Here is a 288,358-nt window from a genome sequence, read left to right as displayed (position 1 = left end):
TTCCAGATGCTATATGGAAAAATACATGTTCAAGAAGAGCCTGCATGACTCTGGAGAATAAAAAAAATTGAGAAGGGATTTTAAAATTTTATTCACATTTTAAATGGCAATATAAATTACTATCATTATACATTTAGAAGTGATAAAATTACCGATATCCTTAGTTATATTTTCTTCTTTTTCTTTTCTTTTATTTTGTGACAGAACAATCAATGGAATATATCTGGTTGGCCAAAACGTTCTTTCAGGTTTTTCTGTAAGATGTTACAGAAAAACCAGAAAGAATTTTTTGGCCAGCCCAATAATAGCGAACCTGTGTCCAGATCCATGTGCTTACCAAAAAATTCATTATTTCTAATTAATGTAGTAAAGGTGGATTATTTAAAAGAGAGAAAAAGAGAGATTGGAAGAACACACCAGCCATTTGTGGATAAAAAGGAAACTGCTGACCAACTTCTTATACCAAAGTAAATCCCACATAGATCGAAGATGTAAATAATGTAAAAAATGAAAACAAATATGCCAGAAGACATAGGTAAATCATTTTATACATTTTGGAGGTGGAATGCATTTCTACATAAGACATAAAACCCAGAAGCCATAAAGATTGATACATTTGACTACAAAAAAATTTAGAATATTGATAAATTTTTATTGCATTTTAAAAATCCACAACAAAAAGAAAAGATAAAAACAAACTGGAAAAATACAGTAACAATATGACAGGCAAAGTGCTAATATCTTAACATCCAAAGAATCTTATGTCAATAAGCAAAATACGAACAATCCAAGAGGGAAATAGACAAAGCACACTAACAGAGAGTTCACAAAAGAAATGAAATTGACCATAAAAATATGAAAATGTGCTCAATCTCATTCAGAATCAAAAAATGCAAATAAAGTGAATGAGATAGATTTTTTTGCCTATTAAACTGGGAAAATTTACAAGCTTGCTAAACTTCAATGCTTGCCAAGGGCATGGGAAAAGAGACTTTCTCATATACTGTAGGTAGGAATATAAATTAGTACAGATTTTAAGAGGGCAATTTGGAAAAAAGAGCAAAAATTCAGAGGTGAATACCCCAAAATCTCACTTTTAAGAATTCTCTACAGAACAAAGCACAGAAGGAGACAAAAATATATGTACAAGAAATATCAATGAAACACTGCTTGTAATAGAGAAAAAAATTTAATATTCTAAATAAAATATGCTATATCCATACTATGGAAAATTAGCAAAATCATTAAAAGAAATACAGCAGAGCTTCATATACCATAATAGGGAAAAATGTCTATGCCATTTTTCTAGGAAGAAACTCTGCAGAGGTCTCCACCTCTCTTCCCAATCATTCCCATGAGGAGAAAATATCAGATTAAGCAGTGTGTCTTAGCTATTGCTACACTAATGCTCAGTGACAAACCATGTCAAAGCTCAGTGGCTTCAAACAACATCATTTATTTTCACAAATTGCCCATTATGTAGGAGTTGACTGATCTAAGTTAGGTTCTTCTGGGTAGTTCCACTGGTATCAACGGGGATGACACAGTCATCTGCACTTAGATGGAAGTCAGCTGATTTAGGCTGAGTCCCGCTGGGAATACCAACATTCCATGAGTTCCCTCTCTTTTTCCTGAGACTAATAGTCTATCCATACTTCTTCTTATTTCACAGTAGAGGTACTAGGGGACAAGCAGAAACACAAAGACCTTCTGAGGCTTACATTCTGAACTGGCACACCGGTCACCTTACCCTATTGGCCAAAGAAGTCACATGGCCAAACTCAGGATCAAGGAGTAAAGAAATATACTCCTTCTTGTGTGGGAACTCCAAATCATAAGGTAAAGAGTATGGATGAGGAAAGGAGTAAAGAATCAGCAGTTAATGTAAATTACGCCAGTCAGATATGAGGAGTTCTGACGCCACATTTACAGGAGGATGCAAATGTTGCCTGTACCTAAGGAAGCCCTTCCTATCTCATCGATACAGCAGCAGGCTCACTGTCACCTTCTCTCCATTACTTAATGAAATGCCTTTAATCTATAAATTTCCTGAGAACATTTTAGGAAAGAAAAGTGGTTGGGCCATGGAAGGATTTCAATATTTATAGATCCTTTAGTCTAATGGCAAAAAAAAATGTAACCATTTCTTACATAAATTAAGTGGGGAAAAAATTCTCTCTTAAACATGAAATTTACTTTTTCCCTTCAGTATGATTGACACAACTGAAGTAATGTGCACATCCTTGGATCAATAACAGTCACTAAGAGAATACCATGTACTGGTTGACTCTGAAATGGCTCACCATCTCTGGACCTGAGGATGAGACGGACACCTGGCCAAAACAGGGGTGACAAAGAAGGAAGGAAATAAAGGATGTTAGAGAAGCAAACAAAAGAGTCTACTAAAAAAGAACCTTTTCAAAATTATATATAAAGATAGACAGAATACCAGAATTAAGAATATGCTTATAAAACAGTCTGGAAGGCAATGCTCCAAAGAGTTTTCAGTGCTTATTATGGGGGAGAAGAATGAAATGGTAAATGAGTACATGAAAGCAGAAGACTTTCCATTTACTACATTTGTCTTCTTTTCCTTTTGGGAGAAAGTGTGTATGTTTTATTATTGTAATAAAATAATTAAAAGACCAAAATGTTTCTCAGCATAATTATTACTTGGAATTAAAATTTTCATTTTTTTCCTGTAAAGTCTATTTTTCTAGAATAATCTTGATACTGACTACTTTGATAAAAAATGAGAATTTACTGTTCTAGAGTCATTGTCCGATTTCTTCCCTGTGATATGGGTGATACAACAGTGAACTTCAAGATTCCCCATCTTCCCACCTTTTAAATAATTTTTGAATTCCACCTATTAATTGAGCATTAATTGAGCAAATGGCAGTGATAGATGTTATGGAACAAGATGATATGACATGTCCCTACAATTCGCATCTCTCCCTATCGGCTGGGTGGTCCTGGTGAAAATTTCACAATGCTGCCAAACGGAGCCCTTACAAATTTGTGTTTTTCTTTATTTGTACTTGGCAGCATCTTCTCCCAACGCACTCCATCACTAGCCAAACCTCCACCTCCTACTTCAAATCCTCATTGAATCTCAGTTCTTCTCATTCCCAGCAAGTGACTTTACCTTCACTTTGAGAAAACTGAGTCAAAACTCATGTTTCCTCTCTATTTACTATCGCCATCCACACACTCCCAAACCCCAGTAAACCTCTACCAACTCTTCCCCTAGTCAAAGGATGAGCTTCCCCTCCCTCAGTAGAGGACAATGTCAACCGTTAATGTCCTTTACCGCAGTCCTTCCTCCTTCTCCAGAATCTTGCTCCTTCTGTCATCCAGTCTCTCCTGTACCTTTGCTTTTTTTCAGTACGTTCATTGGCTCTTCACCTTCCAGATTTTCCTATCCATCCAGACCTACACCTTGAACTTGAGAATTGTGTCTTCTATACTGAACTCTCATGAGTAAATATATCATATTTCTTTTGTTCAAGGCTAAATCTCCAGCACCTAGAGTAGTAATATTTGCTAAGTAAATATTTATTGGTTGAATGAATGAATATCCAAATGCCTGTTGTATTTCTTCCTTAAATATCCATGGCTTTCTCAAAAGTGAGCTCCTCCTTTACCCCATTGGCAGCTCTCAAATTTGTCATTTCCCAAGTATGGTAGAAAAGCTGCCCAGATTCAGTGGGTGTAAGAGAGGCAGCAGACATCTCAGGGATAACATGTGTGATCTGAAGTTACACCCTTACCCTTACCCTGCTTGCCAAATTTAAGAACCATAGAACAGCCTTCGGTGGGAATCCCAAGAAAGACTTAAGCTACAATTTCTGCCAGCCAGCTTGAATGGGGCAGTGCTCCAAGTTTGAATGAATGGCTACTAGAGAAAATAATCTTTCTTATACATCTGACTAGTAGACTATGATATAAAGATACATATATCCTCAACAAAAGCAGCATAGAAAATGAAAGAGCAAGTCAATCTTGCTAGAAGATTGAGGAAAACTTTGTAAAACCTTTTAACTTTTGGATTGAACTTTGAAATATGAGCCAGTTTAGCAAATAATGACTTAGCTTGTTGCTGTTGCAACCCCAACTAGGTGTAGTGCAATCCACTCTGGTACTAACTACCCAGAGTTAAGGCAGGCCCCAGAAATGAATGGGCACAACCCCCAACAAGAATGGTCTTCTCTCAGACATTTTCTGCTTATTTCTGGGCTCCCCAGGCTACTTATACTTCTGTATTAGTCAGGGTTCTCCAGAGAAACAGAATCAAGTGTGTGTGTGTGTGTGTGTGTGTGTGTGTGTGTGTGTGTGTGTGTGTAGAGAAAAAGAACTTATTTTAAGAAATTGGTTCAGGGACTTCCTTGGTGGTCCAGTGGCTAAGACTCCACGCTTCCAATGCAGGGGGTGTGGGTTCGATCCCTGGTCAGGGAACTAGATTCCACATGCCCCGCAGCCAAAAAAAAGAAATTGGTAATTGGTTTACATGATTGTGAGGACTGGCACTTCCAACACCTTAGGGTAAGCTGGCAAGCTAGCATCTGGTAAGGGTTGGTGTTGCATCTTGAGTCTGAATTCTACAGAGCAGGCCAGGCCAGCCAGAACCTCAGGCAGGGTTTCCATATTACAGTCTTGAAGTTATAGCCATTTGCTTAGACATGCAGGTTCCTACAGCACCCTCAGGTTCAGTAATTCCCTAGAATGTCTCACAGAACTCAGGAAAGCACTCTACTTACAATTACAGTTTTATTATTAACGATACAAATCAGGAGGACCAGCCAGATGAAGATACATAGGGTGAAGTTGGACAGAGAAGGCAGGCTATGCTTTGCTCTTCTCCTGGAATCAAAGTGTGTCACCCTTCCTGCACATCAATTTGCTCACCAACCAGGAAGTGCTACTGAGCCTCAATGTTCAAAAGTTTTTATTGGGTCTCATTGGGTAGGCATGCTTGATCAAAACACTGTCCACAGGACTGAACTCAATCTCCAGAACCTCTCCCCTCCTCAGAAGTTGGGATGGCCCAAAATTTCCACTCTCTAATTATGTGGTTAGTCTTTCTGGTGACCAGCCCCCATCCTGAAAATATCTAGGTCCTCACCCTGTGTCACCTTTGCCCCATGACGTATTGAACCATGTTGTTTGGTTATTCTGATGAACTATCTCCAGATAAGATAATTATCTTCTATTTAATTTTTCCCTCTAAAATGAAACAAGAATGCACCTGATTTCTGTTGTCAGTTCCCTGGGGCTACAATAAGTTGCACTCCAAATAACAGGGAAATGAGATAGCCCTCAGAGCAACAATACAATGGCTGTGATATTTTATACACAATGAATTAGAACAGAGGTATATAAAAGTACCCTAAAGAGACAAACATCAACTGCAAGCAGGCAAGGCAGACCAGATCCTGAGTGATTTAATTGGACATGCCTAATTAACACATCTAAAGTGAAGTGTGTGTCCCTCCTTATGGGCTGTTAGTCAGCCATGATGCATTGAAAAAGAGACAGGTCAGAGAGGGCATCTTTGATAGTCCCCTCCAGGAACTGTTGGGAAAAGATTATGGTCTGACTAGCAAAATGAATGTTATAAACTGTCAGACTAATTTCATTACATATTTTAATCTACATGCCCTTTGTTCTGATTCCAATGACCAAATAACTTCATAATAATAATTAAGTTTCCAAAAAGAGATCTATCTCTAGGGCAAAACATTTCTCATTTACCAACATGAATAACTTGGTTCCAGTATGTGCAAGAGGACATAGCTACACTTCCCCACAGAAATCCCCTGCATAGATATAGATGGGAAATTATTAGGTCTTGTGTCATAGGGGCAGATAAAGGATGAGTTGCCTCAGTGTTATGGCAGCATGAATATCAAGGCCTGGAATAGAACTATGAGGCCCAAAAGACAGGACTTGCTGATTAGAAAATAGTTACCTTATATGGTTGTAGAAGTTGTTTTCTTTGATGCCAATGTGGCTAAAGATAGAGAGACCTCAGTTCTACCTCTAACCTGGCAAATACCTCACTCCATGTTGGTTCGAAGTATGCCTCTTTAAGAAAATGGAAGGCAATGGGACTGCTATTTCAAAAGTTATTCAAAAAGCTAGTTGGGACTTCCCTGGTAGCACAGTGGTTAAGAATCTGCCTGCAGGGGCTTCTCTGGTGGCGCAGTGGTTGGGAGTCTGCCTGCCGATGCGGGGGACATGGGTTCGTGCCCCGGTCCAGGAGGATCCCGCATGCCGTGGAGCGATTGGGCCCGTGGGCCGTGGCCGCTGAGCCTTCGCGTCCGGAGGCTGTGCCCCACAATGGGAGAGGCCACGGCGGTGAGAGGCCCGCGTGCCGCAAAAAATAAATAAATAAAAATAAAGAATCTGCCTGGACACGGGTTCAAGCCCTGGTCTGGGAAGATCCCACATGCCTCAGAGAAACTAAGCCCGTGCACCACAACTACTGAGCCTGTACTCTACAGCCTGCGAGCCACAACTACTGAGCCTGTGTGCCACAACTACTGAAGCCCGCACACCTAGAGCCCATGCTCCACAACAAGAGAAGCCACTGCAATGAGAAGCCTGCACACCGCAATGAAGAGAAGCCCCCGCTCGCCACAACTAGAGAAAGCCCGTGCGCAGTAATGAAGACCTAACACAGCCAAAAATAAATAAATAAATGAATTAAATTTTTTTTTTAAAAAAGCTAGTTGTCCACCAAAATTTGTACTCTCCTGTCATTAGATAGATTTTCACTGGTGGGAATATTTCCTGCCCGTGACTGCACTTCCCAGACTCCTTTGCATTTAGATGTAATTGTGTGACTATCATCAAATGGAGTGCAAGCAGAATTGATATTTGTCACTTCCAGACCAAAACTTTTCAGAAAGCTCTTCAGCCTTCTCTATACCTCTTTACCCTTTAGCCATGTGGATGTCATTGATGATGAAGCCCTAGAGAACAGCAGAGCCACAACACGGACTAGTCCTGCAACCTGAAATCACTGCACAGAGATAAGCTGGTCACCGACCATGAATAGCAGATACATAATACTGTTTCATGAATGAAAAATAAATATAGTTTGTATTTGAGCGTTTGTAAATGTGCAGGTTTATTTGCTACAGCAGTTAGTATTACCGTAACATACCACAGGTATATCCTCTTGCACTGCTTAGTCATATCTGAGAATAAACTGCTAAAAGCAACCTTGAACTGAGTGCTAAGCTGTCATTCTCTCATCCTTAAACCTAGACGAGGTCCTCTGATCTGGTCTCAGCAAACTTGAGAATTGCATTCTCCATAGTAGTTGAATGGTTTGGATTCCAGTTTTACTATCAATTGCTATGAGCTTACTCAATGGAGGTCTCAAGAGATAAAACCTACCCTCGGTGGGCTGGCACACTCAGGTCTTTGAGGCTGGAAGGCTGCAGGACTCGGTCCTGGACAATGAGAAATTCTCCAATTGAAATACCACCACACAAGTGCTAGTTCTCTCCTTCACGTGCCCGGGAAGCACACGTTTTCCACGGTACTTCCTTCAGACTTTCACAACTTTAAAGACAAAGAGAGGATGACCCAGCAGTCAAAAATCATAAATTAGGGCTTCCCTGGTGGCGTAGTGGTTGAGAACCCGCCTGCCGATGCAGGGGACACGGGTTCATGCCCCAGTCCGGGAAGATCCCACATGCCGCAGAGCGGCTGGTTCCGTGAGCCATGGCCGCTGAGCCTGCGCGTCCGGAGCCTGTGCTCCGCAACGGGAGAGGCCACAACAGTGAGAGGCCCACGTACTGCAAAAAAAAAAAAAAAAAAAAAATCATAAATTAGTATGTTCAACCAAAGGTGGTCAAATAATAAGTCAAGTGCACTGGAAATATCCACGCTGGTATCTCTCTACCCCTCACTACTTGAAATGTTACCCAGAGACCAGAGGCATCAACATCACAGGGAAGCTTGTTAGAAAGGCTGAAGTTCAGTCCTTGCCCCAGATTTCTGAATCCAAATTAGCATATTAACAAGATCCCCATGGGATGTGTGTGTTCATCAAAGTTGGAGAAGCCCAGCTTTAGCCTTCCATCTCCACTCCCACCCTCACTTCTTCTTCTTTTCCAGGATGAAGGGCCTTTGGTTATGTCCAGCCATTTCTGTTCCCTGAGAAGCAGTCACTAGAGGAAGAGAATGGGTCAGGAAATCTGACATCATGAGCCTTGGGGAGCAGCCTGGAAGTGGGTTCAAAAGATGAATTCCAAAATCAGTTTCAAAGTCCCCCTCGCCAGTTTACCCCAAAGCCCCAGAAAGTCTCCAGGGCTTCTAACAGGCACTTCCCTTTCCTTGTGCATCTCTCTCACCCTAATAGGCTGATCCAGGAAGTGAGTCACTCCAAGGAAGCCCAGCCTTCAGCCAGGTGGGCTAGCTCAGCTCACCTTCCTTTCATCACAGGAAGCACTTAAGTCCCCTGTTCACACAAGTGTGGTAATTTGCTTGGTTTTAATCCCCAGATCAAAATATAAAAATAAGCCCCCCAGAAGTCATTGAATTTCAGAATAAAATAAATTTTACTTGTGAAGTATTCGCCAAGAGAAACTAAAATAAGTAAGCTCAGGAAATTTTACACAGATGGATGTTCCTCCACTTCTTTTATTATCACCTCCTGCTGCAGACCCCAAAGACAGCAGGTAAAGTGAAGGTGTGGAGAAACAGCTACATTTACACCTGCAAGAGGCACAAATATAACAAGTGCATTATTTCACCTAAGGAACACCTCCCAGTCTCACTTTATGATTTTCTTTCTTCCTTCTTTCCTTCCTTTCTTTCTGATTTGAAAATATATTCTCAGGCATTTAAGGAAATGAACATGTTCCAGGTAATAAAGTAAGATGTTTGAAGATCTGTTGCTTTTGAAATTCCAGATCTTCCAGAAACTTTAGCTCATCAAAATCTACAGCATTGGACTTCCTTAAACTCATTCCATTCTCTGAGAGTCCCTGATTTGCAAAAGAATTAACAGACAAAACTCATAATCTCCAGGATTCTCTCATCGTTAAAATGAAATAGGCATCGGTGTCAATGGAAGCACTAACACCAGCATAAGAGTTCAAAAAGTCTTCTTTTGGGGGCTTCCCTGGTGGCGCAGTGGTTGAGAATCTGCCTGCTAATTCAGGGGACACGGGTTCGAGCCCTGGTCTGGGAAGATCCCACATGCCACGGAGCAACTGGGCCCGTGAGCCACAACTACTGAGCCTGCGCGTCTGGAGCCTGTGCTCCGCAACAAGAGAGGCCGTGATGGTCAGAGGCCCGCGCACTGCGATGAAGAGTGGCCCCCACTTGCCACAACTGGAGAAAGCCCTCGCACAGAGGCGAAGACCCAATACAGCAAAAATAAATTAATTAAATAAAAAAAAAAGTCTTCTTTTGAAAGCTGAGGGGGATAAAGGGCAAGGGAAAAAGAAGAAAATGGTGTCAAAACATGTGTGTCATTGTTTAGCAGTTTACGTTCTCCCTGAAATCTTTTCTGTTGAGTTTGCTTTGCCACCGGACATCAGGCAGGGTCAGGCGAGTCGGCGGGGGAGCCTGGCTTGACTTTCCCCTCTGACTCTGAGATGGGACATTTGCAAGGGCCGCCAAAGACCTGCCTGCCCGCTGGCCAGCTACGGTTTTCCCACAGCCACCATTTCTTGCAATAAGATAAAAATCTCTAGAGCTGTGCTATCCAATACAGTAGCCACTAGTCACACGTGGCTTTTTTAATTTAACTGAATTAAAATTAAACATAATAAAAAGTCCAGTTCCTCATTCACACTAGCCCCCTGTGGCTAGTGGCTGACATCTTGGAGAACACAATATAGGACATTGCCATCATCACAGAAGGTTCTATGTGACAATGCTGCTCTAGAGCATACTTTGTATCATGATACTTGTGGTTATTATTAATACTTTAGAGAAGTTTACAGCATAAATGAATAGATTAAAAGCCCTTTAGTAAAGGGGAGTCTAGACCAAACACAGAGGGAGGAATAAAACTAGAGAGGGGGGAACCTCCCGGAATCCTTGGGCACCCAGGGGTACATGATGCCTGGGGTTCCATAGCACAGAGCAGGGGAATAGCCATAGGAGAGGTGCTAAAGGCAAACTCATGCAACCGCTCAGTTCGGCCAGGATATGTGTTAATGTTTCATGCTTGGCCCTGTGCTTCCAATAACAGGCAATCGAGTTAAGAGCAGAGACACAAAGAGCATAATCAACCTATGGCTTCCATGTCTCTCCCGTCCCTCTTAACCTGCCCTGCTCCTTAATGTAGCCCAGAGAATAATAATAGTCCCCATACTCTTGGAAGCATCTCTCAGAGGCCGAGCGTTCTGGGAACTTGCTTGGCCCGTTAGGCAGTAGTCCAAGCCTGCAGGAAAAGGAGTATTAACATCAAATTTTCAAACTCTCATTCTTGGCTGTCAAAATAATGGTTTTTATGGGTAATTACATTTTGTTCTTTTAAAAGCACAAGAGAGTACAATCTGAACAGAGCCTCATCATTTTCAAAGAATTTTTATCTTTGAAAAAAGATAACTGAATGTAACTGAAACCTCACACAGGTAAATTTTTAAATGATTCGAAAGCACCATCAGGGAAGTAAACTTTTAAAGAAGCAGGCTATGTAACATGTTAGTTAGTAAGAAGAAATATATTTTGGAAACACTTTAAAATGGAAATAGAAAAGATAGATGAACTATTTTATTATAAGAGTAATGTTTCAAGCCTTAAAATTGCAGAAATCCTACTAGATCAGAATCATGTTAATGGCAAGGCACAGTCTGATAATGTGACAAAGTGACAAGGCTGGTATTATAAATTAAACCATGTCTAACCTTGCAGCTCAAAAACTTCTCAATCTCTGGTTCCTAAAAATGATATACTAACTATTACCATTAAAGACAAGCTCTTGCTTTCAGTGCATACCTAGCTTACCACGCACAGTTTTTGAAACAAAATATTTAAACTTTTATGTCATAGATATCTAGTGAAATCTGCTTTATAAAACATTGTTTTTGAGCATAATTTCTATTCAATTTCTATTTGAAAATCCTATCAAGACAGGATTTACATATAGGAACAACTCATTATCTAGAAAATAGCTTGTTTTCCAGTTATGCAAATAAAGTCTTGTCAACTAACTGTTGGCCTGATATTGTTTTATAAGATATGTGGGAACTTTTTATGACTAGCATAATAATTATACTTGTATGCAAATAGATATCTCCAAGCAGCTGCAAAACATACACGAATATAAGTAGGCACAGCCTTTATAACCTTCTTTACATTACTGATTTGCTTCGCAGCCCCATTTTTTTTAGTATAGGTGAAACAAAAGTAAATTGTCACACAAACCCTACCTAAATGAGCTCAATTATTGGAGCCTAAATTAATGGTGATTTACTATATTCACTTTGCAGCTTCAAAGATAACCTGAAGTAAATGGGTGTCGAGTGATATTGCTAAATGAGATTTTACGCATGACTAAGTATGAAATTTGTAGAATGGTATTTAGTTTCCCAGTTTCCCTGGAAACTAAAGGAATGATCTGGGTTTTCTGAGGTAATGCCTGACATTTGCTAATACCCTGCATTCATGCCCCACTTTATCCCATCAAGGTGGAAGCACTGTGGCAGGAGCAGGCTACTCAGCATCCATCATTTTCTCTCAACTGCAGGTCCGCATCCTGTTCTAAGGCTCCCTTGGAGCACTGATTGTCTCCAGTTCTGCATGTGGCATGAGCGTTCCTAGGAGACCAGCAACTCAAACCTTTCAAGTTTAAGGTCAAGATGTTCCCAGGATCAATACCAGTCCCTGAACACCAAGTGTTAAGACGAGTAAAGAAATAGGTACCCAAGTCTTCAATGACAGGATTACAAACTACAGGCTCAGAGCTTGCTTCATATTTCAAGTGCTTGAGCTCTGAGTCTCCGGGTCCTTTGTAAATTTATTATGAGGTCTAGAGCAGGATGAAATTGGAGCTGAATGATGGTTGCGTGGCCAGCATGACGTAAAGCTGGGTGTGACCATTCCTGCATCTGAGCTGCTTGCTACAGGTCCACTGTTGGAAGCAAAGGGGGAGCCGGAAACCCATGGTACTCACAAGACCTTTGGTGAAACAGAAAATGCATCCACAGCATTCAGTGGCTATTAGGACATTTATGATACTCCAGAGCAATAAAAATATATTCCATTTATGAAGAAGAGGGAGAAGAATCCAGAACAAAAGAAAATAGACCATTACATTTTGAGATGTTCTCTCCCTGATGCTGTCTACCTTTCTGGTGGTGGCGAGGTCCAACCTCAGCTACTGGTTGGTTGCTCATATTTTCAAGAGGGTTCTCCCCGAGGAGCACCTTCCACTCCATTTTATGAGGGGAAATACTGGCTCTGGCGAAGCAGGTGTGAGAATGAAACAAAAAGCTTGTGCTATTCTCAGAGAGGAAGAGCTGTTTCACCACAACCCCTCACCACACCGAGATGGCAAAAAGATCCCTTCTCACACAGTGCTGTTCTCAAAACCCCCAGCAATCACTTGTTTATGTTTCTTTCAACAGATTTCGCCCATCATCTGTTTTAGAACACTTAATTTTAGGGGATTCATTTAGTAGGGTTTTTTTTTATTACAACAAATAACTAGCTATCTCTATCAGAGTTTATGTCATTTTCATACAAGCAACTTGGAGGAGTAAAACTATGCTTAGAAATACGGCTTTCAAAGGATCAATTACATGAAAATGACATTATATAACAATCTATCAGACCCTCGGCACCTTTGTTTTCCCTTCAATCATAAGAATTTCTAAAATTTAAAACTTTGCTGTGTCTTTCAACAAGCCCTTCATTTAAAAGAACAGCCTATAATTTCCAGGAAAGCAAGTTTGCTGACTAATCTGAAAAACTGGAATTTGTGAAGTTGTTTTTTATTCTATGCCCCAAACAGATATGCGTAAATCCAAAAAGGTACACTGCTCAGAGCGTGTTAGTAGAATTTCATGAGGAAAGAGTAGAAAGTCACCCACACACCATCCTAGAATACATCTGGTTAATTTAACCTCCACTTGATTAAACATCAGCAGAATAAATTGCATCTGTAGGGAGCCTGATGCGGGTTGAATCGTGACCTGCTTGTAATCTTGTGATTCAGTGAGGCAATCCATACCGGCCAAGAGAAGTGAAGGGCCAGTGACCTACCTCCAAGAATAGAAGGGTATTTTCCTTGACTGTCTACACCCATCAGATCCACTACATAGTTCTTCCACTCACCACCATGTGAAGGGTCCCAAACGCCCTGATTCAGAAGCCAGATGAGACTCAGAGAGGGGAACTTCAGTGTCCACGCTTCCCTTCCACTTTGATCTCTTAAAGACTGTGGGCAGTTAGATTGGCCCAAAAGCCAGTAGTTTTGTTTGCATTTATTCTAGCACATTGCTTATCCCCACAGCCTAGAAAAGAACATGGCACATGGCAGTGGCTCAATAAGTATTTTTTGACGGGATGTCTTTTCACCCTAAAACCATGATGTATGCAGCCTACTTGGAGGGGGCCCAGCTCTGCCTTAAAAGCTGCTATTACGGTATGAAACATGTCTCCATGCTTGCCACCAAACCACAAAGAACCATACATTGTCCTCCAGAGGGCCATCTGGGTCTGGAAAGAAATCCTATCAAGGTTTAAATGACTGAAAATCAGCCCCACAGACTGGCTGGAAGAATTCTGCCTCAGTCTACAATTCAACTCATGCATCTTGGGTTTCTCGTTTGCCCTCTAACTGGAATTCAGGCAGGATGTGCTCCAGCTCTTGACAGCGACTGAGTCAGGGCTCCTCCATTCTTCCCTGGGTTTGCCTTGCAGGGAGTTAGAAACCCAGATTCAGTACCGATACTGGTAGCTTGTTCTGACCAATCCTGATTCTCAGAATTCTCATTGTTTCTGTTTCATGAAAAGCTGCCAATTTCATCCTCTTCTCTTTGGCTTATTTGTGTAATTTTCTATCTGGGGCCCAGGCCTAACAGTTGAAGCCCTCCCAAGGGTTCTTTTACAGACAATTTTTGTGTTTTATCCTCTTACCTAAGTGGTCAGTGTATCTATTTTTATTTTAATTACAAAGGGAGTAATGTTTTAAATGTACAAGTTAAAAAATGTATATATACACAGAAAAAATATTAGCAAATAATTTTTTAAATGACCCTTCTCTGTTCCTCCCACTGCTACCAGAAGGAATAGATTTAAATAATGAGTGATTGCTGATTAGGCCAGAAATCACAGGTTAAGACAGAGAACAGGAGAGGAGTGATCCTTGACCATCAGGTTATTAGGTCTGGTTTCCGGAGGGCGGGGGGGGCCATGGTGGAATCCTCGCTACAGTCCAGAACCTAACCTACTAAAAGGGAGGTGACTTAATGTGACCCACTGTGAGGCATGGATTATCAGAAATCTGATAGCAGTGTCCTGTGTCCCAATTAGACAGGAAGCTAAGTACTACTGGGGAAGATGAAGCTGACAGCTGCAAACTAGTCCTTTTTCAGAATCACATGCTAATTCTATGGCCCCAGTTAAACAGAGGCATGAGTCATTCCCAGAATCAAAGACACAAATTATCTAGAGCAGCAGGCTTGAAACCCACCATGGCCAGATAACCGGGGACCTCTCCTTAGTCACAATCTGCAAGGTATAGGCTGCAGAAGACATGGATTTTTTCCTGTCCATTTCTTCATATTTTCTTCTGGCTTTCTACATCATTCCTACATATTTCTTCATAATACTTGGCATCTTTTGGACTACCACCATCTACATAAGCCTACATAATAAATCCAATGGAAAACCAGACTTGTGCCATTAATTTGCAAAACAAAAGCTAGCTTCCCATGATATGGGGATGCTCTCATCCTCAAGAAAAAGGTCTCTTTTCCAGACTGTCACCAGGGGAACTGAGAGTTTAGCTTCTCCACAACAAAGAAAGCAAGGTATCCTCTTTGATGATTGCTATCATTATCATCTGGAAATGTGTGTTTTCAGAATTCTTAAATCAATGTATATCCTGATCCCAACTTCCAAATCTGTGAAGTAAAAAGTAAACGAATGAATTGATACAGAAAATGGCAAGTGTGTTCCGACACTAAATCCAGAGCCACTTAAATACATAAGATCATAAAGGGAACAATTACCCCAATCTATGTCCCCAAGCCAGGGAATGAGTGCAGCCAGGGACAGAGTGACAAAAAGGACTGTCCCTGAGTAACAAGGTCATTCCCTCTGGCACCATAGCCAGAGGGTTAGTCACCACGTTTTTATCTCTGGCCCAGAAACAGAACACACAAAGAGAGAGCTGCAGTTTCAGTATCTACTATCCAGCAGCAGGGGCTACCTTTGCTTAGAAGCCTTTCCTGGGGAGATGCTCACACATCAACAATATGAAGCCAAAGCTTAGACCTGGAGGAGAAGTCATTGAGACACGAAGTGTCAGGATGGAAAAGCTGCTTTGCAGTGTGCCTGTGATCCTAGTCTATGCCATGCCCCACCTCCTTGTGCTGGTGGGAACTACAGCGTGATGGGCCAACAGCAGGGAGGGGAGAGATGAATATTCCAGCAGACCACTGATATGATCTGCCCACTCACAGCTGAGATGTCCCACATAAATTCTGAGAGCACAGCCCAGCCTCAGAATTTAACCACAGAAACAGTCCTGGCTCTACTGCTCAAGGAAATGGTCTCCAGTCTCACACCAGCCTTTAAAATGACCCAAAAAAGTCATTTGAAATCTATTCGCCAAACAGAGGCTTCCCAAAACCACAGGCAGAGAAACTCAACATTCAGTTATAGAAATAGAGGCTAACGTGAGGTCTCCTTCTGGTCCCCAAATTGGGACTGAGGCACGTGAAGATTTACAGTCATTCATAAAAATAGGTGAATTCTTCCACCTAGAAATGGACATCTAATAGGATATGGAGAAACACTCTGGGTGCATGGGTGGGATACTACTTAAACTTTTATTAATGGCCAAGGAAGAAATCTAATGTTTATTAGACACCTGAATATATCAGCCTGGCTCTAGCAGATTTTTGGACCTTATTTTAACTAATTCCTATTTTAGAGCTAAAGAAGCAGCCTCAGAGAAGTCACAGTTAAATAGTGTCTTCATTTCTGCCCTAGACAATGCAGTGTATGTGAGCACGGAAGAAACCCTGGGGTGAACATGAACTCAGCTATGATCCTGGTTTTGAGCTGATGCTTAATCATTTGGAGCCACATGGCAGCACTCAAATCCCTGGTCCCCAGGTCATACATTTAGAGCTTCCAGGCAGTTCTCATCATGACGATGAAATACACATCGGTGTCAATGGAAGTGCTCACTCCGGCATAGTAGTTCATAAATTCCTCGGGGGTCACCTGCAGTGGAAAAGTAAGAAACGAAAACAAAACTTTGCTTCTCACCATTTCAGTGGAGGCCCATTTCCAGGACCTGTAAATGGGAGTGAAATTTCAGTCAAGGAGGTTTTTTAGGGACACAGCTGAGGAACAGATCTAGAACAAGAGAAAAAGTGAGGTTGAGGATGGAGTGAGGGGGTGGCCGAGGGGGGAGAGGGGAAGAAAGTCTTGAAATTTTCCAAACCAACCTAAATGGAAAGTGAGATACAGGTCTCATCTTCCTTTAAGAGCAGAAGCCCATCTGTTCAGGTAAGCAAGACTGAAACTCAGAATAAGAAACAAGTTTTCTTTAACCACAGTGAATACCGTCTTTCTGTGACACGTCAGAAACATCACCTCATGTCCTTGTGTCAAGACAAGAAATGTTTTACCTTTCAAAAAATGGAGCTTGGTCTTATGGGTAAGGAAACAGATTTCTTGTTAAACACTCCTTGGCTTCATGCTTTTTTAAGATACATATTACTCATTCTAGGCACAGAGGAAGTTAAAAAGATACCCCCTGCTCCATGCCCCCTTGGGTTCTCTCTTCTCCCATGCCTGTTTCAACTAATATTTTTATCTGTGCTAGGATTTTACTTTCCTTTCCTTTCGAAAAAAAGAAAAAACTGTTACCAATTTATTCTTTAAGAGGTGGAGGTGAAACATACACTCTAATTCAACCATATTGGCTGACACAATTGGTTGATTGAGGGAAATAATTGTCCTCTGGTTTGATCTCTATAACCAGTGAATGTAGCCCCAAGTATAGGCTTCCTTATATGGGAGAATGTAGACACAATAATGATGGCTGTTTTGGAAATTTATTGTTTTTCTCGTTAGCCCTCAAATTTCAGTGTCGTGAGAGATAGAAAACATCAGAAAAAGTGAAATCCGTAAACAATTCAAAACGCCTTTCTAGTCCATAACAGCAAACTCCTCTCTCAGCGAGTCTCTGGGAACATAGCTATCTCTTCCAAGAATCACATGAGCTGAATGACCCACTTAATTTTTTTGCTGAAATTATAAGTGAACAGAGAAAAAAGTCTCAGGATCCACAGTTCTCTCCCTGTACTGACCTCTTCCCCCTGCCTGTCCCCCCAAAATAGCAAAAAATAGTAGGAAGAAAGGCGTTGAATGGAGCTACTAATTGAGCTGGGCTTAGCAGTGTCTGGAAGTAGAACTAAATAATATATGTACATAGCTTTGGTAAAAATTAGAATACCATTAATGTCTCTTTTCTTGCATTTCTTTATTTCTGTCCTCCTCTGCATTCCCTGGTTATCCACCCTTAAGTTCCATCTGGAGTTCCTTTATACTGACAGTTCCTTGTGCATTTAAAATGATTCAACGTGAAAAAGTGTGAATCGCATATCACTTTTCAGAAACATTTTCATTATGTCTATTAAATGGAATATCCCTGTAAAGTCCTTGGCACAATGGCTGGAAGACAGTAAGCACTCAATAAATATTCCTTAGATTCATAATTATGCTAAATGAGGTTCCTGTGCATAATATATGTAGTCATTAAATCAGGCTCTTCTGAATCTTTTAGAGGCAAGGATCTCAAATACAAATGGGAATAAGAGGGCTTCCCTGGTGGCGCAGTGGTTGAGAGCCCACCTGCCGATGCAGGGGACACGGGTTCGTGCCCCGGTCTGGGAAGATCCCACATGCCGTGGAGTGGCTGGGCCCGTGAGCCATGGCCGCTGAGCCTGCGCATCCGGAGCCTGTGCTCCGTGACGGGAGAGGCCACAGCAGTGAGAGGCCCACGTACCACAAAAAAAAAAAAAAAAAAAAAATGTGAATAAGAGTCATTTGGGATACTTATTAAACTGTAAATCCTTGAGCTTCATCCGTTCCCCCATGCCCAGCCAAAAAAAAGCAAATTCTGCAGTTCTTCAGGGCAGCCAGCAACCTGCATTATGAATCCATTCCCCAGATGGTGAGCGTGCACAGAGCTGGGAATTTATGCAAGGTCTGTGAAATTCAGGTGACATCAAATGCTGTAACTGCTAAAAACCCCAGTAACCCTTACGAGTATTGAGAACGTAATGTGGCTTGCGAAGATAAATGTCAAAAGAAATGGCGTGGGAGCTTTAAATCAGCTGAATCACAACAACTGGCTACTTTGACTTGGGTTAGAGAAAAGGGCAGCTGAGGTTTCCCCAGCAACGAGGAGGAACCACCTGCAGAAAAGAGGTAAATACACCCTAGGATCCCATGTAGAGTTGGGCTAATTTGGGGAAATGGCAGTTGACTATTTTTCCACTGCCATTGCAGAGATCAAAGGCCAGCCATATGGGAAGAAAACATACGGTTCTGCTGTTTCTGTCCCTACGCATTTGGCTGCCCAACAGAATCTAGGCTCCTTTTTTATCCACCTCTGCAATCACTTCAGGCTAAAATGAAAGGTATTTCTCTGTCCCTGGCAGGAAAATGTCAGCAGAAAGGACAGAAAGATCTCCTTCCTACCCTCTCCTCCCCTCGCTCATAGGACTCACCACGAAGTTTCACGGAAAAAAAAATTGGGGGAAATTCCCTTCAGAATGAGAAGGCTTGTTTCTTTCTACCATCTCTGCTTCCCGCTCACTGTCCACTAATCCCTCCTGTGTGGCCAAGGGGTCAGGAGTAACCCTCCCCAGAGTTCTGCTACCTCAGCCACGCAGGGAACTCCCTTCCCCATAACCATAACCTTCAGGACACCTCAGGGCAGAACTGATCTTGGGTTAAAAATCCCGTTTCTGGCTGTTGATAAAAGACAGAGGACATTTCCATCTGAGCCTAGACACAGTTATGGAGGTATAATTCCTTACCCTATCGAGTGACACATTTGTAACTTGAAGACACCAGTTATTGGAGATGAGTGGTTGCTTTTGTCCTTAAGTTCACTGGAGTTTAGAAATGCGAGTTCATCTCAAAGCCCATCAAAGATTAAATCAAAGTGAATTCTGTTATCTGGGATTCCCTTTACTGAACACTTCCCTGAAATGGCATTTCCATGTAGCAAAGTGTGATGACAAATGATGCTCATAAGGGTGTATGAAAAAGGCATGCCGCATCCTGAAATGCTCTGTGAATCATGTTCTCCAAAATTGAATTATGGTCTCATTTTGAAGTTAAATGTATGTTATTATCATCAAATTCACTGGAATTAGGCTAGCTGTGTGTGGTACATACGGTAACCATGAAACAGAACATTTAAGGGGTGGGATAGGGAGGGTGGGAGGGAGACGCAAAAGGGAGGGGATATGGGAACATATGTATATGTATAACTGATTAAATTTGTTATAAAGCAAAAAATAAATAAATAAATAAATAAATAAATAAATAAAAACAGAACATTTAACCAAAATACCGTAGTCTTCAGATGATGGGTATTTCACTGTATGTGGTTCCCCTACCAATATATGTGCACACACACACACACACACACACATTTTTACTACTTTTGTTCTCAGCTTTCTAGACAGTCACCAAGGAAACATTTTACTTCTATTTATAAAAAATATGGTATAAGTATTTTTAAGGTTTTGGGCCTGTTTCCCATTTACAATTACAGATCAGATAGAAGAAATTTCACTAGATTAAGCTCTTTCACTCACCACTCCATCTTTGTCATGGGGTGAGTCAAAGTTATCCAGAAATTTCCGGAACACTTGCTCCTCCGTCCATTCTCCGTTTTGGTACTTCGGGTGGTGTTTTGCACTGTACATCTCACGAAGGTCTTCAATTGTTATCACACCATCTCCAGTCTTGTCTAACTTTCTAAAAGCTTGCATAATTACCTCTTTTCTGGCTCTGGACATTGGAGGCTAGATACGTAGAAAAAAAACACATACACAGACATACACAAGCAGATGAGCTTCTCCTGTATCATCTGTGATGAAATATCTTATTCCTCTCAGTGACGTGCAATTGTTTGTGTGCTGTTAAAGGATGTGCATTATGACTGCTCCAAAAGATCCCTGAGCCTGCACTCGGTCTCCCACCAGCCTCCCCCACGGTGTGCTAACAGCTTCTGAAAACCAAGCCTCACAACAGCCAACCCAAACCACTCGAAAGCCAAACCCAGTAGATACGGTGATTCATGGGACCACTTACTCTTAATGTGAGAAGAACTTCATTAAAGTCTATTGTTCCATTTCCATCTTTATCGAGCCTCCGGAAGAGCTCTTCCGCCTCTTCCTTTTCCATGACCACAGCAGAATCATTTAACCCTTTCACAAATTCTTTGAAATCAAGGGTTCTGTGGTTATTGTCACCCATAATTTGAAACACTCTGAAGATAATACACACATACAAAAAAGAAGAAAAAACACAAAGAACAAGGTGGAAGAATAAAGATTTCAAAAGAAAACCACTCTCAAGGTTTTTCTGAAGTAAAATACAAGTCTTAGATTCTTCTCTGTACCCTCCTCCCAAATTTGGTGAGCCTCTTCCCAGTCTTTCGGAAAAGAAAGCAAACCTTTAAAAATATACTGTAGGGCTTCCCTGGTGGCACAGTGGTTGAGAGTCCGCCTGCCGATGCAGGGGACGCGGGTTCGTGCCCCGGTCCGGGAAGATCCCACATGCTGCGGAGCAGCTGGGCCCGTGAGCCATGGCCGCTGAGCCTGCGCGTCCGGAGCCTGTGCTTTGCAACAGGAGAGGCCACAACAGTGAGAGGCCCGCGTACCGCAAAAAAAAAAAAAAAAGAATAAAAATATACTGATTCTAATTATATGACATTCTGAAAAAGGCAAAACTATAAAGGTGGTAAAAAGACGAAGGGAAGGGGAGAAAGATTAGGTGAAGCACGGGGGATTTTGAGGGCGGTGAAACTACTCTGTATGATACTATAATGGGAGATACAGGATATGCATTTCCTCAAGCCCATAGAACCTCCAGTACAAAGAGTGCACTTTAATGTGTACATTAAAATTAGTTAGGAGGTCAGGGGATCCCAGGAAGGAATGCAGACCGTGACAAGAGAATCTAACTGTTGTATAAAAGTTTGAGGCAATCTCACTGAAGGGGGGTGGGGAGATGAAGATGCCAACTTAAGTAACTCTGGAAACGAGAAGACTTTGTAAGACTAAAGACAAGAAGAAATGCACTTAACCTCTGTACTCTAGTTAATAAAGGTATTTCCAGTGGAGATATGAGTTAACAATTATCATATTGCTATACGGGTACCCTAGCACTGAACAATTAAATGAATGGCTGGTGGATGGTGGGAGCCAGGCTTCTCACTGTTGGAATGGGGATTTATAGATAAGCTAGGGCAGTAAGCTAGAAGGACCTGATCCATGTGGTAGAGGATTGAGATGGAGACATCAGTATGAACTCATGTTATAAACGTAGATGATTAATATATAATGTATGCATGATTACATACATATATACATACACATACACACACGGGTTAGTATAAACACATATATTTCCTTGTTCTAGCTAAGAGGACCTGGAAGTAACAACCCAGTAAGAACCAGCACATCTAGAGCCTAGACCTTGGTTTCTAATACAATTCTCCAGTAAAAGTATCTGACTTTCTTGGAGAAATCTCTGATTCTAGAATTGGGGCGGGAAATATGCAAGATGAGACTGGAGTACCTTATACCAGAAAGTAAGGGGGAAAAAACCCTACACTGATGGGGATACATCAAAGGGACACAGAAGCCAACTGAAGAGCTCCCAAGGCCAAAACTGGAACAATTTGAGCAATAAATAGTGTTTAATTATAACCCAAAGTATAAAATAAATATCCATGAGTTACTATTGGTTTAAGTAAATGATTGAATAAATAAATGTGAGAGGAGAGAAATTTCTCCTGCAGAAGAATTTCAAATAAATTATGCTCATTCTCTGTCCTGAAGGAGGAAAGCCTACTCCCCACACCCTAAGTAGGACTCTGCATAGAGACTTCCCTTTAAAGAGTTCAACATGGAAAGGCAGCGGGGAGAGTAACTCTACATTGGAGAAGCCAGACAGGCACTGTCTCAGCCAGGTGACCAAGGTCAACATCAGTAGTGATAAACCATGTTGATAGTACATGATTTGACATGATGAAAATGGCACTTTACTTCTGTGGTCCTCAAAGAAACAAAATCCCAGTCTAATAATAAGAAAAAAAGGGGGGAAGGGGAAGCCAACCCTTGAGTTGAGGAGAAATTTAGGGAAGGGCAAGGCCAGTAACGGCGAGGCGGCAGAGGGCACATTCAAGCAAACGGCCAGATGAGATGGTGTCTGTTCACAATAAACTGGTTCACGGTGGGAGGGGTGGGAGGGGTGTGGGGTGGAGATGGCATAGATGGCAGGAGGAATTCAACTGAATGGGCCAGGAAGTGGACCATGGGTGGTGGTCATGAAGGGTTTGCACTGAGGACAAGGATGTGGCCCCAGGATGAAAGAGGTAGAGGGTGGAGTGATACAACATTAAAGGGAAGTGGACTGGTCTTCCAGTTGGACTGTGACAGCCTGGCTACAGCCTGGGCTTCTGACAGAGCTCAGCTTGGTCTGAGATTTAGGGGACTGTGGAAAGTGACATTCCAGTGCTCAGTACCCTGCTGGAAGTGAAGCCTGCCACAGCCTCCAGATGGGAGGTTGGAGGCCCCTGGCGTGGCATCCTGCTTTTCCCTAACATATAACTCTCACACCAGGAGGATTCCCATTTTTGTGGCTCTCAGTGTCCTGAGTCTAAGTCCTCTGTGAGCCCAGGGGAAGCCTTGTTCACCCATGAATCCCCCAAGATGTCACAATGCCTGGCACATGGCAGGCACTGGATTTAGTCTGTTGGAAAGAGATAATGCTCAGGACCTGCCCTCGGGAGGCTTACAATCTCTTTCCACTCAGGTTTCTCAGTCCCGAGGACTACTCCCACTCTCAGAGGGCTGGGAAAAGAAGCTGTTCTCCTATGGAGCTGGGGGAACCCCATGGGCAGTGAGCTGTTGATTATCTGACAGGCAATTCCAAAGCCCCTGGAAGTGATGGAGACACCACTGCTGCAAGTGGAACTCCAAAACCTGCAACTGCATCTAAATCAGTATTCCTTCCTCCCTCTTCTAACTCGGCCCCTAATCTCTTTAAGATTAGAGAACTTTCCATGTTTATTCACACCAAACCTCTGACCCTAAGCTCAGTGAACACTTTTATAGCATATCCATTTCCTTTTCTGGGCATACAGAAGGCATTTCTCAGCCTCTCCTGAACCCTGATGGGAGTTTGGGGTTAGTAGCTGCAAACTATTGCATTTAGAATGGATAAACAACAAGGTCCTAGTGTATAACATAGGGAATTATTTCCAATCTCCTGGGATAATTCGGCCCCTATTGTCACAGCTTTAGGGAGTGTTTCTCTCATTGCCCTGCTAGGTGTCTCTAATACCTAGACACGCTTCTACCTTCACCTCGAGTTGTCCCAGTAGCTGCGCTTAAGAACCAAAAATTGTCACAGGGGACCGCAGAGATCAGTGCTTCCAAACTCTGCATTTTACAAACAAGGAGCTGAGAACCCAGGAGGAAGTGAGTGAGCGCCCGAGGTCACACAGCCAGAATTCGCCTCATCTGGCTGCACCCTGCTTTTCTCCTCCATCTTCCTACCACCCACAGCCCCCGTCCTACCTGCCAAGTCCTTTGATGCCTGCGGAGCCCCTGGCTAGGCACTGCAGGCGGAGCCTTTCGATGGGGTCAGTGGCCGTGGTGAGCTTCTGCTTGGCCTGGATCGCCATCTCTCGGTCGTGGCGTGCCGTCCCCGCCATCTGAGAGGGAATCCATTCGAGTCAGCGGGGCTCAGGCCTCCTCGCCTGCCTCTGACAGGGCAGGGTGACCACAGCCTCGCTGAGAAGGAAATTCACAGCACGCTCTCTCATCCACTTCACGAGAACCTTCTCAAACCTCCCAGAATTTCCCACTTTCAGCTACACCAACTATGTCCTGTCATATTTATTACTTGCTTGTCTAGTCCTGAGAGCCTCTGATCTCTGGCCTGGACAATAGTTTTAAATATACAGCAATCCCTGACACGCTTTCATCTTTCAGAAGCACTCCTCCCGCCATAAAAAATAAGTCTCATTTCACCAAACTCTTTTTGAGCCAATCTTATATGCTTTATTCTTTTATTTAGAATTTTCCATATTCCCTTTGACTCCAGATTTAATATTCTCCTTTTTGGTCTAAAGATTAATTTTTGTTGCTTCTGTCTTCACTGAGATTCTCGGTATTGGGACTTCATGATTCCCACCAGTAATTAGTATGTTTTCTTGTATTAACTGGTTAGTGTCCATTAACACCTAACTAGGTTCTCAGGACAGAAAAAAGGTAAGTAGACTCTCTCTCCTGAAGAATAGATATATCGTTTTTCTACAGTTTGGCTTTTGTGTTTTAAATATTCAGAAATAAGAGAGAGGATAGAGGGAAGCAGCACCCCCTGCGAGGTCTCTGAGCAACGGAACGAACTGTACTGACCCTGCAGCCGGGCTGGGGCTCTGAGAACACACACAACGGTGGAAAAGCCACACGCTGGGAGCCTGGAGACCCGGGATCCAGGCCTGATGGCAACGCACTCCCGGTGAGGTTGGAACAAATCTCAGGGCCTCCGATTCCTCCTCCTCTGTTAAATGAAAGGCTTGGATTAAATGATCTTTAAATTCCAGCCCTGCTCCAGAAACACTAATCTTCGTATGAGTCCACTGACCCAGTAAATGGGGGATTCTAGAAATTTCTTTTTTACGGTGAGTTGTGAATGAAAGAGAGCTTGATGGATGTGCAAAAAAAACAGCATTCAGGGTGCAGAAAGCACTGGTGTTAGAAGGCTTCTGCCACTGACTCTGAGGCTCCCCTCTCCCCCCGGCCCCCCACATGCTGGCACTTCACCCATCAGCGATGGCAGCCCTCACGCCCTCGAAGGCTGCTCCTTCCAATACAACCCATAAGGTCTCCCCACAAAGTTCTCGTTAACTTTAGAGAGAGGGAATCTCAGACTGAAAGCCGAGGCCAGAGCAGATGATTCAGGGAAGCGCAGCCACCTTGCGGTTCCCTCCTCCTTGCCTTTCACAGGGATGAAAAGGGGAGCGGCTCTTCTCAGGGCTCTCGGACGCCAGGCGGAGAGGAGGCCTTTGCCTCTCTAGGCCCCAGCGCTTTGCTCCACATCGGGAAGAAATTGCTCCGCCTGAAGTTACATGAACCCTTCTGTGCTTCCTCCAGCCCTGAAAGCAGAGGTTCCCGGAATTCCAGAGATGGGTTGCCTTTCCGGCAGCATTAACTTTCTTAAAACCTGAGTTTGCCTGTTACTGCTTTGTCACCTGATCTCAAGGTGACAATTCCCAGAGCTTGTCCCCAACTTCCAGCCCTGACTCCACCCCACAGAATCCCTCAGCTGCACCCAGAATCCCGTGCTCAGGATTCACGCGCGAGGCCACCAGTTCGCTGTCCGGCCGTCTTCCACTCCCTCCCTCGTGGTCCTGGCCTGAGGCATCCCTGGTCCTGACCCTCTTCGGCAACCAGGCAACCAGCCCCGGCCCTCCCCTCCCACTGTAAGAGCAGCAACTAGGGACGCAGCCCTCACGTGCCTTCCTCATCCTCTAAATCCACCGGGGACCTTGTTTCTTTCTTGCCCCTCCCCCTCACTCAGCGCCACTTGCTCACTCGTGGTCCCGGCCACCCTCCTCCGCATCCTCGAGTCCTCATTTCCGCTGCCTCTCCCCTGCCTTTCCCACCCTCCTCTACCTGCCCTGATTTCCCGCACCAGCCACAGCAGCAGAAAGGGAGTGGAGAGGGTGGAAGAAAGTGAGGTCTGGTTCCCGGATCCGAGAGACAGGGCCAGAGGAAGAAGCCCTGTGGAGCCCTCTTTGGAAGCCTTCAGGATAATGTTAACTTCAATCGCTAACATTTGTCACCTCCCACTGTGTGGTAAGCACACATCCAACCCTCACAAAAACCCTCTGAGCTGAACTGAAAACAGGGACTCTAACAAATTCCCATACACCCCTGTTCACAGCAGCACTATTCACAAGAGCCAACGGGTGGAAACAACACAAACGTCCACCCGTGGACACATGGATGAACAGAATGCAGTGTATCCCTACAGAGGAATATTATTCAGCCACGAAAAGGAAGGAAGTACTGATAGTGGATGAACCTCAAAACCGTGATGCTCAGTGAAAGAAGCCAGACATAAAATGTCACATATTGTATGATTCCACTGAGTCCCCTACATCCGAACAAGTTCTGTTCCAAGAGCGCTTCATAAGTCCGATTTGTTCATAAGTCCAACAAAGTTAGCCTGGATACCCAGCTAGCAGTATTATAGTAAGTACTGCACTGTATACTAGTTAGTACTATTGGCTATCTAGTACTGCACTGTAATAGGTTTACAATACTCTTCACACAAATAATCCATACATAAAAAACAAACACTAAAAATAAAGAAAACGTTTTTAATCTTACAGTACAGTACCTTGAAAAGTACAGGAGTACATACAACAGCCAGCATACAGGGGCTGGCATGCACGTTCACATCTTTGAAAGTTCGCAACTTGAAGGTTCGTATGTAGGGGACTTACCGTATATGAACTATCCAGAAGAGGCAAATTCAGAGACAGAACGCAGATGGGTTGTTGCCAAGGCCTAGAAGGAGGGGGCAATGGGGAGTGACTGTTCGATGGGGACAGGCTTTCCTTTTGGAGGGATGACACGATATAGCTGGCGGTTGCACAACAGAATGGTTGAACAGTACACTTTTTAATGGCTGATTTTATCATATGTGAATTTCATCTCAAGTTTTAAAAACGCTATGAGCTAATTACTCCTATGATTCATATTTCACAGATAAAGAAATTGACAAGCACAACAATCAGGCGACTTGCCCAGGTCCCACGGTCAGTGTGGCTCACAGAAATTCACACACCATTAGGACTGTAGGACCCTGAAAAGTCATCGAGTGCCATCCCTGCCTCTGGCGACTTGAAAACTAGGGCTTGTGTTGGTCAAGGAACTTGCCCCAAAATCCCGGCCAACAATGAAACTCAGGGCTTCAGACCAAGCAGGGCTCTTTGTACTCCACCACCTTTGTGAAATACTACAAAAGCATCTCAAAGCACAATGTGATGGCACCCACTCAGAGGAGAGCAGGGAGGAGTCCTGGAAAACACCCCACCTGACCCATCTCTGCAGCCGACCCTACCCAGTGACCATGCAGCAGTTACCTCTGGAGTCTAATCTGATATATCCAGAAAAAAATTACATTCTCTCCTGCCACCCAGCCTATCATGGTACTTGAAATGCCCATGTTAACTACCATTTTTAGTCATTTAATGACCCAGTTCATCAACAAATAGCTAATATTTATCATGTGATATTTTCAAGGCACCAGTTGGAGCAGATTACTCCAAGAAGCAAGCCCTTGAATGAATAGCTTAGAATCGTAAACTTGACTACTTAAGTCCCCTAGTTAAGCCAGGCAGGAAACATAAAATTTGCTAAGAACTGGGGGCTTTGGAAGAAGGAAGGGTGGGGTAGGGTTTTGGTGAAGAAAGGCCATAATCAGAGTTTCTGAAGTTTGCATGAGGGCACCAGGGCAAGAGCCTGTTCCCAAACATATGTCACCGGCATCACAGCACTGAACAAGCGTCCCTGATTCCAGAAGACCCTCTCTGAGCACGGAGGAGCCCGCGTGGTGACATCAGAGCCCATCCAGGCGGGCCTGAGCAAGGCAGTAAAGAGGCTGCCCTCCGATGCACGTGGCCGCAGCGCCACCTCGTGGTGGCACAGCGTCTGTGCCGGTCCCTGGGTCAGGCGCCAGTTCGGTCCATTTCTTCAACAGACGTCTAATAAGTGCGGGGCGCTGTGCTAGGAGTCGGGGGAAGAGGGAGAAAGACAGACAGCGCTTACAGCAATCCCACAGCTGAGCCGCGGCAGCTCAGGAGAGGCGGCTAAGCAGCTTCCTCAAGATTTGTCGGAAGAGGAGCTGATGTCTAACCTTTAATCCTAAAGGAGGTGGAGGTCATCCAGGTGAGGGTCGCGGGGATAGGAGAAGGGAGAGCACTATTTCCCAAGTGCTAAGGCCAAAGTGAGAGAGAAAGGAGTATAACGAGAGAAACGCAAGTATTTTAGTCTGACTGAAGAATAGGGGTGTATGTAGGGGCGGGGGTGAGATAGAGCCGTGGAGGCTGGGAGGAAATTTGGAAAGTGGAAATTTGGAGAAACGTGAAACTGGGCAGGTAGGTCAGCAGGCATCACATCCCCAAGATCCTGAGACACCATGGTAGCGAGTCTGGATTCTGTACTGAAAGCAGCAGGAGACCACAAAGGGTTTCAAGTGAGAGGGCGACAGTTTGTACTGTAAAAGACCCCCCTGGATAAAGTGTGGAAAATGAACAGGAGGGTGGTACAGGCTGACCAGTGGGAGGTGAAACCACGCTCGTGACAACCAGGTGAGAGGTCATGCTGCCTCGAAGAATGTATTGGCGGTGGGGACAGAGGAGATAAAGAGATCCGAGATGGAGAGTAACTGCCCGGGCAGCGAAGGGAGAGAGGTCCCAGGGGTCCACCCAGAGCTCTTGCTTACCTCTCCTCACACCCACCCCCGTGAGGCAGAGACCTGGAGATTTGGGGGCACAGGCCGAGTGGAGCCGCCAGCAGCAAAGTCAAAGGAGACTTTGCGGCAATGGTCACCAGGCCTCCTTGCGTTGGACCGGGGTAAGGCTCCGTCATCCCACTGTCCTGGCGCGCAGCTGCCTGCCGCTGCCAAAGCTCTCTGCCTGGTTTTCGAGAATCGTGTGGAATGGGTTATGGAAAGCTGAACATACATGGAGGTCTGTCTGTTCATGATTCTCGGCGAGGTTCATGGAACTTCTCTTGCTGAATTCAGAGAAAAATTTCAGCGGAATCTTTGGGGAAGAGAGAAACTCTCAAGCCCCAGGCAGCCCTTTTTTGGGTTTTCTTTGGTGACCTCTAGTGGTAATACGCTGAATTACACCCTCCCTCCCTCTCCCCTTCCCTCCTCTCTCTCTCCCCCTCCCTCCCTCTTTCCCTCCCATCCCTTCTCCCCCTCTCATGGTGGGTCGAGTGTACAACCAACAACCAGCAACACAGAGGTGGATCTTAGTTAAAACAGAACATGTTTGAAGGCAATGATTGAGAAAATTAAACCATCTCTACTGACTCCAATCCATTCAATAAACTGGTTATTACTATGTGGTAGATGGCAAAAAACAAACAAACAAACAAAAAAAGTGGCTCCTCAGGACGTTTCCCCTTAGAAAGTGCCTCTCTGGAATAAATATTAGATCCCAGTGCTCAGAGTAGCCTGAGACTGAAATGAAAGGTTTAGACGGTTTGAAGAGAGACGTGGTTTCTGCAGTGGAGACTGGGAAACCCCAGGAAAAGTATAATGACAGGTGTGTGTCCATGTTGTTCACATTGTGAGAGTTCCCTCACTGAACCCAGCTGAACTGTATTGAACTAAAGAGACCCTTAGCACCTCTGGCTATGCGAGGGACTGTGCTAATTCTTCAGGTGATATTATAGAGCTGTGATTCCAAATAGGTATGATCTTGCCTGCAAGGGGACATTTGACAATGTTTGGAAACATTTTTGGTTGTCACAACAGGGGTGAGGGATGCTACAGGCATCTAGTGAGTAGAGGCCAGAGATGCTGCTAAACATGTGAGGCGAGCCCTTGACAATGAAGAATTCTCCAGTCCAAAATGTCAGTCATGCTCAGGTGAAGCCCTGCTGTGGAGAAAGACCTGAGACCAGCATGGGTGCTGAGACCACCATTGAAAAATAAAGATGCTCACCCTCCACCTCAAACACAGCAAATTAGCATCTCTAGGTGTGAGGGCTGGGGATCTGCATTTTCACGTTTCCAGATGGTCTTATCTAACGCACACCAAAGCCTGAAAACCTCAGCTGTAAGAGACACCAAGTCACCCTCGAGTGCCAGCAGCAAGACCTTGAGGGGAAAGGCTAGGGGGAAGGTTATAACATAGCACAGGGTAAGAAGCAGGCATGAACAGAGGACAGGTAATGACCATTATATCCAGGCCAGGGACCAAGCCCTTGCTCCATGCTTTGCACACATCAGCACGCCAACTCACATGAAGGGTCTTATTGAATACAAGTCCCTTGCCTGAAAATGTACCATGAGACAGTGCCAGAGTCAAGACTGATCTCCGGGGCTTCCCTGGTGGCGCAGTGGTTGAGAGTCTGCCTGCTGATGCAGGGGACACGGGTTCGAGCCCTGGTCTGGGAGGATCCCACATGCCGCAGAGCGGCTGGGCCCGTGAGCCACAACTACTGAGCCTGTGCGTCTGGAGCCTGTGCTCCGCAACAAGAAAGGCCGAGATAGTGAGAGGCCCGCGCACCGCAATGAAGAGTGGCCCCTGCTTGCCACAACTAGAGAAAGCCCTCGCACAGAAACAAAGACCCAACACAGCAAAAATAAATAAATTAATTAATTAATAAACTCCTACCCCCAACATCAAAAAAAAAATGTAAAAAAAAAAGACTGATCTCCACTTCTGTCAAAGCCACCGTGTTCAACAGCTACGGCAAGGGGCTGAGAAATTGCTTTGCGAATTCAGAGAAGGACTACGAAATGAGATGAAGAAGAGACAAGGCTTCAAGGAAGAGATTCCTTGGAGAGCTGAAAGGATTTCATGGCAGAGGAGGACAGGGGACAGCAGTGCAGAGCAAAGCAGGGCACTCATGGGTCCTAAACAGGACCCCTCTGTTTCACCTCGGGGTCCTTGCTTGTAAGGCTCGGTGTAAATTCCTTCTGGTAGAGATGAACAATTTCACTTAGTCCTTTCCTTTTAGAGCTGTAGTGTTTACTTGATTGTTTGCTTGTTTTAAGAAAGTGATGTGTGAGGTGGTTTTTTTCCCCACAAATTACTTTTAAAATTATTTTTGCAATGTATGACTATATGAAACATCTGCTTTTTGTTTGGATTGCCAACCTCTGCATAAGATTTAAAATATGACAGTATTTAATCTCTCCTTTAATGACGTAAGTACACTGTGGAGATAAGTCATTGAAGTCTGGCATCTTACCAAATTTTCTCTGCACACAAATACATTTTCTCAAGATGTTTAAAACTCATGTTTCAGCTGTTGTCTATATGAAGCTTTCCCTAGAGCCCATGTCTGATAAATCATAGTCTTTTATTCTTTCTTCCAACCTTTGGAATGTGAATTAATTCCTTATTTATTGTTTATGATATGGCAAAATTTAAGAATAATATTTCATAAATATTATTGTTATAAAGTGTTTAATTCACACATCTTCTTGAAATTTCATTTTATAATCATCCAACCAGGTTTGAGATTAGGACTAGGTAAGGCACATGGCTGGGGCACAATGTTTAAGGTGACCCTCAAATCTCAGGATTGTACAGACATCAACCTTGTACTTGCTCAAGGCTGAGAGTGAGTGTCTCCTTAAATATTTTGCCCCAGGGACCTACCTTGCCTCACCCTAGTTCTGGTCTTGAATTCAACATATACTTAATATTTATTGAACATCTATTGTGTGCCACACAACAGCAATGAGTGAGACAATCAAGGTCCCTTCCAGGAGTTCACATTCCTCAGGGTAGTTTTAGCTTTGTTGAATTTGAATTACTGTTGATTTTCCAGAATTGCCAACTGGCTGATTCCAATCTTTTTTCTCTGCTATATTCCACTTTCAATTGGGTGGCCATGTCTCTCTGGCCAAAAATACTTAACTGAAAGTGCTGAGGGCTCTGGGAGAGCTCTCCCATCTCTTTTGCCTCTTCTTGCCTTAAACAAGAATGTGACGCCAGGAGCTGTGACAGGCTTTCTGCAATTGTGAGGAAAGGGCCAAGGGAATCACAGAGATATCAACTTACAGCCCTAACATCACTGAACTACTGAAGAGATATAACCAACTACCTGACTCCACACTCCTGTCATGTGAGAAACATAAGCCCTTATTTGCTTAATACATTGTTGGTCAGGTCCTCTGTTACTTGCAGCCGAAAGTATTTCTAACTGATATAACTGGCAAAAGCTTATTCCTGCAGTGTTTGGGTTGACCCTAGATCTCTACCTTTACCTGGGTAAAATAACTAACAATCCAGTGTGAGGAGAGCCTCAGCTTCCCCTGAGAACTGGGAGAAAAGGTAAAGTAAAATTCTTCTCTCAGGAGAATTTCATCAACATTTAGCAACCTCTGCTGCATTTGGGGCTATGAAAGAGAGTGGGAAAAACTGCTTAGCATGATATTCAAGGACCCATGTAACTAACACAACGTGATACAAGCCCAGGTTAGATAAACACAGAGGCGCCAGGGTTAAGGGGTCCTTGTCATAATGAGCATCCCCTGGGAATACCTGGAGGTAGAAGCTGTCTTAACAGCACTCTCCTTGCTGTCTCTTTCTCCATCTCGCTCTTCCCCTCTGCTCTGCCTTGAGTCTCTGGGGGTGTTACCAGGAAATTACTTGCAGTCTATTCTGAGTCAGGCAGCCTGCCAGATCTTAAAGAAGCAGAGTAAGAAACTATCTAAACTACACAAAGGTAAGCAAAGCTTTGGCTGGATTTGTGTACAAAATGCAAATAAATAAATAAATAAACAAATAAACTTTTCTTCCAAACTCCCTAGTTTTTATGATTACACTCTTAGAAGCAACCATGTAACTCCCAAATATCCCATTTTTCAGGTGCCATAAGGTCTTGACCTCAGTGATTTCTAACCCACTACAAAGACAGACCCCAAGTGTACATCTTCGTCCACTTTTAGATGGGAGTAAAGCCTCAGCTCTGACTACCATTTGCCATTTTGCAACATTAGTCATCAAAATCACCTACTTAATAATTATTTTACAGTCACTTATAATGTTCCTTTTGGAATCATTTGTCTATTTAATGTTTATTTTATAGCCACTTAGAAACCCAGCTAATTATTTGCAACCTGTATGGTCTTAATTGATACTTCCAGAAAACCAAGAAGTGTTAATGGATAAAAATTCAATGTCAGAATGCCAACATCAGTGTAGGGATTGTGTCCAGCTACTCATAACAGAAACAGGATAATTTTCTCTAAAAATGGTAGAGGTATACTTTCCTCTCATATAAAAGAAGTCTGGAGACAGTTCAGGTAGTCATCAACATCTCAATAAACTACCGTTTTTTTTTTACCTTACCATGTTTTTTCTTTCCCTCAAAGTTGCCTAAAGTTACAAAATAACCACAGCAGCTCTAGCCATTACATCTACACTCCAGGCAGCAGAAAAGAGAAAGGTGTGAGGGCAAGAAGAATGCACTTCCCAGCTAAGTCAGCCTTTTGTAAAATGGTTCCCAGAAGACTCCACCCAACTCCTTTCACTTAAATCTCACTGGCCACTCCTGCAAAGAAGGCTGATTCTATGGTCTCAATGTTTGTGTCCCCCAAAATTTGTACGATGAAATCCTAAGTCCCAAAGATGGTAGTTTTAGCAGTTGGGCCTTTCAGAGGTGCTTCGGTTACGAGGGCAGAGCCCTCATACATGGGATTAGTGCCTTACAAAAGAAGCTCCAGAGAGACCCCTCACCCTTTCCACCATGCAAGGACACAGCAAGAAGCCATCATTGTACCAGGAAGAGGGCCCTGACCTGACCATGCTGGGGGCCTGATCTTGGACTTTCCAGCCTCCAAAACTGTGAGAAATAACTATCTGTAGGTCATAAGCTACCCAGTCTGCAGTATTTTGTTACAGCAGCCCAAATGATCTAAGACAGCTGGGAAACCTAATTTTAGGCTGGAGACTTTGCCATCCTCCAGGTTTTGTTTACAAAGAAGAGGAACAGCCTGGCAGAAAAAAAGAGACTCCTTCCAGAAAGTAACTGTGTAAGCACTTCTAGATCAGCTTATTCCACAACATCATCTGGAGCCTGAGGCTTTTGGAGGCATTTGGAGACGCCAGACCACCCTGGGGGAGACTAAACCAAGTCCTAGGAGCAGACGTTGTCACCTTGGTGATTTCTCACTCCTCAACCTCTGTTCTTCCAAAATGGATAAGATCACCCCACCTACAGCATAGATCCCAACCTCCCCTGGACCCTCAGCCATCAGGTATGCCCTTTCCTCCTCTCCACCAACTCCCCCCCTTATTTATTTCTGTACTTGCAGTGGATTTTATTTTATAATTATTATGTTTTAAAACCTTTAATATTTTATTTTTACACAACTGAAACGATTACACTCCATTTACAGTTATAAAATACTGACTATATGTCCTGTGTTGTACAATACATCCTTGTATCCTATCTTACACCTAATAGTTTGTACCTCTCACTCCCGCATCCCTGTATTTCTCCTCCCACCTCTATATCTATAACCAGCTCCTCCCTTTAGTTCATGAATCTGCAGTGATCCCTCAACCCTAGACTCCTTCTAGCTCTCACCCTTCAAAGCCAAACTACTTCAAAGAGTCTCAGTTTTTTACTTTCTCATGTCCCATTCATACTTCAGTCCACTGCAGTCTGGTCTCCACTCTGTCACTCCAAAGAACATACTCTCAGGACATCACTGCCAGCCTGATTGCCAACTTCAACAGTCACTCTTAACACCTATTTCACTTTGCCCAGCAGTTGACTCTTATGGTAATTCATTCCTCCTTCTTGAAACTCTTTTCTCTCAATGTCTATGAATCTAACTTCCTATCTCCCTTCCTCTCAGATCTGACCTATTTGGTCTCTCCCTTGTCTTCTGCCTGCCTTTTTAAATGTTACTGTTTCCTAGGATTCAGTTATGTATCCTCTTCTCACTCTCATAAATCCCGTAGTAATCTCAGCCTTATCCACCATTTATCACAACTCATCCCAAATGTTTATTCCAACTCATCCAGTCTCCTGAGCTTCAGAGCCATATTTCAAATTTCCATACAAAATGTACACTTTAATGATCTACAGACACTTCAAGTTTAATGTTCCAGAACCAAATTCATTATCTTTTCCTCCTTATTCCTTGCCTCAGGAAATGGCAGCACCATTTTCCCAAGTCATTAACTGAACATTATCCTCGACTCTTTTTCACCCTCTACCTTGAATTACCAGCCAATTCCTGTAAATTTTTACTATCTTGACACCTCCTGAATCTGTTCCTTCCCCTGCCTCCTTTGCCATGGATACCACCTTAATCCAGGACCTGGTCCTCTCCCATTTCCATTACTGAAATTACCCCTTAGCTGTTTCCCTGCCTCCAATCTTGCCCTTCCAATCTAGCCTCCAAGTGACTAGCAGAGTGATCTTTATAAGATGGAAATCCAAACTTCATACTCTAAGACCCCTTGGTGGCTCCTGGTTGTATACAAGTAAAGAGCAAACGTCTTAGCATTTGATGTATACATTGGCCCTGCCTATCTCTCCAGCCGTTTCAACTAATCCCCACCCTTCCAAAATCTATTCTGCATCTAGACACATTCACATTCCCCAAATGCACCATGTTATTCTGTATCTCTGTGCCTTTGTACAGGGAGTCTCATTTTCAGGAACACCCTCCCTCTCTTTTTGGTCTAGGGAAGTCCTAGTCTTCCCTGTAGAATCACTATGGTGAAGCCTCATATAACCTCTCTCTCCAGAGTAAAACAGCTTGCATCTTCCTTTGTATAATCTGTGCAGAGCTCACATACATCCACATTGCACTATGACATAACTCTTTGCTTTCAGGACTGCCTCTCCTACTAGACTAAAAGTTCCTTAAAGACAAAGGCTGTATGCTTTGTGTCTCCTTCAGCACTTAACAGAATACTAGCAGACTGCTACTTACTGGAATTAATAATTGCTATTGCTATTAGATAATTACTATTTGAATATAAATACAAATGAACGTTCACAATTTAAACCTCACTATTTAAAATACAGTTACAAATTCAAAAGATTTCTGTAGTTGTAAGATTTTGAGGAAAAAATAAGAGCTTTAAAAAACAAGAAAGAATTCCATCTACTTAGTGTGGTTTAACTATGCCCCAGACTGGAGGCGAGTGAGGTGGACACCTTGATAAATGGTATTGCCATTTCCTAAGGTCTTTCTCAACTTCATGATCAATCCAATCAACTCTCTAATATAATTTTTAACATGCTGTGTCAGTTTAATAAGAATTCTGATTCTTATCTAATTCTAAGTGGTCAGTTCAGCAGGCAGGGTTCCCCAGAAATAGCACAACTTAGAATGTTAGATAAACCAAAGTCTGAACCAAAGCTCAGTTTTTTCATTGTTTTTTGACTTGGAGATATTTAACCTTCTTGAAGCTCGCTTTTATCAATGGTCTTACAGGCTACTTACAGTAATTCACCCAGACACTTCACACTTAAGTACCCAGTACATAGTGACTGCTCAGTGATGGTTATTTCCTTCCCCTCTACTGAAAGAAATTTAATTTTGTACATTTTTATCTGAGCACCTCTATGCAAAGACGACAAAGGCTTCTCCCAGTACCAAGTTATTTCCTCCCTAGACAGACAGCCAAGAATGCTCAGCAACTTTTTGATTTTCTTTTTAGAAGGTAACATCTACTGTCTTCTTTCTTCTTTAGCTAAGATGAAACAAAAGTGATCAAATCAATATAATAGATTAAAAATTGATTTACCTTGAATGGTAACCTGTTGCCAACAGTTGCTTTAAACTGAAACTATGGACGCTCCTTTTTGCAGCTGGGAGGACCAGTCCCCTCCTCTCCCCCTTTGCCTCCTCCCTCTTACTTTCTGTCCTCACACCTCCTGGTCCACCCTCTTCCTGCCAATTGGATGTCTAGGAATCACTGCTGCAAACTTACAGCCTCATTGGCTCAGCTCATTGTCAATCCTTATCCCGGCCCTTCCTCTTCTCAAGTTTACACTTCTGTTGCCTAGGAAATCCAGTGACTGTGAAAACCCAAGCTGTTGGCCTTAGGAGAGAAGCCAACAGGAAGTTGGCTGGCAGTTGTTTGGTTTCTAGAAGGACACAAAACTTGCCTCCTAGGTTGTATAAGATAATGTTCAGCAAATTCTCTTACTTCTTTAGGCAACTCTTCCCCGCCCTTCTGTTGTCTCCAGATGGCATCTAATTATCAGGTAAGACTTAAAACCACAATACACGGGAGCAGGCAGGTATAATTACAGGTGATTCAAAGTCCTCCCTCCTTCTCCACAGCCACACACTGATAGGATTCATTTCCCACTGTTCCCATCCTTGGTGTCTTCTTTTCACCTTTCTCCTCTTTTTTTTCACTTCCCATCTTTTTTTTACATTCGTTCCCTAACAACAAGTTTGCCAGATGAGAAGTGGCCCTGTTTAGAAAAAAAAAACACCTTAATCATGTTCTCTCTCTAATTTGTACCGATGACATCTCTCCTACTTTCATCATTTCCACCGCTTCTCTTGCTTCCATCATGAAGTCATGCAAAGAATGGAAGACTAGAACTATGAAGATGTGTTCTCACATTACATGTATTCTCAGGCAAGTGTGGTCATTGATTTCTACAGTCTCTAGATTAGACTCTATATCTGCCTTGCCAACGTCTCAGACTTGCCCTGGAGGTCAAGGGGGTGATGTTCTCTATGAATTTTAATGAAGATTTCTCTCGGTTGAGGGGATTTCCAACAGGGTGTGATTTGAGGTGCAAATAAAAAGCCACTCATTCAAACCCCCTTTTCTCTCTTTGGGGGTTAGATACTGTTTCCAGAGGGTTCCTGACTATGGCCCATGACCACTACCAAGCACTAAGATGGTGCTGACACTGACATGGATTAGATGTGCTCCCCACCACCACCCCAGGGTAGTTCTGAGTTTCTTCTCCACACACCATTAGCCATTTCACCCCAAAATACCCCTTCTTGCTGCAGCTGACCTCATGGTATCAAGCTGTTCATTTGACTTTCACTAAGTGAAATTATTAAGCTAAACTAATAAGCTATTAAGGAGCAATCGCTTAGACAAGATGCACTACCAATGACAGATAAATCTGCCTTTTAATTAATCAGTAAGACAATGGAAAGCCAATTGAGAGCTCTTAGAGGACTGGGAAAGAGTCTGGTTCATCTTTGCATCTTCCAAAATGCCCAGTACCATGTACAGATATGAAATCAGTCATTGTTGGTTGAATCAAATTTTTGAACTGGATAAAATGTATTTATATGAAGGACATTTAAAATACAAAGTCTGCTTTTCAGAAGTAGTTAAGTCCTTGTACTAAGTAGAAGTTTGTGTAGGACCATAGACATTTCATTTACTTCCTTTTACATGAATAATTTTTTGACATTTAAATAAATAACATAACCATCTCTTAATAGCCTGCAATTAGGATGTGATAAACAAAACAACGAAAGATTGACATGAGGTAAAACCACATCTAGAGAGCATCGGGGTAGACAGGTACACAAAGAATCAATATGAGATGGTGGTAATGTAGAAACAGATAAGCAGAATGATGAAAGGAAATATAAATGGCATCTTGAACTTCCTTTCAGAATCTTAAAATGCAACTCCAAAAATAGGTATTTTATACCTAAATCCTTAGTTTATGTCATGTTTAATGTCCATTAAAGCTCAAAAATTAAATATCTTACTGTGCTTATAATTTTTCAAATGTGTAATTGTGTGTTATAATTATGGAAGACCCCAGGTTCCATTCATAAAATAAACATGCATTAGGTCTGGGTATGTGAACTTGACCTCTAATCCTAGGCTTTTACCATTAGTCCCTCTGATTCTCCAGGAAATGACCTTACTTCTTGTACACACATATTGCCTCCCTTTTCAAAACTGTACCAGCTCTACTGTTTTGGAAATCATAATGTATTTGCATTTTCAGTTATATTCAAATGGAACAATAATTCCCAAATACTAAAATTTAAGGTACCCAAATAGAAAAACACTTAAAGGCATATCTCACCCATAAAGATTTTCAAATCAATTTTAAGGTCTAACTTGTGTACAACAAACTGCATCCACTTAGTTTTGATAGATATATACACCTACAAAGCCACCACTGCAAAGATTTCCATCACCACATTCACAGTCCACCCTCCCACAGCCCACAGCCCCATGCAACCATTAGTCTCCTTTTTGTCAGTAGAGATTAGTTTACATTTTCTTGAATTTTATATAAGTGAATCATGCAGGAGGCACTTCTTTGAGTCCGGCTTCTTTCGCTCAGCAAGATCATTTTGAGATCCATGTATATAGTTGAGTACATCAATAGCATGTTCCTTTTTACTGCTGAGCAATATTCCTTTTTATGGATATACCACAACTTGTTTATCCATTCACCTGTTTATGGGCATTTCGTTTTTTCTTAGGCTAAGGCTGTTACAAATAAATCTGCTATGAATATCTGTGCACAAGTTTTCAGGTGGATACATATTTTCATTTAACTTGAGTAAATACCTAGAATTGGAATGGCTTAGTCATTTGGCACATAGATGCTTAACTGTTTTGGGGAAACTGTATGGCGATTTTCCTAAGTGGCTGTACCATTTTACGTTCCCATCAGCAGTGGAACGTATGGATTCCAGTAGCTCTATGTCCTTGCCAACTATTGGTATTGTCAGCCTTTTAAATTTTAGCCATTCTAGTAGGTGTGTTGTGGTAACTACGAACTTTTTGGCCAACCCAGTGCAATTGTTCCAGTACAGTTTGCTGAAAAGATTTTTCTTTTTCCATTGAACTGTCTTTGCACCTTTGTTAAAAATCAACTGAACATATTTGGGGGTCTATTTCAGAATTTTCGAGACGTGCCTGCTGTGGTAGCCAGAGAGAGATCACAGAGGCCTTGTATTCCCTGCAGTGGTAGCCAACAAAGGATTTTAATCACGGAGTGATGAGATCAGATTCCCAGGTCATCAAGGCCATGCTGGCAGCCAGCCCTGTGTAGGATGCTTGGCGGAAACAAACTGGAGGCATCCTTCTGGCTCATTGGCTGCTATTGATCAGATTTCATGGATTGGGGCAGAGCCTAGAAGGCACCAGAAAGAGTTGGCCTCACTGAGTTACCAGAGATCAGGAAGGATTTTGTAGTGAGAGCAGGAGAGAGGGAGTTACAAGCCAGGGAGCCTCATCCCTAGACCCCTGTGTTGCTTACGAGGGGAATACAATTCTGGCCATTCATTCCAATGACAACACAGAGAGGGCTGCATATCTGTCCCTCAAGGAACTTATGCCAAAGACCAGTTTAATAGATTTTATAAGAATTGTGGAAATAAAACCTTAGCTCACATACACACACACACACACACACACACATACACACACACTTCTGCATGTGACATGCTTCTGACTGTGTGGGACACACTTGCAGCATGAGAACTCCCAGAAATGGGTGGAGAGCAGGCACCCAGCTGTCCATACAACCAAGCAAATCCCATCTCATCACTGGCAGGTGTGGGCATTTTCCTATTTCTGCAGGGAGCATTTGTAGTAACTGTTTCATGTTTTCATTTGAATTATTTCAAGATGTGTTTCACAACCCAGAATTAAGCAATCCAGAATTGCAGTTTCCAGGGCCATCCCTTGTTTCTAATATTTTCTTCACCATGTTTTAATCTACTAGATACCATACACTAGAACTTTTAAGGAGGAATTTACTTCCATTTCAGAATGCAAAAGCAAATAGGTGGACATGATAATTGAAGGTAAAATATTTCATGAGAGCAACAAACCCGAGAGGCAACTTGGACAATAGTATAAGACAGGAGGTCAAAAGTCCAAAAAAAAAGAAAAAAGCTGTGGACAGCAGGCTGAGTCACCACACCAGCCTTCCACATCCAGTCTCCAGGTTGTGTCCAGGGAAGAAAATACAACCACAAACTCCAGAGTATTTAAGCCATTCTTTTTTTCTTGTTTCTGTTACTAGGAACTGAATGTCATCTTTAAGGGTTTACCACACATAGGGATGTTCTCTGCTACATGAGGTGGCAGATGGAATGTTTCCTAAATCAAGAGGCTTAGGCACGGCCATGGTTCTTGGACCTGAGACCCCAAGCCTTATATGTAAGTTCCATTTCTCCACTTAGGTTTCCATGACCCCGTTTATTCGAGTGGGGATCTTGAGGAGGCAACTGTGAAAAGTGGGAAGCAAGCAGCATCAGCTGTGGACCAAAGGCAGGCTCCAGGACTGACAGCAAAGGAGGTGCTCTGTGCAGGAGGGGACTCGGGCAGAGACCAAAGATGGGGTCCTGGGAGGGGTGTCCCTGCTGACCTGCAGGACGGAGACCAGGCTTCTTGGGCTGTGAGGCGAGATGAAAAGGAGATGCAAGAAGGCCCACATGGAAGAATCAGCCAAATAGCTCATGTGAGTTCTATGAAAAGTGAAAGAAGGAGAAATAGGGAAAGAGTCTGAGAAGCCTCCTGGACAGAGAGGCTGAAGCAGGCTAGTCTGAGTAGAAGTGTCCGTTGGTCAGGGGCAATCCAGAAGCTCAGGTTCAGATTCAGAGACACAAAAGTAGATCATGGGTTGCTTAGAAGCTTGGCGGAGGTTAAGGGGGATGGGAAATGGGGAGCTATCCTTTAACCTGTGTAGAGTTTTAGTTTGGAAAGATGCAAAATGTTCTGGAATTGGATGGTAGTGGCATTTGCACAACAATGTGAATGTACTTAATGCCACTGAACTGTATACTCAATGGTTAAATGGTAATTTTATGTGGTGTATATTTTACCACAATATCTGGTGGGGGGGTGAAGTAGAAGAGAATAGCTTTATTGCTTTGCCGGCAAAGGGGGTCACAGTGAGCTAATGCCCTCAAAACTGTGTGTCCCGACCCAGGCGTGGGGGGTGCCTGAGAGTCTTATAGTCCAGGGGCTGGGTTGCTGATAAGGATCAGGGTGTGTGCGGGGCCCCGCATTCCTTCAATCCAGAGATCATCTGGCGTCAGGTGATGACGGGAGAACTGTGACCTTCTCTGGAACGAAGAGTGCTTCATCAAGTCTTCCATTTGGTGGGGGTTTTAGCTCTGCAGAGGAGCTCACAGATAACGTTATGCATGGTAAGTCCCCTACATACGAACTAGTTCCATTCCGAGAGCGCATTCATAAGTCTAATTTGTTTGTAAGTCCAACAAAGTTAGCCTAGGTAACCAACTAACACAATCAGCTAGAACTGTACTGTAATAGGTTTATAATACTTTTCACACAAATAATACATGAAAAACAAACAAACACAAAAAATAAAGAAAACATTGTTAACCTTACAGTATAGTGCCTTGAAAAGTACAGTACTACAGTACAACAGCTGGCATCCAGGGGCTGGCATCGAGTGAACAGGCAAGAAGAGTTACTGACTGGAGGAGGGAGAGGAAATGGGAGATGGTAGAGCTGAAGGATTGTCAGCAATAGGGGATGGAGGGCAAGCTGCAATTTCACTCACACCTGATGTTGATGGAACACGCGTCCACATCTTTGAAATTCTGCAACTTGAAGGTTCTTATGTAGGGGACTTACTGTATATCTCTTGAGGGGGAATCAGGACCCTGCCTCCAAGGCTATACTATTGTTTCTTCACCACTCCTCCCTTGTCTCCTCATCCCCTCCCTTAAATGGTAATTTTATGTGGTGTATATTTTACCACAACATTTTTAAAAAGAAACCCAAGAGTTCTTCATAAAGATTCCTAAAGAGGCAGAAAATAGGAGAAAGGTGTGTCCTATCAAGAGAAAGTGACAGGGAGGATGCCAGCGGTGTACAGTGCTGCGGGAAGCCTTCAAAGAACCAGTGGCTCCCCAGCACACCCTCTCCAAGGCTCCACTTGGCCTCAGGCCTTCTTCAGCTTCCTGGTCCCACACAGCCACCCAGCCACCAGGCCCAGCAGCTGCCCACAGAGCCACAAGGTGCCTAGGGTGACCGCCAGTGGGAACAACAAGACATCCAGCAGGTACTGCTCATACCATGGCTACTGGACGGTGTGGGGCTTGAGGTGTGCTGCATCCCCTGTCTGGAGGATGGCACCCAGGTGCTGGGCAGGGGTCAGGGGGTGGGAGCGCCTGATGATGCATCCTTTACACAACTGCAGCCATGGTGATGAAAGAGAGAGAGAAGTGGACCTTTATAGGCATTACAAGTCTCCAGCCCAAATGTCATCTGGTACCTCTCATAATGTATCAGCAAAATAATTTTTTTTTTTTTGTCTAACTCCAATCTTATTTGTATTCAACAATTATATTGCTAACCAATTTTATTTCAGGTAGTCTTCTGCTAGGCAGACAAATGTTAAACACAGTAATAAATAAAATATATAGTATGTTAATGGCAAATGCTGCTAAGAAAATCACACAAGGAAGGAGATGTGAGGGTCAGATATCAGGAGTATTAAAATTTTAGATGACATGATTCAAACGAACTCTAAAAATTTATGAATATCAGAGAAATAGGAGCACAATATTTGACGATATTAAATAGTTACTATTCATTTGGAGAAGCATCACAGTGTTATTACGGTTATTTAAAAAGAGATACCTTGGCTCTTCAGATACATTCTGGGACACAGATGAAGTATTATGATGTTTTGGATTTGCTTCAGAATAATTTGGGGCAGGGAACAGAGGCAAAGTTGAAAGTGGGTGGGGATATAAAAGAAATAAAATTTTCCAGGAGTTTGTAATCACTGAAGCTAAGTGTTGGGCATGGGGAAGTTCTGCTTTTACAAATATTAGAAATTTGTCATTAAAAATGTTTTAAAATCTCCCACTATGATTCTAATTTCTCTTGTTGTTTCAGTTTTTGAGGTCACAGCATTAGATACATATACATTTACAGTTATAGTTTCAGGTACCACACATTGCCAGTGAAATAACTAACCTTCATTACAAAAGTACAATTTTGTCTCTGGTAAAGTTTTTCACCTCAAGTCTGTTTGTCTGATATTATTCCTAATTATTCAGGTCTTATTTTCCATTAGTGTTACATGACCTGTCTTTTTCTATCCTTTTATAATCAACCCTCCTGTATCCTCATGTTTTAGATGTGCCTCTTGAAATGGCAATCAGCTTGATGTTGTTAATCAAGTCTGTCAATCTTTGTATTTGAACTGGAGTATATAGTTTATATCTACCATGTTTCTATTTCTCCCTCTTATTCTTTCTTTCCTCTCTGTTTTGTCTTCCTTTAGAGCTTGGAATATTTTTTGTCACTCCATTTCCTCCCTCTAATGATTTCCATTTTAGCTCTTTTCTTCAAATAAGTTAAACCAGATTCACAGCATGCCTTTACAACCTGTCAAGGTCAAAAATTAATCCATATCTTTACCTACTTCTGGGCAAGACAAGAACCCTAGAAGTTTCATTTACCCCCTCCTGACTTACATGCTATTTTTTTACACATTTTGAGTCTGTACTTTTAACCTCAGAAAACAATATTTTTTACTTCAACATAATTTAATAATTTAATTATAAAATTATTAATATTTAAATGTTATGTCTATCAATGCTTGCTTAGATTTGCTCATATACTTTCTCTTTGTTCTTTTTTCTTACATCTCTGACCTTCCTTATAGGATCACTTCTTCCTAAAGTATATCCTATAGTATTTCCTTTATCAAGAATCAGCTGGTAAGAATTCTCTCCTTTTGCCCCTGGCAGTGGTTTTATTTCACCCTCATTATTAAAAGATAAATTGACAGGGGAGTGGCCAGATGGCAGAGTAGGAAGACCCTGAGCTCACCTTCTCCCACAGGTACACCAAAATTACAAATATTTACAGAACAACTATTGATGAGAAAGACAGGAAGACTAGCAGAAAGTTCTTCTACAACTAAATATATAAAGAAGGAACCACAGCAAGACAGATAGGAGTGGTGGAGACACAATATGGTCAAGATCCATATGCCCGGGTGGACAACCCATAAACAGGAGGATCATTGCAATTGCAGAGGTTCTCCCCAAGGAGCAAGTGGTCTGAGCCCCATATCAAGCTTCCCCAGCTCAGGGTTCTGCACTGAGAAGATGAGCCCCCAGAATGTTTGACTTTAAAGACCAGCAGGGTCTACTTTTGGGAGAGCCAGAAGGCTGTGGGAAATAGAGACTCCACTCTTAAAAGGTGTGCACATACAATCTCACACACATCAGGACCCAGGGCAGAAGAAGTAATTTGAAAGGATCCTAAGTCAGATCCATCTGCTGATCTTAGAGAGTCTCCCAGAGATGCAGGAGGCAACTGGAGCTCAGCCCAAGGACATAGGTACTGGCAGCAAGTCATTTTGGGGAACTCATTCTACAACAAGGACACTGGTGCTGATAAGCACCAGTTTGGAATCCTCCTTCTAGTTTATTAGCTCCAGGACCCAGCCCTGCTCACCAGCCCATCAGGAGTATGGGGATGCCTCAGGCCAAGCAGCTAGCCTGTGGGAACACAGACCTGCCCACCAGCAGGCAGGCTGCCATAAGACCCTCTGAGCCTATAGCCACTCTGGGACCCAGCCCTACCCACCAGAGGACCCAGGAGACCTGGATCCACCCATCAGTGCATCAGCACTAGCCCCAGGACTCCCTGGACCCTGCAGCCAGCCGATGGGAACTGGCCCCACTCACTAGTGGGTTGACACCAACTCCAGGATCCCCAGAGCCCTGCAATCAGAAACTCTGGGACCTGGCTCCACCCACCACTGGGCCAGCACTAGCCCTGGAACAAGCCTCATCTACTAGTGGGCAGACATCAACCCCAGGACCCCCTGGATCCCAGCCCCACCCACCAGCAGGCTAACATACCAAATCTGAGACCCCCAAGACTCCACAGCCAGAGACCCCAGGATTCAGCTCTGCCTACCAGGGGGCTGGCACTAGCTCCAGGACCCCCTGGGCTTCAGTCCCACCTACCAACTAGCCAACAACAGCCCCAGGACCACTGTAGTCCTGCAGCTGACTATGTCAGGACCAAGCCCACCCACCAGCAAGACTGCACTGACCCCAGTACCCCATATATGCAGATTGCTATATATAAACCTGACGGTAACCACAAACGAAAAATATATAATAGATACATACACACACACAAAGAAAAAAAGAGAGAGAGAAAGGAATCCAAATATAACACTAAAGATAATCATCAAATAACAAGGGAAGAGAGCAAACAAAGAAGAAAGAAACAAAAAAGAACTACAAAAACAGCTTCAGAACAATTAACAAAATGGTAATAAATACATATCTATTAATAATTACATTAAAATTAAATGGACTAAGTGCTCCAATCAAAAGGCATAGAGTGGCTAAATGGATATATATATATATATATATATATATATATATATATATATATCTTATATCTACAAGATACTAACTTTAGATCTAAAGATACATACACACTGAAACTGAGGGGATGGGAAAAGGTATTCCATACAATAAAAAGAAAGCTGAAAAAAAAAAAGAAAAAAAAAAGAAAGCTGGAGTAGCAACACTTATATTAGACAAAATAGACTTTAAAACAAAGACTGTAATAGGAGACAAAGAAGGACATTACATAATGATAAGGGGATCAATCCAAGAAGATATAACAATATATAAATATATATGGACCCAACACAAAAGCACCTAAATATATAAAATGAATATTAACCAACATAAAGAGAGAAATTGACAGTAACACAGTAATAGTAGGGGATTTAAACACCCTATTTACACCAATGGACAGATAATCCAGACAGAAAATCAACAAGGAAAACTGGCCTTAAATTACACATTAGTCCAGATGGGCTTAATAAATGTATATAGAACATTCCATCCCAAAGCAGCAGAATACATATTCTCTTCAAGTGCACATAGAACATTCTTCAGGATAGATCACATGCTAGGCCACAAAACAAGCCTTAGTAAATCTAAGAAGACTGAAATCATATCAAGCATCTTTTCCAACCACAATTCTATGAGACTAGAAATCAAGTATAAGAAAAAAAATACCGCAAAAAACACAAAAACGTGGAGGCTAAACAATATGCTAAAAAACTAATAAATTACTGAGGAAATCAAAAAATACTTAGAGACAAATGAAAATGAAAACACAGCAATCCAAAATCTACGGGATGGAACAAAAGCAGATCTAAGAGGGAAGTTTCTAACCATACAACCTTACCTCAGGAAAAAAGAAAAACCTCAGATAAACAACCTAACCTTACATCTAGAGGAACTAGAAAAAGTAAAAACCCAAAGTTAGTAGAAGGGAAGAAATCATAAACATCAGAGCAGAAATAAATGAAAGAGGGAATAAAAAAATTAAAAAGATCAATGAAACTAAGAGCTGGTTCTTTGAAAAGATAAACAAAATTGATAAACCTTTAGCCAGATTCATCAAGAAAAAGAGAGAAAGGGCCCAAATCAATAAAGCCAGAAGTGAAAAAGGAGAAGTTATAACTGACACCACAGAAATACTAAGGCTCATAAGAGATTACTATGAATAATTATACACCAATAAAATAGACAACCTAGAAGAAGTAGACAAATTCCTAGAAATGTACAATCTCCCAAGACTGAACCAGGAAGAAATAGAAAATATGAACAGACCAATTACCAGTAATGAAGTTGAATCAGTAATAATAACCCCCCCATAAAAAGATAAATTGATTATTACTTACTTTCAGCACATTGAAGATAACATTCCATCATCTTCTAGTCTCCACTTTTGTTTAACGTGAGAAATAAGTTGGGAGTAAGTGGGGCTTCAGGAACATTAATCTATCTTTTCCCATGGCAGCTTTAAAGATTTTCTTTGTCATTAGAATTCTACACTTTTTCTATAATGTGTCTCTCATTTTGCCTCTTGAATTTGTAAATTGATGTTTTTTGTCAGCTCTAGGAAATTCTCAAAATATTTCTCATTATTTCTCCACATAATCCTTCCCTATTTTCTCTCTCCTCCCAAATAGGAGCCAGCCTATGATGACAGTTTCCCAGGGATAAGTCTTGTTTTAATCTTTTCTTTTCATATTACCCCTGCTCTATTCAGCATCAAGGCAACTTGCCACATGGACCTATGCAGGTGGCAGGGCAGAGGCAGAATTATCTCTGGTTCACCCTTAATGTAAGGATAGGACCTTTTCAGTTCCAAGGTCTTTGCTCTTGCCAATCTCCGCCAGTCAGTCTGCCAAACCCTCAATCCACATTTGATGGGATCAACAAATCCCCTTAGGGCAAACTGCTTTCCTCTCCTTGCCTCCCAGAGCTCCAGCTTGCATTTTGAATTTGGCCTAATGATTCCTTATCATCCTATTAGTCCTTTGATGCTTCAAAGATTGTTTTTTTATATGTTATCCAGCTTCTTCAATTTGTTTTCTACTGGAAGGATAGTCTGAATAACCTAGTGTATTAGTCAGAATCCAGTAGGAAGAGAAAAGCCCAGGCCATTGTTCACCTCTTCAGTTATTTTAACAGAGAGAATTTAAAATAAAGACTTTCCACCAGATTTTGGAGAACTCCGTAACCAAATGAGAGATATTGAGGCATTACAGAGTTAGTAGCTACAGAAAGCAGCCACAACCCCTTGTGCTAAGGAAACAAAGAGTGAGAATTACTAAAATTTAGAGTCTTGAAGATGGGAGTTGTGCAAAGCTTAGGAGAAGGAAGGAGGGTCTTTCTTATCTGGTGTCGATGCTTTAGGAACTCAGAAGGGAAATCCACAGAGCTGAAACCCAGACCTGGAAGGGGCAGTCACATCTTGCTAGTCCTAATATGTGAGGGGCCCAATGAGGCTAACTCCAGTAATTCGGAAGAGCTACAAACAGAAAACCACTTCTGATACTAAAACCATCACTGCCACCATGAAAAGCCATAGATGTGGTGTTGCTGGCAGGAGCAGGGAGCAAGCAGGATGGCCCAAATCCCACCTGTCCCTGCAGCCTTCCAGTCTACCCCTGGTGTCCCCTGTTAGCAGAGTCTGAGAGGGAGGGAGCTGGGGATGCATTTGGCAGAGTGCAGCATCACAAAGCAGGGCAAAGAAAGGTGGGTTCAAAGTTGAGAAACCTCATAACTGGCCTACCTGGCCTGCCGTTTCTGGAACCAGAAATCCAGCAGACCCACTTCTGGTAGCATAGTTATGTTAGAAAATAACTGTCTGTTATTTCCATTTCAGTGTCTTGAAAATGTAGTTTTCATGACTGTATTTGCATTTGAACATGATAGAAAGTTCAAGTACATTTTTATATTTTCAAACTACTGAATAGATAAGATTATCAAGAGAAAAAAAAAAGATCTTTGGCTAATAATTGGTCCTAGGAAACATTCTAAGTAGTCAATTTCCATAGTTTCTTAGTTTCCATATCCCAATCCATTTTGGGACCAATTAATGGAGCCATTTAACACAACTTCAATATGCCATTTCACATTTGATCAAAAGTAAATTATCAGGCAAAATATTCTAAATGTGCTCATTTTTGATAGGTATGAAACATGTCAGACATGTGAGCCTTTACATATACCGTACATATATATTTAATTAAATTTTTTAATTGCGGAAAAAGTCACTACAGTATTTCATTCATGTTCCTGTTCATAACACAGTGAATGACAAAGATATCCAGTGACAGACATATGTAGATATTTAATGATATGCAGGATTCTATAGCAAATAATCTGCAACTACAGTCTCATCAATGGATGGCTTTTGTTTCTTGGTGATGGGCTTAGGGATTTGTATTGTCCAAGCTTCAAGCTTCCTGCTGTCCTTCAGGACTCACATTTTCCCTGGTTGCTTTTTTTTTTTTTACCCAATATCCAAAGAGGGCCTCCCTTCCCTTTTACCCTCTCCTCCCTCAGAAATGAAGCATTTCCAAGACTGTTACCTTAGGTCCCTCATGCTTTCGTGTCCCTTTCCTGTTGTCATAGCTTTGATATACCACAACTCTTTTTCAGGATTTTTATGCAGAATGTAGATTTTCCTCCTTCTGAGCACAGTTTTACCTCATCCTTGGGCCTTCTGTGTCCCTGTTTTCTTTTCTGTACTACTCTTCTGGACTCACTAGCCCTCCACAAAGCTTTGTAGCAGGAGTTTAGGAGAGAGCGCTGCTAAAATTTGATGTTTAGTTTGCCACTTATGGGACGGTGTGGGTTTTATTTGCTCTTGTTGGTTGAACTGCTTTCTAGTGTAAATGGCATCGGATTCCCTGTAGTCTGTGGAGGGCAAAGCCAGGAGAAAAGTCCCTGGGGCATGCTTCATCTCCTCGATCCTGATACCTACTCCAGCATTTTACAAACCTTAATGCCAGGCAAAGGGGAGAAGATTAGCAAAGAGTGGGGCAGGCTCAATGAGGACACTCAGGTTAAGTCTGGCACCTATTGATGAGTCTAAAGTCCCCACTCTCCCACACATGTGAGGACATTTTGTTATTAATACTTACCCCAGTCACTAGTACAAAGTCTTCTGCACAGTTTTCAGAGTCATGCTGACTGAATCCATTTGCAAATCACGTTTTCTACAGAACTCTAAAGAAGGTAACTTTCACCCTTCTAAAACCACTAAAGCTTAGTTCCCACTCGTTTGTGGCAATAGTCCCTTGATGGACATCACACACCTTCCTCTCTTTACTGTCATTGGAGTCAACAGTCACAATTCCATTCCCTCTTTTCACCTGCACAGAGATCGAGGCTGGGGCTCTGTGACGGAAACCATCCTCTGCCTCTCCCTGCCGTGGTGCCCATCACACTTAGAAAGTCACTGAGGTCAACTCTGAGCCAGATGCTTCCTCAGGTCCAGTCAGAAACTGTAACCAAGAGACGAAAGTTATTATTGTCATTGTGCCCAAGATTGTTGGATGCTTTGCTGTATAAATACAGATCAGGACAAAATATCAAAGCACAGAAAATTCTTCTTCGATGAGTCAAGCATTGTGGAGGGTTTTTTGGCCCTTTGCCATGTGCATCAAACACTACAGGTTGGTTAACCCAACACCCTTACAGGTCTTTTAGTCCTCATCAGCTGCCAATGCAGAGATTTTTTATGGCTCCTCTTACAGCCTTGAGTCATCTGGTGACAGAATTCTAGGCAAGAGGAAAGAAGCTTCTTGGCGAGGGGAGGAGGAAAGATAATTCTGTGAAAACGTTTACTAGCTCATATTGCCCCTTCTCCTTTTTTGTCCTCCTTGGGACATGGACATGATATCTGGAGCTGGGCAGCCATCCTGCAACCATGAGTTAAAAAGGGAGAATTATAAACATGCTCTTCCTGACATTGTAGAGCTATTGAACCAATGCCATCAGTTGTTTACTTCCTTCCCACCTACTTCTCATGTAGGAAAAATAACCCTCTTTTTGTGTAAGCCAATGACAAAAAAATGAGATCTTCTCAACTATATCTGACAGAATACATTGTAAGAATACATTTTTTAATTGAAATCTAAAATATCTCATCATAAGTTTTAATAATTGAATAGGATGTCATTTCCAGTCATTGCAATTATATGATTTAAAAATAAACAGTTGGACCACCTAGAGGGGTGGGATAGGGAGGGTGGGAGGGAGGGAGACGCAAGAGGGAAGAGATATGGGAACATATGTATATGTATAACTGATTCACTTTGTTATAAAGCAGAAACTAACACACCACTGTAAAGCAATTATACTCCAATAAAAATAAATAAATAAATAAATAAATAAACAGTTGCATCACTCTGTTAAATGTATGCAGTGGGTTGTAAACACCTCAGCAGTTTGATACCATCATTCATCCTTTTTTTTTTTTTCATTCTTAACATAGATAATGAACTGCTCATTTTCACTGGGAAATTTTACATCATTCCATTTTCTTCTTGAATTTTTATTTATTTTCCACTTTCCCCAGAGAATTTATTTCTAGTCTATGTATCCTTATGCTTAAAAGAATTGTATAGAGTACTCTCTCATAGCCTTAAGCATCAAAAATATGTATTCAAATTAATATTTATAGTTCCTGTAACAATAAGCCTCTAAGAGCCTAATATTTGTACTAAATTATCATTCTTTGTTTTAATACTTGCATTAATTTGGTCAAAGCTACATAAACATATTTCATATTTCAAAACATATAGTCACCTAACACAAACTATAAAATTTTATTGGAGACATATCTCACAATGAGATGAGGGGCTGTTTTTTCAATTCTTTTAAAATTAATTTATATATCTGTAGATAAACATTATCTACTTCTGAAATGAGACAGTTTTGGATCAATATCTCTTAGTTACATAAACACTGAAAAACTATTCACATAAATAAGTAGCAGGAGCACTAAGAGTTTCATTATGAACCACCTTGAAAATGATGTACCTTCATTCTTTGAACACCTTCAGAATAATATGCCACATGAATATGCTATTCTCACAGCAGTCTACCACCAAAAGTTACTTTTAAAGGTCTGTCAGCTGAAAAATCAAAATTCATCTTTGGATTTTGTTAAAAACAAAGAATTACAAATCATCTGAATTATAAAGACTTTCTGGCTCGGTCATTAGATTTTGAATTGTTCATTTGGTACCCCTACTTTTCCACCCTGGGGCAATGTACCATGCGGAGAATGGGGGTGGGTGAAAGGTGTCCATTTCTTCTGTAAAATAAGAGTCAGGGAATTGTGAAAAGTGTGGCAGGACAGAGGATCTGCCAACCAAACACAACACCTTGTCAGGCAGACCAGTTTTAGGAAACTAGAGTAAACAAAGGTGGAAATTTACCACTTCCAAACTCTGTCTCATGTAGCCCTTGGGAAATCTTCATGTACACATTATGGTGAAGGTAGCCCAGCTTGAAGGCTACTGGCTTAAGCTGCTCTACTGAGGCTTTCTGCTACTGCTTGCAGTTGACTTTCTAGTAACTCTCATCTGAGATGATATGAAGCTCATAAATGGTCACTAAAGGAAGATGGAATAGCAAGCCTTAGCTCAATAAAATTCCATGAGATAAATTTAAAAAGGGGAAGGGGTGAAATGAAATGAACTATTATTTGGTCTTTAGCTCTGGCACACTTTTCTGCTATGTTTTGTAGGCTTACTCGTTTGTAAAATCAGTTAGAGGACAGACGCAGCTCAGCTCTCAGTAATACAAATGAGAAAGGAAGAGTTGTCACCAGGTGCCATTGCTCTCAAGGGTCTCATCTACAGTGAAGGGAGGTGGTCCCGCCACCAGGAGGTGTCCACAGCCCTTGTTTGTAGAACCTCCCTTTCTTTGTACATGTTCTAACACAAAAAAATCTCTCGAAATTCATCTTGGATTTTTTTGTTTTAATTTAATTTAATTTATTTTTTTATACGGCAGGTTCTTATTAGTAATCTATTTTATACATATTAGTGTAGACATGTCAATCCCAATCTCCCAATTCATCACACCACCACTACCCCTCCCCGCCACTTTCCCCCCTTGGTGTCCATGTGTTTGTCCTCTATTTCTGCCCTGCAAACCGGTTCACCTGTACCATCTTGGAGTTTTAAATCAGGAAAAAAATAAAACCCGAGGGACTGAATCACCAGTGCAAGTGTTGTCTGATTATTACTTACTGTTACCTTGAGATGAAATTTGTTTAAATTTGTTTAAAATCCACTCTGACAGATGTGTGTCTCTAAATTTGGAACATTTCATTTAAGGACTTATAAAAAATAAAAAATAAATGATTAACTAATTTAAAGCCCAGCATGGAGAAAGGAGCCTTCCTGAATCTTAGGGGCAAAAAAAAAAAAAAAAAAAAAAAACCCACAAAATTTCCCAAGAGAATTCCTTAGTGGATCCAAGTGCCTTCTGCATGAATGTGCATGGAATCACCCTGGGTGGGAGGGATACACCAGCCAGGACCACCCTGTGGTAGGGCAGATTATTCATGGCAAAGATGTGCTCACAAGAGGGGCCAGTGGGGCTAAAATCAGCCCATCCACTCTCCAAGCCCTGTGCTCTGGAGGGAGGAGGCATCCATCATGGGGACAAGTTTTATTGCTGTTGTCTTAATTTACACAATGGACCTCCTCTCTCTCTGTGGTTGCCCCGGTGGTACCTGCTTCTTTCTGGTTGAATGGATTAGACACATGTATCCCGTTAAATGGCAGAAAGGAGATGAAAGAACTTGGAAAGCATAACACATGTCACATTGGTAAAAGATTTCTGTTCTTATTTTGAATGTTCACTACTCAGAAAGGTCTGCTTTCCACCCACAGGCAGTTACAGTGGGTATAAGACTGTCCCTGAGGTCACTGAGTCACCAGGTCACAGGTGAAACATAACATTCAATCCAGCCCCTCCCTGCTGCCTTCCACATATGACCAAGGCTCTACTTTCCTCCCATTATCCACTGTCCTTTTTTTCTTTCTAACACCTCTTCGCCACCACCCCCCCAGTTACTTGGAGTAGTAATGTACCCAGCAGGGAAGTGGGGGCTGGAGGACACTTCTTAGACATTTTGTGCAGCTAGGAATGGTCATGTGACCCAGGTCTGTCTATGAGATTTCACTGGAAGTCTTTGGGTAGCTGCGGTGTCTGGGAAGCCTCTTTAAAGAATCTAACTCAGCTCGTATGAACCTGCTTTATGCCCTTTCCTTAAGTTTTCCTTTTCTTGCCTGAAATTCCAATGTGCTGACTGGATCTAAAATGACCACCTGGAAAATCAGGGTGACCTTGAGGATGAAGCCACCTACTAAGGAAGGCAGATGAACCACACAAGTAATCCAGACTATTGATTACATCATGTAGCTGCCACATCAGCCCTGGATGGCCTGCCTACCTACACATTTTTTTTTTTTTTTTTTTTGGCCATGCTGCATGGGTTGTGGGATCTTAGTTCCCTGACCAGGGATTGAACCCGTGACCTCAGCAGTGAAAGCACAGAGTCCTAACCACTGGACCATCAGGGAATTCCAATACACATTTCTTTTACATGAGAAAAAGAAGAAAGAAAAGAAAAGAAAACCCTAAGCTGTTCCAGTCACTTTTTTCTGGTTTCTGTTACTATCAAGTGAATGCAATTCCCAACAGTATGTCAAGTACAGAAAGGCTCAGCTATGGAGAGGCTCTTAGTTTAGAGAAGAAATTATCTTCTTTCTCATGACTTCATTTTTTTTTAATAGGAATATTGAGAAGACGGCTCACAGCTATGAAAAGTGGAGAACAGGGATATTTCAGCCCATGACCAACCTGCAGTCTCCACACCCGATCTGCAAAGAAGGAGTGCTCAGCAGAAACCAAGGCAGAGACCATGGACACAGGCAAGGGTGTGTCTGGCACTGAATGTACGCCCAGGACATGCTTCCTGAGCTTTGACAAGAGTTTGCAGGAGAAGCAAATGGAAAACAAAAGAATCAGCAAAGCGCCTGTCTTAGGGGTTATTCCATGATAAGTGGTGGAGCAGAGTGAGGGAAGGAGGCTGAGAAGATGCTGGGCATGGAGGCTGGAATGGTTCAGGCTCAGGGCCGTGAAGAAGGGCGTGATAAGGAAGGTGGCTTCAAAGCTTCAGATCTGAGGGTCACTGGTCCAAATTATCCAGGGACGGAATCACAGAACAGCCTTTGCTGACTGAAAATAAAGAAGGCCACAAGGGCTCAGTAAAGTATTCTAATCATGGTGATAAATGGACTGTTTATAAATGGAATGGAGTATTTATCAATGGAATATTTCCTGCCATATCAATAAACAAAGGATGTCACAGTCACCAATGATTGCAGCCCTCCAAGGTGAGCTGATGAGCCCTGAGGAAACTCAGGGCTGAAAATACCTGCCATCTAGCAGTCCTCAGACTGCAGCCACTCCCTGCAGTGAGCCCTGAGGAAACTGAGGATGTCAAAATACAGGCCCCAGACAGCTAAGGTGCATTATCAAAGGAATGATTTCCGTGAGCCCAGACTCTTGCATCTTCCCATACATAGAAAATGTGCTAAATTCCTTAACTTGAGATATCCGGTTTTCTTTATTTAACAACAATCTTTTGATGTTCCCAATTACCTGCTCTTTGTTGCAAAACTCCTAAATATCCTGGCGCCTCCCCTCGCCCACTCGGAGCAGTTTCTCAGAGTTATCTGAAACGCTGTCTCCCAGGATACAGTCCTCATTTTGTCCCAAATAAAATTTAACTCGCAACTCTCACATTGTGTATATATATATATTTTTTAAGTCAACAATGGGAAGAAGCCAGTGAGCAGGAATTTGTAGCAAAATAGCAAGTGGATAGGATGTGGAGAATGAGGGTTGACAAAACTGGTGGGAGCTGTCAAGAAATGCTGACTCTGCCCAAAGACACCACCTTCCAAGGCTCCACTTGGCCTCAGGCCATCTTTAGCTTCCTGGTCCCACACAGCACCTGGCCACCAGGCCCAGCAGCTGCCCACACAACCACGCGGTGCCCAGGGTGACCGCCAGCAGGAACGAGAAGAAGTCCAGCAGGTACTGCTCATGCCATGGCTGCTGGAAGGTGTGGGGCTTGAGGTGAGCCTCACCCCCTGTCTGCAAGATGTGGTTGATCCAGCCCGCCAGCCGCTGGCTGGGGGTCAGGGGGTGGGAGCGCTCCATGATGCTGGTGTCCACCATGGCAGATTTCTGCCTATTGGCAGAGACAGAGGGAGGTGTTACTCAAGTGGTCTCAGAAGTCTTAGAGACCTTACATCTCACACACACACACACACACACACACACACACACACACACACACTTTCCAAATTATGCACAAAAGATTCCCTTTCAAGGAAAAGTTGTTGGCCTGGCCTTGCTATGGTCTAGTTAGGTCCCTTTAAAAAGTTCAAACTGGGCTTCCCTGGTGGCGCACTGCTTGAGAATCTGCCTGCCAATGCAGGGGACACGGGTTCAAGCCCTGGTCTGGGAGGATCCCACATGCCGCGGAGCAACTAGGCCCGTGAGCCACAACTACTGAGCCTGCGCGTCTGGAGCCTGTGCTCCGCAACAAGAGAGGCCGCAATAGTGAGAGGCCCGCGCACCACGATGAAGAGTGGCCCCCGCTTGCCACAACTAGAGAAAGCCCTCGCACAGAAACAAAGACCCAACACAGCAAAAATAAATCAATTTAAAAAAATTTTTAAAAAAATGTTCAAACTGATATTTGCATGCAAAGATCCATGCTTGGTGCTGGAAGTGCTAAACTATAAAAAAAGTGACTAAGTCTGTAAGGACTAATCCCTACCCCAAGGAGGCTTAAGATATACTACAGGAAACCATTATATTTATTGAGCATCTACTTTGTGTTGGTGTCTGGGCTAGATAACAAATGTGACGCTGGGGACGGTAGCCCAAGAAGACATCTGCATTTTCCTGCTCCTTCAAAGCATCATGTTGACCAGCACTGGCTTCATGGGCTATGAGCCTGCATACTTGCACAGGGCCCCACCCTTAAATGGGCCTGTGCTTGATTTAATTCTCTGCTGTCACCTTCTTGAAATCCTTAAACTTTATGACAAGGGTCTCCACATTTCACATAAGGGCACATGAATTATGTAGCCAGCCCTGATGTCCAGTGTCTGTGGACTATCCCAGCCCAGATGACTCCTTCACGGGGTCAGTGGATCATGCACATTTGGGGTTTAGGTCTTTGAAAATCCAGTGAAAGTTACGAAGCCATTCATCAGAAAATGAATATTTTAAACACATGAGATACCAAATATGCATAAAGTTTCTGGGTTATCTGACACCCAGAGCTTAACAACTTTTCTGGGGTTAGGAGTCACATGCAATGTGGTTATTATTCAGTCACCTAACAAGAATTACTTGCAGGTCTCCTATGTGCCATAACGTTGTGCAGTAATGCTAAGTCTTGAGATATGATTTAGGTTTGTGCCCTTGAAGCTCTAAGTTTTTTAGTCCTTCTTCATTATAAGAAAGAAAATATATTTTTCCTCTTCACATGAGATTACTGTGCTGGTTGGAAAATTTCTTAAGAGATCAATGGGCCCCTTTATATTTACTCACTTAACAGGAATCCATTCAAACTTACTTTGTGGCAAGCCCTGTGCTGAACCCTGGGAACATAGCAGAAAACACGAGACATGCGCTGTTGTCCTGGGTGAGCTTACTCTCTACTTTCTGGTGTGGGGGACAGCCAATAAATTAAAACATAAAGAAATGGGCAATTACAGATCCTGTGACATGCTAAGAAAAAATAATGTGCTATAATTGGGGTGGATAGGAGAGAAGGCTTTGGGACTATCAGAGAAAGACGGTCTCTCTGAGCAGGTGGCATTGGGATGAGGCCTCGATGTCACGAAGGAGCCAACCCTGTGAAGAGAAGGGAATGTGTTTTCTAGGGAGCAGCACAGGCAAAACGGCTGAGGTGGGGAGCAGTGTGGGATATTGGGAACAGAAAGGCAACCTCCTGCCTCAGTTGGAATTCTACTATAAGCACCTCCAAAGTAGAAGACCTCTCAAAGACACCCTGTGTCAGTAGTTCGGGTTCCTCACAACTAGAAGGTATAAAATCATTCTCAGCATCTAACCTAAACTGCTCTAGTCTTCCTCTCATAGGAAATAAGTCAGCTGTTAGCATCACACACATATTATTTCACGTCCTGGAAATTTCAGTTTTATTGCAAAAAAGACCCACACGGTGCCCGTTGTGGTTTACATCTTCATTCAGTGTGAGTAACCACAAGCCCAGAGAGCTGCACACCTCTTGTCCTCTATGACTTGCTTCATGCTCAGAGCCAATGTCTCAGCCTTGATCTGCTTTAACTGGATGGAGACACCGAAATTTTTGGCTTCTACTCGGAGCAGGTTTTCAGGCTGGTTTCCAAAGAGGGGAATCTCCACCATGGGCACGCCATGTTGGATGGCCTCCATGACACTACTTATCCCACCATGGGTGACAAAAAGGTGGACGTGAGGGTGCCCTGTTGCAAATAACAAAGACAGCAGAACATTTCAGGATGAAAAGTTTCAGAACAAGGAAAGCAGAAAAGGCAGAAGAAAATACCAATGGGACTTAAAGTGTGTTGGAGCCTTTGTGAAGATGACTTTGCTTGCTACACACCCAAGGATTCCAAGCCTTGCCTTTGTATAGAGACTCCTTGACTCAGCCAGAACCCAGGGAATTCTGTAGAGAACAGTGCTAAGCAAGGCAGATATCTCCATTCATCCATCCATCCATCCATCCATCCATCCATCCATCCATCATTCCATCTATCCATTCCATCATTCCATTCCTTCTCTCTATCCCCTCATGTCTCCTTGCTTCTCTCATCTGTTTTCTCTTTGTCTTTCCCTATATCTATCTCTGTCTCTCTCTGTCTCTTCCTTTCCTTGAGCAAACTTTTCTCACCCACCAAATAATATCCCTCTTCTCTGAATTCCCAATATATTCATTGACATCACAACTCATGTAGCACTCATAAAACTTACACTGTATGTGTTGTTCTCTTTAAATATATGAGAAGCCACTTGAAAGCAAAGACTGGACTCTGCACATCAGTATTTGCTTTGCTTACTTAGAGCTTAGAGTAAGCCTTTGCTTACTTAGAGCTAACTAAGGTGATTGTTGATAATGAAGAGTTCACCTCAGCCTGTGCTGGCCAACTGGGGTGTGCATAAGAACCTCCTTGTTTCTTCTTTGAAATGAGAATCATATCCTATATCCAAGACTTAAAGAAATACATTTGCAGACATGGAAACAGGAATGTTTTAAAAATTCTACAGATTATTTTGTCATAATCTTGGTTATGAGCCTCTGATCCAGTCAGTGGCTATGGCAGTGAGGGGTCTCTAAGAAGCAGCACTAGGCACAGAGATAACCTGTTGTGGGTGAAAAAATTCTCTGGTATCGGAGACTCAGTGTACCAAATAACTGGCCAGGAGGTTGCTCAGCTTGGCACTCAGGTACATTGGCATCAGTGTTGTGAATGTATGAGTTGCTCACACCTTAGTAGCTAAGGAAGATATGTGTGTGTGCCTGTGTGTGTGTGAGTGTGTAAGGGAACATGTGCACATAAAGCCACTGAATACAGGGGCAATGTGCCCCCTGGTATGTGTTCTCAGAGCTCACAGATTGTTTAGGATTATTTTGTGGTGACCTTGTTCAAGACCAAAAGCAGTAGGTCACTGTGACTTTGATGGCTGCAGACATCAGGCCTGGGATAGAAAAGAATGAAGGGCAAATAGCTCTTTTGGCACCTGATCTCATTGGACGTATAGCCTGATTCCCCAAGAGCTCCAGCTGGCTGCTCCATTCCTGCCCTCTAAAGACTTATCTTGTGCTGATGAAATTATCCAACTAGAGATCAGAGGCCTAATGATCCTAAAGATATGTAAATGAGAAGAAAGAAGCAGTCCTGGGCAGTCCTTACCCAGGAGGTCATTCTGAGGAAGCCAGTCCACAATTTTCACATTTGTTGCCAATTTGATGTCTCTGGGCCAATGAGAAGGCTTACACTCCCATATCACCCCTTGAGGGAGACGAGCAAAGGCAGCGTTCATCTCCTTGAGAATCTCCTGGGACTGAATTATACTCACCATGGAGCCCAGAGCCACAAGGACAAAACCAGAGTCTCCAAACTTGGTGATGAAATTATCATATTCTTGGAGAGAGGTGAGAAAAGAAAGAGGAGAACAATGCTCATGAAAGCCTAGACAGCCATGAAATGAGGTCAGCCATTTACTAAACACACTCTCCTGTCATTCCTAGAGCTCGCTGTCCTGAGACAGCTCAGCACTCTCAGTTGTGCTCATGCCCACTGTGCTGCTGGGAACGTCTTTCATTTTTGAAACAGTCACCCTACTGTCCAGGTGATCATAGACACCCTACTCATTTTAGGTCCATGGAGACATGGCCACTTGGGTGTTTTCCAAAGCCAGACCAGAAGTGGTAGTGTAAGGAAGAACACCGTAGGGAGTCAGGGTCCAGCAGAGGGAGGTGGGACATCTGGAGCCTAGACCGGAGAAGCTGGGAGAAGTCCTCTGGCATAAGGAGAAGTGGAAGCAGAATGGGGAGGTGACTGGCCACTTCTACCCGATGCGCCATGTAGCACGCTTTCCTCTGATATCCCATGTTGTTCTTAGTCACTGATCTTTGCAGTTCATCTCCTACCTCAATGATTCACCCACTTGACTTCACATTATATTCACATGGAAAGTTTTTTTAAAAATCTGCAATGCCCAATCCCTAAGCAGCTTATCTTTTCAAGTCCCCCAGGCAGTTCTGAAGAACAGTTCTGACCTAATGTTGTAATCTTGGTTTTAACACATTTTGTCGGTTCTTCCAAATATTTCTTCAAATCCTGACTCTCTTTGGACTTCCATGGCTCCCCCACCCCCAGCACCTAGACCTTCACCCTATTGGGTTGATTCCAACTAGCATAACACTGTCTGATTTACCAGCTCAGAGGACCACTTTGACAACAGCTTTGTCATTCTGTTATAATTAAAAAGCAACATAAAACCATTATATAAAAATTGGAAAATGCCGAGGAGAAAATCTTTTGAAAAAGTCCCTGTTATCTCACAGCCATTACAATCCTCACTCCCATTAGGCTCCTGCTTAACAATTCCCTCCCCCAGGCCTGTGGCCAGGGTTGACTCACCCTCCTGTCAGGTGAAGCTTCTTGCAACCTGGCCTGGTTATCTTTATGCAACTGCATTTTCCACTCTCTAGTCCAGCTGGAGTCACCCAGGGAAACCAGAGACATCTCACTTCATATTCACAATTTGGGCCCCCCATGTTCTCTCCATCCAGCTCCATTCCTAAAGAATCCTTCCACCAACTCAGAGCCCATGTAGCCCAAGGATCATTCCCCAACTGTTCCTGCTCACTCAATGCAAGGTCGGTAGAGGAAGGGTAGACACTTTGGTGCCTGGAAGGCCCAGGCCAAATCAGGGCTCTCTGGCTCTGAAATAAATGATAGTAGGACAGCCACTTATACCACCTGAGCCCTGTCCCCTCATTTATAAAAATGAAGGCCATCATAATTCCCTCTATGTGGCAAGAAATTATAGAAGATAAAATTGCAAACCTGTGCTGATAGATAAGAGGCAACCAATTCATCTTAGCTCCACTCCATTTTGAAAACTTCCACAGCAGTGGTTCCGAGTTTATGCCTTCAAACTGATTGCACAGCTTTTACAACTCACAGTGCCCAGGCTTCACCCCACATCAATCGAATAGGGAAGCCTAAGCAGAGTTAGGGACCAGGGCTCTACAGTCTGGGGATGCTGGAGACAAAACCTGCGTTCTCACTGTCAGTCTCACATCTCGCCCCCTTGGTCACGCCCTGTCTCACAGTGTTGCGTGTTTCATTGTAACTCATCCCCTTAACAATTCCTGCATGTGACAGATGCTTATTACATGCTAACTATACATGTGATCATACAAAATGAAAATGTAAACTTCAACTTACTAAAAGGCTTATCCAACCAGGGCCAGGACTAAGGTGAGGCGAGAGAAGACCCTGGTATAGTATTTAAGGAGGTCAATCTCAGGGTTGTATAAGTCCTAAGTCTGTACTTGCATCACAGGGCAACCTTCCTTTAAAAGGATGCCCTGGTGCCTCATTTGCCTTACCTTATGCACTCCCAGGACCCCAGTGGCAGAGGCAGCCACCAGCTCTGCACTGACTTCTCTGCATGAAATCCATATCCTCAGGTTTTACTTACTTGTGGTACTGGTTTAACAGTTTTGGCCATTAAGCCTCCAACACACACCGTGTTAGGAAGCAGGGGCAGAGCAAATTCAAAGGCAAAGTCAGGAGTTAACAAACCACAGCTCTGCTTTCTTTAAAAGATGAGACAAAACTGGCCTAGAGCCTTCCGGGAAATGCTCCTTGATGGTCTTGTCATATATAGAGTGGATCTGCCACTGATTCACGGAGAAATCAAAGAACATCAGGAAATTCTTTACTCAGCCCCATTAGTCCATGTGGTCAGTTAACAAGGAATAGAATACTGGCACATAAGACAGGGGGCTTGGTGGTCCAAAGTCCACACTGCCAAATGAGGAAGGGAGAATGGACACAAATGGCATCCCAAGCTTCTCAGCAACCAAGAAAGGACAGTAGTCAAAAATTTCCACTATCACCAGGTCAAAGTTCTCATTCTTTAAAGAATTCATAGTATCACTTCTCCTTAGCAAATGACTGCACTGAAGCCCTAGTTGCTCCAAAATAGTTAAAACGTGTTCAAATATGCTTCTGTAAGAAAAATAAATATATGATAAATATTCATTGGAAGTGTTAATATCACAATACATAAAAGAATCTTGGTCCACAGATGAATGGATAATGAAGATGTGTTATACATATACAATGGACTATTACTCCACCATAAAAAAGAATGAAATAATGTCAATTGCAGCAACATGGATGGACCTTGAGATGATCATACCAAGTGAAGTAAGTCAGACAAAGACAAATATCATATGATATCACTTATATGTGGAATCTTAAACAATGATACAGATGAACTTATTTACAAAACAGAAATAGACTCACAGACATAGAAAACAAACTTATGGTTACCAAAGGGGAAAGCAGGGGAAGGGATAAATTGGAAATTTGGGATTAACAGATACATGTTACTATATATAAAATAGATAACAGAGGTCTACTGTATAGCACAGGAAACTATATTCAATATCTTGTAATAACCTATAATGGTAAAGAATCTGAAAAAAATATATATATATATACATATATATGTATAACTGAACAGAATCACTTTGCTGAATACCTGAAACACTGTAAATCAACTATACGTCAATTTAAAAAAAAAGAATCTTGGGATACAAAGAAAATATTCCAGGTAGGTAAGACCACACCCAACAGCAGCCATCCTATTCTACCACTGTCCATAAATATGTACCTTAGTCATTCTGGGCAGATGTTCTGCTCTTGAGAGTGTTCCCTTCCTCCCCTCTCCCTTTCCTCACTGCTCCAAATCCCCAGCACTCTCTATGCCAGTTCTTAGAAAATATATCTTTGAACTCTCAATTCCTGAAATCCATGGGCACAGATGAATTATGTTAACTGAAAATGAATTGCCATCACTGGGGCTTCTGCTCTGGGAGGCTTCTTTGACCATAGCAGACCTCACAGATCTCTTTCTACTTGATAAATTCTGTGACACTTTCCTTAAACTTCACTTACATACTGAACTTTTATGAGTGGTTTTCTTGTTTACTAAGCAAAACAGTGGAAGTCACTTGATGACACAATCCCATAAATATTGACAATATAGGCTATTTTTTAATTACTGTGTATTCACATATGACAGATTTCCTCACCCAAGGGATTATTTGATCATATTAGAGCAAAAATCTCAGCTAGAAATGGGAATTCTACCTTTCTATGCCCAGAGGTTAAACAAAGGGAAAAAAAAACCTGGTTCTGAAACATATGGTTAGTCTTTCCACTTCAATGCAGGCTAAGGTATACAGAGAAGATAATGGCAAAGCTTTCTGACATGTAATTAAGACATTGCCTATGGGATTATTCCAGGAATCTATCTTCTTGCAACGCTTTCCCATCGCTGCCTATATAGATTATGACCCTATTTCCTGTTTGTACAACATATGGGGAAATAGGATATCCATCTGCACTCTAAGATACTAGAGGTAATAAGTGCAAGGGCTCAAGACATCAGAGGCCTCCTGGCTGCATGGAGGACCAAGAGAATCGGTACCCTGGCATAGTTATAATTGTCCACCATTGCACCATTGTGCCCCAGGTAGAGATTGTACAGAGGCTGAGAAGTCATTAGCAATATACATATCTCTGCCTGATCTTCAGAGTTAACTTCAAGTCACGCAATGAAAGTGATTGGCTCAAATCATGCCCTACTGTGTTTTAAAGATTTCACGTAACAAAGGAGTGGTTACTAAAACTTTTGGATAACTTCAGTAATGCTGTAAAAATTCCTAGAATATAATTTGTTAATCATAGTTAAAGTTAAGCTAACAAATAGAAAAATATCAAGAATGCATGGTTACCTATATCTGTCCTCAAAAATATGAAATTAGGGGAGAATAGACAAAGCATATACTTAAAATGTATAGCTAATGTCGCAAGACGATACAGACTAAGTATCAGATGAGTAGGTTATGTCAGACCTATCCCAGAGGGACTATGGTCTTCCAGTTTGAGTGAGGAAAGGAGGTTTTATGGAAATAGTCAGATTTAAGCAGTACCTTTATTAGTAAATAGATTTTCAGGAAGAAAAGAGGGGACTAGTCCTCTGTAATTAATCCAGATAGGCATGGATTTCTGTCTTTTCACTTCTATATCTATGAGTAAGGAGTTATGTGTTCCTTTCCATTCCAGATGAAGCAAAAGGAGTCAGCTTCATGTCTTATTTTGCACAAGGTTGATTGCATTTTCAAAGGACTTTACATGGCCAGAAGCTGAACTTCTACAAAATCATTGTTTAAAAGTCTTGTGAGGAGAAAGGAAAAAAAATAAATGGAAAGGTGTCTTTGATTTCCCTACCAACAGTGAGAGGTTGAGGTACCTATGCTTCTGTGTTGGGGAGATTGTAGACGAAGATTGTAAGTGAAGTGTTGCAAGGAAGTCCCAGAAGAAACTACCTCCCAGTTGCTACAGGAATACCTTCATGCTTATAGTAGAAGAGAGAAAGGACAGAACAAGGGAAAGCCTCCAATGGCTGGAATGGAGGATTTGGTGTGAAATACTTGTTTACCCAACTATGATCATCATTCATCCCTCTCTCCCTCCCCCTCTCCATCCATCCAACCATCCCTTTATCACATCCTCAGTCCAAGCATCCACCCATTCACTTATATTACCAAAATTGTGACTCTTTAGTTCAAATAATTTAAAAAATTACCTGCCCTCAAAAGTTTCTTCCATAAAGAAATGAAAAGACTTCTTAAATTCTTTGTTATAGTCTTCAGGTAGAAACCAGTTAATAACTTTGTATGATTTCTCCTCCTCTTTAAAACCTAAGAAACACCAATGGGTTAAATGTTAAATGTGTCACACAACATGGATTAACATTAGAATAGTGATACCAACATTTGATTGTGTCTTTTGAATTATTTTTGTTCCATTTGGTTGCTTTCTTGTTCAATCTTGTATACTGAGAGTATTTCTTGAGAACCTTACAATGATTCAGGAATGCTTTTTAGTTTAACTTATGGAAACTTCCATTTAAAGCTTTAATTGAATGTATAGCTATTTGTCTCATTTTCTTGCTGAGAAAATAAAGTTAATTAGTTTAAGATAATTTGTCAACGTTGATTCCAGAGCCTCTGCTCTTTCTGTTTTAGAAAATTCAACTTCATTATTTAAAGTGATATATCCAAATAGTTTGTGATTCAGTAGAAAGTACTGAATGGCTTAATTAAAATAATAGTCTTCTGCACTTCTACATACCAACTTGGCTTCTCCTCGATTACCCATGAGTTTGATGTTTGATGCTGATGTTTGACTGCTAGCAGGCTTCAAGCCCTATCTCCCATTCCCTCTTCTGTGTATTACCAGGGCAAACTGGTAAGAAAGTCTGCATGCTCCCTCCCATGGCCCTAAGTGGTAGTTTCAAACCATGCAAGTCAGGCCCATGAGGCGGAACCCTCACCACATCCCAACCCCCTGCCCACAATAAAAGTTCAAGCTAGTCATCCCTCCCTACTCTCGATAGCCATTTTTCAGGGGCTTGGGAACCTGTCCTGTTCTTTCAAAAATTCCTTATTATTTGAGTAATAAGCCTTCCATACTCTTCTTAATGCATTTGTGCCTACATCAGTCATGACATCCAACCAAATTGTGCATAGTGACTGGGGACAGCTTATTGCATGGTCCCACACATTACAGCTCCCATATCCAACCTCAGTGAAATGACTGACTCTATCCAAGGATCTACTAGAAAATACTTGGCAGTCATAGATTTGGTTAATACTTTCTGTTCAGTACCTATTTTACCAGGCTCTCAACTGCAGTTTGCCTTCACCTTGGAAGAGGCATAGTATACCTCTAACTGGTTGCCAATGGGGCATTTCAACAGATCTACCATTGGCCACAATCTTTGTTGGCAAAATATTAACCACATCCAACATTCCCCAGGAGCATAGGTATTAATTACATTAAGGACATCCTCCTTCAAGGAGATTCATTTCACACACTCATTCAAGGCAGAAACATTCTCAAAGTAGTTCACATGAAGGGATGTGCCATGGTCTCTACACAAAGCTCAAGATCCAGTACCTAAGTGAAATTCCCAGGAAAGATTTGGTCAGTCTAAGGTTTTTCTATCACTGACATTGTCAAGAAACAACTATTGACACCATAATATTTCAACAGGTCCAATATCTTTTAGTTCTTTTGTATTCTGGAGACAACATATTTCTCATTTATATGTTTTACTTAAGTCCATGTATGCTCATTGCTTGAAAATCAGCCCACTTTGGATACGGTCCCAAATAACAAAACATCTAGAATCTGTCCAAATCACAATACAATAGGTACTGTAATTAGTGCCCCTCAAAATTGCCTTTAGCAACCTGCTCTCCTGCCTCCTGGAGTGACCTGACCACCTATGATGGTTGCATGGGTTTCCTATTGTTGCTGCAAAGATTTACTGTAAACTTAGTGGCAAAAAAAAACTAGCTTATTATCTTACAGTTCTGGATATCAGAAGTCCAAAATGGGTCTTATCTGAGTAAAAGCAAGATGTGGGCTGGCCTGCATTCCTTCTGGAGGCTCAAGGGGACAATCATTTTCTTGCCTCTTCTAGTTTTTAGTGTCTACCTGCATTCCTTGGCTCATAGCCTCCTTCTCATTGGCAATCACATCACTCTGACTTTTCCTTCCACCATCACATTCCTTCTGTTACTCTCCTGTTATCTTCTTTCATTTAGAAGAACTCTTGTAATTACACTGGCTCCACCTGGATAATCCAGGATAATCTCCCCGTCTCAAGATCCTTATATCAATCACACCTGCAAAGTCCCTTTTCCTTGTAAGGTAGAACATTCACTGGTTCCAAGAATTAGAACATGGATATCTTTGTCGGGGGGCATTATCTGCCTATTATTATGTTCTGCTCTCTGCACCTCAAACACTCATGTACGTCCCACATGCAAAATGCATTCACCCCATCTCAACATCCCAAAAGGTCTCAAACCGTTACACTACCAACTCATATTTCAAAATCTCATCGAAATATCATTAGCTCAAATGTCCCAAATTATAACATCCAAATAATTTAATAAGTATGGGTGAGAGTCTGGGTATGATCAATCCAGAGGCAAAATTTCTCTCTATCTGTGGACCTATGAAATCAGGAAACAAGTTTTCTGCTTCCAAGAAACAATACTGGGGCAGGTATAAGACACTGGTTACTGAATGTATTAATCTAAATGGAACAAAGTGGAAGGAAAACATCAGTCACTGGTCAAAAGAAATTCTGACATCCAAGTAGGCCAACTAATATTGTTGGTCCATTTGGATGTCAAAATTTCTTATTAAGGACTGGATACAATTCTCTGCAATTTGAAACTCAGTCCTGTGAGATTGAAGCTCTAACCTCTGGGCTTACTGCTTCATCCTCAGAGTTCTTCTTTGTTCTGCATAAAAGCTATCATGCCCTGGGGTCCCACACGGGGAAGATGAATCCCCTTAGCTGGTTTGAAAACCAGTGGGACTTACCAGAGGGCTGTAAGAAACCAAGCCTTCACTTATGAAGAGTGTCTACACGCTTGCTCACTCCGAGGAACAAAGCAGAGGAAGCAGATTGAAACTCTTGGGGATCTGACCGGTTTCCTGGGACCAGCCCAGTGCACACCAGGCCCGCAGTAGGCTCCTGCTCCAGTGTGGTCCCCAATAGAGTGAAGGCTGCTATTGCCGAGGAGAGTGTGCACTTCAGGGGAACGAAGTGGCTCAGACACAGCCCTGCATCTGAACAGGGCAAGGGCAGCCATTGCCCTTGGAGGCAGTCCTCATTTGCGGAGTTTTAAAGTCTGCATTTCCACTAACAGTGTGTTCAAGGCAATCTAGGCTTTTTCTATCATGTCCTCAATATTCTTTCAGCCTCTATCAATAACCCAATTGTGATTCCACATAATGATTGGCGCTTATGAATCCACAAGTATGGTTATTAGAGATCTTTGCTTCTTCAGTGCCACTGATGTTATTTCTTCACTAAAGTTGTTAATAAATAAGCAAGATGGGTGTGTTCAAATTAATAGTTACTAAATGGTTCAAATATTCCATACACTGAAATGAGCATCAGGTCAGAAGTAATAACCTAATCATGTATTTTCCTGATTTGCAGACACCTAGCCTAGCTCTTCTAATGAAGTAAAGAATGAATATGCTGTTTCAAAGCCTCAGGAACGCCCATGATTAGGGAATATTGAAAGAAACCCTAGCCACTTAAACCTGGAACCTAAGAATAAGACTGAATGGATCTAAAAACTCCCTGAATTGTTTATAGATTTTGTACATATATTTGTTAAAGGGGTAGAAGCTAAGTTCAGTAGTTTCTCAAAGTTCACACCAAATGTATTTTTTAATCTAAAATTTTAATTTAAATTAATTTAAAATTTTCATTAGATTAAATTACAATTTTAAAAAGTAAACCTTAATACACTACAGCTATTTCATCAGATCTGCTATCAAGGAAAGTGCAACAGGACACGCATATAAAAGATGCTCAGTGAAGCATATAGAACTTAATCTAGAAGGTGAGTAGAATGGTTTTAAGTAGGGACTCAAACAGATATTTGTACACCAATGTTCATGGCAGCATTACTAACATATCTACAGGTGGAAACAACAGAAATGCCCATCAACAAATGAATAGACGAATAAAATATGGTATATACATTCAATAAAATGTTATTCAGCCTTAAAAAGGAAGAAAATTCTGATACATACTCCAACATGAATGAGCCTAAAAGACATTATGCTAAGTGAAATGTGCAAGACACAAAAGACAAATATTGTATGATTCCACCTATATAAGGTGTCTAGAATAGTCAAATTACTAGAGAAGTAATGTAGAATAGTGTTTACCGGGGGCTGGGGTAATGGGTAATGAGCAGTTATTTTTAATGGATACAGAGTTCTAGTCTGTAATGATAAAAAAGTTCTGGAGGTGGATGGCAGAGATAGTTGCACAACCATGTGAATGTACTTAAAGTCACTAAACTCTATACAAAAATGGTTACAGTGGTCAATTTCATATATTGTATATTTTATCACAATAAAAAACAAAAGAAATTTTGACAGAAAAAGAATTAATTTAAAACAATCTGAACAATTACAAAGCCTGAAGTCACCTTCAAAGTTTTATAATTTCTCACAATTTTGTTCTTCAAAGAGTCCGCTTAATACTGCATTTTTTTCTTAAATCAAAGCCTCAGCAATACTCCAGAATGAGCAATCCAGAGCTTAAAGTCCTAAATCCACCCAACACATTTATTAACCTGCCCTGTGACCCTGAGTAAATTGTTCAAGTTCTTAGGGCTGCTGCTTCCTTTCCTGTCAATAGAGAGGAGTTGCTAAGATTTAGGAGCTCATTCTAGCTAAACTTTTTGGATTTAGGCACTTCCTACGTCAGTATGTACAAACTCACGGGCAGTCACTAATTTTCAAGAAAACAAGATCATCTCAATGGTAGATTCTGATCTTAGTTGCATAAATAAGGGACCTCCTGAGAAAACTTCCTTAAATTTCAGATACCATAAGACCATTTCAGATACACATCTGTTCAACAGGTTTTCAAGCCAAGTTATAAAGTAGCATTACCAAAATGGTCTGTGGTAATGTGTGGAGGGTTGCTTGAGATGGAGTGGAAGTCAGGTACAGGAGGAGAATATAGAACTACAGAGCATGGAGTCCTGGTGGAAAGAGCCAAGAAGTTTTCCTACACCTTACATAGACACACACACAAACACACACATGCACACACTCACCCTTTTCATTCTTCCAGTCCAGTTACATTTGAAGAAACTATTTGAAAAGACCCTCTATGCAAAAGGCATTGCTGTTCCTTGCCTGGAACACACCCAATCAAGAATTAGCAGGGGGATTCCCTGGTGACACAGTGGTTGAGAGTCCGCCTGCCGATGCAGGGAACACGGGTTCGTGCCCTGGTCTGGGAGGATCGCGCATGCCGCGGAGCGGCTGGGCCCGTGAGCCATGGCCGCTGAGCCTGCACGTCCGGAGCCTGTGCTCCGCAACAGGAGAGGCCACAGCAGTGAGAGGCCCGCGTACTGCAAAAAAAAAAAAAAAAAAAAGAATTAGCGGGGAAGATATATGGTGGCAATAAATTTCCTCTCTGGAGAAGCATGGTGACATTACGACCATGATCTTGAAGAATCTGAGAGACCCGATTCATCAGTAGAAAATGGCTTCCACCTAGGAACAGTGCACAACTTCATTTTTGTAATGATGAGAGTAGAGATTCTAAGATTGATGGGCTGACAAATCCAGGAGAGGAGGGGTAGGGAAGCAGAAAGTTGCCAGGGAGTAGAGGAAATGAGCGTCATCAGTCTCTCCATCTCATTCTGAGTAAGCCCTAGCCCACTCACCCAGAGCCTGCTGGCCCAGCTCCTTGACAAGTGGCAAACCTCCATCAAAGATTTCCTCTTGTGACTCTGGCCTCCATGTCAGTGTGATAAGCTTCTTGGTGCTTAGGCCCTAAGGAGTTCCTGATCCTAAGGTACATACAGCATTTTAGCCGGGGACGTATGGAGACACCATGTCCTAAAGAAATAACTGCACTGGTGGAAATTGTGGCATGGTGCCGTGCATGTGAGTGTGAAGGGGTCCTGATGGACAAGCAATCAGAGCTATTTCTGGGATCCTTCCCTTTGGAAAGTATGCAAGAGTAGGAACCAGAAATATGGGTGCTTGAATAAGAGTCCAAGAAGCAACCACTGCAGCAGAAGGACGTGGAGCTATCAGTTGGAGCCAAAATGCTTGCTGTTCAAATATATTTGGCAGAAAGTTTCTCAGTTGGGGCCTGAATGTTTCACATCCATTAAGACTTGGGGATAGAGTTGCAGGATAACTGTGGGGTCCATGGGATGGGCCTGCAGGATCCTATATGCACGAGTGGCTGGGACATCGTCTATCCGAGGACAATCCTGGGATCCTAAGGAAGCATAAGCTCAATCCTTGGGAGAGGGGCAGCTCCATCTCACTGAGGTCTCCTCTTTGAACCGGCACCAACACAGGGACTTTGCTTGAATCTAAGGGTCTCAGCAGCAGAGAAAGCTAAACCAGGAGAGAAATTAATGGCAAATGGCAAGGGTTTGGAGACTGGGGTTAGAGGGATGGAGTACCTACCCTGCCCCGCACCTACCCGCACAAATGGCTCCTCTCTCTTCGTCTGCCCGCCAGGGTAACAAACCTGTGCCGGGTGGTGCAGGAGAGTGTGCAGCTACTTCTTAATTTTTTTTTTTTTTTTGCGGTACGCGGGCCTCTCACTACCGTGGCCTCTCCCGTTGCGGAGCACAGGCTCCGGACGCACAGGCTCGGCGGCCATGGCTCACGGGCCCAGCTGCTCTGCGGCATGTGGGATCTTCCCAGACCGGGGCACGGACCCGTGTCCCCTGCATCGGCAGGCGGACTCTCAACCCCTGCGCCACCAGGGAAGCCCTCTTAACTTTTTTATTCACAGAATTGTACAGTCTGACGTAACAGGAAATGATAAAGTACAAATTCCCCACACCTCTGGCCCACATTTTAATCCCAAGACCCGGGAGAAAGGGCAGGATGAAGGGCAACTACACATTCATCTGCTCATGGAGGGTCTTGGGGACCCCAGTGCCTTCTGGGGGTCCAGCCCCTCACAAACCACACCAGCTCCATCTCAGAGCCTGAGGCTGGGGAAGAGTGTACTTTCAGGGGGTGAGGCAGCTCTCTTGCATTATTACTACAGTCAGCAGGAAAAAAAGATTTTAGGACTTCCCTGGTGGTCTAGTGGTTAAGACTCCGCCCTTCCACTGCAGCGGGGTACAGGTTCCACCCCTGGTTGGGGAAGTTCCGAATGCCGTAGAGTGTGGCCAAAAAGAAAAAGAACAAAGAAAAAAAAAAAAGCTTTCAAATAGAGATAAAGTGATTTTTAAAACTCCCCACTGGAAAGTGGGTGACAGTGGAAGCTTGGAGAGGATGGTCTTGGGGACAGGAAATCCTGAGTAAATATTTGGGAGGTCCCATATGCTCCTGCCATCGGCGCCTCACTTCCCTGACCTTTCATTTCCTGCCCAGGAAAACCTAGTGGGGACTTAATTTGATGATTTACGGTTCCTTGCAGCTCTAAGATCCCCTGAGTCTCAGTGATGTAAAAGTGATCAAGAGAGCCCACTATGGGTTAAAATAAAGTCTTGGGGAAGCGCCATCCTATGATTATCCCTGTATCCTGATATATTCCTCTGGGTGAAACACTCCACTCTCCTAATTGTCACTGTAGTATCTTCCCTGCTCCACCTTGGCTGCTGGGCGGCCTCAGAAAATTAGTACTGCCGCCCCCAGGAGCACCTTTCCTTGGCCTCCGAGAACTGCAAACCGCTAGTTAGCCCCAGTCTTTACCGGCACCTGCTGTGCGCCCTCCAGAAGTTTAGGGTGAGCCTCTGAATGTCCAGCCTTCGCCCTGGAGGAGGCGGCCGGGGGCCTCCTGCACTGGTCTGGATTTCAAACTTCTGGCCCCAGCCCCGCTCCTACCCGCACAAATGGCTCCCCCCTTTTCATCCGCCGGCCAGGGTAACAAACCTGCTCCAGACTGGAAAAACACATGCCTCTCTCACCAAGCGCTGTTTGCCTGTCTCTGGATCTTTGGCCAAACACTTACCCACCAGGGACAGAGTTAGGATTTTGGCAGCCTCTGAGAGCAGGAGGCCAGGCAGTCGGAATCGGACTAGAAGCAGCGCCTGCTGCCCCGCCATCCTTGCTCCTGTAGAAGCTGCGGGGCCGAGACCCCTGCCCCGCCCCCGCATAGGGGACCTGATGGCGCTGGCAGTGAAGGAAAGGTGCTGGCTGGGGGCCTGGGGAGAAATAAGAGAGTGGTTCTGCCCATCTTCCGTTCTGTTTGTCCCCTCTCGCCCTTGGGCCCTCCTCCCTCTGTGAGGAAACCATTAGACAGTCTCTCCTCACCCTCCCTAACCTTGGCAGCAGAAAGGAGGGGTTAGTCAGCTGATCCAGCGCTGTTCACATAATCTCCGCCCTCCCTGCCTGGGAGATACTCTGAACCAGGAACGGTAGAGACGTTTAGAAATCACGTGGATGACAACTCTACCTCCAGGTGACTTGGACCCATCTCAGTTTTATGGACCCTTCCCCAAACTTATGGTACTCCACCTAACCGCTCTAATACTTCATACTGCTGTATCCACGCTCCATTCCCCCAGGTACCTGCTTAAAATCTCTGCTAGTGTAGCAAACTCAAGACCTCCCTAAGCAAATCCCCAAGGGAACTTGACCTACCATTCCTGGATTATAGCTCTGATGGCCTTTTAAAAGGAGGTAATTTATTCATGAAGAGGTGCTAGAGTCCTAACTCTGAAGTCCAAGTCTTCACCCGGAGGACCGAACCTCTAAAGCTGAGACTCTAATTCTGAATGAGCCTCATAAAATAGGACTAGGGATCTTTCCACTGTCTCCCTAGGTACAAGTTGAGGCCATCTTGTAATTCTGCCCCTTGTAATGTTAACCCTGGGAAGGACAGGGCATGCAAACCCCAGAAGTCATCTTTGCATTTTCTATCCTCAAAACAAGACTGGCTTCGGTGTGGGGTTTTAGTGCAACTCTGAAACAGGCAGAAAAAGACCTCAATGACCGGAAACCAGAAAATTCCTAGAAGAAAACATAGGCAGTAAGCTCCTTGATATAGGTCTTGGTGATGATTTTTTTGGATTTGACACCCAAAGAAAAGCAACGAAAGCAAAAATAAATCTAATCAAACTTACAGTCTTTTGCATAGCAAAGGAAACCATCAACAAAATGAATCATAACTCACCACAACAATACAGTAAAAATGAAGTACCATATGATCTCCTCAATAGATGCAGAAAAAATCTTTGTTTTATTGACAAAACTCAATACCCTTTTATGATAGAAACTCTCAGCATAACTAGCAATAAAAAGTAATTTCTTCAATGTGATAAAAGGCATATATTTTTAAAAATCTTGGTCTATAATCATACTTAATTGTGAAACATTCAACTTTTTCCATCTAAGGAACAAAGCAGAAATGCCTGCTCTTACTATTTTTATTCAACAACATGGTAGAAACTCTAGCCAGTTCATAAATAAATGAATGAATGAATGAATTAATTAATCGGGAAGGAAGAAGAAAACTGATATTGTCAGAGACACTGTTGTGTACATAGAAAACCCTTATGGAAGCTACAAAAAGTCCCAATAGAATAAGTCAGTTCATCAAAATTGCAGGACTCAAGGTTTATATATAAAAATCAGTTGTATTTCTATCTAATAGCAAAAACTAATGGAAATTGAAATATAAAAACTTTACATGCCTAAGATTAAATCTAGCCAAAAAAAAAAAACAGTCCATGACCCCTACACTCTATAAAGCATTACCGAAATCAAAAGATGTACAATGCTAATGGCTCTGAAAGCTCAAAATTGTTAAGATCTCTATTCTCCCGAAACTGGTCTATAAATCCAACACACACACACACACACACACACACACACACACACACACACACAATCCCAGCAAGCTGCTTTGAAGACAAAAGAACTAAATATTTATATTTTTAAAAAGATCATAATCCCCTAAAACATCTATGCACAAACTTTAATTCAAGATGGATCATGGGCCTAAATGTAAAATATAAAACTATAAAACCTATAGAAAAAGCATAGGAGAATACCCTTCTGATCTGGAGATAGCAAAGATTTCTTAAGTAATAAACAAAAAACCTGATAAACCAGGGTTCATCAAACATAAATGCTTCTGTTCATCAAAAGACTAGTAAGAAAAAAGACAGGCAATCCATGGAAGATCTCTATCCATAACATAAAAAGAACTTCTACAAAACTATAATAAAAAGACAAACAACCTAACTAAAAACTGGACTATTTTGTTGTTTGTTTGTTTTGTTTGTTTTTGTTTTATAAGGCAAAGGGGAAGGAAAGAGGTAGACTAACATGACCTCCTCTTTTTTTTTTGCAGTACGCGGGCGTCTCACTGTTGCGGCCTCTCCCGCTGTGAAGCACAGGCTCTGGATGCGCAGGCTCAGCAGCCATGGCTCACGGGCCCAGCCGCTCCGCAGCATGTGGGATCTTCCCGGACCGGGGCATGAACCCGTGTCCCCTGCATCGGCAGGTGGACTCTCAACCACTGCGCCACCAGGGAAGCCCATGACCTCCTCTTTGATAAAGGTTTCTGGAGCTGAGTGTGTGGACCTGAGTAGGATCTGAGAGACAGAACTCAAAAAAAAGGGGGAGGGGGTGCTAAAGATGAACAGACATTTCAAAAAGGAAGATATAAAAACAGCTATTAACACCTGAAAAAATGTTTAACATCATTGGAGATGAAGGAAATGAAAACTGAAACTAGAGGTACCATTTCACCCTCACCAGAATGGTTAAAATTAAAAAGGCTGACAACACCAAATGTTGGTAAGGATGTGTATGTGGCCAAAGGTTGGAGGACTATTTAGCAATTTATTTAAGTGATAAACCCGCATTTACCCATTTCCTTGTTTTTGTCTTTGCTACAATTCTCTCTGGGGCTTAGAGTGTTCCTGCTTTCTTCCTTCTTCCCCTCATCTAAATTGTACCCATCATTTAATGGTCTTCCTGCTCTGGGAGATGTTACAGGGTCTCATGAACACAAGTGAAGGAACAGCAATTTTTGTTTTTATTTGATAAACGACTCTGAAAGCTGTGTGCCAGTGACATCTGCCACTCTCTTGCTTTCAACTATTGGGCCAACAGATGTCTTCACATTCCATTGGCAGCAAATCCTTCAAAAAAGTCACTGTTGTCTGGGGCTCCTGTTTAAGAGGCAGTGAATGAGGACTTTGTATTTTTCTTCATCCCTAAGGGCCTCTTCTGTGATGCAGATTCTGAAAATCCTGCTGAGGATTACTATTCTGTGTCAGCTTTTACTTGTGGTTTTACTTTGTTTTATTGGGGCTTCATTTTCTTTTAATAATGTTTAAACATTAGAGCATTTGACAAATGCCCCACCTAAGGTGTTCTACACTTATGATCTCAGGACGCAGCAAACTGGCTGAAAAGTGAGATTCTCACTTCCCAAGCCCAGGAATCAGGCAGTCAACTGATGAACTGAATGATCAGCAATCAACTATGACCACTTTTGCTAAAGAGAAGGCCCAACACTTAAGAGAAAACCCTGAGGAGACAGCCCTGCCCTGGCTCTCTGGTAAGAGATGTTGGGGGAGATAGAGACATGGCTTGTGGAGGGTAGAGTCTCTACTTTGTGGGCTATAATTCCTGGGGGCCTTTACAGTTACATCTGTGCCTGGACTTCACCATAAATCATTTACATAAGACATTCTGAAATGGGACCCAGACATAAGTATGCTTTCAAAGTTCCTCGGGTGATTCTAATATGAAGCCAGGGTTGAGAGTAACTGTTCTGGAGGGAGAGAGAAGGCAAACATGCATGTACCCTAACATAAGTACACAGGGTATATCACCATTCACATATATTTAAATGGTTCAAGTACATTTATAATTGGTTCAGGAGAAAGAAGAAGATGGAACGAACTAATGTTGGGACAAAAGTTGTTAAAATTTCTGTTTCAAAAAGAAATCCTTCCCTTGAGGATAATTACTGATAATTATTGGGAGCAAGTAAGAGGAAGCTGGCTTGTCACTTCAGCAGAGGGACAGGTAGGGTAGGCTTCTTCCAAAAGAACACGAGGTTATGAGGGGAGAATAAATGTGACCAAATGCATAGTCAGTTTAGGCTATAGTAGGTTTGATGAGGGTCTTCTGATTGGATTGGTAAAAAAAGCAGACAGGGCTTCCCTGGTGGTGCAGTGGTTGAGAGTCCGCCTGCCGATGCAGGTGACACGGATTCGTGCCCCGGTCCGGGAAGATCCCACATGCCGCGGAGCGGCTGGGCCCGTGAGCCATGGCTGCTGAGCCTGCGCGTCTGGAGCCTATGCTCCGCAACAGGAGAGGCCACAACAGTGAGAGGCCCGCGTACCGCAAAATAAATAAATAAATAAATAAATAAAGCAGACAGCTAGCTTAAGGCCAGAAAGAGATAGTGTAAGGAGTCTTCTTGAATTCAGTGACTGAATGAGAATAATTTTCCAAGTTATACCTGGAACAGTAGCAAAGGTTTCATTAAATGCAAAATCCTAGTCAAGAAAGATGTGATTTATACTTTGGTCTAATATGTCTATAAATCTCAATCTTTAGATAGTGCAGTAAATGTTTACCATCTGCCTACTATGTGCTGTACACTATGATACATTCTGTGGACCTGGTAGTAAGCAAGGCAAACATGACCTTTGTCCTCATGGAGCTTACAGTTTGACTGGGAAAGAGATGTTGAGTAAATCATTAAAAATAACAGATTAAACAATAAGTATGTTAAGGTTTTCAAAGGAAAGAACTAGGCATTATGAAAGTGTAGACACAATCTAATTAGTCTAGCAGTTAGTATAGTGATTCTGTCTGTATGTTACTACCTATTTCATGTAAATCAGCTGGGAGACTTTAATTATGCTTTAAAAAAACAGTTAAAAACACGTGGGATAGTTTTGAGAAATCCTGCCTAGAAATCCAGGGCTGGAGAGTCTCTACAAAAAGCAAGTCTTTATGTAGAGAAAAGAAAAGTTCCTCTTCAAGGTGGGCAAGTGACACTTTGAGCAGCACTGGCCCAGAATGCCAACTCAGGATACCCAGAGTCTGCCTTCAGTGTTCCCACGTCTCCCTTTCTGGACCTCTCTCCCAAATTTTGGGCCCTCCATTACCCTTCTTACTAATTCTAATAGTCACACATCTAATCTCCAACCCTCCCCTCTCGCCACAGGGAAGAGACTGACAGGTGGTGAGGTTTAAAAGGTGTCACAAGGCCCCTCCCAGTTAGTATCCTAGGAAATACTCCCCACTACCTACTATAATGCAGTAGCTCAGATCAGGGCAGGATGGTGGCTGTGTAAATTAATCCATGTATCTACTGATTCAACACAAATTTACTGAGCACTTATTATGGGTCAGGCACAGGTGGTTCTGCAAACAAACATAATTCCTCTTGGAGCTTATGTCTGAGAAGAGAGATGAGAAATAGCACATATTATGTTAGATAGTGCTAAGTTAAGTGCCAGGAAGAAAAAATTAAGCAGGGATGTTCCCTCAGAAATGACTTCCAGATAAGAGCCTGAAGGAAGAGGAAGAGCTTGACCACACAGATGATTGGTGTTTCTTAATAAATGAATATCTACTGTGGGGTACCATGTTGCAGGAGACTTCCAAGTACATTATTTGATTATAATCCTCACAGCCACATTGATAAGCATTGTATTATAAGCCATCCACTCACCACTCCCCCTTTTTTCAAACAAATATGAGACTGAGGTTTGGGTTTACTGGAGGTCTGTGATTTAACCAGGGTTCAGAGGTTCCAAACACCACCTTAAGAGATGCCACTTTCTTATCAATTCTAATAACTTGTGTATTTTTGGATCTTCCACATACACAATCATGTCAGAGTAAATAAAAGTTTGTTTCTTCTTTTCTCATTCTTAGGCCTTTTATTTCTCTCTCCTTATGATTATGGAACATACAATGCTGAATACAAGTGGTGACAGTAAGCAACCTTGGCTTGCTCTGGGTCTTAAAGGTAAAGATTATACCATTAAGGATGACAGTTGCAGTAGTATTGCATTCATGTTTATGCATATATATGTCTCTCTATATGCATGGAGACATGCAGCCTTTATCAGAAAAAAAAGAATGCTTATATTTTCATTGTTGTCTTTTTTCATTTATTATTTTTTAATTGAAATACAGTTGACGTACAGTATATGTTACAGGTGTACAACATAGTGATTCACAATTTTTTAAGGTTATACTCCATTTATAGTTATTATACAATACTGGCTATATTCTCTCTATTGTACAATATATCCTTGTAGCTTATTTTATACATAATAGTTTGTACCTCTTCATCCCATACCCTATATTCCCCCTCCCCCTTTCCCTTTCCCTTTCCCCACTGGTAACGACTATTTGTTCTTTATATCTGTGAGTCTGTTTTTGTTGTTTTTCCTGTTATATTCACTAGCTTGTTGTATTTTTTAGATTCCAAATATAAGTGATATCATACAGTACTTGTCTTTGACTTATTTCACTTAGCATAATACCCTCCAAGTCCACCCATATCATTGCAAATGGCAAAATTTCATTCTTTTTAATGGCTGGCTAGTATTCCATTGTATGTATATATACCACATCATCTTTATCCATTCATCTGTTGATGGACACTTAGGTTTGGTTCCATATCTTGGGAATTGTAAATAATGCTGCTATGAAAATTGGGGTACATGTATTTTTTCAAATTAGTGTTTTTGTGTTTTTTGGGATATATACCCAGGAGTAAAACTGTTGGGTCATGTGGTAGCTCTATTTTTAGTTATTCTGAGAAACCTCCATACTGCTTTCCACAGTGGCTGCATCAATTTACATCCCCACCAACAGTGTACAAGAGCTCCCTTTTCTCCACATTCTAGCCAATACTTGTTATTTGTGTTCTTTTTGGTGATAGCCATTCTGACAGGTATGAGGTTGTATCTCATTGTGATTTTGATTTGCATTTCCCTGATGATCAGTGATGTTGAACATCTTTTCATGTGCCTGTTGGCCATCTATATACCTTCTTTGGGAAAATGTCTATTCAGGTCTTCTAACCATTTTTTAAAAATTTATTTATTTATTTATTTATTTTGGCTGCACTGGGTCTTTGTTGCTGTGCGTGGGCTTTCTCTAGTTGCGGCGAGCGGGGGCTACTCTTTGTTGTGGTGCATGGGTTTCTCATTGCCGTGGCTTCTCTTGTTGAGGAGTGCAGGCTCTAGGTGCGCAGGCTTCAGTGGTTGTGGTTCGCGGGCTCTAGAGCACAGGCTCAGTAGTTGTGGCTCACGCGCTTAGCTGCTCCACGGCATGTGGGATCTTCCTGGACCAGGGATTGAACCCGTGTTCCCTGCATTGGCAGGTGGATTCTTAACCACTGCACCACCAGGGAAGTCCCTGCCCATTTTTTAAATTGGGTTGTTTGTTTTTTTGATGTTGAGTTATGAGCTGCTTGTATATTTTGGAAATTAATCCCTTGTCAGTAGTATCATTTGCAAAGATTTTCTCCCAATCTGTAGGTTGTCTTTTTGTTTTGTTTATGGTTTCCTTTGCTGTGCATAAGCTTTTAAGTTTAATTAGGTCCCATTTGTTTATTTTTGCTTTTATTTCCTTTGCTTTAGGAGACAGATCCAAAAAAATATTGCTACAATTTATGTCAGACTGTTCTCCCTATGATTTCTTCTAGTTTTATGGTTTCCAGTCTTACATTTAGGTCTTTAATACCTCTTGAGTTTACTTTTGTATATGGTGTTAGAGAATATTCTAATTTCATTCTTTTACATGTAGCTGTCCAATTTTCCTAGCACCACTTATTGAAGAGACTGTTGTATATTCTTGCCTCCTTTGTCATAGATTGACTATAAGTATATGGGTTTATTTCTGGGGTCTCTATTCTTTTCCATTGATCTAGGTATCTGTTTTTGTGCCAGTACCATACTGTTTTGATTATGTATCTTCATAGCAAAGTCTGAAGTCAGGGAGTGTTATTCCTCCATCTCTGTTCTTCTTTCTTTAGATTGTTTTGCAGTAGTTTGGGGTTCTTATTTATACATATACATGTCTATACACATGCATGAAGATATCCATTCTTCATCAGAAAAAAACTGTTTTTTAAAAAATAGAACTTTAAAAAATATAAGTGCTGAATTATATCAAAATGTTTTCTGCATCTATTTGAGATGATCATGTGATTTTACTCTTTCAACTATTAATGTGATTTACAGAAACTGATTTTTCTCTTTAGAAACCTTTTACATTTTGAAATACAGACACATTCAGAAAAGTGCATAAAATATAAATATATAGTAAATAAGTATAAATAGAAAAATGCTTGTAAAAAATGCCCAAGTATAAGAAACAAAACATTGTCCTTAGTAACCGAGAGCCTCTCTGAGTGATACCTTTGAATGTCCCATCCCTATCAGAAGCATACTGACTTATATAGTAAATCACTTCACATGACTTTCCTTATAGGTTTCTCAACTATGTATGCATTTTGAAACAATAAAGTTTAGTTTTAGGGTTATTTTTGTTCTTTTGCTGTTTTGAATTTTTTATCATTCCATTTTTCCTTTATTTGTATCTATATCTTATTTCTGTTCTTTTAATGATTATTGTAGCATGCATCCTCAACTGAAAATCTGGCTTAAGCAACCTCTTTACTCCTCCCTTAGAACACTATAATGCAGTTTCCTCCACTCCCAATTTATATGGTATAAGTTATGTAATTTAAATCTCTATATTTTTAAAATTTATTATGAAATAAAAGGTACATATAGCAAAGCATACATAAAAGCACGTACTATTCAGTGATTCATGACAAGTGAACACGTGTAAAACCACCCACCCAAGTTAAGAAAGAGAACACAGGCAGCAATCCAGAAACTTCTCTTGTGCTCTATTGCAATCACTAATCCCTTTCTCCTCCTCAAAGGTAAGCAACAGCGTGACACGTATGGTAATCTTTCCTTGTTTCTTTTTTATGATTTTACTACAAAGCATTCATCTTTTAAGTCTACAACTTAGTTTTATCTTTTTTTAACTTTCTATAAACAGAATCACACTATATTATTTTTTCACATCTGAATTCTTTGGATCCACATTATCTGTTTCATCCGTGTTGTTATATAGCTGTAATTAATCATTTCCACTTATTCATGCATATATCCATCATGTTGAATAAATAAACTCATTTTGTTGATTGAATTATTTATGGTTGAAGTAACTGTGAGTAGCACCATGAACATCCTTGTACATGTCTCTGGGTACACATACACACACATTTTTGTGTGATATATATACTGGTCGCCAAGCCCAAGTTCACCTACATTTCCTCCTATGTTACCTTCTAGAAGTTTTGTGTTATAGTTTTAGGTTCATGAACCATGTTAATTTTTGTGAAAGGTGTAAAGTTAGTGTCTAGACTTTTTTTTTTTACACGTGGTTATCCAGTGTTCCAGCATCATTAGTTAAAAAGACTACCCTTTCTCTATTGAATTGCCTTTGTTCCTTTGTCAAACAATTGACTATATTTATGTGGGTGTATTTCTGGGCTGTCTGTTCTGTTCCATTTGTCTATTTGTCTATTTTTTCACCAATCCCACAATGTCTTGATAATTGTAGCTTTATAGTAAGTCTTGAAGTTGGGCAGTGTCAGTCCTCCGATTTTGCTCTCCTTCAGTATTGTGTTGGCCCTTCTGGGTCTTTTGCCTCTCCATGTAAACTTTAGAATCAGTTTGTCAATATACACAAAATAACTTATTGGGGCTTTAACTGGAATTGCACTGAATCTATACATCAATTTGGGAAGAACTGACATCCCAGTAATATTGGGTCTTCCCATCCATGAACATGGAATCTCTCTCCATTTATTTTGTTCTTTGATTTCTTTCAACAGAGGTTTGTAGTTTTCTTCACATAGATCTTAGATATATTTTATTAGACTTATACCTAAGTATTTCATTTTGCGGGGTGCTAATGTAAATGGTATTATTTTTAATTTCAAATTCTACTTCTCCATTGTTGGTAAAAGGGAGAGTGATTCACTTTTGCATATTAATCTTATATCCTGCAAACTTGCTATAATGACTTATTCCAGAAATTTTTTTTTTTTTTTTTTTGGTCAATTCTTTTAGTTTGCTACATAGATGATCATATCATCTGCAAACAAATACGGTTTTATTTCTTCCTTCCAAACCTGTATATCTTTTATTTCCTTTTCTTATCTTATTGTATTAGCTAGGATGAATGTAAATGGTGTTGTGTTTTTAATTTCAAATTTCCATTGTTCTTTTTGGTATATGGGTAAGCAACTCTCTATTTCCTTTGTCAGCCTGGCTAGGGTTTCATCAGGTTTTTTTTTTTTTTTTTTTTTTTTTTCCCAGTACGCAGGCCTCTCACTGTTGTGGCCTCTCCCGTTGCGGAGCACAGGCTCCGGACGCGCAGGCTCAGCGGCCATGGCTCACGGGCCTAGCCGCTCTGCGGCATGTGGGATCTTCCCAGACTGGAGCACGAACCCGTGTCCCCTGCATCAGCAGGCGGACTCTCAACCACTGCGCCACCAGGGAAGCCCTCATCAGTTTTATTGATCTTTCCATACACTCAGTTTTTGGTTTCACTGATTTTCTTTATTGTTTTCCTGTTTTCAACTTCATTGATTTCTGCTCTAGTTTTGTTTTTGTTTTTGTTTTTGAGTATAATTGCTTTACAATGTTGTGTTAGTTTCTGCTGTACAGTGAAGTGAATCAGCTATATGTATACATATATCCCCTCCCTCTTGGACCTCCCTCCCTACCCCCCATCCCACCCATCTAGGTCATCACAGAGCACCGAACTGAGCTCCCTGTGCTATACAGCAGGCTCCCACTAGCTACCTGTTTTACACATGGTAGTGTAATTATGTCAAACCTAATCTCCCAGTTCATCCCACTCTCCCCTCCCCACTACCCGTGTCCACACATCTATTCCCTACATCTGCCTTTCTATTCCTGCCCTGCAAATAGGTTCATTTGTACTATTTTTCTAGATTCCACGTATATGCATTAATATGATATTTGTTTTATAACAATAATTTATTTTAATTATAAACACAACATAAAGTAATGTGGAACCTACAGTATTGAATTATTTACCTTAAAACATTTCTTTTGTGATACCTGTTAATAAATTTGTAAGGAACAAAAAATGCCTTAGTCTACTAAAAAGAGTTTAATCTCAAAGGTGGTATGAAGTAAAACACATCATCAGCAAAATTCTTAGTAACTTGTAGAAATGTACTTTATTTCATGCAAAGCTACATAATTTCCTATATTTTAACAGCTAATCAAATAAACATTTCAAAAAATTCATTACAATAAGTTAAAATACTACAAAGCAATTCCAAGTCCATGAGTTTGTCAAAACCAAACTAAGAGAACATTATGCATAGATAAGGCCAAAGATGCTAACTTACTTATAGGTAGCACTTTGCAGGTTTGTTCAAATACATATTTAGTGAGAATCTGCAGAGAAAAATAGTTACATCTACAACCCATTAGTCAGAAAGGAAAACATGTGCCATTACATAGCAGGTAGTAGTAGCTGATTAAAGATAAATTGGCATCATGCACCAAAAGTGAACATAATGAACATTTTGAAAATTATGATCAGATGCACTTTTGAAAGACTTATCTTCTATTTCACCTAATCCACTGAATTAGATAAATATCAAGTACTTTATTAATGCAACACAGAAATTAGGCATTTGGTATACTTTGCTTGGGTACTGGTATATATAAAAAGATACTGAAGAGATGTAGGAGTATTTCAAACTCATACTGGACTACTGAACTTTAGAGTATTGCCCTAAGGAAATAGGTTCTGGTCAGAACTTATTTGAGAAAGATTTTTAAACTACTTAAAAGCAATACTACAATTAGTTACTTACAAAAACATTTTATAAAAATTAAATACCAGAAGGTAACAACATCAATATTAGAGCTCTTTTTTCAATGCTATAATTTATAAACATATATATTAGATTACAGTAATTTAAAAGACAGGTCCACATGTTCTCTATCTTCTAAATGAGAAAAATCCTTCAAGTTGTGTTCAAAATATGGACAAAAACAAATCCATTGGATTGCTTTAAAAAAAAAAAAAGTCTCTCCCCTACAATTTGGTGTACTAAGTAGGGAAGATGCTAGCCAGCATTCTTTTGAGAAATACAGCTCTAAGTGATTAGGTCGATAAGATTTATGTCAATAATATCAACTCAAAATGGTGTTGTACAGTCAGATGAACAAATTATGACTTTATTCTCCATATGTCTGTCACAGTAAACCATTCTTTCTACTCTTTTGCACTAAGTACAGTAAAAATCTCCTTTTGCAAAATGATGTGAGATCAGGATAATCACAAAAGAAAAGATTTTCACAGGAAAAAAGGTTAATTCTCACCAGGAAGTGTGTTAAAAACAAAAGTATTTTAGGATATCTATGAGAAGAGGAACATGCCAATATTCTTGCTTTATTAACAAATTTAAAATTGTGATCAATCTCAATGGACAAATCTTTTGAAAGTGAAAATAAAATGTTAGGAAAACCAGGCTGAACATGAAAGGAATTAGGGGTGAGGGTATGTTCCCATTGCAATGGGACTGGGGATGGGGCAGGGCTAGTGGCTGCTCTGATCGTGGAGATGGCTCACAGGACCTGGTCTCCAGGAGTTAGTACAGGGGATAACACTGCCTAGTCTTCCAGGTCTCTGAGCAGGAAAAAAGTCACTGAGTTGGAAAGAAGTACCCCACACAAAGGGAATTCACAATGCAGAAGGCTTCCTGTAACCCTCTCATATTGTTTCAACCTCTCTTTAATGAAAACTTTGACAATGATGTATATTATTTATGAACTCCTTTTCATAAAAAGAGGCCTCAAGGTTCTTAATGTTTTGGGTCTGTTTGCTTGTTTTGTTTTTAACAATTACTGGTTTTGGAAGTCTAATTTTATGCTAAAACATTTACACTGAGAATAATTCATTTTACTGAAGTGTCCTACTTAGTGGCGAAAAAGACAACACACTGAGCTAGCATCCATCACATTTACATTCAGATGTTGCTTAGTTGTCTAGCAAAATCTGTTTCACTACTTTAAGTGCAATACTGCTATTCAAGTAGTGGGATCTGTAGTAAGAACCTTCTGAGTGTACTGATCATCAAAAACAACTGTACACAAAGAACAAACGGAAAAAAAAATCTGTCAGCACATTAGAAGTCATACTATACAGAGAGGCTTCAGAGAGGAAGGAAGGTATAGAAGGAATGAAGGGGAGAAGGAAGAAAAGAAAGGAAAGATAAAACTCTAAATTCATTTACTTCTCAACATTTAGAATTTAATACAATACAATCCATTGTATTTTGGAGATTCAAGTATGTTAAGATTTTTCAGGGACATGTTTTGCCTCTTAGTGCAAATATATTCATCCCTGTGATTTTTCAGGCATTGCCCACACAAATCACAAGTATAAAACTCACATTACTGAACAGTGTGAATTATAATTATGGAGAGCTTATTTTTCCTTTAAAATAGTAATCAACAAAAAAATCAAGAACATTCTCTAAATCTACTAAAAGTATAAAAAAATGAGGTTTGCTATTGTACATCAATGAATCCCTTCATTGATATTCTAAAATGTACTTAAAAAACACTCACACTGACTGTCCTATCCACATTTAATTTCATTTGGGCACACAACCAGCATAAATTTAAGAACTGATAATCTAATCAAATAGTAGTATCCAAAAACAAATCAATTGGCAGCATTTTTTTTAAAGAAAGTTTCGATTGTCGAACTCTCTGATCTATTCTTTATAAATGAAAAACCCTTGAATGTTCTGATTTAGCCCTTACCACTCTTGTGAAATGAGGGCCTCTTGTATGATGAAATTATTCCAAAGCCCCTGCGTTCATTTGGTAAGAGAACAAATTCTAATAATTAGGCTTATTTTAATAATGATTTTTACAAAGGTGCTCTATTGATAATAAGAAATTACTGATGTAGTAACAAAAGTTAATTAGCAACTTACAGATTCATGAAATTAATAGATTATTAATTGTTATTTTCTGCAATGGTTATTTTGAACTACTGGCTTAGAATATCCTTACCTAACATTATTTAGAAAAATAATTTAGAAAATTTAACCAGATATCTATTATTATGTAAGAAACACCTCAAAAGGTAATTACCAGAAGTAATTCTTCAAGAAATGTACTTTGCATGTAGTGTATGAATCTAGTAGTAACGTTTTGCAAGTTTTTTGCAGTTTTTTACAAGGTGGCTTAATGAACATTAACTCACTTCCCCAGCAATGAACTTCCCCAGCAATGAATGATTTAACCCCAGGGGTTAAATCATTACCTTCTAAACACAAATTTACCTAGCTAGGTAACCTTCCTATATGATCATATATGAAATCCTGTAAGATAAATTCTGCTTAAAAAGTTGAATACTCTGGATCACTTAAAAAACAAAAAATGATTCTGGAAATAACTCAAAAGTTATTATAATCATAAAAAATGTAACAATAAAATAAAGTAGTACATTCCTTTACTTATTTCTATCAATATATCTTAGGGTATTATAAGTTATAAAAGTAACTGGATCATTTCTTCTCTTTTTCTGCTTCTATTTCTACAATAGCATCTGAGTTTCATGATAAAACCTGATGACAAACAACATTATACTTAAGGAAAATATTCCAAAGTAAACCCAAAGACTGAATAATAAAACAATATTATTTTCAAAGGATTTTGATTAATTGTTCCCAAAAGAGCTTTTGCTCTGGGAACTTGTAAGCTTCTCTGTAATAATAAGAAACTGGACCCCTTCCTGGGGTGATCCTTTTCCCATCCACTATTTTCAAATAACAAAACCAGCACAGCTAAGAACTTATTTTGTCTTTTTAAATGCCACCATTTAAACATCAACTCAATACCCTCACAATAGCTTTGTGAGGTAGATCAGTAGGTAAATAGCAAGAGTCCTCTTCATCTTGAAAATGAAGAAATTGAGGCGCTGAATGGTTACATGATTTGCCCAAGGTTTCAATGGTAAATCATGAAATTTCAAACAGTGTTAAATTATCTCTGCTCCTGGCCTACTGCTCTATAACCATGCTTCACAATAAAAGGCTGTGTGTGTGTGTGTTCTTAAATAAGCAGTCTATATAATCTTCGATTGAGAGTAAAATCTATCCATTGATAATTATTTTAAAAGGGATCTAATCTCAAAGTTCATAAAAATTTAAGAAAATCAGATAATTAGGATGATACACTATTCCTCTCAGTATCTGCATAAAACTGTGGCTTTTAAAAAATTTAAATGATAACATTACGAAAAGAGGAAAATAAAACATTTAAAATTATGATTCAGGGAAAAACTACCCTCAAGAAACATATAATCAAATTCGACTATATAATTCATCTTCAAACTGGGCCACTACTAAAAGTTACATGGGGGCTTCCCTGGTGGCGCAGTGGTTGAGGGTCCGCCTGCTGATGCAGGGGACACGGGTTCGTGCCCCGGTCCGGGAGGATCCCACATGCCGCGGAGTGACTGGGCCCGTGAAACATGGCCGCTGGGCCTGTGCGTCCGGAGCCTGTGCTCCGCAACGGGAGAGGCCACAACAGTAAGAGGCCCGCGTACCGCAAAAAAAAAAAAAAAAAAAAAAAAAAAAAGTTACACGGGATAATAGGTGTTAAACTAAGACAGCCATGGGCAAGCTCAAGTACAGTCACCACTGGGTGAATCCAAGGTATGGATTCTCAGAGTTGCAAATATTTCAGGGACATAACTCTCTGCAAACACGCTGTGCTCAACTATAGTCACTGTGCAATAAAACACTGATGATTTAAAATATAATACCTAACTTTGGCTTAAATACAAAGTTTAAAAAATTCAATTTTAAATAATAACATGTTTAACCAACAAGTTACTACACATCTCCATTCTAAACTAGTTTTCTGTTTTCTATAAACCATAATTTAACTGTTAGTAATAACAGTAAATGGATTGACTTTTTACCTTTGAATAACCAGATATTGTTTTTCAAAAGGAATAACAGGCACCTTTCAAAAGCAGAGAATTTTGTGGGACTCTTTGGTTATTAAAAAACCCCACTATTTACCATTAATAATTACGGTTCTCCTTGAATGGAAAAATCAACTCAAATCAATATGCTAAATGACAAAGGTGAACACCTCTCTTTGAAATGAAAATGTTTTACAAAGCCATACCAAAAGCATAAGACAATTTCCAGTTATCACCAAAGACTGAAAGAATATATCACCTGATTATAGTACACATGCTGAAGATACAAACACTATCAGTTGAAGGATAATCTTAATTATACATGCAAAAACCTAACTAATTTGCATACAGCATTGAAAAAGAGCTTTCTACATTCAGTTATGTCTGTAAGTAAGCTGTGTTTTAAGACATGGGTTTTGTAAATATGGTTGTTATTGAGGTGCCCATCTCTTTGAGAAATAAAGGATCAACATACTCTTTAGAAACAGCAAAAATGTAAATCACAATAATAAAACTATATAATATTCAGTTATAACTTATGGCTTCCTTGGACCTTTGAAACAACTTTCCTGAAAAAAATTTATCTGAAACAAACTGAACTACATGTTTTCAACATATACTGATCTTAATCATGAATTAAATCCTTCCACTGTAACTGTACTTCTAAGGCAGACACTTCAGGAATGGTATGTAACAAACCTTATTAGAAAAGATGATACTCTATTCAATGAACAATAAACTATTATGACTAAGATCCCATTAATTTTTAGTGCCTTTTTTATCCTGACACTTTTCACTGAGAGTTCAGTGTAAATTCTAGGGCATACAGATGTTCATAAAGACTAAACTTATGTGTTGATCTTGGTTAGTTATTCCATATATTCTTACAGATTTTAAACATCATCAAATATTCTGCTGCGAGACATTGAGAGGTATCGTCCACCAGGCTGATACCTGAAAGGTGGATAAAGAAATGATCTGAGGCATCAAAAATAAAGAAGGAGAGAAAAACAAGGACACATTAAAAGGAAGTGGCTACATAATTTGTAAGAACTGTAAAATCTATTCAGTAGCTGAAATCAGGAACTTATCCAAGAACGTTATCCCAAAGGGATTTACCTAATTATAAATCAACCAATGACTGTTTTAGAGCCTATGACATATGACACATATGGCAGGGTGAGAGATGTAAAAAGAAAGGAGTGGGGAGATATAAAATACATCATGGAACTTAACAGATTTAATAACTACTCTAGATTGTTGAATATAAATAGAATATTCTTTTTGCTATTTATAGGCAATACTATAGCAAAACATCTTCATGCATATAATGTTTTGCTTTTGCTTAATTATTTCTACATAGTATAGTAGCTAAAAGCACAGACTCTGTAGCCAGTCCTGGGGTTTAAATGCCTGATTTTGTCATTTACAAGCCGTGTGATCCTGGGTAAGTTACTGAGCCTCTCTGGATGCAAATTCAATTGGACTTAAACCATAAAATACAATTACTGTTGTTAAAGTGCTTAGAATAGTGTGCCACCCAGTTACACCTATGTAAACTATTGCAAAATATGATACATTTCATAAATGGGATTGTCAGAAGTAGGCATATAAACATTGTTAAGATTCTACCAAATGGTTTCAATTCTTTTTTGTTATTTATCATACTACTAGTAGTAGTTTGTGAATATGCTAATTTCAATCACCACCACTAGGTGCTATAATTCTTTAAATACAAAAGCATTAGAAGGTGTTAAAAGGTTTCAAAGGTTGCTTAATATGCTTTTTATTAGTAGTAAAGATGAATACTTTCCTTATGGTTATCTCGTCAAGTCAGAATGTTATTAAAATTTCAGAGGAATGCTGGAGCCAAAATGACAAGCTGGAACTTACCTTCCTGATTCAGATTCAAGAGGATCATCAGTGAATGTTTCTGCATTAAAATCCAAAGGTTCTGCATCTTGGAGGAGTTCTATTCGGTCCCTTTCAGTCCTATTATTAGCCCTGGTATATTTGGATGCTGCTGCAAAAGAAGAAAAAAATGTCCACTTTCTATTGTCTTTATGGGTCACAGTCTATGGACTCACAGAAAGAAAAGTCAAGATTATAAAGGACAATATTAAGAAAAGATAACTACATAGTTATCTTAAAATTAGATTAAAATGATTAATAGTATGATAGAAAATAACAAGGAAAAGTTATCCCTTGTATGTAGTCTAAGCTCAGAAGCAGCTATAGTGCAAAGACTCAATATGAATCAGAATTAGTATTTAACTACGGTATCATAACAGTGAAATTGTTCATAATCAAATTAAGTTTCTCAGGGACATGTAAAAGTATGAGATTAGATCACTCCCTAACACCATACACAAAAATAAGCTCAAAATGGATTAAAGACCTAAATGTAAGGCCAGAAACTATCAAACTCTTAGAGGAAAACATAGGCAGAACACTCTATGACATAAATCACAGCAAGATCCTTTTGGACCCACCTCCTAGAGAAATGGAAATAAAGACAAAAATAAATGAATGGGACCTAATAAAACTTCAAAGCTTTTGCACAGCAAAGGAAACCATAAACAAGACCAAAAGACAACCCTCAGAATGGGAGAAAATATTTGCAAATGAAGCAACTGACAAAGGATTAATCTCCAAAATTTATAAGCAGCTCATGCAGCTCAATAACAAAAAAACAAACAACCCAATCCAAAAATGGGCAGAAGACCTAAATAGACATTTCTCCACAGAAGATATACAGACGGCCAACAAACACATGAAAGAATGCTCAACATCATTAATCATTAGAGAAATGCAAATCAAAACTACAATGAGATATCATCTCACACCAGTCAGAATGGCCATCATCAAGAAATCTAGAAACAATAACTGGAGAGGGTGTGGAGAAAAGGGAACGCTCTTGCACTGCTGGTGGGAATGTGAATTGATACAGCCACTATGGAGAACAGTATGGAGGTTCCTTAAAAAACTAAAAATAGAACTACCATATGACCCAGCAATACCACTACTAGGCATATACCGTGAGAAAACCATAATTCAAAAAGAGACATGTACCAAAATGTTCATTGCAGCTCTATTCACAATAGCCCAGAGCTGGAAACAACCTAAGTGTCCATCATAGGATGAATGGATAAAGAAGATGTGGCACATATATACAATGGAATATTACTCAGCCATAAAAAGAAACGAAACTGAGCTATTTGTAATGAGGTAGATAGACCTAGAGTCTGTCATACAGAGTGAAGTAAGTCAGAAAGAGAAAGTCAAATACCGTATGCTAACATATATATATGGAATTTAAAAAAAAATGTCATGAAGAACCTAGGGGTAAAACAGGAATAAAGACACAGACCTACTTGAGAATGGACTTGAGGATATGGGGAGGGGGAAGGGTAAGCTGTGACAAAGTGAAAGAGAGGCATGGACATATATACACTAACATAACATAACATAAGGTAGATAGTTAGTGGGAAGCAGCCGCAGAGCACAGGGAGATCAGCCAGGGGCTTTGTGACCGCCTGGAGGGGTGGGATGGGGAGGGTGGGAGGGAGGGAGATGCATGAGGGAAGGGATGTGGGAACAGATGTGTATGTATGACTGATTCACTTTGTTATAAAGCAGAAACTAATAAAAAAAAAATTAAGTTTCAGCTGGTTGCACACTGAATGCAGGGGGTGCTACATCTCACTTCTCGGCTAGGATTGTTTTTTTTTTTTCTTTTGTGGTACTCGGGCCTCTCACCGCCGTGGCCTCTCCCGTTGCGGAGCACAGGCTCTGGACGCACAGGATCAGCGGCCATGGCTCACGGGCCCAGCTGCTCTGCGGCATGTGGGATCCTCCCGGACCGGGGCACGAACCTGTGTCCCCTGCATCAGCAGGCAGACTCCCAACCACTGCGCCACCAGGGAAGCCCTCGGCTAGGATTTTAAGGTGTAATCAACTCAAACTCTTCAAAAAAGGCCTGAGTCTTTTTCCCATGAAGCAAGAGTTTAGGGCAGTAATGTCCAACAGAAATAAATTCCAAGCCCCGTATTTACTTTTTACTAGTAGATACATTAAAAAAGTAAAAAGAAATAGGTGAAATTAATCTTAATATGTTTAATTTAACTCAGTATATACAAAATATTATCATTTCAATATGGGGCACCAGCTACACTGCAAATGCTCAACAGCCATATGTGGCTAATGGTTACCATCCTGGTCAGCACAGATCTAGAGAACTAATTCCTTCTCTACGTGAATGGGGTTTTCTTCATAAACAACCCAAATTTTCACAATGCTATTGTGAGCAGCTCAACAGCTTCAAAAAAACTATAATATCTTTTTGAAAATTTAAGGCAAGCCAATTCTCTCATATTTTTGTCATCTTGGACTCTGCCCTTTACCGTTTCTCTCATTCATTCAGCAAATATTGGTTGCCTACCACATGCCAGTTTCTAACTCATCATCCTAAGGCTTTGTGTTTCCTCTTCTCTTAACCATTCTCCATATTCCCAGATCTCTGCACTCTGTTAACTCCAAATCCATGATAAACTTCCAAATCTCTTTGTAGAATCCTCCATTTTCTAGCTTTAACTGAAACTTTAGTTTTCTCCTATTTCTTCTACACTAAATCTCATCCAAACACATCCTTTCTTCTTTATCTCCAGGGTCATCTCAAGGGTGCTTATTTCATGCCCTCATCATTTTTTGACTGCATTACTAAAACAGACACTAAACTGGTTTCTGTCTCACTTCCCTGGAAATCATGCTTTATATAGATGTCAAATTCATCTTCCTAAACCAAAAATCTGTGCATGCTTCTTTCCATATTGAAATCTTATCTTTGGGATAAAAGCTAAACTTCTAAGCATGGTAATACCTGTTTCCCAACTATCTCTGCAGCCTCGCCTCTCATCAGGCTTCTCATACTTTAGGCTCTAGTCATAGAGAAAAACCTACATTTCCCCAAAGGTTCTCTCATGTCACTCATTCCTCCTTCTGCCTAAAACCCCTTCACCTGGCTAAGTACTACTTATTCCTAAATAGTACTTCTTTATAACAGAAATCTGTTCCCAATAAAGAATTCTTTTTCCATCCCCTGAGCTGTGTTCCCTCAGCATCAGGCATGCCCCCTTACACTCTCTCAGCATCCCTGCATCTCCCCCAAAGACAAACAACCTCTGCCTTCTACTCAGTGCTGGATCCTGGGAATTCACATTCCCAGAAGCAGATGGCAGGGTCAAGGATGTGGGGAGGCTTCCTAACCCAACCCACTGACCCATGTCTTCTGCCTGATATCAGTCCCTTACTAAATTATATGCAAACCAAGGATGGAAGTTATCTTCCTTGTATTCCTGTATTCCTGGGAAAGTACCTGATATATATGGGTCAATCAGTAATTTATTATAAAAATGACTGAACAGCCTGAAAAACATCTAGGTAAATAGAAATCAGTACCTGCTTACAATGTGCCTGGGATAAGTACTATTATTTAGGTAGTGTAATTACAACTATTCACTTGATGTCCCAGATGTCTCCTTCTCCTACCAGAATGTGTATTTGAGTTTCTCCTTCCTCTCATACACTGAGGGATGAAAAAAGCAAAGTCACTGCAGAACCACATTTATAATTCTATAAAGGCATTTCTGGATGGGTAACTAATCTTCAGACTCTATGCAAGCAAGCATAAGAAAAAAATTTCTTAGAAAACTAGACAATAAACTACTTACATCGGTTGGTACTAATATCTGAGAAGTTTGATTCTTTTGGGTCAATATGAACATTTCTGTTTCTAGTGGAATCTTCTCTACTGTGTCCATAACGTTCTTTCCATTCCTAGGAAGGAAACACAAATGATTATATAACACAAGAACACACAGTCAGAAAATAATTCATCAGTGATAACAGATTTAGATTACATATGTAGAGTAATATAATCTAATTCTTTTTCATCAGGAATTCATCAGATAATCAGTATAATTAGCACAGTGCCTTTAGAAATCATAAATACTTTTCTTATCTCTAAATGCTTTTAATAGTTGCCAAACTTAACTTAAATGAAGATATTTATAGACATTTTTGCTAGCTATGATTATTTTAAGTTATTGAATTCTATCTAAAATGTCAAAATAATTTTACAACTACAATAAGGTTACCTTGACCATGTAAGAGTTATGATAACTCATAGTAATTAATGAGATGTTAATACAATTTTCTCTCACTCAAATAAACTACAAATCGTAGAGACTGAAAAGTCATTTCTGATAGCAAAATTAGAGTTGTATACAAACATAATTAGGTAATGACTCACGTGGCATTGTGTCTTAACTGCACTAAAACCTTATTAACTGGGATTCTACTCATTAAATTCTTAGAATTGAAAGGAACTTTAGAGGTCCTAATTAAGCCTCCCATGCAGTGCAGGGTTTCATTTTAAAATAACCATGCCAGATACCATTTGGCTCTCTTACTAAATGACATGGAAATTTCTATGTGTGATGATCCCATTGCAATTTTGGTAAACTGTGGAAGTTTTCACAAAGAGGTGAACTCTATTTCCAGTCACTTCTGCTCTTTTGTTCTAGTTATGCCTTCTGAAATTAAAGACCAAGTCTCCCTTACATAACATACACTAAAATACACGAAGACAACTATCACGTCTCCTGAGTCTTCACTTCTCCGGTAATGGACACACTCAGGTATTGAAAATTTGTGGTAACTGTGACTAGATTTTTATCATTTTTTGCCTTTTCAATTCTCTAGGAGGTTAGTTTGCCTCAGGAACGAAGGACTAAGGAAAAATTAAAGAGGAATAAAATTAATGTCATATTACAAAAAAAGCATTAATTTTCAAGCAATCAAAATCACTTTAATAGCAAAATTGCATGAATTTATTCACTTATCCAATAAATATTTACTGAGCACCTACTCTAGGCAAGAAACTGCTAGATGTTGGACATGAAGTAATTTATTACTAATGACTTTTTAGAACAGGTCTGACAGGATACCTACATGTACATCTGAAACTATTAAAACTGCTTTTCTGGAAAAGTACCTCCTATGTCTTTTTCCCACTGTTTTTAGCCAATTATTCTAAATCAATAAGATTCTTACGATATTTTACATTAATCTTTAGGTTACAGAAATGTAATAAGTACGGTACTTACTCTTCGTCGATTTTCACCTTCTTCTTGCCGTTGCCTTTTTCTCTTCTCTAGAGACAGAAAAGTGGTCTCAAATTTGGTATAACATGGTTTAATTAGATGTAGAGTAACTGAAGTAAAGGTATCAGGCTATGACCAATTTCCTTTAAATTACTACAAAGCCAAAGGTAATAGGTTATTGTTGGAAAGAACCGGAGAGGTCACCTAACTCCACAGAGAATACTTTCTCTACTTTTGTTGGAGATGGCCCTTTAGGCTCTGACTAAATAGCTTGAGTGAGGAAGAACTTCCCCATGGTGACTTGAAATTTGTTTCTCTGCAACTTCTCTTTTTCTTTATGTCTTGTCTTCTAAATTAAGTTCATACTTCTTTCTGCATAAGAGTCTTTTCCATTACTCTTTTCTGGCTATATACTCAGTGGTTCTTTTCCAGAAGATATATCCTCCAGACTCATTCTGGCTGTCCCAGCTTCCTTCTGACTTGTCAGTCTTACTCTTGAAAATCTTACCCAGGACTGGATATGATACTCCAGATGAAGTCTAATTAATGCAAAAAGCAGCAGAACTATTACATTAACTAGATACCACCTTCCTATGAGAGCATGTGAAGGCTACGCTGGCTTATTTTAGAGCCACAATACATTTTGGATTACATTTAAATAAGATCACACAAAACCCCCAGACCGAAGTAGGGAGAATGCGTAAGAACCAATGTCCCAAAACTCAAGTTTTGTTTTTCTTTTTCTCCCTATTCTACCATCACTTGAACATCAGGAAATTTGATACACTCAGTTTTGAGATTAGATTCTAACAGAGTGCCATGTATTCTAACAGGTTGTTAATGATTACCACATTCTAAAAACCAGCCTTGGCCTGAATGATTTCCTATGCAGCATTAAACTAATGATGATTCTTTACCTTTTTTTTATGATGATTCCTTAAATTAATGAGTTTTCTAACTGTATTTAACTTGACAAATCTATTTCAAAGCAAACAGGAAAATGACTCCAACACCAAACAAGGGCGTTATTTAGTTGCAGACATATTAATTATTAAATCCTCTGCAGAATTTCTTAAAGACAGATGAAACAATCATTTATGTTTTCGAATATTTTTGCTATGAAAGCTTTCTGTAGAATTTTAGCTAAAACATATTAATTTGTAATTTCTTAAGACAGATTAAAAATTTCAGGGCTTCCCTGGTGGCGCAGTGGTTGAGAGTCCGCCTGCCGATGCAGGGGACACGGGTTCGTGCCCCGGTCCGGGAAGATCCCACATGCCGTGGAGCGGCTGGGCCTGTGAGCCATGGCCGCTGAGCCTGTGCGTCTGGAGCCTGTGCCCCGCAATGGGAGAGGCCCGCGTACCGCAAAAAAAAAAAAAAAAAAAAAAAATTTCAAATCATACAAACATTAATTTTGTATTCTCAGTCTTAGCACTTTCCCTTCATTTATTTTAAAAGACAAATCTTACCTCGTCTGATTAATTCTTTTCCTTCATCAACTAAGTCTGATGTCATATCATTATCTCCCATGAACTGCTGGAAACCAAGTAGATTCAAACAACGAGTTCCCAAGCTAATAAAAGTCGATTTTCAAAAAGATAAGCATTATTTCACACTGTAAATGTTTAGATAAATTATTGTTCTTTAGTATTTGCACCCCACAGAAGCCTGTGGTTTATTACTAGTTATCATGTCAAGTTACCTAGAGCTACATTTGTCTTTTTTAAGAAGTACTTATTTCCCTTTCTAAGAAGCTTATATGCCCAGTACTCCACTGACTAGGGTATGCACCAAAGCCATATTTCTTACAGACACAAATTAAGTTAGGCCATTAGCATACCTTCAGAAGATTATTATAGGAGGTTGCTAAACAATGGCTATAATACAAAAGCAATTTATTATTTTCTTATATTCAAACAGCAATTTTAATACTGCAAATACACATACACAACCAGTATTTACAAGTGTAGAATATTCTGGCTTAGAAAGTCTTAGTTATGCAAATTGATTTTCATGTTTGTTTTTTTTTTATCCTAAGAACTAGTCAATTCTATTTAAATAGGTGTTACTATAAACTCAGAATTCATTACTATAGCTTATCTGGGGGTTATCATTTTATATCTTATTTACTATTTACTTTAAACCTCACTGTTGTACAAGACAGAAATACTCTGAAAATATGGCATGCAAGGAAGGAAGGATTAATATTTGTTAAACTATTATGCATCAGACAATTTATAGATACTCTTATTTAATTCTTATTATAATTCTAAGAGATAAATAACACTTTACAGATAAGGAAACAGAGGTACAAGGGGTTAAAAACCTTGCTAAAGATCAATTAATAAATTTTAGGCCTGAGGATTTAAATCCAAAACAAAACAAAAACCAAGCTCTTTTTATTACCTTAGTTCTCAAACTTTTTCATTGATGTACATTTTTTTTTTCTTTTGAGGTAGAGAAGAATAGCTTTATTGCTTTGCCAGGCAAAGGGGGTCACAGCAGGCTAATGCCCTCAACATATGCCCTCAACACCATACATGGAGCAAGGGGGAGAGAGGAAGAAGGAGAAAGGGAGAAGTATGTGTGTGTGTATATTAGGAGGAAGAGAAAACAGCGGAGCAATTTAAAAAAAGTGAAGATCTCCCATTTTGCATTAGTGATGTGTAAAAATCTGGCTAATTCATAAATTATCTGCCTGTTTTAATATATAAGGAATGCTCTGTATGACTTAATGGTAAGTAAAACTGGGGTTTCAGGTAGATGGTCATGCTAATTCCGTGACTTTTAAATATTCCCTTACCATCTTCATATTCTTGTGGGAATACTATACTCCAGGATGAGATCATTGTCTCTGGGAAGGTCTTAGCTTTGTCTAAAGTGTCAGGAAACAGCTTTACATTCTCTAGGCAGTTAAGTCTGAATATTAGCTCTGGGTATGGCTGTGTGTTAGTAATATGGGAATTAGACTAATTATGGCAGCATTTCAAAAGAAAACTGGCCTATAAAGTCAAGTTACCATTGAAATGTCAGCAAGGCATTGCTTCATATACTCCTATAATAGAGTATTTTTATAATTTGAAAATTGAGGAATATGACCATTTTTTTTCTCTTAAAGACAAACGGGCACTCAAAATGTATCTTAATTAACTCTAAAACAACACTTTTAAGGAATTATTTTTAAGTTCAACAATTTTCCTTTTAGACATAATTCCTTACATTTGTTTAAGATTTTTATAGTTGACAAGGCACTATCCCACCCATCTATTCCTCGATCAGTATAACAATCTAATAAGATGAGATGCTCATCTTACCAACATAACTACTAACATGAGAAGATACGATTTATACATCACAAGCTCTTAATGTTCCATTTGTAGTTTATAAACTGTTCAAATGAATAAGCATATAATAAAAATTTAATTTTGGATATTCAAAGGATGATTGGTCTCTTCCTTTAATACATCATTTTCATAGTATAAACCTCTGTCTTTTCTACCTTATGGAAAAAAATTGAAAATATTAGATTTTTTTATCAGTTCAAATTAACTGTTTTATTCTAAATTATAATCCTTTAGCTCCTTTACTTATGAGAAGGTAAAATATATATGTTTTACAAAATTCAATAGAGAATTTATTTCAAACAAAACTTGTCTGTTTACTCAATATCCTAGTATTAGAATATCAGTACAATAATGTACATTATTTACAATAACTATATAATGGTACTGAAAGATTTAAATGAAAAGTGGTTGGATGAAACTTATTATCAATAAAATTTTTTTTTAAGTGGCATTTTTGGTGTGTCATGGAGCACTTAAGCAGTGAAGAGGGTAGGCAGAGTACAGGATATGGGCACCTAACACGTGGAAGTAGGGAAGACGAGGGGCTAGAAGCCAAGCACACCTGTCTTTTAACTCCTTTTGAGTCTGATCTCTGCCAAGGTTCTACCACTTTTTCTGATCCTATAAAAAGAGCAGCCCACGTACTTTCCTGCCTTACACGTACTGTCTGTTTCAACTGTTCCTCACCTGACCCTTTTTTCTGGCTATGATCTGAAACATCTAGAAACCCAAAAATAATTGTGGGGAAAGCCCTAAGACTAATATATGTTACTGGATAGAAGCTGGGTATGGGGGTGCTTTATAAGCTACACTGGCTGCCAGTATCACAGGCCAGGACTCAGAGTTAACATTCTGTAATTAATCCTATCACTCTGTAGACTAAATATGTATAACAGAATAACTCTCTCTCTTTTCTTAAAAATATCTTTGGAGGGAGAACCTGACCCAGTCACTCAAGCGACCCCTTTAAACTATGCCTAGCACCCACAAAGCCACAATAAAACAAACAACCAGAACCCAATCAGTGAATATTTAAAAGAGCTTTAAGGAGAAAAGTTATCCAGATCAGACTAAGCGTATGTGGAAAATAAGCAATGTTAAGTTTCTTACCTAAAATAAGTAGCAATGCAGAGAATTACCACCAACATAGGATAATATATATAGAACCCATCTGCAATAAAGGATAAAACTTTCATGGAACCCATAATCTGAGGAGCAAGAAAAAATTAAATCAGTACAGTTCTATATCTTTCATTCTTTTTCATCACTAGAAAATTCACCCATAACCATTTATATCAATTAATTTGGAGTTTTCAAAAAAGTAGAAATGAAGCACTAAATAGACTGATTTTGAAGTTCTCATCACAAGAGGAAAGAAATTGTAACTGTGAGGTGATGAATGTTAACTAAACTTATTGTGATAATTATTTCACAATATATATATATACCAATTATGTGTACACCATAAACTAATATAATGTTATATGTCTATTATATCTTAATTTGCTTATTTATTAAGATATTTCTCCCCCAAATATTAATATTTTATAAATACTACTGAAAATCATCAAATACATTAAGACCATAAACATAAAGGTTAATATTATTATAGGTCAGGTCTATTGATATTGCTCAGCTGGAGAACTTATATGAACCAAAAAATAATTTTTTATAATAAGAGATGGCAATATCACTTTTATTCAATCATTAGTAATTATATATACAATCTGTAAAAGAAAGTTTTAGTAATTTCTAAAAAGATCCTAATAATGCAACAGAACTTTTCCACCAGCAGTAAAAAGAAATTTCACAATAATAGCACCCTATATAGATAATGAATCTAAAGAACTCTTTTTTGACAATACTTACAGATGTATAAGCAGTTGGCTGTGTATTCTGGTGAGAGATGGATGAATCCATATGGGTCAAACCCAAGAAATTAAGACATAAAGGAGGAGTCAAACGGCAAAATAACCTGCAGTAAGCGTTAATAAACACAATATATAAAAAATAAAGCAGCAAGATACATTATATATTATGTTGAAATACATTAAGAACATTTCAGATCATTGTAACTATTATTCTCATCCATTGGTATTTTTAATTCTTAATACAAACTGCCCTTACTTTTGAGATATTCTGAAAATCCTATTAATCACATCTTCCTTAAAAACATCAACACCTACAAGGCAAAACTCCAGCCTCAGGATATCTCCTTCGGTGGTGTTTGCCACTGCTTTATCCCAAGAATTTGTAGAGTGCCTCTGTATGTGCCTCTTCCACGTCTACCATCTATGTAATCTAAATCTGTCTCAATAGCATGACGAGGACAGTAACATCCTCAAGGTGACTTGTACTCAGTACGTAAAAGATCTGAAGTTTTATCAAAGTATGTCAACTCTGACAATTACAGGTATAAATAATTGTTGGAGCTCAGTTTTGACCAGATAAAAAGAGAACCTTACAGAACTACAGAGTTGGAGAGTAGGAGGAGACAAAAATGAAGAGAGGGTGTGAATACAAAGAGGTAACATGAGGAGTTCTTTTCTGGTGATAGAATAGTTCTGTATCTTGATTGTGGTGGTGGTTACGGGAATCTACACACACACACACACACACACACACACACACATGAATAAAGGACAAAAAATACTGAAAATTAATAAGGTCTGTAGTCTAGTTAACAGTAGTGTGTCTGTGTTTGTACAACAACAGTATAAAATGTCTCCACTGGGGGAAGCTGGGTGAAGGTTACTAGGACTCTTTGTATTATATTTGCAACTTCCTTTGAGTCTACAATTATTTGGGAAAAAAAGGTAAAAAAAAAAGTCTTGAGCTTCCCTGGTGGCGCAGTGATTGAGAGTCCGCCTGCCGATGCAGGGGACATGGGTTCATGCCCCGGTCTGGGAAGATCCCACATGCTGCGGAGCGGCTGGGCCCATGAGCCATGGCTGCTGAGCCTGCACGTCCAGAGCCTGTGCTCCGCAACGGGAGAGGCCACAACAGTGAGAGGCCCGCGTACCACAAAAAAAAAAAACCAAAAAACCAAAGTCTTAGAGATGCCTCAGATATTGATTCCTCTTGAAGTTCCCAAAGTCCAGCCCTAAAAACCTAATATAACTAAGTTAACAATACGGACAAATAGTAGATTGTGCAACCTAGCCCAAGCTGGAACCATCTCTCTAAACTTCTACTAAATCTCTCAGCAAGAGTTATTCTTTTGGTGTTCCTCGTCCTCCACAATTCAGTTTGAGGCTACTGAACCCAAGAACACTTTCTAGGTCTTAGTCTCTAAACTCTCAAATGTTCATATTATTACTAACCTATTTATTGACCCTCTAATTGGTAAATCCAGGCTCACTATGTCTTTCTTTTCCTTCCTAATCTAGCATACCCATTTTAACCCTAAACTTCAAGCAGGATTTAGCTAGCAGTCAACAAGCACCTAATTAATACTTAAACCTAATCAATTAGCTCATAGAAATACAGGTGTTAGTGAAGACCCATAAACAAAAAGAAATAAAAGAGAGATCCATAAGAATACATGTAATGGAGACATTTCCCTTGTTTCTACACACAATCTACTTACATGCCACTGAAAAGAAGGCTGTAAGCATCAGTCTGGTGATGTGAAGCCAGGTAATAATAGTTAAATACACGAATCCTGAACACAGTAGAATAAACACAGATACTGAGGAAGAAGATGGAGAGGAAGCAAGCAATCTAAGAAAACAAAGAACCCAGTTTCAGACTAACAGACTTCAATACTTATATACTATCACAAGCATTATCTTTTAATTCCAGCTAACATTTATTGACATTCTAAAGTTTATACACAGTAACAGTATAAATTTTTAACGGCCTAATTTCATTTTTTCATAAAATGAAATTATGAAAAAAAATCTACTTCTTAATCAGTCCCACATCCTATCCATAAGTTTCAAAGCTACCTCCTGAAGTGAGCCTGTTCTCCCATTCCCTGGGCAACTCTTCACAGGAAGACTATAAGTTATGTAGCTTCACTGGCATAAAGAGGATCAAAGCATTCTCATAGAAGTACTTTGCACTATTTTGCATCTTTTCATCTCTCCTCAAATACAGTTCTTAGTTTTTATATTCTGGGTAAAATGATGAAGCTCATTTTTGGAAGTGTGAATAATAACACTGTGGGAAACTTCACTGCTTTCATTATTACTAGAAGAAATATATGGAGAAAAGATACAACAGTTAAGGATTATACTACGGCTGACATTTATTTACGACCCATATAAAATAAACTGACCTCGATATAAATATAATTGTATGTTTTTTCGGCCAGCTGTATGAAGACTGCAAAGAGGGATAAGACAGGTGTAGTGCTAAAGAATGTGCACTCTGACCACACAACAATCACGGAGAAGATGGACAGCACCACAGCAAGTACCCTATAAAACCACGGTCGCAAAAGACATTCCCAGTACCACTCTGGAAGATAAAAGAAAAAAATGATTAGGAAAACCACAAAGGAGTAACAGCATATTTACAGTGTTTCAAAATACCTCCAATACAAGATACGTAATTGCAAAAAGAAAAACAGTGGCGGAACCAGGCAGACAGCATCCTAAGCAAATGATCACCAGTAATGGGACAAACTGATATTATGTGCCTCATGCTCTGATAAGAACACATCATTGCTGAGGTATTCCTGCCAAAAATGCAGAACCTGCTTCTGATTATGAGGAAACATCAAACTCAAATTCAGGGACATTCAATAAAAACTGACCTGTACTCTCCAAAACATCAATGTCATAAAATAATAACAGAGACACAGAAATTGTTCCAGATTAAAGGAGACTAAGGAGACATGACAACTGAATGCAATGCACGATTTGGGATTTTTTTTACAAAGAATATTATTGAGACAATTAGCAAAATCTGAACAAGGTCTATAGATAACTGTACTGTATTAATGCTAATTTCTTTATTTTGATCACATTGTACTTGGTTATGTACAAAAATGTCTTTATTTTTAGAAAATACACACTGAAACATTGAGAGGTAAAGAGGTTATCATGTCTGGATTTAACTCTGAAAAGATAAAGGAAAAATATGTATACAGAGAGAAAAAGATAAAGCAAACGAATAAGGTAAAATGTTAACATTTAAAGAATCTGGGTGAAGGGCATATGGGAATTCTTTGTATTATTCTGGCAACTTTTTGTTAAGTCTGACTTTAGGCAAAAAAAAAAAAAAAGTTAAAGAAAAAAAGGAAGAAAACTCACAAAATTGAAAAGGTTATACTTCATTTCATTCATTGAAGAGTTGAGCTCCTGGTTCACTCTAAATCTTTTCAACCCTACTCACAGGATAGCTCCTGGTGATTTCAATATCCACACAGGTGATCCTCCTTTCAATACCCTGGTCTTTCACTTCCTCGACCTACTCTCCTCCAATGAGTCTGTCCTCCAACTTACCTCAACCACTCATCCTTTAAATCTTTTATTTCCGATAACTCCAACCCTTATAATCTCATTAAAGAATAGGATCCCTGTCCCCAAGCAACACCTTCATCTAGTATTCCAGCTCCACTGACTGACTTTCCCCTGACCGATAGCCCATTTATTCTACTACCTTTTTCTTGCCACTTAACCTGATGTCCTTACTTTCTTTACCCAGCTCAGATTCCACAGTCTTTGAGGATAATCACTCTCCAATATCCCAATTCCTGTGGCCTCTCTTGCTTCCCTGTACTTGCTAAGCTAAACCACGCTCTGGTAAGATTCAACTCCTTGGCTACCCTGAGCCTGCACCCATGGAACTGTACATTGCAAGAGTAAGACACACAACTCTTCTGACTCGTCTCACTTTAAATTCTTAATCAGTAGCTTCAAGTGGACCCTGAGCACTGCTTGGCTAGCATACTATAATTCACCAATCTTCTCCCATGCGTACTCTCCCTAAGCAACTATTTTGCACCTTCTTTCCTCAAATTTCCAAAATCTCTTGCCCTATAATTACTCTCAGCATTTCACTGAGGAAACAGAAGCTGGAAGAACAGAACCTCCCCAAGTGCCCGCCACTACATCTTTTCTCACCTGCTCAAGTATATTTGTGCTTTACTTCCTAAACTAAGGCCTTTCTCCTCACTATTCACTATTTCTCATTTCATCTCACCTGTAAATGTACATTGTCCCAGCCATTCTCTTCTGTCTCAACATATTTCCTCGAAAGTGTCATTTGCAAATTACATGCAATAAATTCTCTTGACCCTACCACCCTCCTTCAGCTACTCCCTCTTTATTCCCTTTTATAAGGAAAACATTTTGAGAGTTTTCTATTGTGTCTCTAACTGCTTTCCCTCTTTCTCCTTTCAAATTTCGATCAGGCTTTTTTACCCTTCCCCCCACTTCATTTCTCTGAAATCCCATTGTCAAGTCTTAATATTCATAGTAATCTACCTATCTGAAACATTTGAAAAGGTACTTTATACAACCTTTTTCTCAAAACATTTCACTGTCCTGGTTTTCCTCCTATCTCACCGGCCATTCTTTTTCTAGTCTTTTCTGCTGGTTCCTCCGCATCAACCTGATGTCTAAATTGGCAGTACCTCAGGCTTGGTCCTCAGATTTTCTCTCTTCTCTATCCCATCACTTCTTCACTGACTATCCTAACCCATGGCCCACCTATACATTAATGACACCCTAATTTATATTTGCAGAGCAGACTTCTTCCTTGAACTCTAATATCTACAGCCAACTACCTATTCCACATTCTGTTCATACCTTTATGTATATATTGCCTGTTTTTCTCACTCTGCAAGGGCAGGAATTTTTGTTTTTTTTGTTCAGATATATACCAAGCAGCCAACAATTCATAGCATATATAGGCTCAAATATTTGTTGAATGAATAAAAACAAGTATCACATCATTCCTTTATTTAATTAAAAAAAAAGACCTTCATTGAGACATTTGTTATGGCCATTATGTTTTCATACTCAAGACCAAACATGTAAAAGAAAATCAAGTGAACAGTTTATTTGAATAAATAAGGTAAACAGAAGTTCTAATACTGTGACACTTTGATATTTTCATTAAGTTCTTCATACTAAATTTGATAACATTTGAAGAAAGTGTCATAAATAATCATAAGGGAGAGTAAAATAATTATGACTATTGAATGTAGGTTTTGTATATAGACTAATAAATGTAAGTAATCAAAGAGGACATCTTAGGGGAACATTTTAGTAGTATGTCAAGACTAAAGAAGAGATCCATGCTTGTGATATAAAACTGCTTAAAATTCTAATTGTTTTAAGTATATATTATGTATACAAACTATGCTTGATGTATTGCATATATTTTTGCACAGAATTTTGGTTATCTGTGAAGAAAGAGTGGAAGCTAATAGTTTATACGTTATATGACAAGTAAAATAGTTTTTGGGGAGAGGTTTATCAAATACATAGCATTACCATATGGCATAAGTCAAATACACAATTATAATTCAACTTTGCATTGGTGAAAATATACACTGTCAGAAAAATTATCAGCATTACAATTTGAAATGTACATCAAATTACATACCAACTGTAGGATTATAAAAATATTGAATAAATCTATTTTCTGGCTCCGGCGATTGAAAGGTATGAACAAACTGACAAGTAGCACTAGTTTCATTTTTTGCTACATCTTCTAGATAAAATGCTTGTTCCAAAAGAATCTGCCATTGTACTTGAGTTCGACGGTGTCTCTGAACTGAATAAATCACCTAACAAAGAGAGCAGGGGTATACCTGTCAGTGTTCTGATCCAACAGTGATTCAACTCCCCACTAAGGAGCATGTTTTGCTTGTCACAACAATAGCAAAGGGCTCGTGGCATTTACTGGATGGAGTCAAGGATGTTAATATTCTATAATACATATAACACTTATGCTTAGTGAATAGATCTCCCTCCCCCAAATGCCAGCAGTAACCATGTCGAGAAAAACGAAGTTAAAACACTTCCAAGAATAATGATAAGGACAGGATCAAAGGAAATTTCTGATACACATTCACTCAAACTTTCTTTTGTGTGGGCAGTAATTACAAATCTAACTAAAATCATCAGAAGGTAAAAAGGCTATATAAAGTTACCTGTTTATGTAGTTTTACCAGACTCTTTTCACTTGGATAGGTATTATGTTTTTCATCAAAATCTTCATAATCATCCATGTTCCTACCCATTTTTTCCTGATACTCTACAGGGCACTAAAAGGAATGAGTAGATTTTTAGAAATTTTATTTGCAAAAAAGATAAAAATTTTATTTTTATTAAAAATCTTTCATTCTTGAGCATATCTAATTTTCTTGCAAACATCTTCCAGATTTGAAGTTGTCTATGCCACTATTAGTCATTTATTACCTCTATGAACTTGGGCAAGTTGGTTAACCTCCCTGAATAGATCTCAAAAGGTGGCAAATATAAAAGAAATGATTAGAGAATTGATTCTCATGACTATCACCTTAACCAAAATGAGCACTAGCTAATAATTAGTATAATAGATTTAAAATATAGGAAAAGAACTGGACAGCCATAAGCAAAAAAAGGAAACTAGACCACTATTGCATACCATATATAAAAATCAACTCAAAATGGATTAAAGACTTGACTGTAAGACCTGAAACCATAAAAATCCCAGAAGAAAATATAGGCAGGATGCTCTCTGACGTTGGTCTTAGCAATATCTTTCTAGATATGTCTCCTCAGGCAAGGGAAGCAAAAGCAAAAATTGACAAATGTGATTATATCAAACTAAAAAGCTTCTGCACAGCATAGGAAACCATCAATAAAATGAAAAGACAACCTACCAAATGAGAGAATATATTTACAAATGATATATCCAATAGAAGGTTAACATCCAAAATATATAAAGAACTCATACAACTCAACAATGAACAAACAACTTGACTGAAAAATGGGCAGAGGAGCCGAATAGATATTTTCCAAAGAAGACATACAGGTGGCCAACAAGTGCATGAAAAGATGTTCAACATCACTAATTATTCAAGAAGTGCAAATCAAAATCACAATGAGATTATCACCTCATACCTGTCAGAATGGCTATTATCAAAAGGACAAGAAATAACAAATGTTGGTGAAGATGTGGAGAACACAGAACCCTCATACACTATTGGTGGGAATGTAAATTGGTGCAGCCGCTATGGAAAACAGTATGGAGAGTCCTCAAAAAATTAAGACTACGACTACTGTATGATCTAGCTATCCCGCCTCTGGGAATTTATCCAAAGAATATGAAAATACTAATCCTAAAGGATATCTGCATCCCCATGTTCACTGCAGTGTTATTTACAATAGCCAAGATAAAGAAACAATCTAAGTGCCCATCAGTGAATGAATGGATAAAGAAGACGTGATACACACACACACACACACACACACACACACACACACATACCTACAGGGGAATACTACTCAGCCATTAAAAAAAGGATAAAATCTTGCCATCTGTAACAACATGGATGGACCTTGAGGGTATTATGCTAAGTGAAATAAGTCAGATGAAGACAAATACCATAGGATTCAACTCATATGGGGAATATAAAAAGCTGATAAACAAACAAAAAGAAAATAAATGAATAAACCAAACCAAATAAAAACAAACATGTAGATACAGAGAACAGAGTAGTAGTGGGGGATAGGGTGAAATGGGTAAAGGGGATCCAATGTATAGTGACTGATGGTAAATAAATTTTTGGTGATAAGGATGGTATAGGGTATCTAGAAGTAGAAATATAATGTTGTACACACAAAACTCACATAATGTTATAAATCAATGTTACCTCAATAAAAAAATAAAGTCTTACATACAAGTCTTTAAAAATAAAGTAAACTAAATACAAGAAAAGGAATAGTTCAGTGGCTCTGTGGTTGCAGAGAAGACAATTGGGGAACTCATTTCTGGAATAATCATTTTCGGAAGTATATGAATACCTCTAATTCAATAGTAATGCATCAAAACCTTAATTGTATGGTTTCTTATTAAATATCTGTATTAAATATCTCATAATGTCATTCATTTTATGAAATATATTGTAAAATACCATGTACAAAGCTCATTAAATGTGATTATTGAGGACCTAATTTATTTTCTTATAGGAAATATGCTTTTAGTGACCACATTTAATGACACTTTTACAACCTATAAAGGTCCATCTCCATCACTGTGTCATGGCAATCATTTTACATTATTTAACATAACCTCTATAGCCACATTTCAGTGGAAAATACTGCCAATAAATAATGTTAAACCTATAGTAACAAAAGAACAAATTCTATCTACAAATTACTATGGGTTTATGGTTAATATTGTCATGAAAATGGAAAGGAGTTGGATGACTTCAATCATAGGCTGTTTGAATACTTTTCTGATGCTTTTATTATAATATAGTATGTAAATTTACATTTCAAAAGAAAATAGATGAGAATATTATTTAATTACCTTTTTAAGTATTGTGTCAACACATTTTCTCAGCGGGTGGTTATACTTGATGCTCTCATTCACCTTACGAACTTCCTATGAAAACAGTAAGAGAAATAAAAATATTTCCATTTCTGTAGATTAGATGTTTCAAATCAGGATGTTCTAGGTACTATATATATTCTCACAAGTTTAGTTCCAACCCAAATTACTCAGCATATAATAAAGTTCTATTCTCTGAATAAAAACTCTTACGAAAAACACAAAATTATAGAACAGCTATACCTATACCCTCACACTTTTTATAACTTTCTAGATTTACTGCCTTACCATTTGCTTACTTGGTACACAAAGATGAATAAACATTATAAAAAGTCATGAAGGATCAGGCAAACTGAGATTCTAAAAGAACAGGACTGCGTTTCTCCATCTTGCTCCTCAAGCTCAATTATCTCATTATCTAAAATACAGCAGAGAAACCAGAGGAAGCAGAACAGGCTAAAAATGTCATAAAGCACCTGCTCCTTTCCAATGAGAGAATACTTTACAGCAGTCACAACTAATGATTCATTCCACATTTTTAAAATTAAGAGTTCACTATGTGCCAGCACTGTGCTAGGTGTAAGGTCACCACAATCCATACTGGAGGGTGGAGTGGGAAGACATGGTGTTATAAGTCTTTCACTAAGACTGCAGTGTGGTGATGAGATAATTAAATCAACAATTTAATGCATATGAAAGAAATAAAGGGGTTAGAGAAGGGAATCTTTAGAATCAGTAGTTCTAAAAGAATCACAATATTCTATAATATAAATGAAATTTTTAAGAAGTTAGAATCACTGTTCTAGGAAGAAGAAACAGCATGTTCAAAGGCTGGGAAGCAAGAGTGAACCAACCAGGATATTAAAAATAACATTCTGATTATAGGGTAGAGGATGGCCTTAAGAGACGTAAAACTGGGGGGCAGGGAAACCATAGGGCATATAGAAAAAGTTGTGAAAAAATATAACGTATATGGAAAAAAAATCACCATCCTTAATATATGCAGAGCTCTTAAAAATCAAAAGAAAAATGGGAAGATACAGAAGAAATGCAATTGGCCAATAAATATCTGAAAAGATGTTCAATCCTACTAAAAAAAACCTACAACTTTTTAAAATGAGGACAGTTTTCTTGTAAAATTATAAAAAATTGCTTTTATGTAATGTGGTAAGATTGCGGGGGAAAAGGCCTCCCTATACACAGTAAAATGTGATATAACCTATTTGGAAGATAATTTAGCAATATCCATCAAAATTTAAAATATGCAGACCCCATGAATAATCTGTACCAACAGACACTGCTCCTGTCGAAGAGCTTAGCTTAGTGAAGAAAACAGACATTATTCAAATAGAAATGGTGTGAAAACTGCTGTATAATCTAGTGTGGAAGACTTTCTGATGAACTGATTACTTAAACAGAGATAAAAAGCTAAACTGAGGATAGGAGTCAGCCGACCAAAGGGAGGAGCAAGAATATTCCAGACAGAGGGACAGCATGTACCAAGGCCTCCAAGCAGAAGTGAACAAGGAGTTTCAGGAAAAGAAACTCCAGTGACTAACGGGAAAGGAGAGCAAGGGTCTGCGCTGTGCTTGATCAGGCTGTAGAGTAAGAGCAAAGTATTCCAGAAGGCCTTAATGACATTTCATTTTGAGGTCAATGAGTAAGGCCTAAAAACGGAATGACAGGACTTGGGTTTTTAAAAGCTGCTTGAAGCATCACTACATTACACTCTTCCATTTCTAAGCTACCTTAAAGTTTTGTTGACTAGTTAGCATAACTTTGAATACAAACTATACAGTCTGATTATATATTATATATGAAAATCATATTTTTCCTCTAAATTCTTTAGCATATTAAACAAAAGCAAGTACTGAAACATTGATATTTGCTATATCTTATAAATTTAAGTTTCCTTCACGGTTCATAATTTTAATAAAGTATGGAAAGTATTTGAAATAATAGCTTATTTTCTTCATATCAAATAATGTAATTTTGAACTTTGTCATTATTGTGCCCAATCAATTCTTTACCAGACAAAATATATCAAGTCAGACTAAAAGGCAATTTTCAGTGGAATAAGTAGCTATCTGTCCCTCTCCAAATCCTCTACCTTGAAAAATGACAGCAGGTAGAGGTGACCTCTGGCCATCTAGCAAAAATTCCTTTTGAATAGTTTGCCATGGCTTATAAGTTTTACTAATGCTTCAAAGAAAAGTAACAGACAGATGTATACATTCATCCCATAGAAAATATATCATAAAACACTAAACTGGTTTTTATAAAACTGCATTTGGAAGATTTTATGGATAGATGAAAAATATAATTAGTAATTACCAAAAAAAAAAAGGTGATTGTGATGTATTCAAAAGATGTATTCAAAACCAGTGGATTTTAAAAGTTTTCTCTCAAACTAAGTTATCAGTATTCTTGTCCATGCTTTATTCTACACACCTCCATCAGATTGATTATCCTAAACCATATACAGGATCATGTCTCTTTCCTGCATGCAAGGTGTCAATGATTCTTCACTGCTTTCAAAATACACTGAACTTTTGAGTCCGACATTCAAGGCCCTGCTCTCTGGCTATCTATCTTTCAAACCTTATAAACTTTATCTTTTATCTTATGCATAATTAATTTGGTTTTAAAACCTCCTGATACCCGACCAGAATGCTGTCAGCTATGAAAATTATACCCATTCTTCAAGGCCCAGGTCATATTTCCTTCCTCCATTTCACCTCTTCCTCTAAGCGAAACTTCTCTACACTAGAGCATGTATCATTTACAGTGCATTTATCATATACTGTGAGGGACTGTACAATTTTCTACTCTAGACCGTTAGTATCCTAATGGCCAGTTCCACATAGCACTTAACATGGCAGGAAGACACTAGGTATTTAAAAAATGATGAAAAAAATTTCTCCACAAGTTTATAAATTTTCAGACATTCAGAAAAACAGGAAGGATCCCAAATTCCCTCTAAACATATGGACAAAGAAATTCATACCTGCTAAATCATGCATTTTTTGAGGGGGCCAAAAAGGGCTAGAGTTCTCCTGCTATGTATGTGGACTTCCTGCTATTTTCAAATGATCCATTAAGAAAAGAGTGGTTTCTTACCATATAAAAATGGATCAAATTAACATTTTGTACACCTTAAATTTCCACAATGTTTTATGTCAGATATATTCAATAAAGAGAGTGGTTTCTTAATTACATGGAAAAATTTCTCTTATCTAAAATTGTTTAAATCCCTCACACCTTAAACCTACACTAAAATAGCAAAGAAGGCATCAATTCCAATCCTTAATTTTCCACATCCTATTTCTAAGTAGAGGACTCCCATTTAACAACAACAACAACAAAATCTATCTTTATTCAGACACTGAAGATTCCTCCTAGCAAAATCCAGATCTAAAATAATAAACTGCATTTAATTTAAACTTGGTCAAGGAATTTTGAATGAACTGGTGAAATCCATATTCCTTAAATCTGAAACAACTGAATTTAATACCAACTTTTGAGGGGAACATTATCAAATTTAAATGATCTCCTTTTAATTATTTTATTATCAAATATAAATTTTCAAATATTTTTTACAAAATTCAAAATTTCAAATATATCAAATATAAAAAATACCAAATATAAATTAACTTCCTTTGAAAAATGTAATAATATCCATCACATGCCTAAGGAAATGTAATAGAGTATTATTTATAGGAGATTTACTCCTATATTTTGAATCAATGTCTTCTGCTACAGTTCTTAACATTTTATAAATAAATGCTGAGAAGTCAACATAAAAATTTTCAACCAAAATTAAAGAATCAGTATTCATTCTTTTGTTCATTTATTCATTCACTTAAAAATGGCTGCTGAGTACCTAAGAATCTGGAGGACCAAGGAAGGTGTTACAGGTTGAACTGTGTTCCCCCTAAAATCATATGTTGATGTGTCAAGCCCCAGTGCCTTAGAATGTAATCTTGTCTGGGAATAGGGTTGTTGCAGATATAATTGGTTAAATTATGATAAGGTCATACTGGAATGCGGTGTGCCCATAATCTGTCTGGTGTCCTCATAAAAAGAGGAAATTTGGACACAGGCACACAGGGAGAATATAATGTGAATATGAAGACAGAGATCTATAATACAAGCCAAGGAATACCAAAGACTGTCAGTTAACTACCAGAAGATAGAAGAGAGGTATGGTACAAATTTCCCTATAGCCCTCTAAAGGAACCAATCCTGCTGACACCTTGATCTTGGATTTTCAGCCCCCAGAGCTCTGAAACAACAGATTTCTGTTGTTTAAACCACATAGTTCATGGTACTTTGTTGTGGCAGCCCCAGGAAACTAACACAGAAGCCTCCGCTGAAGAATTCTCACTGTGTTGAGACCTGAAAATGAAATAGGAATTAGCTAAAGAGACTGGAGAAATGAGCATTCCAAGAGTTTGGGAATAGCATACTCAAAGACAGAATAGAGTGCCAACGAATATAAGGGTTAAGAGCAGGGGTCGGCAAACCAGATCCAATCAGGCCCACCATCTGTTCTTGTTTGAACACATCCATTGCTCATTCATTGATATACTGTCTATGGCTGCTTTCATGCTACAGTGATGGAGTAGTTGCGACAGAGACCATATGGCACAGAAAGCCTAAAATATTTACTATCTGGCCCTTTACAGAAAGTTTGCCAATCCCTGCTAAAACATGAACTAGAGTCACACAGTGGCTCTATCACCCAGTAGCCATGTGAACATGGCCAACTCACCCTCTGTGTGTCTCATTTTCATTTATAAAACAAGGTTAAAAAAATCTCCCTTATAAGGTTGTTTTGAGAATTAAATGTATTAATATATATAAAGTGCTTAGAAAGTCATAGGCAAATATGTGACTCTATATACTTGTTTGCCTACATACTTGTTTGCTATTATCATCACCATTATTAAGTTTGAGGAACCAAAGCTGACCAGCATGGGGAAGACAGAGAGATAAGAGAGAGCTAGATGTGGGCCAAATCATGTTGTGGTAGGCCACATTACAGCATTTTGCTTTACTCTAAAGTGAACGAAAGCCTTCAACATAAGGTTTTAAGCTGAAGAATAACATAATTGGAATAGCATATTTGCCCAGAAGAGCAAAATTTGAGGTGACTACCTTTTTTAAAACCAACAACGAAATTATTAAACAGCAAAATTTTATAATTTGTTGTATTTTTTGTGTGTATATTATTGAAATTTATACTTTCAACAACTTTGTGAAGTTGGTTCAAGTCATATGAATTTTACAAGTGAGTAAAGTGAGTAAGTGCCTTATTAAGATTACAGACAGGAAACAAAACTTAGGGACACAAATTCCCATGTATACTGGTCTCTAAAGAGGTTTCCAGACTTGGTGGGATTACTTTGGGTCAAACTTTCAGGAAGATGCGTCCGTCCTTTAATTTCTATTTTCACTCCTACTATGTCACGGTAACCATATAACTTATCATCTAATCTGGGAATCTTTTGAGTCTTAACTTTTAACTATTAAAAGTTAACCCAGGGGACTTACTTGGTGGTCCAGTGCTAAAGAATCCGCCTTGCAATACAGGGAACATGGGTTTGATCCCTGGTCAGGGAACTAAGATTCCACACGCCGCGGGGCAACTAAGCCCGCGCACCGCAACTACTGAGCTCGTGTGCCTCAACTAGAGCCCCCGTGCCGCAAATTAGAGAGTCCACGTGCCACCTAGAGCCCACGTGCCCTGGAGCCTGCACACAACAACAAGAGAGAGCAAACCCGCACGTCACAACTAGAGAAGCCCGTGCACCACAACAAAGAGTCCACGCAGCGCAACGAAAGATCCTTCACGCCTCAAGGAAGATCCCGCGTGTCGCAACTAAGACCTGGTGCGGCCAAAAAAAATAAATAAAATAAAAATAAAAGTTACCTCAAGACAACAAGCATTAACACTGCACTGTTGAATATATTCTCCCTGCATCTCTGTCGGTTAGAAGATGGAGGTGATATCTCATGACGCTGAACTGCCAATAAGAAGTCACTCGAATGGATGAGACATCCTTAATAACTGTACATCACCAAATTTTTATTCTAAAGCCCATCAGTGTGCCAACGACAACAACAAAGCCAACAGTATATCCGAAAGGAGATACACACAACTTGATGACTGTTGACTCCACGGTTTAAAGTTGCTCACCTCCATGACATCTTCTAAAGTCTCTTCTGCATCTGCTTTCTCCGTCATCAATTTGGCTGCCTTAAAATAAGTTTTCATAAGTAGATAACCTCTTTTTGCTCCATTCCAGTATGACCGAGGGATTTCTACCAAGCCATACCCCAACAACAACACCAGAAGAAAAAGACCCCATGTATTTGCAGCAGCTATCCCAATTGTCTGAAGCTGGTTCCTAAGGAAGAAAACATAAGCAGATAGCTGTGAAAGATAAATTTTTGCAACAAAAATGTTAAATGGAACTAGTGTTAAATGTTTTTTCAGAAAACAACTGCCCTACAAGATGGCTCCAATTTTATATGAAAAAATTCGACCTTCAAATCCTCAGCTGCTCTTTTAGTAACAGCAGATAACGTGTTTTAATGAAAAGTTAGAGTGTGACTGCAGAAATAGACTTTAACACAGGAAACACGGCTTCTATTATAGTTAAAATTAGAATCTAGGAAAATTCATGGCAAGAATTATCCTGAAGAAAATATATTTTTCATTAGGTGCTTTCTTATTTAATATTAACCAAGAGAAGCCTGAAAAAAATTTTAAGCCTGAAAAAAATTTTAACTTGTTTTAAGGCAAATGCACGCAAACCTCAAGAATGCAACAGTAAGGATTATCATTGCTACTCCATTCCTAAACTTCTCAGCTCTGACTCTTCACGTATATTATAATAGACCATAAGTATAATACAGATTTCAATTTTATTGCAATGATAAATCCGAAGTTAAAGAGAAATATGCCCTCAAATTATAATCAGAACAAAAGAAAAGTATTCACAAGTTCCAATGAGAAAGAAATCTAGGTATTTAGTCATACACAAAATTTGAAAGTCTATCAAAAAATCATGGGAGTTAATACTTTTAACATATAGCTCTTAGACAAAGCATCAGTCCCTTGTCCAATATGTATATTCAAAGATGTTATTCCATATTTTCCTTCTTAGTAATATATATTATTATGATATTCTTCTGGGGGAATCTATAGAACATATAATGGTAGGTTTCTCAAGGAAATGTTTGTTTACCCGCATATGAGATAAAAACTAATTTTCAAAAATGCAAATGTATACAGAAACAATGTTAAGAACATGGTTTTTCTTACCATTCTAAGTGCAAGTGTGGGTTTACAGCTACATAAATTAAAAACGCTCCAAAAATCAGCAAGTAGGTGCCATAATAGATTGCATTCTCAATCAGCGCAGTTTTGATCTTTCCAGTAATGGAAAACCCTCCCGATCTTGCATATGACTGCATAAAAGGTAACAGAATCCTGGATGATAAGAAAAAAATGATTAAAAAACACTTGACATGTCTGTATAATCTCAAAATACTGAAAATATGTGAATCTCAATTTTAATGTGTGGTTCTTTTCATAAATAAATATGATTTTGAGTAATAATTAATACTGAACCAAACTATAATAGATAGCTGAATATTTTTCTAATATTAAATTTTGGGGAGAGCAAAGCACATTCCTGGGAGCAAAAGGAGGCCACAATGACCAACAGAGAGTACAACAGAATGGGTGACTTACAATGAATCTAAAAAAAGGCCTTTAATGCTTTTATGAATAATTTAGATTGCATCCAAAGAATAATGAGGAATCATTTTCTTTAACGGAAAGGAGACATGATCAAATTTTAGTTTTCTAAGGACTGATAAAGCTTCAACATGGAGAATGTACTTAAATGGAACAAAATTGGAACTATTTAGAGAGGGTAAGGGGTGGTGCTGTGGTAAGAAGAAGGAGAGAAGGGTGGCTGTCAGTATACTGATGTTGAAGTAGCTAGGACGCATCCCAAAGGAGGTGCACAGGAAGTAGCTTTTAGAGTCATCGCCATATCAATGGTACTGAAACAACATCAGTAGATGAAATCTGGAAGTGTGAGTATATAGAATGAGGGGCTTCCCTGGTGGTGCAGTGGTTAAGAATCCACCCTCCAATGCAGGGGACACAGGTTCAAGCCCTGGTCCGGAAAGATCCCACATGCGCAGAGCAACTAAGCCCGTGCGCCAAAACCACTGAGCCTGCACTCTAGAGCCCACGAGACACAACTACTGAAGCCCGTGTGCCTAGAGCCCATGCTCCGCAGCAAGAGAAGCCACCGCAATGAGAAGCCCACACACCACAATGAAGAGTAGCCCCCACTCGCTGCAACTAGAGAAAGCCCATGCGCAGCAATGAAGACCCAATGCAGCCAAAAATAAAATATATTAAAAATAAATAAATTAAAAAAAACAAAAACTGATTTAGAATGAATGAGGAGGAAAGATCTGAGACGGACCCCCTGAGAAATACCAACTTCTAAAGGAAAGGCCGACAAACAGAAGGAGAGACCAGCAAAGGAAACTGAGAGAGCAGTCGAGAGTTACAGAAGAAAACTAAGGAGTATATGGAGCAGAAACCAGGAGAAGAAAGTATTTGAAAGGGAGAGAGAAAACAATAGAATCAAATGCTGCCAAGAGGTCAAGTAAATTAAGAGCCTGTATGTGTGAGTGGAGAAGGGAGGGTAGAAAATACGGTTCAATGGGTTGAGGAAAGGGTAAGCAGTGAGCAAATGGAGACACTGATGCAGACAATTCAAGAAGTTTGGCTGGGTAGGATAAACTATGGTATACTCACAAAATGGAATGTTTTACAGAAATGAAAAAGAAAAGAATACTGAGACATACAACATAGAAGAATCTTCCAAATATGTGAGCAAAAAGAGAGAGGCAAAAAAATACATACTGTATAACTCCATATTTATAAAGTTGAAAAGGAGGCAAAACTAATCTATGGTGATCAAAGTCAGAATCATGGTTACCTTTGGGGAACATAATGCCTGGGAGAGAAGTATGAGGGAAGCTTCGTGGGATACGGTTAATGTTCTATATCATGAACTGAGTACTGATTACATGGGTGTATTCACTTTGAAAAAAGTCAAACTAAACACAATCTGTGTAATTTACTGTACTAATTCATACTCAAAAAAAGTCTCTCTTAAAAAGTTCAGCTGTGATGAGTAGATCATTGAGGGGGAAGATAGAAAACTGGAAAGGGTTCTGATTTGAGACAGTTTTGTTTTGTTTTTAAAGATGAGAGAATTGTACATGCTTGGTTGAAACTGGAAGCTAGAAGTATAAGTAATGAGAGCTGAAGGGGATGGGTCCATATTTCAGGAAGAGGGACTTTTCCATTCTTGGAGGGAAGGAAAGAAAGGATGGGTAGGTGGGTGGGTTTGTTGGTGAGAAGCTGAAAAGAGCTTCCATCTGATGACTTCTTTTTTCACTGGGAGGCAGGAAGTAAAGTCATCTGCAAGGAGAGAAGGCGACTGTTTCTAGGATGTAAGAGAGAGAGAGTCACAAAGGGAAGAGCTGTGGTTTGTAGTGATTGGAAAGATTTGTTGTGGAGAATGAAGAGCAAGCAGACGAGAGAAACAAAAGATGAAAGTCTGGCAATGTTGAGGGCTTAATCAAGTTCAGTGAACATGCTACAGGGACACTACACTCTGCTATGTGATTTTTCTCTTGCAATGTTCACCACCTCCAGTTTTAGAGCTTAGTTACCTGCATAATATCTAAAATGCTCAGTAGGCAGTGGAAAAAGTATGAGTCTGGAGCACAGCAGAAAGACAAAGTTATATCGGGTAGAAAGAAAGATCTGGAATGCATCACAGGTTAATGAAACTATGGCTATAATTATAGTTATTCAGGGAGAGTCAGATAACAAGATGACCAAAGATGGGACCCTAGGGAACACCAACATTTAGGAAATGCGCCACAGAAATGGAGCCCATAAAGGAAATTCAGAAGGTTGGGCAAAGCACATAGAAAGAAAACCAGGGGATAATGATGACCTTAGCAAGAGAGCAGTTTCACATAACAATGGGACTTGAAGAAAACTGCATTGCAGAATGTCCAGAGAGAAGGCAATAACTAAAAGGGAATGGTGACGAGGAGAATTTTTTGTTTCTGTTCTCTATTTCTTCTTTGTTTTTTTCTTTTCATTCCTTTCAAGATGTGAGAGACCCAAATGAGCAGAAAGAGACAGGATACAGACTTAAGGGAAAAAATAGTGACACTTGAATAAATTCTAAAATATGGAAGTTCACTGGAAAAATAATCACTTTTAAAAATTTAGCCAAAATATCAAAAATTTTATCCTTCACTACCACTTACCATGTTAAAAATTGTGATGTCCAATATACTACCCTCCAGAAAACTGGCATGATTCCATCAGGAATATAACTCCATGGCTTGAAACACGGATGTTGGCTATTTAATAACAATTTAAAGTCAATTAATCATAAATGATTACTTACATGAATTGCACAATTAATTTGTGTGTGGCAAAGTTCACTTACATTCGGATTTTAAATTATTGATTCTAATTTGTAAAATTTCATAGAAAACTTAAAATTCAAAGCTGACTGTCGAGAAGACATACAAAAAGGGAATAAAACTGTTTTAAAGAGGAATGCATTTAAATTTTCAACTTTCAGTGTTTTTTTTAGTCATTGAGTAAAAAGAGGACAGGATGTTCTAATAGACTAATAAAGTGACAGTCTTTAAAAGCAAATGCATCATGAAATCAAATCTCTGATTTGGTTACCTTTAGGGTTGATGATTACCTTTAAGATACACACTCACCCCATTTGTGGGGCTGGATATGGCAGGAAGGAGAGAAAGACGTTAGGTGATTAATTCCTAGAAACTGGAACCCTAACTCTTCAGTCATACAGCATATCTCCTATGGAGATAGATGCCAGCATCTATACATAATTCTGTTTGAAGTTTCTGAATATATGTGTATCTGCCCATAGATTCTTCCAGTAATAGTCAGCCTGCTTAGACTGTAAGGCTATCCTTTAGTCCAAGGGCTTCCAACAATCCACAATGGTTCTTCAAAAGGGAATAACAACTACATTTAAAATTTACCCTTATCCAGCTTTGATTAAAAAAAAAATAAAATAAAAGCTGCATAAAGAAGCATGCAAATACCACTTAAAGCACTGGTAAAAGCTATAACCAATATTTGTTAGTTTTTTACTTGGAAGTTTGATATGAATTCAATATAACGTTTTGATAATTTGAACTTTATTCTCAGTCTAAAACTATCATGATATCAAAGGATGTGCAATATGAAAGGAATATCCTACATACAGAATAACCTCCTCACCCTTTATTACAACCTTGTAAATTAAGGCAAATGAGAAAATGCATGCCCCATTGTTTTTGACTGGGGAGAGGCTGGAGGAAAAACAGCTTTTGGAAGTCACTTTCTTAGTAAGGGACAAAAAAAAATCAGGTTTTCTCCAAGCTTCTCATTAGCATCTACTGAAAGGCCTTGTTTACCAATAAATATCTAAAATTTATTTAAGATTTAAACTTAAATAAGATACAAGGTAATTAAAAGTCTATTAGCAAAGGATGAAGAAGGGAGGTGAAGAGAGAATGAGGATAAACTTTTATAAATATAAAATCCAGATGGTAAAAACCGACAAGTTTTAAACAAATTGCCCCCTACAATATTAAAAAAAAAAAAAAGAAGAAGAAAGTACCTTGGAACCGGGGTAGCAGCTGCATACAATCCTGTAATGTTGCTACTCTCAGTAGGGCTCGAGTTTGCAGCAGCATGTTTGCACCGGTTGTATATTGTCTAAAGCAATGAAGGTATGGTTTAAAAATGAAAACCAAAAAGTTACCAAGTACTTAAGGGATATTGAAGTGTATCAACCTATCTACCCAAAAGTACCTTCCTGGCTATGCTTTTTAGTGATCAAATTCATAGAGTAACACTTAAGTTTAAAATATAAGTTAACTTTTACATGACTTGGTTGTCTTAAAAACATATCTCAAACATGCTGTATGACTACAACTGCCTTTTAAATTGTGAAAATCAGTTTCACCTCTTACCGTACTAACATCCAGAGGCAGTATGAAGACAATTAGAAAGCACAGATACCAAGCTAGCAGTGTTCCAACAATTACAAGTCTATGTTGTTTCTTAAAGTCTCCATATCGATGAAGTAGGAATAATGCCAGAAAAAAGACAAAAACAATCTCGAGTCCCAAAGCTGCACCACTCATTATTCAATGTTTGCTCTGATTAACCAAAGTAATTCACATACAGGCCTGGATCATATCTGTAAACTGAAAAAAAACAAAAACAAAAACAAAAAGTGTTAACATAGGAAATGACCACTTGGAAATCTCTTAATTATTTTTTTATTAATGTACTAATAGATTCTTTAGAAAACTGTCAGGCTTTACATTGGACTATGAGTAAGATGAAAAGGATAATTCCTACTCTCAAGTACTTCTGTCTTATTTTTTAAATCATATGTTGAAAATTTCACATAAATTGTATCTTCAGGAAAAAAAACTACTTTAGCAAAAACCACACTAGTTCCAAAAATATTACAAAGTAAGAATACTAGATATGAACAGTTTCAATACAGCATCACTTAAAGTTTGTTCCTTAATATTGTAAGTCCTAACAGAATATTTTCTATTAAATACACTAGTGACTGGATTCTAGGAAATCAGATATTTTGTAAAATAAAGTTTTCTAAGTATTGATAGTCATTACTTAAGATTTTCTAAAAGAGAGAGACTCTTTGGGAGGGAGAGCCAGAAAGGAGAGACCATTTGAAAGTAACGTTTCCTTTGTTTGAAATAGTATTTTTCTTTCTTTCGTCCTAATCTTGTCTAACTTTTGGGACCTGAAATTCTTATTCATTTACTGCTCCACAAAATATACTCAATATACTCATCACTTTCCACCTATCTATACAAATCTTATTTTCTTTAAAGTTACTTCACCTATTTTATAGGCAGAAAAATTTACCAGTGATTACTGAATAAAGTCATACATTTGAAAATATTTTTAATTATAAATGTTGATGATACAGATAGCAGAAAATGGTTTATTTGATGTCTTTCTACTCTTATAAAATAATTTACCTTCACTAACTGAAGAAAATATATGTGCTTTCCACCTCTATAAAATCAATGTCAGGCATTTTTCTTTGTCTATAGATTAACTACAGTATCCCAAGGAATGAATCAACATCTTAACATAGAGAATCAAGATTATGATGCAACCCACCAAAATAAAATAAGGTAGAATCAATAAAATATGTCAAATTAACAAACATCTCCAAACAAAACTAGTTATTAAAAGAATAAAGAAATTTGGGTACTTTAACAGGCTAAATTTAAACTTACATAAGAAATCCTTCTATATGGAATATCACAAATAAAAATCACATTTAATAAACTACTTCATTATTTCTTTATATTATTGAAGTAGTTTCTTTCCATTCCTCTGTGGATTTCAACCAATATTTTCATTCTTAAATATCTAAAATTGAACCCCATTTGTCACTCTCTATCACCATATCCTGCTATATTTTTCTTGAAAGCACTTATCCACCTGATATAATGTATATTCTTTACTGTCTCCCTGAAAACACCCCCCAACACGCTCTCACACACACACACACACACACACAGACTCCATGAGAGCAGAGACTTGACTATTTTATTCAGTACTGTACCCCATGTCTCTAATAGTGTCTGGCATACAGTCGCTATTCAAAAAATAGCTCTTGAATGAATAAGCCAATGAATAAAAAACATTACTGTATGCTTTAGTATAAACACTATTTTTTATTCCTGCTGACTTCAAAGGCAATGTAAAACTCTTGTTATTGTCCTCAAAACTAATTTTACAAATACTTATTACAACTCAAAAGGCGTAGAACTCTGCTCATTACTACTACTCAAAATTTCAAATTTCATTTTCAGAGAAACAACTTGTACCATCACAATAACAGTGAGTTAAATCTTATTTATTTATTTATTTATTTGCGGTACGCGGGCCTCTCACTGCTGTGGCCTCTCCCGTTGCGGAGCACAGGCTCCGGACGCACAGGCTCAGCGGCCATGGCTCACGGGCCCAGCCGCTCCGCGGCATGTGGGATCCTCCCGGACCGGGGCACGAACCCGTGTCCCCTGCATTGGCAGGCGGACTCTCAACCACTGCGCCACCAGGGAGGCGCTAAATCTTACTTTTAAGTCAAGAATAGATTAAGTGGTTAGGTGACAGCTCGATGTAGAATGTGCTGATGAAAACTATTACCATCTTTAAGATACAGCTTTTTTAAGAAAAAATCACTCAATGTGAATTTAATATAATTATCATATGAAAATCCCTTTATGGTTGGACCTAGATATTTATTTTGCCTGAAATTGTCCAGTGCAAGGAATATGACAACCATAGAAAAAAGAATGAATATCAGAGATTAGCAAGGAAATGCTAAGGCATGGCAGAACCATTGATGGACTATTACTTAAGTATAAGAAATGATATTTGTTAAGATTATTCAATAACATTAGAAAACTACCATAACATTAACTGAAAAACTAGATTCACAGATTTTTACGTAAATAAGAATGAATGAACAACAATGAAATATGTGGAAACATCGATAATAGTTACATAATAAGATTATGGATATCAGCAAACAACACAATCAGTTATAAAACAATCAGTTATAAACTTGCTGCTAGTTACTAACTTTTTTACAACAGCTGTCAGTTTTTCAGTCTGATTCATAGTCAGTACTCTTAAATGTTATAGTGAATAAAAAGAATTATGGATCCTTTATTCTAGTATAAAGAAATGATTTGGTTACATCTCTTCCCATACTCAGTGTATTCGTCTCCTATTGCTGTTGTAAAGAATTACTGTAAACTTAGTGTCTTAAAACAACACCCACGTGTCATAGCTTCTGAAGGTTAGATATTTCATAGTTTCTGTGGGTCAGATGTCTAGGCACAGCGTGGCTCAATTGAGTTCTCAATATTGAAATCAAGGTGTCAGCAGGGGCTCCTTTCTGGAGACGCTGGGGAAGAATCCATTTCTAAGTTCCTTCAGGCTGTTGGTAAAATTCAGTTTGTTATGGTTATAGGACTGAGATCCTCATTTCCTTGCTGGCTGTCAGCTAGCATTTGCCCTTAGTTCTAGAGGCTTCTTTCTAGTCTTTGCATGCAGCCCAATATACCTCAGAGCCAGTAATGGCTTGTCAAATCCTCTGCATGCTTGAAATTGCTAACTTTCTCTTCTGCCCTTTGCTTGAAGAAAGCTCTGCTTTTAAGGGTTCATCTGATCTCATTGGGCCCACCTGGATAATCTAGTCATATTTACTGGTTCCACAGGGATTAAGGCATAGATATCCTTGGGGGTCTATTATTCTGTTCATCACACCATTTATTTCAGTTCAAACTGAACACTTGTTGCCTTGTTATGACACAAGGTTAGGCCTAGGGGATCCCATGAAACTAGAAATGAAAGTTGGGACCTCCCTAACGTGAGATGAGAAAATAATAGTTTTAAAGTACATATCTTTGACCTTGTACCTAATTTCAAATAAGGAATTTTTTTTTACGGTCCAGAATGATAGTAGCTTCCAAGGTTCCTTACGAATTCCTATAGCCTGTTTTAGTTGTTTCAACTGAATCATTTTCTGTTCAAAGCTAGGGGTGCTGTATTCTCCATCTGATTTAGTTATTTGTATATTAAATTCATAAAATAATTATCAATTAAAATCTAATAAAAATAAAGATTGGACAACTCAAGTTTGGTGTATTAAAAAAAAAAAACTCATTGCCAGGGTGGTCAGCAATTTGGCACTATGTATCGAAGAACTTAAAAAAGGTATATATCCTTGTGGCCCTAGCAACACTTCTTCAAATAACTTAGAGAAAAACCAAAATGGGAACAAAGATTTATCTACAATATTATTTTTCACAGCAGCATTATTTAAACATAAAAACCTAGAAACAATTTAAATGTTTGTACTAAATAGTTCAGCAAGTCTTAAAAATGTCCACCAGTCTCACTGTTGTCCCTTACCTTTTTGACAAAAGCAGCCAAGGGTTTCATAAATCACTAATCCCGCTAACCTGGCCATGACCTATGGGAGCAGGGATCTGTGTCTGAGTCAAGGACCACCTAACAGAAAGACTCCATTACAGACAATGATTAAAGGGGCCCACCAGATTCCTCCAGCCCAGAAGAAAGGTGAGATCCAGAGGGACACTATAGAGATGTAAAAAGGGGCATGGGTGGGATCTTAGGGAGTATACATAAGAAACGCACATATATGCATGGACAAATATACATCAGAATGCTAATAGTGGTGACACAACGTAGTTAAGAGATGACTTCTATTTTCTTTCTTGCTCTTTCTTTGTATGTGTGTGTGTTTACTTTCAAATGATGTGGGGTTTTTTTGTAATTTTAATACTATTTTAAAATCAGTGTAGTAATATGAAAGTAAAACACATAGCAACTAGACAATGAAAAATTTTGCTGTAGTGTTACCAAGTGCCTAGAACTACAACTATTTTAAAACACAAATGTTTTATTATATTACGGTAAACCTGGGTTTCAAATCCCAACTCCATTTAATAATTGTGTAATTGTATGCAATTTAAGCTGCTGAATGAGGATATATGATCACCTCACACAGGTTGCTATGAAGATCAAGTGAGTTATAAAAGTAAAACGCCAAAAGGAGTTCCAGAGTAGGTCTTCACTAAATGCTAGTTGCTAATCTCCACCTCCTTCATACCGTGTGCTTCCAGAAGATAACTAGTTGCCTCAATGGTCTCAAAGCAGAGCTTTACCCTAAATGGTCTTCCCCCGCAACCCCCAAAAAACCATGAATGGATGGATACCAAATGCTTTTTGTTTCTCATTCTCTGTGGTTACCACAGCTTGGACCCACACTCATTCCTATAAAACAAAAAATGATGTTCATGTTCATAGAAATTGCTCCCCTTGCCTCACCTGACAAAGTGGGATTACCTCTCTAGGTCTGTAAGATAGCCCAAACATCCCTTCCTCTGTCCTTTGTGCTCTGTCCATTGTGAAGAGATAGAACACATCTCAAAGCCATGTCACGAAGGTACACTTGACACACCAATGTCATATAGAAAGACAATGCCATTCTTCTAGGCAAATGATCAAAATGGAGGTGAAGCAAAATGGATCATTTGCTGAACTGTAACGATGTGCAGCTATGCAAAAATATACTTGGGGGCAAAAGGGCAAATATTCCTTTGACCATAACAATGGTCCTTCTAATGCTATTCTTTATTAAAATAATGTGTTTAGGCTAAAAGGCAAAAATAAAACAAGAAAATGCTAAAATTTGGAGGCAAATCCAAATTTAGTTCCATGTGATTAGAAATGAAAAAGAGGCATAAAGCTATCATAGGTGGGCATTAACACCACAGCAGCAAAAGTAGATTTTACTTAAAATTAAAATGCCAATTCATTCACTCATATTTTAGTACCTAATATGCAGGCAGTCTACCTTTCAAAATATCAGTTCTGAAAGTTTTAAACATTTAAAATCCAATTCAGTCTTTTACCAGTCATCAAGATATTATACAATAATACTACCTTCAAATGCCTTTCATAATTAGTTTGCTAATGTTACTGACTTGGAGTACTATTTCCTGAGTATTTAATGGTTGATGATAGTTTTTCAGGCTAAACACACTTTAAGTAGAAAATTTAGAGGTTAAGATCATTTTGGAATCTGAAACATCCCAAATATTTTCAAAAAAAAGGGGGTGGGGGGAGAAAAGAAAAAGACAGGAAGAAGGAAAGATTGGTATCAATTGAACAAGAGAACAGGACAAAAATTTTGCCAAAACCTAAGATTCTGAACTGAATTAAAAATTTCCGACTAGAACCTAATGATTCATCAGACAGACTGTGTTAACTTAAATATGTATCTTTACTCAGACATGTGAATAAAAACCAGGAGACAACTCGAGATCCAAATAATGAAAAATCAAAAGAATCAGAACTAGATGTAAATAATGAAAATCAACAATTCTTTACCACCAATCAACATTTAAACCTTCCAAAGGTAATCATTAATCCCATGTTCAACGATTTCAGGTATAGGGAGAATTCAGCTTAGGATACAGATAGAATACCACAAAAGAATGTAACTCCCACTCTAAAAATGCAAAAAAGGCATAATATCTTTTGAAGCCATCTTAAAAAATGAGCTGAGTTGGCAAACCAACCAGGTGAAGTGAATTCCAAAGAGCAACAAGCCTTTTGAAGAAAGATGGACATATACAAACTGTTCCACCTTTGGCAAGGCATGAAAGAGGTAGCAACCAGTAAGTAGGCAAGAAGAAAACAACTGGAATTGTAACAGATCCTTAAAGATTTTAGGTAAAGAGATTATAAGACTTACTTTGGTAATTAGAAAATAATCTTTAGAATCCTTCCTAGTAACAAAATAATTTTTTAAAAAAACAAGTAGTTAATATTTTGTGTGAGTTTACTAGATTCCAAGCATTGTGCTAGCGCTTAACATGCTGTATCGAATTACACTTCACAGCCCAGTAAGAAAGGTTAGTATCCTTGTTTAGTAAAGAAGAAAATGCCACAGAGAGGGTGGGAACTGGGATTCAGAGGCATCCTGACTACAGAGCCAAGCTCACAATTAGGATACCAGAGTCTCTGCTCCAGTCCAGACATACTTTCTCAATGCAATTTAGACTGTTTAAATCATTTCTTTTGCTCAGTTTTCACTTGTTCATTTCATTTCAATGAACAAAGTAGAAATGTTCTCCTATTAGTTATTTCTTTATATATATAAAGACAATGCTAATAAAGTCATGTTTAATATAGAATTTAACTAAGCCTTTTTAACTTTGCAGGTTTAAGGCTGCCATAACTTAAGGATAATATATGGGGAAAGTAATCTACATGGGGAAAGTAAAAAAGAAAACAGAGCATATCAGAATTGGGAAAGAGCTCTTCTGTTCTTGCCCCAATCTGCCCATTATAGAGTATTAAACTGCAGAGAACTACTTTAAAAAGTAGATCTTTTAGATCTACTTTAAAATTCATTGAGGGGCTTCCCTGGTGGTGCAGTGGTTAAGAATCTGCCTGCCAATGCAGGGGACACGGGTTCGATCCCTGGTCCAGGATGATCTCACATGCCGCGGCGCAACTAAGCCCGTGTGCCACAACTACTGAGCCCACGCATCACAACTACTGAAGCCTGTGCACCTAGAGCTCGTGCTCCGCAACAAGAGAAGCCACCGCAAGGAAAAGCCCACGCACCACAACAAAGAGTAGCCCCCGCTCGCCGCAACTAGAGAAAGCCCGTGTGCAGCAACAAAGACCCAGTGCAGCCAAAAATAAATAAATATAATAATAAATAATAAATAAAAATAAAATTAATTGAGGGAAAAGGAATCTTTTGAAACTTGATTAGCAGATAGAAACTTCTTGCTATGTAACTGTTCTTAGTCTTTTGTTCACCTAAGCTAAATAACATAAAAAAACACTAACAAATCTTAAGATTTACTTCATGCTATGATGGAACTAAGGAAAAAGCACATCACACTTCTATTTAAATAGAATCTCTTTTGTCACATTTGATTTTCAAAAAGAACAATAATATACTACTGAATATATATATATATACATATAAGCTATATACATAGCTTATAGATGAATGTAATTTCTAGTCCTTTTTGGCCTGTCCTATGCCCTAATATTGAATATGCTGTAATTAACTATGCTCTTGCCTCTTGTATGAGAAACATTTTCCCAATTTAGAAAGTCACTTTGTACTCTGAAACTTCTAAAGAGTACTAGAAATTACTCACTCTAATGTCATTTGCAGACATAAAAAAAAATGTAATTGATTTGTCCTAGATACTGATCTAGTAATTCTACTTCTAGAAATATGGTATACCTCTCTCACTAAAATGGGACATGGGGCGTGCTGAGTAGATTAAAAGAATAAAATTAATCAGGAAAACAAAATAATCCACATCAGTAGCAATCATAATGCAGTTCTTGAAAAGACCAAACAGCAACCTCTATGTAGCTGGTAATCTCAAGTCTTCAATGGACACAATTCCTTATATTAAAGTACCAATTTACCAAGTTAAACTTTTACTAACTATATTAAGAGAACAGCCATTATTAGAAGGAATGCAGAAAAAAATTATTCCCATTTTAGTAAGCTAAAATATTTCTGCTGCCAGAGCAAACTGTTAGTGAAATATCTATTCTACAATTTGAAGACTCTGATTTTCCAAGTTGACAGGCTCTCTCTGAAGTCCTATAAAGGACCTTGTGCCCACTAATTCAGACATTTCAAGTATTCTGAAAACTAGAAATGTTCCCTAGCTCTCAGGCTAAATCCTAGTATGAGGGTATTTCTTATCTTTAAATTTAGAATCATCCCATCTGTTAGAACTTCCTATCTATAAGATCTCTATCTAAAGTGGCCTCTCCCAATTACTTTATACCTCAAAACTTTGTTTATTCTCATCATGGTATTTTACATCTTTTTTTCTTGTTTGTTCTTTCTCCTCCATTAGCTTATAAGCGCCCTCTGTCTTGTTCACTTTCCTGAAGGAGACTATAATTTTTTTATGTTAAAAATATTTCCTCTGAGTTGCAATTTTAAGGGAAAAGGATGTAGATTTCAAGCGAAGGTAACTGCTTAAAGGTCACTTTATGTAAAAAATCAGAACACTGCATTTAAAAATATTTTCCAGGTAACATTAGTTTAATGAATTGTGAACATTCAGCCTCGTATTCTTCACCTGGTTTCAATCAGACTCAATCTGTGAACAGATCCCTTCTTTACACCAATTTCACCTAGTTTCAGGAACAAACTAAAGGTTCATGAATGCTTTCCTCTGTCAAAAGGTGGTTATTTTTCAAGCTAAGCATCAAGCCTGAAACAAGCACGTACCCAAACAAGGGAGGTTTAATTCCAGTGTAAATCGAAGCTTTTTTTTTTAAGAAAAAAAAAAAAAGCCCCTCAATTTTTTTAAAGTAGTGGTTATTTTTGAAGCTAAGCATCAAGCCTGAAACAAGCACGTACCTAAGCAAGGGAGGTTTAATTCCAGTGTAAATCGAAGCTTTTTTTTTTAAAGAAATAAAAAGGCATGCTACACAGCATACTTACGTAATATTCTAATATATTTATGACGCTGGGTTGCTTCCTTCTGAACCTTATACATCCTCTCCATTTTTATTAGGGTTGGAAGTTATTCCCCTATCTCTCTTCCACTGTTTTCCTAGGGTCACAGTTACAGTACAGTTTGCATAATGCATTTCGCACGGTCATCGTACCCGGACTACGGCACTCTCTCTACTCCAACCAGCTCCAAACTCTTCTCCGCGGATAGAGGGTAAAAGCAGCGTGCTTTCAGGAGGCGAGGCAAACGGAAAGAAGCCGGTTGAGAGTGAGCAACCGAATGGCTTTGCTGGCGGCGCCTAGCGTTGCACTGAAAGCCCTTTGCGAACAATTACTCACCTTATTTGTTCTCATGTTATTTAGCATGTATGAGCCTTCTCGAGGCTGCAAGGGGATGCTCAGCGTTGCCACTGCACACAGGAACCACCGTGATCTCCTGCTGCCCTAAAATTAAACCGCCGCCTCTCTTCTAAACCGCGCGTTCGTCTACAAAGCGCTTTCACACGCGTTATCCGATTTGACCCCGACTCCAAGCCTGTGAAATGAGCGTCGCTTGCCACAGTGCCTATTTTACAGATGAAGAAAGGATCCTGTCCACAGACCTAGTGCTAAGGGCCGCCCTCTCCCCGGTGGAGAACGCAGCTCCGGGTAGCGGGGCGAGCAGGTGTGACGCCCGCGGCCGCAACCTCTCACCTGGTCGGCGGAGCGGGTCACCGCCTCCACTCCGCGGCCGGGGACGTGGGCCCCGCGGCGGCGGCCTCTCTGGGTCTCCGGGGTCCCTCTCTCTCCGCCCGCGCTCCGCCCCAGACCCCAAAGTGCCTCAAGCTCTCCCCCTCAGGCTCACCGCCCGATCTCCCCGGACAGCGTCCAGAAGGACCGGGAAACCCCGCGCCCGCCACAGCCGTCCAGGGTCTGGGACCCACGCTCCCTGGCGACGGCGGTGGCGGTCACCTGAAGGCCTGCGGGTTCCGGGGAAAGGAAAACCCGTCCCCAATCAAGCAGCTGACATTTTCCAGTCAGCCGAAGCACCGCCCGCTTCCGCTTCCCCGCCTACGCTGTGGGCCGTCCGGTCCCGTAGCCGCGGGGGGTTGTGGGTATCCTGAAGGCGGGCAAAGCTATAAGGAAACGAAGTAGTGGCGAGGCCCCGCACTACCAGGCAGGGCAGAAACTACAATTACCAGCAGGCAGCGGGGCCGCAGACGGCGGCCGCGGAGGAGAGCGGGCAGAAGAATTCTGCCCGCGCGGCGGGGATAGAACGTTGATAGAGTTCGCGGGTCTAGCTGCTGGGGGCAGGAGCCGCACGCAGTGCGCCGCCGCGCGCCAACGCGGGAATCCAGGAGGCGGGCACCTCTGCAATTAATGCACGCATTTAAAACTCCCGAACCTGCGGACGCCATGCACAGGTAAACCGATTGCAAAAAGGGGCAGACATGAATGGACCGTCTTAACTCTTTTAGGCCGCGAATTTTGCTACTTGCTAATATTGTTAGTAATGCTGTAATGTGAATGGTTGCTTAGCCTCTTCTCTGGGAAAACGTGGATGGGTGGATGCTTTAGCGCGGTGATCAGCGTGCGATTTTATTTGGCTTCCCTTATTGGGCTTTCCGGCTGCTGTTTTCAATCACTGTATGATTGCCCTCCCTCTTTCCTTGTCTGTTCCTTCCACTTTAAGAAATTCTTGAGGCCTTCTGCATGATCGTAAATCGAAAAGACTTTTCGATGTGTTCGATTTGTTTGGTTATTTTCTCTTTTATTCTTGGGAACTCGCCGCCGGCGCGTAGAAATGCAATTCAGTTAGCTGCTGTGAAAGTTTTCTGCAGTGCATAACTTGCAGCTTCCTTCAGGCCTACCTTGGAATTATTTACGGGTGTGTTTTTGAAAGGAACGTGGGGCTATTGTGCGTTTCTGCAGGAAACACCTCCAGGAGATTCCCGACCAGAGTAGCAACGTTACCACCAGCTTCACGTGGGGATGGGATTCTAGCAAGACTTCTGAACTGCTTTCAGGCATGGGGGTCTCCGCCCTGGAGAAGGAGGAGGTGGACAGTGAGAACATCCCCCAGGAACTGCTTTCAAACCTGGGCCACCCGCAGAGCCCCCCACGAAAACGGCTAAAGAGCAAAGGGAATGACAAGGACTTTGTGATTGTCCGCAGACCTAAGCTAAATCGAGAGAACTTTCCAGGTAAGGTATGAGGGTAAAACTATCAGTCCAGTAGGTGGTGGATTAAACTATTTTGTTGGTAAACCTTTGTTCAGGGGCCTTTAGGATGGGGCCCTTTTAAAATTGCTGAATTCTGAAGTTATTTTCCAAAGAAATGGGACAACTCATTGTCTCTGAAGTTTACAGAAATGTTGGTATGTGTATCTCTTAAGGGGCACGACCGACTTTTAACCCATGAAAAGACACTCCATACTTTTTCTTTAGGAGGGACTCTGCCTGCTCAAAGGCCAGCTCATTGCCACTGACAACTGGGAACAAAGCGATGATCCTCTAGGATTCTTTTTGTTTATATTCTGCTGCTCTGTAGCCCTGGTTGAGCTTTTTGCCATAATCACTTTAGTTATTTGTCAAGGGGCTGCTAACGTGAATGTTGAACTAAGGGGAGGAGACTTATCTTCCCAGGTCCATTCCCAAGTGGGATTCTTCTGGATGCTCTGTCTTCATTACTAACCATGTTATCTGTTCAGTTCCCCAACCCCAAAACCTGAAGGTTAGTCAGATTCCCACCATCCCCCAACATCCAACCAATCATTGAATCTTTCCCTCTTGTCTCCTAAATATTTCTCAGGCTGTCATCATCTCTTGCCTGATTACTGGAATGGACTCATAATTCCAGCCTTATCCTCCCCAGATCCATCCCCCAGAGCTAGAGTGAACTGATTAAAATGTAGAACTCACCCCATCATTCTGCTCTTAATAGCTCCCAGTTCCCAGGCTTCTCAAGCAGGTGAATAAATGCCTCCCAGAGTGGATCAGAGCCCCGGGAATACTCAAAGCCATAGGGTAAACATAGTGCATTGACCCGGGGTTATCAGTTTTTCTTGTTGGCAAGCCATGTAAAACATTAATTCAGCAAATATTTGCTGAGCACATTCTGTGTGCTAGGCATTGTTCTAGGTGCTGGGGATACAGCAGTGAGCAACACAAAGCATTTCTACCCTCATGGAGCTTCTGTTCTAGAGAGAGGATGAAGTAAACATAAATCTGGTGTGTAGTATATGAGAATAAGTGCTATGGCTAAAAACAAAAATAGAACAAGCCAAGAGGGATTGGAGGTCCTGGGGTGGGAAGCTGGTTTGCAGGATATTAAGGGAAAGCCTCGCTTGGACAGTGAACTTTAAACAAAGGCTTAAAGGAGATGAAGGAATGTGCCATGCAAGTATCTTGGAGAAGAGAGCCCCAAGCAGAGGGAGCAGCTAGTGCAAAGACCCTGGGGCAGAGGAATGTTACGTTTGTTCAAGGAACAATAAGGAAGCCATATTCCCAGAGTGGATGAGCAAAGGGGAGAGTAGTGGGAGATGGGCTAGAGGTGCTATTGAGCAGAGTTGTGATGTGACCTTTTAAAAGGACACATTGATGTGTTGAGACTAAACTTTGGGGAGTTGAGGGTAAAAGCTTAGAGACTTGTCGAGAGGTGTGGGAGTAGTATAAGCAGCGGTCAGGTTCTGGATAGATCCTGACATTAGAGTGGACAGACTTAAGAGACTTTGAAATTGTCTGTAGAAGAGGTGATCATAGTCCAAACTGACATTGGGTGGGTCATGATGGAGAAGAAAAGACAGGGTCAAGAAATAAAGATGAAGTCTTGCAGAGCCAAGGTAAATAAGTATATTCCTGAATTCCCCCATCTGGCTTTCTTTGAGGACGGTTGATGGGTTGGTTGGTTGCTCGCTTGCTTTAAAAACAAAAAATCTGGGCTTCCCTGGTGGCACGGTGGTTGAGAGTCCGCCTAACGATGCAGGGGACACGGGTTCATGCCCCGGTCCGGGAAGATCCCACATGCCGCGGAGCGGCCGGGCCTGTGAGCCATGGCCGCTGAGCCTGCGCATCCGGAGCCTGTGCTCCACAACGGGAGAGGCCACAACAGTGAGAGGCCCGCGTACCGCAAAAAAAAAAAAAAAAAAAAAAAATCTGTTTTTTTGGCTTTTGACCTTTTCTTTAGGGAAAGAGAACCTTCAAGTTATGAGGATCTATATTTGGTGTTGGATTAATTAGAAAGGCAGTGAAGGATCGTGGTGAAGTCAGGCACATCTGGCTTCGAATCCCAACTGTGCTGTTTACCGAGCTTGGGAAGTTGTTTGAGCTCTCATTGTGAAATGGAATAGTAATACCCGCTTCATGGGTTACTGTGAAGATGAAATGAAAGAGTATACATAAAGCCCTTAGCATGCTGCCTGCACATAACACTCAACAAGTAAATCCAGTTAATTTGGTGGACAAAATGACACCCAGTTGAGAGGCTACTTCACTTGTCTTTCGTCCTTAAGTGCTGTTCGCCTGACCCTGTTCACGTAGATCTTTTTGCTTCAAAATTGAATGTCACTGCTATTTTTAGTGTCTGGAATGCAGCAGGAGCAATTTGGTGCTTGACTAACCAAATGTGGTGAAAGACACTTCCTGCTAAGATGAGCAGCTTTTGATGACTTTGTCCAGTGCTGATAGCTTCTGACATGGAGTGCTTGCTGTGTGTCCTTCCACATTCACACACACAGGTGGAAATACAAATGACATTTTTAAAGCAAGGCATTATGGAAACAAGACAGAAGACCAAGGGATGGCTGCCGTCTTCTAGGAAATTGCAAGTCAAATTGAGGAGAAAAGAGAATACATAGTAAGAGAAGCTCACAGCAAAAGATGGCAGCTCATGCACTAGCAGCTGCTGAGTGGTTCAGGCAGCAGATGCTCTAGGAGGCCAGAGGGAGGGAGCCCCTTGTGCCAGAATGACCCAAAGCTTCCATGATGATCCCAACTGGACGTAGACACGCTTCCTCCTTCTACTCAGCAAAGCGGAGGCTCTGAGAAAAGAGAGAAGGATCTGGAAATGGTCCAGTCACTGAGTCTAGACTGTTAAAATTGACTTCAAAAATATATATTTATCTGAAGTGGGAGAAAAAGAATCGTGAGTTTTATGTTTGTTGTGACCTAAGAGAGAGGCAGGGAGGGAAACCAGTTCTATGCTGTGTCTGTGCGTGGCATTACGCACAGGAGAGATTGGTTAATTGGTGTGGAGGGAGAGGGGCAGAGCTGGGGATGCAGGGGGAGGGACAGCTGGTGTAGAGGGTTCCCACTGGGCCTCCAGTGGTGCTGGATCATCATGCAAGCGAGTGTTGTCTGCAGTTGTCGGGGACAGGTGGCTAAGAGCGCTGCAGGATTCGGCTGGAACAGGCCACACCTGCTTTCCCTCGCTATCTGATGCCAGTGGCCCTGGGCTGTGTGAGTTGTTCTTGGTTCTTCCCTCGGCAGTCTCTCGTTTCTGCCGGCCCCAAGCCAGGCTCACATCTGGTGACTAAATCCTCTTCATCTGTTTAGTTTGGAGGACGAAAACATTGTGGCCAACCCATACCAGGACAGGTCTGATTGACCTCTGGGGTGAGTGTAGAAGGAGTCGGGAGGAGGAAATGGCCCAGTGATGAGGTCAGTCATGGACAGAAAGAGAACAACTGCATTTTATTCATGGTTGTTAAATGCCTGTCCTGGTCCCCTGCCTTCTGCACCCCCCATCTCCCCACCCCCGACCTCCCAAACAGGGCACAGCCATGGAAACGCTCTTGAACTGATTTGTTGATCAGCTCTCCCGTGGCTGTTAAACTGCTTCAGATTCCAAGCCCCACAGTGGCTTTCAGACTGGAGACTCCAAAGTTTAGAGCCTGCTGGTATCCCCAAGGGAACATGTTCAAAGTGCAAAATTCCAGAGATTCTGATCCCAGAAGTCCTGCCTTGAGCCTGGGAATCTGCTTTTCAGTATCCCCAGGCAAACGTTGTTCCTCCTTTCTCTCCCTTTCTTTCTTTCTTTTTTGTTTTTTAATAACCAATAAGAAATATATTTTACATTGCAATGCTGGGTGTGTATCTGGAACCAAAATTTCACAAAACTAGATTTCTCCTTACTAAGATATTTCCTATTCTCTTCCATTCCATTCTTTCAAAGCAATGCTCATCAGATAAATTGATTTCATGACTCACCAATGAATCTCAGCCCGCAGCTCCCGAAACTCAGCTCTGAAAGAGCCTTTACAGGACCCTCCCAAGCACCTTTCTTTGCCCTCTAGCTTCCTTTCATTCATTCAGCAAATGCTGATGGAGCATCATTCTAGAGGTTGGGCATACAGCAGTGAACTTAACGGACCAAAGATCCTGCTCTCCTAGAGCTTGTACCCTGTGCCTAATCCTCCAAATCCCCATTTCCATGGTTTCTTAGTTACTCTTCCCACATCCCAGGGTTGAGCATAGAAATATGGGGTTGAGAGGGGTCATCGAGGACCCCTGTTTTAGTTTTTTCCTGTTTTGCTTTTTTCAGTTTTGTCTAGCCAGCCAAAAAATAAAAATAAAAAACCCAGAATACCAAGAGCTAGCATAGTCTAGTGTTTCTCTTAATGATTTATAGGAAGAGGAAGGAAACCTCATCCCGGATGGCAGAATCTGTTTGTAGTTTCCCAGAAAGGAAGCATGGGTTGTTAATACTTAAAACAAGCTAGCAAAAGCATGAACATGAGGTGAGCCTCCACCCTTAAAAAACAAACAAACAAACAAACAAAAACCCCGGAAAACAGTAGATGTGAATACCTGTACCTGCTTTTGCGTCACGTATAATTGTTTATCTGTGCTTAAAGAGACGGGTGGCCTTAAGGATCAAAGACTGAGGTGACTTTGGAGTTTGAATTTGCATCTGAGTATAGGGGATGTTCCAAGAAATAAACATGTCGAGTAAGATGTTACCTATACTGCAAAGTCCTAATGCATCGAAAACTCTTCAACCAGCACTGTTTCCAGAGGACTTCAAGAGGCATGGGAGGTGATGAGGTTACAGAAGTGGACAGCTGGCTTTACACCAGAGGAATAAGTGATGATACTGGTGGCTGAGGGTGGTGACTAGCAAGTTTGTGAATCTGGCCAGTTTTCACCTTTCGTGGCTCCGAAGTATGTTGAACTGCTTCTATGTCGTTGAAGACTGGAGTCCATGGGGTTAATTCTTTTCCTTACTGTGCAGGTCTGGTGTGCAGCCTTAGAGGGTTTAGAAGAAGTGAGTGGAAGAAAGACCTGCTCTGGACTTTCTCATCCTCTCTGGGCAGACAGACCAGGCAGCAGTGTAGTGAGGAATCCAGGAAACAGATGGTTGATGTTTTGAGAATTAAATATGGCAAGTAAAATTAGATTAAGCATATCCCAAGCCTGGATACCAGCCCCTGGGGCAGCTACATGAAGACAGAATCTGCCTCTTCTGCTGGAACAGCACCCAGTTTCAGGCTGTGAAACGCCCCCTGCCCCGCCCCCTGGCCTTCACCCCTACCAGGGGCCCTAGAATCAGTGACCGTGTGGTCCTGTGATCGGCTCCATGGAGCCCTGGGGGCTTGGCTGCTCGCAGAGGCTGTGCATTTTCTCGGCCGGCCGTTGCGCCTTCCATCTGCTCGCTGACCCGCTGAGAGCTCTCGGCATCTTTGTCTTGCTCCCTCTCCCCTCTCCCCTCCCTCCCAAGCCCTGATGGATTCCTTTTTCCATAGCAAGTCAGATTGAATTCTCACCTTTTAAAACAACTTGTAGAAAATTACGTACTCAGAATAGGAGAGAGAATCCTAGGGTAGAAAGAGGGCAGGATTTGGAGTCAGACCTGGGTTTGGATTCCCAGTCTGCCATTTGCTGGTTGTGTGACCTGTCCCTTTAGTCACAGTTACATCTTCTCGTGAAGCCCCTCCCCCCCACCTCCAAGACTGCTCATGTGCTGACAGAGGACACTACCTGTGTCCCCGGGTTTCTGTCTTTAGCCTCATCCCCCCAAACACCTACAGGGCCGTGCCATTCCTTTGCAGGTACTGTGCCCCGTGCCACCTGGCCAGCCTTCAGACATCCTCCTCTGTGGCTCCGTGCCTGCACCTCAGGACGTGGGGTTTGGAAACACACAGAAGAGACCCACGTTGGCCTCTTGGCTCTGCGACCTAATCGTTGATAGCACCTTGGTGAGGTTAATCAATAACCCCGCTAAGACAAGTTTCCTCATCTATAAAACGGGATACTACGACTTAGGACACGGACACATTAGAATCTGTGTGCATTAATGTCTGAGACTTTTTAGGGCTCTCAGTAAATGGCAGTTTTAAATGTCAGGTTATGTTTTTGTTTATTTGTTTGTCTCCCACGGAGGCCACCAGGCAGGGACTGTGCTTACACACCCGTGCATGAGTTAGTCACCCAGGAATGTATATTGAAGTGGAGCCCTAGGCCAGCCTTGTCATTTTACAAATGAGGAAACTGGTCCTAGGAGGCCGACAGTCTTGCCTGTCTATAAAATAAAGCCAGCATTCTTCTCTTGGGTGTCAGTCATTCCTTTGTGTCATATCAGTTGAGTACTTGCTAATGTTCATCGCCAGGTTTGTCCTAGGCACCAGGTGTAGCAGTTAATCGGCGGAGGAAGGTTAACCAGTCACACAGGCACAGAATTAGCACATTCACAGTTTGCGTGAAGGCGGAGTCAAAGGTATAATGCATTGAGCAATGATTTAGTGAATGCCTGTTATGTGTCAGGTATTGTGCTGGGTGATAGATGTGCAAATCTGGGTATGGCGGCTGTGGTGGTGACCTGGGAATGCTTCTCTGAGAGAGTGACACTTAAGCTGAGGTCTGAAGGATGGCTAGGAGTTGGGCAGGTGAAGAGGGACGTTGCAGTGCAAAGCCCTCCTAATTCTAGACTTAGCTTACTTGTGTGGCTTCGTTGCCTGGCTTTGCTCTCCTTGGAAAACATCTGCATTCATCGCTTGCCACATTTTCCTTCTAGCATTTGAATTACTGATCTCATATTCTAATTGTTCTTGATTTCTTATGTCTTTCTCATAAAATGGGAAGCATCAAGTTCACTAATTTATTTATTTCTCCTGCCCTACACTTCATAACAAGCTTCCCTATTTCCTTTCCTCACCATCTTTGGTAGACAATTTGGTGTCTCATCCATAGCTCCTTGAAGGTCACCATTCCCTTTTTTTTTTTTTTAATATATATATATATATATTTATTTATTATTTATGGCTGTGTTGGGTCTTCGTTTCTGTGCGAGGGCTTTCTCCAGTTGTGGCAAGTGGGGGCCACTCTTCATCGCGGTGCGCGGGCCTCTCACTATTGCAGCTTCTCTTGTTGCGGAACACAGGCTCCAGACGCGCAGGTTCAGTAGTTGTGGCTCACGGGCCTAGTTGCTCCGCGGCATGCGGGATCCTCCCAGACCAGGGCTCGAACCCGTGTCCCCTGCATTGGCAGGCAGACTGTCAACCACTGCACCACCAGGGAAACCCCCGCCATTCCCTTTTATGCTGAAGGCTTTCTCTTGCATGTAGATGACACTGTGTTTGAGGGCTTTCTCTGGGCAGAGGTGCTAGGCAGTCAACATTCCTGCCCTCTCCCAGAAGCCGCCAACCAATGACTGACAGCAGTTGGTGGATTAATGCCCCAGCACCTGTGCCCTTGGCTGGGACCACTCTGGGGCAGGTGCCATATGCTTCCCTGGAGTGCCCTGCAGATTTGAAGCCCAGTGGCCCATAGCGGTAATCTGCTTATTCACGTACCCAGATTGGCTTCCTGCCCTTCCATGCCTCGCTTCACGCTTTCCAGCACTTCTGAGGTCACTTCCCAAAGAAACTAGTTCATGTCCTCAGGATCTGCTTCTGGGGATCCCAAACTTGGGTAGAGGACAGTTTGGGGGTCTCAGTAAATCATACCAGGCAGCCCTTGTCCAAACCCTACCCCCACCGTGGATGTTTTCACGTAGGTGAAAATTCCAAGCAGCATTGAAAAGAAAAGGTTACAAGAGGAAAATGTACAGATTTCATGGAGAAAGGAGAGGAATAGAGGCAAGAAAGAAAGTCTGACTCTCCGCTGCTTAACCTCTTGTCATAAGTTATTTAATCTTCATAGTGAACAACTTTGCAAGATAAACCTTCTGATTCCCATTCCTGCAGATGAAGAAACCGAGCCCCAGAGGGATTAAGTAACTTGCCTAAGGTTCGTAGTCTTGGAGCAATGTAGTCGAATTCTAGTCGAAGCTGTGCTCCTTCCTCAATCCGGTAGTCCTCACACTTGTGGCGGGGGTCAAGCACATGGTGTCAGGATGGTCTGTGCAGATTGTAGTAAAAATCTCAACACGTTAGGTTCGAAGTGACTAAGTGTGAGTTTTTTTGCCGAATGAAATGCCAGCCTCTGATCTGTGTATGCAAGAAGCAGCAGAGGTCAGGGAGTTCAGAAGAGTTAATGGAAGAAAAACTTTTCTCCAATTTGGGGAGCAGGACAGGAGCCCTGTTGGAGAAGCTCTGTCCACACTGACCTTGGACCAGGAGCTGTGTGGCAGTGATGGAGGTTTGTTGGAGCTACCTGCCCAGAACATGGTCCAGGCTCAGCGTGGATGATGTATCTGCCTTCCTCCGTCTGCTCCTAGGTTTCAGAGCCTCAGTCAGTCCTTTATTTTATTCTCTAGAGAGGGAGGGGCAGGGGTTCATTGAGCAGCTGCATCTCTCCTCCTCATTTTTCCATAGAGGCTACTTCCTTGACTACTGCTCCACCCCATACCCTGCACAGCACAGCACAGCACCCCGAACCCCACTGCAGCCCATGGTGATACTTGCTTGGAATTTCCTGTTTATTTATCCGTGTCTCTGAAAGTCTGAGCAGATCATGCCTTGTTCATCTTTGTCTGTAGAACAGATCCCAGCATATAGTACATGTTCAGTAAATATATGAATGGATGAATGTATCAGACATTGTGTCCTTAGAATACAAAGACTGTTTAAAAAAAAGAAAAAAAAATCAGGTTCTCATTCTCAAGAACTCATGGCCTTGTGGGGGCCTACACAGGTGAGTAAGCAAATAATGAAATCGTGGTTAAAAAAGCCACCTGTTCTTGGTGATGTCATGGGAGGTCGTCCATAGGAGTTGGGGCATTAATGGCCATTTGATGTTAAATTAATAGCATTCGGGGGCGGGCACAGCATGTACAGAGGCATTGAGATGTGACGAAGAATGACTCATTCTGAGAATTCCAAGTAGCTCCAAATGGCTGGAACATATTTCTAGATAATGAACCTAGAAAAATAAGTGGGGCACTGCCAGAAAGCTTTGAATTTCATGCTAAGCAGTATAGACTTTAGACTGAATATTCAAGGGACACCACTTGAAGGGTCTCATTGAGGGACGGGCACGGACGTTTTCAAAAGATTGCCCAGGAATAGGAGAAAAGAGTCGGACTGCCATGTTTATCACTCTCCTCCATGCTGTCTCCAGCTCTCCATCGTGTTCTCCACAGAGCCTGGTGTAATGTCCGTGTTCAGTAAATACTGACACCTTTTAAATGGGGAGGTGGGAGTGTTAGGTTTCTCCAGTGACACTGAACAAATAGGAGATATAGGGAGATTTATTAATAAGGGATTGGCTTGCGTAGTCCTGGAAGCTGAAAAGTCCCAAGATCTTCAGTCCCAAAGACCTGAGACCCCGCAGAGCAGATGGTACAAGTTTCAATCCAGGTCTGAAGGCAGGAGGAGACCCAGGTCCCAGCTCAAAGACAGGAGAGAGAGACAGTTCTCCGTTCATCAGCCTTTTGGTCTAACCTGACCTTGGATTGGATGAGGCAAGCCCACAACTGGGGAAGGCAATCTGCTTCTCTCAGTCCATTGATCAAATGTTCATCTCATCCTGAAACATCCTCACAGAGATGCCCAGAATAGTGTTTAACCAAAATATCTGGGCACCCCCTGACCCAGTCAAGTTGATACTAAAATTAATCCTCACAGAGAGGAGAGGATAGCGCTAGAATTGGTAGAGCAGATGGATTGGAGGTAGAGACTGAGAAGGCAAGTTATTGAACTCATCTCACCACTCTAAATCTAATCTAAATCACTCAGTATTTCTTTGGTGCATTCTTATTTCCTTCTAGGCCATTGTCATGTTAACCCGATCTTGTGGGTTATTCTGTACATTCCTATGTGAGAGTTTAATACTTGTTGAATAGCTGTTTAGAGTTTGCTTTTATAAGGCTAAGACAACTGGTTTTCCTGAATCCACCTTTTTCTCCCTCCAGTTTATTCTGCGCACAGCAGCCAGAGTGATCCGTTTAAAACCTCCGTGAGACGCTGTCATTCCCGTGCTCAGAACCCCCTTCCGAGTCAAAGCTGAGGCTCCTCCAACCCTGCCTGACCCGGCCCCCCCCACCCCTCTGACCTCTTCCATCATTCCCGCAACTTGCTCACTCTGTTCTACACTGGCCTCCTTGCTGTTCCTTAAAACAGACATGCTGTTCCTGCACCTCGAACACAGCCCAGAGACTCACAAGGCTGGCCCCCTCTCTGTTCAGCCTTTGCTCAGGGATCACCGGCTCGGTAAGGTCTTCCCTGGCCGCTGTGCTCAGACTTTGAGCACTGGCCCCCGTACTCCCCATCCTGTCCTTTACCCCACGTAAGTTTTCTGCACAGCACTAATCAATTTTAACATATCATGTACTTTTTAACATATTGAACAATTTTTAGAGTATCATCTAATATCATATGATCGTTTCCTCCCACCGGAATGTAAGTTCCATGAAAAAGTATTCTGTCTGTCTTGTTTTCTGCTTTCGCCCCAACACCTGAAACAATCCCTGGCGTCCGAGTTAAGTGCTCAGTACATATTTGTTGAATTAATAGATGAGAACACCCTTTTGATATTGCACTTTTAGGTAAATTGACTTCTGAGTGCTTTCTGTAAACCTGAAAGAAGAGGGAGGAAGGTTCGTTTGCCTTTTAAATAAGGTCACTACTTGATAAACCCACCACTGAATCCACTTCAGAGAGAAGTGAGGCGTCCCTTAGCAACCAAAAGCATCGTGATGTCTTAGACATTGCTGTCTGAGATCTGAGCGGTGTGGGGCTTGCCTAAGACTGGCTGGTGGGCACTGAAGAGAAGAATGTTATGAAAAGTATTCTTGAGATTCTCTTTTCTCCTTTGCTGAGAAAGTATGGTACCCACTTCAGGGTACATAGACAGTGGGTGAACAGAAAAACATTTGTGAGGATGAGGAATTCATTTAGCATTAAATTCCCCTGTTTAAGCTACGTGTTGTATATGCTTTAAGTGCATGAAAAGGCTCAGTAGACTTGATAGGGCAAGAGAATGGTGATGGGAAGACACTTTTTTTTTTCTATTTTTCCCCTCAAAGGTGTTTCATGGGACTCCCTTCCAGACGAGCTGCTCTTAGGAATCTTCTCCTGTCTGTGCCTCCCTGAACTTCTGAAAGTCTCCAGTGTTTGTAAGAGATGGTATCATCTAGCGTAAGTATTTTTCACCCCTTCTGCTATAGGTGGAGGAGGAGAAAAGAAGGGTTATTTATTTATTCATTTGGGCCTGGTGAAACTGAAAACCAAGAAAAATATAGCAGCACAAAGCAAACTAGGTATCTTTTCCCTTTTATTAATAATCAGTGTCTTATTTCAGAGTGAAGGGAGGGAGCTACCGGAAATGACTTCCCCCATTTCTGAAAACCTCCTTTCCCTGTATTCGGTGTAGCCCCGTGTTTATCGGGCAACGTACCGAGAGTGAGGGGAGTGATGGGCGTGCGCGAAGGCATAGCTGCTGCCCACCCGCCGGCTGGGCTGGGCCGTGAGTGCAGTGAGAGAGAACTCGAGGCTCTGGCATTCGACCTGAGTGGGAAGCCAGCCTCTGCCGCTTAGGCTTTGGGGCACCTGAGCGAGGTTCTTGACACTTCTGAGTTTCAGTCCCGCCCGCCATATATTAAATGGGGGTGACGGTACCTTCAGGACAGCGCCGCTGTGAGGATGCGGTATAGAGATGCCAGGGCAGTGCTCAGCTCGTAGAAACGTTCAGTGCGTGGCAGTTCAGTGCGTGGCAGCCGACAGTTGTTGGGGTTTTTGTTGGTTCAGGGGCAGCACTTTTCAAGCGTGGACGGTGAGCTGCGCAGGGGGAGTCTTGGTGAGCTGGGACGGCAGTAAAGGGCCAGAAGCGGCAGGGGGGGAGGGGAGATGACTGCCTTTCCATCTTCACCTTTTCTCCTACCCATTAACCTCTGTGCATGCTTTGCTTTGTGCTTAAAGGCCATCTGTCTCTCTTCTCCCTCCACACATCTAGGACTCTCGTTGTGAGAGAGCAGGAGCCCCTACCCTTCCATTCACGGGTGTGCTGGAAATAAGACCCTCTAGGTATTTACAGCAGTGGGCTACAGCCGTCCCTTGGTATCCACTGGGTATTGGTTCCAGGACCTCCTGTGGATACCAAAATCCACGGATGCTCAGGTCCCTTATATAAAATGGCGTAGGACAGTCTGTCTCTGTATCCGGGGATGTGTGGTTGCTTGAATCCGCGAATGTGGAACCCGTGAATAGGGAGGGCTGACTGTATCTGCTTAGAATAGCCACAGAGAGGTCTGCACACCTGGAATACTGGAGCAGGTAAATGGTGGTTGACTTTCACTTATCCTCGCCCAAGTGACCCCATCTTGATTTTCTTTTATGCCAGCTGTCTTCTCCATGCAGAGTCTATTAATCTTCATTTCAACTGCCATAAAAGTTATAACTGACATTTATTAGGCACTTGTTATATGCCAGGCACTACAGTCCTGCCTTCTTAACAAGAGAGGTTGAATAACATGTTGACAATTTGTGTAGAATTATTTCGAAGCTCTAGCCAGTGGTCTGCAAGCAGTATTAAAAAGTAAAATTCTTGTAGATATTTAAAATGTCTCCTCATGGGCTTGATCTCATGTTTTCTTTTTTGTTAAATTGAATTAATCTCTGGGTATTAAAGCTTTATCGTGTTGTTTCGTACATTTTGGCGCCTCGTTTTTGCTTCAGAAACACTATCTAAAATCTAAATAATATTTTTACCTTTTTCCTTCCCATTAGTTCATATGTATATACCTATATTTTTGTGCATATATATATATTTTTTTTAAGCTTTTAAGATATTGTAAAACAGAGCTGAACTATGACTTTTTCCTAATAGATATCTGATAACTATGTCTCATAATAAAGTCGTAAAAACTTTCCTTCTTTTAGGTACGTTTACACGTTCGTTAGGGTAATAGAGATAGCCTGTTTATGCTTCACAAAAATGGCAAGTGGGATCATTTGGGCCATTTTGAACCTATCTACTCGTTCGATAATCAGTTGAGTGATTTGCACAATCATTTTTTAAATTATCGAATTGATTTGAATCCTGCAATTGTATTCTGTGGTTCTAGATCATTGCATTGCACCTGATAGCATTGAACCAGCTAAATTGGAAAAAAACCATATAAAGAGGAAAATAAAAGCTTATCCGTGATATGACCAAGAGCTATTCAATAATGCCTTAAAAATATCATAGGTAATTGTATAGTCAAAAACAAAGATGCCTTCGGAATTTGCTTCAAGGCGATTTAGTGGCCGTGTCCTCACATTAGTAACGGTGTCGAGGGCCTCCAGTAACCAGTGCCCCGGCTTACCAAACACAGCACCTCCTCTTTTCCAGGTTTGACGAGTCTCTCTGGCAGACCTTAGACCTCACGGGCAGAAACCTCCACCCAGATGTGGTTGGTCGGCTGCTGTCTCGAGGGGTGGTTGCCTTCCGCTGCCCACGATCGTTTATGGACCAACCGTTTGTTGAACGTTTCAGGTAAGAAAGGAAAATCCCTGGAAAATCTTGGGATGGAAAACAGACCAAAATGTCTTTTTTCCTGTATTCAGCTGTATGCCCTATGACAGGTGATCTGTGCATAATGGAGAGTTAGTTGCATATCTTGCCGTGTAGCCTTTGTGTTGAAACGTGGCACAGGTTTCAGTGACATCATTCCCATTTTAACTCAGGGTTGCTCTTGGGCTCTTCCCAGGGTCTTAGATGCACTTGGGGTCCTCAGCTGATGGGTGTCCGGAGTCCCATGAGGCAGGAGCCAAGCAGAACCCTCACCAGCAGATGCAAGGCAGCCTAGCTATTTCCCCACTGCCTTTTTTTTTTTTTTTTTTTTTTTACGTTACGTGGGCCTCTCACTGTTGTGGCCTCTCCCGTTGTGGAGCACAGGCACCGGACGCGCAGGCTCAGCGGCCATGGCTCACGGGCCCAGCCGCTCCACGGCATGTGGGATCTTCCCGGACCGGGGCACGAACCCGCGTCCCCTGCATCGGCAGGCGGACTCTCAACCACTGCGCCACCAGGGAAGCCCGGCATAACCTTTTTGTCATCCACATCCAGCTCCTTCTCACCGTGCCCATTAATTAATTTTCTACGTGGGACTGTATTGGCACAACATCTGGACTTGGCGAAAAGCTCTTGAATTTTAAAACAAACGAGGGTGGGAATTAGCTAGTAGCAACTTATTTTATGACCAAAACTATAGCTAATATTTGAAATGCGTATTTAGGGTCTTGTCTGTGATGGACTGCCCAGGTGGGGAGGAAAAGGGGTCGGGTGTGATCTGGATTTGCTGGTGTGAGCTACCTTGTGGAACCTCTTTTTATTCCTTCTGTGTTCAGCCCTTTTCGTGTACAGCACGTGGACCTGTCAAACTCGGTGATCGATGCGTCTACCCTCCACGGCCTTCTGTCTCACTGCTCCAAGTTGCAGAATCTCAGCCTAGAAGGCCTACAGCTTTCGGATCCCATTGTCAAGTGAGTGGCAGCCAGGAGTGTGTCACAAAGGCAGTTGTTTTGTTAATTTTGTTTCCTGAGTGTACCTGGGGTGTCCTGTCCATATCCAGATAGACTCAGAAGATATCCAGTGCAGTGTTCCAGCTTCTGCAAAACTTTCCAGGACTCACCTAGGCAACCAACGTTTGCATGCTAACTATATTGCCAGGGCTCGTGCTAGGTTCTAGACATACAGGGATGAATCAAGGCATGGTCCCTCCCTCATTCATGGGAGAAACAGGTAATTACGGTGCTGTGTGTTTGTTAGGTGCGTTGGCGAATATGTGGCAACACACAGAGACCTAATTAAATTTCGAGAAGGCAGCCTTCTCAGAGGAAGTGACTGTTAAGCTGAGTATTGAAAATATGTAGGTAGGAGTTCTTCCCATGGTATGGGGAAGGAAGCAGTCTGGTTGGGTCTAAACTCTGAAGTGGTCGGGAATTGCTGGAGCATGGGGCTCAGGGAGGTGACAGGTGAGGGTGGTCAGGGACCAGCTCATAGTGGAGTGGGCCCCTGCCACGCTGGAAGAAGTCCGGATTCTGTTGTGCGCTGTAAAGAGGGAAGCGTGGTGAAGAGAGGAGAGTGGTTCTGAGGACGGAAGGAACATGTCAAAGTTTAATTTTAGAAAATTAACTCACTGAGCATCTCAGAGGGTCAGTCAGACATAAAAGAAACTAGATTAGTTAAGATACTGTTGTATTCATTCAGGTAAGAAATGATGACGCCTGATGGGAAAAAATAGAATAATGATAATAATAGCAGCTATCATTTATTGAGCACGTACCATGTGCCAGATACTAGATTCTTTAGAGGTATTCTAAAGAATTAGAATTAGAGGTATTAATCCTCACAGCAACCCCATGAAATATGTTCTTATTGTTCCCTTTTTACAGATGTGGAAACTGAGGATCAGAGAGGCTGAATAACTTGTCCAAGGTCACACAGTTAATAGGTGGCAGAACCAAGATTTGAACCTGACAATATAGTATGATTCCAGAACTCTCACTCTTAATCACTATTTCACTAACATGAGGCATTTGGGAATGTAGAGAAGAGGGCAAGATTGAAAGAACCTAGTGACTTTATAAGTAGAAGTTTACCAATTGTGGGTGAAATGGAAAAATATTTATTTCATTGCTGGGTGGTTGTTTTTTTTTTTAAGTACATTGATCCGTGTTTGTTGTGCACTTACTCTCTGTGCCAGGCACTGTTAAGGCCTTTATTACATTATATCATTTAATTTTAACAACCCTACCAAAAACGTACTGATGTTGCCATTTCACAGATGATAAACTAAGGCAAAACGTCCTGCTTGGTGTCATCCAGATAGTAAGATGTGAATTTAAACTCACTTCTGACTCAGAGGCCTGTGTGCTCTTAACTATCTCACTTGGCCTCATGCTTGTTGATTGAGTAAGAGTGTCTTGTTGGTGTTCTTATGACTTTGTCTTCTTTCTCCAGTAATCTTGCTCAGAACACAAATTTAGTGCGATTAAACCTTTCTGGGTGTTCTGGATTCTCTGAATCTGCCCTGAAGACCTTACTGAGCAGCTGTTGCAGGTAGGAGAGATTTGAGATTTTGATTATAGAACTGTTGTTTCAAATATACAGTTATCTTTCACATCAGAATAGAATCAAGGAAAATTTTTATGCTATACCTAACTCTCCAAGCTCTTGATTTGGATAATGCAATGCCTTTTGCCCTCCAAACTTTCCATCCAAACTCAGAAGCCAAATCGATTAAGTTTCCAAAGGATACTTGTGTAGTGATCCCTTTTTTTTCTGTGACTATTAAAATACAGAAAATGTAGTAGTGTGTTTATCAACAATATGTACAAACGGTATCTGTTTATACCTGATTGTACGGTCAGGCGTTTTTCCCTATAATATCCGTAGACCTAACTTAACAGTTTGGATTAAATTTGTTATTGCAAAATACACCATGAATTTGGGTGATTCCATTAAAAACATCTTTTATATTATGTAGTAATGTCAGTATATAAATAAGGTTACAGAGTTATAGAAATTAATAAATGAGGGGGGACATGGTTCACAGAATACCCAGTACTGTGTGTGTGTCTGTGTCTGTGTCCTTTTTAATATCCTTTGGTCTCTGTGCTAAGAGCATTGTACTTATTTCTACTTAATGATCTGTTGAAAGTAGATTGCCTTTGGATAAGAATGTTATCAATGAGATAAAATGGTAGCCCTACATGTTCTCAGCAGTGCCAGGATTGGGATGTATAGTTTAATGGTTGGACTCTTTCTCTGAAGCCCTCATTTGCTCAGTTAGCAGAGGCCCAATAAGGTAAAGTGGATTTTTGTAATGTCGGCATGTCTTTATTAGGAATCCCCGGTACAATCCAACAGTTTTTTAAAGCATCTCAGGCGCTTGTTCATACTGTGTAGTTGTTTGCTAACAACCCGGGTGATTGAGAAAGAAAGCATAGAGACTAGAATTTTTCCATCTAGTCCTGCAATGAGGTTTGAGCAGGAGAGGAGAGCGCTTCCCTCCTCTTCCAGAAGGGGGCAGCATTCACTAAGCCCTAGGCTCACATCCCCTGGCAAGTTTCTGGAACACACTGGAACAGGATGGGAGAAAGCAGTTTCAGGTGAGCGAATGTAGCTGCTTAGAGGAGCAGAGGTTCTGTGCAGAAAATGGTAAGGAATCGACGGCTTTGTATATTCTTGGTTTGCAGCTTTAGGCGGTGCTACGTCGAGAACTCATTCTGGGTAACGGTTTCATGCTTTCCTTATCACCCCTCTTGTGTGCAGATTGGATGAACTGAACCTCTCCTGGTGCTATGAATTCACTGAAAAGCATGTGCAGGTGGCTGTCGCACACGTGTCAGAGACTGTCACCCAGCTGAATCTCAGCGGGTACCGAAAGAATCTGCAGAGATCGGGTAAGACCTGGCGGGCTGCCGGCCCCTTAACCACAGCAGCCACGACAATAACAGCAGGTTTGATTTCTTGAGCATCTCCTAGGCGTGGTCCTCCATACGTTGTCTCATTTAATCCAGCGCATGTGTTCCTCTTCCTATTTTTCAGATGAGGTTGCAGCTGGCTGATCAGAAGGGTCAGGAAATGCCAACAGCTAGTGGGTAGCAGGGTTGGAATCCAGAATCTGAAAGTGGAAACCTTTATCCTTTAAAGCAATTTATGTTTAAGCAGAAGAAGTTCTTTTCATTAACTAAATTGTTAGGTAAAACCCCAACATAAAAATCGATCGGTGCAGCGTTTGATCAGTATTAAGCTGTGGTTCTCAACTGGGGATAATTTTGCCTGCAAGGGGACATTTGGCGAAGTCTGGAGACATTTTTGATTCTCACGGCTGCAGGGGTGTTACTGGCATCTAGTGGGTAGAAGCCAGGAATGCTGGTGAACAGCACACAGGACAGCAGAATAACACACCAAAAAGAATCTGGTCCTAAATGTCAGTAGCGCCAAGGTTGAAACACCCTATTTATAAACCCTCTTTCATATTTATAACTAACTCCTCTCAATTCAGTCTAAGAAGACAATGAGGTTTTTTAGATGAACACAGACATTTGAAATTGGGGTAATGTGTGACAAAGTCTTTATAAGCCTCAACGTTCAGTTATGCTTTGTCTTGTTTGTCTAATATTGACAGAATCTTAATTTGCAAAGATAAGTTTTTGCAAATCGCAAGGTTTTTTTTTATTAAAGTGTAATTGATATATAATATTATATAAGTTACAGGTGTACAATAGAGTGATTCACAACTTTTAAAGGTTATACTACTTTTATAGTTATTAAAAAGTATTGGCTATATTCCCCTGTTGTACAGTATATCCTTGTAGCTTATTTTATACCTAACAGTTTGTACCTCTTCATCCCCGACCCCTGTATTGTCCCTCACCCCTTCTGCTCCCCACTGGCCACCACTAGTTTGTTCCCTATATCTGTGAGTCTGCCTCTTTTTTGTTATATTCACTAGTTTGTTGTATTTTTTAGATTCCTCATATAAGTGATAGCATACAGTAGTTATCTTTCTCTGTCTGACTTATTTCACTTAGCATTTTAACAGTTCCCTTCGTGATCTCGGGCTGTGGGCTGCACAAAGCCTAGTTAAGCCAGCCACATACCTCAGCCCTACCCTCGTGTCTTGATGGTGGTGTCAGCTCATCTGAGTATAAGTGTTTTTATTTATTATAGTTTTTAATATACTTAAAAAGATTTGAACCAAACATTTGCAGAATGTGTCTAACAGAAAAATGTTCTGTTCTACATTTTTTCCCTTTAAACACAATTTTAAGTCTGGTTATAGTATTATATAGTCATTCTCAAATATACCCAAAACATGTAAAAACACAAAAACAAATCAGTAATCCCACTAACATTTTGCCAGTCTTTTTTCCTGTTAAAAAGTGTTTTTTTTAATGGGACATGGTGCATGGAATTCTTTGTATTTTTGTTTTGTTTTGTTTCAGGTAACCCTATTTTAGTAGCTACACAAATGTCATTTTCAGTGGCTTGTGATAGTCCATCAAATATATTTGTGTTGATTCATTCATAACTTATTCAGTTGATCTCGTTGTAATGAATGTTTAGAATCTTTGCAGTTTTTCCCTTTTTTTTTTTCTTTTTTGCGGTACGCGGGCCCCTCTCACTGTTGTGGCCTCTCCCATTGCAGAGCACAGGCTCCAGACGCGCAGGCTCAGTGGCCATGGCTCACGGGCCCAGCCGCTCTGCGGCATGTGGGATCCTCCCAGACCGGGGCATGAACCCGTGTCCCCTGCATCGGCAGGCGGACTCTCAACCACTGCGCCACCAGGGAAGCCCAGTTTTTCCCTTTTATAAACAGCTTTGGTACGGACAGAAGTGAACCTTTGAGCGCATTTCTAAGTGGAATTGCCAGCTCAGGGATTAGGTTCTGTTCTCAAGTTTTGGATAGTTCTTGCCAAGTTGCCTTCCAAGGATTTTAAACTCCCACCAGTGAGCATCCTCTTCACAGTGAATCCCACCCCTGGTTCTTCCCTCTTCATCCCCAAGAGAAGACAGTGCCCTATGTACATTTCTGCCCATATCTGAATTTCCCACTTCTTTATTGAGAGTTTTTCTGTAATGAACCAAGGTTCTGGGTGCAAGGTCGAGAACCTCTGCTGTAGGCAGACTGCTGTAAATTGTGTCCAAGTTTGGCTTAAAACCCTTTTCTTTGTTCCTCCGAAAAAGAACAAACGCCTTTTTACTGAGTTTTGGCAGGAATCATAGGTAGTAAAATCCTGTTTGATAGACACATTCAGGGCAAGGACAAAGACGCAGAGTAGAAGTTGAGGTGTTAGTTTCCTTAATTATACAGTGGGAGTCAAAGATTTTTAAATGGATGTCTTTAGCAGTGGCACACACTATTTCATTGTTTAGATGGTAATACAGATTTTGTATTTTAGCTTCAAGACCGGTGCCAGACCTCCTGGGGTCAAGTACCCACTCTGCCATTTACTGGGGAGCCTTGAGCAAGTCGCTTAACCTTTCTGTTCCTCCATTTCCTCATCAATAAAATGGAGATAACAGAACCCACCTCTTAGAGTAAGGAATAAATGGGTTAATACGTGTACAGGATGTTGAATTGTTCTTGGCACATAATGAGAGATCAGTAACAGTTGCCTGTTGATGTTTTCATTCTCTACCCAGATGAGCACTGAATGAGGTTTGGAGGACCTATCTGGTCTTGGATTTACTTGGGCTTCTCTAGCTAAAATTGTCTCTCTTTTAAAATGACAGGTTAGATTAGGTGGTTTCTAAGATCCCTTCTAACTCAAATGAAATGAAGGAGACAGTGAAGAGGAATCTTGGCAGGGACTGCTGTTTACTAACTCTTCCCACCGAGGGAAGACCGCGGCTTCAACAAGGGCTGGAGACAGAGACTGACCAGTTTTATCCCCCAAGGTTTCGTTCTTTCCCAGGTGGTGGCAAAATAAGATTGTATCTGGTTGTGGATTTTGTGGGTGGCTGGCTGGCTGATGAGATGATGGGTCCCTTCAAATTGTGCTGTGCACTTCTTCATTTTTTAGTGACTAATGAGACAAATTTATTCCAATTTATTGAGCCCCTATAATGCATAAAGCCCTGTTCAGACTTGGGAGGCGTGGCCTTGAACAGAACAGAGACAGTCATCCTTGTGAAGCTTCCATTCTGGTGGAGAAGCCAGACAATCAACAAGGAATTAAATGTGATAAAAGGAGGTGAAAATGCAAGGAGGAAGAACTGAAAGCAGAGTGCTCAGGTGGAGTGTGGCAGGTAGGGGGCTCTTTTCAGATGGAATGGTCAAAGAGAAGGCCTCCCTGAGGAAGTGACACTTGAGCACAGACCTGAAGGAGTGAGCCGTGTAGATATGTAAGGAAAGAACATTCTAGCACTAAGGACCGGCAAGTGCCTTTGGAGGAAAGTCACACATGCTACTTTGTAATCAGAAAATGAATCAATAAATGTTATTTATTTTTTTTAAATAGACAAACTTTATTAATGTGTGAGGTTTTTTCCTCTCGGTATGGGAGCCAGTGAAGGGGGAGGGATGCAAGGAGGACAGTGGTAGGAGCTGAGATAGCTGGGGGGTGCTCTCTAAGCCAAGGCAAAAGCGCTGTTTCCATTTCTTTTCCTGAGCAAGATGGGAAGCCATTGGAGTGTTTTGAGCAGGAGTGAAATGATCTGACTCACCTTTGAAGTCTCCTTCTGGTGCTGTGCTGGGAAAAGTCTGCTGGAGACTAGGGTGGTAACATTTGAGGAAGTACGAAGTGATCCGATTTCAGACACAGTTTGAAAGCTGACCTAACAGGATGTGGTAACAGATTGGATGTGGGATATGAGGAAGCAGTCAAGTACGACTCCCAGGGTTTTGGCTACAGCAACTGGATTGGTGAAGTTCCCACTTACTAAGATGGGGAAGACTTTAGGGAAGGAGCGGATTGAGAGGAGAAATCAAGCGTTTGGTTTTAGGCATAAATTTGAGATGCTTATCACATAGCCCAGTGGGCATGTTGAAAATGCAAGTCTAGGATTCAGGGGAGGGGAGGGGACTGAAGATGTAGCTGTGAGAAGGGGGAAAAAAAACCCTCAAACATTAATAAAATTTGTCTGTTTTTCAAAGTAAATAACACTGATTCATTTTCTGATTACAAAGTACGGCATGTGACTTTCTTCCAAATTCTGAAAAGTTATCTCTGATCCTACCATCATTGGTGACTGTAGTTAACATTTGGATTATTTTCTTCCAGGCTTCCAACCCCCAGCCCCCTTTCTTTCTGTGTGTGTTTGTGTGTAAATATGAGTTTGTGTGTTTTAACTAAATTGAGATTATAATGCACTTTATATTATTTGTTTTGTTTTCACTATACAACATATCCTGAGTATTTTTTCATGTCACAAAATGTTATTAAAAAGCTTTTTAAATTTATTTATTTATTTATGGCTGTGTTGGGTCTTCGTTTCTGTGCGAGGGCTTTCTCTAGTTGCGGCAAGCGGGGGCCACTCTTCATCGCGATGCGCGGGCCTCTCACTATGGCGGCCTCTCTTGTTGCGGAGCACAGGCTCCAGACGCACAGGCTCAGTAGTTGTGGCTCACGGGCCTAGTTGCGCCGCAGCATGTGGGATCTTCCCAGACCAGGGCTCGAACCCGTGTCCCCTGCATTGGCAGGCAGACTCTCAACCACTGCGCCACCAGGGAAGCCCTAAAAAGCTTTTTAATAGCTGCTATTAGCATTGTGTTCCATAGATTGGATGAAGGTTAACCTATTAAAGTAATCAGGGGAGGGGCTTTTGTAACTGTCACTACAATGAATATCTTAATGCATATCTCTAATTATTTTTCTAAAAGTGGAATTACTGAGCCAAAGAGCTAAGTGTGTAATACCCTGAACACTTTTTTTTAAAAAAAGATCAGTTCACTCAAAATAAAAAAATCAGGTCTTCTGAAAGGCTGCATAAAATTAAATATCCACTTTTAGTATATGGGGAGACCTGCTTTATGATAGTTCATCAATTCTGGGCATTATAATAGGATTTGTTTTTCATTTGAGGGCAGAAAAGCAATAATGTTATTTTGCATTTCTTGCTCCATTTTTATTATGTCTATATTTTGGAAAGTATCTGTTTATATTCTTTGCCCATTTTTTTTTAATATTCTTTATATAATAAGACCATTAACTCTGTTGGAAACATTCTCAGTTTTCTGATACCTCTTTAATTCTGCTTGTGTTCTGTTTTGCTTTAACATGGTAGAGTTTTTAAAAATGTGTGTAGCAGGGGACTTCCCTCGTAATCCAGTGGTTAAGACTCTGTGCTTCCAATGCAGGGGGCCAGGTTCGATCCCTGGTCAGGGAACCAAGATCCCACACGCTGCAACTAAGCCCGTGCACTGCAACTACTGAGCCTGCGTGCTGTAGAGCCTGCACACCGCAACTAGAGGAGCCCACGTGCCTCAATGAAGACCCAGCACAACCAAAATAAATAAATAAAAATAAAAATAATTTATGTAGTAAATTATCAGTGTTCCCTTTATGTTTTACTTTATGCTTAGAAACTCCTTACCTATCCCAAGATGCAACGAATAATTATTCATTTTTTCATTTGGAAGTTTTTAACATGTGGAATTTATTTGGATATTTTATTTGAGCTGGAGAAGTAAATTTTTTCCAGTTGTGGTAGCCATATTCTTTTTTAATAATCCATGATCTCCCCCACTGATTTTGAGTGGTACCTTTATGATATGTTGCTTGTTTATATATTGTGCTATTTGGTTTTGCTTTTTGCTATTGTGAATAGGACTTGTTTTTCCCTATTTCCAGCCAGCTATTGCTGGCACATAGATAAGCTAAGGAGTTTGTTTTCCAGTCATTTTACAGTTAGTTCTCTTACTGTGTATTTCCAGTAGTTTTTTCAGATGATTCTCTTGGATTTTCCAGGTAGAAAGTCTTATATGACAAGATGATAATTTTGTTTTTTGTCTCTAATAGTGAGTGACTCTAATTGCACCATTCTGAATTTCCAGCACAATGTGAAATGAAGTATTAACAGCAGGGATCCTTGTCTGATTCCTCATTTGATAATGACCATCATTTTTTTTCTAGATGTCTCTACCTTAGTTGGAAGATGTCCCAGTCTTGTCCACCTAGACTTAAGGTATGTTTTTATTTAAGACAAAAAATTTTTTAAAAAATGAAAATTCATGACTGCTCACTGAATGAAGAAAGGATCTTAATATGTTGAATTGAAGGAACTAAGTGATAAGGCTATTCCTGTCTTCTCCATCTGGGATTGATGGCTAGATTTTAAATTTTTCCTTCTGTTACAGCGATAGTGTCATGCTGAAAAGTGACTGCTTTCCGGAATTTTTCCAGCTCAACTACCTCCAACACCTATCACTCAGTCGGTGCTATGACATAATACCTGAAACTTTACTGTAAGTACTTCTGTTTTCTAAAGCAAGCAGAGGGCAGGGACCAAAAGAGATGTCCCTTGGTGGTAAAATCCATTATTAACGGCAGATGTTTAAAACTTACTTAAACATCAAATTAGTGTACCACACACTGGTTAGGAAAGACTAGCAAAATAGAAAAACCAAGGCAAAATTTTTTGCTTAAAATGTCTAGTAAAGTTGAGTGGATTGAGGTAGTTTACTAAACGTTTATTTAGCTGTGAGCGAGTTTAAATATTAGAATACTGTACTAGTACTTGTGGAGAACTTACAAAAGTGGGAGAAGATAGCCTTTACTCCCAGGAAGCTCAGATTATATGACGGGGTAGGCAGACCCAGTGTGTGCGTGTGTGTGCGTGCGTGCCTGTGTGTGTTTCCGAAACTTTTCAAGTCTACTAGAGTTGACTCCAAAAGCCTTCATCTGAGCTTAGAGGAAAAATTCTGTAATCTTCTAGTGGCATCTGTCCTGGTTGGTCAAGGAATGGAAAAAATAAACAATTTAAGTAGTAAGTATTGTAAGAGTGATGCTGTCTTTGAAAAGGGGAGAGATTGAGATCCAGAAGAGTAAAGTAACTTACCCAAAGCTGAGTAGTGAGTTACTGGCTGAGCTGGGTCTGCATTCCAGATCTCCTGGACACGTGCAAAGTAGTCTGTATCTAAGCTGGTAGCTGTTACAGGGATTAATTTTGTACCTGCTCAGCAACTTCCACAACATCAAGGCAGTGCAAACAAAAACAGAATCGGTCCATCTTCCTTTTAAGAAGCACTATACCCAAGTCATCCTGGAAATAACATCATCTCTATAGTTCTAAGAAGTTTTCCTATATTTCAAAGGGCTGGAAAATTCTTCCCTGGTTCAGATATAAATGTATAGCAGTTTTATTAAAAACCTCAAGAAGTCAGTATCTTTGGATTTGGCCTGGTGCCCTTCTTTCTCATTCCAACCAGTATGCCCTGAATTAGGCTGCTGACCTCATTTAAACTCACTATCCATATGAAGGTAATCAAGCTTCTGGTTCCTACCAAAGAAAGGTAGTGAATTTGAACACAGAATTTATGTAGTCCTCAAATTACTGGTTTGGATCTTGTAAGTTAGTTTCAAGAATTAATGAATATAGCAGCACTGTTTACAGTAGCCAAGACATGGAAGCAACTTAAATGTCCATCAACAGATGAATGGATAAAGAAGATGTGATATATATATATATATATATATATATATATATATATATATATACACACACACACACACACATATACATACAATGGAACATTAATCAGCCATAAAAATGAATGAAATAATGCCATTTGCAGCAACATGGATAGACCTAAAGATTATCATACTAAGTAAAGTAAATGAGACAGAAAAAGGAAAATATCATGTGATATCACTTATATGTGGAATCTAAAAAAATGATACAAGTGAACTTATCTACAGAGCAGAAATAGACTCACAGACATTGAAAACAAATTTATGGTTATCAAAGGGGAAAGGACAGCAGGGGGGAGAGATAAATTAGGAGTTTGGGATTAACAGATACACACCACTATATGTAAAATAGATAAACAACAAGGACCTATATTCAGTATCTTGTAATATAGCACAGGGAACTATATTCAATATCTTGTAATACCCTATAATGGAAAAGAGTCTGAAAAAGAATATATGTATACATATATGTAACTAAGTCACTTTGCTCTACACCAATACAACATTGTAAATCAACTATACTTCAATTTTTAAAAAATAATTTTTTTTTAAAAAGGAATTAATGAATAAATCAGATACTTCAGCTACATAGAGTTAACTAGTAGAATTAGGGAATCTGGTAATTACATTTTTTAATAAATCACTGTAATTAATCTTGGGGCTCAGGGTCTGAGTGGGTATCTCATTTGGGAAAGCACTGCCTAAAAGGAATGCTAGTATTTAGTTTCAGGGCTCTCAGATGTTGGGGTCTCAATTCATATGCATGGAACTCTTACTAATATCTCCTGCCAGGCTTCCCTGGTGGCGCAGTGGTTGAGAGTTCGCCTGCCGATGCAGGGGACACGGGTTCGTGCCCCGGTCCGGGAGGATCCCACATGCCTCGGAGCGGCTGGGCCCGTGAGCCATGGCCGCTGAGCCTGCGCGTCCGGAGCCTGTGCTCTACAATGGGAGAGGCCACAACAGTGAGAGGCCCGCGTACCGCAAAAAAAAAAAAAAAAAAATCTCCTGCCACTTGAATTTTCTAGCATCCAGAGCTCCTAGGAGCCTGCAGTGTCCACCCAAAAAGGTTTCTCTGTCAGCCATTCTTTCCCGTCCTTGCCATCTAGGCTTCAGCTTCATTGTCTGTGCAGCACCCTGGAGTGCAGTGATCATTCTTCTTTGGTTGCTTTTCTCAAGAGAATCTATCCACGTGTCTTACTTTTGTTCTTTCTCTCCAGAGAGAAAGAAGCTAAGCAGAGAATACCCAAATGCTTTCTCTTGAGCAGAGGCTAAGGGGAGGCTGTGAGCCTTCACATATTTTTAGCCAGTGGGATGATAATGCTTGCATAGTAATATCTGCAGCAGTGTGAATTGATGGTTCAGAGCATGGGCCTGAAGTCACAGACCTAGGTGTGAACCCTCACAGCATTGTTGTAACTGATTTGTCTAAATATTGTCTCGAAATAAGGGAAACGGGCATCAGGAGTTTAGTGACAAGCCAGACCACCAGAATAGAGTGAGAACAGACAGAAGAAAGATGCTGTCCTTGAACTTTAAGGTAAAAGAGTATGTTTCTTAAGACATTACGTAGATAGTATACTGGTTTACCTTGTGAATCCATTAAGATGAGTTTGCTAGTACCCTATCCTTAAAAGTTTCTCCAGATAAAATGTCTTGCCCTCCAATTTCAGTCATTCTGGCGGCTGATGTCTGTGAAATGCATAGTAAGAATTCTAGGATCCTCAACAATAATTTCCAGAAAGTCATTTGTGCTAAAGAATTTTCATTTCTTATCTCAGAAGTGGGAAAATAAAATTTGAGTGTGTTTCTTCTGTAATGATAATGCTTTAAAATACTTGGGAAACTGTAGGGTTTTTGTCTGCAGGATATACCCTCATTGTATTTATTCCCTTACTCCTTAATTGGTCTGTTTTCCTTATATCCAAAAGTCCTAATTATTCTGTATTTCTCATTCAAGTAAGAAATCCAAGCTGTAGATAGTAAAGTGATTTGAGATTAGGAGAGACTAAATAATAACTCCTGTAGGAGAATTTGTAGTTGAGGAATTTAAGATTTGATAAGGAAAATGGGATTATGTAGATGAGGTAAGCAGTGAACCTGTGAAAGGGTTTATAAATACCTTTTGTTTACTAACTAGAGACACTTTAAGACATCAGTGTCATTTTATACATCTTAAGTCAGAAATTATGGCTCTTAAACTATTCATACCTATTTACTCTCCCTTCGTTGGCTTTTCAGTCTCTTACCTTGTAGTTTCAAAGAGATACTTGCATATGTGTTCTGCTGTGTTGTAGGTGATACACATACAAGAGGATTGTTGTTGTTTTTTGTTTTTTTGTTCTCCTTAAAATTTTAGAGACTTTCTGGTTTTTCAACTTGGGAATGATCATTCGTCCACCATCCCATCTTACACCACTCACTTCTTACTCACATGTAAACACCTGAGTGTCAAAGTGTCTGGTGTAATTTCCTTCCTCACCAAGCTCTTTTGAAGTGCTGTTGCAAGAACATTTCCTCTTCTATCATCTGCCATCCCTCCTCACTCCCACCTATAGTTTCTTCTTTTAAATACTATCCACTGCAGAATGTCTTACAATTTGGCTAATCTGGAGATCGCAGAAACCAAATTCTCATGGCTATGACAAAGTTCTCATGCTCAGTTTTCACATAAGAGGGATTTAAGTTTGGGACAGGATTGCTATCATCTTCAGTGATAATAAGTATAAACACCTATGTATACTGACCTTTCTTTACACTCCTGTTTCTTTTTTTTCTTTTTTTTTTTTAAGTAAGTTTATTTATTTTATTTTTGGCTGTGTTGGGTCTTCATTGCTGCGCGCGGGTTTTCTCTAGTTGCAGCGAGCGGGCGCTACTCTTCGTTGCAGTGCACGGGCTACTCATTGCGGTGGCTTCTCTTGTTGCAGAGCACGGGCTCTAGGCGCACAGGCTTCAGTAGTTGTGGCATGCGGGCTCAGTAGTTGTGGTGCACGGGCTTAGTTGCTCCGCGGCATGTGGGATCTTCCCGGACCAGAGCTTGAACCCGCGTCCCCTGCCTTGGCAGGCGGATTCCTAACCACTGTGCCGCCAGGGAAGCCCCGTGCATTCCTGTCTCTGTTCCAGAGATTAGCTTACTTTACGAACAACAGTTTGTTCTTGCTGACTTTCTTTTCGGTCTGTTGTGACCTCTGGATCTTACCGCCCCCTTAGGAACACCGAGCATATTTATTTTACTTGGATAGTACTTTTATTTTCTAAATTACCCTTCCTCTTGTTTTCAGCTAATGTATGTAAACACCTATGGGGTTTAAAACACTTTCTTGAATGTAGAATAAATACGCTTAGAGCGGGAAGAGTGGGAGAGCAGGTTTAGCAATGAAGGGCCCAAGGCCAACAGAGTGGTTTGAGTTCTGTAAACATGAGGGAGGTATCAAAGATTTTTGAGCATGGGAAGGACATAGTCTGAGCTAGGCTTTACGAAGATGCCTTGGTCATTGGTGTATACACTAAGCTGACAGGAAGAAAGATTGGAGGCAAGGTGACAATTATTATCAGCAAGGTTTATTTTTTTAAGTAATTGTTGGCAATATGAAAATATAAAGGATGCTTCTAATTCTAGGTGATGGATATGCTCATCGATCTGCAGTGGGATTTTGTTGAAACTCCAAACTAAATATTCCCTTTCCTGAGACTTTGTACTGTGTGTCCCAACCTGGAGCACATACAGATCAGAGAGATGAATTTCTAAGCACACAGACCTGGGTTAAAAAAAAAAAAAGAATCATTACCAAAGAGTATTTACTTTGGGAAAACAGGCTCCCTTTTTTGTGGAACAGAATTTCACTCTTGACCGAGTTGTGTTTCACTTAATGTGAAATACCTTGGAAGAGGACTGTGATACATGTGACAGAAAAAAAAAGTGGTACTATGTAGAGAAGTAAGATGTCTATTGTCTCTATCTGCACCCAACACATAACCTTAAAATACCGTCATGAAGTCACTGTTAGGTTTCATCACATGTAATGGACTTGTTGAGTATTAACCATTATTTAGAAGTTATCGGCTCTGCTCACATCTCCCTTTGAGAGGACGAGCCTAGTTCAAGTAAAGGTCAAGTCCATATCCTTAAGTTGCATGTAGCCTTTGGTGACTCCGTCTGATGCCACAGTAAAACATTTACTTTTACCACCACTAGCTTGCTGGCTTCTCCTCACAACACGGTGACACTTTTCAGTCTAAACCAAGAATGGAGAAAGGAAGAAAATATGGTTGGACTTTAAATAAACCTTGGAGTTTTCCAGTTATTAGAAATTCAACAAAATGCACTTGTGTGTTTCCTTACGCTGTGTTGCCCAAGCTATGGGCTGTGCTTTGTGGTTTGATTCACCTTTACAATTTTCTCAAATAACTGATCGCAAATTATGTCTTCAGTTTGCATTTTATAAAATATAATACAAATTGTAAAAAGTGGGTCATGTTACTCTAGGGGAACAGTTACCATAGATACTGCTGCTCTGAAAGTCTCTCTCTTCCTTTCCAGTGAACTCGGAGAAATTCCCACACTAAAAACACTACAAGTCTTTGGAATCGTGCCAGACAGTACCCTTCAACTATTAAAGGAAGCCCTTCCTCATCTACAAATTAATTGTTCCCCTTTTACCACCATCGCCAGGCCAACCACTGGCAACAAAAAGAACCAGGAGATATGGGGCATCAGATGCCGACTGACACTGCAGAAGCCCAGTTGTCTATGAAGTATCTATTGCAGGATGGTGTCTCCTCTTTTCTTTGAACAGGGAAAGTAGGCAGGAAGCCCAATTGTGGAGAGCTCAGCTATTTTTTTATTCTTGGTTTTCTCTTGCCTTCATTCTACAAGTATATTAGAGAACCGTTGGAGAGAGAAAACTATGAAGTGTTGCTTTTGAAAAATGACTATGAAAGCTTTTATCACTGCTATATCCTTAAGAGCCTAAGCTGTATGCCTTTTGAAATTTTAGGAGAGTGAGTCTATAATGTCAAGTTACCTTAAAGAGCAAAATTTGAGCCACCTCTTCCAAGTGCCCTTCTTATTAAATCTACTTAGAATCAAGCTTAAAAATCACCACCAGCAAATCATTTTTATAGTCTATATGGCAACTGGACTTTCTTCTATTTAATTTCTCAGTACTGCTTTATAAGATGTAGGTTGCAAAAAATAATAAGCTATTTGTACTGTAGGCTGAACAGAATGAGAATCATAGATTTGCGGCAGTCTGCTGAGGATAGAAAGAAAAATACACATTTCAACTTTGCCTTTAGATTTGCAATTAGGTATATGGAAACAAATAGCCCCAGGGCATTCACCTTAAAACCTAAATAAAAAAACAACCGGCCAACCAGAGGTATAGAATTGGTTAGAATTTACAGGCTCAAGAGGCAATTTTCTATGACAGGTTAACCTGGGGGATCCTCTGATGCACATTAATGAAGTCTCCTTTTTGTACTGTGTTCCCAGCATTCTAAATTAGCTGAGGAAATTTAATTGTGGACTTCTGACTTGATGATCAAATTATGTTAACATAGGTTCTTTAGCTTTTAAAGTGACTTGCTTTGTTTTAGAAAGGTGGTAGGAACCAGTCAGTCTCTAATTCTTAAAATGGTTGGAATGCTGAACTGAGGTTACCTGTTGTTTTCCTTTATCACTGAGGTTCTTGAAGTTATTTTTATATTACTCTGGAATCAAGTATTTTAAATTATCCTTTTCTGTTTAAAATGGCCTCCCGCAATGATTGAAACAACTCATTTTATAAGGTTACTGGACCTAGAATTCCCTAAGAAGAACCGCATGTTCGTTTCAATCAGAAATACACAGCAGAACCACGTGTATGTTCCACGCAGTTTCAGAGCAGTTAGCACAGCTGGCACCTGCATAAAAGTTAAGGCTCAGGTGTTGAACCTTTTGATGGCATCAATGGTTTTTTTTTAATGATACATGGAAGCAAAAGGATTAAATTCTACTTTACTTTGAAAAACACAAAACACTAATTTCTTATTTAAATTGATGACCTCCCCATATGTTCAAAATGGAACAAAAAGCCCAAACTCATCACTTCTATTAACATTGCTTTTTCTAAATCAGATTTTTCAAATGTTAGAAACAATGGTATGAAGTGCCCTTATCTGCTCAGACCTAAGGAAGAACATTTTAAAGTAGTGTTACACAGGAAATGATTAGGTTTCAATTCCATAGTAGTTAAAAAGTGCTAAATACTACTTGAAATTATTGTTTACAGATTAGTGACAAGGGCTGGAGGTAGGATCCGGTTGGCCTCTGACTCCCGGATGCCCTCAAACATACAGTACTTCCAAACTCAAGTCCAGCCGTAAGCTACTTTGCTAACATGTCAGAGTAATCTGTATTTTTTTTATGGGATTTCTACTTTTATAGACTTGTTTTAAAATAAAACACATTTTTATAAAAATGAATACTTCAGCTAAGTTGTATTCCTTTTTTCTCTCTCTTTCTTAAGTACTCTGGTTAAAATGAACATTTGGTATGGTGTGGGATTTGTCTCAGCCCTCTGAATAAGGCACTTTAAAACAAGCCCTAGGGCTTCCCTGGTGGCGCAGTGGTTAAGAATCTGCCTGCCAATGCAGGGGACACAGGTTCAAGCCCTGGTCTGGGAAGATCCCACATGCCACGGAGCAACTAAGCCCGTGCGCCACAACTACTGAGCCTGCGCTCTAGAGCCCGCGAGCGCGCACACCTAGAGCTCATGCTCCGCAACAAACGAAGGCACCGAGATGAGAAGGCTGCGCTCCGCAACGAAGAGCAGCCCCCGCTCACCGCAACCAGAGAAAGCCCGCGCACAGCAAAGACACAACACAGCCAAAAAACTAAAAACAAACCAAAAAAGTTCCATTTTTTTAAAATGAAAAAACAAGCCCTAATATGGTCCCTTTTGGCCCCACCTACTTCATGTGTTGTCAAATTAAAATGTTTATAATTCTTTGACAAGGGGCTGAATATACAGGCTTGTTACGGTTAAAGTGCCTCTCAAAGTATTAACATGTTTATAAAACATTTGAGATTTAAGTGATAATTATGACAAGTACTATAAATAAAAGTCAGCTAGCAGCACTTTTTAAATACAGACTTGATCAGCTTATACTGTATATTTTGCTCTCATTAGGAAACTATTTGAATAGTTCACCCTATACCCAGAGATCTAGGAATTAATTCCTTTTGAACTCGTCCATTCAAATGGTAGAACGGTGATTCTTCCTAATTATTACCCAGTTTTGCTTCTTTTTTGATATTATCAGTACTATGTTTCCTTTTTTGTTTTTAATTATAAAAAATGTCAAATGCAAAAGGTAGAGAAGATGATGAACCTCATTATCCACTTTCAAAAGTCATTAACTCATGGCCAATCTCATTTCATCCATCATCTCATCCATCTATTTCCCCCACCCCACACGTACCACACACAGGCTCACAGATTATTTTGATGCAAAACCCGGAACTCTGACTTCATAACTAGTTCAGTATCTACCTCTAAAAGATATCCTCCTGAATTAATTCTGAAACATTAAATATCAAGATGGTGTTGAAAGTTCCCTAGCTGTTGGAAGTGTTTTCTTACATGGGTTTGTCTTGATCAGGCTCCAAACATGGTTCATACATTGCATTTGGTTGACACTGACATTTCCTTAAGTCTCTTAATCTTAGAGTTCCCCTTCTTTATTATCTTTACAATTTATTTATTGAAGAAACTAGGTCATTTGTCCAGTGTTCCACATTCTGGATTTTGCAGATGTGATCAATCCCTGGAATAATGTTTAACAGGTTAATCTGTCCCCTATTTCCATAAACTGGTAGTTAGATCTAGCAGCAAAAAGCTCCTAACCAAGAGTGATTTTGCTACCCGAGAGACATCTGGTAACGTCTGAGAACAGTTTTGGTTGTCACAAGTAGAGAGGCGCTACTGGCATCTAGCAGTTGTATACCAAGGATGCTGCTAACCATCCTACAATATCTAGGACAGCTCCCACAATAAAGAATTATCTGATCCAAAACCTCAAGTGTCAGTGTTGAGAGACCCTGATCTAGAGGCTTTGCCTATCAATGTTTTTTGTTTTAGCAAGGAGATACTTGATAGGTAGTATTAGTCTTCCTTCAAGAGGCACATAACATCTGGCTGTCATTCTTTTTATGATATCAACATCTGCCTATGGCCCTTGATGTTTCTCCTATACCCTAGCCGCAAGTTCCCAAGATACTATGTAAAGTCTGGCCAAATGCAAAATTTTTATTTCTGGGTAACGTGACTTATGTCCCTTCTACATGGTGAACTCAATTACAATCCAACATTGACTAACAATGTACAATGTAGAGGACGGGGGAGGTACAGAACATGAGGAAAGGCACTAAGTAGTCCAGGAAAACTAGAAAGAAACACCTTTCCACTGGATACCCTAACCTTGGAATAAACAAAAAGGCAACCTCCTCTCTCCCATCCCCACCTGGCCAAATGTCCCAGGAATTCAAAAAGCTCTCTTCACCAAGAGGTTAGCTCCTTACAATACAGGTTGAAGCCCTAAAGCCTATACTAAACTTATTATATGGATTTCTTTAATATTTATTTATTTTTACTTTTTAGTGAATCTAAATATCAAAATGCTGATATTTTGGTATTCCTTAAGCCAAATATCAAAATATCTACCATGCACATTTGAGCATTAAGATCACTATATTTTAAGGTCTTCAGATGGCAGGGGCTGTGATTGATGAGAGACAATAAGGCAGGCTTTTTCCATAGCCATACATTTTAAAATGAGTAGGCACACTGGAATGTATCATCCCAACCATTACCATGCATTTATATTGTCTTTTAAACAAAAACTGGCCATAGTCATTTACATTGGCTTTTTAAAAATTTTATTTTTTATACAGCAGGTTCTTATTGGTTATCTATTTTATACATATTGGTGTATATTACATTGGCTTTTAAAATGCGTTTTTACTCAAAACTATTTACTCATGTAAAGGGGATAATCCACAACCCATTTAAAAGACTAATGGAAACACTTAAAAAGATTAATATTGGGCTGGCCAAAAGGTTTGGTTTTTTCCATAAGGTGGCTCTAGTATCACTTAGTTGTCTTTAACATCATTTGAAACAATTTTGTTAAGATTGTATGCAAGCTGTCATATTACTGTGCATTTAAAAAAGACATCAAAATTGGTGAATTTTTGTGTAGCCATTTTTATATTGAAGATGGAAGAAAAAAGCAGTATTTTCATCATATTAGGCTTTATTATTTCAAGAAAGGTAAAAACGCAACTGAAACTCAAAAAAAAACATTTGCACAGTGTATGGAGAAGGTGCTGTGACATCGAATGTGTCAAAAGTGTTTTGCGAAGTTTCGTGCTGGAGATTTCTCACTGGACGATGCTCCATGGTCGGGTAGACCAAGACCAGTTGAAGGTGACAGCGATCAAATCGAGACATTAATTGAAAACAATGAATACGACGCGAGAGATAGCTGACATACTCAAAATATCCAAATCAAGTGTTGAAAATCATTTGCACCAGCTTTGTTATGTGCATTGCTTTGAAGTTTGGGTTCCACATAAGTGAAAAAAAACCTTCTAGACCCTATTTCCACATGCAATTCTCTACAGAAATGTAATGAAAACATTCCGTTTTTAAAACAAATTGTGACCTGTGATGAAAAGCGGATACTGTACAATAATATGGAATGGAAGAGATCGGGGGGAAACGAACCACCGGCAACCACACCAAAGGCCGGTCTTCATCCAAAGGTGATGTGTAAATGGTGGGATTAGAAGGGAGTCCTCTATGATGACCTCCTTCCAGAAAACCAAATGATTAATTTCAACAAGTACTGCTCCCAATTAGACCAACTGAAAGCAGCACTCGAAAAGCATCCAGAAGTAGTCAAAAGAAAATGCATAATCTTCCATCAGAATAACACAAGACTGCATGTCTCTTTGATGACCACGTAAAAACCGTTACAGCTTAGCTGGGAAGTTCTGATTCACCTGCTGTATTCACCAGACATTGCATCTTCAGATTTCCATTTATTTCAGTCTTTACAAAATTCTCTTAATGGAAAAAAATTTCCATTCCTGGAAGACTGTAAAAGGCACCTGGAACAGTTCTTTGCTCAAAAAGATAAAAAGTTTGGGGAAGATAGAATTATGAAGTTGCCTGAAAATGGCAGAAGGTAGTGGAACAAAAGGATGAATACCTTGTTCAATAAAGTTCTTGGTGAAAATGAAAAATGTGTCTTTCATTCAAGCTCTCTTCAATCGTTTAAAGAAAATAAGTGTAGGGAAGAAAAAAGTTGCAGTTGGGAGAGACACATTTTAAAAAATGGTTTGAGGGCTTCCCTGGTGGTGCAGCAGTTAAGAATCCGCCTGCCAATGCAGGGGACACAGGTTCAAGCCCTGGTCCGGGAAGATCCCACATGCCGTGGAGCAGCTAAGCCCATGCGCCACAACTACTGAGCCTGCGCTCTAGAGCCCGCGAGCCACAACTACTGAAGCCCGCGCACCTAGAGCCCGTGCTCCACAACAAGAGAAGCCACCGCAATGAGAAGCCCGCACACTGCAACGAAGAGGAGTCCCCCCTCGCTGCGACTAGAGAAAGCCCACGCGCAGCAACGAAGACCCAACGCAGCCAAAAATATTTTTTTAATTAATTAAATATATTTTTTTAAAAAACGGTTTGTAAAAACCTGTTTCTCAAATACTGTCCTACTTACTTCAACTATCCATACATCACCCCCCAACACACACACAGAGACTCCCTAAGAATGTTGTTTCAGCAGAGTAAAACCATTATTTATTATCATAATAGGCAATTTCTTCTCTAGCTATGCCAGTTTTCAAGTATTCATTGGGAGAAGGTACGAATCAGAACTCATAATCCCTACTCCCAGTGAACTCACAATCTACTGGTATAAAAAGCTGTGTACTGTTCAGATAGATCTCTTCAACAATCTTTTCAGGATCCGAAGTTTTGAAAAAATTTTTTAACTGTTGATGTTTGATTTTTTTAAAACGGGAGAATATAATCCATGCCTTTGCTATCCTATAAAATATTCAAATTAACACTTAAAACATTCTTTTCTATTTTTTCCTTTTAGCTCCTCCTTGGTTAGTCAGTAATTTTCCAAAAATTTTATCATAAAATAAAGCCCATGACACTTAAAAAAAATACTCTTTATACCTTCATGTAGAAATCTTATATAAGCCTTCTTATTGACTTACAGTACACTTATCCTTCATGGTTATTTTTAATGTTAACAAGAATAAACTACATTTGAAATAAACAATTCCTCTTTCTAGTTCAGCAGTTCATGTAATATGATTTGATTTACTAGGGCCATGAATATAAATACATATGGAGCATCAAAAATATTAACTCAAAATTATCTGAAGAGTCTACATTTACCAGGAAGCACTGTGTCACATTAGCAGTGAATGAAGTCAAAGCGCACAGAGTAATACATAGCAGCGGGGAATAAACTCTTGAAACATAACATTTTGGGGAAATCTGGTTTTCAAATAATGACCCATAAGAGCTAAAGAAATGAACTAAAAAAGAAAAGATAACAATGGTTTAATTTTATTCACATGTAGTTGCCATGAAAAGGTTAACTCATTCATAAAAACATTTTTGCTATTCAAACATCCTTTGCCTCTCATCATCTCTTACAAATAAATCCCCACCACAGAGCAGAAGTGTTAGAAGTTATACCACAAATGGAGCACATTAAGTATTTTTAAAACCTTTAAAATATGGCTTATGAACAATTTTACACAGCAGGTTACCTATTAATATGTTACATATTAAACAGATCTCTGGTACCATTTTAGACAATCAGATTTCCTTGATATTAAAGATGGAGTTGGCATTTTTGTCAAAAAGGTATTTTAAACCTGTTAGGGAGTTTCTATAGTGTGGAATTTCACTTCTTTCTAAAGTGGCATCTTAAGTATATCATTTTTAAATCAAACAAGAAATTAGATCTATCTCTGGGAAAACACCAATTTTTATTGTATGCATCACGTAAACTCCTTGCTATTAGTGTCTATGCAGATACTCTTAACTAAGGAAAAAAAAACAGATTCTTGTTCTGGATATACAACAAAACCTAGATTATCTTTGTATAGTAACATTTATATAAAAATTTTGACAAGAACCTGATAAATGTTGCCAGAACTAAGAGCACTCGATTTGATTATAATACATCCTAGCTTTCACAGAATTTACTTCTGAGCTCACTAGACTCAAGTTCTATACGATAGAGTCTGTTTACTTTACCAATGTATATCTAGCACCTGACACAGTACATGGCACTGAGTGGGTATTCAATAAATATTTCAGTGATTGAAGAAAAGCTTTTAACAGCAAGTGAAAAAAAAATACAACTTTGAATAACTGGAATGAGAATACCAATTGTCTCATGATGCAGCAAGAGGTACTTTCTGTGATAATTCTAGGATTACTTATAAGTAGATCAGGAATTAGGTAAAGAAACTGTCATAACGGGAAAAAAAGAAAAGCCATAACATTTTACCCTCCAAAGCTAATGTGTAAAACTTGGAATATGAGTTAGGTGAAAACTACCATGATAATAAGTAAGGCAATTCCAAAACTAAAGTGTTTTGCATATTTATTAAATAATCCATTTTCTTTCTGACAATACTCCTACACTAGATGAAAATATTTTTTAAAGGTTTTACCAAACTCCTAAGAGAATATGTCTAATTAGCTCATCCTTTTAGTCTCTGAATCCATGTTAGATAGTTGTAAATAAGGAAGAACTTTATTAGACACTCAAATCATTAAAAAAAAAATTACCTAAGATCTAAAATAGTTATTGGATAATTAATACATTTGAAACGGTGTCATGATTTTGTCCAGATATATTTCACCCAGCATTGTCAAAATTAACCTGACAGTCAATTAAATGAAAACATCTATAAATAATTTCAAAAATGATTGAATTTTTTAAATCAATAGTCATAACAATATCACTGTGTTCTGAAATTAGAAAACTCTTAGCATATAAAAAACACATGTACCTACTTCAATTAGGTCAATGTCAGGATTTATCAAAATTCTCCATCATCAAATCTTAAAAAATCTTGAATTTTAGGTACTACAGAAAAATACTAATCAAATGAGATGTGTTTGGTCTGACCAATTCCACAAAGTTAGGAGGAAAAGGAAGGAAAAAAAGCTTGTACAGTTAAATTTCAAATCTTAAACATTTAATCTTTTACTGGCGCCTACCTCTCTAAATTTAAAGATAGCACTCTTGGAAACCAACTGTAAGCAATATAGAAATTTCACTGGTATGAATTCTAATTAATTTAGTCCATCCATTTTCTTACACAGTGAATATCTTTTCCATCAGAATCCAACAGAAGAATAATACAAATCTCACTTTCTTGATCACCTTTGAGCCCAAGGCCAACCAGTCTCAACAATAACCAAAAAATGTAGCCTTATGACCGGCAGTCTGTTTCCACAGTAAAACTATTTTTTCCAGTAATCAAAATTGCCATCTGAGGAAATCCTTCACTGTTCTAGAAGGACAGTTCGAAGCTCATCTTCTTTATTGATCAACATTGAAGCAATCGCTCCGTCATTAAACTCAAAGGAAGTTCCTCCATCTACAACCATGCAGGCATCCCAACAACGAGAACGAACACAAACCCTAAGCAGAAAGAAACATCTCATTAAATATTAACACTTTTCTTAATCCTAAATTACAGTTTCTTTAAAACACTTCATTTTCATCTAAATTGGCAGATAGATCATTTGGCCTTGATTTTAAAAATCAAGTTGCTCTTTGGTATAAGAGAATTAGTCACTATGTGAATACATGGGTACATTATCAAAAAAATCTCAAAACTTAAATGTTCAGGAGAGCTCCATTCACCCAAACATTTATCAGTGAACAAGTTCTGATGGAATTCATAGGCTTTTGAATATTGAGTTATTACCATTACAAGTGTTTTAAGGAGTGAGCAAGAATGTAACTATTTTCATGTAAAATTTTTATTTACGTACAACATACAGAAAAGGCACAAATTATTAGGGTACAGCTCAATGAACACACTTGCGTAATCAACACCCAAATTAGGAACTGAATGTTACCCAGCTCCCCAGAAGCTCCCTCACTGCTCTTACTCCCATCTCCCAGTCTCTACCCCCAGCCCCTCCTTCCCAAGCATATCCACTATCCTAATTTCAATCACCATAGTAGTAATAGTTTTGTCTATTCTTGAACTTTATATAAATGGAAGAACACAATAGGTATGCCTGTTTCTGGTTTCTTTTGCTCAATAGCATGTTTGTGAAATCATCCATGTTATTACTTGTAGCAGCCGTGTGTTCATTTTCATTGCTGTCTGAAAACACTTGCATTGTACAAAAATACCCAAATTTAAGTATCTCTTCTACCATTCATGGGCATTTGGGTTTTTACCTATTGGGAATAGTGCTACTATGAATATTCTTGAGCATATCTTTTGGTGCACACATTTCTGGTCAGTGTATACATTTCTGCTGGATATATATCTTGGAGCAGAATTACTGAGTCACTGCATGCGCTATATTCAGCTTTGGTAGGTAACTGCCAAACAAGTTCCCAAACTATTCCTAATGGTAGTATATAAAAGTCCCACTTGCTCCACCTTATCAACAACTGGTATTTTAGCTATTCTGGTGTGTGTGGTATCATATTATGTAGTTTTAAGTTATATTTCTCAGATGAATAATAAGGTCAAGGATATTTTTCCATATCCTTATCAGCCATTTGGATATTCTCTTTTGTGAAATGCCTGTCCATGACTTTTGGCCATTTTTCTACTGGGTTGCCTGTCTTTTTCTTATTGACTTGTAGGAATTTTAAAAATATATTCTGGATATGAGTCCATTGCTAGACTATCTCACTCTGTGGCTTGCCTTTTTATTTTCTTAATGGTGTCTTGATTAACAAAAGTTCTTAACTCTAATGTAGTTCAATTTATCAATCTTGTTGCTAAGAAATATTTTCCAACCACCAAAGTCATAAAGCTATTCTCCTACTTATAAGAGCAAACATTTAAATGAATCTTTATAGTTTCACCCAAACTGAGTATAGATTCGTTGATTAATCAAAATTAACTCTCAAATGATAAAGTGATTTTTAAGTATGACGAGTTTCCTTTTTTGTGTCTTTCCTGGAAAAATTCAGTTGTGTATTTTCAAAAAACTATATGCACACTGTAAGCAGCAATTTGTAATTAAACTGTTCTTTGCTTGCCATGAGATAGATGACAGTTTTTCAGAATTATAGCAGGGTTTCTTGTTAGTTTGGAAAATTGGGCAACCTTTACAAAATAAGAAATTACAAACATTTCTGTATATCCTCTTCCCCTCAAAAAAAAATCCAAGGCAAATTTAATAGATGTGGCGGGGGGGATTCACTTTTGGGGGAAAGCTGGAAGCAGTGAATCCTACTCTAGAGTTATACTGCTGTACAGGTTAGACTTTGTATGAATGCATGTCCTGCTTTTATGCCACAGCATATGAAAAAAAAAGTTGCTTTCCAGTCAGTTTCTTTTTTTTTTTTCTTTTTGCGGTACGCGGGCCTCTCACTGCCGTGGCCTCCCCCGTTGCGGAGCACAGGCTCCGGACGCGCAGGCCCAGCGGCCACGGCTCACGGGCCCAGCCGCTCCGCGGCATACGGGATCCTCCCAGACCGGGGCACGAACCCGTATCCCCTGCATCGGCAGGCGGACTCCCAACCACTGCGCCACCAGGGAGGCCCCAGTCAGTTTCTTTTGAAGTGATAATTTGATCTTACTGTGTCTTACTAGAGTAAACAAACAAACAAGCCCACATCACCCAATAAATAACTTTGTTCTCCTATTAACTTAAATTTTAGTTTCTCTAAAATGGAACCCTAAGTTTTAGACAAAATATTACTTTAGCCAGGTTAGCATGACACCTCTTTAGTTCTACAGGTTCTACTTTCCCTGCTAGATTAAGTTTGAAGGAGTGACTATAATGAAATTGAACACTTTTAAAGCCAACTGTGCTTTATAAATACAAGGGAGGAAAACAGCCACAAGACAACTTTGGAAGCTTACTTTGAGGTGAAACAACGCTGACGACTGCTTGAAAAAACTCTGTTTGCTATTGGTTCTCGAATACTGAAAAGTATTTTTGGTTCTTCTGGACTGTAGAGCAGCGATTCATTATATTCATTTGTTACTATAAAGGAAAAAAACAAATATTAGCACATTCAATGAAAGACAGTCACTTCTGAGAAGTGCAAAATGAAAATGGATGCCATCCCAAGCACAGTTCTATTCCAAAGGTCTGGTTGGCAGCAAGTTTCTTGGAACTCACAACACATTCCATTAAAAAAACAAAAACAAAAAACACACTTATAAATGAGGTGTATGTTCCAAGATTAGCCCACAGAAGCCTACATCACCCACAATATAGCAGAAATAGGTACATCTGGCTGGGGTCGGGGGCTACTTATAAAGCTAGTAATCAAACAAAAAAAAGAGAAACTAGTTTGAGGCACTCGAAAATGGACCTTAAGTTGCCATAATCTCTTGCTAATAAGTTCCTTTACAAAATACCACGCCAAAGAGTTCATAAGTATAAGTTAATAGTCTTGATATGAAATTCAGTCTCAAACAACGGCAGGCGATATCCTTTCTCTAATGAAACTGCTATCACTCAAGATATTTCTAGAAGTCGTTCAGATCTGCTTTCTCTCTAACCAAGAGGCACACAAGAGTTGGCATGCAGAGCACAAACTGGTTAAAAACAACTGTGCAAAGGAACTGGGCTTGAAAGAACATTTAGTTGAGCACCACATTAAAAGACGTTGCAAGACTCTTAGATAATCTACCTTATATACCAAACTTTCATTTGAATTACGTGACGTGGCTGTAACAGTGACTGCGCCACTGGCATTCACTATTGCTTCTGAAGACAGTCAGATCTTCAGAGGAATAATATTCATTCAGTGAAGCAGTGTGTTGATTAAAAGAAACGTCAATCACTGTATTCTATATATATCCTTAAATTAACTGGTATACCTGGTATAAGTTTCAGTCGTGTTATACACATTATGCTTTAAGGTTAATTACATAATGAAGAATCAGTTACTGTAAATGTCTAACGTTCCTTTCTTTGATGCAGATTTAACACTAATTCTAGCTCAAAGCCATGATTAAAATTATCTTTTAGGTCTCAAATTGAGAGAGGGAGAAAACAGTCCATTTTCGAGAGCTGAAAGTAACCGCAGAGATTTAGTCCTGTTTACAAACTATATTTTAAAGACAAACTATCTCCCCAACAAAGAAAGTCTTACGAGAATCCAAAATATATAAATAAAATGAACTCACACTGTTAATATACTCTATCATGTATTCCTAAATCTTTTTTTTTTTTTTTTTTGCGGTACGCGGGCCTCTCACTGTTGTGGCCTCTCCCGTTGCGGAGCACAGGCTCTGGACGCGCAGGCCCAGCGGCCATGGCTCACGGGCCCAGCCGTTCCACGGCATGTGGGATCTTCCCGGACCGGGGCACGAACCCGTGTCCCCTGCATCGGCAGGCGGACTCTCAACCACTGCGCCACCAGGGAAGCCCTGCTAAGTCATTTTAAAAGCGACCAGTAAGAACATGTCTGTTCTGAAATCTCTCAAACTCAAATGTTTATGGATGACAGCTGCAGCATAGGTAAATAGATGCAACTATAAACAAGTTTGGATTTTTTGTTGTTTTTTTAAAAATAATTTCCCTTGAAATCTTAGGATACTCTTCAATTAAACAGAGACAGCACGATTTAGCTTTAGTTTGAGGTCCATACTTTTGAAAATGATCCTAGCAGATGAGCAGACTTTAGTGTGTTAAAATTTCATATGCAAATCAAATGAATGTGGTTTTCAAGTTTACGAATTTAAATATTTAAAACAAATAAAATTTAACACATAAATTTGAAAAATTCCTATGCCCCAGCAATCTACGTCCACTCTCTCATTCCACAGTTGAGGAAGCAGAAGAGCAAAGAAACAGTCTTGCCCATCGTTTCACAGTGAGTGACTGGCTGTTCTGGGATTGGAACCTAGTCTTCAAATTCGCTCATCAGTATCCTTTCTCCAACTGTGCTGGTTCTCTTAAAGGAACCCTGAAATAACTGGGCAGGGATCTACAGGAGAAGGTTAAAGAGAACACTGTAGTGAATGTGAAGGTAAGCAATCAGAGTTCAGTGAATTCCTTCTCATTTAGAGGATATTAATGGCACACTGAGTTTAGGTGTGCATTTCCTAATTTCCAGATGTGTATTTTTCTACATTTTCCTATCCCCCAGGACATGTTTGCAGTCACACTGTTTTGACACAGAGGTTATATTTCCATGGTTGACAAAAATCATAATATAAAATTCCAGCTTTAAACTTTTTATTGCTTAAAATATATTTTAAGGGGTATTATATTAAGAGCATGTTTGAGTCAAAAAAGTACTACGCTTTGCTTAATTAGACAAGTACACTTCACAATAACATCCTCAAAATATGTACAGAACTTAAGTGAAAGTGTTAGTAGTTATGATCATTGGTCACTGACCTTTCTCTACAAATTCTCTGTTCAATGGAAGACTTAAATTTCCTTGTCGTTTTGCTATTGAAAAAGGAAAAGGGGAAATACCTTGATTAAATAAAATATTTTATAATGTACAATACAGCTAACATACAATAAAATATATTCAGCATATTATAATAGTAACATATAAGAGCTATTTGGTACTCACCAATATTTAGAACATCTTCCACAGCCTGAGGTGCAACCCTGTTAATATTGAATGACCTAGAAACAAACACCATATACATCTTTTCTTATTTTAGTTCTAAAAACATATGAAAAATGAAAAAGGAATAATCGACTTAATGTACAGAGAACTCTTAGAAATTATCAGGAAAAATAAATGACCAAAAGGCAACAGCCACCTTATACAGTTTTAAAAAGTGGGCAAAGTATATGGGCAAATAGTTCATGGGTCTATATGAAAAAAATGTTCAATCTTACTCATACTTGAGGAAATACAAATTAAAACAAGATTTTTCTCAGATTTTAAAGATTAAAAACTGACAATGTATTGACATGGGTATGGGAAAAGAAGTATTCTCATATACTAATGGAATTATAGAAATTGCAATTGGAGGGCAATTCTGCTCTATTAAGATTTAAAATGAACATATTCTTCAACCTAGTAGTTTATCCTAAAATATATTTGTACATGTAATACACAAAGACAAATACAAGGATATTTACTGAAGCATTGTTTATAACAGCAAAACAACTGGGAAGCACATAATAGCAAAACCATAGGAAGCTGGGTAAATATATTATAGCCACTCAGTAGAATACTACGTAGATATTAAAAAAGCTAAAATACAACTATATGTACTGATAATGAAAGATAACAATATGTTAAGTTAAAAAACCAAAAGCATTATATTGTATGTATGTGTGCATATATATGTAAAACTTACCTGTTTTACTTATATTAAAAAAATACATGCATATACAGAGTGGTTATATCTGGAGATTAGTACTAGAGATATGAAATGAAAGAGACTTTTTGTTGTATACTCTGCATTATTTAACATATTTTAAAATGTGTATTTCTTCAAATTATAAAATAGTTTCTGAAGATGAGAAATCTTTTACTAGCAAGATGCCTTGCTTAACCACTTAAGAACAAACGTTAACACAAACATGAATAACTTTTTTAAAATTAATTATTAATTAATTAATTTTTGGCTGCGTTGGGTCTTCGTTGCTGCGCGTGGGCTTTCTCTAGTTGCGGCGAGCTGGGCTACTCTTCACTGTGGTGCGCAGGCTTCTCATTGGGGTGGCTTGTCTTTGTTGAGAAGCACGGGCTCTACATGCACGGGCTTCAGTAGTTGTGGCACACAGGCTCAGTAGTTGTGGCGCACAGGCTTAATTGTTCTGCGTCACGTGGGATCTTCCCAGACTAGGGCTCGAACCTGTGTCCCCTGCACTGGCAGGCGGATTCTTAACCACAGCGCCACCAGGGAAGTCCCTGAATAAATTTAAAAGAAGCTCTGTGCTGGGGTCTAAAAAGATGGTTAAGGAAAGGTTTTTAGAAAAAAAACTCTTCCAGGTAATTTGGAATTCTCCTGCCTCTAACTCTTCTCACTCTTCTCAGTAGATAATCCACACGAACAGGCACAACGTTTCATAGTCACACAACTCCAGACCTAATTCAGTGGCTCTTAACATTTTTGAGGAGGAGGAATAAGAGATACTCCATATACCCCTCTAATCCAATAGCTTCCACATTTTGAGAAATGTGAAAACATTTTGGACATTCTCTTAAGAAAAATGCAGATACACAAACTTTTACATTAAAAAATTGGGGTCATTCACAGACCATACCCCTATGCTAAAAAAATCTAAAATCTGGCCCTTGCCTTTCCTATTTTTCTCCATTATCTGTCCTCCAATTTCACATTCCAAACACCCCAGGCTCATTCTCTCCTCTGTACCTTTGCTCATACTTACTATGTGGTATAAAGCAAAATACTTTGAGTGTTCTGACTTTCTTATTGTTTAGTATGAGGCTCACAAAACCTATCTCATTCGCATTACTGTCACACACTACAAGACATAAGGCACTTAGGGCACTACCTGGCTCACAGCAACAACTCAACACTGAATGAAAATGTCAAATGCAAGGAATATGTATGAGTTATATCTAATTCCTCTGAATATACCCATTACTGAAAGATACTGTTTTGGAATTATACTTTAAATTAAAAGTTACATAAAAATAAGGTCTTTATTAGGGTGCCACTGAATTAAAATATGTTTAGGGCAAAAGATATTAATGACTTATATCTCCTTATTGTAGTTAAGACTTAGTTTAAGAGAACAAAAGTCTTATAAGACATGCTCTAACATTCCTAGAACTATGACTTATTAGAGATACCACAAATCAACACAAACTAAGTTCTCTGAATTGGAGTTAAATTAAAACTAATTTCCTGTGGTTGTAATCTAAATCTCAGCCAATTCACTCTACCTTTAGGAGTGGTTTACATTCTATATCAAAGACAAACTATATGCCAAAGCAGGTGTTAGCTAGCACACAACTTTTTCCTTAGATCTACAACCTTCACCATTCTAAGAGTTCTGATTTGAAACTGGACTTAACTTCTACTAAGACAACAAAATTGAAAGACAAAGAGTCTCATATCTTCATCAGCTAGTAAAACTTTCTCTTAAGAACACCTCCTCACCCTTAATTAAGTCTGCTAGTGCAGAATGTATGGAGGAGGAGGACTGGCAACAGTCTTAAGAACTCATGGAAACATAAATAATCCCGCTCTGTGGTACTTCTCCTAGTGTGTGCTACAGATCACATTCCACACTGGGAAGAGGACCGAGATGAGGATGCAACAATGCAGAAACACTTGCTATGCAACATAACCATTACATCCTATGTCTTGTGCAAGAATTTTTGGAAATGCAAAGATGGGACAGCTAATCCCTGAACTCTCTTCCCCCCCGACCCCAGACACATGATTAGGCTATATTTCCCACCCCCTCTTGCCTCATAGCATGTAACTAAGCTCTAGCTAAAGGAACAAGAGTGGCTATCATGGGCAACACTTCTAAGCATGTCTCACAACCTCCCACAGGGGACCATCCATACTTTTCCTCCTTCTGTGGCTCATGAGGTCTACAGCTTATAGTTAAGTCCAGAATTTAAATCCTGCCTCCACCATTTAATAGCCACATGGCTTTGGGCAAGTCAGCCAACTTCTGAGACTTTTTAAACTCTATTAAGGAAAATAAAATCACTTCATTCCAGAGTATTTTTGAGAATTTAGATAAGACAATATACTTACTTGGGACAAAGAAAGTGCTCAAAGATGGTACTGCAGTAAGTTGAAATTATTAACATATAGGACATATAACTTTCCCTCAGTCCCTCTGGCCCCTAGGCTTCTCTTTTCTCCCCCTACTTTCTGAAGAGAAAAAGGATCAAAAGATACATGGGAAATGCAATCGTAACAAAAGAAATGTTATCAGTTATGACAGGGAGGACAGTAGAACATGCTAGAAGCAAGTAAGCTACATAGGGCTGAGTAGAGAAGAAAAGGGACTGAGTTAACCAAGGTGGCAGGGACAGGATATAGTTAGAGAGACAGAGAGAGTTGGTTCTATACTAGAGCACGGGAGGCAAAGCAGACTTTAACCAGCAACACAGAGAAGACTGAAATTCTAGTCTCAGCCATACTTATTTAAATGCAACAACAACACAGGACTCAACTATAAAGTGTGTGGTAGGGGAAATAAAACTCAATTTTAAAGCATCCAAACTTAAAGTCAGTTTGATAAGCACTGTTTTAGCTGTATTTGTGAGCATGTAGTCATTTATTCAAAAAGTATTTAAGTGACTTTGTATTAAGTACTGTGCTGTGCACATAAAAAATTAAGCAGGAAAAAAAAAACCACTAGTCACCATCCCATGTGCCTCAAGTTGCTCAAACTAACTAGGTATGAGCTTATCAGAAACTAATAATGTGCTAAGTGCTATAACAGTGCGATGAGGAAAAAGTGCTGGGTAAGGGCAAAAAAAGGGATCAATTAATTAGGCTTATGAAAGGAACTAGGTCTTAAGTAAAGGTTTCCTACAGAAAATGACATTTGAAGATTGGAATTTTCAGCCAGTGGATGGAAAGGGGAGAGTGTTCAGGCATTCAATGCAGGAAGAAGCTGCATTGAGCAAAAACAAAAAGCCCAGAGAGAACATGGCTTGTGCTAAGAATTGCAAGTAGCTTGCAGTGTCTCCAGCGTGATGGGTTAGGGTCAGGCAGGAGTAGGCTGGCGAGGAGGTCACACTTAAAGGGCCTTATATGACAGTCTGAGCAATGTGAACATAGGAGTCAATAAAAGCTTTAAAGCACAGAAGGAAATAGGGAGATATACCTACATTTTAGAAATATTACTCTCTGGTAGTAGTACGAATGACAGCCTGAAGAATAAAGGATGAGATACAAAGAACAGTCACTGAAAAGATGGGGCCCTATACCAGAGAAATAGCAACAGAAACTGAAAAAGGGGACTAGAGCTTCTGAAGTATATCTGACAGGAGTTAGAGACTGGTAAATGCATAGGGGAGAAAAGGCAGACTCAAAGATAAGAGCAAGGTTTAAAGGAATAATGTGTTTTCCTGAGAATATGATGTCGAGGTTAAGGGTGATACTATTAAGCAGGACAGGGAACACGGGGAGAACAACTGAAGACAATAAATTCAGTTTTAAATGTATTGAATTTGAAATGCTATTAAAATCCTATGTAGTAGGTAAGTTTACAATATGAGTTTATACTCAAGAGAGAAGACAGCTACAGATAAAGGTCTGGGACGCATGCGCATGTGTGTACTAAGAAGTAGAAGAGACTTCCCAGAGAGAGGTCACAGGGTAAACAAGTTGCAGGATGTCCCTGGTTATCTCCAGTTAGGCCTTGAATGCACAAACCTCCAGCATAGTTTTTGGTACTGTACTTTGTTTTCATTTCTTTACTATTACTTAAAATATTCATTTTTTAAAATATATAATCCCTAAAAACATTTCTCATTTGCTTTTTTCTCTTTACAAACCTAGTATGGGAAGCTAAAGAATGACCTGGATATCCAGGCTGCGCTATAATCTAAGAAGTCAAAGCTGGACTCCTGGACCCAATCAATGAGTGTAGCATAAACTGAGCCAACCGATATAATAACACCAGGCTAGCTACCTCTTGCGTATTAGAGGGCTTAGATACACCGATATGAGATAGCAACTAAATTACATTACTTAAAGTATTTCACAAAAGTTGATAAGCAACATCCCAAGTTACTCACCAGGCCTTTGATCCTGTTCCAGTACACAAATTGAGCCCTGAACTCTTCTGTTTTTCCCATGGACCGTCATCAACTGAAATCTCATAGTAGGAAGCCCTGTGAATTGAGAATATAAAAGTGGATTGGCCGAACTTATGTCTCATGGTAAATAAGATAAACGTAGTCTTTCAGCGCTGATGAAACCTAAGTAGGCCAGCTTGACTCAGACATACCTGACTTAGTCGGCACACACATCATGATGCTAATTTCAATACTAATTAAGTGAAAAAAATTTTTTTAATATCTGCATGTCTGCATCCCTGTCTGATCTATACGCGCCTATCAATACTTCTATCAATACTTTAACATTTCAAACAGGAGTTTCTTGTAAATTTTTACCTAGCATTGCTGCTACTGCTTTTATGGAAACATACAGAACCTTATTTCAGAATTCAAAAAGAAAATACCATTCCTAGGAGAGTTTCATTCTTGGTAGCTAGTCCTTGATACATCTAAGTCTGCATCTAATCCTTCAAGTTACCAATAGTTTCTGCTAACCTCTTGTTTCTTAAGTTACATACTAATGTGCCTTTTGAATTGATAGTAAGCTAGCAGAGATAATGAAGTTCTAAAGAAAAATCTCAACCAGTCCTGGATCACTGGACGAAACTAGGGAACAAGAACTGTAATTTTTTAAAAGATTTATATTTCTTAGAGTATTTAATAAATACGTAATCAACTGAGTCTTCTGCCACCAGCAATAATGACACTAATCTTTAACTGCATTAATGTATAAATGATGTGCAACTATTCAAAGAGCTCTTGAAACACGTAAAAGCCAATTTTGTGAACTATATCTTAAAATAATGATGTCACTGGTCAACAATGGGTTACTTTTCTCCAGCAACTAAAAAAGTTAAAATAAACCCTTAACAAAATACAGCTTTTCAAAATAATGACAATTATTAGACATGCCTGCAAATACTAACATTCAATGGATAATTTATCTCTTATTCTAACCCTTTCATTTTCTCCGCCAAGCTCTTTGTGAACGTTTTACATGATATAACTCCATGTTATTTTTTCTCTAAAGTCAGCATTCTCTACAAAAATAAAAGGTAGCAAGCCTAATATTCACATTTAATCTATTTCATAGCTTTGTTATATCTTCCTAGAAAATTAGGAATTTTAGGTACATTAGGAGCCTATTATACACAGACAGGCCATCTGAATCCATAGGAATGGCTGCTATTATGCCAGAATCACATAGAACCAGAGATTATAGGCAAGTGGGGATAGAAGAGAAGCAGAGGTGAAGAGAAAGGAAAGTATAGTCAGGTGAGAGACGTTGAGCCCAAAACAATGAACAAATTTAGTGTCATTCCCACATGCAGGTTTATCAAGATTAGTCAACTGATAGAATTTTGGCTTCAGGGAGATTATTTTTTTTAAGGCAGCAATAAAACTCACAGTCCCTTTAGAGTGGGTATACTTCTTCTTAAATTGTCCACTGCTACAGCCCAAGAATAAGACATTCTAGGTTAGAATAGGAGAAAAGAAAAAAAAAATTGGGCTTTTAAAATGTTCTTAAGTCTAAGAACATTATAAATGAGGCAGGAATAATATTGCTGCACTTCATATTTTCCCAGCAAAGCACTTCAGTTTTCAGGAAGACCACAATTCCATTGTATACACTGAAGAAGAGCACAGGCTTACCCTGGCTATTATTTATTAATTGTGTGATTTGGGGCAATTTACTTCACTTCTCTGAGCCACAGACTGCCCTATAAAATGGAGATAATGATAAGATTTGGCAGGACTCAATATTTATTCATTCCATAAACATTATTAGGTGCCTAATATGTTTTAATAAGCACTACGCTGGTACTGGGGATTTAATGGCAAACATAATAGACACCATCTTCTTGACGTTTATATTCTAGTAGGTAGGTCAGATATTTTAAAGTAAATAATAATTACCAACTATTTAGAGTGCTGTTTTCTGCTTTAAGCAGTAAACAAGATGCTATATACGAAATAATACAAGATGACCTTGAGATAGTACTGCCAGTAGGAAGGCGTGTACAGCCAGGGGCTGTCCAAAAACCTGGCAATACTTCCCAAGGTTCCATGACAACTCAATACGGGATCTGGAATCAGAAATTCTGGGTTTACATGATGGTTCTGATGCTAAGTAACTAAATATATGACCTTGGGCAAGTTATCTGAATTCTCCAAATCTCAATGTTTCACTGATCAATACAACTACTTTTCTCACAGAGTTGCTATGAGCATACATGTGACAACTTACACAACATGCACAGTGCCTGACACATAGCAGGCATCCCGTAAGTGTTCATTTCCTTTCTGCCTAAGGCTCTATGTCATAGAATCTTTAAAAATAAGTTCTAACATTTCCAGTAGTTAAATCTTTTTCAGTAGCATCAGAAGCCAACACATTGCTGCCCTTATCTTAGTAAAGATATCAGGTGAGGCATCTAAGATCACAAAAAGGACAAGCATCAGACATCAGGGGTAAACCAACCAAATCACAACCACCACAAAAAATAAAAGCGTTCAGTCAAAACCTCCTAATGGGACTTCACTGAATTTCAAAAAAAATCTATCAATTGACCCCAATTTTCCTCCTTTTGTAAGTTATTTTTTAGTAAGTACAAATCATAAAGAAACACTAGTAGAAGCTCTCAGAAGTTATGACCTTTAAAATACACAAACAGAATAATGTAAGCCATTAAACGGCTTCCCTAGAATTAAGCATAAACTGACAAAACATCTTTACCTTTGTCATCTATTTATTTTAATGCAGACCTCCTGCAATCTCATTTTGAAGTTGTTGTTCTCTTCTGCCTCTTTAGCAGTAATGACTAGATTATATCACTAATTAGAGTTACATTCTCTTCCTTCTCTCTTATGACACAAAGGTATCCATTACTCATTTCCATGTTGTTTCAAACTTGATATGCTATATACAAAGTTTTTCCGTTGCTGCATAAGTCTTACTATATTAAATACTTCTTTACATTTTACCATATTTTAAAGTTCTTTAAGTAATATATTTTTATTTGATTTCTTTGAAGAATACATTTTACTTTTAATAATTTTTAAATTATGTATTTTACTACCTTTATGTGAGATACCACTATCTTTACCTTATTCATCTTTATATCCCTAGTGGGTGCACAATGTATTTTATTGCATAAATTTAAAATTATATTAAGCAAAATAATTACAACTCAAAAAGATCATTCAAATCATTCTGTTGAATCAAGGCTTTGTTCTCTTCAGTACTACCTACCTCAGTTAAGTTATTGGCTAAAATGTGGCTTAAGACAAATTTTTCTCATCATAATTAAACCTCCTATAAAAGGATATGACTTATAATAAAGAGAACTTCAGAATATATGAAACTCTCAGTAAACTACGGAATCAATTATGTGACCTTCAAAGGGTCACATGGTTCTGGAAGCAGGAAAGTAGCATATAGATTCACCTCTATCTTCCACCCCTAATTCACTTACATCAACAAAAATGAGAAGGAAAGTTCTAACATACTACCAAGAGTTAAATTAACTTTATATTATGGCAGTCACTTTATAACTGGTAACTGGTGTCACACAAAAGAATTTTTGCAAAAAATTTCTACTGACAATTTAAGCCTAAATTATATTCAACACTCACAAAATAGATTTTATCAGTAATAAAATACTATATTTTTATATTCCTAGTAAAGAACTTCACTAACCTTAATTTTTGGTAATAATGGTTACAAATCTTAAGCTGTCAACACACCTGCTTTATGATGTTGCACTAAGAAGGATCAATATTATCTACGTTGTATACCTGCCAAAAATGCTCATTCTGAATCTTATCATGCAGAGAAGAAAACAAAAACCTACAAATCTAAAAAAAGGAATATTCTGCAAACCAATTGGCTTAGACCATTCAAATATGTTAAAATCATAGATGACAAAACAGGGGTGGGGCTAAGAACTGTTCTTGATTAAATCTAAAGGGCCATGATAGCCAAATGCGTTCTCCTTACCTGCATCCTGGACCAAAACAAGCAAACAAATAAATCAGCATTAAAAAACATTAAGACAGTCAGTAGGGCAATTTTAATATGGACTGTCTATAAGATAAATGTTTTTTATCAATTGCAAATATATGCCTATATATCATTCTCTTAAACATTTATAAAGCACCTTTATGATAGATTAAAGGCTCTGCAAAATACTGCAGTAAAGAAATCTGAATAACTTTGTTTAACCTAGGGTTTCACAAACGTTTTTGGTAATAACACCTTCTTTCCTCTTAACATGTATTAACATGTACAAAGGTTTGGAAATATTTCATTAAATAATTCATGTCTCTTCCTTATATAGTATTAAATCATTCACAAATCTTAGGTTGTAGAAATAAATAGCTTAAAAATTACTAAAATATTAAAATTTCAAACTCAAGATCACAGGTTTAAAAGTACCTGGATGATAGACTCTCCCCAATGAAGACTTCATTTAGTGCTCTCACTGGCAAAAGCTGGGGTCCAGAAGCCTCAAACCCTGAAGGTAATGAAAAAAAAATCCAAGACAGCTTCTTAAATTTTATCATATAAATTTTATAAAATATTAATATATTCATATTTGTCTTGCTAGTGTCTATACCTTAACATTATTAACATATAAATTAAATCATATTTAAAGTATTCATAATACAGACCCACAAAATCATCTAAACATTATGAAGCAACGAAGCCCCTGTCTCTCCAAACTAAACCTTAGGTCTTCTTGAAACAATTTTTCAAGAGTGATAAAATATATTTATCCATAGCATAAGATTCATGTGGTCACACTTGACTTAGTTTTACTCTGGAAGCTTCAGAAGTAGAAATGATCAAGTACTTCCAAAGGACAGCCATTCTGGATTTAAGCAGCAAATTACATGAATGGATTTAAGCAGCAAATTACATGAATGGCTCATATAGGAAACCAAATCAATTATGTTAAAAATCAGATTATTTTTTCAAATAGAAAACCTCAAGAGTGATTTTTAGCAATGGCAGCATGGGAGGAACAGAGCCACATCTCTTTTTATGACTCCTAAAAAAAATGTCATCTATTTTTTACTCTATAAGGTTGTATGCACAGCTTAAGCAATCTTCCTTGATGATTACTTAAACATCACTCCGTCATGGAAAATCCTCCAAAGAATTCCCACTGCTTTCTGGATCAAACTTGTGATTGTCACCTTCAAATGGTCTCTCTTACTTTTTATCTTTTACCTGTCTCCAAATGGAAATGCCAGGCCCTTCCTCTCAATGCCACCAATAGCAGATTCATTGCACCCAAGTATCTCCTGGTGGGCAAGCACTATGGAACAAGTTCCCTTTTCTGTCTCCTCCACATTTTTTTCCTTAGTCAAAGCTTAAAAGTTCACCTCAGCTGTGGCAGCAGCTAGCCTCTAAGATGGTCCCCAGTGATTCCCGCCTCCTGGTATACACATTCTTGTACAACTCTCCCTCTCACATCACACCAGGATTAGTCTATGTGACCAACGTATGGCAGAAGTGACGGTATGTCACTTCTGAGATTTGGTTAAAAAAGACACCCTGGCTTCTACCTTGGTCACTCTCTCTCTCAGATCACTTGCTCTGGGGGAAGATATTTCATAAGCAGTCCAATGGAGAAGCCAACATAGTGAGGAACTGAAGCTAACAGCCATGTGATGAGTTGTGACTCATATCTTCCAGTACAGTCTTGTCTTCAGATACTGCTGTCCCGGCCAACAGCTTGACTGTCACCTCCTGAGAGACCCTAAACTCAAACTAACAAGCTAAGCCACTCTTGGATCCTTGACCTTCACAATCTCTGTGAAATCATAAATATTTTGTTTTAAGATGCTCAATTCTGGGGTAATTTGTTACGTTTTAAGATTCTATATTTCGGGGTAATGTGTATAGATATCTAATACACATTAGACAATTAATACACTAATAAAACTTTCCACCACTGTCACCAACACAACCACCAATCTATTATTCTCCTCTGACTTGTAGCCTATTTATGTTTATTGAATGTTAATTACATGTACCTCATATCTTTTGGATTATAACTGCCTAAAGTGGCCCAACTATTCTTTCGATTATAAGCTGTTGTTACAATACCAAGGAACCTTTGAAAACTTATTTGACTAAATTATGTAATGGGTTAACATTATTAGCTAAATATCATTAATATATTAGAAAGAACGTTGACAAAAAAAGGTATATAGAAAATTTGCTGTGTTTAATCAAATTTGATTGTACTTCAGACTGCAAAACCTAACTCTTGAAAACTCTTAATTTGGTACTAGATATATCCACATTTTCACATCTGACAAGTTTTACCAATGTAAAAAGTTAAAATTTATTGTTTAAATTATTTTTCTTTGCATAGGATAAATCACTAATGGAATGTTTTACATCTCCCCACAGATTTTCTGCAAATGCTCAACTAACAGTAAGTGCTCACTAAATATTACTAATAAATCTGAAATCTCACCATCAAACTGTAACCATATATTTTTATTTTATATGGTCTTGACTTTCTAACCTCTATACCCATTTTTCCTCATCCTAATTTTCCTTTCTGTATTGCACTTTTATTATGTGTGCTTGCTGAATTTCACTTGAAATCTTTTATCAAAAAAGGAAGAGAAAACGTAAAATTGCTTCGAGTCTCATTAATCATCTTAATTCTGCTTATATTTTCTTTCATGCTAATTGACTACCAAACATTATCTAATCATGAACTGTTCATTTACAACTTGCTTCAACAGGACATGATAAGATGGACTCAATACCAATTAACAATTTTCTATCCAAGAGAATGCATTACAAAATTATTAATTTGTATTTTTAAGTATAGAATTGTTATACTAGTGACAGAGACTGCAACCCTGTGCAATTCCCTCATGCTGTCAGGCTGTTAGACTATGCTTCCAGGTCTACTTGCATTGGGTATACCCATGGGACTAGTAATGGCCAATAGAATATGAGCAAAAGTAGTGAAAAGGCCTGGCTCCTAAAACTTCCCTAAGGATCCTCCATGCTCTCACTGTCTTCTTCTCCCCACAAGCTACAGAGGACCCAACAGAAGACTCACAGGCCTTAGAAGATGGTAGGAGCCATTGCTCAGAGGTTGCCTGAACACCCCTTGGACAGTGAGCTGAGCTCTAAATAAACCTACAGTATGTTAAGCCACTGAGATTATGGGATTGTTTATCAAATCAATTCACTTATCCAAATTAATACAACCAGGCTTGCAAATAAGAAAGTTACTAGTTTATGTGATTAAAAGCTTTTAAAAAAATAACTAATAAATCAACCCTACCTTCCCTTGAAGGTATAAAGGTAATAAAAATGAATTCTTCTTCATCAACTTGTATCCAAATATAACCTAGTTAAGGATAGATAACACTAGATAGAAAATTTTATTTGCTTAAAAGTTAAATCATCCCTTTTGCAAGCTGAAGTTTAAAAAAAAACTAGGATTGTTTTTCTCTGTAATCTTTTGTTCTAAATTAGAAAGTGATCAGGGATCAAACATGGTGGTATATTTATAATCTCAAACCTACTCCTATATTCAAAAATCCCAAATGGTAGCTTCCTAGAAAATGTTCCCTGCCAACTTGAAGAGAATTTAAATAGCAAATATGAGAGAGATATCCTTGAAATCCTTCTGAATTTTTCTCAGAAAATAAAGCTCTTTTATCAAAAAAAAACCCCTCAAAAAACCCTCTAACAAGCCCACTAAAATAGTGCCTAGACATTGTAAATGTTATATAATTGCTAATAACAATGTTAATAATTAATATAAGTAAAGTAATTTCCAGGGTTATTATTGAGAAATCTGAAACTACTCTGATTCCAGATTCTTTATATATCAAATAACCTGTTCCAACCACAATCACCACCAACACCACCATCACTTCCTTTCTGGAAGCTTGCAAGAGGTTTGCTTTATCCCTAGTATTCTGACATACCTTGGTGTGGGACCTCTTACCACTGACTATATTAAGTACTTTTTGGTCCTTACATTCAAAAACTGGTGCCTAAGTTTTGAGAAATTTTCTTATATATATATTTTTTATTTTGAACATTTTCTGTTCTTTTTCTAGAACTAACACTAATGAGATAGGAACATCCTGAATATTACTAAGTTTATGTGTAATTTTGTTTCACATATATTAATTTAGCTTATAAACTAAAAACAGTGAATCTGAGATAGGAATCTGAGCAATGAATCTTTGAATAACAATCTACATCTTTCCTATAATGCTGTTGGTGAAAAAAACCAAATCCTGAACATCTTTTGGAGACAGCAATAACTTCTTTTGGTGAGGTATAAAGTAAAATTTCTAGCTAAGATTTTAATATCTTAAAAAAATTTTTTACTCTTAATATTTACTGCAATCTTTCAAAAATGATAATAAGAAATCATATGCTTATGAATTACTTGAAAGATGTCTAGATTTTTAAAAAATAACTACTTAAAAACTTTCTAAAAATCAAATGATTTTTTTTCCCGGGGAAGAAAAAGCATCTTTAAAACATGGCATTAACTCAGTTTAGGAACATGTTAACCTATAAAGCTATAAATCACCATGAAAAACTGAAAAAAAATAAACATAAGTAAACATCAAGATACCATGACAAGACAGAAACAAAGAAAGCAGATATGTAAAGATAGCTTTTGCTGATAAGTTTAGCCAAGAAATGAAATGCAGGAGGAAAAAAATATCCTTTTATACAGTCCACAGACATTTAGGATATCTCTTGGGATCTTCTTGCATCATAAAAGTCTTACAGTTACTAGAAAAAGTGGGAAAATATTGCTAAATTATAATCCACAAATTAGCTCAAAACTGAGCATTCATCTTAACACAACAAAAAACCTGCATATCACCTTATGCTAATATTCTCTTAGCATCTTACACAAGTATTTGAAATGCAAATCTTAAAGCTGGGATGCGAAAATTTCCTAACAAAAAGATTCTAATCAATAACTAGAACCATGGTAAATATAATTAAATGTAAGTTTATAAATGTATAATTATTATGAAATCTTACACAGATTAGTTCATTTTCTTTCTACCACTTTCTTTTTTCTTTCTGACATTTCAAAGATTAAGGCCAAGAATCTTTCCCTAAATATCAACTATCCTCTTGGACATTTTATAGTCCTTCCCTAATCAATGAGTTTTCAAACCCACCCTAGAAAAAAATTCACATGGAAATATGCTATATTTGTTATTTCAGAATCTAATCATAATAAATTTTACAACTCAAGTAGTTCATTGCACTTCCTTAAGTGTTGTCAGTGGCACTGAAATCCCCAAATAAGTTAATTATAAATTATTACTTCTAGAAATTAGAGATCAAAGGAACTATAAATTACATATTGCCCCAAACACACTTAATTCCCAATCTACCTACTTTCATCATGAACTCTCTCAATGTTGAAGGCTCTACTATGCTGATTCAAACTTAGCTGCTGTTCGTGAAGGTCCACAGGAACAGGGTTGATGCCAGTCCCTTCAAGGTATAACCTGATTCGCTGCCTCCACAACCATCTTAGAAGAGTGAAGGAAAAGCAAATTATATTAAAATAGAATAAATTAAACAAAGGATTAGACATTATAATTTCTCCAAATTAAAAAACTCATAATAAAAAACTAGTTATTCCATGAACTTATTATACTAGAAACACCTAAAACCCACAGGTTCCTGATCAAAGACAGATTTAGATGTTTATTTCTCTTTTCTATTACAATGGAAATATCTAATGTACTTGTATAAAACCTCCCAAATAACTTGAATTAAAGTCAAAACTGTTTATCAAGTATTCATTGAATCCTATATACTTAGCTAATAGTTGTGTTTTGCTCATCAAAAAGTATAACACATATATAAAAAAGAAAGCATTCTGAAATTAAAACACTATTATGTTAAGGTGGTCAGATTAGATAAAAATCCCTTCCCTAAAATTCTGTAATAATGTTTTTTACAATAAGAGATCAATAACAAATATTATAACACTTAAGATTACACATAAAACTTAAATGACTTTTTGGTAAAAGTGAAGAAAACAAGAATCAGGTTTAATGTCAAAATCAAAACCTAACATATGAAAAAGCCAATGGGACAGATTCTACTAGGTAAGTATACAAAAATATACTCCTACTTGTAGTATGTTAGTCATTTGTGAAGGTGCCAAATTTCTGAAATGACTAGAAACTGGAATCGTTACTAAAAAAAATGATTCCAGGGACTTCCCTCGTGGTGCAGTGGTTAAGAATCCGCCTGCCAATGCAGGGGACATGGGTTCGAGCCCTGGTCCAGGAGTATTCCTCATGCCGTGGAGCAACTAAGCCTGTGCGCTGCAACTACTGAGCCTGCACTCTAGAGCCCGCGTGTCACAACTACTGAGCCCGTGAGCCACAACTACTGAAGCCTGCATGCCTAGAGCCGGTGCTCCACAACAAGAGAAGCCACCGCAATGAGAAGCCCACACACCACAATGAAGAGTAGCCCCCGCTTGCTGCAACTAGAGAAAGCCCGCGCGCAGCAATGAAGACCCAACACAGCCAAAGATAAATAAAATAAATAAATTTTTAAAAATGATGCCAGAAGTCAAGAAGATTTAATACAATTTCACAAATACCTAGAGAAAAAAAGTTTTCTCAAACTATAAAATCTAGGCTAAGTCAGGGAAAGAAAAGTAGTCCAACTTGGCTCTAATTAATCGGCCAACCTCAACTCAGCTCCTCCTTCCACCCTTCTCTTTTCAGGGCAGTCTGACCACTGAACAAATTAAGTGAAAGAAATATGAAAAAACATCTCCACTGCTTAAGAAATACTTAACATGTAAGACAGAGATACCAGGAATCTCAGCATGGTTAGAGTAAATCTAACCTCAGTCATCCTGGATGGGAGAAGATGAGGATAAAAAATATAAAATCTCAGAGAATTTGAACATTTAATTTTTCACCAACAGTTTTAATCATCTTTCTAACAAACTGCTAAAAACGTGTAACGAGGTTAAAGTAGAGACATGGCCTCTATCTCACTGAAGGAGAAAAACCTCTACTTGCAATTACATTACAGGCCAAGTGGCACTTGGCAGGGTTTCTCCATACAGTTCTTCTTCTGACTGGAAGAAGGGAAGTTAGATGTGGTTGTAACTCAGCTAATGTATTATTTTTTATGGCTACTGTTACAACTATGGACTAATTCAAATATTATCTAATTTGTTCTGTTTAACAGCATTCTTAATGGCACACATTAATAATATAATTATATAATAATTATTTTAATAAGATAATGATAGAGCAATAGTAAGAAATTCCTACCTGAACTCACCACGGTAGAACTTCTGTAAGGCTTCTGGGAAGGAATGCGTGTACCGAACAGGAAGACATAAATGACCCTCAGACCTTTATTTTAAAAGGAATTTGCATGGTATAAAGGGAAGAAGAAAAAAAAAGTACTTAATTCAAAAGGTATCACTAAACTACAAAAATCAGATATGAAATTTTTTGAATTTCTACTTCTATAATTCATTTTGCCACAAATTGTCTATACTTTCAACAAGAACAACAACAACAAAAAAGACCAAATAGAAATAGTACTTTAAATCCAGGTTTAATGCCATAATACAACTTAAGTTTCCACATTACAGTAAAACTAAAAATAACAGCAAATTTGCCACTGATTGATTTCCCTGTAAAATTATCTAATGGTATAGTGGTGTTTGCATCTTACCTTTAAATTATTTAACTATAACTTTGGGCAAGTCACTTTAGCATCAGCTTCCTCATCTCTAAAAGGGCCATAAAACCTACAATCTAAAAGGTTATTCTGAGGAATCAAACTATTTATATGAAAGTTTTTTGAACCATAAATCCCTTTTAAATGTCATTTAAGATGTTCTCTTAACCAAAAGAGAACTCACAGCTTAACCTAATGTAACCCTTTATTTATTCAAAAAATATATAAAGGGGCTTCCCTGGTGGCGCAGTGGTTGAGAGTCCGCCTGCCGATGCAGGGGACACGGGTTCGTGCCCCGGTCCGGGAAGATCCCACATGCCGAGGAGCGGCTGGGCCTGTGAGCCATGGCTGCTGAGCCTGCGCGTCTGGAGCCTGTGCTCCACAATGGGAGAGGCCACAACAGTGAGAGGCCCGCGTACCACACACACACACACACAAAATTATATATATATATATATATATATATATATATATGTATATATATATATATATATAAGGATGAGCTCCTTCAAGGAGTTAACAGCTTTATGTGGAAGACAAATATTTTTTTAAATTGCAAATTACAAAGTGTTAAGATTGCCTATAGGTTGATACAGGAAGATGAGAGGATATGGCACCTAACGTGAGGAAAGGTGTCCAGAAAGTTCGATCATCATCATTTATATGATGCTTCAATCTTGAAGGAAAGGTTGAGAGTAGGCCTGGCAAAACAAACCCTTAATAATAACTGTAAATTAACATAAACGTGAAGAGCAGAGAAAAAGGCTTTTACAAAGTTGTGACTAATCAATTTATCTGAGAAGGTCAACACTGTGGTTAAGAAACTTAGGCAGGGGACTACATTTTTAAAATTTTTATATTTACTGCAATACTTCTCTACAGTGCTAAGATTCTAAAAGATAATCACCATTTGATAGAATACCTATGGAGGTCAACTGCAGGTCTAAAACACTCTAGAGAGAAGAATCTAGACCTGACCTGGAGGATTCACTTTCATTGTGGCTCACTCACTGGTGCTAGCTGTTGGCAAGAGGCCTCAAGTCTCTCTCCATGTGAGCCTCCCCACAGGGCGGCTCTGGTATCCTCACAAGGTGGCCGACTTACTCCAGAATGAGCAATCCAAGAGACCGATACAGAAGTTGCAATACCATTTATGACCTAGCCTTGGAATTCACACACTGTTATTCCATATTCTGTTGGTCCCACAGGCCGGCCCTGATTGAATACAGAAGTGGGAAGGGAACCACATAAAGGTGTAAATACTGGGAGGCTATTTTGGAGGTTGGCTATCACATGCCCTCTATCCCATTTTGATCATTAAGCATTTAAATGTCATAATTATTTACAGCAGTCAGTGGAGTGAGTACAGAATACAAAAGAGAAAACCGAAATTGTATATTTAATTTAGATGAGTCCACAAGTGAGCCATCTTAGAAGTAGATCCTCCAACCCAAGTCAAACCTTCGGATGCCTGCAGCCCCAGCGGACATCTGACTATAACCTTATGAGAGATCCCAAGTTAAAACCACCCGGCCAAGCTCTTCCTGGATTCCTGACACATAGAAACCATGAGAGATAATAAATGATTATTACTGTTTTAAGCCTCTACGTTTTGGGATGATTTGTTATGCTGCATTTGACAACTACTACAGAAAAGAAGAAACTTAAGTTGAACATTAACTCCTGGGCTTATTTAAGGATTGTGAGACACCTCAGTGCTTAAGAAAAAGAATTCAGGCAACGTGAATTATGGAACAAGCCAGGGGCTTAATACATTTCTGCCTGGAGGCAAAAAGAAAAACCAGAGGACTTCTAGAACACATCACTTTAGGCAGAAATTAGAGAAGCAACACCTGTTGCTTACCAGTTTCAAAATCCCCACAGGCTAATGAGTATTAAGCCAGCTTTTAAAGGAAAATATATTTCAATGAACTGTATAAAATATGATCACTAAAGAATCTCTTACCTTAATGATGTAAAAATATGTCATTGCAAAGTTCTAAAATACACGTGCACGAATACTAAAGGCAATTAAAATGCTAGCAATAGAGAAATTAAGTCCTATACTCAAGGAATTTATAGTCTAATGGAAGAGACAATCAAGCAGAAAATAACAGGAAGAGATAAGTGCTCTCTGTACAAGGAATCATAGTCAGAGCCCAGGAGAGGTACCAGTCTTGAATGAAAAAGAACTACACGATTGAGTAAGTGTCGTAAGGGCACTCTAGGCAAGGGCACAAACAAAGGCATGAAAAGCACATGGACATCTGGAGAACTCTTTCACTTACTTACTCTTTCAAACTCTTTCTTGATATCAACAAAGCTCCTCACTAGAGCAAAAACTCCCATATGTGAGCCTTCAATCCTGACATTAGGATGCTCATACATTACACTGCACTTAAGAACAATCTTCAGAGGTTAGGGGAGAGGGGACTGAATGAAGGTGGTCAAAAGGTATAAAGTTCCATGAGATAAGTAAGTAGTGGGGATGTAATGTACCACATGAGGGCTATCGTTAACACTGGTGTACGGTATATTTGAAAGTTATTAAAAGAGTAGATCCTAAGAGTTCTCATCATAAGGAAAAAAAACTTTCCCCTCCTTTTTTTTTTTTCAGCTATATGAGTTGATAGATGTTAACTAAACTTATTGTGGTAATCATTTCACAACACGTGTAAGTCAAGTCATTATGCTGTACACCTTAAACTTATACAGTGCTGTATGTCAATTATATATCAATAAAACTGGGGAAAAAATACAATTAAAAAAACCCCTAAGAACAGACTTTAGGAAGGATCCTAGAATGTTCCTAGAGAGGTATTAGTCTTTTTTTTAAGCTGAAGAATGTATAGTGCCTACAGGTAAATGAGGGTAGATGAAACTAGAAAAGCAGATAGGCAACAGATGGTGAAAGATCATATATATTATGCTACGGAATTTGCAATATAACCTGAAGGTCATAAGGAAACCCTGAAAGACTTTAATTAAGGAGTGGATACAATCAAATTTGTAATTTAGAAAGACCATTAAGGCAAAGTATAAAGAATGGGTTGGAAAGAGCAAGACTGGAAGTTACTACAGTAATTTAAACCACAAACTATAAAGCTATGTTTAAATACAGTGAGGGGCCTCCCTGGTGGCGCAGTGGTTGAGAGTCCGCCTGCCGATGCAGGGGATACGGGTTCGTGCCCCGGTCTGGGAGGATCCCATATGCCGCGGAGCGGCTGGGCCCGTGAGCCATGGCCGCTGAGCCTGCGCATCCGGAGCCTGTGCTCCGCAACGGGAGAGGCCACAACAGTGAGAGGCCCGCGTACGGAAAAAAAAAATAAATAAAAAAAATAAAATAAAATAAATACAGTGAGGAGGGCAAGAGATGGACTCAAAGGTAAGATCCCTAAAACTTAGAACTAAATCCCTAGACCAATACGACGAAGGGAGTGAGGGAAGGCGGTGAGGGATGGGTCATCACAGCTTCAGCACCCATTATGATTCCATTTATCACGTATGGGTGGGGGTAAGGAGATAAGTTCATCTGTAGACATGTTACATTTTTAATGCCACCGGATACATGCAAGTGGAGGCCAGTATGGCTAGAATAGCATGAAGAAAGGGAAAATAATAGGACATAAGGACACAGAATAGTAAGGGGCCAGAAAATGTAGAGTCTTGAATGTCACAGTGAAGGGGACCAACTGTCCCAGTTTGCCTGAGACTGACAATTTTCCCAGGACATAGGACTTCCAGTGCTAAACTGAGAAAGTCCCAAGCAAACCAGGATGAGGATGAGTTGGTCACCCCAGTCATAGTAAAAATTAGATTTTATTCTGAGTTAGATGGGGAACCACAGTAAGACTTTGAGCAGAGGTCACAGAATATATCAAACTTTTATAAAACAATCACTGTGGTTGCAGTGGGGAGAAGAGACTATAAGGTAAGAGTAGAAGCAAGATCAGTGTTAGATATACAGATTCTGGAGTCACCAGCATCTAAGTTAAAATGACAGATGTTAATCAGTTATTCTGGAGACAGTACAGAGAGGAGTAGAAAAGACTCATCCATGACTGAGCAGAAAGATAATGGTATAAAATATTTAAGAAATTTGTCAGGAAAGTGAATGAAGTAAGGGAGAATTAAGAAAAAAAAATAGAGGGGATCAACACACTGAAAGTCAAAGGGCAGATTTACTAGAATTGAGGAAGAAGGACTGCTATTAAGGTAGGCGGCTATGGTCAGAGTGATTTGAGAGGTGGGGAAATTCTAGGTGATGACAAAGTCCAAGTATGATCATGGCTGTGGGTGGCTGGAACAGAATGAGGATAAATGTCAGTGAAGCTAAGGAGAGGAAAAAAAAGTGGTAATAGGGTTTGGTCTATTTATTAAGTCAACGAAGTCACCCAGGAGATCAGCGGAGGCATATTCAGGAATGTAGATGAGAGCCAGAAGGAAGGGTAGAAGATGGAACATCATTAACTCATCCATCTTTGGCAACACCAAAGTCACCAGTACTCACCTGGGTCAAGGGCTCAAGTCTATTCTCCCACAGATATTACTCCCAAACTACCCGGGAAGTCAAATGTGAGAACTCGTCCATCCCATATCATAATTTTCTACCACCAAAGCCAGCTAAATGCGTATATATTTCTCATGCCTAAGCCAAAAAAGAGAGCTATGTCCTTGAAAATAACGACAAAGAAGAGGAATCTACTAAAGGTAGAGATCAATTCTACATGCCTAAATTTCATCACTGAAATGATTTTGGAACATGGTTCTAACATTCACGATAGCCAGGAACGGTGATGTTTCCACTTACACAGCATGCACCATAGTAAACACCCTGTACCAATAGGATAAGGAGCTTCCAAATTTAAGATTTATCATAAACAGGTACTATGCAAAGCAAAGCACAAAAAAGTTTTTCCTTACCGTTCTGGGTCAGTATTTACTCCAATAACTGGTTTAAGTCTGTCCAAGACTTTACTTGCTGCCAAAAGCATTGTGCCATCACCTAAAGGACATAAGACATAACCAGACTTGTTACAAAACTAGTTTTTAACAACATTTTGAACACTAGTTCTTTTAATAATCCCACCCGCACCCCATCCTCTTGGCTGCCACAGTCTACTCCTTTCTACCCACTATCCCTCTGTATTATCTCTCCCACTCTAATCCAGAATTTCTCAACAGTGGCAAGATGAACACTTCAGGCCAAATAATTCTTTGTTGTGAGGGCTGTCCTAAACTTTGTAGGGTGGCGAGCAGTATCCCTGGCCACCTACTGGATGCCAGCAGTAGCCTCCATCTGGGAACTGCTATTCTAACCCTATCACTTCTATTAACCAATCCTCTTTCCCTCTTGCATAACATCAGTCCCAATTCATAAATTATTTTGATGAGAATACATCCAGCAAAAGTGTCCAGCTTTGGATTTTTCTCTCCAAAAAAAAATGTAAAGGTTTATAGAGAACACTCACTAACATAATAATAAAGCTCAGGAAAAAACAAGTGTAAGTGTAAGTATATTGGGGCCAAAGAGGGATGTAATTTATCTAATCTCATTAAACCCTTAAACTCAACTTTTTTCTAAAGACTGGCATAACTAAACCAAAATAGTTATAAATAATCCTTTGAATCATACTTAAAGTTAAATACACACTTTAAATATACACACAGAAATACATGCACAGAACCTCACAGTAACATCGTTCACTAGAAAGGTAAAATGTTGTATAAAGCACGTCTTTTAAAAGCTGATCCTAAAAATCCAAAAATTCGTCTTATGGTAGGACTCTGAGAGCTTCATCACAGCTAGACCACAGGGTACTTGGCAATATGATTATTAAAGAGCATTTCCATATTCCAGCACCTTTACCTCTGCAAAACTATTACCTCCTGCAGCTATAACAGCATCTGCCCATCGAACAGTTTCTTCATCATATTCTCTCCTCTTTACAAGACGAACCTCAATCCCCTCGTTCCTAAGATGAAAAAAGTAAAGCGTGTATAAAATTTCCACTAACATAAAGGAGTATGTTTTTTGAGAGGCAGATTATTACAATAGAGATTTAAAATAAATAAGCAAGTTTGTTTTATAAACAAATTTATGTTTAGCTTTGTAAGGTCAGCTCCATTTTCACTTAACCACAACAACCAATTAACTATTAACTATAGGAAGCATATGAATAAACTATCCCAAATCGCCATGTGCTTTAAAAACATCTCTTAAAGCCCTTGACGAATAGCAATATTGATTAATTAAAATTGCATTTCCTTTTCTCTACTCTTTCTGATGCTAAAATTCATGAATACAAAACGGCCCAGAAGACTAACACCTCGAGAGACAATTTTTTAAATTATAAAAGTGAATAGCTGTTATTTTAAATTCAACAAATATTGAGTGCCAGACACTGAAAGTGACTAAAATACTTTCTAATTTGTGTGCTCTCACACTGATTCTCTTGCATACACAGAAACTTATTTGCTGACTCATTTAGCCCCTAATTAACTGAAGTTTCTGTACTTATAATTTTTAGACATTCAAAGACTATTATAATGAACACGTACATAATCCACTATTCTGTTTAAGAAATAAAATACTGCACTACAGTTGAAGCCTGCTGTGTACAAAATTAACTCTTTGTAGAAAAGGCACTTCTTGGGCAGACCAAATAATAACTGAAAATCTGTGAAATTTTCAGAGTACAATAAAAATTTCCTTAAAAACACTATAATATCAGGTCCATTAGCCATGATATAATTTTCTTAAAATGATTCTATAATGGCCATCTTTACTAAAAATCTAAGTATTAGCTGCTAGTAAAAATAAAAATTGAAAGTCCCACTCAAGACCTGATCCCACAGACTTACCGTAAACTATCAAGAATGTGCTCTACATTTTTGGTGTGAATATGATGTCGTTCAAGCAGTCCACTGTAGCTAGAGCCTTTCAATGCAAGCTATATCAAAATAAAACAAGTTTTGCCTTATTACATAATGTATATTACATATTATATTTCTTTAAAAAGCCCTATATAAAACAGAATGGGGTTTTTTTTTGGAAGATACATTTTAATGACTATATGTGAAACCTACAAGTATAAACTTAATTAGAAAGTCTGGTTCCAGAAAATCATAACTTGGTTTTAATACCAAATACAGCAGTAAGTTTCCTGAATCATGTGGTCAACGGGATCTCAAAAATCTCATGCTTTTCAGCGGGGGTACTTTTTTTTTCCTAAATGGATTTTTAACATACTGCATATGGCTACTGAAGACCAAAGATGAATAATATTTTAGAAGGCAGTTAGATGACCTTTGTTCTACTTGGATTTTCAGCTCTCTTGTATTCAGATTTATGAACTCTATTTGGAATTTACACAATCCAAACAAAGGGCTTGTTAGCTGCTTGAGAATGGATAACTTTTAGATATAAAGACATATAGCCTTCAAGGATTATTTTTCCTAGTCATTTAGAATATTTTATAATGTCACTATCTTATCACTAATATTCTTTTAAAGTATATGTCTTCTAAATAATCCATAAAGTAAAATGTTGAGAGAGAAGTTTAGAAACATCCATTTAATCATCAAGTAGGAAATATGTCCACTAGAGTGAATGCTAGAATGAAAAAGCATGTTATTTTCAGCATACAACAAAATTACAACTACTTACAGAGAAACTATTCAAGAAAAAAAAACAGAAGACTAGCAGAAAAGATCACCTACACCTGAAGATATAAAAGAGAACCACAACGAGACAGGTAAGAGGTGCGGAGATGCAGTATGGTCAATACCCATACCCCTGGGTGGGCAACCCACAAACGGCGGGAAATAATTTACAATTGCAGAGGTTCCTCCAAAGGAGCAAGGGGCCGGAGCCCCACACTGGCTCCCCAGCCCAGTGGCTCTGCATTGGGAAGACGAGTCCCTAGAACATTTGGCTTTGAAGGCCAGCAGGGCTTACTTTCAGGAGAGCCGGGGCTTTGGGGAATAGAGACTCCACTCCTAAAGGGCACACACAAAATCTCACACACTCCAGGACCCAGGGCAGAAGCAGTAATTTGAAAAAAGCCTGGATCAGACCCATCTGCTGATCCTGGAGAGGCTCCTGAAGAGACAAGAGGCAACTAGAGCTCACCCTGGGGACACAGACACTGGTGACAGTCATTTTGGGAAGCTCGTTCTACCACGAGGATGCTGGTGACGGCAAGCACCATTTTGGAATCCTCCTTCTAGCTTTTTACTGCCAGGATGTGAACCCATAGGTCTGCTGCCTTAAGACCCCGAGGCCACAGATACCCCAGGACCCAGCCCTGTCCACCAGAGGGCCCAAGACCCAGCCCACACACCAGTACGCTCACACTAGCCCTGGGACCCCAAGGGCCCTGCAATCAGAGACCCCAGGACCTGGCTCTGCCCACCAGTGGGCCTGCAACAGTCTGGGGGCCAGCCTCACCCACCAGTGGGTAGGCACCAGCCCCAGGAACCCCTGGGCCCTGGCCCTGGCCACTGGTGGGCTGAAATACCGACTCCAAGACCTCCAGGGCCCTGCAGGCAGAGACTCCACGACCGCCTGCATCCACCAGTGTGATGGCACTTACCCCAGGACCTGGCCTCACCCACCAGTGGGAAGGCACCAGCCTGGGGATCCTCTTGACCCCAGCCCCACCCACCAGTGGGCCAACACCAGCTCTGGGGCACCCTGGGCCTCTCAACCAACTGCCCCAGGATCCGGCCCCTCCCACCAGCTTTGAGACACCCCCGACCCCACAGACAGTCATGTCGAGAACCAGCCCTACCCATCGGCAGGCCAAGACTAGACCCAGGGCCCTTGGCCCCGCAACCACCTACTCCAGAACCCAGTTCTGCCCACCAATGCAAGGAGCCCCAGGGCCCCACAGCCAGCAGCCTCGTGACCCAGCCCCACCCAACAGCAGCTGGCAGCCACCACGCAAGGCAGGGCCTGACAACCAACCAGACCTGGGACCAGCCACGCCTTCCAGACCACCCACAGTAGTCAGCCCATCACAGGACGGCCCATGCAGCCCACACAGGGGGCACCCTAGAGCAGACAGGTCTGGTGACCAGAGAAGAGTGTGTTGCTGGCATGCAAAGGACATCTCCTATAAAAGGCTGCTTCTCCCAGGTTGGAAAAACATAACCAACCTACCAAATACATAGAAATAAAAACAGCAAATTAGGAACAACGAAGCAACAGAGGAATATGCACCAAATAAATGAACAAGATAAAACCCCAGAAGAACTAAGTGAAGTGGAGACAGGCAATCTAAACCTGATAAAGAGATCAAGGTAATGATCATAAAGTTGTTCAAAGAACCCTGGAGAAGATGAAGTGAAAAGGGTGAGAAGTTAGAAGTTTTTAACAAAGAGTTAGAAAGTATAAAGATGAACCGAACAGAGAAGAACACAATAACTGAAATGAAAAATACACTAGAAGGAATCAACATTATATTAGATGACATAAAGGAATGGATCAGAAAGATGAAAGATATAGTAGTGGAAGTCACTGAAGCTGAAAAGAAAAAGGGGAAAAAAATAAAAATAAAAAGAAATGAGGATAGTTTAAGAGACCTCTGGGACAACATCAAGCATACTAACATTCACATTATAGGGGTCCCAGAAGGAAAAGAGAGAGAAAGGGGCAGAGAACATATTTGTAGACATAACAGCTGAAAACTTCCCTAACATGGGAAAGGATAGACATCCAGGTCCAGGAAGCACAGTGAGTCCCAAACAGGATTAACCCAAAGAGGACCACACCAAGACACACAGTAATTAAAATTGCAAAAATTAAAGGTAAAGAGAGAATATTAAAAGCAGCAGAGGAAAAACAACAAGTTATGAACAAGGGAACTCCCATAAGGCTATCAGCTGCCTTTTCAGCAGATACTCTGTGGGCCAGAAGAGAGTGGCATGATATATTTAAAGTTAAGAAAGGGAAAACCCACAACCAAAAATACTCTACACAGGAGGGCTTTCATTCAGATTTGATGGAGAGATCAAAAGTTTTACAGACAAGCAAAAGCTAAAAGAATCCAGCACCTCTAAGACAGTTTTACAACAAATGTTAAAGGGACTTCTCAAAGCAGAGGGGGAAAAAAAGGCCACAACTAGAAATACGAAAATTACAAAAGGAAAAAGATCATTGGTAAAAGCAAATATACAGTAAAAGTAGTAAATCAACCACGTACAAAGCTAGTAAAAAGGTTAAAAGACAAAAATAGTAAAATCATCTATATCCACAATAAGTAGGTAAGAGATATGCAAAAAGATGTAAAACAAGATGCCCAACAGTAAACATGAGAGAAAGGAGCAAAAATGAGTTTGAACTTAAGAGATCAGGAACTTAAAACAGTCACATGTATATATAGATTGCAAGATATAAACCTCACAGTAAACACAAACCAAAAATCAACAATAGATTCACATGAACAAAAAGAAAGGAATCCAAAGATAATACTAAAGATAGTCATCAAATCACAAAGGAAAAGAATAAAAAAGAACTATAAAACAACCCCCAAAAATTAACAAAATGGCAGTAAGTACACACCTATCCATAATTATTTTAAACGTAAATGGACTAAATGCTCCAATCAAAAGACACAGAGTGGCTGAATGGATACAAAAACAAGACCCATATCTATGCTGCCTATATATACACACAATGGAATACTACCCAGCCTTGAAAAAAAAATGAAATCTTGCCATTTGCGACAGCATGGATGAACCTAGAGGGTATTATTATGCTAAGCCAATTAAGTCAGACAGAGAAAGACAAATACTATATGATTTTACTTATATGCGGTATCAAAAAAAAAAAAAGAACAAACATAACAAAACAGAAACAGTTACAGAGAACAAACAGGTGATTGCCAGAGGGGAGAGGGGTGGGGGAAGGAAAGAATAGGTGAAGGAGATTAAGAGGTACAAACTTACAGTTGCAAAATAAATGGGTCACAGGTATGAAATGATCACGTGGTGACCATTTTGAAATGTACAGAAATACCAATCACTATATTCCGTAACAGGAACCAACATAGCGTTGTAGATCAATTATACTTGAAAAACAAACTCACTCATAGAAAAAGAGGTAAGATTTGTGGTTACTAGAAGCAGGGGATGGAGGGACGTGGAGTTGGATGAAGGCAGTCAAAAGGTACAAAGTTTTAAAATAAGTATTAGAGATGTAATGGACAACATGGTGATTATAATTAGCACTGCTCTATGTTATATATGAAAGTTGTTGAGAGCAAATCCTAAGAGGTCTCATCACAAGAAAAAAAATTTTCCATTTCCTTAATTTTATGTCTATATGAGATGACAGATGTTCACTAAACTTATTGTGATAATCATTTCATGATGTATGTATGTCAAATCATTATGCTGTACACCTTAAACTTATTCAGTGTTGTGTATTAATTACATCTCAATAAAACTGGAAGAAAAAAAAGCATGTTATTTTCTTTCCTTTTCCAAATTCCCTTATGCCTTGCCTCTTTATGATACAAAATTTGTTTCTCAAGTACCTGTCCAAAATACAATCTTAAATATATTCTTTTGTTTTAAATCATTACTTACTGAATTATAAAGTAAAACCAATTTTTAGATAGTATTTTTAATAATATGTATTTTTCTTTTTGAAAAGGTTATAAAAACAACACAACATGGAAGATACATTCATGAAAAATTAAAACTACATATAATCTTATTACCTTGGGATAATTAGTGTTAATATTTTGATACCTACCTTCCCAATCTTGTTTATGAATCATGGGTTAAGACTTTTAAAATAGTGTTGTCCTCACTCTATAATCTACAGGGAAACATATGCTTTTCAGAAGAGGAGCTGAGGACATATTTGGCTATTTGAAAATTAGTCCATCTACAAATAATAAATGCTGGGGAGGGTGTGGAGAAAAGGGAATCCTCCTACACTGTTGGTGGGAACATAAATTGCGGCAGCCACTATAGAGAACGGTATGGGGGTCCCTTAAAAAACTAAAAATAGAGTTATATGAACCAGCGATTCCAGTCCTGCACATATATGCAGAGAAAACTATAATTTGAAAAGATAAATGCACCCCAATGCTCATAGCAGAACTATCTACAGCAGCCAAGACATGGAAGCAACCTACGTGTCCATCAACAGATGAATGGATAAGGAAGATGTGGTATATAGACACAGTGGAAGATTATTCAGCCATAAAAAAGAATGAAATAATGCCATTTGCAGCAACATGGATGGACCTAGAGATTATCATACTAAGTGAACTAAGTCAAAGAGAGGAAGACAAATATATGATATCACTTATATGTGGAATCTAAAATTAAAATGATACAAGTGAACTTATTTACGAAATAGAAATAACTCTCAGACACAGAAGACAAACTTATAGTTACCAAAGGGGAAAGGGGTGGGGAGGGATAAATTAGGAGGTTGGAATTAAAATATACACAATACTATATCTAAAATAGATAACCAACAAGGACCTACTGTACAGCACAGGGAACTATACTCAAAATATCTTGTAATAACCTATAATGGAAAAGAATATAAAAATGTTTTATACATATATATATGTATACAAATATATGTGTGTGTGTGTGTATATATATATATATATATATATAAAACTGAATCACTTAACTGTACACCTGAAATTAACACAACATTGTAAATCAACTATACGTCAATAAAAATTTTAAAAAGGGAAAAAAATAAACAATTCCACACACAGAAAAAAAAATTAATCCATAGATGTTAACTCGCATATACTAAATGAGACAGCCTGTACAACAGTTTAATGCCTAGATATAAACCTCATTATATTTAGACAGAGCAAACCAATGCTAAGAATATTTTCTCTAAAGGAAAGCAGCAAGCAACGTAATAATTAGATAATCGTTCATTTACTTTGATCAACAAATCAATGTAAATCAGGGTTGAAAAACTATTCTAAGAGTATCATTTCTCAATATGGATGAACATAGCATTAATATTCAGATTATTACTTCCATTACCCAACCATAGATTAACTAAAACTGCACTAACCACCTTTCAGTAAATATGGATCACAGTGATTTTCTTCTCTGCTCTCTCCCTGGGGATCTCTAGTTTCAAGGCTTTAAAAGAGATCTTGTATGCTGATGCTGATGACTCCTAATTGCAATCTCTAATCCTGGCCTATCTTTAGGGCTCCAGGTGAAGGTACCCAACTGCGTCTCTGACATCTTTCTCTGGATATCTAACAGGCATCTCAAACTAACCTGCTCAATATCAAGCCCATGATTTTCTAGCAGATTAGTTACCACGCTATATTATTTTTTTACAATAATTACCTCTCATGAAGTCATTTCAAGAGTAAACACTGAATAGCTAGAAATTAAGCTCTAAAAAATTGAATTTATTCATTCAGATATGTGAGTGCCTACTACTGTGTTCAGTTAAACATTAGCTGAGCTCAATCAAATGCATTAAATGCAGCACTGAAAACTGAGACAGTGAGAACTCATTCAAAGGTAGAAAAGTCTATTAAAATATTTTCATCAAATTTACTGCTTCTGACCTGCTATAAATAAAACTTAAGGGTAACTGGCCTTCAGAGTTCAATTCACTGTCCGGATTTTTATCTTATGTTCCCATTTTTGGCTTCCACAATATAGGACATGTACCCAGGAATAAAGGACATAAATCATACATATCGGTACTATTAATTCTAAGCTGGTGGTTCAGGAGCTTCCTGGTTCTCAGAAAACTCCAGAAAATTAAGATTGCTCAGCAGCTGAGTTTTATGAAACTTCAGTTTGACATGATGAAGGAGGTCTGAATTTGCGGGGGAAAAATTATAGAGAACTAAGAGAAAACAAAGTTTTTCACAATTTTAATGTGTTTTTCTAGCAACACTGAAGTTCCAAATTTAAAGACAAAGTTCATTTAGCATTAGAATACTTAATATTGGAGCAGAAATGTCACTTCATAAGTTCTTATTCCCACTCACATTTCTTCTTGTGAACTAATTCTTTAACAACTCATGCTCGATACATTTATTTAGAGAATACAAGTTCTTTAATTATTTTCATAAACAATCTAGCTGGTTGGGCTAGTAAGCTGCATTAACATGTACTGGCTAACTAGGCAGGTAAGAGATAAGACATTTTTAAAAATCACTAATAAAAAGCATCAATTAGAAAGTCTTAAATCACTATTCAACTGGCTCATATTTTTTAAAGTTTTTTTTTTAATATTCAAAGGCTAGTAAGAATTTCTAGCTACCCCCTCAGAAAATAACAACACTTCAAAGATTTAAAAACATACTTCAATCAGACAAAAACCAGAACACGTGAATTCTCTGTAAAATGTCTTACAATTAAGAGATTAGAGAAATTACTGAAATTTAGAATACATTCTCAATTCTGCAATGCTACACCTTAGGTATTAGTAACAAAGTTCTTAATATTTCTTCCTTTTTTTCCCCAAAAGCTTGTTAGTTCCTATCGGCATTAAAAAACAACAACAACAACAAAAAAAACCTTTCTTTTATGATTATTCACTAGGATACTTGGAAAAAGCAGTGTGAATCTAAAAGCTCTACAGGCAGACACACTCAGTATTAGCAATAGAATTTTCTTATAAAATCTCCAAAAGCCGACATCACTTCTCCCCATGCGGCTCAGAGGTTAAAACACAACACAGCATGAAAGGAAAAAAAAGAGGGTTCTGAAGGGACAGAAATTCACCACACTTTAAGGTCAGAGGTGATAGGCTATTTTCTAAACGGCCCAAACACTTTTATTAAAGTGTCACAGACATTTTTACTTGACCAAAACTGAATCTATTACAAATACAAATTTTTTAAACTTGTTTTACTAGTCAGCTGAGCGTTACCATTTTGTACTCCAGTAAGGGAAGGAAATATGTCTTTCTAAATTTAACACGTAAGTTTAACACACTGTCTCACCAACTCGTGAGACAATGACAGTTTGGTATGTAAACTCACTAGGCATAATTTAAGCACTCTTAGAAGAATACACTTAACTAAATGGTACACCAAGCACCATTCAAAATTGCCTTAAAAGGATTAGTGGTACCTAATTGACAGCTAAAGGAAACTACTTACCTAGTATGATCAGGCCAGGTGCAGGGAACCCTAAATATTTCTTCAGCTATATTTGGTATTTATCTTGGATCATTTCTGTTCCATTTATTCTTTATCTCAGACTCTCACCTTTAGTTTCCCCATTGTTTTATTCCTACTTCTGCATTCCCCTTAATTGTTTACCTACTCCCTTATATGTTGGGATTGCTCAAGTTACCTTCCTTGGCATTCTTATCCGTTCTCCCTTCATTTTCGTTATCTCCCCACTCTAGGGACTTGATCTACCAAGTATACACCAGTACCTATGAAATTAAACTGTTAGGGCAAGTTTGTTTCTTGAGCTACAGGATCAAATTTTCAAATGCCTACCTTTATATTCACCCACATGTAGATCAAGTACCTCTCCCCAAAACCATCTAAATCTGATTATATATTCCCCATTCTAATTTCTTTTCTGAATCCCATGTAACAGTTAATAATACTTCAATTTACCTAGTCAACAAAGTAAACCCCAGGTGTCACCTTTAATTCTCCCTTCACACTCAATCTCCATAGCCGGCCAATGGTGAAGTCCAATAATTAGACCTGTAAACTGTTTCTCCAATCTGTCCTTTACATTCATGCTGCCACTGCTTGAGTTCTGGGCAATATCACCTCTTATCTGGTCTATGCAACAGCTCGCCTCTGGAATTTCCAAATGAGTTTCTTCCTTAAAAAGTATTTCCTATTCCCCTCGTCATCTAACCACTCCCACCAGAAGCCTGCTTTCACACTAGTCCCAGAATGGTGACGGCTCAGAAAACTGACCCATCCCTCCACTCCTGTGGGGAAGAGAGTAGGGCTGAGCAAGGGCTGTGTTCTGCTAAAAGACTGAAAACCACTAGGAGATAAAACCATGGCACTTAACAACTTTATAAGGCCCATTTACATGTTTAGCCTCAATATTACTTCTTCTTGAGCAATGATTTTCAAATTGCCCTTAGAATGGGTACCATACCAACCCAGTGATCACAACCAGCATTATAAATAAACTATACTACATGTAACAAGGGTAAACTGCTTCATGTTATCTTCTATTTCAAATATGAGTACATCATGATGTAAGATTTTTCTGACTGTGAATTAAAGTCACCAATGTTTGAGTTCTTTTTACTGGCAAAAAGATGACCTTTCCCACTGTCTTACTAGTACTGTTCTCTCCCCTTCACCTATACATTCTTCCTTATTCTTTAATATTTAAGTATCTTAAAATTAAAAGATACAATTTCACCCTCATCACATTGGCAAAAATGTTAAAGTCTACCAAGTGCTCATGAGAACACTGGGAATCAGGGAGTTATTCAATGCTTATGGAAAAATTATTTGTATTTTTAATTGCAGCATTTCTTTTAAATAGTGGAAAAACTGGAAACAACCTAATTATCCAAACAATGGAATACTATACAGCAGTTAAAATGAATTAACATATATCAACACAGATAAATTTCAAAACCAATAGTGAATAAGAAAATTTCTAAAAAATAGACACATTCTAAAGAATATGATATTACTGATGTAACTTTTTAAAGACACAAAACAATATTAAAAATAAAGTCAACTTATACTTTACTAGCTGAGAAGATATTAATGTGCATAATATCTTAACTCAGAGCTTAAGCCATATAATTAAAAATATAGAAAAAGTGATCACAGTAAAAATAAATTATGTTATTTACAATTTCATGGCTGGCTACAGGCTCCCCCAGGTAAGCCTGATACATAATGTAGGTTGAAAATCAGGGCTCTAAAACATATTGGTCAATGATTCTGTTAATGGTTGATTCCAGCTACTGTGATATTCAAGCCTTTTACATCTTTATGAGTCTCCTATTTAACTGCAAATATTTACGGGAGTATACCTTAAGCCTCTATTTTCCAAGTTGTGTTCTACAGGATTAAAAACATTTTATGCACCTCCCCCCCAGAAAAATTCATAGTCAAATAAAAATCATCTTTTGTTTAGGCTCATGTTTATCAAACATATTTAACCATGAAACCTCTTTCAGGGCACTCACATCAGTAATCTCTACCTTAAGTTTTTAGCAACTAACATCTTTTGGAAGCCTGACAGCTGGAAATAAGGCCCTGGACTGGCAGCCTCGGGGTGAAAGAACTAAAAATGTTTTTTTTTTTAATTCAGAAACATTTCACCACCTTTAACTAGTGGGGATGGAAAGGCAGAGAGGATGATGAGTAAGATACATTCCTTGCCCTCAACTCCAGAGAAGAAAATAACCACAGATAATATACTAAAATGGAAAGCTCAAAAACATATGTATTATGAAAATACAGTGAAGAATACCTAACGTAACCTTGGTGGCCAGAGAGAGGCCCAGCAAGGCTACCAAGCATGGCTTCCTGTGAGAGTAATGTGTAAGCTTCACCTCACAGCAAGAACAGGAATTGGCTAAAGGATGGAGGAGCATTCAAAGCAAAAGGGGCTACAAAGGTAAAGACAGTGATGGATGCAAATCAAACTACCCTGAAATACCATTTTTCACCTACCAGGTTGGCAAAGACCCCAAAGTATGCTAAACTGTTTATGAAAAAACAAGCACTTTCATATATTGCTGGTGAAGGTATACACTGGCACAGCCTCTAAGGGAAGCAATTTGGCAATACCTATTAAAATTTCAAATCCATATACTGCCTGACTCAGCAAGTCCAGTTTTAAGTATTTTAGTGTTTGATTCATTAACACAAATATTATCCATTACACAGTATATTTTAATAAGCTAAAGCATCTGCACACAATAAGTACTATATACATACTATTAAAAAAAGAACAAGGTGCAGAATAGCTTAAATAATGTTATCATTGAGTAAAAAGGGATGGGATAAAGAAAAAGAATATTTCACTCTGTTGATTTGTATGTATATATTGTTTCTGGAAGGAAAAACAAGAAATTGATTAACATTGGTTACTTCCAGGGACAAAAACTGAGTGCCCGGTGACAGGAATAAGAATAAGACTTTTGGGCCTCCCTGGTGGCGCAGTGGTTGAGAGTCCGCCTGCTGATGCAGGGGATGCGGGTTCGTGCCCCGGTCTGGGAGGATCCCATATGCCGCGGAGCGGCTGGGCCCGTGAGCCGTGGCCGCTGGGCCTGCGCGTCCGGAGCCTGTGCTCCGCAGCGGGAGAGGCCACAGCAGTGAGAGGCCCGCATACCGCAAAAAAAAAAAAAAAAAAAAAAAAAAAAGAATAAGACTTTTCATTGCGTACTCTTCTGTATCGTTTACATTTTGAACCATTTTAACGTGCTACTGATCCATAAATAAGTTAATTAAATAAGCACAACATCTAATGGAAATCAAAGCCGTTTGAAATCAATGGAAAATGAAGTTCTAGACAAGAACTGATTAGAAATGAAGCTCAAGAGGTGGACAGGAGTCAATTCATGAAAGGCCTTGGTTTAGCACGCTAAGGATAATAAAGGTTCACCTACAATAATGTTTCTCGAAGTCTGATCTGGGGACCACTTGCAAACGTGGAGAGCTTGTTAAAAATGCAAAGCCCTGGACAAAGCATCAGCAACCTTAAGGGCAGAGTCTGGGAGTTCTCCACAAACTGAATCTTTATATTGAGGGGGATGAGAATACGGTTCAGGTACCTGCATTCTAACGAATCCCCTGGGTGACTCTATAGGTTATAGGGAGCTTCTGAGGGGTTCTAAGCAGAGGAGTAAAGTGGCCAGATGTTCACTTTGGATAGACCATTCTGGTTCCTGTGTCTGGAAGATTTGAAAGGAGTGAGGCTCCGTTAGAAGGCTCTCTGGCGGTACTCCAGATCATGTTCTTTAATTTGATAAATACTCATATTGCATACACTATACTCATTGCACATGTGGCAAAAATATTATCTACCCAAGAACTACAACCTAAGCTACACCAGTGTTTTAAGGAAACTGAGTAAGGGAAACAAACTCCAAGGCACAGCAACTCCCAAATCTGCTAAGAAGGCAATAACTAGGAAGAATGTAAGCCAATAATAGAGGGACCACTAAATGAAATTATTCCATCCCATTAGGAAATTAATTTTTTTTTTTTTTTTTTTTCCGGTACGCGAGCATCTCACCGTTGTGGCCTCTCCCGTTGCGGAGCACAGGCTCCGGACGCGCAGGCTCAGCGGCCATGGCTCACGGGCCCAGCCGCTCCGCGGCATGTGGGATCTTCCCAGACCGGGGCACGAACCCGTGTCCCCTGCATCGGCAAGCGGACTCTCAACCACTGTGCCACCAGGGAAGCCCAGGAAATTAATTAAAAAAAAAAAAACTAAAACTGTAAACCATTAAAGGGGGTTGCTTCTGGGGTTGTAAGACTTGGAGTCGGGGCAGAGAAGGGTGGAAACTGCTCATTTTTTACTTGGTATGTATTAAAATATTTTGAAATGAAACATTCTCTTTGGCCAATAAGGCATGTTTATGACATCAAAACCCTTTCCAATCAGCTTTGATTCACCTAAAGGTCTAGTTTGTGAGTGTCATCGACCCTGTTAATATAAGCTCCACATCCACCAACAGCTACATCACTTATGATGCAAGTAAACTGTAATAATAGTTCAATTAGCCCTTGCAAAGTCTTGAGCCAGTAGATGTAAAATCACTGACTAGAAATCCTCTATTCACAAGTCAAGTCACTGACAGGTTAGGGGGAAGAGAAATGCAAGAATTAAAAATAAACCAATGTAAAACCAATATGAAAGAGCAAATGAAAGTCAAACTTTGAGCCAGTCTGTACATGCTTTATCAGCTAAGAAGTATTTCCCCTAATTGTTTAAGTTTCTACAAAGTTAGAGAACCACAAGGCTTCGGGGTATGAAATTATACTGGCACTCCATCCCTCTTCTTCCATTTGCATTTTAACAAGTAACCTAATAGAGATCTATTTTGCCACAAAACAATCACCATCACCACAGCAAAAGAGAACCCTCTGATACAAAACTTCAGGTTACCAGGACACCACAGACATAGCCAGCCACGGTGCCAGAAGACTCAAGTAAGCACTTGGCCACTTTCTTTTATACCCAATTCACATGATTCATATACCTTAGTATCTTTTACCCCAGGAAAACAGCAAACAGTATTAATCATCGTATCATTCCTATTACAGAATCCCATTTCAGAACAACTTCACACAGTCTAGTATTATTTGGTCTGTTCCTGATCTCTGGTCCGGGCTCCACCTAATACTATGCCATTCTGAATACTGGCCTTAACGTAAATGATAAAACTCAAATCAGGAAGAAACAAATCCAGTAAAATTTAATTGAAATGATAGCAACAACAACTATTTCAAAACTGTGTTCTACAGTCCAGAAGTTTTACTTCAAAAGTTTCCTTATTCCAAACAGCATACTTAGCAATAGGCAAATATTTACCTATTACAGATTTCTCTTCAGATACTCAGAGTGGGTGTACTAGGTAGTTCGATTTTTAAAGACTTGATTTGCCTTACATTTAAAAAGTTTGGATTAGTGTCAATCTAGTTCAGAGGTCCAAGAATTAATCTAATTCAGATGCCACTCATGTTCTTGAGGCCTTGTAAAAGTTCTTCAGTTTTAAAATACCAGAAAGGGCCTTGGAGGCTACCTAGTCCAATCCTAGTATTTCACACACTGAACTAGGTGAAAGCACTTTGGAAACGACAGCACAACACAAAAAGTATCGCTGTCACCAAGGAGGCCCACGGAAGTTAAAAAATAGAGGAAGTTAACCACAGAGAACCTGGGCCTGGCTCCAAGCTCCTGACCCCCAATCCCACACTCTGAACATGCCAATCAAGTATACTATTCTTACTTGTCGTGAGAGGCTTCCCTAAAACTGTATGAAGAACATATTTATGCGTATATGGCATCCGACAACTTCTAAAACGTAGATCTGCAAAATCAGGAGTACAACCCATAGGGCGCACCTCTTTCCCAAATCAGAAACGCTTGCTTCAGACATTTTTATTCCCTGCCTCACCCTCAACTTCACTCCCTAACACAAACTCAACTACTCCGACCTCCTGCTCCAACTGTTTGCTGATTTTCTCTTTAAATGATGCAAATGTTTTCTATAAATCGCTACCTTCAAACACTAGGGAAAAGGAGAGAAATCTGCACCTAGCATGGCCACCCGATGAATACAGGGGCCCTCCTCAATTAACTCATTAAACAGTCAAGAAGTTAAATGCTGAAAACAGTCAGTACTTAAACAAGGATGATTTACAATTTCATTTTGATACCTCCACAAAATACTACCAAAAGATTGCTGATGATGACGAACCAGAAGTTCAGAACACGCTGTCTACTCTTGCACAGAATTCTACAGGATTATGGTTACAGGCAATTTATTCCAAAGCCTTTGGGTGCAGTGTCAACAATTAGAGATTTCCAATGGAGATTTTTCTGGACATACTGCTCATGGTAGCATCATCACTCTCGTTTCCTTAAAGTGGGTGGGGACATGGGATCAGAAGTTCCAAGAATAAGAGTGAAGGCAGATAATATTCAGGGTTTTTTCCCCCCTTAGGTGTATTTATATACTTTGCAGAGATATTAATAAATATCTATACCAAATATAGTCTGTTGTGGAGGCACTACTACATTATATAGACCTAGACGCTGTATTTCATAATTACCCTGTTTACCTGCCTTTTGTCTGGACCTTTCTACTTAACAACATACATTCAAATTCTCCCCGCTGCTCTGCCCAGCACTGGAGACACGTGAGCTTTGGAAACAAACTCCTGGAACCTTGTCTGAGAACCACGTTCCAGCGCGGAAAAGGCTCAAGCAGACCGGCTCCCCGGAGTGCCCAGGCCTGGCAGTCCTGCCCAGTAAAAGGGGGTGTGTCTGCGGTACCACAGCCTCTTTTCCTCTGCCCACATCGGCGCCCAGGGGCTCCCTTTCCCCCGGGGCGGCCTGCGGAACGATTCCCAGAACCCCTCCCAAAGTCACGGCCGAGCCAGTGAGCGAACCAGCGCCGGGCCGAGGCACAAGGGCGGGGGCCGCCGGGACCCACCAACTGCTTCAGGTCCTCCTCAGAGAGCTCCGCGTAACGGTACCGCTGCTGCTCGAACTCGTACCGGGTGGTTTTGGCCACCACCACCACCCGGGACGGGCGGAAGCCGCCGTCGGGGCGGCTGCCACAGCCCGCCAGCTCGCGCGGCTGCCCCTGCCCCAGGTGCCGCCGGCCGCCGCCGTCACCGCCGAGCCGCGGCCGCGCGGCGGGGCCTCCCGCCCCTGGCCCCCTCAGCGCCGCTGCCCGGCCGCCCGCCACGCGACGACAGCTGCCCAGCAGGAAGCCTCGGTAACAAGTCATCGTCGGCCCGGCAGCAGCTGCAGGCCCGGGCTCCCGCCTCCGCTTCCAGCCGCCAGCAGTGCGCGCCGCTCGCGCCGCCCCGGCCTCTACGTTCCAGCCGGGCGGGCAGAGGTTAAGTGCACAGCCGTGCGTGGCCGGCGCCGCGAAGGGGACGTGCCCAGACGTTGACGGGGGCGGGGAAAGCCGGGCGATTGGGAGTCGGGAGAGCCCTCGAGAGGGAAAGGTGGGCGGGGAAAAGCTGGAGGCCTCCAGGTGGTGGGTTGTGTTTGTTTGGGAGCCTTTTCCATCGACGCCTGCGCAGTAGCCGCTTCCCCCGCCCGGGGACCGACCTCCAGCTCCACCCCTTTCCCCCCGCGGTCTCCACCCTCCCCCAGGCCACCTCTGCCAGCCAATCAGAACCCGCAGCGGTTTCGGAGGCCGAGGGGCTTCAAGGATTGGCTGGGCCGGGGGAAGGGCTGGAATTCTATTTGGTGTTGGAGCTGAACCTAGCTGGAACTGGTCTGAGGCTGCGCCGGCCCTGCGAGTGCGGTTTAAAGGGCTTGGCGGGAACGTGCGGGAGGCCGCAGCTTCTTGCTCGGGGTCAGTCCTTTTTTTTCTGTTATTGCACATAAGACTAGACTCTTTTATTATTGCACATAAGACTAGACCCTTTGTTCGTTCATTCAGCCACCTCGTATTGGATGGCTGTTATGTCCAGCTCTGGGCCAGGGTTTGAGGAGACGGACTCAGGACCAGCTGCACAATTTGCGGGGCCGAGTGCAAAATGAAAACGCAGAGTCCCTTGTTCAGAAAGTGCTAAGAATTGCAAGAGGGATAGAGAGCAGTAAGCCGAGCACCGGGCTCATTTAAGCATGGTATCCTGTGGGACTGCGCAGGTGGTACATCTGCTAACCTCCAAAAAACTATTGGGGCGGAGGGGAGGTGTTAGCCTTTGAGAAAGTTAGAGGATGATGGATAGATAAGTCTGGCCAAGTGGAAAATTTCTAGATGGGAAGATATGGTTGAAAAAGTAGATAGGAAAAGAGTGAAGGGTTAAGAATGTTAATAATTTGGACCTTATCCTGTAGGCAGTAGTTAGCCTTTTGAAGGCTTTTAACTGGAAAGAAATGAGTCCTGAGAGCAATGTTTGATGACTTGATCTGGCTTTCGAATGTGGAACAAATTGGGAGACAGGAAGAGGAAGGGAGACTTGGGCGCTGTTGGAGTAGTTACACTTGGATCGAAGCTAGAGTAAAAGTAATGGAAATGGAAGAAAATGCTCCTGTTACAAGAGGAGAATCAAATGGCAGTGCACATCCTAATGTTTATCCCTCCTGCTCTTTAGATCCTTTTGCTTTGGCGGTCTCTTTGCTTCTTTGTAGTCCTAGCACTATCAATAACAAGCTTTTGGACTTTGCGCAGGTTGCTTCATCTTTCTGGGCCTCAGATTCCTCATCTATAAAGTGAGGGAGCTGAACTAGAGTGATTCCAAGGTTCTGCCAAGCCCAAATTGATTCCAAATCTGTGACTTACTTTTCAGCTAGCCACCAACGCCAGCATTCACTCTTGGGTTCACTGAATATTTACTGAGTCCCTGCTATGTGCCAGGTAGTATATTAGACTGGGAAATACACAGTGCAGTCTGATAGTTGTTTGCTTTTAGTAGGTCACTGACCCCTTCTGGCCAGGAACTTTGCCTCACTGTAGCTGCTAATACTGACTCGTAGTGCACCCTAAAGCACACCTCTTAACTTCTGTGAGATGTGAGTTACTCATTTGTAACTTTGAACATCCTCAAGGTCATTTCTAGTCTTACTAGTTCAACACTTTATAATTCCTTAGATACTAGGAAGGAAGAAAAGGGAGAAGTCACAGATGACACTGAGCTTTGAAGCTTGGTGACTAGGAGAATGTCAGTTGATCCATTTGACAGAAAAAAATGAATTTAGGGGCTTCCCTGGTGGCGCAGTGGTTGAGAGTCCGCCTGCCGATGCAGGGGACACGGGTTCGTGCCCCGATCCCGGAAGATCCCACATGCCGCGGAGCGGCTGGGCCCGCGAGCCATGGCCGCGGAGCCTGTGTGTCCGGAGCCTGTGCTCCGCAACGGGAGAGGCCACAGCAGTGAGAGGCCCGCGTACAGCAAAAAAAAAAAAAAAAAAAAAAAAAAAAATGAATTTAGAAAACCTGTTCTGGATCAAAGTCTATGAGTTCTGTTATGCATATGCAAAATTTCAGACCCCTTTTCTTCCCATTTCACAGATAAGTACTCAGATTTTTGGATCTCCCCCGTTTCCAGCTACAAACTTGTCTACACTGACATCTTCTCATTTGGTATATCTCTTTGTCCATTGTTATTTTGGGATCCCATCTCCTTCCACCTGCTCAGAAATATTACTCCGTCAGGTTATCACCTTTAATATACCTTTAATTATCCCTCTCTATTGGACTTTCCTCTTCACTGTTTAAACATGCTCATGTCTATGACATCTTTAAATTAAAAAAAAAAACAAAAAACTTTTATGCCCTAGCTTTTATATGTTGCTTGTTTTCTCTTTACAGCTAAGATTCTTGAAAGAGTAGTTGGTTCATCATTGGTCAACATCCCTGCTGCCTATTCATCTGTCAACCTGTTGTAATCTAGTTTCTCCGTGCTACTTTACTAATTACTGCTATTTCCATGGTGACCAAGGATGTGATTGTAAACTCAGAAGACATTTATCAGCCCTTAACTGACTTGGTCTTCCTGCAGCATTTGAAATGGTTATTATTTCCTTTTGAAATTTTTTACTCTGGTTCACAGCACACCGGTCCCTAATGGTGGTCCCCATCTTTCTGTCCCTTTTCTGGATTCTTTTTAAGCTCATATTTGGGATCTATCCTTCCCTATCCTTGCCTTCCCTTCTCTCTCTCTCTCTCTCTCTCTCTCTGTGTGTGTGTCTCTCTGTCTCTCTCTCTCTCTGTCTCTTTCTCCACTCTTCTGCATGAGCTTATCTACTCTTGTGTAATGTAAAGAGCTTGGGTTTGGGATTTAAAAAGACCTTGGTTCAAATCCCAGCTTTACCATTTATTACCTTTGTCAACCTTGGACTGTTCCCTTAATCTTTCTGAACCTACTTCTTCATTTACAAAATGTAATAGCTTCCTTGTAAAGCTGTAAATATATGTACAAATGCCTAGCCACATGCCCATTACAAAGTATACACTTGGCAAATATTAACCCCTTTCCCCTTCCCTGACTTCAGCTACTACCAGTATCTTTAGCCCAGACTATCTCCGGAGATTTACATCCTTATTTCTAGCTTCCTGTTGGATAACACCCCTTGAGTCTTATGTATGCAAAACGTCAATGGGGATCAAATTATATTTGATTGCCTGCTATGGGTGAAACACCCTGCTAGGTGTTGGAGACAAAATGGTAAATAAATAAGTAGTCTCTCTCCTTGAAGAACATACAGTCTGTGCAATGGTAAAATTATTCACAGAGTGCTATAGGAATTTGGAGGAACAAATCTTAATTCAGCCTAAGTGGAGTTAGGGAAAGCTTTCTGGAAATGTCTCAAGCTAAACCTTAAAGAATGAGTTAGGTATTAGCCAGAATCAGCAAGAGTAAGAAAGGAATTCCACAGAGGAAACAGTATGAGCAAAGATATGGAGTAATAAAATAGCAGTTCTGAAATCCTAGAGCATTTAGAGAGAGGCAGGCAACAGTGGGAGGTGAGGCTAGAGAGGTTGACAGGGGGAAAGACATGAAGTGTTATATCCATGCTTAGGAACTTGGCTTTTATCCTGTATATGCTAGGAAGCCACTGAAAGGAGAGAATGACATGGTTAGCTTTGCAAAAATTATGAACAGAAATTTCTTAGAAGAAACACAAGCAGTGAATACATATCTAAAAGATCCTCAACCTTATTAGAAATCAGAAAAATACAAATTAAGCTAATAGTGAAGTAGTCTTTTACATCCACTAGATTGGCAGAAATTAAGAAATATTGGTAAGCCTCTAATTGTTTGAAAATTATTATATCATCAAGTATTTATTAGGCTAAACATTTGCCAGTTATTTCAATAACTCCTCCAATGCCATAGTTTCCAAATATCATCTTAGAAATTTCAACTATGTTCAAGTATGCGAGTTAGTCAATTCCGAGTATGATGTCAAAAATTACTCAGTACTGTGGGTATAATCTGGCCATTGCGAAACAAACAAACCAAAGTGTTGGCATTCATGGATTTAATATCAGTTTCAACTACCCTCAAACAACTAAAATAATATGTAATATTACTGAATTTCAAACTCAAACCTCGCCTATGACAAGGCTGGTGTTCTTTTCTAGTGAACAAGCCTACCCAGTAGCCACATCTCAAGCAAGCTTAATTATAGGGAAGAAATTATATATCACTGTGATATTCACAACTTGAGGATTTACAAAGGTTAAGATCTATCCTTCCCAATCCCTATAACCCCCTCCAGCTCACTTCATGTACATTCTGATTCTGAAAGATATATATGACCACCCCCTGGCTTTTTTTTTTTTTTTTTTTTTTTGCGGTACGCGGGCATCTCACTGTTGTGGCCTCTCCCGTTGCGGAGCACAGGCTCCGGGCGCGCAGGCTCAGCGGCCATGGCTCACGGGCCCGGCCGCTCCGCGGCATGTGGGATCTTCCCAGACCGGGGCACGAACCCATGTCCCCTGCATCGGCAGGCGGACTCTCAACCACTGCGCCACCAGGGAAGTCCCACCCCCACCCCCCCGGCTTTTTAAAAAATGACATGCACGTACTCTAAGGCCTGTATAGGATATTAGGCCCTGACAACTAATGGTTCCTGGGTTTGGCAGTAATGGATGTAAAATATTTTAAGAGAGAACATTTTGCTGGTTTACAATTAAGCTGAATAACTTGGTATAAAAGTACTGTTGAGGGCTTCCCCCTGTTGATAGAAAAGAATGTTTAGATTATCGTAATATATAATCGGATATCATATTAAATATATCTTGTGTATTGGGGGAATATTTATCTAAGTAACTTTTAATAAAAGCAGCTTCTGGGACTTTCCTGGTGGCACAGTGGTTAAGAATCCGCCTGCCAATGCAGGGGACACAGGTTTGAGCCCTGGTCTGGGAAGATCCCACATGCCGCGGAGCAACTAAGCCCGTGCGCCACAGCTACTGAGCCTGCGCTCTAGAGCCCGCGAGCCACAACTACTGAAGCCCACGCGCCTAGAGCCTGAGCTCTGCAGCAAGAGAAGCCACCGCAATGAGAAGCCCACACACTGTAATGGAAAGTAGCCCCTGCTCGCGCAACTAGAGAAAGCCCGTGCGCAGCAACGAAGACCCAATGCAGCCAAAAATAAATAAATAAATAAATTTATTTTAAAAAGCAGCTTCTATGGAAGAAGACGTATGCTTTGAAATCACCCACCTAGTAACTTGTGAAAATGAATGTCATTATATGATTGATCACTTCACACTAAAGGGGGGGGGGGGGACAAAGGATATTGAAAAGCCAAAAAGGAGAAGGCTAGATGAAGATACAGGACAAGGAGAAACTATAAGATGTTTCTATTTCTATTACCCCCCAAAATATTACTAAATATATGCATAAAGAGTATAAGAAGGAATAGCAGAGTGGAAAAGGGTTGAAAGTCATAAGCTAAATGTCGTGTTTCTGCTGTTAGTAGCCATGTCATAATCCCTAAATAAAATGTTTGAGGCATTGAGAAAATTCATCTCCACAACTAAGGAGGGGTCAAGAATGAACATGTCAGGAAGATAAGGAAAATCTCTGTTTCTCTGCTTTACTTTAACAATTTAGCATAATCCCAATGTTCCCATATCAGCTAAGATCTTATAAGAGAACCAATTCTTTAATATCTTCTCCAAATGTCTCCCTGTTTATATTACGCTTCTAATGAAAATTTTCTTCCGAGTTTGTTCTGCATCAGAGTCACTCTTTTAGAATTAAAAAGAAAACACTTATAACTTCTGATTTTCCATTCTTTTTATTCTTCCTTTCATGTTAGAGCTCTTCTTTACTGTGTTTTGTTTTTTTTTTTCCTTCTCTCAACCTTTTCTCTCTTCCTCTCTTACATTAACTTTTCTTCTCCACTTCCTGAGTCATTGCTTAATTTAGAAGCAAAGGATTTTATTTACTGTATTTCTTCTGGAGTCACTAGAAGAATTAATGAAAGTTAGATACTCAGTAGCTAAATTTTACTAAGTTATAGTTAGTGATAGGGAAAGCAAAACTTTCATCAATTATAACAGCCTAGCTAAATTATAGTCTAAAAGAGTAATTCAACTTTCATATGCTAAACTTTCAAGCATTAGATTTGACAATAAATGCATATATATAATTGCTTTTACTATTATCTATGGTATATACTATAATAAAGTAATGTAACTTTTTTAAAATATGTATTCACATGTATACTTCCATGTGAATATTGTTCTTCAAAGTAGAAATGAAGCTATACTCTTATCCCAAATATATTGTCACTGTTCAGAACATTTTCAGAAATCATTTTGTACTGTGAATTATTCCTCATTATGGACTGAATGTTTACATTCTCCCAAAATTCATATGTTGAAGCCTACCCCACAATGTGATGGTATTTGGAGATGGGGCTTTAGGAGGTAATTAGGGCTAGATGAGGTTATGAGGGCCCTGGTCTGATGGGATTAATGTCCTTATAAAAAGAGACACCAGAGAACCTGCTGTCTTTTTCTCCCCACCGCCTCCCCATGCTCCCACAAGAAAGAGGTCATGTGAGCACACAGTGAGGTGGTGGCCCCTAAAAGCCAAGAGAAGAGGCCTCAGAATGAAACCAACCTTGCCAGCATCTTGATTTTAGACTTCCCAGCCTCCAAAACTGAGAGAAATAAATTTCTGTTGTTTAAGCCACCCAATGTGTGGTATTTTGTTATGGCAGCCTGAGCAGATTAAGATGCCTCTAATAGGGGAATTGTATAGGGGTCACAATCAAAAGTCATTTTGAAGCCATGGGGTGATCATACTGGATTGAAAACTGAAATATGTCTATAAGTACTGAGACTAATTTTCTTGTGTAACTCCTGAAGTGTCTCTGAAACAAATCTCAAAAGAGAAACATCAAAATTCTGTTGCACAACTGTTGAAATTACTGTGTTTTACCTTAATAATGGCATTTAAGAAAAAAAGTCACTTGGCTATAAAAGGTCTCTGTACAGCCTCACCTACTAGAATATTAATGACAATTTAATTACATAAAGCAAAGAACAAGTTAACATATTTCACTTTTTGTATAGTTACTGTTTTGATACATAGGTAATGTATTTTGTCCATTCCTTCAACAAATGTTGGATACTGACCGTGAGTCAAGCATATACAAGGTGCGATAGATACAAGTGCAAGAACAGATATTCTCTTTAAAGGAATTCATACCATGAATATATAATATTATAGAATTACGAAGTCCAAAGGTTAAATGAAAATACACATTTCCCAGAAGAAAAACATGATTTAATAACATGTTAACATGCAGTTATAACATTTTTCAAAGAAATGACTCTGGAAGTTTTGTAAAATATTTGTTTTATGGCCAGACAATATATGACTGAAAAAATAAATATCTTAGATATTTATCAAATCCAGCAATTTATAATTTTAACTATTGTATCCATCAATGTGATGAATAGTCCAAATTAGTTACCAAATCTTATTCTAAATTAACTTCTTCAAAAATGAAAAATTTTGAACTTCCAAAGGCCATGTGTTTCTTAAATTCTGTCATTTTCTCCACAATAATCAAAATATAAAACCTCAGAATTATTATACTACACACAGAAACATTTTAATTGCAACAAATTATATTTCTTGGACCTTTCTATAAAAACTGTTCCAGGAATGAATAGGATCTTCTCATTTAGTTATTAGGATGGCTTAGATATTTTCAGTAAGGTGATCTTTTTGTAGGTGTTGTCATGTTTATAGGAGGTAGCACTCATGAACAGGCAACTGACTGTCCGTGAGTCCACCTAGAAGAATCTGTGATATAAATTTAAAATAATTTATTGTACAATATTGTATTCAGTTAGGTTTAATATTGAATACAACTGAACATGAATACTCATGAATATGCTTACTAGCAAGGAAATAAAATATATAGAGAATCTGCATATTTTTAAGTAACGTTTGGAAATGTTCCTAATTTTAAATGCGACATTTTCAGATAATTAAACCTTTCCTTGATTCCTGGGCAACAAAGTTTAAAAAGTCAGACATTTTATTGCTTCCATAACATTTAGCATTTGTGTGCAACCCTTCTAGAGAAAGTACTAAGTAAGGAGGGGAGAGGATGGGTTCATATGATTGGCATTTACTTGGCCTTATTTCCATTGTTTCTCATTTTGTATGAAGATAGTTGCATATCACCCCTTTCCTAAAATGGAATATGGTAGAATATAGATTCTATTCATAAACATGTCATTTGTTGATGAAATAATTTTGCCATTTAATCCTAACTGCAAGTTAACATTTTTAATGGATACCAACCCATTTTCTAATAGATCCCATTTTATTGTGACAATATAAACATTATAATAATTTTTATTTATACATTTCATACATTTAAAAAAATTAAACCTCTTGTTTAACAGTAACAAGAAAAATCATATTCGTTTAGTTCTCTGGCTCACTGAGTCTAGCAGTTTATTATCCTGCTCTGCATGTTTTGTGCATTTTTCCTCTTGACTACATTTTTAGTATTAGGCCAAGGAAGCTATTTCATCAAGTTCTGCACATGTTGTTTGATAGATTCTTAAATTATGTATGATTAAAATAGCTTTAAGATTTAAAATGATTAAAAATTGGGAAAATGCCTCTAACACACTATTTTTGTAAGTCCTTTGTCAGTCCTCCGTAGAGCAGAATTCAGGGCTAAATGAAAATATTACTGAAAATACTTGGACGACTTATTGGAATAGCTACATCTGTATGAAAAAGCTGGATTGCTCAGCCATAAAAAGGAACAAAATTGGGTCATTTGCAGAGATGTGGCTGGAGCTAGAGACTGTCATACAGAGTGAAGTTAAGTCAGAAAGAAAAAAACAAATATCGTATATTAACGCATATATGTGGAATCTATAAAAATGGTATAGATGATCTTACTTGCAAAACAGAAATAGAGACACAGATGTAGAGAACAAATATATGGACACCAAGGGGGGAAAGGGGGGTGGGATGAATTGGGAGATTGGGATTGACATATATACACTATTGATACTATGTATAAAATAGATAACTAACATAAACCTACTGTATAGCTCAGGGAACTCTACTTAGTGCTCCGTAGTGACCTAAATGGGAAGGAAATCCAAAAAAGAGGGGATATATGTATACGTATAGCTGATTCACTTTGCTGTACAGTAGAAACTAACACGACATTGTAAAGCAACGATACTCCAATAAAAATTATTTTAAAAACCCATAAAGCTGGGCTTATTATTTCCTTGACAATGTTTTTCTCCAAAAATAATGATGAATTTTAGTTTTAAATTCACTCATCAGGACAAGCACTAAAACCTAAAAATCCATTAACCAGTGGTTCCACTGCAACCTTGTTCAATTAATGAATCCGGATGTAATAAAAGAAATAGCGCCTTTGCCCTAGGTAAAGAAGGTCTTTGAAAATAAAACAAATTCCAAAAAGGGAATAAGCCTGATTTGCCTGACTTACGAGTATTTATAATTTCTTCTATTATGGCCAATAATAGGAGAATGAGAACAAGTGAAGAGAAATATTAATAATTGGTTAGTTTCAGTGTAGCAATTAATACTTTACATTGTAAATATGGTCTTTTATGAAATGTATATGCAAATGATGTGCAGGTATTACAGTAAGGCTGACTTTTGGTGAAATCCCAATGAAGGCCACATGCAGAAGACAGTGATTTTCAAACCCACCTCTCAGATGCAAACATCTAGGGCTCTAACCCCTGCCCACTTTGAACAGACAAGTTCCACTTTTTAAAAATCTGTTTCATATAAAAGGGTTGTGAATAAGATTTCTTTTTTAAACCTCTGAACTAACAAAAAAAAGTTCTTTACCTGATCTAGTTTTAGTAACTTGGATAAAATCATCCTCATCCTCATCACAGCTATCACAGTTAAATTGTTGGAGGACTGTTTCTGACTGGCTTTCAGCTTGATTTGCCTCTTTCTGCTTATAGAAGCTTCGAAGTGCAACAAGACGGTGATGTATTGCTGCATGCATACATCCTGTATCTTTGGCACTGGCCTGCAAGAGGAAAATTAAGTTGTTAATATAAGTAACTTAATAATAGCCACACTTTACACATTTGTAACCTTTCACTATTAATAAGGAAGGAATTATATGACATAAATCTAGAATATAAATAATCCTAGAAACTAAAGCGTAAAGAGCCAATTCGTCTTGATCCAAATTGAATCCTAGAGCAGATAATTTTATGAAGTCCCAATTTGTGCATTTTAAACTGAGAAAATGAAATTTTGTGATTTAAATTTTCTATTTGAATTTGTTTGTTAAGACCATCCTTACTTCACTGCGTTATACTGTAGAAAATTTTACGGTTGGGGGAAAAAGACTCTCATTTCCTTTACATCACTTGCTTAGACATTCCTGCAAGTTGCATAGCTCTGTAGAAAAGCAGAGCTCATTCAAATAGCCTATAATGTTGTACCATAAACACATCAGAAGTCCTTGCTTTCAGTACTTTTCTATTTTTACAGTTGCTATTAATATAAAAAATGATGGTAACAATAACATTGGTATAACACTTGCTGTTATAATATCCTTTTACTTTTTCAATCCTTATAATAAAACTTTAGGTTATTTGTTCCATTTATGTCAGCAAAAGCACATAGTGCAGGTATTCAGTAAATACTTGTTTCCTCTTTCCTTTACAGATGAGAAAATTATGGCTCAGAAAGGCACAGCTTGTCTGCATTTAAACAGCTAGTTGACAGATTGGCTGGGACTTCGTTTTTGTCATCAAAGTCAGTGCTCTTTAAGGTAACATGTCAGTGGCTTACATTTTTGTATCTTTTCACAATTTCAGAGAAAATCTGGGGAAATTTTTCTCTTTGCTTATCCTTCAGAGAGCTAACAAATATTTCAAAACCAAGTTTGAATCAACTGCATGCCAACTTTTGGGAAGAAGCGTCTTAAAATATGGTTTTTCTTTTGTATGTTATTAAGTTACCTTAATTATTTTTAGGGAAAAAAATACACATTAAATAAAATATTTTTATTTATCATATTATGTTAGATATTACATAGCAGGTGTTGAGTAATATTTGTTGACTCTTGACCAATTTAATTTTTTTTTTTTTTTTTTTTTTTTGCGGTACGCGGGCTTCTCACCGCTGCGGCCTCTCCCGTTGCGGCGCACAGGCTCCGGACGCGCAGGCTCAGCGGCCATGGCTCACGGGCGCAGCCGCTCCGCGGCATGTGGGATCCTCCCAGACTGGGGCACGAACTCGTGTCCCCTGCATCGGCAGGCGGACTCTCAACCACTTGCGCCACCAGGGAAGCCCCTACCAATTTAATTTTTATATTAAGTACAAGGGTGTAATTTTTCTTCAGTAGGTTAATAACAAATATTGAAAATATATGTAATTGAAATGTAAATACAGTTCTGCTGCCTTGACTTTTTTACATTAAATTTTAAATATGCCTTTCACTAGTGTATATATATATATATATATATATAAAATATATATATAGCCAAATTCATTCAGATATTTTCATTCAAGAAATTCAGAACAAGAAGTAAAAGCACAATAATATATATTTTTTTGGACAACAAATTTGCAATGCTTAAAAAAAAATTTCCAGGAAGTACCGTAAGAAAATGCTGGTGAGAATGAAAATTGTCTCAGTCTTTCTGGGATAAATGTGTCAAGACAAGTCAAAACCTTTTCCCAAGAGAATTAACATGTATGTACATAGAGAATTCCTTGCAGAATTTATAATAATGAACACAGTAAATTGCCTAAGTATTTAACAAAACAGGATTAATGGAATAAATTATGGTACATAATAGAACAGAATTTATTTTCACCTATAAAAGAATTCTTGAAGAATGAACTATTTAATAACAGAAAACACTCATTTTCATTGATAAGTGAAAAGGTTACATATGTGTATTTCACAATCAAATGTTAGCTATTTAATCTTCTCAATCACTTTATAAAGTATATTATTATTGTCTTCCATTGGCAGATAAGTAAAATCAGGTTTAGGAGGGCTAAATAACTTGCCTGAAAGTCATGCAGTATGTACAGTATGGTACACATGTATATATGTACCCACACATACATGTATATACTAAAATGTAGTATAAGACCAAAATGTTAATAGTGACCATCTCTGGGAGTGGAATTTTGGGTGATTTTTATTGCATTTTGTTTGCTAATCTCCAAAAATTATCCTACAGTTTAAAAAGTCAGCATGGGCCAGATACTGAGCTGCAGAATCTAGTCATAGTTAAATCTAATCGAATCTAATCATAGTCTCAATCTCAGACAGGCTGCTTTACCCACTCAAAGACAGGGGCATCTGGCCTAGCAGAGTATCCAGTATTATCTCCCTAAATAGTAAACAGGGTTTAGACATCTTACTCTAAGATTTTAACACTCAACATCACTTATACCTAACAGCGCACTTACTGGTAGTTAATAAAACCTTTGGTTTTTCATCAGTGGGCTCTTGCCAACTTTTTTTTTTCATTATTATATGGAAGCCAATTTACTTGTATTGTCATCTTCTACCTGAGTTGCTTAGATATTCAGTCTTCTCAAGTCTTCTGAGACTCGGCCTATGGGGGAAATCCAGCCTTTTTTCTCTCCTGATTCATGTCAGCTCTGTCTCTTTTGCCTGGATCTTGTATTTGAGGTCAAGCATTCCTGCTGCCAGAACAGCTAAAGCTGTGCTCCCATCCTGTTACCTTGGAGACTGACTCATATCCAGAATTGGAATTCGCTATTGGACTGGTTGGCTTAACTTGCTAGCCCTGTGTTTTTCCATTTCTCATTGGTTCCTTTCCAGTGATTTCAAAGCCTCAATTTCAGCACGCAGTGTAAGCATCAGGGTGTGGATTCTGCTGGCCTCCTAGGAGCCAATCCTGACAGTAGTCTCTCTGGAATTTAGTAAGATCTTTGACATAATTTTAATAGTAAAGAAAAATGTAGGGGTTTGACAGCATATACCAGTACAAATGTCTTGGGACCAGTACCTATTGACTGCTTTAAATTGTTGTTAATCTCTAAATTTCATGCAAAATTTAGGTCTTATATTAGACTGTAAACAACCATAATAAATGGCTGATTTTTTGCCAATGGTATAGGTTATTTTAATAAAATGAAAAAAACAAATGTGACTGCAGAGATCTATAAATATAGTAGGATAATCCTCTATCACTGAAATTTGTCACTTACCTGAATTAAAAACACTTTGATGTTATAGTCTTCTAAATCAGTAGCTGTTATTCGTAAATTTTTGTGGTTTGCTTTTTGAATCTCCATTTGAGCCCAGAGTTTACTATTGAGAATCAGCCTCAGGCTGCCTTGATTATGCATAACTAAAATAGGAAGAAGATAAATCGATCAGACTTTAGAATAGTTGATTCCTTAGCCTTTCAGAGGAATTTGCCATTTTGGAAAGCAAATAAATCTGGTAGTTGTTTTTCAGACTCTATTTTCACTACTAAATTGTAATTTAATTGACTAGATTATAATTTGGTTTCCAAATTGGGCTTTATTATGTTGGAGGACTTTTTTAAGCTTAAATGCTAAAAATGCTATATATTTTTTTACTATAATATTAAAAAATGGTTAAATTTTAGAATTCCTTTGAGGACATAATGGTCTGAAGAATATTTACCCAAGAATTGTTTATAATGGAGAAAACTGAAACGAAAACTTTAAGCATTCAAAAAATGGAATTAGTTAAATAAATGATGGTACCGCTATTGAGGATATTATGAACTTATTAAGAATACTAAAGAAAGATAATTATTAATGTAGAAAGGTGACCATGGTATACTATGCAAAAGAAAAAATCAGGTTACAAAGTACTATAAACACCATTTATCACAAATTTTTCAATGTATTGTATACATTTATTGTATACAAAGTCCTTAAGAATATATTTTATTGACAGAAGCTAGCTACTACAGGAAGATAGGCCTATGAGTAATTTAATTTCTTTTCTTCTTGTCGATCCATATTTTCCGTCTTCTGTAATGGACATGTATTACCTGTATAATTAAAAGAAAAGTTGTTTTGTGCATTTTTTTGGCAAGTAGTGGAAGGAGTGAAATTAAACCAGAGTAGAAAACAGCTAATACCTGCCTTGGGAATGATAGTCAGGTTATTTAGAAACCTGTTTGCCAGTGCTTCTACTCTCTTAGTCTGAATTCTATTCCTTACTCACTTCTTGAGCTTGATATCTGAAACTCACCAAATATCCATTTACCAGCTTCTACTTGTGGTCTCCTCCACAAGATTTGATCACCCGATATTGACCAGTAAACCCATCCACCCCTGCCCAGATCTCTGCCTGTGCTTACTTTCAGTTTGGACCTCTGAACAATGCCCAGTGTGTCTTTTGGATGCCAGAAACCTCCTCAGGCTTTTGGTTTGGCTGACCAAATTCTGACCAACACTCTGCCTGAAGGATTCAATAACAACACAACTTTATTTACTTGGAAATTGACCTTTCATCCCAACCCACACACTGTGTTTAGAATGCCAAGAAAAAATTACAGGGCAAGTATTCTCTTTTAGAAAAACTATTCCATTTCAAAAATAAATTCATCACATTCCTTTAAATAATAATGAGGTTACTGTTTAGGTGTGTGCTGGGCTCGGTCATAGGTGCTTTATGTGCATTATCACTGAATTCTCACACTCACTAAGTCATGGACTTCTATTATTTCCATGTTAAACTGATGCAACTGGGGCAGAAGGAGATTAAGTAATTTGTCCAAGGTCACCAGTTAGTAATGGAGCCAGAACTAGAACCTGTATAGTCTGACATCAGAGCCTACTTTAAATAGGAAGCTCCTCTAGTACATTAAAAATAATATTGTTTAATTTATTGACAGCAGTCTAATTTATTGACACATAACACATCTCCAGAAAATGATGTGTACTTATATTGGAAAAATTTCGCTGAGAAATACTGACTCGCTTTACAAAATGATTCCTTACTTAGTCTTGACTGGAATGTTCCACAGTCACTGCTTGCTGTGTCATTCAGTCTCAAAGCCCCTCTGCCCCTTTCAATCCAGGACTGTGTTGTTTTGTTGAATATAAAAAGCTTGCAGTTGATCTAAAAGACAATTTTTTTAAATGTCAAAATATAGAAAAATTTTCAAAGTGATCTCTTTCCTATGCTATAACCCTTTTATTTGTCTGATATTTTACCAGAATAACCTTTGTTAATGATTTCTAAACCAGCTTTAAAATTTTACTTAGCTTCTGAAACAATACAGTTTTTGAATAGTTCAAACATTAAAAAGCAAAAAGATGTACAAAGTGAAAAGTAACCCCACCAACACTAGTTCCCCATCTACCAGTTTTCACCCCCTACAACAGGTAATCACTGTTGCTAATATTTTGTTTATCCTTCTAGAGATATTTGTATGTATATACATGCCAATATGTGTATATTTTTCTCCTATTTTTTCTATAAATGGTAGAATACCATAAATACTTTCTGCATCTTTCTTTTTCACTTAACAATATATCTATGTATACCAACTTTTAAATTAAACAATGTTATTTGAATTATGTAATTTATCTGAAAGTTAAGGAATCATGGAATTATTTGTATGCTTTAAAAATTTTAACAAATACAGCATCTGAACTAGCATGTGATACCACAGAGTACCATACTATAATTTAATGCTTACCAGTGGTTCTCAAATACTACTATGTACAAGAATCACCTAGATGACTTGTTAAAAATATAGCATGTCAGGGCCTCACCCCTAGTGATTACTTCAGTGAATCTGGGATTAATCTGATCTGAGAGTTATGCTGTGAGACACACTGGTACAGTAAGTGTATCAGTAGATCAAGGGGGAAGAAAATAGGAATGAAGAAAGTTTGGGGTAAAACACATGGAGAAAGGCTAAGGGAAATCTGTGCTTTGTTGAAAATGATTAAGTTGTAGTAATTACATTTTATATGCCTAGATTGACAGCTATACCACTCAACATTTGAACCCTAGGTGTGATACTATATACTACATCTGTGAAATTCTTGATTCATGTGAAATTCAAAACTTATTTAAAAGAACCTTTAGGATAAACAACAAGGTCCTACTGCATAGCACAGGGAGCTATATTCAATATTCTGAGATAAAGCACAAAGAAAAAGAATCTAAAAAAGAATGTATATATATGTATAACTGAGTCACTTGGCTGTACAGCAGAAATTAACACAACATTGTAAATCAACTCTACTTCAATTTAAAAAAAGGAACTTTTAAAGGAAAACAAAAAACCTTTTTATTATCTTGAACTGAAATCAATTCATCTTATCTGCATTTTTAACTTTCAGTGTAAATAGAATTTTAAATCATATGATAACAACAAATTATAAAAGCTGACATGAAAAGTGTAAAACATAGGTTGTTTTAAGACAGGGTCCTTGGTTGTCTTCTTTCTAAGGGACCAACGGGCATGGTTGTAAAGACAGCAATCCATTTTCCTGCAAATTACACATACAAATGTAAGAATATGACAAAATATTGGTTTAATCCTTGGAAGCCTGTAACATTTTTATTTAAGCATCTCAGTCTTTCTGAAAAGTATACTTCTGCCTTTATTTTTCAAGCTGTCTCTGCTAAGGGTAGCTTATTCCACACGTGGAGGTGTGGCCAGGAAGAGCAATACGTGACGCACAGACCTTTAACACACTGTGTTCTGTCTCCTCCCCGGTTATGACATCAATTTTCTCCAGCAAACATTTTGGTGATGGTTTAGAAGAGAAAGCAGCAGCTGATTCAGTTAGGGGTATATTCTTAAGAGAGTCTGTTCCTGAGAGAAAATAGGGGGAAAGAACACATAAAATGCCCCATCTTCCCTACTGTGAAAGTTCTTTCTTGCCCCTGTTAACATGCATGTAGCCTTAGCTTTTTATAACAACGAGTGTTTCCAGAAAATCAGACTGCTTGAGTTGAGGCAGATCTCTTTAACGATCCTCCATATCATTAAGTCGAACAATTATTAAAGCTTATATATCATGTTTATATGCTTTAATCTTCACCAAACATTTTAAAACACTGGGCTATTGTTTTTGTATTTTATAGATATTAAACAAATGACATGGAAAAACAGGAAATACACCAGTTGAATCAGATGTTTTACAAATGAAATAATTCTTACTTGAGTTTGGAGCGTTGATAGGAAATTTTAAAGTGAATTTGAATGGTTTTTCCTTGATGTGTGAATCATTTTCAAGTTGAGGCTGAGTGAGTTTTTGAGTACCCTAAGTGGGGGAAAAAGATGTATTACTTAATTTTATCCCCATATATTTGCAGTAAGCCGAGAGATACTTTTGTTCTTCTCAGGGTGGCAAACAAACCCAAAAACTCTGTTTTTGTTTTGGGCTCCTTTTGTGCTGAATAGAGAATCCCTCCCCATTATTAGAAGACCTTGATTTTCCTCCCCATTATTAGAAGAACTTGGTTCTGATCTCAGGAAACAATCTAGTTACCACCAGCCTACTTCAGGTGGCATCTAGTTCCAGGGGCAATGGGAAAGCTTTTCGAGACCCAAAAGGAGGTAGTAGCTGTTCCATGCTACCACCACACTAACCTGATGCCTAGAAGGAGGTGCAGCTCTTGTCACTTTTTCAAGGTATTTCAGTATTCCCAACAATCCACTCTTTCTATCCAGTTCATTTTAAAAATTAAAAAGTTATCCAAAGAACCCACTAGCTGTCTCACATCATCACTACAGAAGGAATCCTAACTTTTCCTCTAAGACAATTTTTGCCAACAATCACTTTTTAAGGCTGCGTACCTGGGGGTTCGCACATGTGTTGTAATCAATGCCTGTGTGAAAAAAGACCAAGTAATTTCCATGCCATTTATAACCTCCTGTACAGCCCCCTACATAGCTCCCTGCAGAACAGGGAGAACTGGACAATACTTCAGAACTTAGGTTTATATCTTTTCCCTTACTAATTCAAGATTCTTTCACATTATTTAACTGGACATCAAGATAATCTGTTAAAATTGGTAGAGATGGGTGTAACTATTTCCATTTTAAGAAAACAGAAACTAAAGCACAGAAAGTTTAATGACTCACATGGTCAGCAAACAAATCAGGAGGGCATCCTGGCCCCCAAATCACACAGCCACAGGATTACAGGATTAACTAGAGGACAAACACAGGTGATCTCTACAGTTCCTGCTATCCTAGCATGTTATCAGCTTAAGGAGACAGGAAGCTCAGGTTCCTTTGTAAGTCAAAGTTGAAGCGCCCATAGGAAATGCACACAGGTACCTACCTCCTCACACCAAATCTGTAATTCCCACTGTAGTTCATTTGTATAGGTATCTCCCTCTTTCCCCTTACTGGACTATAAACATCTCTAGAGGACAGGGTCTTCTTTAGCTTTGCATAACCACTTACCCAGGTGGTTTTCAATCCTGGCTGTATATTCAAATCACCTGACACCTGGCCTCACCCACGAAGATCCTGATCTAATTGGTTAGGGGAGATGGCGAGGCATAAGTCCTCTGAAGGCTCACCAGATGATTGTAATATGCCACCAAACTTGAGACCAATGCCAATGCTTTATATAGCATAAGAACACAGTCTATGTCTGTTAAATGAGTTGAATGTTAAAGTTGATCCCATGAGGTTTGAAGAGTATTTTATTTGTGTCTGTGACATCTTACAGAAGCTGTGACTAATCTAGAATAAATGTCCCTAAATATATTGCCTGGAAGTTGGTCCATTCTGGTTCAGATCCAAAGGTGTGTGTCAACAGCTCTAGGATTGCTGGAGCTGACCTTCATCTTGGGAGTGGCAGAAGGGTGCCTCAAAGCTGAGAAGCTGTGATACTTCTCTTGGAATTGGGGTTAAGCCTGAGGCAGGTGTAGAATAAGCTAGATCTTAAAAGTAACTGATTTGTGAAAGCCCTTAAAATCTTGGAATAAACAGGCCTCATGAGTTGAGGTCCTCTTGTCATTCTGAGCCCTTGCACAGGTTTTAAAATCTGTACATCCTCCGTGGGATTCTACATGTAACTAATAGCCCTGAGACAAGCTAGCTTCCTTGTCTTGTCTCAGCCAAGATTCTGGTCTGGGTGAAAGTGGAAAGAGTATAAAGATGTGTTGGACCAGATAAAACCATGGGCACATTTGCTGCACAGCTTCCACTTGGCTGTATAATTCCCCACTGTAGATCATGCTCTGTTTTAGAAACGTGCCCTGTGGAGGTCAGAACAGCAACTGCCTCATGTAGGAGGATGCTCAGTATTAATTAAGGATGATGATAATAATAATCGGGGGATTCCACTTGGCAAGTACATTCTCCTAGGCAAGGAAAAGACTATGATTTTCCTCTTATAGCTAGTGAAAAAATTTATAATAATGCTTTTCAGTGTAAAAGCTTGAAGGGGAAAATTGTGGTTAATGAGAAAAATTTGGCAAATGATTTTAAATGCATCTTGTTATGAAAAATGCTATTGAACAACTGTATTAAAATATCATGGCCAGTTGAGTTTATCTAACTATTGCAGACAGTTCTGGGATTTCCTTGGGTACCTCTGGTTTAATGCAAGTCAAAGAAGTATTTAATATTTCTTATCAGTAATAATGTTATAATTATACAATTCCCTTCCTCTGTGGTTCTTGTCTATTATTTTAACAACTAGAACTTGCTTCCCAGGAGAACCTTTTCAGTTAAAGATAGGAAATGTGCCTTTGAACTCAGGAGTTAAAAAGTATGCTCCAATTAACATTGTCTTAATTAATTTGCCTTCAGAAATTGGAAGTGACAGCTCTCTATATAATAATAGAAACATTTGCCAAAATCTTACCAAAACTCTTTCTACCATGTTTTCTCCAAAAACGAAATCAGAACTGCAGCTTTTAAAAGAATACTTATCTTCATTTGGTTGACATCTAAGGAAAAGAAATAAGCATTTGTTATTTTAAATATAGTAGCAATGAATATAGCCATTTTAAACCTTAGCACATGAAATAATCAGATGATTTAATAGATTTATGTAAAGCATAAAAACATCTGCTAACTTTTGTTTATCTGAAGTTAATGGGAAATAATGGAAAACTTGAGATAGGTACTTCCAGGGATGCTATTCAAAATATTTGACGGCTGTTACAGCACTGGCCAAGACCAGTCCAAACAGGCTGTGTGATCAACAGGGGAGCTGCCCAGCCCTTATCTTTTTGCTTTTCCAGCACTGAGTCATCTCCAGTCTCCAGTGTCCACTCTCCTCTTCCCCAACTGGCCAATGCTTTTAGTGATCCAAGGTCTCAGGGCAAAAGCAAAGCCAATCTATCTTCTCAGTTATACTTGAGTGTGCAGTGGTTTAATTTGGTTTTTCCCTCCCAGAAACTTTTTTTTAGTGTTTTAAATGTTTTGCATAATGAGAAACTCAAAGACATGCAGCCCTCTATTTGTTGGCAGATGGACTCCGGGATCCCTATTGCATCCCCAGTGTGCACAGTAGGTAAGGGCTGAGGTACGTGCATGGGCCCTAATCTTGAGTCCAGAATGTCCACGGCTAGTTGTAATCTTCTCTCAGATCAAACATGCCCTTATCACTGGTGATGCTAGTAAATATTAACTTTCATTTTGCATATTTCTACTGCTTTCTTTGTTGTCTATCCAACCTATGTTAATAAATAATAATGCCAGAAATAATTTAAAAGAGGGGAAAGAAAGAATGCCATGGAAAGGCTAATCTATTAGCCAATAATTAATGCCTAACTAAATGAAAATTTAGCTGTACCTATTTGAAACATACTTACCCAAGTCAACAAGACAATAGAGATGATCCAATATCAATATGATAATATTTAAATATTAGAGATGTTTTAAAAAACATTTTAAATTTGTATATTTATAAAATCTCCTTTCAAACAGAAATCTTGGCATTTTATCTGTACATTGTCAGAAAAATTTTTCCTGGAAATGGCTATAATGATAAAAGAAAGCAAGAATGAACGAACAACACCTGTTTCCCCACCACTAACTTACCCTACTGATGTAGGACCTAAAAAATTCTGGTTAGTAGACAGCTGGACTGAAATTCTGGCACCTGGTAAATTTTCACTTAGCAAATAGGAGTTCTCCTCAGAAATCTGAAAGAAAAAAAAAATCCATCAAAAAGTTCATTTAAACTGCCTTACTAGATATATAAATGTGTTGAAAACTTACTTTGTTCAAGTACTACCCTAAACATTTTATATACATTATTCCATACGCTCCTCAGAACAACTCTATACACTTTGTACTTCTATTAAACACATTTTACAGGTAAGTAAACTGACCTAACGAGCTTAAATAATGGGAGCAGGCCTGGGCAACAAGGAAAGGGGACTGATATTCAAGCCTGGGTCTGCCTGACACCAGAGACTGAGTGCGAACATTCAGAAATCCCACCTCCTTTTGTTACTTTTACCCCTTTAGCCAAGTGGAGTTAATTCTCATTTCTAGATTAGTAAATATCTTTCAGGACTATTTAATCCCTGGACTATTTAATCCCTGGAAACACCCTAAAAGTTTCACCATCATGGCCACCCAGTGTGAGAGAAAACTCCATCTCTTCCTCTAGAAACTTCCGACTGGTAACTATATCAGTTAGTTACTCCATCTGATGTGTATATACATATGCACCTTACCTGCATTAATGTATAAATGAAGGAGTGAGCAGTTTTAGAACTGGAAGGAACCCTATCAGTTATCTAATGTAGTGTCCTCAGTGTTTTGTGGACACAGCCCTTCCTCCACCAGGGATTTTCAAAGATGTTGCAGGGACTTCCTATCTTTAAAGGTAAATGGGGTCTGTTTCCACTTTAATTTTATATCAATCAATAAAAATAATTTTGAGTATTTTTCCCTTTGTAACAGAATTTGAGAGCTGAGAAATATGTGTCAAGAGAGTATGTGCCATTGGTTAGCAAAGATCAAAGTACATGCTTATGACTCAGTCACTCAGATGATTTATCTCAGCCAAAATGGTAGTTTTTAACTCTATGTTGGTTGAGATAGTTGTTATTAGGCATATATTATTTGAATTATATGCAATAAGTGACCAAAATTAATGACAGGATGAATGAAAATTGCTCTAATTTTGATATGCAAGTTAATAAAGATCATAAAAATAAGTGTTCTATAAAATTCACCTACAGATAATTCTTACTAGATCTATAAATTATATTATTTTGACAGAATTCTGACATAGCATCATTTTTAATTTTTGAATTTTATTTTATTTTATTATACAGCAGGTTCATATTAATTATCCATTTGACATAGCATCTTATATATAGTTTGTCTTTAGATCTTCAAAAATCATCATTCAGTGGAGAAAATTCATTGATGGGCATATCCAATTAGGCTTTTCACTTATTAGGAATAAGTTCTATTTATGCCCTTAATAAGTTATTCAAGAAGAAATGCTTATAAACAATAGCCTGAAAATTTATCTTATGCTTTATTTTTATTTTGTTACAAATTTTATTTTAAATACATGCAATGCAGGATTCCAAAAAATCATGGCAAAAATAAATATTGATCACCTTTTGATATAATGTGCAATATAAATTTTAATCTATAATTTATAGAACATGCCATTCCAAAATCAAAAGCAATGTAATAACATTTTAGAAATTAGTCAACACATAATACTTTTTCTTACATACTTTAAAACAAATTAAACAACATGTATCGCTCCTTAAATAGGTAAAGAATTTATGTAATATGGTGATGATTATATTTAAGTGAAAATGTTTAATAAAATACCGATTTGAAATTTAAAATATGTTATACCTAAAAGTCACATCATATATCATGCATAAATGATGAAATGATTTTTAAAATTCATAATGGGTCTCATGAAATCATGTCTTAACAAAGAAAAAGATTTGGAAATACAAAAATGATGGTAGGGCTTCCCTGGTGGCGCAGTGGTTGAGAGTCCACCTGACGATGCAGGGGACACGGGTTCGTGCCCCGGTCCGGGAAGATCCCACATGCCGCGGAGCGGCTAGGCCCGTGAGCCATGGCTGCTGAGCCTGCGCGTCCGGAGCCTGTGCTCCGCAACGGGAGAGGCCACAACAGTGAGAGGCCCGCGTACCGCAAAAAAAAAAAAAAAAAAAAGAGAGAAGGTTGGGTGCTTTGTCTAAGAATGCAAACACAGATAGCAGTAAAGGTAGGATTAGTACCAATCAGATTACTTTCACTGAATTGATTAAATGATTGGTATTTTAACACTTCCATGTGTCATTGAAAACACAGGTAGATAGCAGTAAAGGTAGGATTAGTACCAATTGGATTATTTTCACTGAATTGATTAAATGATTGGTATTTTAACACTTCCAACTGTCACTGTCCTCATGTTCAGTCTGGGAAAAAAAACAAAACCAGGTGATCAACCCTCAGTGGTTTAGCTGGAAACAAATGACTGAGGGAATAACTCTCAAATTCCACCCTATTGGTCCTGTGTTCCCTTCCTCTCAAGTGTCTGCTTCTGGAAGACACAGATAGAACTATAGGAACAGAATATCCCCAAGCCCATATCTGCATGGCCTGAGTAAAATGAATATCTCCTTAGAAAGGCCCACAGCAAGTGATTCAGTTGGAAGAGAGAATTTGTTTCTGTCTCCAGAGGCTTCCCAAGCCCTCCCAATTACACTGTGGAGGTAGTTCGTTACTCCTGTTTCCATGAAGATGGGTCTGGAAGGGAAGCCACACTAGCATGTCCACCAGTTGAATATACAAAAAAAATCCCTTTCCTTTTTTTGACATCTGACTCCTGGCCCCTGCCACCGCATTGCTCCCCTATTCTCACATGGGATGAATGCACCAGAACAAGACCCCAAGGGTCCCCACTACACAGGACTCAGCTTTACAGCTTAGGAGATAACACAAGACTTGTTCCCGGGAGCAACCCTCCAGTTTAAGAGGACAAGTTTAATAAGGTTACTGAGGGCTTTTGGCTATCTTGTCCAGCTGTTTTTCCCAGCCTGGTAGCTGCTTCAGCAGCAGAACAAAGGTCAGGCAGCCCCTAATTCCGGATATGGGGGCCCACAACAATCTACCAAAAGAAGGATGGGGAATTGAGGTCAGTCCTACCATAGGAGGTTTTCTTACCTTACTTTTGTTTTTTTCTCTACTCTTGCAGGATTCCAGCACATCGTGTCCAAATGCTTTTCTTACTTTTATACACTTCTGAGCTTGAGGTGGCTGCAAGATAGCAGGTCTTAGAACATGTTCAGAATGTTTCACAGGACCTAAAAAAACAGAATTAAAGGGTCAATATATCTTTAGTGAAATACTTTTCCCTCTCTATTTTCTACTTATTTAATGCTAATTTTCTAAAGTCATGATTAAACGAGGGGTAATGTTAACTAATCAAAGTCAAAATAGCCAGTGAGCTGCCTAGTACTTTCTTCCTGCCTACCTTTTACCCAGTAACTATTCACTTTGATCATGGGACTTAGCTTACCAAATGCTTTCCTTCATGTTTTGTCACTCAACCACCATACCACCATACACACACACACAGATTAAGATATGGATGGTAAAACAAAATTTCTGAGGTTCTTGTAATAAAGAGAAGCTACATACCTTGTTCTGCACTGTTCATATCAACATTCCTTTGCACAAAAGTTGATGTCATAAAAACATTGTTTTTCTTCACTGTAAAAAACATGTTTACAAAAATTTTTAAACCTATAGTCAGTTTCTACTGTTTTAACGGTCTTGCACTGAACTCACCAGTAGATGTCGCTGTTGGCACTAACAGAGTAGTAGGCAGTGCTCCTGAGAGCACTGATTCTGCTAAAAAAGTGTGATGGCAAGATGTTTCGCTACAGTCTGTTTACTCTCAGAAAACTAAGTGAAAATTAGGTCGCAAGTGAAATAGACAGTTTTCTTTAGAATCATGAAATTGAGTACTGAGAGAAATTCTACAGATTATAAAAGCTGAATTGGTAGTGAACCATCTGTGTACATTAATATATATTTCTTATAGAATGTTATAAAACTGTTAGCAAATTCTTCCCCTTCCCCCTCTTTAATGATACCCGAAGAGAGAAGTAAAGATGACCATTATTCTAGGCCATTGTTCTATGAAGTGAATTGATGGGATAAGACTGTGGTCTTGGCTGCAAGAATAGAATTATAGGCATACCAAAGAGATATTGCTGATTGGGATCCAGACCACTGCAATAAAATGAGTATCACAATAAAGTGAGTCACACAAATTCTTTGGTTTCCCAGTGCGTATAAAAGTTACATTTACACTATACTGTAGTCTGTTAAGTGTGCAATAGCAATATATGTATCTTAATTTAAAAATACTTTATTGCTAAAAAAATGCTAACCATCATGTGAGCCTTCAGAGAGTCATAATCTTTTGGCTGGTGGAGGGTCTTGCCTCAGTGTCTATGGCTGCTGACTGATCAGGCTGGTGGTTGCTGAAGGCTGGGGTGACCGTGGCAATGTCTTAACATAAGACAACAATGAAGTTTGCAGCATCAGTTGACTTTTCCTTTCACGAATGATTTCTCTGTAGCATGCAATGCTGTTTGATAACATTTTACTCACAGAACTTCTTTCAAAATTGGAGTCCCCTCAAACCCTCAACCAAGTTTATTCTAAATCCTTTATTGTCATTTCAACAACCTTTGCAGCATCTTCACCAGGACTAGATGAGCAGGAAACCACTTTCTTTGCTCATCCATGAGAAGCAACTCCTCATCTGTTCAAGTTTCATCATCAGATTGCAGCAATTCAGCCACATCTGCAGGCTCCACTTCTAATTCTAGTTCTCTTGCTATTTCCACCACATCTGTACTTATTTCCTCCACTGAAGTCTGGAACCCCTCAAAGTCATCCATGAGGGTTGGAATCAACTTCTTGCAAACTCCTGTGAATGTGGATATTTTGACCTCTTACCATGAACCATAAATGTTCTTAATGGCATCTAGAATGGTGAATCCTTTCCAGAAGGTTTTCAAATGCCTTTGTCCAGATCCATCAGAGGAATCACTATCTATGGCAGCTATAGCCTTACAAAATGTACTTCTTAAATAATAAGACTTGAATGTCAAAATGACTCCTTGATCCATGGGGTGAAAAGTGGATGTTGTGTTAGCAGGCATGAATGACATTAATCTTGTTTTACTCTCCGTCAGAGCTCTTGAGTGACCAGATATATTGTCACTGAACAGTAATATTTTGAAAGGAATCTTTTTCTGAGCAGTAGGTCACAACAGTGGGCTTAAAATAGTCAGCAAACCATGTTGTAAACAGGTGTGCCATCATCCAGGCTTTGTTGTTCCATTTAGAGGACACAGGCAGAGTAGATTTATCATAATTCTTAAGGGCCCTAAATTTTCAGAATGCTAAATAAGCACTGGCTTCTATTTAAAGTCTCCAGCTGCATTAGCCGCTAACAAGAGAGTCAGCCTGTCCTTTGAAACTCTGTGGCCAGGCATTGACTTCTCCTCTCTAGCTATGAAAAGTCCTAGATGGCATCTTCTTCCAGTATAAGGCTGTTTCGTCTCCACTGAAAATCTGTTGTTTAGTGTAGCCACCTTCATTAATGATATGAGCTAGATCTTCTGGATAACTTGCTGCAGCTTCTACATCAGCACTTGCTGCTTCACCTTGCACATTTATGTTATGGAGATGGCTTCTTTCCTTCAACCTCATGAACCAACATCTGCTAGCTTCAGACTTTTCTTTTGCAGCTTCCTCAAGTCTCTCAGCCTTTACAGAACTGAAAAGAGTCAGGGCCTTGTTCTTGATTAAGATTTGGCTTGAAGGAATATTGTGGCTGGTTTGATCTTCTCTCCAGACCACTAGAACTTTCTCCATATCAGCAATAAGTCTGTTTCACTTTCTTATCATTCATGTGTTCACTGGAGTAGCACTTTCAATTTCCTTCAGGAACTTTTCCTTCACAGTCACATATTTGCTAACTGTTTGGTGCAAGAGGCCTAGTTTTTGGCCTATCTTGGCTTTAGACATGCCTTTCTCACTAAACTTAATCATTTCTAACTTTTGATCTAAAGTGAGAGACACATGACTCTTCCTTTCACTCAAACACTTAGAGGCCACTATAAGGTTATTAACTGGCCTAATTTCAATATTGCTGTATCTCAGGGAATAGGGAGGCCTGAGAAGAGGGAGAGGGATGGGGGAGCAGGCTGGTTGGTGGAGCAGTCAACATACACATTTATTAAGTTGGCCATCATAACTTATATGGTCGTGGTTTAAGTGCCCCCCCAAAATTACTATTACAGTAGTAACATCTAAGATCACTGATCACAGATCACCATAACAGGTATAATAATAATGAAAATGTTTGAAATATTGTGAGAATTACCAAAATATGACACAGAGACACAAGGCAAGCAAATGCTGTTGGAAAAGTGGCACCCATAGACTTCCTTGAGGTATGGTTGCCACAAACTTTGAATTTGTAAAAAAATGCAATATCTGGGAAGTTCAATAGAACGAGGTATGTCTGTACTACACACCTCAAAGAGATCACCTCTTGGTTGCAAATCGCAGAAATAGCAACCTTTGAGTGTTGGATTAAAGGAGATGAGAAAAGAATAAGGATTGCTTCTTCGAAGTATTATAAATGTTGGGGTAGAATAGCTTCTCTAATTCAAAGTTCAATTACTTGGTTTTTATGATCTTTATTATTAAAAAGTAACACTGAATGGGCCATTTAAAATTGTACTGTTTGTCTCCATTCCAACAGTGCCAAGATTCTGCACAACATAAAATGGGATGTGCTTGGTAATATCGGTTGTTTTTTTTTTTTTTTTTTTTGATTCAGTATTTTATTTATTTATTTTGCTTTATAACAAATTTAATCAGTTATACATATACATATGTTCCCATATCCCCTCCCTTTTGCGTCTCCCTCCCACCCTCCCTATCCCGCCCCTCCAGGCGGTCACAAAGCACCGAGCTGATCTCCCTGTGCTATGCGGCTGTTTCCCACTAGCTATCTACCTTACGTTTCGTAGTGTATATATGTCCATGACGCTCGGTTGTTTTTTTTATTCATTCTTTTTGTATGTGTGTCTGATTTTTAGAAAATGGATTGAAGCAGTTTTCCAGATAATTTAAAGCCATCCCTTTACTTTACACACAAATACAATAAAACAAATCCTCTGGGATTAAGACCTCTATTCCTCTTAATGTCTGTAACTTGTCAGGCAGATATAGATGGGGCTTATTGAACTAGAACCTATCTCTTCTGTATGTGAAAGGTGTCTGACCATATTGTTGCTTAGTCACGCTTGGAATTGTTATTAAGAATATAAATTCATTAGTTTGAAAACTCTGTGGTTCCTGGGTAGAATCCGCTAAAAGGAAGTGAATAGTTTGTATTTTCTGTTTCTTGTGGTAAGCTTAACTCAGAAAAGGCAGTTGGTTGTTTAGTAGAAACAAAAATATACAAGAATACAAATCATAATCTTGATGTAGAGCATGTTTCAACCATTTCAAATATTTTATTATGATAAACTAGTTTTACTCAGCAAAGTATTACAAATTTCAAGTAAAAAGAGATAATGTTTTAATTAGTGAAAAATTCAAAAGGAATCATATTCTAAACTTTAGAATATAAATTTAAAGCATAAACTTTGAGAATCTACACATTGTTATATATTTTGAGTACTACATATATTATAAACTGTATAGATGGACAATAATAAGGAAAATAAAGCAAATTACTATATTTTATAGGGCTACCTTACATAAAATAATGCTATCATAAATATGAAATCCTAAAAAACGTAATCAAGCTTAAACTTTCTACCAAAAATAAACAGATATACTGTCTAGATTTGTGGGGCTGGAATTCAGAAGGTATTCTTCCATGCATACTTTGCTAAGGCCCCTATTTTATTTGCCACTAAAATGTCAGAGGTTTATAGTAGCCGAAAAAGAAAGCTCATCATGAATAAGAATGGATTTTGAAAAGTCAGAGTGTCAGGCTTGAGGTTCTAAGAAGTTCTTTATTACCTGGCCCAGAAGGGGGGAAGGTCGGGAGATCCGTGAAGGATGACGATCTTAGTCGCTTCTGGGACAAGGTTGATGCTAAAAGCAGATTGCAAACTGGAGTCAATAAGGAAGTGGGTTTTGTTTTTCTTTTGATTTGGATTTTTGCTGTTTTGGAAAATTTTCTTTATCACCAGATTAGAAAAATCTTTGTATTTTTATCGATTAAAAATAAAGAGTGCCTCTGGTGAGAATTATTCAGTAAATATTTACATGATCATCGTGTGTTAGATGCTCTATCAGGCATGAAGATAACCTCAAGGAACTCTCAGTGGAGGAGACAGACATATACATAAATAGCTGTATGACGCAGCAGAGGGCAGTGTGATCTATCATAAAAGGAGTCACCAGAGTGCTTTGAGTGTAGGAGAGAGGCAAACTAAGTTAATGGTTTATTCAAAACACAGCATATGATAAAGTTCTTAGAATAAAGTGTTTTTTTAAAAGCAGACATCTGTTTATTTAAGTAGATGTTTACTTAGGAGGAAACAGCAGTTTCTCCTAATTGTAAAGCTAATACATGCTTAATGCAGAAACTTTGTGAACACAGCAAAATACAAAGGTCGGAGTCGGGGGGTGGAGTGGGCTGGGGGGTGGTGGACAGGGGAACCAAATCACTTGTAATCCCATTACCTAAGATAACCATTGCCAACACTGTGGTTTATATCCTTTCAGTCTTTTTTCCAATGTTGATTAATTGAATTTTAAAATAATAACCCCCTGTGCAATTCATTTATAGACTGCTATTTTCATACAACGATATATTATAAACACTATCAATGGGTAGATTTTTAAACATTACCTGTTTGAAAAGTCCCTTAGTAGTATCACACTCAGAGTAAACATAACAGTGAACACTCAACAGTCAATGCTATACCTACCTCCTTGGGACTGAGAATCTGTAGTATGCAAAGTAAAAGATGAAGACCGGACACGCTTTCTTGAAGAATCATTACATTCTGTAAGAAATTCAATGTGAAGGGTAAAACTGATTGCAATAACAAGTTAGCCTCAATCCGTGATATGAGAGAAGAAACAGAATTTCCTTTTCTCTAGATATATCATCGTTTGACAATGTGTTAATTCCTGAAGCACAGTGTTAGATATTGGGGTTAATAACTTGGTGATTATAAACTGATAGGCATATCATCCTACTATGAAACAATTAGAAACAAGTGGCTTTGGCAAGAAGTTGCGTACAAATTCTGAGATTGTATAGAGAATGCTTTTGGAAGGTTGAAGTACAGGCAGTGGAGAATCATGGGATTTTAGCATTTTTAATATCAGTGTTCTCAAAGACCTACATGTCATCTTTCAAAACAAGAGCCAGTCTACTTGCATGCTTAAAAACAAGAAAAACCATTCGATTTTACATTGCCTGTGCCACATGCCAAAATGCTTGTGCCTACTTATCTCTTTGTATAAAGATTGCTTTTGAAATACAGGATACAAATCATTACCATGTTCTGCTGCTTCATACAGGGTGTCTTCTGCAGGTCTCTGGAAGGAAACAAAGCTACCAGTGAGAGCTGAGTGTTTGCTGTTTTCAAATCAGACTTTCACCCTGTCACTTTATAAGACAATTCTCAGAAGCCAGGTCTATTCAGCTAGGCTAGGAAAAGCTGCTCACCTTTACTCACTAGGAGTTGAGTTTTTCTTTAGTTAGTTTTGTGGGTAGTAGGGTAAATTACCTCCATAAGTAAGAATGAATAACAAGAAAATACTAGTTAAGCTAAAGTGAGAATGCTACTAATGCTATCGTTTGTCTTTCAAAGCAAGTGATTTTAGTATGATGCTGAAAAAGCAAATAGAGTCCTTAAGATTTCTTTTGAATCATATACTACAGTTTAGAACTTATTTTATATCCAGTTTTAAGCTAGGTCAGTGGTGGGGAACGCATGATGAGCCTTAGCCCTCCTAATCTCTTTCAGCCCCTCCCCTTTCCCAGTCACTCCAAAAAAAAAAAAAAAACAGATAATTTGGTAAAAATGGCATGTTATCCATAGTTTCAAGATAAGGCCTCTGGCTTCCCATTTCAACCAAATTGCTGTCAGTAAATCCATATGATGTAAATATTCTGGAGTTACTACTCCTCTAAGTGAAGAACAGAGGTAAATTTATGCAGCAGTGATATCATTTAGTATAGCTAGCTTCTCGAAATACAATCTTGTCAAAGTAAAAATCAAAGAGGGACTTCCCTGGTGGTGCAGTGGTTAAGAATCCGCCTGCCGAGACTTCCCGGTAAGATGGCGGAGGAGTAAGACGCGGAGATCACCTTCCTCCCCACGGATACACCAGAAATACAGCTACACGTGGAACAACTCCTACAGAACACCTACTGAACGCTGGCAGAAGACCCCAGACCTCCCAAAAGGCAAGAAACTTCCCACATACCTGGGTAGGGCAAAGCGGAGAGATCCCCACACAGAGGATCGGTGCCGAGCGGCACTCACCAGCCCGAGAGGCTTGTCTGCTCGCCCGCCGGGGCGCGCAGCGCTGGAAGCTGAGGCTCGGGCTTCGGTCAGAGCGCAGGGAGAGGACTGGGGCTGGCGGCGAGAACTCAGCCTGAAGGGGGCTAATGTGCCACAGCTAGCCGGGAGGGAGTCCGGGAAAACTCTGGAGCTGCTGAAGAGGCAAGAGACTTTTTCTTCCCTCTTGGTTTTCTGGTGCGCGAGGAGAGGGGATTAAGAGCGCTGCTTAAAGGGGCTACACAGACGGGCGCGAGTCGCGACTGAAAGCGCGGAGCCCAGTGATAGGCGTGGGACGCTGGGGCTGCTGCTGCCGCCGCCAAGAAACCTGTGTGCGAGCGCAGGTCACTGCCCACACCGCCCTTCCGGGAGCCTGTGCAGCCCGCCACTGCCGGGGTCCCGGGATCCAGGGGCGGCTTCCCTGGGAGAACGCACGGTGCGCCTCGGGCTGGTGCAACGTCACGCCGACCTCTGCCGCTGCAGGCTCGCCCCGCACTCCGTGCCCCTCCCTCCCACCCGGCCTGAGTGAGCCAGAGTCCCTGAAGAGGCTGCTCCTTTAACCCTGTCCTGTCTGAGCGAAGAACAGACGCCCTCCGGCGACCTACACGCAGAGGCGGGGCCAAATCCAAAGCTGAGACCCAGGAGCTGTGAGAACAAAGAAGAGAAAGGGAAACCTCTCCCAGCAGCCTCAGAAGCAGCGGATTAAAGCTCCACAATCAACTTGATGTACCCTGCATCTGTGGAATACATGAATAGACAACACATCATCCCAAATTGAGGAGCCCGGAGTCAGTGCTGTGCCTCTGAGGTGGGAGAGCCAACTTCAGGACACTGGTCCACAAGAGACCTCCCAGCTCCACATAATATCAAACGGCGAAAATCTTCCAGAGATCTCCATCTCAACACCAGCACCCAGCTTCACTCAACGACGAGCAAGCTACAGTGCTGGACACCCTAAGCCAAACAACTAGCAAGACAGGAACACAACGCCACCCATTAGCAGAGAGGTGGCCTAAAATCATAAAAAGTCCACAGACACCCCAAAACACACCACCAAACGTGGATCTGCCCACCAGAAAGACAAGATCCAGCCTCATCCACCAGAACACAGGCACTAGTCCCCTCCACCAGGAAGCCTACACAACCCACTAAACCAACCTTAGCCACTGGGGACAGACACCAAAAACAATAGGAACTACGAACCTGCAGCCTGCAAAAAGGAGACCCCAAACACAGTAACATAAGCAAAATGAGAAGACAGAAAAACACACAGCAGGAGAAGGAGCAAGATAAAAACCCACCAGACCTAACAAATGAAGAGGTAATAGGCACTCTACCTGAAAAAGAATTCAGAATAATGATGGTAAAGATGATCCAAGATTCTATTTCCCAGATCCAAAATCTTGGAAATAGAATAGACAAAATGCAAGAAACAGTTAACAAGGACCTAGAAGAACTAAAGATGAATCAAGCATCGATTAAAAACACAATACATGAAATAAAAAATACTCTAGATGGGATCAATAGCAGAATAACTGAGGCAGAAGAACGGATAAGTGAGGTGGAAGATAAAATAGTGGAAATAACTGCTGCAGAGCAAAATAAAGAAAAAAGAATGAAAAGAACAGAGGACAGCCTCAGAGACCTCTGGGACAACATTAAACGCACCAACATTCGAATTATAGGGGTTCCAGAAGAAGAAGAGAAAAAGAAAGGGACTGAGAAAATATTTGAAGAGATTATAGTTGAAAACTTCCCTAATATGGGAAAGGAAATAGTTAATCAAGTCCAGGAGGCACAGAGAGTCCCATACAGAATAAATCCAAGGAGAAATACGCCAAGACACATATTAATCAAACTGTCAAAAATTAAACACAAAGAAATCATATTAAAAGCAGCAAGGCAAAAACAACAAATAACACACAAGGGAATCCCCATCAGGATAACAGCTGATCTCTCAGCAGAAACTCTACAAGCCAGAAGGGAGTGGCAGGACATAATTAAAGTGATGAAGGAGAAAAACCTGCAACCAAGATTACTCTACCCAGCAAGGATCTCATTCAGATTTGATGGAGAAATTAAAACCTTTACAGACAAGCAAAAGCTGAGAGAGTTCAGCACCACCAAACCAGCTTTACAACAAATGCTAAAGGAACTTCTCTAGGCAAGAAACACAACAGAAGTAAAAGACCTACAATAACGAACCCAAAGCAATTAAGAAAATGGGAATAGGAACATACATATCGATAATTACCTTAAATGTAAATGGACTAAATGCTCCCACCAAAAGACACAGGGTGGCTGAATGGATACAAAAACAAGACCCATATATATGCTGTCTACAAGAGACCCACTTCAGACCTAGAGACACATACAGACTGAAAGTAAGGGGATGGAAAAAGATATTCCATGCAAATGGAAACCAAAAGAAAGCTGGAGTAGCAATTCTCATATCAGACAAAATAGACTTTAAAATAAAGACTACTAGAAGAGACAAAGAAGGACACTACATAATGATCAAGGGATCGATCCAAGAAGAAGATATAACAATTGTAAATATTTATGCACCCAACATAGGAGCACCTCAATACATAAGGCAAATACTAACAGCCATAAAAGGAGAAATCGACAGTAACACACTCATAGTAGGGGACTTTAACACGCCACTTTCACCAATGGACAGATCATCCAAAATGAAAATAAATAAGGAAACACAAGCTTTAAATGATACATTAAACAAGATGGACTTAATTGATATTTATAGGACATTCCATCCAAAAACAACAGAATACACATTTTTCTCAAGTGCTCATGGAACATTCTCCAGGATAGATCATATCTTGGGTCACAAATCAAGCCTTGGTAAATTTAAGAAAATTGAAATTGTATCAAGTATCTTTTCCGACCACAATGCTATGAGACTAGATATCAATTACAGGAAAAGAGCTGTAAAAAATACAAACACATGGAGGCTAAACAATACACTACTTAATAACGAAGTGATCACTGAAGAAATCAAAGAGGAAATTAAAAAATACCTAGAAACAAATGACAATGGAGACACGACGACCCAAAACCTATGGGATGCAGCAAAGGCAGTTCTAAGAGGGAAGTTTATAGCAATACAATCCCACCTTAAGAAACAGGAAACATCTCGAATAAACAACCTAACCTTGCACCTAAAGCAATTAGAGAAAGAAGAACAAAAACATCCCAAAGTTAGCAGAAGGAAAGAAATCATAAAAATCAGATCAGAAATAAATGAAAAAGAAATGAAGGAAACGATAGCAAAGATAATTAAAACTAAAAGCTGGTTCTTTGAGAAGATAAACAAAATTGATAAACCATTAGCCAGACTCATCAAGAAAAAAAGGGAGAAGACTCAAATCAATAGAATTAGAAATGAAAAAGGAGAAGTAACAACGGACACTGCAGAAATACAAAAGATCATGAGAGATTACTATAAGCAACTCTATGCCAATAAAATGGACAACCTGGAAGAAATGGACAAATTCTTAGAAATGCACAACCTGCCAAGACTGAATCAGGAAGAAATAGAAAATATGAACAGACCAATCACAAGCACTGAAATTGAAACTGTGATAAAAAATCTTCCAACAAACAAAAGCCCAGGACCAGATGGCTTCACAGGCGAATTCTATCAAGCATTTAGAGAAGAGCTAACACCTATCCTTCTGAAACTCTTCCAAAAGATAGCAGAGGGAGGAACACTCCCAAACTCATTCTACGAGGCCACCATCACCTTGACACCAAAACCAGACAAAGATGTCACAAAGAAAGAAAACTACAGGCCAATATCACTGATGAACATAGATGCAAAAATCCTCAACAAAATACTAGCAAACAGAATCCAACAGCACATTAAAAGGATCATACACCATGATCAAGTGGGGTTTATTCCAGGAATGCAAGGATTCTTCAATATACGCAAATCAATCAACGTGATACACCATATTAACAAATTGAAGGAGAAAAACCATATGATCATCTCAATAGATGCAGAGAAAGCTTTCGACAAAATTCAACACCCATTTATGATAAAAACCCTGCAGAAAGTAGGCATAGAGGGAACTTTCCTCAACATAATAAAGGCCATATATGACAAACCCACAGCCAGCATCGTCCTCAATGGTGAAAAACTGAAACCATTTCCACTAAGATCAGGAACAAGACAAGGTTGCCCACTCTCACCACTCTTATTCAACATAGTTTTGGAAGTTTTAGCCACAGCAATCAGAGAAGAAAAGGAAATAAAAGGAATCCAAATTGGAAAAGAAGAAGTAAAGCTGTCACTGTTTGCAGATGACATGATACTATACATAGAGAATCCTAAAGATGCTACCAGAAAACTACTAGAGTTAATCAATGAATTTGGTAAAGTTGCAGGATACAAAATTAATGCACAGAAATCTCTGGCATTCCTATATACTGATGATGAAAAATCTGAAAGTGAAATCAAGGAAACACTCCCATTTACCATTGCAACAAAAAGAATAAAATATCTAGGAATAAACCTACCTAAGGAGACAAAAGACCTGTATGCAGAAAATTATAAGACACTGATGAAAGAAATTAAAGATGATACAAATAGATGGAGAGATGTACCATGTTCTTGGATTGGAAGAATCAACATTGTGAAAATGACTCTACTACCCAAAGCAATCTACAGATTCAATGCAATCCCTATCAAACTACCACTGGCATTTTTCACAGAACTAGAACAAAAAATTTCACAATTTGTATGGAAACACAAAAGACCCCGAATAGCCAAAGCAATCTTGAGAACGAAAAATGGAGCTGGAGGAATCAGGCTCCCTGACTTCAGACTATACTACAAAGCTACAGTAATCAAGACAGTATGGTACTGGCACAAAAACAGAATGATAGATCAATGGAACAGGATAGAAAGCCCAGAGTTAAACGCACGGACATATGGTCACCTTATCTTTGATAAAGGAGGCAGGAATGTACAGTGGAGAAAGGACAGTCTCTTCAATAAGTGGTGCTGGGAAAACTGGATAGGGACATGTAAAAGTATGAGATTAGATCACTCCCTAACACCATACACAAAAATAAGCTCAAAATGGATTAAAGACCTAAATGTAAGGCCAGACACTATCAAACTCTTAGAGGAAAACATAGGCAGAACACTCTATGACATAAATCACAGCAAGATCCTTTTTGACCCACCTCCTAGAGAAATGGAAATAAAGACAAAAATAAACACATGGGACCTAATGAAACTTAAAAGCTTTTGCACAGCAAAGGAAACCATAAACAAGACCAAAACACAACCCTCAGAATGGGAGAAAATATTTGCAAATGAAGCAACTGACAAAGGATTAATCTCCAAAATTTATAAGCAGCTCATGCAACTCAATAACAAAAAAACAAACAACCCAATCCAAAAATGGGCAGAAGACCTAAATAGACATTTCTCCACAGAAGATATACAGACTGCCAACAAACACATGAAAGGATGCTCAACATCTTTACTCATTAGAGAAATGCAAATCAAAACTACAATGAGATATCATCTCACACCAGTCAGAATGGCCATCATCAAAAAATCTAGAAACAATAAATGCTGGAGAGGGTGTGGAAAAAAGGGAACACTCTTGCACTGCTGGTGGGAATGTGAATTGGTACAGCCGCTATGGAGAACGGTATGGAGGTTCCTTAAAAAACTACAAATAGAACTACCATATGACCCAGCAATCCCACTACTGGGCATATACCCTGAGAAAACCATAATTCAAAAAGAGACATGTACCAAAATGTTCATAGCAGCCCTATTTACAATAGTCCAGAGATGGAAACAACCTAAGTGTCCATCATCGGATGAATGGGTAAAGAAGATGTGGCACATATATACAATGGAATATTACTCAGCCATAAAAAGAAACGAAATTGAGCTATTTGTAATGAGGTGGATGGACCTAGAGTCTGTCATACAGAGTGAAGTCAGTCAGAAAGAGAAAGACAAATACTGTATGCTGACACATATATATGGAATTTAAGAAAAAAAAATGTCATGAAGAACATAGGGGTAAGACAGGAATAAAGACACAGACCTACTAGAGAATGGACTTGAGGATATGGGGAGGGGGAAGGGTAAGCTGTGACAAAGTGAAAGAGCGGCATGGACATATATACACTACCAAACGTGAGGTAGATAGCTAGTGGGAAGCAGCCGCATAGCACAGGGAGATCAGCTCGGTACTTTGTGACCGCCTGGAGGGGTGGGATAGGGAGGGTGGGAGGGAGACGCAAAAGGGAGGGGATATGGAAACATATGTATATGTATAACTGATTAAATTTGTTATAAAGCAAAAAAATAAAATTTAAAAAAAATAATAAATAAATAAAGTCGACTAAAAAACCAAAAAAAAAAAAAAAAAAGAATCCGCCTGCCAATGCAGGGGACATGGGTTCAATCCCTGCTCTGGGAAGATCCCACATGCTGCGGAGCAACTAAGCCCGTGCACCATAACTACTGAGCCTGTGCTCTAGACCCTGTGAGCCACAACTACTGAGCCTACGTGCTGCAACTACTGAAACCCGTGTGCCTAGAGCCGGTGCTCCTCAACGAGAAGCCACCGCAATGAGAAGCCCACGCACTGCAACGAAGAGTAGGCCCTGCTCACCGCAACTAGAGAAAGCCCACGCACAGCAAAGAAGACCCAATACAGCCAAAATAAATAAATACCTCAAAAAAAAAATCAGACAGAGAAAAGTAACTTGATCTTACCTTAAAAGTTTGTTTTCTCTTTTCAAAAACAAATATTGGTTGAGCAATGACAGATTTTTCTGTAAAAGTAAAAGAACATGAAAGAAATCAAACAATACTCTGACATTTCTAATACCAACTACAAATATTTGAAGATTTTTTTGCTTTTGTGTTTTTCCCTGCCTTTGGGTAAAATCCAAACTGTTTTACATGAATGCTGTAAATCGCATATTTACAAATGATTTTAACAATTAATTAGAGAAATAAGTATTTGGGGAAACGATAGTAATATGTTTCTATAAATAGAGAAATCATCCCATTAAAAGAACAACCCTTAAGTGTTTAAGGAAAACAAAGTACAATTACCTGCATTTGGAAACTCATCGTGACAGTGATTAACATCCTTACTTTTAGAATAAAACATTTCAAAGGATGAAAAATCTCATCTGAGGGCTTCCCTGGTGACGCAGTGGTTGGGAGTCCGCCTGCCGATGCAGGGGACATAGGTTCGTGCCCCGGTCCGGGAAGATCCCACATGCCGCGGAGCGGCTAGGCCTGTGAGCCATGGCCGCTGAGCCTGCACGTCCGGAGCCTGTGCTCCACAACGGGAGAGGCCACCACAGTGAGAGGCCCGCGTACCGCCAAAAAAAAAAAAAAATCTCATCTGAGAGTAATACTTCTACTTGGTTTGGATCTCAAAATATAAATGGTACAGATGTGCTTAAATAATCCAGGAATAATTCATATTTCCTTGACTAGTCATATACTAAGTCATGTTTTCAGTATTTAGACTAAGAATCAGTCTTAAACAGTATTGTAAAGTAGGTAGTTTGTCTTCAGCCCTGCCAACCTTATTAATCTTTTATATTTTCCTATCTTAGGTAAGGATAGAAAGGAACTCATTCACTCTAGGGTATAAATGAATGATAATAGCATTAAATATCAGCACTCTAGAATTCTTAGGGAAGATTATATGGTTGTTAAAAGCTTGGAGAGGCTCTGGAGTTAGGGAGGCATGTGTTCAAATATAAGTTCCACCGCTAATTGGCAGTATACTTTTGGAAACAATATGTCTGTACCTTAAGTTTCTTCATCCGAAAAAAAAAAAAATGAAGACTATAACAGTACTTACTTTACAGAATTTATGTGAAAATTATATGGATTTTTAGATATAATTACTTAGATTTTAATAAGATCAAAAAAAAAAGCCTGAAAGGATATTAAATATGTGGCGTGACACCAATCCCTATTCCAAAACTCATAGCTGACATTGCTAATCTATGACAACACTTTCTTGATGAGCCCCAATGTTACCTCAGAACTTTTATCATTATAGTCTTCTAGCAGCCATTACTGATGTATCATGCCGGCATAGAAGCTGAGGTAATTTGCCATCACTGGCTGAATAAATAAAAGTCTAGCTGAAGAATTTCAAGGAACTACCAGATAATTACATCTTTTATATGCCAGAAAGGGATTTTCCAGTTACCCACAATCTTATCCCATAATATCGTGTCAGAACTCTGCCAGACCACCCTTTGCCAAGCTCCTGAGGCCCTGTGAACTTGAGTACCTTCTTTCGGTCCAGCAAGATAGGCTTCATTTTTTTTATGCAAATGCTTACTGTGCTGTCTGCCCTTGGAGCCAAGTGAACCACAGCAGAAAATGCTCAACAACATATTGGCATTGCCATCCATATTAAACTGTAGCTCAATTCTTTGTTCTTTCTTAGAACAAGCTCCTTTTTCAGCAATTACATTAGATTTAAGAAATGAGATCTCTAATGACTTTGAAAGGACATAGTCTTTGTGAATGTGCAGTGGAATACTTATGAAGTGGAATAATAAATGTGCCTCTTCTAAATTGGACTTAGGATAGTTGTCCTTAAAATAGTATGACTTGGGGCTTCCCTGGTAGTGCAGTGGTTGGGAGTCTGCCTGCCAATGCAGGGGATGCAGGTTCATGCCCAGGTCGGGGAGGATCCCACATGCCACGGAGCGGCTGGGCCTGTGAGCCATGGCCGCTGAGCCTGAGTGTCCGGAGCCTGTGCTCCGCAACGGGAGAAGCCACAGCAGTGAGAGGCCCGTGTACCGCAGGAGAAAAAAAAAAAAAAAGAAGTATGACTTGACCTAACCGTAGACAAATAGCATGTTGACTTTTCCTCTATCAAAACATAGAGCTAAAAACGGGCAAAAGTGATCTTCAATGGCAGCATTAAGTAGGAAATCATAAAGGGTTACTTGTAGCTTGGAGGGCATATGGTAAAGTAGGAAGGCCATTTTTTTTCATCAATTCACCAAATATTTATTGAGTATCTTTTTGTGCCAGCCACTGTGCTAGGATCTAGGAATACATTGTCTGATTGAAGGTATATTAGCCTCAGTGCAGCCACCTCCTCTCCCTGACACTGCCCAGCTCATTAGCTGGAAAACAGATGACCTCCTTACCTCCTCTTCCATCTAGATTCTCCCTTTCTCAAACCAGTCCTTTGGCTCCAAAGACAAAGTCAGAAGTAAACATTTATCAAGCCATTGGGTTCATAGCAGTTTTCTAACCTGACCCAGTAGGAAAACTTGAAAATAAGATCACGGTCCTTAAAATGATATATTTTAAAATGTATCCTTTCTTCTTTCTAATATATTTGTTGATCAATCCACTTATTCAACAAATATGTATTGAGGGGTGACTGTATACAAGTCACTTTGCAAGGTAAGAGAGAGAGGACAGTGGTATAAGATGAGGCTGAAGATGAAGTTGGATTATCTAAGATAATCTTCCCATCTCAAGATCCTTAACTTAATCACACCTACTGGGTTTCTTTTGCCACATAAGGTACATATTTACAGGTTCTGAGCATTAGGATACAGACACCTTTAGGGAGCTGTTATACTGCCTACGACGCATACAAAATATTGAGGTTCTGTCTGAGCACTCTCTACTCAGTTCACAGAATGCTGGCAGCCAGGTTTATTTCCTCCAGGCAGGAAATTATAAGATTTTTCTCTGGAGAGTCTAACCAACCCGAAAGAAAAGAACAAAAGATATTGGCAAACAAATTTCTCAGTGAATGGTCAAACCAGATGATGAGTCCCCAGTGCAAGTGCACATAGCTGCTAATGAGCTTTTTAGTGAGTTCCCCTTTCTTAAATATAAGCAGGCAATCAAGGGTCACCAGACATACAATTCAGTGATTGAATGAGTAAACAGAAGGAAAGTAAACTGGAGGGAAAAGACTATGCAGAGAGTTTAATATATATTTTCTAAAATTATATACAAGTAATTTATTTTCATACATATATATTTTATAATTATATATCTAATATGTATATAATTAATATCCTCACAAATATGAAACATCCATGAAGCAAAAGCAGAATACTATTTTTCAAAAAGAGCAACACAGAACAAGAATAAGCTTTTAGAAATTTAGACTTTAAAATATGGTAGTAGAATCAATGTTGACTTAAAAACATCAATAGAAGATTTAGAAAATAAAATTGAGTAAATAGTCCATATAGCAGAGCAGAAGAACAGAAATGAAAAATGTGAGAAGAGATAAGAAAACTCAGATGAGCAGTCCAAGAGTCACTTCAATGCCTGACTAATAGAAGCTATAGAGAAAGAGAATACAGGAAAAAGAGGTCTTGAAATTATCAACAAATAGATCATTAAAATTCCCCAAATCAAAAGACATATGTTTCCAGTTTGAAAGAGCCAATCCAATACTCAGAACAATACATGAAAATAGAACCGTACCAATGCACATCATGAAATCTTAGAACACCACTAAGAAAAGGTCCTATTGGCATGGAGAAGGGGGTAAAAAAAAAGTCACATATGAAGGGTCAGGTATCGGAATGGCTTTAGGTTTCACAACAACAATCCTGTAAATTAGAAATCAAAGGATCAATGCTTTTAACACTCTGAAAGGAAATGATTTCCAGTCTAGAATTATGTGCTAATATAATGTACCGATTAAGTGTAAAGACATGATAAAAACATTTCCAACTGTAAGCTCTCAAAGTATGTATCCCACATGCACTCATTCTCAGGATGCTTCTAAAGGAAGTGCTCCATCAAAAGAGCTAGTAAACTAAGTAGCCAAGAAATAGGGGCACCGACTCAGAAGAGGTGAAGGCAGCCTCCAGGATGATGGTGAGAGGATAGCCCAGAACGATAGCAGTATACCAATTGCAGAGAATAACCAGTCCACAATGGGGGAGGTCCCTGAGGAGACTCCAGGAAAGAAGTCTCCAAAAGGATGGAACTAAAAACAGTTGAATATCTCAAGTAACTGAATATTTTGAAAGCATATTTAGATAATTGGAAGAGACTTTGGGGGTTGACTGGTAACTAGTACATAGAGAACTAAGAAAACAAAACAAAACAAAAATATGACACAATTATTAAACCCAGAGAAAACAAAAAGTTGGGCAGGAAAACAAAAGTAATCAAAATATATTACATAATCATGAAGATGTGAATACTGAATATTGATCTAATCAGACTTCTGATGCAGTGATTTGGGGAAGATGGGGGTATGGAAAGCATTCATGTGTATGGTGGTAGTGGGTTGAAGGGGTCAGAAAAACCTGTGAAAGGGACCTAAATTCTTCCATAGTTGCAAACCAGTAGCACCTAAACATAAATATAAAGAAATAGCCCTAAATGCCTGGTATTTGGTTATATGGAGGTTAATACAAAAGAAACAGCTGTGAGTTGGATGCTGTTACCTCTGGGGACCAAGAAAAAAGAAAGCAGAGGAAGGGGCCAGGAGGAGATTGCTACTTTTTTCCAGACAAGTCTTGTAGGACCATTTGATCCCTTAAACCACATGAATATACGTAACTTTGAGAAAATAAAAACCAAATTTGAAAATAATTTCTTTTCTACCATAGTGTCAGACACTCATGATCAAAGGACAATTCTCATGCTCCTGGCCAACGACAGACTTCTTATTGAATTATACTGCTTAACAAGTACCCAGTATCTTATTTCTTTGGCCTACCTGTTCTTTGCATAGAGATATATGGAAACAGATGTGTGAGCAAGATGGATTCAATGAATTCAGAGTGCAATAATACGCTTCTGAATAACTACAGACGGCACCTTTATAATGCCGTCTAATCTACTGAAAGGCATTTTATGTTCTTGTCCTTCACCTTTGTTCAAAATACTCCTTCACATCTCCAGACAAGAATTCAGCTAGAACATTATGCATAAGGTAAGAGCTTTGTTCATCAGGATTCTAAGGTAGTGTAATGGTCAGTGTTAACAGTAAATATAGACTTCTTTTCTCCCTATTCTAGTATGTACCATAATTTTCCCCCAAAATTTTGGGTGAATTGTAAGGTCCTGTTCCTACCTTTTTGTTTTCAATATATGTTATTGGCACTCAGTCTCTGACAAACCTGTTTCATGTAGGAAAGTAACTGGAGGATTTTCAGTCATCTCAGAGGAGGAGGTTTAAGAGTATCTACTGAGCCAAGAGCACATCAGGAAGAGGAGGAAGAGACTGAGAATGGAGTCCCAATGGGCATGGGGGCAGGAAGCTCTAGGGGTCCCAGATTTCTGCTACATGGCTTCTCCCACCGAGAGTCTGGCAGACTGCTTCATCCTGCTTGGTAGTTTAGGGTGATTAAGGTGAAAACTGAGTTCTCCACACTGGATAGAACCAGGCTACTCCAACCAGGGCCACAAAGGTTGTGGAAACACTCTTGGCAGGAAAGATGGTGGCAACAACCCCCCTGCAGAGGAGCGGACACTGCCAAATGGGTCGCCTCTAATTGCCACCAGGACTGGAATTATCCACTTGGACTGCAGCCCTGGCATGCCCTGCATTTTCCTCTCCCTTTCTTCCTGGATTGTTCCATGTGTCTCCGCCACGTCCTCCTTTCTCATTTCTTCTCACGCTCCAAAACTGTCCTCTTCACCTCTTTCACTCGTGTCTGGCTCTCTGACTGGTCAAAGCATGGATTTTGGAGCTCTGAAGTTAGATAATCCTAGAGCTGTGCTTTTAAAAAAATGACTGCAAGGCTTAGCTTTCTCGTCTCTCTCGATATATATTTTAAAAGAGTTGTTATGAGGATTGAAGGAATGTGTGCATGTAAGAGCACCTGGTACAGCTTCTTCAAACCTTTTTGGAACAAGGCAGAATATCTATCTCTCTATCGGTCCATCCTCCATATATACACAGATATATATATCCATATATATACATTTACATATACATGCCTAAACACATGGCAATATGTCAGAGCACAGGCTGCACAGAAGACACTCAATAAAAGTTAGCTTCCCTTCCCTCCTCCCCTCCAGTCCTATGTCATTGCCATCACCTAGCTACCCTGTTAGCTCTGGGGAAAATTCTTAATTGTTCCTCAAAGGTCTTTCTTTTTCCTTTCACTCATTACCTTATTCTTACCCCTGGTTTTCTTCTCACTTTCCCTTGTTTTACTTCTCTCTTTCTTTTTCTTTTTTAATATCAGGAAGTTTCTGAATTCAGGCCCATGGCCCATTGATAGTTTTAGAGATCCTTGCCCCTCAAAGTGTGGTCCAGACAGACTAGCAGCATTGACCAGGGACTTCTTAGAAATACAGACTCTCAGGCCTCACCCCAGACCTACTGCAGCAGAATCTGCATTTTACAAGATCCCCAGGTGGTCTGTATACGTGTTTGAGGACTGGTCCTCTAGAGCACCTCCAGGTGTCTGCCCACTGAGACCAAATCTAGGAAGATGGCAGTGAAGACCCTTGGAGTTAATGACTAAAGCTCCAGACGTTCTGAGTAACCTGACAGTTAACGAGAAAATAATTACAACTCAAACCGCACACTATGATTATTGTGATTCAGTGTAAGGTGAAGTCAAGGGCTACTCTGAAGACCTAAAACAAAATGCCTGTAGTTAGGATATTGAAATATCGATACTGATTTTGAAATCAGTCATTCAGATATTCTGCTTAAAACAATGATTTCCTCTCTGATGCAAGGAGTCTTCTGTTTTAATAATATGTCTGATATCTGAGTAATGGAAATTTTTTTTTAGAAAATATCTTTGCTTGGGATTATTAAATGTCAGTTAAAATGTTTATTTCTGCAAAACAAAAATTTAGCCTGAAAGCATAAACTACATCTAAAGCATTTGTCATAGTTCAAAGATTTTTCAACAGGAATTTAAAACATCTAAAGTCTCAACTATAAAAAATGACATCTTCTGTAGAAAAAAAGATAAATCATAGCAGGAGACCCAGGAAGAGGGGATGTAGAGGGTCTGAATCACAATCTTGATTTTTTTTTAAAAAGCCCTCAAATCTATGTTAAAATATTTTAAGATAGTTTTAAGAAATGACAAATTGTTGCCCCAGAAGAAAAGTGAATCTGTGCCAATTCATGAAGGAACTATAGGCATAAGACATTCTGTACTCATTTCTAGCCATCTATGGAGGAACTCTGTAAAAATGCAAAAGGAATGAACTAAACAACAAATTACCCACCAAAATATTAAAAAACTATGTCTTTACAGAAGGAGGTGGTAGGGCCACAGAGCCATTATTAACTATGATGAGACACTCTTGATTCTACTTTATCAGATGTTTTGTACTGACAGACTTGAAGGTAAAATAACCAGGACCCCAGAGGGAAACAGGCAGTTTACATAGGAAATTGCCAGGCTGAACTCACAAAGCACCAGCTCACCTTGAGACACAAGATACATGGACCCTGCTGGAACAATTCCAGCCTTGTCGTCCCTGCTGATGTTATAACCAGTTGTGTACTATGAATACAAGTGTGTTGTAATACATACATTATAGGAAGTAAAAGGAGAAAACACTTTTCAACCCAATTCTGAATTTTTTGAACTGCTGTACATTTTTGTTGGAAATGGAATTATAAACTGCCTGCTCTCAGAAATCTAGAATTTCTTCGTTTTGATTCAATGTGAGCATACACTTGAGAAAAAAAAGAATCAATATTAGAATAAAACGAAGGAAGCTATCCGTTTTCTCATAAATACCATGCAGATAAAGAAATTACTCATTTTCAGAATGGGACATTCTGAATAGGACATTGGAGAAGAAGATGAGAAAAGTATCTTGCAACCCATTGAATACAGCCGTTACCACTGAGAACTTCATCTAATGCATCCGATTTTCTGAACACATCTGCTTCTTATGATGCTAGTCTTCAAGAGATCCATTCATTGTACGTTCCAAAGACTTTAGACTCTTTTCTCAACTGGTTTGTATATTGGTCTCAATCTAGACACAGATCAATTTCAGAAAACCAAGACATAAAAATAATTAAAGTATCTGATGTGAGCCAGAACTAGAGGTTGTGTCACACACAGACCTTGCTACCCTTCTGGAGGTCGGACCAAGCCCCTGAAAACTCTGTGTTTAATGCGTTCTCACCCCAACCTCAACACCAAACCATGCTGCTTAGTTTATAATCCAGTCATATGTGGTAGTGGGCTATGGCCAGTGACTTGATTTCGTTTGCATTTTAGAATCTGGAGATTTGTGGCAATTCAATTGAAGAAAAATTCTTCTCATTTCTTAAAGTCATGTACTTCACTAATGTCATTATAAATAGGGAACTTCACAGATTTTAAAAAACAGAAAACTTTCATTAAGTCATTTGATACAGAACATCTGGCAAAATCACTCTGCAGATTAAAATACAGTGATGAAGGAAGAAACTGGCTTTATATTTTTGAGAGTGTTCCGTAATGTATCCCAAAAGACATGGTCGTCATGTTCAGTGTGCTTTATATTTGGGGATGATCAGTGAGTTGAACGGTTTCATGAAGACCTTCTTGTTTTCCAAGAGACCGTTTTCAACAGCCAACACAGCATACTCCATTAAATTTTACTATTGTTTTCAGTGTCAAAACATGACTCTTTGAATTATTTCTTTTTCTTTCTTCTTAAAACAGTACCATATGACAGGCTTATGCATGTCATGACTAGTCTTTAACCTTTTGCCTTTTGAAATGTTTAACTTTATATGACCTAAAAGTTAGACCTTGCTGATCTCCCATGATGCTTCTTTTATGCACATGTGTAATGTGAAAATGTATATTTGTGTCATACTTCATCTATTATAAAACATGTTTAAATATATTAATCTTTGGTGACTAAGTAAATGACTACCACGAGCCAGAATGCAGGGTTTTATAAACCTAAACTTTGGCAAAAACGAGACTGGATTCAAATTCCGTCTCTTCAATTCACTAACTTTGTGAGCTAGGGCAGATCACTTGATCCCTCTGAGGCCACGTTTACTCATCTGTAAAATGGGAATAGTAAGACATACTTCACAAAGTTGTAAGGATTTAGCGAGGTAATGTAGATAAAATGCTAAGCACAGTACCTGGCATATGAGAAATGCTCGGTAAACCGCAGCTCTTACTACATGATACAGTCCTCAAGAGGTAAGTTATTAAACCCTTGGATCATGAGACAACGAAGCCTCCAGACTTACAAGATGTGTGCAAGGTCGCGCAGCTCGCACTTAGAGATCTGGGAGTAAAACACATGAGAGCTAACTCCGAATCTCATGTTTTTTCCTCTAAGAAAGGCTCCCTCTTGGCTTAGTTAAATGCCTATTTTACAGCTTCTTTTCTTATGAAGCTGTGATGTACCTGAGCTGTGATAGCCCTTCTGCTTTTGTGGTCTGTACGAGCCTAGTTGAGATGTCATCCCAGACAGTGTCAGTGTTCCTGCACTTTTGTTTTGCCATCTGTAAACATGCGAGATGCTTCACTTATTCTTACCATTTTCTGTTTGTATTTTGACTTTAAAAGGTTTGTTTGAGAATGTTGGCAGGCAAATGGTGTGGTGAGCCTAGCAGTTTAAAACCTCTATGTCAGTATTTATTTTCAGCCACTGGCAAAAATGACTCAGAAGAATGTATTACTTTTGACAGAGCATACCCATTTCTCCAAAATTTGAAGGTGTTATTTTATCTATAAGTATTATAGATATTTATAGTTTATGGAATATAAACTATTGTATGCTTTTGTGATAAGGTTACCTGTAACCTTTAATTACTTGAATATGTTTGTCAGCAGCACATGTGGGCCCTCTGGATTGATAACGCCGGAAAGAGCTGTTTGCTCTTTCTCGAGACCATTCCGTCGTTTATGCCCATGGGGTAGTAAAGATGCAGAACGTGTCTTGTGATGTGCCTGGTCCACTCAGTACCATTTGGAAATACATATTTCATTTGACAGCATTTATAAATCACATATTTTCCCCTCAGAATAACTTGCAGTGTGAAAATGCTTCCATATGTTAGAAGTGGGTCTCTCCATTTTGCTGAGGGAGGAGGGGATGGAAATATAGTCTAGGCTTCATGGCATGTTGAAGATAAGTATTGTACAGGTTTAAAATGGTATCTGTTAATTTTAAGTAATTCCCTAGCATTTTTTGCACTGCTAAAATTAAAGAGGTGATTTTGACACAAAATATCATATTAGTAATAATTAAATCACTCTTCACAACGACTATTAGATATGGCTGAAATCCTGCTTCATATATTGAATCCAGATCAATTTAAGCTCTTCCTCTTCAGTAAAGAAGCACATTATTTTTAAATTCCCTCGTGGATTCCAAGGCCGGATAGAGAAGCTTGATTGCAACTTCTTGCTATTCCCAAACTCTCTTCCTTAAACTCACTCCTCTTTGCCCTGAGCCTTTGAGCAAGCAGGAGAAAAGGCTCCTTGTTCCCGTTTCACAGGAATAAATGGATGTTATTCCACTGAGAACAAGACCTCACCTCGGAGGCCTAGGCAGGAAGAAAGGAGCAGGGCTGCCACCCAAGGCCCTCACAAGCCCGGAAGGCCTGGACCCCGTTCTCCTCTTGGGAACTCGCGGAAGCCCCCGGAGGTCAACATTCATCCTCACCTTACATGTGCGAGGACTGAAATGCCCTGCTCGCCCTCGGGGCACAGAAATGGAGCGGGTTGGGGGGGGCTGGGTACTGTGCCGCCTACGGCAGATGGTTCTGCACACACGTCTCACTGCTCTGCATTAGAACTAGTTTGAGAGAAGTAAAGGCCAGGTAGCGATTTGTAAACCTTACCAGAAACATTTGTTCACCATGCTAAAGAAGATAACAGGATAAAAACATATCAATTTTCAAATATATATGACTTGAAAAAGTCTCAAAAAGAACCCCCAAAAAACTGAGAACCATCCTTTATATTTATTCATTTTCTTTCCTTCAAGTTTTTATGGTCATTGAACTATTATGACAAGTCAAGATGAAAGGATCAGAGGAGATATTGTAATTATGTGATATCTTTTTTTGAAGCATTTTTTATTGTGTGAAAATATACATAACATAAATTTTACCATTTTAACCATTTTAAATACAGTTCAGTGTTATTAGGTATTTTCACAATACATAACTATCAACACCATCCATCTCGAGAAATTTTTCATCATTCCAAACTGATATTTTATACCTGTTAAACACGAACTCCCCATTCCACTCTCCCCCCAGCCCTTGGTAACCACTGTTCTACTTTCCGATTCTATGAATCTGACTAGGTACCTAATGTAAGTGGGGTCAGACAATATTTGTCTTTTTGGGTCTGACTTATTTCACTTAGCATAATGTCTTCAAGGTCCATCTGTGTTGTAGCATATGTTAGAATTTTATTCCTTGTAAAGGCTGAGTAATATTCCATTGTATGTGTATACCACATTTTGGATCTTTTTTTTTTTTTTTGCGGTACGCGGGCCCCTCACTGTTGTGGCCTCTCCCGTTGCGGAGCACAGGCTCCGGACGCGCAGGCTCAGCGGCCATGGCTTACGGGCCCAGCCGCTCCGCGGCACATGGGATGCTCCCGGACCAGGGCACGAACCCGCGTCCACTGCATCGGCAGGCGGACCCCCAACCACTGCGCCACCAGGGAAGCCCGGATCATTTTTTTAAATCAGCTTTCCCTCATTTGTCTCCTCCTCCTTTCTTTGCTTCCATTTGGCTCCATGTTTCTCTCTAACACCCACCTTCCTTGTCTCCCTACACGTTTCCCTCCCTCTACTCTTCCCATTTCTCCTTCCTCCCTCCCTGACATACTCATCATTTTCTCTACATGCTTAATATGTATTAATATTACATACCAAGTACTCTTCTTATGGGTATTTTTTTAATGAGGTAAAACTCAAGTTTATCTCATCTTAATGTTTTAACTATGTTATATACTTTTAATAATGATGGTCCTCATATCATAAAATTCTTAGATAGATGTAGATGGACATACAGTCCCAGCTCTCTGCACTAACTACTAACTTTGAGTAGATGACTTAGCTCCTCTGGTTTCAGTTTTCTAATATGTAAATTCAGTTGTACTACGTGATCTTTGAAGCCCCAACATTCAATGATTTATGAATATCAATCACTCGGAGGAAATTTTTGGGAAGAAGAATATTGATTTATTTGGTAAGTGTTAATTGCATGCTATGAGCAAGATAATGAACAATATCTTGAGTTTAAGCCTTAAAATGTGAGAAATGTTCACAAAGATAGAAAGAAGTTTGGCACATCTGTTATGGTGGGGATTTTTAAAAATATTTATTTATTTATTATTTTATTTATTTATTTTTGGCTGCACCAGGTCTTAGTTGCAGCACGCGGGATCTTTAGTTGCAGCATGGGGACTTCATAGTTCTGGCATGCAGACTCTTAGTTGTGGCATGTGTGCGGGATCTAGTTCCCCAACCACGGATCAAACCCAGGCCCCCTGCGTTGGGAGCGCGGAGTCTTACCCACTGGACCACCAGGGAAGTCCCTATGGTGGGGTTTTTTTTTGAAGATTTGTTTTCTCTATCTTTTTGGTTGTTTCTTATCTTTAAATTTGTAGCTAGTTGTTCTCTACAAACCCCTCTAAACCTACTTTGCTTCATCCCACTAACAAAACAATCACTTCTACTAATTAATTTTAGCTTACTCAATTTTCAAAAAGAAATATGGCAAATAACACCAAAGCTTGAGAATGAAGCTCCTTATAACAAAGTTGGCCTTGTTGAACAAACAGAACCTCATAATCTGTAGCACCGGTATATGTCTTACCCATGCTCAGCTTATAAAAACACACATGCACACAAATATTTATCTGCAATTTCATTTCTCTGCAGACAACTAAAGTTTAACACAGCCAACCTTAGACCAAAATAGTCCATTTCCAACATTCAAAAACTTTCTCCTTACTTTACATTCTCTCTCTAGATGGCAGCATCCCTCTTTGTTACAAATTACCTCCTTTTATCAGGACGAGAAAGGATTTGGTGCCAGTTACTTAAGCCAGTCATTATATAGATCTGAAGTATGGTTTTTTCACTTAGGTGCATCGCTACTCTAGAGGCATGATCAAGTTACTGAGTTGTAGTTTCTGGACGTCTGGTAGTTTCTCTGGATCTGCTAAGGGAAAAGAATTTATGTCCTGTCAGCATTACATTCTTTTAGGACCTGATCCCATTCTGTGGCAATATAGGCCACTTAAAAAATTTCTTCCTTCTCTCTCCTGTGAGATCAGGTCCCATCTCCTCAGTTCCAATTTAACCCCTGTCCTCTTTCTGGCTCAGCTCACACATACATGTTTTATGCTCTTTTGATGTTACTTTAGTTAGTTTCAAAATATATCTTCAGACCATCATCACTTGTTAGCAGTCTAGATCTTATACCTATGATTTCTGCCTTCCTTGTTTATTGCCATCCACAGGGGTTGAGCTATCTGACATCTGGGTAGAAGGAATGCAGCTTCCTACTGAATACAGGTATTGATTGCATATTAAATCCTGACTTTTGGATATTGTACTAGATTTGCCAACAGACTTCATTAAAAAGCAATTCAGGGGGGCTTCCCTGGTGGCCCAGTGGTTGAGAGTCCGCATGCTGATGCAGGGGACACGGGTTTGTGCCCCGGTCCGGGAAGATCCCACATACCGCGGAGCGGCTGGGCCCATGAGCCATGGCCGCTGAGCCTGCACTTCCGGAGCCTGTGCTCCGCAACGGGAGAAACCACAACAGTGAGAGACCTGCGTACTGAAAAAAAAAAAGCAACTCAGATGTGAAACTTACCTTGCCGAAATGTTGTTTAAGATTTCGTGTCAAGTTAATGATTTAATATAATGGTTGAGCCAGCACTTTTTAAATAGAATCCTCAATTTAAATAAAAAGTGAATTATAACAATGACTATTATTTGGCCCTTTTTAATTTGGAGTTTTGGACACTGCTTGTTTATTTTGTCAGAAGTATGAAGGATTTCTCCAAGGCCATCAGTCCAGTTCCAAAAACAGTGCATTGCTGTCTTTCACACTTCATGCAGTGTGAGAGATACGGACTGTGCTGTTGTTTAAGAGAAAACTGCTAGCCCAGCAAGCAGGTCACTTTCTCTGGGCTGATGTGTTTGCATTCATACAGCTGCATTTTCTCACCTCTTTCTCTTAGGGACAAATACCCCCTTCTGAGACAGTTGGATGTGGTTAGTAATTTATATAGAAATTAACCGGTGACTTCAAAAACAACACATTTTGAACAACTGAACCACAAATTGAGTTCAAGGGCCAGCCATCACTCAGGCCCTTCATAAGTGCTTAGCTGAGCATCTATTTTTGTGCCCGATAAGAGGCAGTGAGCATGGATTAAAGCAGAGGCTCTGGAGTCAGGGTTCTTGGGTTAGGATCTGGCCTCTACACCCCTGCTGTGAGGTCTTGGCCATTACCTATCTCATGAGGCTTTTGCAAAGCAATGAGCTAACAACAGTGTCTGGCCTATGACAAACACTCCGTAAATGTGATTTCAGTGTCTGAAAAGCGCTTAAAACAGTGTCTGGCCTATGACAAACACTCCGTAAATGTGATTTGTTTGTAAGTGACATGTTGGCACTGTGGTGTAGTCCAGGGTATAAACTCAGTTTACTTCTCTCAAAGAACTTGTACAACACACTTAAGGAGACAACATCAACATGAATGAAATAATTATGGACAAATCTTAGAAGCTTAGTTTTGAAAGGGGTCCTATAGGTCCCCTAGTGGAACTCACCATCTAAGGCGTCTAGAGCATCCTCAGTAGATGGCCTTCCATAACATGGCATATCAGTAAGTTAAAAGGTATCCTGTTGCCTGAGCTTCCCAACACGCGTGGCAGCATTCTGGTGTATGCGTTAACATGTGTGCCAAGATCTTGGTCCTTCATCCCACAGGGTCAGCCTCCTGTTTTTACCCCCAAGCTGTTATACACATTTGAGATTCATCTCTGTGGTACGTGTATCAGTAATTCATTTCTTGCTACTACTGTGTAGTTATCCAGTATATGAATATACCACAATTTGCTTATCCATTTACCTTGCTTATATACACTTGGGTTGTTCACATGTTGAAGCTCACAGGAATAAAATCTGCTATGAACATTCTTGCTCAAGCTTTTTGTGGACACATTATTTTCATTTCTCTTGGGGAACATGCCTAAGAATATAATTGCTAGAGCATAGGGTAGGTGTAGATTTAACTGTATAAGAAACTGACAAACTGTTTTCCAAAGTTGTTATACCACCTCACGGCAATGATTAGGAGTCTTGTTTCTCCACGTTCTCCCCAACACATAGTATCAACAGTATTTTTAATTTTAGCCATTCTAGTGAATGTGAAACAGTATCTCACAGTGATTTTAATTATATTTTCCTGATGACTCATTATGTTGAGCATCTTTTGATGTGCTTACTGGCCATTTGTATATTCTTTTTGAAGTGCCTGCAAGATCATTTTTCCGTTTTTTAATCAAATTGTTTACATTGAGTTCTTTATATATTCTGATTACAAGTCTTTTTTCAGGTACATTTTTTACAAATATTTTCTCCCAGTCTTCTCTTTTCTTTTCCTAATATTATCCTTTAAAGAGCAGATACGTTTAGTGTTGATAGTCTGATTTGTCTAATTTTTATGGTTAGCACTTTTTCTGTCTGTCTAAAACCTGCCTATTCCAACTTTGTGGAGATAGTTTTCTGGTTTCTTTTAGGAGCTTTATAGATTTGCTTTTGCATTTTAGTATATTTCATCTCAAGTTAATTTTTGTATGAGGTAGGTATTAAGGTTCATTTTTAGTAATATGTTTATCTATTTGTTCCAGGATTATTACAGAAAAGACTATCTTCTTCTCTTTCAAATTATCTTGGTATCTTTGTTAAAAATCAATTGACTACATATGAATAATAATTCAATTTCTTGGCTCCCTCTTCTGTTGCAATGGTTGATTTTCTATCCTTACACCATTATTATACCACCTTGATTATTATAGCTTAAAATCCAAAGTATAAGTTGTCAACTGTGTATTTCTTTTTCAAGATTGATTAACTATTCTAGATCCTTTGCATTTCCTTATAAATTTTAAATCAGCTTGTCCAAAAAAGAAAGTCTGCTAGAATTTTGATTGGGATGGCCTTGACTCTCTAGATTAATTGAAGAGGATCAATACCTTAATAATATTGAGCCTTCCAATTCATGTATTTAGTTCCATCTTCTTTAGCTTCTCTCTGCAATGTCTGTTTTAAGTGTACAGGTCTTGCACATATTTCATTATTTATTATTATTAGTTCTAGTGTTTTGAGCAGTGGACGTAGATTCCTAAGGATTTTTCTACATAGACTATCACTTGTCTGTGAATAAAAACAGTTTTATCTCTTTCTTTCCAATACGTAAGCCTTTTGTTTTCTTTTTCTTAACTTAGTACACTGGCTAGGACCTCCAGTATGATGCTCAGTAGAAGGAATTACAGCAGACATCTTTGTTATCTTCTGATCTTAGCAGGAAAGTGTTCAGCCTTTCACTTGATACTGAAAGTACGATGTTAGATGCTGGGTTTTGTAAAGTTCTTTATCAGGTTGAGTTAGTTCCTTTCCATCCCAAATCCTTTAAAAATTTTTCATGACTGAATGTTGAATTTTGTTTATGTTTTTTTCTGCATCTTTCTGGCACAGTGTTGTTTATAATATTCCCTTGTTATCCTTCTAATATTTGAAGGATCTGTAATGGCACTCTGTATCATTCCTGATAATGGATTATGTGTTTTCTCTCTCTCTCTCTCTCTCTCTCTCTCTCTCTCTCTCTCTCTCTCTCTCTTTTTTGGCTGCACTGTGCAGCATGCAGGATCTTAGTTCCTCAACCAGGGATCAAACCCATGCCCCCTGCAGTGGAGCACTGGAAGCACGGCGTCTTAACCACTGGACCACCAGGTAAGTCCCTGTTTTGTCTCTTTTTTATTGATAAATCTAGTTAGGATTTTATTAATGTTTTCAAAGAAATAGCTTTTGGGAATCATGGATGAGTAGAATATTTCCTCCTAGCTTTGGTTTTAGAAGTAGGAAAATGAAAGAGTTTTCTTGTTTATTTTTACTTTAATTTTGTTGTTTTAAGTCTAACTTCAGAAATGTAATTAGGGATGGCTTTGACAGCCATAGCTGTAAAAAAAATTGTGGTAAAATACACATACCATAAAATGTACCATGTTAACCACTTTTAAGTGTACAGCACAGTAGGTTTTTTCTTTCTTTCTTTCTTTTTTTTTTTTGCGGTATGCGGGCCTCTCACTGTTGTGGCCTCTCCTGTCGCGGAGCGCAGGCTCAGTGGCCATGGCTCATGGGCCTAGCCGCTCCGCGGCATGTGGGATCTTCCCGGACCAGGGCACAAACCCGCGTCCCCTGTATCGGCAGGTGGACTCTCAACCACTGTGCCACCAGGGAATCCCAGCACAGTAGTTTTAACTTTGTTCACATTGTTGTTCAATCAATCTCCAGAACTCTTTCACCTTGTAAAACTGAAACTGTATACCATTAAACAATGACTACCCACTCACCCTTCTTCCTGCCCCTGCCCAAGCCTCTGGAAATTCCCATTCTACTTTCTGTCTCTATGAATTTAACAGTTCTACATATCTCATATTAGTGGAATCATGCAGTATTTGTCTTTTGTGACTGGCTTGTTTCACTTAACATAATATCCTTAAGAATCATCCATCTGATACAGTTGTAGCCTGTATCAGAATTTCCTTCCTTTTTAAAGCTGAATAATAATCCAGTTATGTATTTTGTTTATCCATTCATTTGTTGATGAACACATAGGTTGCCTACCCTTTTTGGCTATTGTGTGTGCAAGTATCTGTTTGAGTCCCTGCTTTCACTTCTTTGGGGGTATATACCCAGAAGTAGAATATCTGGTTCATAGAATAATTCTATTTTAAAATTTTAAATAGTAAGGAACTACCATACTATTTTCCACAGCAGATGCATGATTTTACATTTCCACCACCAAAACACAAGGGTTCTAATTTCTCCACTCTCTTATCAACACTTGTTATTTTCTGTTTTCTTTTTTTAATAGTAACCATCCTAACAAGTGTAAGGTGGGAAAGTGAAGTTTAAATAATTACATTAATTTTCCAAATCCTCACATATGTGCCATCCATTAGGAAGGCTGATTATGGAAAGGATTCCTGTCCTGGGTGTGAGGTTGGACATGATAAATGAGTAGAATATGAGTTCTCCCCTTTTTAATAATTTTTAAATGATCTATATTTGTTTCTACCAATCTGTGACTTTAAATGCTTTGCAAATAGAACAAAACTATCTCTTTGAAGCTCCCTTTTGGTGAAAGAAAAACAGAAGTGCATGTAGGTCTTCTGGAGATTGAGTTTAATAATGGTCAACAATTTAATCAGTCATACCCACATAATGAAATCCCATATAAAAACTCCAGACACCAAGCTCAATGGAGCTTCCTGGTCGGTGAGCTCACTGATGTACTGGGAGAGTGGTGCACCCAGACTCCATGGGGACAGAAGCTCCTGTGCTCAGGACTTGCCTAGACCTTGCTCTGTGTATTCCTTCATCTGGCTGTTCATTTGTATCCTTTATAATAAAATGGCATCCTTTATAATAAAATGGCAATTGTGAGCTTTCTTGAGTTCTATGAATTGTTCTAGCAAATTTTAAAACCTGAGAGGGTTGTGAGAAGCCTTGAATTTGTAGTTGTCCAGGCAGAAATGTAGGTATCTTGGAGACACCTGTAAGTTGTAACTGGCATTTGAAGGGGGGCAGTCTTGTGAGACTGAGCCCTTAACTTTTGGGGTCTTTGCTAACTCTTAAGTAGTGTTAGAATTGAATTGAATTGTACGACACCCAGTGGTGTCAAGAAATTGGTGTCAGGGGCTTCCCTGGTGGCACAGTGGTTGAGAGTCTGCCTGCCGATGCAGGGGACACGAGTTCGTGCCCCGGTCCGGGAGGATCCCACATGCTGCGGAGTGGCTAGGCCCGTGAACCATGGTCGCTGAGCCTGCACGTCCAGAGCCTGTGCTCCACAATGGGAGAGGCCACAGCAGTGAGAGGCCCGCGTACCACAAAAAAAAAAAAAAAAAAATTGGTGTCAGAGCACACAAAGAAAATCAAGAGGAATCCCAATGCATCTTGGGTCTGCAGAGGTTTTCTAATATGGACCAATGAAGAAAATTAATCATGGTAACACTAAGAATCATGGATTTTATGAGACAGCTATATATAACAGAAAGTGCCTTGAATGTGCTTTAATAACTATGTAACCTTGGAAAAATCACTTGACCTTGAAGATTCCTAGTGTCCACATTTTTAAAAATGAGGCTAATGATGCTTACCTGTAATAGTTAATTTTATGTGTCAACTTGGCTGCACCACAGCGCCAGATATTTGGTCACACATTATTCTGGATGTTTCTGTGAGAGTGTTTTGAGTGAGATTTACATTAAATTGGTGAACTTTGTGTAAAGTAGATTGCCCTCCATAATGTTGGTGGGCCTCATCCAGTCAGTTGAAAGCCTGACTAGAACAAAAGTTTGACCTCTCCTGAGGAAGACGGAATTCTGCCAGCAGACAACCTTTGGACTTCAACTGCAACATCGGTAGGATCTTCATGTGGGTCTCCAACCTGCTGGCCCACACAACAGACTTTGGACTTGCTAGCTTCCATAATTATGTGATCAGTCCCTTAAAATAACCTCTCTCCCTCTCTATATATCTTTATCTATATGTATCTGTATATTTCAATAAACACACACATGTGTATACATATAGAGTATGTATATATGTACATGTTTTGAGGTTAACAAAGTAGTCTCACATACATTATCTTATTTAATTCTCATAACAACCAGGTGAAGTAGTGTATTAATCAAGTTTCTGCAGAGAAAGAGAACAATAGGATGTATACATACATGTGTACACACAGACCTACATGTATGTAGACACACATTACATACCTGTATACATGCATGTATATATGTATACACATCTGTATAAGTAAATAAGATAATGTCTGTGAAACTACTTTGTGAACTTCAGAGCACTGTAAAATGTAAGGATCGTTAAATCTGCCTAGTACATGTAATGTGTACTGAAACTTGTGCTGAGTATTTATAGACATAAATTAATGTCTACAAATGTGGTCTCAGATCAATGTTATAGACAAATGAATTTGAAATATCACAGAAGAAGCAACCGTAGAAAGATTAGCCTTCTGGACTTCTGTTCTGGACTAGTGTAGCACCTGTTGCCATAGAATGTAAAATCTACGTGGACAGGACAGCATGCGGCTTAGCCGACTTAGCTCAGCGTACATACCCAGCATCTGGCACAGTGTTTTGCATAGTCATTGTCCGGCTAATTGCTGAAGAATAAGTGACTTTTATCTATGTGGTCATGCAAAGAGCACATTTTGTGAGTGACTAGGTGGAAAGGGTTAAATACCTCAGACTTAACATAAAGCACGTTAACATCTAGCATGGAGGACTGGGAAGTACACATGTGTTGAACCTGGTTATGCCTCAGAAGAGTTAAATGTCAACTAATCCTGACCTGTATGCTGGAATCTTAGTCTGGCTGGTGGTAGGCCAAAGCCACAAACTCAGAGTACCTCAGTGAATAAATCCACAGCCAGCCCTCACTCTCTGAAACAATGGCTTTGCTTCCTTGGACCTTTGCTGAACTTTGCGTAATAACAAGGTACAAATATAGCTTGGTGGAAAAGTCAGAACCGTTGCACTGAATGAATACTTTTAAACTCTAGGACAGTAACTGGAATGCAAACACTGCCCAGTGTCACTTGTCAAATCAGATCTCTAGATGACATCTCTTGTAGCAGTCAGTGACCAGTCTGGATTGCATTAGCATGCTTCACAACTTTATGGATTGTGGTTTATGTGGGCAGATATTTTGAGACTCAGTTGTGGAAGAATATGGTTGCTTTCAAAACATTCTAGGCAAAAGCTTTGGTCTGCAAGAGGAGACCAGACTTCTAATCTTGTTGATATTTTGGGAAATATGTCATCACAATGATGTTTCCAGGCTGTTCTGGATATGGCCAGTAAGGCAGAGACCATCAACACGGCCTGCCTTAAATTAAAGCAACAGTGGGATACTATTTTCCACTTATAAAATTGGAAAAAAAACAATTTTAAAATAATACCCAGTATTACTGAGACTCTATATCTCTACACTGCTGATTAGAGGACCATCTGCCTCCCAGACCCTGAAAAATCTTTAAAAACATGCATATCCTTTGACTCCACAATTCTACCTCTAAGAATGTATTCCAAGAAAATAATCTTATCTCGGCAATGATTTATCCATTAGTGTACATTAAACACAGTGTTGCTTGTAATAGTGAAAAGTTAGAAATCAATGAAATGTCCAGCCACAGTAAATTGCCTAAAAGAATTTTGCTACATCCATATGAAGGAATAGTATACAACTGTTAAAAATAAGTTTGTAGAAGAATATATAATGACAAGGGAATTTGTTCATAATCTATTGTTGAGTTAAAAAGCAGTTTGCAAACTCTATGTACAAAATAAGTCTATATTTACTTTAAAAAATCAAGCAAAAGAATAATTTGTACATGTGCATATAAGAAAAGGCTAGAAGGCTATACATTAAGATGTTAATAGCAACTATCTTTGGGTGGTGATTTTTACAGGTGATTTTTACCATCTCCTTTATGCTTCCCCTAGCAAGGTTACTATAATAAATATTACATCAACAATTGTGGGAGAGGGAAGGTAGCTTTAAACATTTCAAACAAAATGAACAGCAAACAGAAAAACCTATGATGAATTAGATTGTCTATTAATAGAGAAGCAAGTACATTTGACAGTGCTGTGATTAAACCCTGGCACATTCTAGGACTTTACATTCTAAGGCAGTTAGTTCAAAATAATTTATATGAGCCCTGATGGTACAAAAGGGTCTTAGTAGTTTTTGCTGTTTTCACTTAATAGGAAGTATTTTATACCCACACTCTGCTAAGCCTTGTACAGCATGAAGTCCAGGAACTGAAGCAGGGAGGTGGCCTGACACATTCACACAAATGTTAGCACACAGATGCCACCTTGGAAATGGGAGGTTTCAGCCCTTCAGCCAACACTCTTCATGCCACTGAAATCTAAAGCTGTGTCTATGGAAAAATAAAGAGCTTGTAGTCTAGATCCATACATAGACAGATCCATCTGTCTATTGAGGGTATTGAGGAGAAGTTAGAAATGTCTGGGGTAAATCCTTAACCTCTTGGGGGTGATGTCATTCCTGACACCCAGCCTTTTCTACAAGTGTCCTTGGTGTCCCTGACAGAATGGATTGGAGGGACCATCCTGTCTATTCATGTCAACCATCTGCCGCTAATTGATGCAGCTGGCTGAGTAGTGGATTTGAAATTTTAAGACTGATGGTGAAAATGGCTGCAAGGTAGATAGTTCAGTCTGAATGAGTGCCCATCATGTGAAATGTGACACTTCTCCTTGTCTGTCTCCATCTGTTCCAGAACCATAAAAGAGAAAGAGCCAAGAATATATTTATTTCTCCCACAAATGAATGAGCCAGAGATCCAGACAAATTTAGGCTTAAACTTTAAGTCCAAGATGATACCATTAGTGGTAGGACAAGGGAGAACATTGCAGACTAACTTAAAGCCACTCTCAGCAAATTTCCCCTGTAGCAGATTCAGCCTTGCCTAGATCGGTGTTTTGAATTACACAAAATCCAGAGTACTGTGGAAAAATGACAGTGGCTGGAAGTGTAAGCACATAAGTTTCAGAATGACAACTCCAAGGAATATGCATTCTCAATAGTCTTCTATAGTTCTTTAAAAACCAATAGTGAATGCAAGTTAACTCACCCTTATACAGCACTATTATGTCTATTCTCAGAGTTTAAAAATGAAAGATTGCAAAGCATTTCACAGCAGAGATTCCCCAGCCCACCATCCTTCCGGAAATGCAAATGGACAGGAGGTCACAGAACACACAACCCATTAGCCTGACTGACTCACCTTGATGTTGCTGGTCCTCTGGAATCTTCAGTCTACAGGTGTGCAAACTGTTGAACAGGTGGCTGCTGCCCTTTCTTTGTATGGAAGACATGGTACTGGCAGTACGGCTGTGGCTCCAGTATCAGTAGGGTATTCCTTCCCTTGGCCAGTCACCTAGAATGGTCTTCACACGATACCCGGAACCACAGAGGTACAGGCAGATCCTGTCCTTGCATGGAAAAACATTTACTTCTCTAATAAACTTCCAAGTGTTTCCTAGTCATGATTCTTGAAATAAGTATTTATCAACTTGTAGCTTCTCCTACATATAAAGATGCCAATTCATTTGGATAAAAATACAAACACAAAGCACATTGAAACTTCCCCCCTTATAGTGTAAAATCCAGTAAAGTATTTCTAACAGATTACAGTTTTGCAATGATCGACTCCTTCTGCTGACATGAAGTCTAATGTCCCGAGTATTTAGAGACGACTGCTAGAGTAATACATACACAAAGGAAAAAAAAAAGCGCTGCTGAGTTAAATCAAGTGATTTCTAAGCCTGGTCTGAGTTACCCTCCGTGACAGCTGAAAGTGAACGGTTCTTAAAGGAGGCTGGAAGGGGGAGGAGCCGAGTGGGCTAGGCTGATTAGCATATAGAGGCAGGCAAGAAATGGCGTTGGAGTTGCTTTGAATAACAGTGACCAAAGCAGGGATTGTAAAAAGATGCCCCAACGTTGCAGTCATCACATATCTGATTTCTGCTACTTTGTTTGTAATTAAAACGAAAGCTCACAGCAGGGGTTTATACCGCATGGATATTGACGTGTATACCCGACATCTAAAGGAACTGCTAATGAGCTCATGGAAATCTACTGCTGGAACTTTCAGTTTCTGTAAACACCTTTGAGTCTTCAGAAGGGGGCCGTTTTAGAGCAGACTGCTGTCAAGGCAATTATTTGGAGTTCTGGAAGAAAAATAAAAACACAAAACATTATCTTTCCAGAGATCTATATCTGTTTCCCCTTAGATTATCTTTTACTACTTCTAGGTCATAAGACAAAGCTATTTCCAGTGTTTTCTTGTGCTGAAATAGCATACTTCATTGAAATACTGAAAATCGTTTCTATTTCATTGAAATAATAACGTATTTCATTCCTGCTTAAAGACAAACCCCAAACACCTTTCATTGAACTTAGGAACCTGCTACCTCTGAAGTTGTAATGAATACTGGTAGATCCTACCCTTCAAGATTCACAGCTCTTGTAGATTCAGAGATGAGGTGGTGGGCAAGGACAAGGAGAAAGGCAGAGCTGTTTAGCCTCAAAATCTGGAACCTGCAGCTTCCTGTGCACATTTGGAAACTGGTGCTAAGCTTGACACCCTAACTAGAAATTTACCTCCTAGCCGGATCCTGGTGGGCACCCTCATTTCACTTTGAGGCAATTAACAGTTCCCCAAGCATACTCTGAGCTATGAAAACTCTTATGGAATGTAACTGCTGTTTCATAATTCTTATGATTTTTGTCAAACTGCTTTTACTATTTTAGTAAATAGTTTACCTATTGCAGTTTTTTAGGTCCCTCAGAGTGTAACAGGTTATAGAAGTGTTTGGCTACATTGAAAGAGATTCCTGTTACTAGAGAACCATAGTTTCTGCTTTAAATGGCTGGTATTTATCTTCTGCTTCACAATGGTCATGGTAGGAGGCTGATGTATTTTCTTGCTGAATTACATAAAGCTATCAATATGCTATCTAAAGCAATTATACTCCAATAAAGGTGTTAAAAATTAAAAAATTTTAAAAATGTAAAAGATATTTTAAATATAAAAGAAAAAAGAAGATGCTTATGTTGGCATTAAGTAAGAGTGAAAGAGGGCACCAACACTATGTGTTCCCCACATTTGTTGGTATCACAGAATCTAACAACATTAAAAAGGATTCATGTAACTTATTGGGTTTGTTTGCATTGGAACACTTATTATAATATCAAAAATGTCTTCTGATTCATTAGTGAAATAAAATAATTGTGCTCTATATTAAAAATATATATATTCTATCTAGTTGTGGACCTCACTAAACGTATTATCATGTAGGTAAATCAAATAACCCACAAAACTGTAAGCCAGGCCTTGAGAGAAATAAATGTTTTAAAAAGTGTTTTACAATGAGAAAAAAAATATATATATATATATATAAGAAGAGAGAATAGCATAATAAGCCCTATGCACCCATCACTTGGAGTCAGTCATTATTAGCTCATGGATAATCTTGTTTCTAATGTGTGTTTCATCACAACCACTTTTCCCCCTCTCTCCACCACTGGATTTGAAGCATCCCAGACATAATTGCGTTCATAAATATTTCAATTTGTATTTCTAAAATGCAAGGACTTTGAAAAATAGAACCATAATAAAAAGTGTCACCTTTTTAACAATTAAGCATTATTACTTAATGTGATTGAATATCCAGGTGGTATTTTGCTCAAATTGGGACCCAAAAGTTCACACATTGTATTTGGTTGCTATGTCTCTTTTTTTTTTAATAGTAATCTTTTATTTATTTGTTTGTTTGTTTGTTTTTGACTGTGCTGGGTCTTCGTTTCTGTGCAAGGGCTTTCTCTAGTTGCGGCAAGGGAGGGCCACTCTTCATCACCGTGCACGGGCCTCTTCACTATCGCGGCCTCTCTTGTTGTGGAGCACAGGCTCCAGACGCACAAGCTCAGTAGTTGTGGCTCACGGGCCTAGTTGCTCCACGGCATGTGGGATCTTCCCAGACCAGGGCTCGAACCCGTGTCCCCTGCATTAGCAGGCAGATTCTCAACCACTGAGCCACCAGGGAAGCCCACTATGTCTCTTTAAGTCTTTTTTATTCTGTAGGTTTCTCTCTGAGAGGAAATGTTGCGTGGAAATTAGCGTCTACATTTACCCTAATGCAGGGTCTAGTGTTTCAAAAAGTCCCCTATATGCCTCCATTTTTCTTACTCACGAATGAATGTAAAGCTGGGAGAAAAGAGAAGGAAAGGAATGGTCAGCTGACCATAGAGCCAGCTTTCTAACCTCAGCACTCCCACTAGTGTACTGTGTAACCTTGAACTAGGAACTTAATATCTCTGGGTTTGTGTCTTCATTTGTCAAATGAAACAAATGTTTAGTAAGCAATGCAAGAAAGTATTCAACACTCACTCTGTGGATATGAAGGCCTGGAAAGGGAAGAGATATCCTGTTTTGTCTTTGACTAAAGCCTGAGAAGAAAAAATAGATTTAAAACTGAGAATCTGAGTAGAATTTGGGAGTGTATTTGAAAATCTAGGCCTTCAAGTCTCAAACTTGGCTGACTACCATAATTACCCAGGGAATGTGGTAAAGTTTGAGAGTTTTGAGCCCCAATTTCAGAGTCTGGGGTATGGGGTATATATATAGTAAAAATCTATATATGTATTTTTTTTACGTAACTCCCACCCCCCAATGCCAGCATTATTGAGATGCAGTTGACACATAGCACTGTGTAAGTTTAAGGTGGTACACATGTTGGTTTGACGCATTTTTTATATTGCAAAATGATTATCACCACAGCATTAGCTACCATCGCCATCTTGTCACACAGTTACCATTTCTTTTTTGTGGTGGGAACTTTTAAGATTTACTCTGTCTTAACAATATTCAAGTATATGATATAGCATTATTAGCTATAGTCACCGTGCTGTACATTAGATCCTCCAACTTGTTAATCTTATAACTGGAAGTTTGCACTCCTTCACCAATAATACTCGACAACCCCTGGCAACCACCACTCTACTCTGTTTCTCAGAGTTTGGCTTTTTTTAGATGGCATCGGTATAAAGTCCTGTTATCAAAGTAAACAAGCCTAACCTGCTTAAACAGCTCTGGTTTGTGCCACTACTTCATTCATTATATCTTTCCTGAGGACTGATGAAACCAAACAAACACTCCCTAAACATAGTAGTTTCCAGTCCACGACCTAAGAGTATAGGGACAGTACCGGGGAAAGCTTGCTGCCTAGTTCCTCTATGTCCCACTGTTGTGTATCATTGAGTGAGCCCTGGGCAGTGACCCTGTGACTGAGTCAAGAGCAGGCTCTTATACAGCATGTTCAGTTACACTTCTGCTCTCAGAGGACTCTCTGTTTTGACTCACCAGTTTCTATTGGAAACAAGCCAGTGTAGCTGAAAGCAGTATGTTACAGGAGTACTGTATGTGAAATAACATCAGATGTATCAACCGTAGTAAGTATCAGCTATAATAAGCCATAGCCGTTACTTTTCAGACACACCACCAAGTTAGTAGTACACAATGGGCATGTTATACTTTGCTTTTTGCTTGTAAATAAAAGCAAAAAGTCAGAATACAAAAGGTGAAGTCTGCCTGGGTCAAGAAACAGGTGAATAATACTTTGCTTGCAGTTTGTTTAAAAATGAGTTAGGGGCTTCCCTAAGCCCCTAAGATAAAAGACCCTTAATAGAATCCAAACACAAAACTATGAGGCCCTGGGCTGAGCCCAAAGCACTGCAGGAATTATTAAATGGTTACTGCAGTTCAAGACTGGTGAACTAGTGTTAAGACTTTAGATTTTCTATTGATTTTAAATAACAGATCCCTTGCTCCTCTGTATCAGCCAGTGGTAGATTTTTTTTTTTGAAATCCTCTTCCTTCCACCAAAGACATTATAGATGAGAATGTTGAGTTTCAAAATCTCACAATGACTCATGTAACATGTATATCACAGAGTACCATCAAGGCAGGCTTTTGAAACTGTTCAGAGTTGTGTTACTCTAAGTTACTGTATGTTTGTTATTAGCTCAAAGAATTTCCCAAGTAGTACAGTTAGCTGGACTCCCATGATTGCTATTTGTAGAAACAAAAGAGATGCAGATGGTTGTATTAGAGATTGTTTTGCTTGAATATTTACTCCTGTCAATAGATTCAGGAGGCTACACTGGCATAGCACCAAATTGCTTATTTATCAAAGTTGCTCACCATTCTGAAGTTGCTACCATTGAATGCCAACATTTGAGTTTTGGTTATCAGAAATATTGCCACACTCCATGAATATTGCCTTGGCAGTTCAAACTAATTTTAGATCTTTCACGGCAGCCTCGGATTTGGCTGCCATAGGGCTCCCTCTGGAGGTCAGCAGAGTCCAAGGTCAATTAGTAAAATAACCTTGGCCTCAGGATAAACCCATGTTTTTTCATCCAACACCCACAAGAATGGGGTCTTATATTTGTGAGCTTTGAAATGATTATCTGTATGTGAGATTGTAGGAAAGTTACCTGATTATGGGTGTGATTTGATCATTGCTATGTGCTGATATTTAATCTCTGTAGCTTTACATTTCCCTATATTTATTGAAGTCTTTTATCCAAAGTGAAAACACAACAAAATAAAACCAAAGATCAGAAAAATACCGAGTTTTAATTTGTTCGTTCATTTGTTTTAAGTGGTAAGGAAACACAGAGTACAGTGCTTCTGGTTCCATAATGTCCACCATCTGGGTAAGAGCAAATGTTCCTGCAGAGTCTGAATTCCATCTAAAAGTGTTTGAAGTACCCAGGAATCAGGGTCAGCAGGTTTGCAGAAGAACTGAAATCGTTGAAGGTAAATACTCATTAACTGGGATCATTTCCAAAATAAAGCAAACTAACTTGCACCAGATCAAACTCTTGTTACTTCATTTGAATTTACGTTTATAAGAATAAAATAATAACTAAACTATGTTCCTCATCCTCTCCCTCCCTCCTTCCTTCATTTATTCATTTTCTCTCTTTTTTTCTTTCTCTATTTCTTCTTTCACTCATTTCTTTTATGTTAGCTAAGTGGAATATAATATATAATTAATTAATTTAATTCTATATCTGAAATTTGTTTCAAAAATAATTTAAGTGAGAGATATGGGAGTATAGATGAAATAACATTGGTCATAAATTGATAATTATTAAAACTAAGAGATGGGTACATGGGATTTATTGTACTTTCTTGTCTACTTTTTTTTTTTTAACATTTCCACTATAAAAAGTTTTATAATTACTCAGTGAATCTAATTGAAAGGGTACAAGAAATAGGCAATGTGCTAAATTTATTAGGATGTGGAGAGAAACTCTTCAAATTTCCCATTTTTTACTCCACATATTATAAAACATATACAAATATAGGAAATGTTAATATCCATAATGTATTCATATAGTAGTACAAGAATACAATTTATAAACAAACAAAGGAAACCACACTGGGGTACATTCTTAAATATCTGGGCCATAATCATCAAATTCAGAAACCTCTGTGGCAGAGAAAGAAGGCTGGATGTATGTGAAAATGACACTGTCATTTAAAGAGAACCAAACAGTCATTTTACTCATTACTTCTCAACTGTACAGATGTTCTCTTCTATACCATTTTTCTTATTTTATTTCTATTTCTAAAAATACAATTAGGTTTTGTCTTAGTTTGGGCTGCTATACAAAATATCATAGACTAGTGGCTTATACACAACAGAAATCTCTTGTCACAGTTCTGGAAGGTAGACGTCTGAGATCAGGGTCCTAGCATGATAGGTTCTTGTGAGAGTCCTCTTCCGGGTTTACAGACTGCTGACTTCTCACTGTCCTCACACAGTGGAAAGAGGGTGAGGGAGCTGTCTGGGGTCTCTTTTATAAGGGCACTAATCCCATTCATGAGGGCTCCCTCATGACCTAATCGCTCCCCACAGGGCCTACTTCCTATCAGCATCACATTGGGGGGATTACAACATATGAATTTGGGAGAACACAAATATTCAGTCCATAACAGATTGTATTTGCAAAGATGGAAGGGAGTTTTCATCCAAATTCAGCTCCTCAATGAGGCATTGAGGAAAAAATATCTATGAGCTCTTTGTATTCCCACATACATGACTTCAGAGGCCTGCGCACAATATTCAATGAATATTAACTAACTTCTTACAGTAGAACTACAAACACTTCTTGCCTCCCAACAAACAGGTCTATGAGTGCATGTGCGCGCGCACACACACACACACGCATGCCCCTTATCCCCCTGGCATTCACAACTGTAATGTGAGAATCAGGTGTTGTAGCTCAGACATTGATCTTCAGCTTTAAATAACAACAGCATCTAGTGAGCTGCAAGTGGGAAATCCTAGAACAGTTTCAGGGCTTCCTGAACATTTGCGTCAGTACCAGGGCCATTGAAACCAATCCCTAATTTCTCAGTGAGGACCCAGAGTGGCTGGGCTTGAAGAAGATGGAAGGATCAGAATGTAGGAACCCTCTCATTGTCTCAGAGATCCAGTGGGGTAACCATATGAGAGTGGTAGAAGGTAAATCAAGAATCAGCCTTCCACATCTGATCATTTGATTATTTCTCGATTTAATGGGAGCTTGAAGCTCTCCCAGGAACTCCGAAACCTGGATTTACGTGTTATTGGCACAATTAGGTGAAACTACTAGCATGTTTTTCTGTATGTTACACATATCAGTTACATCAGCAAACATACTTCTTCACTGTCACCTTTTTGAAGTAAACCTGTGTAGACAGTCAATCCTAAATAGAAACTTTAAGAAGGCAATAGAGAACAGATATTTTAAAATTACTTGTAAGAAAGACTAATCAAAATAACAGGCCAAGCACACGCTTCCAAATCCATTCAAATGATTAAACAGTTGTACAAAGAGAAAAATTTTAAACATAGATGTTTAAAATATAGACGTTATACATTAGAAAGTTATTTTCATGTATCTGCCATAATTGGACAAGAAACTATGAGGACTCACAAGAAGATAAAAAAGAAAAGGAATCTAAACAATAAAAGTGGAGTAAAGCATGGTAGAGAGGAAGCTTGGGGTCAATAAATATAGGTTACATTTAGCCACGGGATAAATGCTGACAGTTGTCTCTTTTTTTTTAACATCTTTATTGGAGTATAATTGCTTTACAATGGTGTGTTAATTTCTGCTTTATAAAAAAGTGAATCAGTTATACATATACATATGTCCCCATATCTCTTCCCTCTTGCGTCTCCCTCCCTCCCACCCTCCCTATCCCACCCCTCTAGGTGGTCACAAAGCACGGAGCTGATCTCCCTGTGCTATGCGGCTGCTTCCCACTAGCTATCTATTTTACATTTGGTAGTGTATATATGTCCATGCCACTCTCTCACTTTGTCACAGCTTACCCTTCCCCCTCCCCATATCCTCAAGTCCATTCTCTAGTAGGTCTGTGCCTTTATTCCCATCTTACCCCTAGGTTCTTCATGACATTTTTTTTCTTAGATTCCATATATATATGTTAGCATACGGTATTTGTCTTTCTCTTTCTGCCTTACTTCACTCTGTATGACAGACTCTAGGTCCAACCACCTCACTACAAATAACTCAATTTCGTTTCT

General features: G+C 39.3%; 6 protein-coding genes across 20 annotated transcripts; 1 reads left to right on the top strand and 5 right to left on the bottom strand.

The window, feature by feature from the left end:
• Positions 1-16,332: 16,332 nt before the first annotated feature.
• Positions 16,333-37,033, bottom strand: CAPSL (calcyphosine like; the record flags this gene model as incomplete). The annotated part of the gene is made up of 6 exons (XM_082623178.1): positions 37,016-37,033; positions 26,990-27,053; positions 24,051-24,187; positions 20,554-20,731; positions 20,055-20,264; positions 16,333-16,434 (listed from the first exon to the last, which is right to left on the bottom strand). The coding sequence occupies exons 3-6, from the start codon at positions 24,185-24,187 to the stop codon at positions 16,333-16,335; spliced, it is 627 nt and encodes a 208-aa protein (XP_082479304.1). The 5' UTR covers positions 26,990-27,053; positions 37,016-37,033.
• Positions 37,034-56,578: 19,545 nt separating this feature from the next.
• Positions 56,579-74,173, bottom strand: LOC309804348 (UDP-glucuronosyltransferase 3A1-like; the record flags this gene model as incomplete). Its single annotated transcript, XM_082621705.1, is given in 11 exon segments — positions 56,579-56,613; positions 56,616-56,854; positions 58,928-59,147; positions 60,597-60,827; positions 62,895-62,988; positions 62,990-63,142; positions 63,146-63,151; positions 63,155-63,431; positions 66,082-66,196; positions 71,514-71,615; positions 74,053-74,173. Coding segments are annotated over 11 exon segments (1,566 nt in total). The 5' UTR covers positions 74,147-74,173.
• An 11,136-nt stretch (positions 74,174-85,309) lies between these two features.
• LMBRD2 (LMBR1 domain containing 2) lies at positions 85,310-133,436 on the bottom strand. Of its 8 annotated transcripts, none has more exons than XM_082622829.1 (19): positions 133,089-133,436; positions 132,735-132,960; positions 123,259-123,495; positions 122,904-123,001; positions 121,522-121,617; positions 118,463-118,630; positions 117,332-117,542; positions 111,109-111,183; positions 108,743-108,856; positions 108,193-108,376; positions 104,912-105,093; positions 104,219-104,352; positions 102,499-102,604; positions 101,740-101,837; positions 98,755-98,858; positions 97,289-97,335; positions 95,852-95,957; positions 92,016-92,145; positions 85,310-91,076 (listed from the first exon to the last, which is right to left on the bottom strand). In XM_082622829.1, the coding sequence occupies exons 3-19, from the start codon at positions 123,430-123,432 to the stop codon at positions 91,016-91,018; spliced, it is 2,088 nt and encodes a 695-aa protein (XP_082478955.1). In that variant the 5' UTR covers positions 123,433-123,495; positions 132,735-132,960; positions 133,089-133,436; the 3' UTR covers positions 85,310-91,015. The 8 variants fall into 8 exon arrangements, with proteins under 8 accessions (XP_082478955.1, XP_082478956.1, XP_082478957.1 ...); XM_082622830.1 differs by having other exon boundaries at positions 133,240-133,436; XM_082622831.1 differs by having other exon boundaries at positions 132,735-132,930; positions 133,240-133,436.
• Positions 133,437-133,575: 139 nt separating this feature from the next.
• SKP2 (S-phase kinase associated protein 2) lies at positions 133,576-166,338 on the top strand. Of its 2 annotated transcripts, XM_082620680.1 has the most exons (10): positions 133,577-133,798; positions 134,307-134,578; positions 145,776-145,887; positions 148,082-148,225; positions 149,080-149,214; positions 150,695-150,793; positions 152,009-152,139; positions 158,320-158,371; positions 158,544-158,651; positions 164,414-166,338. In XM_082620680.1, the coding sequence occupies exons 1-10, from the start codon at positions 133,755-133,757 to the stop codon at positions 164,625-164,627; spliced, it is 1,311 nt and encodes a 436-aa protein (XP_082476806.1). In that variant the 5' UTR covers positions 133,577-133,754; the 3' UTR covers positions 164,628-166,338. The 2 variants fall into 2 exon arrangements, with proteins under 2 accessions (XP_082476807.1, XP_082476806.1); XM_082620681.1 differs by lacking the exon at positions 150,695-150,793 and having other exon boundaries at positions 133,576-133,798.
• Positions 166,339-170,577: 4,239 nt separating this feature from the next.
• NADK2 (NAD kinase 2, mitochondrial) lies at positions 170,578-218,262 on the bottom strand. 2 transcript variants are annotated; one of them, XM_082623792.1, is made up of 13 exons: positions 217,803-218,262; positions 202,514-202,602; positions 201,536-201,624; positions 200,573-200,654; positions 195,232-195,315; positions 193,316-193,452; positions 188,324-188,402; positions 185,293-185,358; positions 183,844-183,939; positions 178,717-178,772; positions 178,533-178,586; positions 176,036-176,159; positions 170,578-173,613 (listed from the first exon to the last, which is right to left on the bottom strand). In XM_082623792.1, exons 1-13 carry the CDS (start codon positions 218,100-218,102, stop codon positions 173,475-173,477), a joined length of 1,395 nt encoding a protein of 464 aa, XP_082479918.1. In that variant the 5' UTR covers positions 218,103-218,262; the 3' UTR covers positions 170,578-173,474. The 2 variants fall into 2 exon arrangements, with proteins under 2 accessions (XP_082479918.1, XP_082479917.1); XM_082623791.1 differs by lacking the exon at positions 185,293-185,358 and having other exon boundaries at positions 217,803-218,199.
• Positions 218,263-223,915: 5,653 nt separating this feature from the next.
• On the bottom strand, positions 223,916-280,519 carry RANBP3L (RAN binding protein 3 like). 6 transcript variants are annotated; one of them, XM_082623150.1, is made up of 15 exons: positions 279,976-280,519; positions 256,647-256,705; positions 248,867-248,906; positions 248,288-248,365; positions 247,371-247,445; positions 242,946-243,017; positions 242,469-242,608; positions 239,352-239,455; positions 238,168-238,252; positions 235,500-235,602; positions 235,021-235,151; positions 233,317-233,437; positions 231,541-231,683; positions 228,169-228,358; positions 223,916-224,253 (listed from the first exon to the last, which is right to left on the bottom strand). In XM_082623150.1, the coding sequence occupies exons 1-15, from the start codon at positions 280,064-280,066 to the stop codon at positions 224,231-224,233; spliced, it is 1,455 nt and encodes a 484-aa protein (XP_082479276.1). In that variant the 5' UTR covers positions 280,067-280,519; the 3' UTR covers positions 223,916-224,230. The 6 variants fall into 6 exon arrangements, with proteins under 6 accessions (XP_082479276.1, XP_082479275.1, XP_082479277.1 ...); XM_082623149.1 differs by lacking the exon at positions 223,916-224,253 and adding an exon at positions 225,172-226,107; XM_082623151.1 differs by lacking the exons at positions 223,916-224,253; positions 242,946-243,017 and adding an exon at positions 225,172-226,107.
• Between the last annotated feature and the right edge of the window lie 7,839 nt (positions 280,520-288,358).

Source organism: Mesoplodon mirus (assembly GCF_964341445.2).
Source record: "Mesoplodon mirus genome assembly, chromosome: 5".
In the NCBI taxonomy this organism is placed as follows: Eukaryota; Metazoa; Chordata; class Mammalia; order Artiodactyla; family Ziphiidae; genus Mesoplodon; species Mesoplodon mirus.
Note: the sequence above shows the minus strand (reverse complement) of the source record. Positions and strands in the feature narration are given on the sequence as shown.

Coding starts and splice junctions, on each gene's coding strand:
- LMBRD2 (XM_082622829.1), bottom strand. CDS start 123,432: ATGAGTGGTGCAGCTTTGGGACTCGAGATTGTTTTTGTCTTTTTTCTG. Junction 104,353..104,911: donor ACAATTATATTTATATCGAG/GTCAGTTTATTT, acceptor TTGTTTTCTTAG/ATTGCTTGCTTCCTCTCCAT. Junction 91,077..92,015: donor CTTGAATCTGAATCAGGAAG/GTAAGTTCCAGC, acceptor TCCACCTTTCAG/GTATCAGCCTGGTGGACGAT.
- SKP2 (XM_082620680.1), top strand. CDS start 133,755: ATGCACGCATTTAAAACTCCCGAACCTGCGGACGCCATGCACAG. Junction 133,799..134,306: donor CCTGCGGACGCCATGCACAG/GTAAACCGATTG, acceptor GCGTTTCTGCAG/GAAACACCTCCAGGAGATTC. Junction 158,372..158,543: donor CTTGTCCACCTAGACTTAAG/GTATGTTTTTAT, acceptor CTTCTGTTACAG/CGATAGTGTCATGCTGAAAA.
- NADK2 (XM_082623792.1), bottom strand. CDS start 218,102: ATGACTTGTTACCGAGGCTTCCTGCTGGGCAGCTGTCGTCGCGTGGCG. Junction 195,316..200,572: donor GTAAATACTGACCCAGAACG/GTAAGGAAAAAC, acceptor TTTAAAATAAAG/GTCTGAGGGTCATTTATGTC. Junction 176,160..178,532: donor CAGAGAATTTGTAGAGAAAG/GTCAGTGACCAA, acceptor TTTCCTTTATAG/TAACAAATGAATATAATGAA.
- RANBP3L (XM_082623149.1), bottom strand. CDS start 280,066: ATGTCTTCCATACAAAGAAAGGGCAGCAGCCACCTGTTCAACAGTTTG. Junction 243,018..247,370: donor CTTCCCCCCTTCTGGGCCAG/GTAATAAAGAAC, acceptor TGTTTTTTACAG/TGAAGAAAAACAATGTTTTT. Junction 239,456..242,468: donor GAGAAAAAAACAAAAGTAAG/GTAAGAAAACCT, acceptor TTTTTCTTTCAG/ATTTCTGAGGAGAACTCCTA.